General features: G+C 40.9%; 3 protein-coding genes across 17 annotated transcripts in view; 2 read left to right on the top strand and 1 right to left on the bottom strand.

Annotated features, from left to right (window-relative positions):
- Positions 1 to 2518: 2518 nt before the first annotated feature.
- Positions 2519 to 130174, bottom strand: ZMYND8 (zinc finger MYND-type containing 8). Of its 9 annotated transcripts, XM_089513890.1 has the most exons (23): positions 130069 to 130174; positions 123556 to 123587; positions 82706 to 82776; positions 66167 to 66315; positions 51285 to 51503; positions 49502 to 49615; positions 46055 to 46147; positions 44777 to 44864; positions 44197 to 44252; positions 42422 to 42499; positions 39918 to 40033; positions 37572 to 38053; positions 34934 to 35074; positions 31610 to 31762; positions 30163 to 30666; positions 25673 to 26032; positions 24377 to 24567; positions 20731 to 20811; positions 13427 to 13505; positions 11108 to 11347; positions 10830 to 10987; positions 8669 to 8758; positions 2519 to 3954 (listed from the first exon to the last, which is right to left on the bottom strand). In XM_089513890.1, the coding sequence occupies exons 2-23, from the start codon at positions 123561 to 123563 to the stop codon at positions 3853 to 3855; spliced, it is 3573 nt and encodes a 1190-aa protein (XP_089370016.1). In that variant the 5' UTR covers positions 123564 to 123587; positions 130069 to 130174; the 3' UTR covers positions 2519 to 3852. The 9 variants fall into 9 exon arrangements, with proteins under 9 accessions (XP_089370016.1, XP_089370014.1, XP_089370017.1 ...); XM_089513888.1 differs by lacking the exons at positions 123556 to 123587; positions 130069 to 130174 and adding an exon at positions 97502 to 97571; XM_089513891.1 differs by lacking the exons at positions 123556 to 123587; positions 130069 to 130174 and adding an exon at positions 97083 to 97156.
- A 205-nt stretch (positions 130175 to 130379) lies between these two features.
- LOC149315683 (translocating chain-associated membrane protein 1-like 1) lies at positions 130380 to 158262 on the top strand. Of its 3 annotated transcripts, XM_089513884.1 has the most exons (11): positions 130384 to 130601; positions 143115 to 143175; positions 143673 to 143791; positions 144525 to 144641; positions 144738 to 144796; positions 148160 to 148244; positions 149303 to 149373; positions 149698 to 149802; positions 151918 to 152061; positions 152719 to 152876; positions 153641 to 158262. In XM_089513884.1, the coding sequence occupies exons 1-11, from the start codon at positions 130482 to 130484 to the stop codon at positions 153712 to 153714; spliced, it is 1113 nt and encodes a 370-aa protein (XP_089370010.1). In that variant the 5' UTR covers positions 130384 to 130481; the 3' UTR covers positions 153715 to 158262. The 3 variants fall into 3 exon arrangements, with proteins under 3 accessions (XP_089370012.1, XP_089370013.1, XP_089370010.1); XM_089513886.1 differs by lacking the exon at positions 148160 to 148244 and having other exon boundaries at positions 130380 to 130601; positions 144525 to 144645; positions 144717 to 144796; XM_089513887.1 differs by lacking the exon at positions 148160 to 148244 and having other exon boundaries at positions 130381 to 130601; positions 144525 to 144645.
- An 11396-nt stretch (positions 158263 to 169658) lies between these two features.
- Positions 169659 to 243793, top strand: part of NCOA3 (nuclear receptor coactivator 3) — a 186067-nt gene continuing 111932 nt past the window's right edge. For all 5 annotated transcript variants that reach the window (XM_089513877.1, XM_089513879.1, XM_089513880.1 and 2 more), the window contains exons 1-2: positions 169659 to 169744; positions 192973 to 193062. The gene's annotated coding sequence lies outside the window, so the exon portion shown is untranslated. The remainder of the gene's footprint in view (positions 169745 to 192972; positions 193063 to 243793) is intronic.

Here is a 243793-nt window from a genome sequence, read left to right as displayed (position 1 = left end):
ATACGCACTCAAGCCGCGGGGCGTGCGCGCCCGTTGTGCCCCGCGCGTGCCCGCGCCACCGCGCACGAGCCCCATTGTTTTCAATGGGGCTCGAGCATAGGCAGAATTCGCCTTACGCGGAGGGATCCGGAACACATCCCCCGCGTAAGGCGAGGACGGACTGTATTAACAGTTAACTCTTCTACTAAGTTTCCCACCTCTGTTGTTTAACTGCATTTTAAAAGATAAACGTAAATATTTCCCCATGCCATGAATATCTAGTTGTAACCAACTGTAAACGGCGGTGCTCATCTCCGTTACTAAGCCAAAGAGCTAACATTGTTCGAAGACAACTCTGGAGGTCATGTGGCCTGCAAGAAATGCATACAACACTGTTACTTTCCCATTGAAGTGGTACCTATTTATCTATTTGCATTTACATGCTTTCGAACTGCTAGCTTGGCAGAAGGTGGGACTAGTAATGGGAGCTCACCCCACCATGTGGCACTTGGGCCTTGAACTGCCAAAACTTCCCACCTTCCGATCATCAGAATTGGCGTCTTAATCATAATCCAAGTACAGTGGAACCTCGCCATACGCGGGGGATCCGTTCCGGATCCCGCCGCGTATGGTGATTTCTGCCTATGCTCGAGCCCCATTGTAAACAATGGGGCTCGTGCACGGCAGCATAGAGGTGCATGGGGTGTAACGGGCGCACGCGCAGCGCAACAGGTACATGCGCCCATTCAACTGAATGGGACGCGCCGTCCCTTCCGCCCCGCGTGTGCGCCGCAGCTTGAGCGCGTATGCTCAAGGCCGCGTATGGCGCACCCGCCTATGGCGAGGTTCCACTGTAACAATTGTGTGCACAAGTAACACATTGCATTTTTGTATTTTAACTATGGCGGGTTATAGACCGCCGCTTTGAGGCAGTCTGCCGCCGCCGCCGTTTGCTCCGTGCGGGAGCCGCAGCAGCCACACCGCGCGGCTCCTGCGCAGAGCAATTCTTACGGCGCCTCTGTGGCGTCGCGAGGCGCCGCTGGCGCATTCGCGACGTCATAGGCGCCGTGACACGTCTGGACGCTATGCGTCCGATACGTAAACATGGCGGCCCCCATGTGGAAGGGGCGCCGCCATGTTGTATGTATGGAATACGTACTAGGGTTAGGGGGGTGCGGAAGCACCGCCCCTTCCTAACCCTAATGCGTATTCCATACGTATTTTTTGGCGGTCTGTAACCCGCCAAAGGCATGCTAAGTTATTTTTTAAAAGTTACATAACATGCTGCTGATTCTCCAGACACAAAGAGAAAAATGAGATGAAGCTGCTGTCTGGAGATGCCCAAGGGTAGTCATTCCTGGATTCCCATTTTATGTCAACACACGGCTGCATACGGCTATGCTACATGTGGAAAAAGAAATAATCCCCTACTAACTAGAAATTTGCAATTACCTCCTATGTTTGTGTGCATCTACTTCAATTCATTTGGGGCCACATTTTCCTGCTAATGCTGTTTTGCTTACTTTTGGTGGTGCAGCAGCATTTTTAAAAGAGCTATTTAACTCTTTTAAATAGCTCTTTTAAAAAATAAATAAATAAATAAGCACTTTAAATAAAGTGAGATGTTTGGTGGTGGCAGCTGGGATGATACTGCCCACTTGTTATAAGGAAATGGCTTATGAGATCAAACCATCATTAAGACATTTGCTTCTTTTAGAGGCATTTTTATTTCTCCTCATGTTGAAGCCTCCTGCCAGCTCTATGATAGAATAAAAAACCAAATGCCTTAGTTACTCAAGTTTTTTCTCCTGCTGTAAGGTACATTCTATGGGCTATACCTACTGCAAAATAATAGGTGGCAAAGCTACTGGAATTTCCCACAGTCTGAAAATATTTTTTCCACAATGACTGACTTTTAGCTCCTCCATGTTTCATTCATTGGTAGACATTTTGGTAGGTGCCCAAAATGTGGCATCTTCAAACCTGAGATAATCTGTACTGCCTTATACCTTTCATATTAGACTTGAGATAACAGCGTTCTCCTAATAATTTAGAAAATCTGCTCATAATTTATAAAATAAATATAAAGCTTAACACATCTCTTAATCCTCTGTGTCTGCTTAACATTAAGGAGAAACATGGAGGTAAATATGGATGGAAAAACGCTGAAATTTAACTACCCCTACATTGGTTAACATTGCTTGGAATGACTGGAATTGACCACTGAACAGTTTCCACTGAATGTCAGACCAAGTGAAATAAGACTATAAATTAGAAGTGAGCATGCCAAATAGGAAAGCGCTTAATGCTGAAGCTACCAAGAGAATACAACTAAAGCAGAAAAAGGTTTTAAATGGGCATTTGGACAGCCTGGCTTTCAAAAGGAAAGATGGAAATCCAACATCAACCATTCTTTTGTCCTAAAATAGTTTAATTAAGAAAGAATGAAAAGAAACGGAAAACTCCTGGGGGGAAAAACCCTGAGAAATAGCAAAACTTATTGTGTGTCACCTGTTTTAGTCACAAAGAAACACAATAATCAAAAAAGATATTTAGTTTAATACAAATTTTATACAAAGAAAATGTGAAAAAATACTTCCATATGCTAAAAGCAATTATGCTTCACAAATAAGGCCAGCTAGGCTATCTTTGACACAACTGCAATTCACAAATATTCTGCTCTTGATTTTTTTTCCCTTCTAGTTTTTCTTTCTTTTCACTAATGTGTTTACTAGCTGGAGACTGTACAAACTGCATCCTTTATAAACAATGGGAGAAATCAATATGACTAAAATGTACAACAAAATGTACTGGAATGATATCATACAATTAATTTTCTCATATACATACATCACCTTGCTTTGTTCAATGCTTTTGTTTACACAACATACAAAATGGTACTACAGTATAAGTGTAACAGACAGCGTTTTCATGGGTTACTTTCTCTCTCATACTGTACTGTTTCATGCTTACATAGAAACATAAAAATTCCATAATACATGCTCTAGCCCAGCAGCAATGTCCTTTGCCCATGTTTCCAGGTAAAAGAGTCCTCTCCATCTCTAGCTCCTGTTCCCTTTAAAAACATTTCAACATCCTTTGGACATATATGCACGCATCCCAACTGAAACAGAACCCAATAGGAAGCTTAGCCCAAAATATCCACTTTTAGTCTGTCTGGAATTATTGATCAGTCTATTCCAACCACACTCAAGCTTCCTACTTTCCTGTTCTTAGCATGAATGAAATTTTTAAACTTTTTTTTTGTAAACAATCCCTCTCATCTTAAATATGCAACACAAAATATGCCCTTTAATGTACTTGAGGTCCAAAGACTGGAAATTTTTAATTTGACAAATTTAAAATGGCCAAGATCCAGTTGCACAAACAGATGTGCAGGCATTATTGTCATTTCCAAAGGCAAGCCAAGTGATTCAGTCTTCTCATCCTTAAATCCTTGAGAGGAAGAATGATTGATGTGTGCAACTGCAGTTCCCAGAAGAACATTTCTCTTTGTGGTACTTGTGGCAAGTCAGATTTAACCTTTCCTTCACCAACTTCCAACACTCCTTTTACGCTGAAGTCAATACAAATATAAAAAGGAGATGGCACTCTAACATCATCCACAAATTGTACATCATTTACAACAGAAGCATATATTTACCATACATTTCACCAGTCCTCAAGCTTTTTAAAGCCAGCCAGTAATGCTTTACATTAATGTAGTGTAGTTAAATGCTTTGTATACATGTACAAAGCTAAAAGTTAGAACCTTTGAGGTTAATTCAATCAACTGTGGGAATTTTTTCTTCACATTTCTATTACAGAGATTATTATTTATTCCAACAGCTGTCGTGATTCTTTCATTAGCAGTTAGACTCTCCGTACTTGGACAGGCATTGTTGTTTGAACATACTGAACTCCCGTTCTCATTGCCACAGTTCCAGCTGTAGGGCTTACTACTACAGGAATAGTCTGTGAATTAAAATGAAGACACATGTCAGATTACAGAAGGAAAATGACACAAATGCAAGACTAATTATGTCAAAATGCCCTAAGCAGTTACATTGTTGGACAACAGATTGCCTAACACAAAAATAATATTCCACTAGAATACTAGCATCATAAATCACTTGATATAATAAGGGAAAGATTTTTTTAATGCTATACCAAATGTGGAACCTTTCTGTTCCTTCATATCTGATAAAATGTGATATATGTTTTGAGGCACAGAATATTAATAATATACTACTGTTCTGTCATTGTACTAAAAAACAATCTTACATACATTAATTATAAATAGATTGAGATCGGATAGCAACACATGTAGTAGTTGAGGAAATAGGAGGAGTCTTACTAATTCATAGAATACCCTGTTAATGACAATAGACCAAAATGTTTCCAGAAAAGTTTTAATGCGCTCAAATAATTGCCAGGAAAAGGACAGAACAGTGTAAACACACAGTTTCAATGATGACTTAGTGTATATCCTGGAAAAGTGAAGCATAAAAAGTGGAAGTACATGTGGAGCTAACAAGCAAAACATTTTTGCATTATGTGATCTTGCAGCAATACAAAGAAAGAAATATCTCAACTTTTTTCTGTGTCAAGACAAGAAAATAAGAATTGTCTTGATGGGACACAGCAACGTCCATGCAATGCTATCAAAATAAGATAATAAAAATAGCTAATATTACTACATATTTTGTCACACACCTGCACTGTCTGCCAACCCAGAAAAAGCTATGCAGTGTGAAGCATCTGGAGTGTTTCCTCTCTGCACACTTTTGATTTGTGATGGAAGCACATATTCATGCTTACAAAATGCAAGCATCATGCAGTACTCTTAAAAGTAACAGACTGACCATGCAGAGAACAACTGAACAGAGAGGAACCAAATGTGTGAGGAGAAGGATTAGGCTAAACCCCTGCCCCAACTGCTGTTGTCATGTGGAAAGCAACAGTATTAAGAGAAGCACATCTGCTATCAACAGAAAAAATGGTGTTCCAAGTTACTTGAAGAACCTCTAGGCATAGTAGTGTCTCCTCTTTGAAAAACTGCTCTCCATATGCAGCTATGATGAACTCCAGAATAGGGCAATGGAACTAATAACATATAATACAGTGTATTCTGTAAATTGCTTTTAGGCAAAAATCTTTTGCATCTCTGCCACCTAAGATCCATTAATTTGTATCAAGAATTAGACCAGAGCTTCCCACGTGCAAACTGTAAGCTGAACTATGCACCATTAAGACACTCTCTGCTAGACAAACCTACAAAGATTATGAAAGGGGCTGAGCACTTTTAAGGCTTTAAAATTTATGAACAAAATCACTTATTTATCATATAATTCCAAAAGCATAAGGCTAAAACTTTTAAACAAACCATTTCTTTAATACCCACAATAAAAAAAATTCAGTGATTTTGACATGCTGTGGCACAGCGTGATTATCAGTTAAAGTAAGAATTATGAGAGCCTTATGAGAGTAATATGGAAAGTACATAATGTGTCTGGGGTATGGACAAAACTATTGTGAATTTTAGTAGAATTGAACATGATGCACTATGTCTCAAAGGCAATTCACCTTAGAAAATCAAGCAAATGAGCCAAGCCACATCTGTAGAACAAAAGTGAAAAACCAAAAGAAAATTCTTTGCAATTCTGGGAAAAAATGCAAAGTGAAACCAATGTGCCAATATTTACTCATCCCTCCATATTTGCAGATTTGATTATTCACGGATTTCATTAATATATTCTCTCTAGGAATATCTAGGTCCTCCAGTGTTACTCTATGGTCAACTTTAACTAAAGGTCACACTGAAAGACCTAGAGATTCCTAGAGAGAATACTCTACTAGGCATTTGTAGCTCCTCCAGTGCAGTTGTATGGTGTCTGTTGGACACTGACCACAGAGTTGCATTGGAGGACTTAGAGATTGCTAGCGACGTATCATCTCAGGTAAAAACATGGTGTTATTGTTATTTATGGCTTTTCCATATTCACGGTGTTCTTGTGCCCCTAACCTTAGTGAATATGGAGGGACAAGTGTATTCAGCTGCATTTGAACTCCAACATACTTCTACTGTCAAGTCAGGACAGAAAGCAGGATAAACCATAAATCTCCCAAGAGGAGGACCATTCCCTTTGGTAGTCCCCAAACAGCAGCCAGTATGCGTGTCCAAACTCTTTTAAAACCAGAGTGATTCTCAAGAAGTTTCAAACTTATATTTATAAGAATTCCACTGGAGTCTCTTTTGTTGAATATGATTTTGGGGGTTGAGGAGTAATGGAAAAGCAAAATGGAGTTGAAAATGGGGTTACCTTTTGCTACCATATGACAATTACAGAAAAGGAAATGTAAGATGGCCAAAGACAGAAGATGAGGGTATAACAACCACCTTCATTCTTCTTATAGTTGCTATGGCCAAGTTAAAATTAAATAGAAATGTAGTCCTGCAGTGGTCTTGTCACCTGATGTAATTTCCCCACCCTCCTCTTTTCTTCTCACAGGGCAACTGTGGTTACTTGCTGTTACTTCTGCTGCTGCTTTCCTTTACCTCAAACTGGGTCCCCCCATTCCCTCATGTTGGATGGACAGAGGGAGAGAAATACTGCCCCAGCTCTGTGCACCCTATATTTGTGTGTGTGCACGCACACCTCTGCCTGACCCATCCACTTCTCCACCTCTCCCTGCCATTCTGCTCCCTTCACTGGGGAGAAATAGCAGAAGTAGAAGCAATAACCACAGCCGCCCTGTCCACCATTCCCCGGGCAAGGGAGAGGAGAGAGCAGAAAGGGGCCAGAGACAACAAGCAACTGAATGAAGAGAGTGGATTTGTGTGGAGCGGGGAGGGGCGACAGAGAAGCTGACAGGACCAGTGGAAACACACACACAGTGAGCAGAGCTCCATCCTCCCCCTCTCTGTCCAGTGTCAGGCTGTGTGAGGAGCATGGAGGGGAGATGGAGAAAGGGCTTCTCTGTCTCTTTGTATGTCTGTTTCAGGGATTCCCTTTTTTTCTCAGGAAAGTCTGGCCTTTTTCTTTGGGTACCCCACTTATTCAACAAGGAGTAGAGCACATAATGTTTCTGCTTTCTGACAGTGCTCTGATCCCTAACCTGTCAAATGAGTGGAGGAGCCCTGAACACAAAGAAAGAACTGGCTACAGGTTAAATCCAGCACTGGCCCACTGTAGTGAATGGGATTTACCTTAGTTGTCATGAACAAGTCCCAATCATTTCAACTTGGGATTTAATAATAATAATAATTTTTTATTTATATGTCCCACCTCTTCCAAGGATCGAAGTGGGATTACAACGTTAAAATAATACAATACAGTTTAAGTAATCAATTAAATACTAATACTGAATTATACATCACTATTAATTCGTTAAAATCTCCAAACATCAAATCATATACCATCATGATTAGGGTGGGGTCTTAATCATCGTCTCTATATCAAATCTGATGGGGAAGCCCACCGGAAGAGATCTGTCTTAAGTGCCTTCTTAAAGGCATCTAAAATGGTAATAAGACGGATTTCCTCCGGCACACTGTTCCATAGTTTAGGGGTTGCAACAGTAAATGCTCTGTAGGAAGTTGTGGTTAAGCGAGTATTACAGTGTTTCAACAAATTCTTCCCTGGTGTTCTGAGTGTGCGGGGTGGATTATGTAGGGAGAGGCGTTCCTGCAAGTAACTCAGGCTCAAGCCATGTAGGGCTTTAAAGGTAATAACCAACACTTTGTATTGCGCCCAGAAGCTAATTGGCAGCCAGTGGAGAGATTTTAATACTGGTGTTATGTGGTCAAACCTAGAAATACCAGTGATCAATCTGGCTGCTGCATTTTGAATCAGTTGAAGCTTCCAAACTTGGTACAAGGGTAACCCCAAGTAGATCGCATTACAGAAATCTAAACGAGAGATTACCAGTGTGTGTACCACCGTTTCAAGGTCCTTTTGGTCCAGGTAGGGGCGCAGTTGGTGTATCAACCAAAGTTGGTACCAAGCACTCCTGGCCAACGCACCTACTTGAGATGACAGCTGTAGTGATGAGTCCAAGAGTACTCCCACACTGCGAATTTCGTCCTTTAGGGGAAGTGTGACCCCATACAGGACTAGTTGACAAATCTCCCTCCCCAGACCTAGGGTACTTATCACAAGTACCTCCGTTTTCTCTTGATTCAACTTGAGTTTGTTTTGCCTCATCCAGCCCATTACTGACCAAAGACAGGCATCCAGAGGAGAGGTGCCATCCTTAGTCACTATAGTAGTCGGAGACATAGAGAAATAGATCTGGGTGTCATCAGCATACTGATCACATCGCGCCCATGTCTCCGGATGATTTGCCCAGCGGCTTCATGTAAATGTTAAACAGCATGGGGGAGCATTATACCTACAATGATGCTTATACAAAACACACCAGATGAAAGGATAACTGCATTCATTGAGGTGTAAATTGTTCTGGAAGCTACCTGAAAGCTTGTATAGCAATTTGATTACAGAAAGAAAATTTGAATCCATGTCTGGCCCTGCAATGAGAATGTACGGCAGAAAATGTATAACAAAATAAGGGATTTTGAACTGCAAACTGGGAATTTAAGTGACCAGTGAATTCATATCGTGATACAAAGGAAAATACCCACCCCCAATAGATAATGAGCTGTTTCAATGCCAAGAGTAGTACTTACAATTGTGGGTTGAGTAGTTGGTATATAGGTGGTGGTCTGCGGTACCTGGACAAGTTTTATAGGCTGGCTGCTTGTCACACCTGTTGCTATCTGCAGAGACAGCACAGGCAACCTCAGTGAAAGGTTTACATAAATGCCACCTATTGGTTATCATAGGCTTGGATCCAGACCTTGCCTTCCCTGAATGGAAGGGTTCTTTCCATCTGTGGAAGGCTTTTGATCAAGCAGAATATTCCTGGTGCTGGCAGAGGGGAAGTGGCAATATTCACCAACTGCATCCTCCTCCTGCAACCCCCTACGCCCCCTAAAATGTGCCCTAAAAGCATGGGATGTAGCATAAAGGGCTACAAAAAGGGGCAGGGGAATGAGCAAAAGCTGCTTTCATCCTTTCCCTTCACTCAGGGAGTGGTCTCAATGGTGGAAGCAAACTCTAGATCCAACCCACATAAATTTGTCAGATGCTTGGCCTTTGTTAAAATTTTGCATCTCAATGAATTCACAGGTTAGATTTTTATAAATAAAAGCAAAAGTCAAAATATGGATGTGAGCAATGTATACAGCTTGATGTTTCAAAGATGTATAACAATTACATGAAGGAAATCAGATTTTCAAATCCAAATAATCCATGGCAGAAACTTTAGGTACATGATATTTTCTGTGTAAGTGATGCCAAATAAATGCAAATAAAGCACTGACACAAACAGATTTATCTTTTCAAAATACATTTGTTATGTTCCCAATCAGCCACTGATCTCCTCGTAAGATACACCACCATTTTCAACATATTTCAAGCTAAACTCTTTGCATGAGCTTTTGTCAAACTCTCTTCTTTCTGCAGAACAGCAATATGAGGAACCAAGCTGGAACTGATATATCATAGAACCAGAGAAAGCTACTATCTTAATTAAGTAGATAGGCCTGTGACGGATTTTCCCCCCATATGGTAGCTGTTTTAATGTATTTTTGGCTGCTGAATTGAACAACAAAATAAAAATACCACACATAGTTCTTTCACAAAGTGTGATTTCTTTTAATGCTTTTGAACTCATTTTTGTGTTTCATATCAGTGAATTAAAAGTGTTCTGAAAGTCTATTGGAAGGCTTTAACCCCTTTCTTACTCTTTGCAGGTGACTTCTTCACAGGATCATTTCATTCAGTCACATATTACAACACAGAAACATTAAAGCAAGTTGTGTAAGAACTGTACATGATGGAGCAAATCTGATGTCATTTTTGAATTTCTATTGGCAAATTCCTATAAAACCAGCATACATTTTTAAAAAGCTTTTATGACCCTCAATTCTGCAAGTCTGTTTTATAGATTCTAAAAATGTTTCAGCAAAGGAAAGATAAAATATAACCAATAGTCTGACCTGTATAATCCTGAGGACTATTAATAAGCATATTTTTTATACCTAGCTTGCTATCTTGCAGGCATGCTAGGTGTTATGCTAATTTAACCTTGGTATATTTTATAGGAATTGTAACCAGGTTAATGTTATGATGCTAATGTGTTATAATTATGGTAGGTATAATGAACAAAATATATTGTAGAAAATAAGTAATACTGGATTATGTAAAGATGTAGTAATCTAAGTAATGGTTGCAAATTTGGTTTTAGGGCAAATGGAAAAAGATTTGTGTTTTGTGTATCTGGAAATAACACTCTACATAGTGTATATAATTTGCATATGACAGAGCAGCTGTTGGATGATGTGCCACAGCAGGCATTTTGGCTCAAAGCAAGGGTACCCCAAAACTATATAAAATTCCATGACAAAAGAAAGAGCAGCAAACATAAATGTATGGCAGCCAGGAGACACTTTGTGGCCCACTGACTCTACTATGGATGGAAACAACAATAAAAATGGAAGTGATGGGTGGGGGGAGGGGAGTGGGCGCCACAATAATGGCCTGGGAGGTTATGATTCCAACGTGTGTTAAGAAATAATTCTGCAAGGATTAGAAGAAAATTGTTCAAAATGATCTTTCTTAGCAAACCTCAGAAAAGCTAAACAGAAATAATGCAGTGCTTTGCAGAACATTGCAAAATTACCTCAAAAAAAAAAAAAAAAAAAAAGAAAGAAAGAAAGAAAGAAAGAGAAAAAAAGGAGGCTGCAAAAAATGGAAAGAAAGGAAAGGGGGAAAAGGGGAACTTACTGTAACACTCTCCTTGCTCTTTTCAACACTAGCCTCTTTTTCTTTTGGAGTACTGGCTGTTTCCGTAGGTGCAGGCTGTGCACTGGAAGTAGGTTGGGATGATTTGGTTAATGTTTCTGTGCTAATTTCTGTATCTGTTTCTTGCTGTGTTGCAGTGGCTATAATGAAAACAAATAGAATTCAAATACAATAATAACTTTAAGTGTTTGCCAGGCTATGTTCAGTTATGAATAGGTTGACAGGTAAGTAGTTTAACTGTAAGAGCAGTAGCTGATTACCTGACTGTGTGCAGGACTTCATATGTTCTGGCCAGTGAGCTTGCTGGCAAGGGTAATCACAGTAGCTGGTGTTCCAACAACAATAGAAGATGGCCTCTTTTTTGCAGTTGGCACACCACTGCTTTTTCTTGGTTTCATCCACAGCCTGCTGCTTTTCTATTTCAAGCTGCTTCTTCACTTCTGCAATTAAGCGATCTCTTTCCTGTTCTAAACTCTGCCGCATTTCAGCCATTGTGAGTTCTAGATAACAAATGGACAACATAGCATAAACAAGTCCAAATGGTGAAGTACTGACTATCAATCAGAAATTAACAACTCGGTTAAGGAAGATGTGAGGAGGATCCTTAATATTTAAATTAACTTATTATAAATGAGAATTTAATTATCAGCAGAATGATGGAATTATTTTAAGACAGGTGTGGAGACACAGAAAATAAAGAATGTTGAGAATAGCCAATGAGAGTGAAGCTAGAAGCAGTGGGGGCTGCTCCCAGGAGTGGGTATAAATAGAGAAGTGGAGCCTTGTGTTAGAGAAGTGCGTCACTGTACCCTGACATGTGTTAGAGGAGTGTGTCATCGTACCTTGCGGGGTTAGTTGCTGAGAAGGCTGAGGGAGACTGCTATGAGGTACAGAAGGGGTTTAGTTACCCAAGAGGAGTCCGGAGTTAAAGTGTATGTGTTAATATCCTGTGGGATGTGTGTGTGTGTGTGTGTGTGTGTGTGTATCAATAGCAATAACAAGTACATTTCTATACCGCTTATCAGTGCACTTAAGCATTCCCTAAGTGGTTTACAAAGTGTAAGCTAATTGCCCCCAAAACAATCTGGGTGCTCATTTTAGCGACCTATAGGAGGATGCCAGTCTGAGTTGAGCTTGAGCTCCTGGGCTGGTACTTAACTCGCAACCTTATGGTTTGTGAGTAGGTGGCTGCAGTACAGCCATTTAACCACTGCGCCATCAGGGCTCTTTATATCGATATATATATATATATATATATATATATATATATCGATCGCTAGGAAGTGGTGGAGATTATTAAAGACATCTGGAGTGCAATCAAAACAAATATTAGGAAACCAAGGAAGTTCAGTTAGAGTGGATGTTGGCGTAACAGATAATCAGAAGGATTAAGAGACGCAGAGACTAGATAAAGATTATGTTAGAACTAAGACTATAAGGGAAGGTTTATAAAGTAAAGTGAAAGAAACTGTTAAATTTTGTAACTACTGAAGCCATTTATACACCGTATCAAGCTTGAATAATATCCTACAAGAAAGTTAATGTATTCAGCCATGCTTGTTACTAAAACTCTCTTCTTTGTTCCAACAAAGAGTTGCCTGAAGTGTGCTTACAGATAACATCATCCACACTACCAAACATAATTAAAACGCTACCAACAAGGGACATTATTTAGGACACTTAAGATGTGCAGTTATCAATGGACAACTGGTGTCAAGCTGTTGAAATTTTAAAGCCCTAGAGTGCTGGCAGTTGAAGACAGTTCTAGTGTGGGAGTTATTTGTGAGAGACCTGAGTATGAGGGTCTCCACACATACTGCCAGCTAGTGAGATAGTAGTAGTGGTCTCTACATAATTGGTATCACAGTGGCAGACAGCATAAATGGGTTTAAGCAATTTGGGGAGAGACATGTTGCCATCCCGTCACAGAATAGGTGACAGCTGGTGAGGAAGTTGGCAAGCCGTCACAATGAGACTTATTCATTACTTTGTGGAATGGAAGAGTTAGTGAAAGTACTTTCTTTAAGGGTTTTTTTTTAGTTTAATTAAAGGGTGTGTTTGCTATCTGCCTTAGTTTAGATTTGCACTTTGGAATAATAATGCTTCATAAAAAGCTATGATGAAAACTTAGCCCTCTTTTATTGTTGAATATATACAAGTAAGAAGGCTGCTTTCTGGACTACCAAAAAAAAAATGCTTATGCTTGAGGTGCATTTATGACTTCTGATTGAAAAACTATGGCCCTTTATGTCCAAACTATAACTGAAATGAAGAGACAAATCTGACTATAAATCCAGTAATAATAAATTAACAATTTATTAAAAGAACATGGAATATGTATTCATTTTTGAAATAATAGCTGTTGATCACTGTAGTTCAGGAAATTACACTGAATTAGTTCAGTCATCATAATAAACTATCATTTATCAGATTATAAATGCAAGCTATATTACATGATATTCCACCTTATTTTCTACTCTTTCACATGAGTATTGTTCTATCACAGCTGAAACTAGCATACTGCCATTGCCTTTGTAAATAAGTGGCAACATAATAATGTTGAACTGCATTTTTGATACCTAGATTGTGTTTCATTTCTGAGAGTTCTTGCTGATGTAACCACTGAAGTTTTTCTATTTCAATTCTCAAACGACGAATCTGAAATATAATTAAGACCATCACTGAACCAAAGAACTCTTAACAAGGCATTAAAAAAATTAAATCTGTATAAATTTGCACATGGTCACAACAACTGATGAGGATGAGAGTCCCTGAGGCTCAATACTGATAGACTAATGGTGGTTGGTTTTTCTGAATGGAAGAAGGGTATTCAACTAGTTCTAGTTGCACTCCTCACTGTTGCATTGACACACTCACTGTTTACAGGTTTCCCTGGATTCTTTACTATCCCCTTAAGGCACAAATGGCCTCAGAACCACAGTGTACCGTTTATCAGCCTCAGCTGGTGAAACAAGTACTGTATTTTCTGGCGTATAAGACTACTTTTTAACCCAGGAAAATCTTCTCAAAAGTCGGGGGTCGTCTTATACGCCGGGTGTCATATTATAGGGCAGGTGCTGAAACTTCCAAGCTGGACTGGAGAATCTGCGGTCGCCACATATGGTGGGGGGAACTAAAAAACGGCTGCGGCCGCATCCCCACCATATGCGACAATCGTATGAAAGCAGCTACCGCTCTGATAGTCTTGGAGACAGGGAGCACTGGGCAGGCAGGGAGAGCTAACCAATCGAAGCAGGCTTTGTATACAACAAGGTTTCCTGCTAAGGACCTGCATGTCATAAGCATTTGAATTTAAATTACCATATTGAAATCAAATCTGATGTTTTTTAAATTTTTATTTAGTGTGCATTGGAAGAGGGATAGTCTTATACGGTGAGTACATCTCAAACTCTATATTTTAACTGGAAAAGTTGGGGGTCGTCTTATATGCCCAGTCGTCTTATATGCCGGAAAATACGGTATGTCCTTATCTGGAAAGGGACAAGCTATCTTCAGTGGTCTATGGTCTGGTAACATCGAGGTCAGCTTACTGCAATGTACCTTTGAAGATGGTGTGGGGAACGAAACAGCTAGTGCAGACTGCAGCAGTCAGAATGAACACATGGACCAGAAGGTCTGACTATGTAACACATAACTGGCCAGCTGGATAGGTTTTGATGCCTAATCCAATATGCTGGTTTTATCTGATTTTAGGCACAGTGGACCCTTGTTATACACTGGGGTTTGGTTCCAAGATCTCCCATGGATAACAAAATCTGTGGATGCTTCAAGTCCCATTATATATAATGAAATAGCAAAATGGTGTCCCTTATAAAAAATGGAAAATCAAGGTTTGATATTTGAAATTTATACTTTTAACATTTTCAAACCGTGGATGCTTGAATCCTTGTATAAGAAGAGCCGACTGCATTAACCTAAAGAATTAGACTCCAATATTCAACAGAAAACCTCTCCAATGATGAACTTGCCTGTTCCCTGAGATTATTATTATTATCATGTTGGGGATGCTTTGATTGTGATTGGCATGGCAGGAGATTGGACTGGATGTCCCTTGTAGTCTCTTCCAACTCTATGATTCTATGATCATTATCTGAACAAAACAAATTTTAACATGCTTTCTTTGTCTTTGTGCCACAGCAATCCATACAAAAAACAACAACATCCCATCTTCTGTGTGAGAAAGGGAGGAATACCGATTCTACAGAGACGATTGGACCTATGAATTTGCAAGCACTTATCATTACAAGCAGCAGTTGTATAACCTACAGCTCAAATAATCACAGAATACTTTTTAATTGATCAAGTTAACCAATTAACTTGGGGATTTTAAGGGTTAATCACTGTGGCCAAAGAAATAACTGGGGGGGGGGGGAGAGCACAGACGTGATTTAAATTTACTTTGTTTTAAATCAAGTTTCCAAAAATATGGCTGGTATGACCTTATTTACATAGTTGTTTTTAGCTAACTATTGCAGGAATCAAAAGGAGCACAGAAAATTTATATTAAAATCTAATACACTTCAAATGGTGATCAGAAACAATGTTCAAAGGGGTGAACAGTGGACTCTTGTTCCAAAGTACAATTGCTAATCCCAACAACAGCAGACCTACTGAATTAATGTTCCAAGCATTGATTACCATTCGGTAATTGATTCAATTCAATATTCTAGCTGAGGCTAGCAATTACAGCTAGGCCCTGGTATGTCTAACAAAGTGGTTAGTTTGGGACAGTAATCTGAGCACTCACACAACCTGCCAACCGATTTATTTTGATATTCACTTTAGTTTTAAAAATCAGCAGAATTCATACTAAATGGAGTGCTTTTCCCCTTTAAAGATATTAGGAAATATTTAAATAAATATAAGAGCGAATGACACATGTCTAGCAGAATTAAAAAGAGTTCTCTACACCAAAAATGTTTCAATTCCCCCTGTCCTGCCTCTTCAAAACTGCATTCATCTTAAAGTATGTGAGTCAGAATTGAAATTACATCACAAAATTTACTACTGGATACATAAAGAGGTTTCTTCAACATACTAAGCATAATTCAGCAACTGATTTAATGTTCTATTATTATTTATGAATTTTAAATTTCTGTTGTTTTATAGTATAAATTATCCAGAGAATTTTTTGATATAGGGTAGCTTATAACTGTGTTGTATCAGAGGAAGGCAATGGCAAAACACCTCTGAGTATTCCTTCCTTAAGAGAACCCTACAAAATTAATGGGGTTACCATAAGTGAAAGCAGTTGAAGGCACATAAGCATACACAACTGTTTAGAATTGCAATTTGGGAAGGGCAGATTTTTATAGAAAAACAACTTTGCTATTTTATAAAAAGATATTAAGGTTTTTTGTTCATCTTTTAACCATAATTTACTCACATAATTTTGAATGAAACAGGCATCATTTATCTTGTGCTTTCCCCTTCTTTAAGTGGGATGGAAATGAAATAATTACAAGTGAGGATGAGCAGCAGAAGAGAAAAAATGAGAAATAAAGTCTCCTATATCCCCTTAACCACCTTCTTGTTGCTCATACTCTCTTGTAAATATCACCTCTCAACAGAAGGACAAATTTAACGTACTTACTACAAATATGAGGGGACAGCATTGTATACTGAATCACTGAAACTTGAACAGGATCTAGGTTACTTTTTTATAAATAAGCTCTAGAAAGATTTACCAAAATTTACTAAATTTAGTAAATAAGCTCTAAATGGAATCTAGTTTAGAATCAGGAGTACTGAAAAAGAATTCTGGAAACTAGGTTGTCATGCATTTCAGGAAGTAGTGCTACTATGTTGACATCGTCCCCTCCGCCTCCTCGCCGGACACCGCCGCCAGAGCCGCGCTTCTGCCGGGCGGCCTCCTCCCGGTGGTGTCGGAGGTGCGCAGCTGCGAAGCTGCGCATCGCCCCGGGAGTGCCGCCCACGGACTGCAAAAGGGGACTGCTGCGGGACTCTTTTCTTCTTTTGGCTTGCCTTGGCGTTTTGCGGCAGCCGGGGAGGGGCCCTTTAAGGAACATCTGGGGGGAAGGCAAGGAGGAGGCTCACCAGGTGAGAGCGGTGAGCATAAAGCCGGGCGTCCGGACCTTCCTGCCACGCCCCCTCCGCCTCCTCGCCGGACACCGCCGCCAGAGCCGCGCTTCTGCCGGGCGGCCTCCTCCCGGTGGTGTCGGAGGTGCGCAGCTGCGCATCGCCCCGGGAGTGCCGCCCACGGACTGCAAAAGGGGACTGCTGCGGGACTCCGCAGCGCTACCACCGCGCAGCTGCGCAACTGCGCAGCTCTGTTGGGCTAGGGAGGGTGTGGGTTAGCCTTAGAGCAGAGGATGCCTGTGGTGGCTAACCTCTGCTCTTTGAGTTGCTGGAGGAGGGTGGGGGGAGGTCATGGATGCGGGGGATGCACGGGCTGGGGAGGAAGGGGATAACATCGCCTTGAGCGGAGCTCCTATTGAGGTTGTGTGGGGCAGGGGGAGGTATGGCGGTGGGAAAAGGGACTTGCGTTGCAGGGGAAGGCGAGATCGATGCGTCATATCTATCTCTCCTTCCGGTCCCCTTCCCAACCTAAGGGACCTGAGGGTCGCTCCAACCGTGCCACAAACCCTGTCGCTGCTCCTGTGCAACGCCAGATCGATTAACAACAAGTCCCACATCCTCCACGATCTGCTGGAGGACCAAGGTTGCGATCTGGCTTGCATTACCGAGACCTGGCTTGGGCCTGAAGGGGATGCTGTGTGGGCTCAGGCCCTGCCTGCCAGGTTCTCGGTGAAGGACCAGTCCAGGTTAGGTGGGCGGGGTGTGTGTGTGTGTGTGGCCTTGATACATAGGAACACCGTGTCCCTCACCAGGAACCACATTCGTCAGACGTCCTACATCGAGTGTATCTACCTGACCCTAAAAGCGAAGGACAGTCTAGGAATTCTGTTGGTGTATCGGCCACCCCGTGCGCTAACGGACTCCCTTAACGAGCTGACACAGCTGGTCGCTGAACTGATGCTGGAGACGCCCAGGCTACTTGTCCTGGGTGACTTCAACATCTCCCTCACGGCCAGCTATGTTCCACCCGGTGCAGCTCGCGAATTCATGGATACCATGGCGGCCATGGGCCTGTCCCAGCTGATCTTGGGTCCCACGCATTGTGCGGGTAATACTCTTGATCTGGTCTTCTGTTCTGATGCGGAAAATCCGTGGGCGGAAATAACTAATATTTCCCCCCTGCCATGGACGGATCATTTCCTGGTTGAGGCAAAAATCAAGGTCTCTACCCAGATCCCTCCCGGGGGTGGTGGACCTATTAGGATGGTCCACCCTCGAAGGCTGATGGAACCCAAAAGGTTCCAAGAAGCCCTAGAGGGATACATGGTTGGAAGTGACGGCGACTCTGTTGATGCCCTGACTGGTATCTGGAATACCGGTCTCTCGAGGGCTATACACAGCATCGCTCCCAAGCGCCCTCTCAGACCCGCTTCCAAACGTAAGCCCTGGTATACAGAAGATCTCTGGGCGAGGAAGCGGGAACTGCGACGGCTAGAGTACCGTTGGCGGAAACACCTTCGCTTAGACGACAAGACTCTCCTAGACCAACTGTTAGTGGACTACGGAGAGGCGATACGAGCAGCTAAGAATTCGTTCTATGGTGCTCGTGTCGCGTCCGCGGAGTCGCGTCCAGCAGAGTTGTTCAGGGTAGTCAGGGAGCTAACTCAGCTCCCTCCTGCCCCGAACCAGATCCTTGAACCTTCTAAGGCCTGCTGTGACCAATTTAATAACTTCTTCGCGGATAAAACTTCTCGGATAAGCGAAGGTCTTGACGCCGACATTCAAGCAGAACCTAGGGTAGAGGCATCCAGAGCCTCCGTGGACTTAGTTAAACTGGATCGGTTTGAGTTGGTAAGTACCGATGATGTGGACAAGATCCTCGGAAGTGTTCGGAAAACGACCTGCTCTCTCGATCCCTGTCCCTCATGGCTAGCAGCCCGGGGGGACCAGCAGTGACTTTACTGTTACGCCGGATTATTAACACATCCTTGAGGGAAGGGCAATTTCCATCTGATCTCAAATTGGTCACTGTAAAACCTTTATTAAAAAAGCCCTCCCTCGACCCCCTGGTACATAATAATTATCGGCCAGTCTCACTGCTGCCATTTTTGGGGAAGGTGATCGAGAGGGTGGTTGCAATCCAGCTTCAGGCGGTCTTGGATGAAACGGATTATCTGGACCCATTTCAAACTGGCTTTCGGGCGGGTTACGGGGTTGAGACGGCCATGGTCGCCTTGGTCGATGACCTCCGTCTGGGCATCGACAGGGGAAGCGTGTCCCTGTTGGTGCTCTTGGACATCTCAGCGGCTTTCGATACCATAGACCATGGTATCCTTCTGGGGCGCCTGGCAGAGGTGGGAATCGGGGGCACTGCGCTCCAGTGGTTCCGGTCCTACCTCTCTGGGAGGTCCCAGATGGTGGAGCTGGGAGACGTGTGCTCCGATGAGAGGGCCCTTAAAACTGGGGTCCCTCAAGGAGCCATTCTGTCTCCCATGCTATTTAACATTTACATGAAACCGCTGGGAGAGATCATCCGGAGACATGGGGCGCGGGGTTATCAGTACGCTGATGATACCCAAATAATTTTCTCTATGTCTCCGACTGATGCAGTGACCGAGGATGGCGTCTCTCCTCTCGTGGCCTGTCTGGAGTCAGTAATGGGCTGGATGAGGGAAAACCAACTCAAGCTGAATCCAGAGAAAACGGAGGTACTTGTGATAGGTTCCCCTGGTCCAGGAATGGCGGTGGTTCCACCTGTCCTGAACGGGGTCACGCTCCCTGTTAAGGACTCCGTGCGCAGTCTGGGGGTGCTTCTTGACTCGTCCCTTCACCTGACTGCTCAGGTGAATGCGACGGTCAAGAGCACCTGTCATCAGCTTCGGCTTATTCGCCAGCTGCGTCCATACCTGGCCCAGAGGGACCTTGAAACTGTGGTACACGCTCTGGTAACCTCGAGACTGGATTTCTGCAATGCACTCTACATGGGGCAACCCTTATACCAAACCCGGAAGCTAGAAATGGTACAAAACATGGCAGCCAGGCTGGTCACTGGTACTTCCAGGGCCAGCCACATTACACCGGTGTTAAAAGATCTGCATTGGCTGCCGATTCGCTTCCGGGCGCAATATAAGGTGTTGGTGATGACCTATAAAGCCCTAAATGGCTTGGGCCCAGGATACCTGAAGGACCGCCTCTCCCCATACATTCCGTCCCGCCCCCTCAGAACATCTGGGCAGCAACTACTTAGGGTTCCCGGGGCTAGGCTCGTCTCCACTACCAGGAAGACATTTTCCATCGCCGCCCCGGCCCTCTGGAATACGCTGCCCATAGAGCTCCGCTCGGCCACCTCCCTGGCCCAATTTAAAAGGGATTTGAAGACCTTCCTTTTTGGTATTGCATTCCCCGACTATGATGTCCTATGGACCTCCTTCCTCTTCACTGGCAAGGGGACTGGCTAACTCGGGGCTTTTTCTGTTTCTCTGTTTTTTATTGTAACGGTATTGATGTTTTTAATGTATTGTTTTTAAAATGTTGTAAACCGCCCTGATCTGTGGAAGGGCGGTATATAAATAAAATTTTTATTTATTTTATTATTTATCTTTGGCAGAGTAGTACATATTCAGCAAGAGAACCCTAGTTAAATTTCAACGTCAATCTGCCTTTCCTTTCCCACCCAACCCATCATTTTCACCATAAGTGATGTAAGATCAGGCAAAGAGTCAAGGACTCTGCAGCATACTTAAAAAGTAGATTTCTGTGTATATTTAAAATATTTTGTTTTTTAAAAAAGAAAGGTGAGCTGCTGATGGCAAGAGATACTAACCTCAGCAATTGTGCTTCCAGTGGTATTTTTTGAAAGATCATTGTATATCTCAGTCATTGTTCCTTTTATGGCATCCATCATCTGTTAAAAGAAGTTTATTAAGAAATTAAAAGTGGCCTTGCTTTTAATATGTCTTTATTATGAAGAAGTTTCTTAATTCTTGCTTACACCAAGCATAATAAAAAGGACTGACATATTTTTCTTTGAGTAGAGTTTGTAAATTTCATACTAATAATTCGCTATTAGATACAATTACAAAAGTAACCCAGCAAATAATGCTGCATCTCACATTATGTTGGCAGCTACAACTCCTCTGCTCCACACACTATGGATGGAATCGAATAGTCCAACGGGAACTGTTGTGTACAGAAAATATAGGCTAAACCCTTCTCAGAAGCCTGCTCCTAATCTCATCATGAGTAAAGACTCAGGAATCAAGTGACAAGTAAAGATGCCCTCAGAACCAGTATAAAATATACATTAATGTGTATCTCTTATTTACAGTTTGGAATTGTGTGCCTCAGTGAACTGTTTAGGTTACAAGCAGCATGGAAAACCATTATAAAATATGTTTTAGCTTTGTGTTCATTCATTTGGCTGTTGAGACATGTGGTGATGTTATGGCTTATTGTTCAACCTGGAATCTATATGTTCTCTCCATGTGGTGTTAAATTATAATGTTACTATGTACTTGTAATACAACTGAGCAGTTAAATCAGATTTCTATGTTGGATCAAATAATGCCCTTTTGGCATCACTATACCAGTCAACCATCAAAATGGTAACCAAACCCTGAAGTCATTTCCTTGCATAAGTCAGACAGCAAAAATTATCCTGAAGAACAGTTTACATTTATTTTTAAAAGTCTGAATTAGAGCACTCTGGGAATCTGTCCCAGCATTTACCATGCCAAATACTAAGAAAAGATCAACCATGAAATGGTAGCAAAATGGACTGAACCCTCTACAGAACTGAGAGGAGGTGGGGGTGGGAACCCAAGTATGCCTCTAAACGTTTACTAATTTTTGACCTTTTGCAAGGTATCCATACATTAATAACAGGGAAATGACAAAAGACAGCCCAATGACTTTCACCACCCTATGCTAAACAGAAAAACATTAAGGCTAACCTGGACAATAACAGTTGCTTTTTGGAGTACACATTTCTACCACTTTTTATGTCATATCAGAACTATATATCTGTATCTATAGCTATACATTTACTGATGATTAAGACTGCATTTAGAACTCTGCCTAAATCTATAGTTTAATTAAGAAAACTATTTAGTGAAATCCACAATTACATCAATAAGATATGGAATCCCTTACTGAAATAGAAACAATAGAGGGGATATCAACTCATATTGCAAACAGTTTAAATTGCTTATTTCATCAATTAGCAACAATAAAGATCTATGATCCATAACTTACACGTTTAAAGCTAAACACATGAGAACAAAGGGAGTTCCCTTTATTTCATGATTTTAACATGCAAACAAAAGTAGGAATTTGTCATAAATGATATACTAGCTGTAACATGTGAGAAGCCCTCTCTCGGGAGCATAAGGGCATTTTAACACATTTTTTTGTCTCCACTTCTGATCCAGGAGAGGCTTTTTTTTAATTACAGGAAGTGACCTGGAAATCACTTCCAGTTCATTTCCAATGTAAACACTAATATTTGGGGGCAATAAATGTTTTTGATTGCTGCTGCAGCATGGGACCCACATGTAGCTCATGGGTTGCACTTTGCTCATGTGTGATGTACAGTGTCAAGTACAATTACAGGAGTTGACACTATTTTCCCTCTAATACCAATGGCAGTAAATTTAATATTAATCTGGGACAGCATTTACATTCCACGTCTCTCTTCCATACACAAACTGTGTAGAAAGCATTTGCTGGGAAGAATGTGATATGTGCTCAATTGTTAGTCCCAACCATCTGGGAATAATACTAGGTAACTGCTAACCAAAGTTCACTGACACTTTGCATGTACAAACTGTTGGCCCACTATCTCTCTTTCCTCATCCATCCAGGTTCACAAATCTATTTGGAAACCACATTTAGTGACAAAACACCTTGGCAAATAAATCAATAGATAGAAGCATTTGCCAGATTCTGATGAGTTCGCCCAAATAAGATTGACTCACCATCTCTGCTGCTACTTATTTGTCCAACTCAAGTATCTCCTGAATATAAAAGGAAATGCAGCTCTCAGTAGGCCTCTTTCTTGACTGACACTGTAAAGATGATGTGAAAAAGCAACTATTGCTACCTTTCTACAAGATCCATCTCTCCCAGGAAGTGCTGGGTTTAAAACTACTGTTTGATATCACTGCCTATTTTTCTATGAAGTGGCTAATACTCAGCCTTATGCTATCTAAACATTTTCCCTATTCCAGAACATCTGGTTGGTTCCTCCTCACTCTCCATTTGAATCCCTCCCTTTATCCTCCATCTTGAGGGAGAGAGAGGCAGGCTAGCTCCACCAGGCTTGCCTGGAAGAAGACAAGCCCTCCCTTCATCCTCCATCTTGAGGGAGAGAGAGGCAGGCTAGCTCCACCAAGCCTGCCTGGAAGAAAAAAAGCCCTCCCTTCATCTTCCATCTTGAGGGAGAGAGAGGCAGGCTAGGTCCAACAGGCCTGCCTGGAAGAAGATGAGCCCTCCCTCAGGTCCATCTGCCTTGGTCCAGGTCTCAGAGGGAGAGAAGAATGCTGGACCTGATCCCCTCCCCCCACCACCATTTCCTTCTCCTTTTGTGTCGTGTCTTTTAGATTGTAAGCCTGAGGACAGGGAACCGTCTATTATCCCCTCTGTTGTAAACCGCTCAGATTCCCAGTGACTGGGTGGTATACAGTGCGTCCTCGCCTTACGCGGGGGATCCGTTCCGGATCCCTCCATGTAAGGCGAATTCCGCCTATGCTCGAGCCCCATTGGAAACAATGGGGCTCGTGTGCGGCGGCGTGGGGCGCAACGGGTGTGCGCGCCTATTCAATTGAATGGGACGCGCTGCCCCTTCCGCCCCGCGCGCGCCGCGACTTGAGCGCATATGCTCAAGGCATGGCGCGCCCGCGTATGGCTCGGGTGCACTGTATAAATAAAACCTATTATTATTATTATTATTATTATTATTATTAAAGCAACCCTTTCCATGAAACTTTTGGTTTAGTCCACTTATATCCAACAGGAATGATTGGAGTAATCACTCATTTTGTTTCACAAATATTACTCTAGTGAACTGTGTACATGAATAATACTAAACAAATAGAATTATATGTAGCTATTGCTAAGTCCAAAAATAATTAAACACCTACTAAAATTGAGATGTACAAATATATATCCAAAAATATCAGGACGGTTAAATATAAACACATATGGGTAAGCTGTTTTAATTTTTCTTCCACCCAAACCTCAGTCATCTGTTTCTGGAAATCAGGGGCAGGAAAAGTTTAACTGCTTCTAGCTACACAGTAGCAGCCAGTTTAAAATATTGCTGTAAATGTTCTTCAATGTGCTCAAAGATTACTCCTATCTATGTGAAAGCATGAGACTAGCCACTTAAAAGAGTAACATGTGCTTTGCACGTTAGCAAATGGATTAGCTTTAAAAATTTGTAAGAAAAGTCTTGCTTTCTTTAAACTTACTTTACTAGTATACTTTGCAATATCTGCAGCCACATCTGCTGAAGCTGTTGCTATTGGCAAGTCTGTATTAACTGAAGATGAAAGTGTACTTGCTGATCCAGAACTGGTTACTATAGAAACAGGTTGAGTGCTTGTAACCAAGGTGATGGTAGATGTGGAAGTACTCTGAGTAATTTCCTTTTGCTGCACAGCTAGGGATGCAAAACAAATCCAAGGTGAGACACTATATACAGTATGCAATACATTTGAAAAATCAAAAACAAGTGAACTAAATTACTCAGTAATTTTTCAGTTCAAATCTAAACATCTGCATTTTATGTCATGATAACACTCCTTGAAATGGTGACATAACATGCTTTGTGACATGATGCAGCCACAGCTGTTCACGTATTGTGGAGCATAAACACTTTGTTGTTGTATTGTTGCTGCATGCTTTCAAGTCATTTCTGACCTACGGTGACCCTGTCATAAGCTTTTCTTAGCATTTGTTCAGAGCGGTTTTTGCCTTTCCCTTCCTATGAGGCTGAGAGAATGGGACTTGCCCAAGGTCACAAAGTGGGTTTTTCTGGCCAAATGGGGATTCAACACCTGATCTAAAGATTTATAGCCCAGTACTCAAACCACTACAACATGCTTATAAGCCCATGTGTTGTAGTGATTTGAGTGCAGGACTACAACTCTGAGAATCATTGTTTGAATCCCCACCTAGCAAAGGAAACATACTAACTGCCTCAGAATATATATTGCCAAGAAAACCCCATGGCAGGTTCACCTTAGGGTTGCTAAATGACTTGGCACACAACAGTAAATTTAAGAAGTGCAATAATTTGCACATGCTGTTTACCAACCATTGTAAAATTCGTCTTAAAATCTATAGAAGCATAGCATGAGATTACTAGAGCCAAATGTTTACAGTCTGTAACATTTTAGTATGCAGAAGACTTAGATTAATCTTTCACCCCCCTCCAAACCCTTAATCAATACTTTGCAAGGGAAAAATATACTTAGGAGCATCTTTGTCACATCTAGACTGATAGTAACCAATGTCAGTGCCAACAGTCCACTTCTAATTTTTATGACTAATGTTGTGACCAATTATGCTGTATACCTACATTCTGATGCAAGACATGGTACTCTCTATAAGTATTAACTATCACAACTTTGATCATATTAATTACCATGACATCCACATAATGTGCACTTTCACAAATTTATGAATGAACAAATAACCACTGAGCACAATAACCACTGTGAAAAGAACGCAATGAGAACACAACGGGAAAACTTGATGAATACCTTTCACTGCCTGTCGTGTCTGGTATCTGGTTCCTTGGGAGGACTGAGGTTGTTGTTGCTGACTCTGTTGTTGCTGCCTTTGTACTTTCTGCATATGCCATTTCTGGGAAGAAGTTTGAAATTTGTTTGAAGAATTCCACACTACCCGCTGGACAGCTGGGGCAGTTTCCTTTGGTAGGAGCGGCCTCTGCTTCTTCACTGGGCTTCCAGTGGCTGCAGCTGGAGTGCTAACAGCAGAAGTAGTGCTAGTTGTAGCTGTGACACCAGCTGGAGGAGTTTGGGATGCTGATCGAGTAAGCACCTGAGTTTCAGCAGGAGGCTGATTGCTCACAGTTGAAGAAGGCGGAGTTTTAGATGAAGCTAAATGAGTAGGAAAAACCATTAAAATGACTTTAACTGTTACAGTGTCATGGGAGTAGAGAAATAGATGTCATTAATACAGGGGCGGGCTGGAAGCACCCAGTTTTCCTCTGGAGGGACACCGCACCCTCTGGACCAAAAAGAATCCAGAAAAACTGGGTTCTTCTTGGCATGCACGAATGTCGTCATCACCATTCCATTGGCGAACTGTGACGCGTCCATGACAGAAGCGTGGTGCCCAGAGGTGTGGACGTGGTACCGCGCTTGCATCATATAGATGGTACCGCCCATACGTGCTAGGGTTCCAGGGTGTGTGGATGCTCTGCGTTCCAGAACCCTAGAATTGACCCCAGGCCGCCATAAAAGTCAAAGGCAGGTTTGGGGGCCAAAATTAAGGATTTTGACATGACCCGTGGATAAGTTGAGCGTAAAACTTAGAGGCATGTAACAAAGGATCTAAAGTATGAAACAAAGGGAAACAATGCCAAATTTTCAGCAGGCATGTTTGTGCTCATACTAAAGGTTGGATGGATGAATGAATAGAGTGGGGTTAGTGCTTCCAGGACAGATTACATTCTTGCCTATCACCAGTGGATGATCCCTTTTTAAAATAAGAGTTAAAGTACAGTACTTACATTGACTCATGGATAAGTCAACTCATTGTTGGGTCACTTTTTTGATGAAAATTTCTAGACTTATACATGAGTATATACAGTACTTTTCCATGAGACAAAAGTTGCAAAGTCACAGCAGATTCTGGAAGGCAATTTACAAGTGCTAGAACTACAAAAGATACCTTTGGGCCTGCAGAGAACACACAACCCGGAGAAAGACAGTAAATAAGGAATTTTGTTATGATCCTATTTGCTTTAAGGGATTATTGATCCGGGGTATTATGAAGTTGGCCGTTTCCTTAGATCCTAAAATATTATCACTAAGATTATTTACTTTGTTATTAAAAGAGAAACTGCCTTTGATTCTTGCCTTCTTCAAGTTCCAGCAATTTGCTACCACAAGCAACATCAGACTTATTACAATACGTGGACCATGTGAGCAATGCTAATTTCCAGGAGCACTAATAATGACATGCCCACATTGGATTCGTGGGTCATAAAGCTACCACTTATGCTATGTCTATACAGTATTGTAACATTTATTAAATAATCATATATATAAATGTATTCTTTTATGCGGGGAGGTCTGGAACGGATCCCCCGCATATAAGAAGGGACCACTGTACAGGGGGAAAAGATGGTTTATAATTTTAAAAACATGAATACATGGATTATACATCTATATTTTAAATGAAACCAATGAAGAAGAAGACTGCAGATGTGAAGAGAGGTCCCTTTCTAACATTTGTACATGTATGCTATAGATCAGTGATGGCGAACCTATGGCATGTGTGCCAGAGGTGGCACTCAGGGCCCTCTCTGTGGGCACACATGCTGTCGCCCTAGCACAGAGTTTGCCAGAGTTTCTTACTAGAAAGCCAGAGGGACGTGGCACTTGGCAATAAATAAGTGGGGTCTGGGTTGCAGTTTGGGCACTCGGTCTGTAAAAGGTTCACCATCACTGCTATAGATGGTCTAAAAGTATAAAAATGGAAAATTTAAAATGGTATCCAATAGAATGTTTAAACAAAAGTGGAAATCAAGCATTAGGATGAGTAATTTAGGAAATAAAAGTCAAAGGATATAGAATTATAGGTGATTTATTTGGATCTCCCAGATAATTAAAATTAAAAATATAAAAGTTAGCGAACAACAACTAAAAATTAGCAAGTGGTATAAAATTCCACATCAGATTGCAATGATAAATAAAATACTTTCTCACATTGCTGGCATTTATGTGGGCAAAAAGGGATATTCATTCATTCATTCATTCATTCAATTTATTGTATTTATACCCCACTCTTTAAAAATGCTCTCAGAGTGGCTTGCAAATTATTAATTAAGACAGTTCCCTGCCCCCAGGCTTACAATCTAAAAACACAACACACAAGGAAAGGGAATGGCAGTGGGGGTGAGTATGTGGTAAGAGTGCTCCTATGTACATAAATTTTGGTTAGAAATTACTCAAGAGATAAACAGAATGGTGGAGAGGAATTTAATAAGGAGAATTGTTTAAACCCGAATGTAAGAAAATTGGCATTGAGTAAGACAAAAGACTATGTAATTCCCAGGATGCTCTACTTTAGACTTTTAAAATGAAATGTAAACTGTTCTTCAGGATAATTTTTGTTGTCTAATATGGAGAATTAAATGCATTGTTTTGAAATATTCACTTGCATCCACAACAAATAATATGGAATGTCGACACTTGCACCCAATCTCCGATACATTACAATCTTGGATTTTTCCTTTCATTCATACAGGCACAGCCCTCACTTAAAAATAACTTTTCAGAGTGAATGAAAAAATGACGCCTCTCTCTAACCTTCATTTTCATCTGTATGCGTTTCCTATTCTTTTCTATTCAGGTTTTGCTGTATTCCTCTCTCTTGGTCCCAATATTATGGTATACTGAATTATTACAGGGCTATTTTGCCTATATAACCATGAACATGGGAAGCACTGAATTGGTTTTAAAAAGATCACTAGTTTTGTAGGGGAACAAAAACATTCCTACCCCACACTAGACAGATAATAATAGTTCAGCCCCTGGCTATTAAGGTGTGGGGTGCCACAGGATTGCAACTTGTCTCCCCACTGTATAATACAGTGGTAACACGGGATACGAATTGATCGCGTTACGAAATTTCCGGGGTACGAAAAAGTTAGATTGGAAAAAACTGTTCCAGGTTACGAAAGATTTTTCGGGTTACGAAATTCATTTCGGCGCGAAATTCAAATGTGAAGCGCGGCTAGCGGCTTTCCAGCGCCTTTTCGGGTTGCGAAATGTATCGGGTTACGAACGGCGCCGCGGAACGAATTAATTTCGTAACCCGAGGTAGCACTGTATCTATTTGAAACCACTGGGGGAGTTCATAGGAGGTTTGGGTGGAGTGCCATAATAAGGCTGATGGCAACCAACTCTGTTTATCTTTGGAGTCAGCTGAGGCCATGCAGGTGTTGGACAAACGTCTGCATGCTGTAATGGGCTGGATGAGGGCCAGTAAACTGAAGCTGCATCCTGATAAGACAAAGGCACTGTGGATTAGTGATTCTCAAGTATGGGAACTGGGTAAGCAACCTGTCTCGATGGGGATGCACTCCCCTTGAAGGAGCAGGTGCATAGCTTTGGAATACTTTCAGATCCATCATTGTCAAGACCCAAGTGGACTCCATAATTTAGGATGCTTGGCACTAGCCATCATTGCCGCACCAGGAACAGCCTTTCTTGGACAGAGATAACTTATCCACAGTAGTCCATATAGTGATTAACCTCCTGATTTGACTACTGCAATGCACTCTAAATGGGGCTGCTCTTAAAGATAGCTATAAATAGTGTAATCTTGCAGCAGCCATTCTGTTGACTGAAGCATCATGCAGATAACACTATCTTAAGGCAGTTACACTAGCTGCCAATTCAATTATGGTCTGAATTCAGAATACTGGTGATAACATTCAAAGTCCTAAATGGTTTGGGACCTTGATACTTGAAGGAGCATCTCTTCCTATGTATGTTAAAGAACTGAAACAGTCTCCCATGTCCCATACTAGGAGCAATATATCACATGGAGACATGGAAGGGGGCCCTCTCTGCTATGGCACTTTATTCATGGATTGCACTGGGGTACCAATTGGCACCAACACTGGTTTCTTTTAGTTTCCAAGCTGAAGCATAGCTCCTACTGGGACCTTATTTGATTTGATTGTAAATGCACATGTACATGGCTTCAGCGTTATTTGCCGTTTTAACTTGGTGGGCTGTTTAATATATTTTTATCCTACTGAAACTGTTCTATCATTTTTATCTAGAATTGTTTAAACTGTTTATAGTTGTAATTGTATCTCAATAACTGGGAAATATTTTCATAAATAAAAAAATAAAACAAATAAAAAATAACTGCTCCCTCATGTTATATCAGGATTACAAGACCAATAAAAGGGGCCTGCATCTCAGGCAAACTAGAAAAATGCTTAATCCTTTGGTAACTGAAAATAGCAAAAGAAGACATATCCTACCTTCCTGCTTGGATATGCTTGGTGATTCCTTGGATTCTTTTTTGTTTTTTCTTCCCTCACGTCCACACTGGTCTTCTCCCAGGTCAATGACAAGTTCACTTTCTGAATCAGAGTCCAGACCAAGATGTACAGTTGGGGAGTCTGTCTCATCTTTACCTTTTAGCTTCTCCTTTGTGGGATGTGACATATTTTTCCCTTTTTCAGAAAGATCTTTATCAGAATCTGTCGTTGCTTTTTCTTTGACAGGAGTATCTGTTTTCTCAACTTCTGAGCCTGAGCTTTTAATTTCTTCTTTTTCTTCAGTTGGAGTTGATGGCTTTGCCTTTTTTTTCACAGCCAAGTTTTCTTTGTCATTTTTTGCACCTTCTTTTTCTTCTTCTTCCTGATCATTCTTGGATTTCTGCTCATCGTCACTGATATATTCACTATCGCTAGACTCTGACTTTTCAGAATCCTCTGAGTCACTATGCTCTACTGCAACATCTTCAGATATTTCATTGATCCCTAATTAGAAAAGAGGTAGTATTATACTGACATTACACTAAAAAATAAAGTCATACAAACAAGACACTTACACCATCTTACTAATGCTTATTACAGTGGCATGGTAACATTATGTCCCTTATACAAAATGACAAAATCAAGGTTTGCTTTTTGGGATTTATTTATTTTTATATATTTTCAAACTGTGGATGAGTGATTCTGTGGATAAGGAATCCGTGCATACGGAGGTCCAACTGTACTAGCTTTCAATTTGCATCCAGGCCAAGTTTAAGGTTATATTGATAAATGCCTAAAAAACTTGGGACTTGGTTCTCCCCTCTAGATTGATTCAGATTCAGACATTATGGTTACCTAGAAAGGTGTTCTAACCATGTGGAACCACAGACCTCTGAGATCCATTCCACTGTTGTTTGAAGCACAGCATTTAGTATAGTGGTGCCCATTATGCATAATATTCATCCTCTTGATATGAGACATGTACTGACTGTTCTATGTTTATGCATATTTTAAAGAAAAATCTATTTATGCCAATATTCCTGGTAATAATCATGTACTTTATATTTAATTATTTGTGAATATTATTTGTCTGCATGTAACTGCTTTATAAATATTTGCAAATACAAATAAATTTCTAGACATTCCTTCCCCCACAAACTCCCACAAAAAACCTGGGGTGTAAAATTGAAAATATTGCTCCAGGAAGCCTCCATAAGCACTTGGTTTCTCCTAGAGCAAGGTATTTAGTGGGTAGGCCCTTTTTGTTTTCCAGTCCTGGAGGCAAAATTTTGGTAATTTCCAGTTTAGGAGGGAAAAAAATAAAACATAAAGAACTCCCATAGCATATGTTTTAAGATTGCAAACCCCACTTTTATACTGTGAGGATGAAGAATATACTTTAGTTCTAATGCCTACAGCTAGATCATATTATGAACAGTATGCATACCTAGCTGTGCTTTACAGCTCTCTATTGTCTTGTCAAGATTAAGCTGAAATCTGCTGCGAATTTGCCGTTTTGGTGAAATTAGTGGCACAGGTGTTGACTGCTGCTGTACCGATTCACTCAACTCTTTTAAGTCCATCTCAGCTTTACTACGATCTAGAATATTAAATAAATATATTAGGTTTAAACAGAAAATACATGCTTTAAGGGGGGGGGACATTAAAAGCCCACATTAACCATTTCTATTGACTTTATGTGTTGGAATTATTGGCTACAATGTCGAACAACCATTTGAAAGTAAGGCTGAAATCCCATGAGCAATTTAGATTGGTCCAAATGTCAATGGGGTGGATAAGAGCTAATCAGTTTAACTGTGTGCAGAATTGCAGCCAATGAGCATAATCAGCTCTGTCTACTGCAGCTGAGTGAGAGTTGAATACCAGTACAACCAAGATCCTGGATTATGTGGCTGTAGAAATTCTGTAATACTACACTTTACTATAATGACAAGTTAAATCCTACATCAGTACTCTCACCAAATACAGACAACAAATTTAGAGAAGGCTGACCAAATTATTTCTAAAGGACTTCTTGAAGCAGGACTAATAGTTAACTGGAAAAGCAAAAAGTGATTTAAATCAGAGCTTGGAACACAAGCCTAATTTGTTTTTAGTTAGGGAGTATGAAAAAGGATGGACCTAATTTACAGGTCTCAACTTTTATTTTCAATTTATTGTTTACTGTAACTGACAATATTACCCCCAGTAACAGTTTCTTCTTTACTCCTTTAAATTGACTCTGATACTGATCTGTATATCTCTCCTCCCCTCACACCCACCACCCTAGCAACATGTATGCTGTTCTCCATCAATCACCATCAACGGTTTGTCCAGATTAAAAAAGATTAATAGGGAATTAAGAATTGAATCCAATTACTAGTCCCAACTAAAGAGAACCATTGAAATTAATGGGATTTAGTTAAACAGTGCTGTATTTCTATTGATTCTACTCTAATAATAATAATAATAATAATAATAATAATAATATGATTTATTTATATACTGCCCAATCACTGGGAATCCGAGCGGTTTACAACAGAGGGGATAACAGACGGTTCCCTGCCCTCAGGCTTACAATCTAAAAGACACGACACAAAAGGAGAAGGGAAAGGTGAGGGGGGGGGAGGGATGGTCCAGCATTCTTCTCTCCCTCTGAGGCCTGGACCAAGGCAGATGGACTGGAGGGAGGGCTCTTCTTCTTCAGGCTAGCCCTGATGGAGCTGGGCCAGCCTATTCTCTCCCTAAGAGGCCGGAAGATGACAGTTATGGAGGGAGGGCTCTTCTTCTTCAGGCTAGCCCTGATGGAGCTGGGCCAGCCTATTCTCTCCCTCAGAGGCCGGAAGATGACAGTTATGGAGGGAGGGCTCTTCTTCTTCAGGCTAGCCCTGATGGAGCTGGGCCAGCCTATTCTCTCCCTCAGAGGCCGGAAGATGACAGTTATGGAGGGAGGGCTCTTCTTCTTCAGGCTAGCCCTGATGGAGCTGGGCCAGCCTATTCTCTCCCTCAGAGGCCGGAAGATGACAGTTATGGAGGGAGGGCTCTTCTTCTTCAGGCTAGCCCTGATGGAGCTGGGCCAGCCTATTCTCTCCCTCAGAGGCCGGAAGATGACAGTTATGGAGGGAGGGCTCTTCTTCTTCAGGCTAGCCCTGATGGAGCTGGGCCAGCCTATTCTCTCCCTCACAGGCCAGAAGATGACAGTTATGGAGGGAGGGCAGTATATAAATAAATATATATCTAGTTTTTGTTCCCAAGTACAGGGCACTAGGCTTGAGGCTGCTGAATACCATGCAGAGTGAGAATCTTCTTAAAACAAAAAACTGTGAAGGAAACCAGTAGAAAATGCATTTCCCTCACCTTAAGAGAACTAAGCTTTCTTGGAGGTGGGCTTGGACTGCTTTATCAGGCCTCTGGATTGGTGAGGAGCAGGCATCCAAAACCAAGAAAAGGAAAAGCAGCCTAGTCTCAACATTTTCATTCTTTTTAATAGGGGAGGTAATTAATATCTAATAATAACATAATCAATAATTCTGAGGAAATTATTTTGTTTTTTCCTTATGAGAAGGAGAAAGCAGCTCAGTAGCAGAGAGCCATATGACTAATTGAGTTCATACTAACTGCAGGGACACTAAAGCCTTACTGAGCCACAAGCTCATTTTACAGTTAGTAAAGGTCTCAACCAGAATGAAGCTGAAAAAAGTAGGAGCAGTAGGGGGGAGAGAGGCAGGCTAGCTCCAACTGCCTGCCTGAAAGAAGAAAAAGCCCTCCTTCTGACCACCATCTTGAGGGGGAGAGAGGCCTGACCTGAAAGACTAAGAGCCCTCCTTCCAACCACCATCTTGAGGGGGAGAGAGGCCTGTTATGTTTTATTTTGACTTTGTATTGTACTTGCTGTTGTACACCGCTTTGATCTAATTTGGAAAAGCGGTATATAAATAAACATTATTATTATTATTATTATTATTATTATTATTATTATTATTGAGAACAATCATTTTGAGATGGCAGGAGGAGCAATACACTTTGTTGTTGTTGTTTCTGACTTATGGTGACCCTAGGGCAAACTTATCATGAGGTTTTCTTGGCAAGTTTCCTCAGAGGGGGATTGCCATTGCTGAGAGAGTGTGAGCTGCCCAAGGTCACCCAGTGGGTTTACATGGCTGAATGGGATTAGAACCCTGATCTCTAGAGTCATAGTCCAACACTCAAACCTGCTACAACATGCTAGCAAATTTGCTACAATTTGGGTACAATTGAGTTTATCTCCACATGCCAACCAAACAAGGCAGGAGTCCATGTTCCTTTTCAGTTGTGACCATTAGGACCCCACTCTTTCCCTCAGTTTGAATATCCAGCCTTACCTATCCATACAAATTCTTAACCACTCTCTCCTCAAATTATTCTTTTCTTTCTTTTTCTTTCTTTCTCTCTCTCTCTCTTTTTTAAAAAGGGCGGGTGTGAATTACTTCCCCTGCCATCCCAGAATGATTATTTCGCTAACTAAAACTTTAGATTTTTATTTTTTCTATCCTGCCTTGTCCAGATGGCATACAGAGATAAACCCAACTGTATTGGATTGCCACTCCAAAAAGCCATCCATTCTTTTGTTACATGGAATATAAAATTGATTTCATTTGTAAAATGATATTAATTACAGGTATTCCCTATTATATCATAATCTTGTATTTGTACACCTACCTTTAAAGCTTTCTGTGCTTATAGCAAAGACCACTGATAAAAGTGGAAGTTGCTTTTGAGAAGTTCAACTCACCAAGATTAAGATTAAGGATGCTTCCTGGAGTAGATGTCCTTTCTTGCTTAGTAGCACCTGGTGTTGAAGCTTGAGGAGAGAATGGTTTGGGGCTGCCAGATAAACTCCCAGCTTGGCCTGTCCTTGTTGGTACTGGAGAAGCTTTAAAAAAAAGAGAGATTTCACAATATGAGCTGGTAAAGAAAAAAGCTTCTTTAGACATGAACAAGAGTATATATTCCTCCCCTTTGAACAACAAATCCTTACGCTATATCACAAACTATTTTTAAAATTCCTCAGCATTTCAAAAACATTATGTCATGTAGCACTGAGGTGATTCAAAAAATTAATGGAGGTGGGTGGCACAGAGCTAGATGCATCACTCCTTGAGACAAAGCTGAGAAGTGCTAAACTGTCATTTCACAACAATGTTGATTTAAAGAATGTAAGAAAAACATGGATCCAAAAGATGCTGAGGTTCCCCCCCCCCACACACACACACACAAAAGATTTCAAGTTAAATTCACAGTTCTAAGTTCTTCACATCTGTTGATGTCAACTAAGGCCCCATACAGACTGCCAAAATAAAGCTGCTTTGGGTCACTTTGGAGGCATGTTGTTTAAATGATGTATGCGTCCTACGAGTCCAGAAGCTGAGCCAAAGCTGCGCTCCAGTTCTTAGGACTGGAATGCGGTTTTTGTGCAGCTTCTGGACTCTTAGGACGCATGCATCATTTAAACAGCATGCCTCCAAAGTGACCCAAAGCAGCTTTATTTTTACCTGTCTGTATGGGGCCCTAGATACCTTAATTAAACCATTAGCACACTGTATAACTCTACATGTGTTACGGGGTACATTACTAGAAAACTAACTAGTTAGAAATATATTGATATACTACAGACTTTCAACTCTCTCATTTTAGAAGGATATGCTCAATTTAAGAATTGCCCTTTCTTCTTCCTTGACCAGCTTTGATCTCCTTGGTTCTAGTAGATTTCCTCTTCATGAAGATTTCCTGTGCCGTAACAACTGGCCTTGCTAGATTACAAGCAGTCTTCCAAATGTGGTTGGACTACGATTTCCAGCATTCTTCACAACTGCTATGCTGACTAGGGCTAGTGAGTACTGCAGTCCCAATTTGTGATTAGTCCAAAGACAGCACATACTAATACATTTGCAAACACTAGTGCTTGATTGGAACATCTGAGCTACTGACAGGTTCACAGGCTACAGTAAGAGTGACAGAAAGCATCCAAGATGTTGCTGTCTTCCAACTCTCAACAGCCCCTGTCAGTATGGCCAATGGTTAGGGATGATGGGAGTTGTTGTTCAACATGTAGTGGCCATAGGCTCCCCACCTAGATTAGAGAGTAATCATACTTGATAACATATGGCAAGTCTTGTATTCAAAAACAGAAAGCAGCTTCTGAATACATTCTGGATCACTTCATCAAAAATAATTATCCCATATTCCTGTAATCCAAATTCCCATAAACAAGAACAAGCACATTCATGTATAAAAAACATACACAGGGTTTTTAAAATACAGAACAGCTACATAAAATGAGACACATATGCAAGAGGCTAACCACAAATTAAATGTCACACACACACACACACAATCAATCTAATGTTATTAGTATCAAGCAGGAATAAAAACAAAATTCAGCCATGCCGAAGGAAGGGAGAAGGCATTCATGAACAAACAATTTTAGGACCTTAGCATCTGATGTAATAAGCTTTTTTAAGTGCACAATGATGAAACTACGATATAAATGTCCCCAGGGAAAATAAGGCCAGCTAGACTAACTTATGCAATACACAATCTTTCTTTCTTTCTTTCTTTCTTTCTTTCTTTCTTTCTTTCTTTTTCTCCAGTATTTGAGTGTGCTATACTACACAATAAGCCACCTAATTGATACTAAAAAGGAAATTTAAGAAATTAAAAAAACAGAGACTGTGGCAAGATGATTTATATTGCATTCCACTCCCAACCTTGTTAATCTACACTGCTTATCAACACAGCATTCCTTTCAATGACACTTATAGCAACTTGGACAGCTCCTAGCCAGGAGTGCTGAAGCCCAAGGCATATTATTGCCCAGTTTATCTGGGTGGTACTGCAACTGGAAACAAAAGTATGATGTATGTACATAAACATCTCCTTGCCCTATAGATGAAACACATTCTCTTACATATTAGCCCAAAAGATCAGGATACACACCATGAAGTCAATGAAATACATTTCCACCGGCTCCTAAAGATCCAGATGCTCAGATCACAGGCTCCTGATTCTTAGTTCCCCAACATGCTGCTACTCTAACTTGACTTACTTTGTTGAAAATTGCTCTGGATTCTTCCCTGAATCATATTTTCAACTCTTCCCAGATGCCTTTGATTCACTTTGGAGTTTAATATGACTTTGCCATTATACCAGGTCACAACCTTCCCGGCTGTACTACAATCTTATAATTGTTCCCAGGGTACTTATGTAGCTCACTTAAAAGCAATGCTGCACCTGAGCCCAATGAAACATCTAGTGTCTTGATAATAAACAATAAACTCTTTCCTTCCAGGTTTATAAACTTACACAGACTGACTGACGATAAAGCTTGACTATAGTGATTTATTCAGCAACTTTACTTATGCTTCCCTTACCTGTACTTTTATCAATAAAGTCCATGGACTCTTCACTAGCACTGAAGTGACTGGAGGTTGCTTTTTTCTCTGCATCCTGTTCAACATCAGATCCCGTATGAACAGATGAATTGGTACTCATTGGGGACCGTGGCATATCTGTTAAAGAAATTCTTCGTCCAGTACCACCACTGAGCATTGATTTGCTCATTAAAATCTTGGGTGATGCTGTCATATCAAAGTTAAGTTTGATTTTATCTTGTTTGTCAGTCTTAGCAGTTCCAGCACCAGGATTTGAAGGATCTAACAACATTTGGTATTGGTTGTTGGGAGTATATGGTGTCCGGAAAGGTGCATAATTAAAAACTCCAAACTTTCTACGGATATTCTCCACATAAACCTCCATCTCTTGCATTGCACTGTTGAATATGCTTTTAGTCTTTTTCACGGAAAAAGGTATTTCTTTAGACATGAGGTAGCAATTATTTACTGGAACCCAGGCCCTGCACATAAAAAGGTAAAATGGTGGGGGCGGGGGGGGGGAAGAGACATAACAGTGATGTAGATGCTTTCTATAACTGTCATTCAAATTTTAAACATTCAATTAACTTTCATTGGTCTCATGTAACACTGCCCATTTAATACCAGTGTGTAGGCCTCACAGCTTAATGCAGTAAATCTGGTTCAGGAAATGTTAAAAATTTCAGATGAAAGCTTTGCTTTCAAAACAATAATTTATCTTAAAAATATGATGAACTAATTTCAACATTTCAACACCAGCTACCATTAGAAAAACAACAGAGCCATTGAAACACTTTCTGGTGGAAGTTCCATCATTCACAATTACAAGAAATGACTATCTCTTCTGTTGTGTTGGTAAAAATCTGAGTGTGATATTAAAATCATATAATTTTTGGCACATCACACCTTATTATACATGTGGATAATTCACTGAGTCCAGATAGCAGGCTGTTAATACCTGTGCATATGACATGCATGGACTAACCTTCAATGTCTAATGATCACTCTAACTACTGGCTCTAATCTAACCAGTGGGGCGGTGAGAAAAGGCTACTCATGGGTTCTATAGGTTTTGAGGGGATTTTTTTTATATGAAGAAATACATATATTTAAAAAGTCAAAATTCCTCCTGAAGATGGTTCGGATGCACAAAGTCTCCCTGCAAGTAAAGAACTCTAGAAATGACTGGAAGCCCTGTCATTTGTGAAAGAAGTCAGGGGAGTATCTCCAATGCTTCTCAACAAAGATAACTGGAGATGAAATACTGGTACGAACCCTCCCTAACAGAATGGAAACAAGGGGTTAATCTCCTTCCTTGTGCTTTACTGGTTGGGTTTGGGGCTTTCAACATAGCTACCCTTGAAACTGCTTCAAATATTCAAGTTAGGGATCACTTCCATCATCCATCAACATCCCAACTCACTCAACAAACTGCTTGAAGGGGGAGAGGGTATTGTTGTTGTGTGCCTAAGATGATCCTACCACAGAGTTCTCTTGGCAAGATTTGTTGAGAGGGGCTTTGCCTATACCTTCCTCTGAAGCTTAGAGAATATGACTTGCCCAAGGTCATCATGGCCGAGCAGGAATTCAAACCCTGGTTTCCAGAGTCCTAGTCCAACATGCAAACCACTATACCATGCTGGCTCTCTGTGAGTCATAGGTTCTTAATGGATGTTTTTTTCAAGTTTACATGTCACAGTTTTGGTTACCTGTGTTATTTCAAATGATAGCATTACAGATTGGTTAAATCCAATATTAATCCAAACTAAAGCAGACCCACTGAAATTAATGATACTGGTCACAAGTAACCTAAGTTCCATTGATTAGAATGGATCAACTTTTGTTGAGAACAGCACTGAATTTAGCCATTAAAATATTTTAAAACTCATGGCAAATGGATCATGCATATTTTACAGAAAATATACATGATTTGGTGTCATGATAATCAATCACTTCTGCCACAAAAAAAAAAAAAAAAAAAAAAAAAAAAAAAAATGGGATCCCAAGAATTCTAACATATCATACTGACCCAGAGTAAATTTAACTGGAATGGAAAAAGAAACTTCTCAATTTTGTGTATATAAAAAAATCAGAAAATAGTTGACCATTTATTTCAAAAAGATTTTAGTAAGTAGATATTGCCAACATGGCAAGAGACAAATAAGAAACATACAAATATGATTATGGGTGGGGGTAGAATTAAAAGGGCTACATGTACGGTAGTGCATATAGTAGTATGTACTATATATGCTAGATATAATATAACACAGCAACTACCTCCTAATAATAATACCAAAAAAAAAAGGGTCGGTGAACTATTCAGCCACCTTTTGACTGAACTCCCACCTGTCATGTTGACCAAAGAAACGAGCATCAACTTGACCATCTTTATCCCTCAGTGCTTTAGCAGGCCAGAATGGGAAACCTTTGAGTTTAGCCCAGACCAACGGGTGTGGATTGCTCTAGAGGAAAGTGCACAGTGACCACACAGTGAGAAACTACTTTAAGCCACATATTACTTCCTATTACTGGCATGCAAAACAATATTTCATTAGCTGTTGCAGATTGCTGTAGTTACCTGAAATTGACACATATCCTTTCCAAAAACAGAAAATGCAGTCTTTGCACAGACAACTATATAGCTTTTCTTTCATTTATAGAAAAAAAATCCTTCTTTTCCTTTCTTGTTAAAAATCCAGTCCGGTTTGCAGCTCTTGTAAGGTAGTGCTCATAGAAAAGCAACAATGTATTTAACATATAAAACTAACTAAATTAAATGAGACCTCACAATTATTAGAACTCCATCTCAAACCACTCTATCACAGGCTACTGAAGGTCCATAACAATTTAAAGTTTGGATCACTTTCTGAAGCTGGTTAAAATTAAGCTTTATTAAGGCACTGTTTGTTGTTTGCAATTAAGTAAACTTCAACATATGGAGATCCAATAAATGAGACCTCCAAGGGACTCAATCATCAACAGCCCTGCTATTTCAAACACAGAGCTGTGGCTTCCTTGACTGAATCCATCCTGTGGTGTGATCTCCCCTTTTCCTGCAGTCTACCACTTTACCAAGCATTACCATCTCTTTCAATGAGTCATGTTTTCTCATAATATGTCCAAAGTATGACAGCCTAAATCTAATTATGTTTGCTTCTAATGACGGTTCAGGCTTTATTTGCTCTTAAGATCCATTATTTTGTCTTTTTTAGAAATTCATGGTATCTGTAGAACTCTTCTCAAGTACCACAATTCAAATAAGTTGACTTTCCTGCCCATTTTCTTCACTGTGCAGTTTCAGAGCTATACACAGAAACAGGAAATGCGATGACCTGGAGGATTCTAATTTTGGCATCTTATGATATGTCTTTACACTTGAGGATCTTGTTTAGTTCTTTCATGGCTGCCTTTCCAAGTCTTAGTCTTCTGATTTCTTGACTAAAATTTCCATTCTGATTAAGCCACTATGATGAATAGAACAGAAGTGATGCATGTTAAGAGGAACAAAGGTGCACCTAGTTGACCCTGTTCCACAAAATATGAAGGAGACACATATTCACTTCATAAGGGCCACCAATCTGGTAAAGGTTTCATTCATGGGCAAGTAAACATAGGCAAAAGCCAGCTGTAAAGCCCTCTAAATGGGCAGACTGGAAAATTAAAGAATAGGTTTGGAGCACCCAAGGACACTGGGGTAGACTTGCCTTCTAAACTATTTGGCACAACACATGAAAAACGCAGATTTTTCAAGGCTGAAGGACAACTACGAAAAGTATGCCTATATGCCCCTTTGCCATTGAGCTTCATAGACAAAAGATTTGAGAGAGTGGTCTTTGACAAATAAACAGAGTTCAATTGAACATAGAAGGAGACCTAGTCACTTAGGTATATCCTCCCCAAGCCATTTAGGATTCTGTATGCCCTAACAAGTGGAGAAAGAAATGAAGACTGACTAGGATTTTACTTATCTACTTTTCTCCCAATATGATAACCACTGAAGATGCTGAGGTGCAGATATGCTGTCATCCCATCTACCTATAACCTCATCAAGAAGAAATTTATGATGGTCTGCTCTAACTGAAAATACCAAACCAGTAGCATCAACTTCTTCAGCTTATGTTTGAAGTCTAGACAAATGCCAATTCTCAAATGACAACTATGACAATTTTTGTAAGATTCACCATATCCACTGAAATATAAAAAATCCATGCAGAATGGAAAGATCCTTCAAACTTTTGAACTGATGTGACAGTGGATACTTTTTCCAATTCCTGCTTTGCATCTAGTATTTGTAAAAGGCATTTCAAATACTCCAAGAATTTCGGAGACACATTCAGTTCTGTAAAAAAGTTACTGTATCATTTCCATGTTGAAAATAGAGGGGAGAAGGGAAAACCAAGAGACTGTGGATGAAGGAAGACAGGAACTAACCTCAAAAACTCATAGCTGCTTTATATCACCAGCTATCTATAAAGACTTATTGTATGTGCTTAAATATATGCCCAATGACAATAAAACACTGCTTTTGACATCCTTTTCTATACATTCCCATATGACTAGAACAGAAAAATGCCAAGTTGAGCAGCAATACCAGCTTTAAGGCTTGGATTTGTTTGCTATAGCTTCCATGTTTTTCCCTTGAGACTCTACTCAAAAGCAGGAGAACCATGCACATTAAGCAATTCAACCTTTTTCAGTCCCATATCAAATGTAGCCATAGCATGAATATTTTATTTATGAACAGGATATTATTACACAGATTTAAAATATTAAATCAAAAATATTAAGCCAAAAATATTAATGCATGTCTATTATGAAACTGAATATGTATGCAACTTGTTTTTACTTACACAAGGCTCACAAAACCAATTCTCTCTTTTTTGGCAAGCAGCTAAATAACATTCTGGACATACTTCAATTTCATTCATCTGTAAAGAGAAAGATCAGCTACTGCAGGGGTTGAAGTATGTGATTCAATAAATCTATTATTCTGTTCTATCAAGGAGTAACATGAGCAGCCATTCATAATTTTCTACTGTAGGGAATTATAAATTTTGCCAGGTTTTCACACACATCACATCCATTTTCTTGTTGCTTCCTAAGTAGATGTGTTGTATGATACTGTTGGGACATTTTGGGCATAAATAAGAATCAGCTGTTTAGCTTTTTATATGAATTTTTGATCTTTTCTAAAGAAAAATAGCTGGACAGTAAAAGGAATAAATACTGTTAATGAAGTTTTAAGAAAATCTTTAAAATTTGAAATATTGTATTGTAGGATACAGCCACACTGTAAGACCCTTCAACAAGTGGGCAACATTCCATAGTATCTGTCTGTTTGTGGAACAAAATTCCCCAGTAAGGTTGATTCATCTTTGTCCCTGTAGCTCTGGATAGCTGGGCGACTAGGAGAAGATTTTGCAGTAATGTAAGGGAAGGAGAAGGCAAAAAAGTGAGACTCTCTTATACAATGTTTATTTTATTTATTTATTTATTATTTTGTTTTTATGCCACCCTTCTCCCAAAAAGAGAGCTAAGGCAGCTCACAATATATGTTGGTTAAAGCCCACTGTCCTATTATTATTTAGTGGTGCTTTGACAGAGAAGGCTAAATGTCTCACTAAATTACAGTTCCCAGAATTCCTAGCATTGAACCAGGACAGTTAAAGCACTCTCAAACTGCATTATTTCTACAGTGTGTTTTGGACCTTTGATTATAATGAGTAGCTCTCATTGAAGTCAGTTGCAGTGCTAAATCTAGATCCACATTTTAAAAACTGCATCCTCTACAGAACCCTAAAAATACTCATTTGAGATTCCATTTGCACGTAAATTATGATAGCTGTGCCATGCATATGAAATCAGTGCCTCATGTTCTAAAGTGATGACATGAGTGGAGAGGAGACACATTTGCATCATGAACCAAAGATTTCCCTGTGTACATATGTGTTCTCCCCCCCACCACCACCACCACCATATATGCAGTGGAACCCTAACAAATCTTCTCAAAATTAAGCCAACCTAAAAGACCATTAAGGAGGATTACTGAAATGGATTAAGGAAAAGGCTATTAATGTTACTACTCAGGATGTCTATATATTACCTGCAGTATATGTATCAGTTGAACAGAGGCCATTGTTTTCACTGTGCTGCTTGTGAGCTTCTAATAGGCACCTTGTCCACTGTGAGAAAGGCACACTAGATCAAATAGGCCACAGGTCAAATCTAGTATGGCTCTTCTTACGCTCATGTTAAGACCCACAGAATTCAACAAGAGCTACTCATTGTAATCAAAGGTCCAAAACACACTGCAGAAATAATGCAGTTTGAAAGTGCTTTAACTGTCCTGGCTCAGTGCTAGGAATTCTGGGAACTGTAATTTAGTGAGACATTTAGCCTTCTGTCAAAGAACACTGGTGCCACAAAAAACTACAATTCCCAGATTCCCTAGGACTGAGCCAGGGTAGTTAAAGCGGTCTCGGGACTGCATTATTTCTGCAATGTGTTTGGGACCTAAATCTCCAGGGTGCAGCTTTTTTCATAGTCAGCTCATATATGCTTCTTTGAACCATTATTTTATGAATTTGAATTGATACAGTGAAAAAATTAATTAGGGAATACCTACCTCATGCTCACAGATTTTGATTATGACTTTTGCTGTTTGTGTCAATTTGTGATTTCCTGAAGAAAAATAATCAGAAATGTCTGATCAGCTCTCTACTGTACTCAAACCTTGTTACTTGTGTTTCCAATTCAAACAGAAAAGTCTCACACTGTTTGGTATCCATATTGTTTTATAAAGGAAAATTATCTAGATAGGTTTAATACATGACAGACATGTATTTCCTGCCTAGCTTCTTATAAAACAAATCAGCTTAAAGACCACCATATTGTTAAGTGAATTCTGGCTTTAAAAGAGTGCAAAGAAGTACTAAAATATACAGCATTTCTTTTAAAACTATTACAAAGAATGGCCTCAAAACAAGACATTGGGAATTAAGTTATGTGATCTAACAGGCCACTTTTCAGGAAGAGCTGTAATGGAAAGGAAATTTCCTCATTCTTACTCCTTAAATTCCAAGTTCTTCTTATGTTATATGGTCATCAGCTAGCTGTTTTAAAAGATACTACCTTGATCTTATCTCAGACTATTATATACAAATTGATGTAATGATGTGTGATCTAGGCAAAAGGCACATACTTACCCCCATTGTAAATAATGCAATTGTGCAAAATCCATTTGGCATCAGCCAAAAAAGCTTCAGTGCAACCATACATCTTCTTTTTAACATTCTTTAAAAAAAAATTAAAAATGTCTTAGAAATTGAAAAAAAATAGGTTCTAAATCCAGCAGCTGGCCATTTTATAACATGTTACTTAGCAGTGGCCTAGGCATTTCACATTTTATTCCTTTTATTTTTTTAAAAAAGTGAAGTTGGTCTTTAGTTGGTATCAAAAATTAGCATAATGTAAAAATTTTTACCATTTTCAAATTCAGGAAGCTATTGGATATATTCAGGTATCTGAACAACACTTATTTGCATATCATCATAACACAAAATACAATTTTGACATTGGACAAAGTAGTAGGATTCTTTAAAGTGTTGTTAATGCCATTTCTCTGTCATACATGAAATCAATTGGAAAATACAACTTGCGATGAAGTTGCAATTATCTTGGTTTTTTTCAATATTTATTTTTTTTTAAAAAAAGTAATGTTCATAATAATGAAGTAATTAAACCTTAAAACGGAGGCTACTGTAAAACGAATACACTTTGCAACATATTAACCGAGGGAGGTAAATTATTAGTTCATGTTGATCAAGTCCTCAGGGATTCAATTCTGGGTTTCTGACAAATTTCTCTCAATTTTGTTCTGTTTTGTATAGTACTGGGATATGTCAGAAATAGATACAGGAGCGTGAAACAGACAGACAATGCATAATATATATTGCTGCAGATGATAGTTGCAGCTAGATTTTTAAAATTAGTCCCAATTTCATTTCCATACAAAGAAGGAACCCCAAACTTTTAAAAATCTTATATATGCTGATTTCCGCTAGTCAACGAATAGATAAATACATGTTTACTTTCTAAAAGAATATTCCATCTACACAAGCTAAAAACGTATTTGGTCAGGGAGAAAAGTTACAATTTTCCACGGTAGGGTGCAAAACTCAATTAATTATTAATGGCAAACTCGCAAAAAATCTAATCCGTGAAAGTTAAACCTGTGAAAGTCAAGAATCAACTGCAGTTGTGTTCCCAATATACAGCTCTAATTCATGTAAGATGCAATAATAAAGCAACTGCAAATTCACACAAATGGAGAACTAAAATAATGGAGAATTAAATCCAAAATTTCTAGTGCAGGCAAACTTACTTATTGTATAAATGTGCACTGATTTTAGAAAGGCGCCATATACAAGCACAGTAACATCCTAATGTAGCTAAATATGGTTTTCTTCTTGCTATCAACCAACCTTTTCTAAAGTACACAGATCCATTGGGTGAAAGATGTATTCTGCATAATCTGGATGCTGATCCAATGAAACTGGCTTTTGAAATGGCTCTGTCTGTTTAAAAAGCATAAAAGTTTAGGGTCACAAGTGCATTAAATCTGTAAAAGATTTTTGTTCAACTAAACAGATGATCTAATTAAATGGGCAGATTAATCCCCGCATTTACTAACAATCCCCCAATTTATTATTAATACACTTTTTTAAAAAAAAAATTAAACTGCATGTGGCAAGGACAACTTAAAAAATGTATCAGTCAAAATCCAACTACAGAGCTCATCTAGAATACACCCATTAATTAAATCAATAGGAACTTGGTAAATTCCCACTGACACAATGGACTAGTTGGAATTAGCAATGAGATTTAGGTCTTTAACCTGTTAGAAAAACTAAAGCAGAATACCTCCTTTAAAATGGACCTGCTATTGGCAATGCATATACACAATCTAAAATAAAGAAATATTTTATTTTAAAATCATTGCCTAAATCCAATGTTAGTTTAGCTCTGGAATTTTAACTATCGTCAAAAGTCTTGGAAACAAACATTTCTGGTGAAAGTAAAGATGGCAATTCATCCCCAGTTTGAATGATAAGTTCCCTTCATAGAATCATAGAGTTGAAAGAGACCACAAGGGACATCCAGTCCAACTCCTGCCATGCAGGAACTTCCAGTCAAAGCATACCCGACAGATAGCCATCTAGCCTCTGTTTAAAGACTTCCAGGGAAGGAGACTCCACTATACTCTGAGGGCGTGTGCTCCACTGTCAAACAGGGAGCAAGCTTGTTTTCTGCTGCTCCAGACTAGGACACGGAACAATGGATGCAAACTGCAGGAAAAGAGATTCCACCTCAACATTAGGAGGAACCTCCTGACAGTAAGGGCTGTTCGCCAGTGGAACACACTCCCTCAGAGTGTGGTGGAATCTCCTTCTTTGGAGGTCTTTAAGCAGAGGCTGAATGGCCATCTGTCAGGGATGCTTTGATTGAGAGTTCCTGCATGGAAGGGGGTTGGACTGGATGGCCCTTGTGGTCTCTTCCAACTCTATGATTCTATGATTCTATGAATAGAGTGGCACTGTTACTTCCCTTGATCTAGACACTATACTTTTATTGATACAGCCTAATATTGCATTGGCCTTTTTAGCTGCCGCATCACACTGCTGACCCATGTTCAACTTGTGGTCTACTTGGACTCCCTAGATCCCTTTCACATGTAGTCTCGTTCAGCCAGGTGTCTCCCATCCTGGCATCATAATCCAGATGATGGGAGTAGCTCCCAAGGCATAAAATTGCATGTATCCCATCCTATATCTGTGCATTTTATTTTTCCACCCTAAGTGCAGTACCTTACTTTTATCCCTGTTGAAGTTAATTTTGCTAGCTTTGGCCCAGCTTTCTAGTCTATTCAGGTCATTTTGAATTTTGATCCTGTCCTCTAGAGTGTTAGCTATTCCTCCTAATTTTGTGCAAATGCGATAAGTATGCCCCCAATTATGTCAGTCAAGTCTTTTCCTCTTGGGTACCACTAACCTTCTTACTGACTGATTATTTGGGATGAGTCCTTCCTGAACATTTGTTCGCGAAGAAAAGCCAGAGAGAGATTTGGAACCAATATTGTTGAGGTATACATTGTATATGTTAGGGGTGGCATAAGATCAAGACCTAACAGTAGATTTTAAAGGTAGGGTTTACAGGAGTTCACAAAGGGTTTCTGTTTCCCAGTTTCTTAACATTAGAATATAATTAAGCATTTTAAATTAGGAAAGATTAGGATAATGAGAAGTGGACACAGCAAAAGGGCTGTGACTTCAGTTCAGCTTGAGAAAGGCCATTTGATTTTTAATTTTAATTGTACATATTCATATGACTCTAGCTGATTGACCACAGTATCCTTCTGGAATGCATGAGAGAGTTGGGTATTGGAGGCACTGCATTGCAGTGGTTCCAGTCCTACCTCTCGGGCAGGTTCCAGATAGTGTCGCTTGGGGACAGTTGTTCGGCCAAGAGGGAGCTCAAATCGGGCATCGCTCAAGGCACAATTCTGTCCCCAATGCTGTTTAACATTTACATGAAGCCGCTGGGTGAGATCAACTGGAGACATGGGGCGGGGTGTTATCAGTACGCTGATGACACCCAAATATACTTCTCTATGTCTCTGACTGAAGCAGTGACTAAGGATGGCATCTCTCCTCTGAATGCCTGTCTTGGGGCAGTAATGGACTGGATGAGGGAAAACCGACTCAAGCTGAATCCAGGTAAAATGGAGGTACTTGCTATAGGAACCCCGAATCCAAGAATAGAGTTATGTCAGCCAGTTCTGGATGGGGTCACACTTCCCCTAAAGGATTCTGTTCGCAGTCTGGGGGTGCTCCTTGACTTGTCGCTCCAACTGACAGCTCAGGTAGATGCAACAGTCAGGAGTGCCTGCTATCAGCTTCGTCTGATATGCCAACTGCGCCCCTTCTTGGAGCCGAGGGACCTGGAAACAGTAGTACCTGCACTGGTAACCTCTTGATTGGACTTCTGTAATGCACTCTACTTGGGGCTACCCTTGTGCCAAGTTCGGAAACTTCGGTTAGTACAAAATAGAACTTCTAGGAATTACCATATAACACCGGTCTTGAAGTCTCTGTACTGGCTGCCTATTAGCTTCTGGGCAAAGTACAAGGTGTTGGTGATTACCTTTAAAGCCCTACATGGCTTGGGCCCAGAATACTTGAGAGAACGCCTTCTTCCCTATATTCCATCCCGCGCACTAAGGTCCTCTGGAAGAAATCTACTACGTACAGCCAAAAAAATCTAGGCTAACATCAGTCTCCCAGAGGGCCTTTTCTATTACTGCTCCAAAACTATGGAATGACCTGCCGGAGGAGATCCATCATATTTCCACTCTGACAGCTTTTAAGAAAGTACTTAAGACAGATCTCTTCCAGCAGGCCTTTCCAACAGTTACCCTCCCCAGATATAGAGATATTTGTCCCCTCATCTGTCTATTCTTCCCCGCCTATGTTTCTGCCTATTTTTTTATGTCTTTAATGTCTTTAATGTTTTAATGTTTTTATACTATTTAATTCTGCTTTAGTACTGGGAATGGGGGGGGTAGGTCTAGGGTTTGATTTTTTTTTTTAATAACTCTATTGTAACTTGATGTATTTTATTGTTGTAACCCGCCTGGATTCTTTGTGATTGGGTGGGCTAGAAATAAATCTTTATTATATTATTATTATTAAGTCTTGGGATTTTTGTAGGGAGGGTGTGAAATTAGATAAACCTGAGTCTGCCTATCTCTGGCATCAAATATGATAATACTATGGTGCTTTAAATATTGTCAGAAACATATAAACTTAATTATTTATCACCAAAACATACAGTATATAATGGAGGCAAGTGTCAACATATATTATTCTTACCCCTGGTTGTTTCATTTTCTGTAGTGCAAACTTGAGCAAGTAGGATAGCTGTTCAATAGTGAGCATTGTCATGGCTTTACTCTGTGTTTCTATGCATTCGGCTACAGTAATTTTCTAAAAACAAAGAGAAAAATGCTGAAAATTAAAGTGTGGAACCAAGTAATTGAAGATTATTGTTTTATCACGAGGCATGCACATTACTGTTACATGCAAACAGAAATACTGAAATTAATTTTTGGTTAAGTGGTTCAATGGGTATTGCAGCTGTTCTGTGCTTACGTAAGTGCACTAGATTCTCAAACGGCATTTTAAAATACAGGATGGGAGATTTATTGTATTACTCCTGTGGTACAACACTTAATCAAGAATGTGGATGTTTTTTCTGGCACTTTCTGTCCATCTGAGCCCCTATCCTTTTATTAAATTGTGAAATTTGATGAAACCAGGCTTTCGATGAAAGCTTGCTTATTTTCCCCCATCGTGTCCAAAGAGTGTAGCTTTCTCCATTCTTAGTCCAGAAAACAAAGAAAGGTTGTGAAAAACAGACCATTGGGAAGGGCTTTGGTGTCATAAAGGAGATTGTGCTGAGTGACAATTTCACTCTGAGTAAGGGCTGACTTATCAAAGCCACTGTAAATTTTCTAAGCGGTGAAACTGAAATTACATAGCTACAATTGTGCTAACTCTAAAACATGTGTGAGTGTAATTTTTTTTAAATACTGGGATGTCTGAAATATTGTGTGTTAGGCCAGTATTACAGCCATGCCTACAATGAAAGCAGGCACTTTCACTTTTTTGTTCTTTATACAGAGCACCCTTGCTTTACGCGGGGATCCGTTCTGGACCCACCCACCCCCCGCATAAGGCAAATCCCGCATATCATGAAGCCCCATTCATTTGAATGGGGTGCATCCCCGTGCAGTGCGGCGCGGTGCACACCCCATACGCCATATTAGGGTTTGCCATCTGTGTAACCTCAAATCTGCATATGGCAAGGCTGCGTATGGCGCGCGCGCTATACTATTAATCTTATCCCGACATTGACAAAATCATGTTCACCCTTACTCTGTTAATGGTCTGGGGAATTCATTCCCTGTGAAGTCCAGAAAATACTTACGTAAAAGAGATGAGGAGACCCAACCCTTTCCAACATGGGAGGAAAAATAGAGAAAATCACAAAACTGGCCCAGCTTATTAAGTATTCTAATTTTTAGAAATGGTGTGAAAAAGATGCCATGGGGAAGCTGCTTTTGCCACAGGGATGCACTCCATAAAAGTCCTGGTGGTGCAGTGGTTAAATGCCTGTACTGCAGCCACTCACTCACAAACCATAAGGCTGCAAGTTCAATACCAGAGAAAGGGCTCAAGCTCAACTCAAGCTCAACATCCTTCTGAGGTCGCTAAAATGAGTACCCAGATTGTTGGGGCAATTAGCTTACACTTTGTAAACCGTTTAGACACTGTTAGTTCAGTATAAAGCGGTATGTAAATGAAGCTGTGTGTGGAACTCCCTCTCCACCATTTTTTGCTCCTGCCCATTCCGCATGGTGCATGACAAAATCAACAAAGGATGCAGATGAGAAAAGGTGAAACAACTTATGAAACCATAAAATAATAACACAACATTGGGCATACAGGCAGTATCCTAATTTTCAACTATTCTTTGCAGAGCCCCTTCCCTGCTTCCAAGAAGCAGCAGTCAAACCATATGGGAAGAGAACATGTCTGGAGAGGTAGAAAACTAGTAGCAATGAGACAAATATGTACCTCATATCAAACTAACCTCACATTCTGGGCAAAACCAATCCCCCTCTGGCTCCGCTGTCAGTTTCAGACATTTAGCGTGATAAACCCGAGGGCAGAGTTCACAGCAGAGGACTTGGCCTTCCCGATGACAAACCCAGCAATAGAAATCATTCCGTCCATCCTGCGGTACAACATCAACAGGGTCTGTGGTGAGTGGCTGCTTCATATAGTAAAACGGACCATGTCTTAGTTCTGACTGAAATGTAGGCAAGAGAGACAGGTTTGGTTTCAAAACAAATTTGTATTTTCAAATAATAATAATCAAACATGACCAACCAGCCCCCCTCCAAACATCTCATAGAACCTATCTCCATTTATGCAATTCCATAAGCTAATTCAACAAATGATGAACATTCAAAAACAGAGTTAAATATATGTCTCCCAAGGCAGTGCTATTTAAAATGCTAATTCGTGGACCAATGTCAGTTTGCAAGTTTCCAGGGAAAATGATATAGGTATTAAAAATGCGTAAAAATATGGTGACAGTTCCTGGCACACTGGAGAAAAAAGCCTGTTGATCCTAAGGCACATGCAGTTTCCCCACCACAGATGTTTTGAAGCCCTTAATTAGAATCAAGCTACTTGTGACATCAATTATGCAGTAGTAATGCTAAGACCTATCCCTTCTCCCCCCTCCCCCCCCCCCCGCCAAAAGCAGCAGGTGGATAAAGTGCAGATTGGACTTCTCTCCTCCCCAGTTATGGTTGATTTTTAGCAATAGCAATAGCAGCTACATTTCTATACCACTTCATACTGAACTAAGCAGTCTCTAAGTGATTTACAACATGTAAGCTAACTGCTCCCAACAAGCTGGGTACTCACTTTAGCAACTGCTGAAGGATGCCAGGCAGGGTCGACCCTGGAGCCCCTGGCTGGAATCAAACTCACAACCTTGTAACTGTGAGTGAGTGGCTGCAGCACCAGCATTTAACCACGGCACCACCAGGGCTCCCTAATTATTACACTGGTATGAAAATTCCCATTAGCTGCAAATTATAGATCTCCTATATTAATTTAAGTTTTGAGATGTACAAAAGAAGCTCTTTTCCCTTGTTTGGTAAAGATGTCAGAGACCTTTCTCAGTAGCTTGCCCCCATCAGTGGATCTTGCTCCCAGGAGAAGGGTGGCTGGCCCCATCCGGCCAAGAAGGCAAAAACCATTATTCTGAAGTATATTCAAATTGGGGGGGGGGGGGTATTCTATCATCACTTTTACGTTTTAAATGCTTTTAATAATTTTAAATCTTAGTGCTATTTTGAATGAGATAAATCAGTTCTTGTTTACTAATTACAACTGGTTAAAGCTGTATTTTGTTTTAATCAATACTGTCACTTGTTCTGGTTTCCATATTAGAAGAAAGGTAGGCCATCAAACAAACAATTAAAGCAGAAGAAGTTTCCCTCCAAATGAAAATATCAGTTGCTGTATGTGCATATGTACACATAGGTATGCATGTGTTTGAATGGTCTGGATCAGGGCTGCAGCTCAATCCCCTAATTTCCAAGCCATGGCTGTGCTCTTGTAATTTATATAAACCCACCTCTGCAATATTTGAGTAATAGTGTCTATTTCCAAGGGGAATGCATAAATCTTTATCACAGAAGAGATTCAACACATGCTTTGAGTACTTTTGAACAGGTTGTGTTTCTGTCTCTTGCTCCACTGTGTGTATCAGAGTTTGTGTGTAGGTTTGTGTAAGGGCTGCACCAAACATCAGCCTTTATTTTATTTATTTAGGTATTTATATCTATTTATATTTACACAAGTGAAGCTGTGATTTGCCCTGGCATATGTTAGCAATTTTCTGTATTTCAACTCATCTACCATTGGGGGCTACCCAGTTATCACAGACACTGAAAAATTATTAACATTTCTTGAAAGAACATTATAGAACATCTATTGAAAGAACATTACAGAAAATCTTGCAAGTATCTTGGTGAAATAACAGTATAATTTAATATACAGTGCTACCTCGGGTTACGAATTTAATTCGTTCCGCGGCGCCGTTCGTAACCCGATACATTTCGCAACCCGAAAAGGCGCTGGAAAGCCGCTAGCCGCGGCTTCCGATTTGAATTTCGTGCCGAAATTAATTTCGTAACCCGAAAAATCGTTTGTAACCCGGAACAGTTTTTTCCAATGTAACTTTTTCGTATCCCGGAAATTTCGTAACGCGGTGAATTCGTATCCCGGGGTACCACTGTATAAATAAGGGATGTGATGGCTCAAATGGTTAAGATGCTGACTCTGTTGATTGCAAGATCAGCAGGTTGGCATTTTCAGGCCCAGGTGCTGCGTGAGCTCCTATCACTAGTCCCAGCTTCTGCCAACCTATCAGTTCGAAAGCAGGCAAATGCAAGTAGATAAATAGGTACCACTTTGGTGGGAAGGTAAACAGCATTCTGTGCAATCATGTTGGCCACATGATCACAGAGTAGTCCTTGACAATGCTGGCTCTTTGTCTTAGTAATGGAGATGAGCACCGCCCCCTATGGTCGGACACGACTTGACAACTTTGGCGGGTTATAGACCGCCCATTTGGGGCGGTCTGGACCCGCCCCTTTCCCCGGAGTATCGGGGCTTTAGCGGTTACACCGGCAGCCGCTGAGGCCCCGATCCGCCACTTTTCAGGCTGCGGGGAAGCAGCAAAACGCCGTTTCCCCACAGCCTGAAAAGGGGTGTCCCTGGGGCTTCAAGCCCCAAGGACACCCCGCAGCAGCAGGGAGGGGGAGAAAGGGGCCGCTTGGCCCCTTTCTCCCTTGCTTCGCTGGGCGCAGCCATCTGAAGGCTGCGCCCAGCGAAGCAAAGCGGCGCCACGGACCAGGAAGGAGCTCCGAAACGGAGCTCCTTCCTGGTCCGCGGAAAGGGCGCCCTAGGCGCCCTGCCACGGATTGAGGATGTCACGTCCGCGCTGCCCCGTCTAGAGGCGGCGCGGCCGTGACGTCCTCACGGCGGCAGCCATATGGAAGGGCCGCCGCCGTTTAGTGCGTGACGAGCACGCACTCCTAGTTTTATTTTATTTTATTAACATGCCGCCTGGCTAAAGGCCTGAAATAATAAGCAAGACCTTATTTATTAGTAGGATTTTACAGGGAAAAAAGATGCAGTTCAGAAGTTCGTTTGGACAGGAACCACTTTCAGCTAACAACTCTACAAATAGGCATCACATTTTGGAATGGATCCAAAACACACCCTCACTTTTTCTTCCAAAGCTTTGGATGTCTCTTCATTGAATATAATGGAAGAAATCAACTGTAACTTGTTCATATTTTGCCAAAAGTGGATGCAAGGTGCAGATATAACATCTCCTTTGAGGGGCAGGCACCTGTCATATTTCAGACAAATTCAAAGTGGTCTTCTAAGGGTTTTTTTCCTATGCATTTTCTAAAAGAATGTCTTACCTCCTCTGCAATGAATGTGTTAGGGACTTACAGTAAATAAAAACAGTATGAAGTGATGGGGATGGGATGGAGATGAATACAACAGCATAACTGTCTGTGGTTCCATCCACCTCAAAAACTGCCTTCAATGCAACATATGCTTTGCCAAGCTGCTGCTACATTTCTGATGGAGTAACATACTGTACTAAATAAGAAAGTGTACAGTGAAGTGCCTGTACACATGTGTACCTCCTCTAACATCTCATCATTAGTCATATATTTTGGGTTCTACATCATGAAAAAGCCTACATGAGTACCATGACTCCCTGAAACAAAAATTAATCCTTAAATGTGCAAAAGGTTCATAGGATAGGAGGTTCATAGGATGCGAACAGGATGAACAGGATACGGTCAGCAGATTTGCATCACATGATGGGTGAATAAAGAGTAAGGTTACAACCACATGCCACATAGGCAGAGAGAGAGAGCAATTCAAATATGTATTCAAATATGTGAACAACATACAAATTAAATACTACTACTATTAGAAACAGAATGGGGTAGAGTTGACTAGAAGGTGACTGATCTATACTGTATGTAACAACAAGATTATACTCAAAAGGCTAACATAATCAGCAACAAGAGTAATTTTAAAAAAGATTCAAGGATTCTGATTTTAGGAAAGAACTGGGTTTCAACTGGGATAAGGAAAGGTTTCAGTTGCATAAATAAATACAACCATTAACTCTTAAAGTGTCCCTGTTCACAACAGTGCAGTTCTAGGCATGCCTACTCAGACATAGCAACCACTGATGGCAAAACAACTTAAGTTTACAGAGGAGTGCAGTCTTAAAGAGTCAATATGCAAAGTTAACAATATTTAATATCACTAGTGTTCCTTCCAAAAGTATTGTGATTGGAGAACCCTGGGAAAACATGAAGTATAGTTAAGTAACAAACCAACTTTCCCTCCTCTCCCTTTGACTGGCATTTTTCAACAAACATCTTAAAGAAAATGTATCAAACTGAGTTTACAAACTGAAAAACCAAAGAAGACCTGAAGCTTCAGACTACACCTACTTTACTTCAGGCTACTTTGGACCAAGAGCCTGAGTCTGAGGTGGTTTGAATCTCTGGCTCAAGCTCTGGATGAAACAGATGCCCAGCTACTTAACAGGATACTAAAAGAAATGGTTTGACTGAAACATATTAGCTCATTTAATTTGCACCAGGTAACAAAAGGATTCACTACTGTGTGCCCCGCTCACGAACATTTCCTTTTCTTCTCTAGCTTTAGAAAAGCATTTTGTCTTATGACAGAATCTTTCTAAGCACCATTCTGTCAAGTTGCAGTCTGTGTAAGTCCTAGTTAGTTATTTTTAAACAAAGTAACTTTAGTACATTCAAGAAATAGCAGAAAAGTAACAGTTGTTAACAAGCTGAGATCAGAGAAACTGTGTAGAGAGAGGGTTGGTGAAAATACAACAGAGATAAATGAACACTTCATATCGATGTGCCGCCATAGCTTCTGCTAGGTGAATGGTTCTAATAATATACATGTATAAAGCAAAATTAAGCAACACATGATCCATTGGTCACACCTCTCTCCCCCGATCATTTTTGTATCTCATACCATGGTGTCCCACAACTGAATTCCAAAAGCAAAATCATTGTTCTTCCATAAGATTATAATTTTTGGTACCTCTGGTATGTCCATTCTTCCTCAACAAATTCTATCACAACATGCATGTAAATGTCTCCCAAATGGAGATACACTCCACAAACTAAGCAAGTTAGTATCCACAAAAAGCTTATGCCAGATAAAGCTTGTTAGTCTTTAAGAACAAGACTCTTTTTTGTTTTTGTTGACTAACAAAATTCCTGGGCAATTTCTCTGGAAAATTAAAATTAAGATAGAGAGCAAATAATACATATCTAAAATATCTTCCAACCATTTTTAAAGTAATTAATTTTCCTTTTAGCTAAATAAAACATATTTTATGAAAATATACATGTTTATAGGGATGGGCTGTTTAAGAATGAACTATGACAATGTTAAAAGAATCCTATGATCCAGTTTAAATGTTTGAGGAATTTTCATCTACTGTCCAACTAAGACAAGTCATCATTTTCTACAATATGAGTTTGTTCACAAAACAGTAGAGCAAGTACAAAAATGTGTTTCAAAGAACAGCAATGTGTCTAAGACATCAGCACAAATGACAAAATAAACAAAAGTAGAGGACACATGCAAAAATGTCTTCAAACTAAAGTGACCTCGCTACTCCAATTAGATACAGTTCTCTAGCACAGACTATACATACAGCTTGAGAATCATTCACATTTCTTGAGCTTCCAAGGAACACTTCCAGCAAAACATATAACCATGCTTGAGACTTGACCCTCCTAATTTCAAAAGAGAAAGCTGAACAGTACAGAAATCAGAAATTTTACTTGTTTTCAACTTTACACACACACACCCCTGAGGAAGTAGACCAAGTATATGAAAGCTTATGCTACAACTTCTTCCATACAGTTAGCCTCAAAGGTGCTACAAGATCCCTTTGCACACAAGAATGTGTTGAATAACTGGTTATCTCGCTTCAATCTCTAACCTAATTTATTCAATCAAAAGCAGAAGTAAATTCAAACTGGCTCTGGGGAATCTGAAGTTCAACTGTTACTGTTTCAAGTCTAAATTAATCACTATGTAAACACCTATACGACTGTTAAATAAGCAAATGTAGATACAATTTTATGCTGGAATGAAATATAATTGTGTCCAAGGTAGCAATATTCCTGGGATCTCATGCCCACAGCAAAAAGGTATGTTTATTGAGGATGACAACCTTAAATGTACCGAATGTTTATTGAGGATGACAACCTTAAATGTCCTGAAGTAAACATGTTATACAGTCGGCCCTCTCCTTACGCGGGGGATCCGTTCCGGACCCCTCCGCGTAAGGTGAATTCCACCTATGCTCAAGCCCCAGTGGAAACAATGGGGCTTGTGCATGACGGTGTGGTGGCACGGCAGCGCGCGGGTGCATGTGCCCATTCAATTGAATGGGACGCGCCGCCCCTTCCGCCCTGCATGCTCCCCGCGGCTTGAGCGCATAAGCTCAAGTCTGCGTAAAGCGCGCCCGCGTATGACGCAGGCGCGCTGTACCTAAATCATGAATGCCAGACTTGTTCTCTGTGTCTTTCTATGTGTTGGAAACAGGGGCTTCAATTGATGTAGTGACATTCTAGCTGCAATTTGTTAACCTCAAAATATATTTCTTTATATTCACATACCTGCATTCTTAGTCCAGAATCACTTACATGCACTTATAAGCTATATTAAATATTAATCATGTATTTCATTCCTTATCAAGGAACTTCAACATTTGGTGACTTCTCATCTCCAGAATATCCTGGAGGAGGCAGATTATCTACCCAGTTTTTATTCTGGTTTCAGGGCCAAGCATGGAATAGGAACGGCCTTGGTCAACCTGTTAGATATTTATAGTGTATATAAAACAGGGGAGTGCATCCCTGATTGTTCTATTGGACTTTGAAGTAGCTTTTGATACCACTTTATCCTTCTAAATTGCCTAGTCACAGTGGGATGGACAGGTTGCTTACCTGTAACGGTATTTCTTCGAGTGGTCATCTGCGAATACATACAAATGGGTTTTACTGCGCCTGTGCAGTGCTGCTCGGAAACTTCTGGAATCACTGGGCAAAGTAGACTTTGCAACTTATGGCAACTTTTTGGCGGTAACTCCGCCCACCCTTTATAAGGCCCCTGCCTTCCCACTCTTTCCTCAGTTCCAACTTTTTCCGCTGCGTAAGCGAAGAATGAGCCAATCAAGAGCAGGACACTGAGGGGAGGATAGGCGGGATTTGTATGTATTCGCAGATGACCACTCAAAGAAATACCGTTACAGATAAGCAACCTGTCCTTCTTCTTCGTGGTCTCTGCGAATCATACAAATGGGTTAGACTGACAAGGTTAGGTAAGCGGCAGAGGGAGTGTTCTGAAACCAGATAAGGCTAATCGAAGTGGTTTATTTTCAACAATAAATATTTGAAACCACAATAACTATCAGTCTTTTGTCAATCATTTGACAGCATTACATTAGGAGCTGCAACTCCTATGAAGCAAGAAGAACATGAAAACATGAACTGAGACCCTTGGGTCTAGTGTAAATTTCATAACATCAAATGACAGCAACATTTCCTGGGTATAACACAACCACCAACCCACTGTGGCATTAGTAATACAAATTTCAATGCAACCCAGAAACCAATACTGCTCTACCAAAAGCTGCATCCTGTCTGGCCCTGGTGTCCAGTCTGTAATGTTTGATAAAGGTCATTGGCTGGGACCAGACAGCAGCTTTGCAGACATCCTCCAGAGGTACCCCAGTCAAAAAAGCGGAGGATGCTGCTACCGCCCTAGTTGCATGCGACCGTACCCTGGTAGGGAGAGGCCTGCCCAGCAGTTCATAGCAGAGGTGGATGGTACCAGCCACCCATTTAGAAAACCTCTGCACCGAAACGGGCAGTCCCTTTTTCGGTTCTGAGTAACACTGGAACAGTCTCTCGGAATGGCTCGAACCCGCAGTTCTGTCCAAGTAGAAGGCCAAGGCCCTCCTAACGTCCAAGGTGTGTAAAGTCCGTTCGACCTCCGTAGTCGGGTTCGAGGCCAGGGTAGGCAGCACAATGTCCTGACACATATAAAAGGCCGACACCACCTTAGGCAAGAAGGTGATATCGGTACGGAGAACTACCTTGTCCTTATGGAATCTCAAAAAGGGTTGGTCTCTCCGTAAGGCACAAAGTTCGCCCACATGGCGGGCCGACGTGATGACCACAAGGAAGGCAGTCTTCCATGTCAACAGTCTCAAGTCAGTTGTGGCCATGGGTTCAAAGGGCTTGGCTTGTAAGGCCGTCAGTACCGAGTCCAATCTCCAAGCCGGGGTCGGTACCGAAACCGGGGGGGTAGAGATTGCCACACCCCTTCAAGAAAGCCTTAACCAAGGGGTCCCTGAAAAAAGAAGGTTTGTCCCCAAACTGAAACTGAGAATGGCAGAAAGATAGCACTTGATGGAGGTGAGGCTGAGTCCCTCCTCCAACAGTGCCATAAGGAATTGCAACACCACTGGGGTAGAGATCCGGTCCCGGCCAATATTCCTATCGGACAGGAACCGGCAAAACCTCTTCCACTTTGAGGCATAAGATCTTTGGGTGGACGGTTTGTGGGCAGCAAGGATCACCGTCCGCACAGAGTCCGGCAATGTAGCTAGGGACAGAGCCTCCACGCCACCAAGGGTAGGTTCTCCATGTCCGGATGACAGACCCGGCCATTCCGGATCGTGAGGAGGTCTGGGCGAAACTCGATCCGAAGAAACGTACTCTCTAACAGGTCCAGTAGAGATGGGAACCACGGCTGTCTGGGCCACCACGGGGTGATGAGGATCGCGTCCGACCGGTCTGAAGTCATCTTGGATACCACTCGGACAATCAGCGGGAATGGAAGGAAGCCGTAAAGCATTGTCCCCGGTCCATCTGAAACCGAGCGCGTCTCCTAGGGATCGTGTGCAGCGCGTCCTGGAACAGAATTGGAACAGTGAGCGTTGGCCTCGGTCGCGAAAAGGTCGATTCGGGGGGTTCCCCATCGGCTGAATATCTCTCTGATCGCCTCCGGGTGAAGCCTCCACTCGTGCGAGACCGACAAGGCTCTGCTGAGTCCACCTGCCAGGTCGTTGTCCTCTCCCGGGAGGTGAATCGGCTGGAGATGGATTCGTCTTGGGATGCACCAGTCCCATATCTGCATCGAGATGTCCAGCAGTGTCACTGACTTGGTGCCTCCTTGCTTGTTTATGTAGAACAGGACCGTCGTGTTGTCCGTTCTGAGGAGTACCACCTGGCCGGTCAACACTGACTCGAATGCCCTCAGGGCCATTTCTACAGCCAGCATCTCGAGGGCATTGAACTCGAGCAGGTGAGCTCCCCAGCCATCCAGGGATGCATCGGTCATTAGAGTCAGCTGCGGCTGCGGCGGGGAGAAAGGTAAGCCGGCACAGACGTTTGGGGGGTTGAGCCACCACTTGAGGGAGGACGCAACGGGTCTTGGGATGGTAAGCCACTTGCGTGGCGAGTCCGTCATCGGATCGAAGACCGAGAGGAACCATCTCTGTAGCGGTCGTAGACGAAGCCTTGCCCACGGTGTCAGGAAGGTTGTGGAGGCCATATGGCCCAGAGCCACCTGGGCGTCTCTGGCTCTGACCCTCCTGTAGCTTAGGAGGGGACACAGAGCCGATCTGAGTGACTGAAAACGGTCCTGAGGGAGGAACGCGGTGCAAGTGTTGGAGTCTAACACGGCGCCAATGAACCGGACCTGCTTGGAAGGGTTGAGGCGAGACTTTTCCAGATTGACCACCAGTCCAAGAGATCGGAGGAGTGTGATTGTGAAGTCGATGGCCTGAAGGAGCCTTTCTCGCGAGGAGGCTGCTAGAAGCCAATTGTCCAGGTACGGGAATACCCTGTAGCCTCTTTGGTGAACATAGGCCAACACCGGTGCCAGACACTTGGTGAATACTCTCGGCGCCGTCGCCAGTCCAAACAGCAGAACGTTGTAGTGGTAGGCGTCGGAGCCGACGGCGAAGGTGAGGAATCTTCTGTGGGCCTCCCAAATTGCAATGTGGAAGTAGGCATCCGTCAAGTCGACCATCGTGAACCACAGGTCCTGGTGGAGAAGGGGCAATATGGAAGCTAGAGTCACCATACGGAAACGACGGTAGTGGAGGAAACGGTTTAGGTCTCTCAAGTCCAAAATGGGCCTAATCCCCCCATCTGGTTTAGGCACCGTAAAATTACTGGAGAAAAAAGCTCGAGGCCAATTAGCAGTCTGTAGCGGGGAAATGGCCCCTTTGTGCAGTAGAGAGCATACTTCATCGAGAAGGGTGTCTGAGGGTGGGGTGGAAATAAAGGTCCCCGTCGGGGGAAGTTCCTTGAACTCGAGGGCGTAACCCCTACGGACGATGGTAAGTGCCCAAGAGTCACATGTTATAGTGGCCCAGGTGTCAAGAAAGGGCCGTAAGATGTTCAAGAAGAAGGGGGATGGGGTGACGAAGTACGCAGTACCACATCACGACCTTTTCTTGGTCTGGTCCGACTCCTGCCAGTGGGGCTTACGATACCGGGCTGGAGGACCTCGTCTACCAGAGGAGGAAGAGGAATGAGAGGGATACCTAGGGCGCTGAGAACCCTGGTGTTGGACCTGTCGCTCCTGTTGGAAGGGCCTGAACTGCTGGCCTTGGGGCTGCCACTGGCGCTGTCTTCTCCGGAACGGAGGAGTTGAGGAGGAGGACATACCGTGTCTCTTGGCGGCCGCCCTGAGTTTGAACTTTCTGTTGAGACGGTCGTCGGTCTCCGCATGGAACAACCCCGACTCGTCCAACGGCATGTCCTCGATGGTAATCTTGACTCCAGGGGTCAAATCGGTTCCACGAAGCCAGGCATGGCGCCGAAGAGCCAGCGAAGCCGACATCGCCCGACCCGCACAGTCAGCTACGTTGCGGGAAGCTGTGATGAGCCAACCCCCGATGGAGTGGGCTTCACCCTGGATTTCGACCAGCCTCCGCTGCGCTTCATCTGGAACATCCGGGATCAGGGGTGAAATATCCTCCATCAGAGCCTGGACATAAGCCCCCATGCAGGCGGTATAGTTAATCGCCTTTACCGCCAAGGAGGATGCCGAGTAAGCCTTTTTCGCAAGGCCATCCACCTTGCAGGCCTCTTGGTCAACAGGAGAGGTGGCCGGTTTATGAGTTGCATTCAGCTGGGCCCCTTCAACAATAGCTGAATTTTGTCTCGGGTGGGTAGAGAGCCAAGGGCAGCTTGCTGGAGCGACCCTGTATAGGGATTCGATCTTCCTCGAAGTTCCCGTTAGAGAAGCCGGGGAGTCCCAGGACCTCTTAAGAACAGACTCCAAGGATGGAAGGAGTGGGATGGAGGGAGGGGTCGGGACCCGTCCATGTACCTGGCGCTTGACCGGATCTTTAGCTGCTTCCTCAGGGTATTGCAATTCGATGTCCAGAGCCCTGTACATCTTGATAACATGTTCGTTAAATGTCCTGAGATCGTCGGTGGGAGAGGCCGGCTCGGGGTGATGCATATTCTGCGGAGAGTCATGCAGTGAAAGGTCCTCATCCGAGGGGTTGTCCGAGGAAAGGATCGTCTCCGTGTCTGATTCTAGGTCTGAGTGGCTTGGTAGGACCGCTTCCTTGACAGGTGTTCGAACTGGTGCCGCCACCCGGGCTATAGGCTCTGAGAACCCTGATCTCGATTCAGCTGGGACCGACCTGGGAGGCTTTGACGATGCGGCCTTCCCCAGGTGATCACAGGCCGCCCGAGAGTGTTGTCTATCCTTGAACCTCCTGAAAGCCATGTCCCTTGTGACAGACATATAATACCGGCCCGATTCCGAGTCGTAGAAGACATTGGGGTCGTCACCCTCTTCGGGATCATCATCAGAATGCACTTGAAGAGGCTCGCTCGGTACTGGAGTGGGAGAACGGTCTCGTCCTGATGCGGGCGTTTGAACTGGCTCCTCAAAGGGCAGAGTGGCGAGGCCCGACGGAGTCGGAGTCAATTCGGGCTCGACAACCCGTTTTGGGGACCGCTTCCTCTTGTCCGCCTTAGAGCTCTGTCAGTCTGGGGAGCGATGGCGCTTAGAAAGTGAGGGACGATCAGGATCCTTGGGAGCCTTGGAAGACGAGGAGTCCCCCGATGGCTTGGGTCTCTTCGAGGTCGCCGGGGCCTGGTCTTCTGGTTTGGAAGGATCCGGTGTCTTAGCCTTCCTCTTCGGGGCCCTCGGTGTTTCCGGGGGGGAAGAACAGGTTTACCTCCAGCTCCGAGACGGTGGAAGAGCCCGAAGGTATCGCCACCGCGGCTCCGTCACCCTTCTTCGGTGTGGATCCGGCCTGCTCAAGGATGGCAGTATCGGGAACAGCCTCCTTCGACTTCGACTCCTTGGCACCCTTCTTGGCCGCCTTGGATGGCTTCGAGCCTGAAGCAGTCGATGGATCCGTCTCATGCCTCGACTTTGAGGATACAGTGGAGACAACGGACGGCGCCTTGACAGGAGCGATGGGTGCCAACCCCTCTGTCCCCGACGGCTTGTGGGGGCGCTTTGAGGGCTTGTCGGTGGCTCTGGACCTATCTGGGTCACGGGCCACATCGTGTGATGGACCGGGCACTATTGGGGGAGCCGAGGCTGCACTAGCTGGGTTATCCCGAGCCTTGGAGGCCATGGCGGATGCAGACACCGACGGGGCTGACGATAGACGGGAATCTTCAACACGAACCTTGCCCTGTGCGATCGCGGAGGTTAAGCGGGACTCACGGTTTTTCCTCGCCTGCGATGTCATGGATCTGCAGAGGGTACAAGATTTCACATCGTGGTCCTTTCCCAGGCACAGCAAGCACGAAGAATGCGGGTCCTGAACCGGGACTTTGCCCCCACAGACATCGCACTTTTTGAACGGGGGAGACATTGCGACCAAATCCGACAGTGTCAGAAGGCTCGAGACGCAGTCAAAAAAGCAGCAAACAAGTCCAGAGGAGTTAGAGAGGGACGAAGTCAAGCGGTCCGAATGGTCAAATCAAAGGGGAGGTCAGCAAGGTCAAAAACAGTCCGAGGTCAAGTCCAGTAATTCAAGAACAAAGAGCAAGCGAAGTTCCAAGAGCACCAACGCGGCGGAAAAAAGGAACTGAGGAAAGAGCGGGAAGGCAGGGGCCTTATAAAGGGTGGGCGGAGTTACCGCCAAAAAGTTGCCATAAGTTGCAAAGTCTACTTTGCCCAGTGATTCCAGAAGTTTCCGAGCAGCACTGCGCAGGCGCAGTAAAACCCATTTGTATGATTCGCAGAGACCACGAAGAAGAATAGTCATTACCTTTAATGCATTAATCAGTGTTAAGACCACTATACTCAAAAGACTCCCTGCTTCCACATGTCCCTATATGACTGTTAACATCTTTCAGATAGGCTCACTTATGTGCCTTGCCAACTTCTGGGTGGAAATGAGAGAGCCTCTTCTCCAGCTGCTTATAGAGTGCAGAACTCTGTGCTTAGAGAGGCCTACTTCACCCACCTCACACTGATGATTTTCTGCTCCTGTAATGCACTGGTTGCATCAATCTGTGTTCAGCAGTTCAAATGCAAAACTAGTGATTGGAACAAGAGTATGGACATGTCTTTCCATCTTAGACCTACATCCAGGAAGATATTCATACATTCTAGGTAATACCATATGCCAAGTGAAAATGAGTAGCACTTTACACTTCAGCATAAAGCATTGTATGTTCCTTAGGACATACATGCCTAAATCCTATTGTTAGTTCTACTAGAATCTACCAGAGGAGAGCTTTTGAATTAACTATATTTAACTGTGTATTGACTCATCATTCAAGAATTGATTTAACAGAATATTACTTACTATTAATTCATTTCTTGATTAACCAACAGGATTCAGCCATACTGTTCTAAGCACTCTTCAGTTCACCTTCATGAAAACTAATCAGCCTGCAACATCTCTAAAGATTGCCTTATGGGGTAGTACTGGGCATGTGTAATAAGACGATGACTATTTACTGTTATAAATATCAACCGAGTAGCAATTAATGAGGGTGTATGGGAAAAAAGAGAAGTATCATCAGATCCTGTTCTTGCAGCAGCCTCAGCTTGGTCATACATCCATCATGACAGCAGCTCAGCACTGCAGCCAGCTCAAGAGCTCCTGAAGAACATTAACACGAAAGGCAAGAGACTCTGTTGTTTCTACCGATGTGGCTTATTTATTTAGCTAGCCCCATGGTAAAGACCTAGCAGAAGAGACCGCGTCCCTGGTAAGAATGTGCACAAGGAAGGAGAGAGGTCCAAGTCCACCTAGTTTCAAAGTACATCCCATGGGGAATGCAGAGTATGACTCTGCATACCAATTGCTGGGAAAGAACAATGGGAGAGAATTATCCAGCTGCTTTGGATCTTCCAAGGAGCCTCTCGCTTGCCAATACAGGAAGCAGGATCTGGCCCAGCTGAGAGCCTTTGGCCTGATCCTGCATAGGTTTTTTGTTTGTTTGAACTGTATGTCCTCTGTGTGTGTGCTGAGATTAAGTAAACCTTGCCAATATTTACCTGGAGAAGGGAAATCTTTTAAATAAAAGAAACACTAAACATCCTTTGACATTAAGTGTCTATTTAACCAGAATTCTGTTTACTTACAAATACAGCACTCTCCTACAGGCTTCACTTCTTAGTTTCATATACAAATGATGGCTGCCACAGAAAATTTTAAAAATGCAGCAATAATCTCCATATAGCCAGAGGGGAACTACCACCATAAGTTGAGATCTTAGACCAAAGGCCAATCACCATGGGTAATAATCATCACATACAATATCTGATCAGATCCACGACTTCTATTACCTGCTCTTTATTATTACTATTCAACAAGCCAGGTTTCTTTTTCTTTTTAATAGGGCTGGTTGATGAGTCTTCTGGTGAGTGACCATTGGAAGAATGTGGAGGACTCGGAAATTTCCTTTTTTGTGCTGTACGTTCAGCAGAGCCAGGATCTTTAAAAAAAAGAAGGTATAATAGGATTAACAATCAATACCAAGCCATTGCTATACTACTATTTATTTAGTACTTTACTGAATAGAACATCAACAATAAAAATGTAATAAAGATAAATAATGCTATGAAGATTTCTTTTAGCATTCAGGAAGCTAACAAGCGTTCTCCATTTTATCAGCTACAAAACAGTCACCAGCCAACCACATGGAATCAGTCCAAACAAAACTGTTGCAAATAGATAAATAATGCACACAAGAACACAGTAAGTTCTCAAAGTTGTGATCATTTGTCTTATATATGGCGTCTCTCCTCTCGTGGCCTGCCTGGAGTCAGTAATGGGCTGGATGAGGGAAAACCGACTCAGTCTGAATCCAGAGAAAACGGAGGTGCTCGTGATAGGTTCTCCTGGCCCGGGGATGGCGGTGGTTCCACCTGTCCTGAACGGGATCACGCTTCCCGTAAAGGACTCGGTACGCAGTCTGGGGGTGCTTCTTGACTCGTCGCTCCACCTTACATCTCAGGTGGATGCGACGGTCAGGAGCACCTGTTATCAGCTTCGGCTGATTCGCCAGCTGCGTCCCTACCTGGGCCAGAAGGACCTTGAAACGGTGGTACATGCTCTGGTAACCTCTCGATTGGATTTCTGCAATGCGCTCTACATGGGGCAACCCTTGTACCATACCCGGAAGTTACAATTGGTACAGAACATGGCAGCCAGACTGGTCACTGGCATGCCCAGGGCCAGTCATATAACACCCGTACTTAAAGATCTGCACTGGCTGCCTATTCACTTCCGGGCGCAATACAAGGTGTTGGTTATAACCTATAAAGCCCTACATGGCTTGGGCCCAGGATACCTTGAGGACCGCCTCTCCCCATACAATCCGCCCCGCACACTCAGAACATCTGGGCAGCATCTACTGAGGGTCCCTGGGGCAAGACTATCCTCTACATCGAAGAGGACGTTTACCATCATGGCCCCGACCCTCTGGAACACGCTGCCCATAGAGCTCCGCTCGGCCACCTCCCTGGCCCAGTTCAGGAAGGAACTAAAAACCTTCCTGTTCAAGTCAGCATTCCCCGATATAAGTCCTAGTTAGTCTCCCCCCCCCTCTGACAGCAGTGGCAAGCTGGCCAGAATGTATTTTAATTGTAGATTTTAATGTATTTTATTGTATTTTGTGTATCTGTTTATTATGCTGTACACCGCCCTGATTGTAAGAAGGGCGGTATAAAAATAAAACTTTTATTATTTTATTTATAAATGTAATTAAGATATCACTTCTGGTCACAACTGCTGAAGGTCAACAGTTTAGGAAAACTGAATACTAAGACACGGTGGAGTGATTCATAGAATCATAGAGTTGGAAGAGACCACACGGGCCATCCAGTCCAACCCCCTGGCATGCAGGAAATCCAAATCAAAGCATCCCCAGCAGATGGCCATCTAGCCTCTGCTTAAAGACCTCCAAGGAAGGAGACTCCACTACACTCTGAGGGAGTGTGTTCCACTGTCGAACAGCCCTTACTGTCAGGAAGTTCTTCCTAATGTTGAGGTGGAATCTCTTTTCCTGTAGTTTGCATCCATTGTTCCGGGTCCTGTTCTCTGGAGCAGCAGAAAACAAGCTTGCTCCCTCCTCAATATGACATCCTTTCAAATATTTAAACAGGGCTATCATATCACCTCTTAACCTTCTCTTCTCCAGGCTAAACATCCCCAGCTCATAGGGCATGGTTTCCAGACCCTTCACCATTTTAGTCACCCTCCTTTGGACACGTTCCAGTTTCTCAATGTCCTTTTTGAATTGTGGTGCCCAGAACTGGACACAATATTCCAGGTGCGGCCGGACCAGAGCAGAATACAGTGGCACTATAACTTCTCCTGATCTAGACACTATACTTTTATTGATGCAGCCTAAAATTGCATTGGCCTTTTTAGCTGCCGCATTGCACTGTTGACTCATGTTCAACTTGTGGTCTACTTGGACTCCCAGATCTCTTTCACATGTAGTTTCATTCAGCCAGGTGTCCCCCATCCTATATCTGTGCATTTCATTTTTCTGCCCCAACTTCACACATGATGAGGAAGTGCTCTAGCAAGGATACAACTGATGAAACAAATTTCCTTTGAAACTGATATGAATTTCAAGACTGTATGCCATTTGGATGGTCAGAGCAAATACACAATTTTAGAATGAATGTGGAATGCAGGATTTGTGGAAGATACATAACCCTAAATATAAAAAGACACATGACACAACTAACTGGCTACAATTACCCATAGTCTTATGCATATGCCTAAATCCCTCCACTAGTAGCACATATGTATAAGAACTATGATGCATATGTACATAATCAAATGTGGCAGATGCATGTGTTTAATTGCATTGTGTATATAAGAACTTACACCAAACAACACATGCACAACTGTTGTTTTTGAACAATAAGTATAACTCACTGCCTGTTTGCCAATGGAATTTATTGATGCTGAGTAGTTAAGACCAGATTCACATGATTCATTTGGCACAGACGCATTCAATTCAGACAAACCAGCTGAACAACCATGTTGTATGAATCAGCCTAACCACTGTGTAGGTCTATGACATTAAATATGTTGTGCTTTATCTAGGATTCTTCACAGGATAACTGGCATAGGTCTAATTTTATTGTGTTGTTTCCATATCTGCTGGAATATTTAAACAAATGAACAAGTGCAATACGTTATGTTATAGCAGCCAACTAGTTCTGCCATCTTGGACAGAAAATAATGCCTGGTGTCCCTCTGTCTGTAAACACATAATCCTGAAAAAACAGTCCACTAGAGGGCATGGAATGGCTCCCCATTACTCAGTGCAATTAAACAAAGAAGCATGTGGAAAACCAGGTCAGTAACAGATGGTGTTAATAAAAAACAAAACAGTAGATCTAGCTTGGTCCTTCATTAAAACAGCATATGCATTTGGGGAGCATGATCTTTTAATGTGCGCGATTCATGCAAGGGTATGAACAGCAAAGTATGTATAAACACTGTGGCCTGTTACAGACAGCCAAAATAAAGCTGCTTCGAGTCACTTTGGAGGTATGGTATTTCAATGATACATGCGTCCTAAGAGTCCAAAGGCCGCACCAAAGCCACCCTCCATTCCTAAGGACTGGAGTGCAGCTTTGGTGAAGCTTCCAGACTGTTAGGACTCATGCATCATTGAAACCCATACCTCCAAAGTGACTTGAAGCAGCTTTATTTTGGCTGTCTGTAACAGGCCTGTATCATTTCACAGTGTTCACAATGTACATCAATTATCATATGATTGCTTGACCAATTACTGTAATAACTGTCTTGAACTATTCAATGCATGACAACATAGCCTGAAGGTTATAATGAATCATCTAAATTCATCAGAAATTTTAAGTAGCCTCACTGATAATACAACTGGGTGAACACAGCCTTGTATCCCCAGTGCAGAAGCCATTTAATATTAGCCAACAAGTAGATCAATCCAAATAAGAGAAAACAATTAATGCTAAAGACATCCACATTTTTTTTAATCAGGACAAATACATCACTCACGTCTGGTAAGTGTGATGAGCCCTTGCCTGTCTCAGAGCTTTAGAACTAACAGAGATTCCTCAGATAGTTGCGTGGCAATCCTTGTCTCCTCCCCAAATCTAAAGATGCTAAAGGCTGGATTTTGTTCAGCTGCTACAGAACAGAGGTGCTCAAAAGCCCAAACCATATTTTCTTTCTGCTTTGGATTTACAAAGAGCATGCCTTCACCGCTGCTGTGTTGCCCAGGTATCTACAGCACCAGAAAACCAGCACATTCTTCTATATCCTTTCCTGCAGGAGAAAGTATAGAGGCTTCTCTGGTAATTGTATGGACAAACCAGTCAAATACCTCACACCTATTCCAGTAACAGATTTAAGGCAGGGCAGAGGGCTAGGCAACTGGTGTAGTAGAGGATAACAACATTCTTTATTCCTGTAGCTGCATTTTCCAGTAATTAGTACTGAGAAACTGTCTCTTCACCTCTTCTGAACTAAAACAGTTGGCATCCTAAGTACCCAAAAGGCACTAGATCCCATCTGATCTTGAAAATTAAACAAGAACATTTCTGGTTAGTACTTGGATGGTAGATCACTAACAAATATCAGGTGTGAAACCACCTGAGTATTTCTTGCCTATTAAATTCATGGTGTAACCATATGTCAACAGGCAACTTGAAGGCACACAAGCACACACATGACAACAGAAAAATGTACTTCTGGCATGATTACAAAATGTAGTTTTTATTATGGATCAGTTTTATTCATTAGTAACTTAAAGTTGTGTTCAAATTTATTATCTGTGGAATGTTCCTAAAATCAAAACTACTGAAAACTGCAATAAAAATATAAAAGCAAAGTATTTGAAAGTCTTCCTATAGATAAGCCCGAAAAATTTGAAACAAAGGCAACTATACTGCTAGAGACTGACAAGTGGCAAGAGAGCTACTCCAATCTTTCTCTGCCTACCTGCTCATTTACCTACATGCAGTTCCTGATCATCTCTGGCTATTAGGCTAGAGCTGAACTTCAATGCTATTGTTGTAAACTGGGATATTACTTTTTAAGTTCTCCAGGGCCTGGCAACAGATGGCTAAGACACTAGCCCAGGTTCACAGACCACCACTTTGAGTATCACTGCAACAGCATATAAGAGACAATGGCCTCATCTGCTTTTGTAATCAGGAAGGCAGATCTTTTAGGTGTAATTTGAAAGGGTGAGAGAGGGTAAAAGACACTCATCCCTCACATCAAATAACCTGGGAAGCATTCCTACATTATATTCCTACATGAATGCTCTCTGTTCTAGAGACAATTTTCCCTTACTGCAGCTTGAGAATGCACACAGGTTACTGGAGTGTTCTGTCCTCAAACTCCTTGCCTAGTAAGGATAAAAAATAAAATAAACACATCACACACACCCAAAACATGCCACCCTGAGAAGTAAAGCAATTGCAATGACTTGAACTGTCCACATAATGTCCAATAATGTCTAGCTGCATTACCACCACTATTTATCTGAAGCCCTCCAAAGTGTTTTTAAAACTCTAAGTAGAAAGCAATCTGAATGCAAGTCATTTAAAGGCCCCATTCCCACTGGGCCATTTACCCTGGAAGGAACTGGGCAGATCCGCCCCCCCCCCCCCCCCGAATCTCTCCGGAAACGTGTGCCCACTATCATTTACCTTGATCGGGGTAAATTAAACCTCCAAAGTTCACATTTGTGGTACCAGTTTAAAATGAAGGCTCCTTTGCTGTCAATCAAATTCTCTTCCAGTTTTGTCAGAGGTGATGTCTCCTGCAGCCATTGGCCAACAGAAGGGATGCTTTCCCCCCTCCTTTTAAAAAAAAGTAGAAGAAGTGTGCGCACATATTCTGTCAAATTTAAAAATCTCCAGGTTTGTGTGTGTGTTGGGTCTATTTGCGTCATTATGCATTATGGCAACCCTAAAACGACCCCATCCTGAGGTTTTCTTGGCAAGATTGGTTCCGAGGATATTTGCCATTGCCTTTCCTCTGAGGCTGAGAAAGTGCGACTCCCATGCGTTTCTGCAGCCTTCCAGTCTCGCCTTCGCTTCCAGCCCAAGCCTCCCCCCCATGCCATGCCATCCCGTTCCCGTCACAATAATAATAATAATAATAATAATAATAATAATAATAATAATTCCTTGCCCCAGAATGCCATCTCTGCATCCTCTTGCTTTGTTTTCCCTCCTTGCAACCCCAGAATGCACACACATACATATGTAGCAAAAGCATACACATATTGTAAAAATTTGCCAAATTAAAAGGGAAACATTTGTAAAATTCACATTGTAGCATTCAAATCTTACAGAAAAATATTAAAAAATAAATTTTAAAAGCCTTTTGCAAACTGGGGTGTCCTGACGGGAGCAAGGAAGTGAAAGGGAAATAGCACAAGCACACACACACACGTAGCATTTGAATCTTACACAAAATAATAATAATAATAATAATAATAATAAGCCTTTTGCAAACTGGAGTGCCCTGATGGGAGCAAGGAAGTGAAAGGGAAAAACAAGCACACACACATTCTATCTATATGTATCACCCTATAGCAAAAAGCAATTCGTATAGTCTGTCAAAATTAAAAAATTTTAAAAAAGAGAGAGAGAGAAACCTGCCTGCGAGAGGGTGGCATGTTCCGTTCTCTGCTCTCCCTCTGACCCTCCTTCCCCTGAACTTGACCCTTTCTCCAGCTCCTTCCTTCTCCTCCTCCTGTTCCTTCGCCTGATGAAGGGGAGGCATGTTCCGCCCTCTGCCTTCCCTCTGACCTAAATCTCTCCCCTGAACTTGACCCAAACATGACCAGGGCGAAATTCATATTTGTCGGACCCGGTTTTTTTTTAAAAGAGATACAGCTTTTACTCTGCTTTCAAAAGACCTGCGCCAAGGGGCATTTGCCCCTGAACGGGTGTGGAAGCCTTGGATTCGATTGTGGAAGAATCGGGGCCAATATGAACTTCCCATGGTTAATCCAGTTCCTGAACTGGGGTAAAAGATAGTCTGAATGGCCCCAAAGTCTCATATGTCAATAGCATCACTTTAAGCCTGGTTCAGCGAAATATTGGCAGCAATGCAGTTCTTTGAAAAATGGTGCAGCATTCTCACAGTATGCTGCTCCTCAGCAACATGACAGTCAAATGCAATCATCAGCTTTATGCACGTAATCTTACTTGCAACAGTACCTTTGTTTAAAAAAAAAGCTTCAATATAGCTTTGTAATGATATTGTTTAACTATTGGTGCATTAGAGTGAAAACGCACTTAGGAACTGCTTCTGTATGAATGTACAATACATACAAGTCAACATACAAATTTTATTGAGAGCATCTCCATTTTGGAAGGGGATCAGCGGCCTTGAACACAGTGGGGCCCTTAGCCTTTCACGGATGCAACTGTGGTGACCATTCTGGAGGGTTCTGGAGGTTGAAAGGGCATTCCTCTGTGGATGTTCTCAGAGATCAGCTATCACCGAAGAGAGGCACAGACATGTTGAGGGAGTGTCAGCTTCTTGGACTATCTGTTGTTGAGGTGGTAGAAAACAGAAAGAAACCATTCTTGTAGCAGACAAAATCTTAGACGGGCTTAGTAGGTCACGACTGTGGTTGGGGCCATGAGGCCAAGAACACGTTGAATGTCTGTGCTGTAGGATGGTCCATGTGGAGAACGGCATGAAGGTGGGCACAAAGGGCTTCTGCCCTTCTGGTGGGGAGATAGGCTTGAGCCATAACCGAGTCCAGAGACGTGCCTATGCAAGTTCAAGATGGGGACCCTTCAATCCATCTTCCCCTTTCTTCATTAGGGGATTGGTTTGCATCGACCGACCTGAAAGATACTTATTTTCACATTGCCATCTGACCTCAACATCATAAGTTTCTCTGCTTCGCTGTCGATAGAGATCTCGTATCAATATACCGTCCTGTCCTTTGGCCTCTGCACCGCTCCCCATGTTTTCCAGAGTGCATAGTAGTGGCTATCTCTCACCTTCACATTCAGGGAATCAAGATTTTTCTTTATTTGGACGATTGGTTGCTGGTGTTGTTCTCCCACACACAGTTGCTCCAAGACATTCACACCACTTTCTCTCTCCTCACCGACTTGGCCCTCATAGTGAATTCCTCCAAGTCCATCTTGGAGCTGGTCAGAGTGATATAGACGGAGCTTAAAGAACTGGAGGCATAAGAGGTCTAGAAGCAAAGCACCCAGCTGGGTGAAAAATATACATACCCCCCAACCCGCCAAAATAAACAAACACTCACTACAAAGCTCTGTAAGGGCAATACTCACAATACAAAAGTTAGAAAAACGAATAAAAACTAACTCTACCGTACACAAGAGAACTCAGCTGGAGAGCAATCTGAAAGAAATGTTTCTCTTGTGGGGGGCGAAAAAACTGAAGGAGGAGCTAGATTGGCAGGATTGGACCTGATCAATACACAAGAGGCAGGGCTCCAACCAATCTACTCAGTTTCTTCAGCTTTCCGAATGGAATCTCTCTGCCGGCGCAAAACCCTATTGTGTGAGGCACAGAGACCATGCATTGTCATTATCAAGGATCAAAATTATGCAAGTCATTTTACTCAGATAAGCATAAAAGTACAGTATTCTGATTAAAAAAAAACTTAACCAAAGGGGTCTGGGAGGCAGTAAATGCTTTTTTAAGGGAAGTGATTATGCCACTTCTTTGAAAGAGATGACTGTGAGGCCTTTTCTGTAGAAGTTCTCCATGGACTCTGAAAATCCAGCTGTTACAATGACATCTTACAATGATAGTCTCCCATTTTGGTGTCAGCAGCAGAACCTACCTTTCCTGCCCTACGTCACTCTGTAAGGAAAAAAACATATATCCTGATTATGGGTTATCTGAATCCACTCTAGACATGAGTTTTGGAAGACTATTTGCCTACTAATAATGCATACAATGTCACATAATCTTAATCTAATACTATGCCACCTTGGGTCCCATACTAAGAGGAAGTTGGGATAAGTAAATAGTTATGATAACGTACACAGTTGGCTTTGTGGGGTGGAGGGAACTGGCTAAACTATTCCAAGGGCAAAATCTTATTGTCTTCTTTCCCAATGTGCAGTACAGACAAAGATCTAAATGTAGAAAGCAACATTCTAATCCTGTCACTTAAGACATCTGTAAATGCAGTGATGTTTTTGACTTCCCAACTATTAGGAGCCTTAGAAGCTGAAACACTGATAATTTGGAGCATAAGAAGCATCTAGTCTTATAAAAAATACTTATGCAGCACAGGTTAAGCCAAGTTTAGCTTGCCAACACAGCCCAGAGCTAATGACATTATACTAGTAACAGTAGTTTTTCCATTAAAGTAAAACCAAGTTCTGTATAGTAAGAGAAAGCCATTTTGCACAGTTGTACAAATTTTCAAAGACACATAATTACACACCATTAAATATTTATTAGTTACATTACAGTCTACTGAGTGCACAGATTTCAGGCATGTTATAATGATAATAAAAACATTAAAGCACTAAGGAAAAATGAGCAAATGCTTCTAAGAGATCAGATAACATTCAATGCATGATGGCGCAGTAGGATCATAGCTATTTGACCAAGTCTTGGTCTCAAGTGCCAGTGTGTGCCTACGGGTCTTCAAGTCACCTATCCACTTAATGAATTTTATAGGCAAGGAACAAGGAGATGGTTTTGCCCGTTCCTTCCTTAAACATACCCTAGAGCACCTGATATTTGTTGGCAGTCTCCCATCCAAGTACTAACCAGAACTGACCCTGCTATCATGCCCTGTGTGGAGGCTGAGGACTTGGAGGAAGAACCCAGCCCTGAGCCAGGCCCTAGTTCCTCAATGCCTGTGCTAGCAGTGAACGTTGCCAACAAGGACAGCCAGAAACCTGGCACCAGCTCAGCAGAGGCTCCTGTCAGCTTAGGCACTAAGGAGAACGAGGAGGCGACCTTATCCATGCCTTCTTTCATCCAGCAAAGGTCAGAAAGGGAGGGCATACACCGCTCCCAAAGAATTTATGCAAAGCGCCAAGCAATCAAGGAACAGCTGCACACATGAGAGATGGAGATAAAAGCCTGGGAAGAATGCCAGGGAGTTGTCAGAGGTTAACTGATGTCTCTGGTGACAGCACCTTGTCTTGTACTCATGTGTTGCCTGAATCTCTGGACTGAACCTTTGGACCTTTACCTGACTACTTTGCCTTCTGGAATCCTGAACTCTTGGTATACTCTGACTACTCTGCTTCTGAAACACTGGACTCTAGACTGCCTTAGATACGGCTTACTTGTGGCTTCTTGTCTGCCGGTAACTTGTTATTACCTTGTCTCCAAGACTCTTTGGGTCTCTTTGCTATCAGCTGCTGGCAGCTTTCCTGAACACCTGCTTAGTTCCAAGATGGGATCTGGTGCCTTTGGGGTATTTAGGCCCCCATATCTATGAACTAATGCCAAAAATGGCATATACCTGGAATCTGACTTCTCCCTGTTTCTGACTTATACACTTGCATTTTAATTATTAGGAATTTGCTGTTATCCCACAGTACTTATTGCACAATACTGATTTTGCACACAACCACTAAATTCAATATGAGTCATCTTGTGTGGTAGTAGAACAAGTACTCCCAACTTTTTAAACCTCCTTTCATAAATTCAGGATCTCAATTAAGATATACAAGTTACTTCCATAAAGTAGAGTCAACATGGTACAATTAACAATGCTGAAGACCAAGATTTGAATTCCTGCTTGACCATGAAAACCCACTGGATAACCCTGGGCAAATCAAATTCTCACAGCCTCAGAGGAAGGCAAGGCAAAACCCTCTGATCAAATCTTTTTTCCAAGAAAATCCCATGATAGTTTTGCCTTAGGGTCACCATAAGCTGAAAACAACTTGAAGGCACACAGCAACAACAACAACAAACTAGTTCCATACTTTACCTGTAATACATTTTGCTCACCTACTGCTTTCAGTAATGCTCTATGTATATACTTTTGTAACATTTGGGGCATCAGTGGGGGGTAGCTGAATTTCCCTTGGCATGTAAAGTATCACCCGCAGAATAATTCCTGTAGATATGAGTTCCTAGCTCCAAATGTAATACAGTACACCCACCCATTAAAATAAAAAGTAAAACACAAAATTATTGTAGAAATTTAGGGTAATAAAAAGTGATTATATTGTAAGCACAGAAACTAGTGCACATTACATAACCATGATTTTCAAACTAAAAAATGGATTCGCCAACACAATTTCCTTCTTTGTTTTTAACTACGGTACTTATCATCTGGATGTTACTTCCACTCTACCCTTTCATGTTAATACACCTCTAGGCACAACATTCTAAAGGACCAATATAGTGAACATTTCTAGACTGAAGAACAACCACATTATTGTGAAAGGCCATCCTGTCCACATCAAAATCTGCCCATCTCTCTAAATAGGAAGAAAATTGAAATCTTTAAAATCTTCTCTCATGGTGTTCTAACAACCTCATTCCTTGATCCATCATTCCAAAGTAACACTGATAAAGTTTCTTCCACAGAATTTTGCTTGTCTTCCTTCAAGTTAAATTTCCACAATTTGACATCCATAGAGATACAGCTGCACCTCCACACCCTCAGTGAGGCAGGATCTGCTCTTCACTGACCCTAGAGCACCCTGGGGAAAACAAGATGACAGAGTAGCTGAAGCATGTTTTACAGCATGCTCAACTGCTCTATAAAAGTAAAAGAAGTGAAGAGAAAATGACAGACAGATAGAAAGACAAGACAAGCAAAACAGAAGTCTTTCCCATTTGCACTTGATGCACTGTTAGAGGAAAGCTGCAAAAGACTCTAGGAAGAACAGGGGAGTGGTGTAATAACTGGGCAAGGCACCTTGCACAAAGGGACTGAGAGATCAAGTGCTGCTTAGGAGTATGAGTAGACTATGATAATATAGCAGAGAGAAAGTGGAAGGGCAAGGGGTGATGAGCAGAGAGGAAAGAAATGTGCTGAGTGTTTCTTGTCTAAGAAACCCCTATGAAAGTCATGGGGTTGCTGTAAGTCAAAGGGAATGTGAAGGCGCATACACACATAAGTAAATATGAGTGTATAATTTTGTGAATGGAAGGCTTCATGTGAATGAAAAAATAAGGCGTGTGCGCATAAATGGCTGATGATCCTATGTGCAAGAAAATGTATAGCTGTAGACAGATGGTTTGCTATGATCCAGGGCTATGAAGGAGAAAAAGGGTGATAGAAAATGTGAAGATTGAGAAGTCATCAATTAAGAATGGATTTATTTATTCAATGAACTTGTGGAAAATTACTTTGTGTGTGATCTTCCTATTAGTTTTGTCAAATATTATTCCTATTAATTTCGTGAAATGAAATTGTTTTAGAGCCATTTATTTAGAGGAGCTTTAAGGAAATTAATTGACCAGCCTTCTATGAAATGAACATTTTGTTGTGCTTTACACATTCAAATATATAGTTTGGTGTTTGAACAAAAGCCACAGCAAATATATAGTTTGACATTTGCATATTGATCTTGTGTCTAGCTAAGCCCTCAGAAAAGCCATAATGAGATGGCGCTCACAAGAGTTTAATATTTCCAGATGTGCCTACAAGGAAAATATTCTGAACACTCCTGCTTCAAGTTTACTTTATCTGTTCCCTCAACAGCCCCTCTCCCCACCAAATAAAATAAAAACATATATGCCCTTAATGCAATGCAAAGTTAACTCAAGAAAGGGAACTGCATCAATTCCAGCAGCACTTCCAAAATTACCTTGCCCAGCTGCTGTGGCACACAAAAACACAAAGATACCTTTCAGGCTAGCTGATGGCAGATGGAGAAGGAACTGTGGTCCTTAACACACTGACAGCAGGTTCTTGGATATTAGTGGGAATCATGCAGCCCTCCAGATGTTTTTGGACTGCTAGCTAAGGTGGCTAGGAATTACAGTTCAACATCTTCTGGGCCATATGATTCCCACTCTTCTTCCAGGTACTAGGAAATAATATTAACTGCTTTATACATTCTTCAAATAAGCCAGGGCTGTTACTTTTTTATGCTACAACATAATGTGAACAAATCAGGATCAGAGAACCAATTCCCCTGTGATATGTTGGGGTGTCTCACAGTTTAAAACTTTTTAATTGTTTGCCTCCACGGAAAATATGGTAAACTAGAATAAGTTTGGACACCATGGATTAATGTAAATTAACATAAATTAAAGCCAATTCTTGGTGTTTTTGTTTTTAGATTTTCCACTCCTTTGCAAGTTGTCACATAGTTTTTCTTATGTCCCAGAAACTGAATCATCTGATGTTTGCAATGTATGGTAGATTCTGATCTTTTAAAAAAAGCAACAACATATGCAGAAAAATATTCAGTTTGTGATAAAATACAAATAATATTTCCCCATAAAAATGTATTTTGACATGGAATGTATGTAAACATTTAATGAAGATTTCTTTTTAAACATGCAAATTAATTCAAAAAATGGAATAACAAAACTGATACAGTATGAAAATAGTTTGTCCATTCCTCTTTACCAACACCATGCCAAGCCCGGCCTCTTCCTTTCTGCTTATTAGGTCACATTTATTCAGCAAAACTTTTTCTGAAGCATTTTAACCACATTACTCAATTTTCTTTCACTTCACCTTTCCAAGCTCACTCAGGCCCACCCTCTTCCTGTACCACACATTTTGTGCATTTGGACAGTAATGCCTCTAGGAAGAAAGTGCAAGATTTTAACGTTCTGTGAAAACCTAGCACACAATCTGTACTAAATAAAACGCTAACATGCTAAGGTATTAATAGGCATCTGCATAACTTGCTGAAAAATAATTCTGCAAACAAGAGACCAAGAATTCAGTCTTAGCTTACATTATCCTCTGAAAGCAAACTGTATAATCAATTCAGATGGATGCAACCATCATAATCTGATGCTTAGGATGCCTTTTACAAGTAACCACATCTCCTACAGGAGGGTAAAATAGAAGTAACTTGAGAATTTATTCCAGGCAAGTACTTTCAAATACTCCCTTTTATCTTATCTTGTCATTTCCTGTTTGCCCTATACATTTTATTTCTAATCTTCTTTCAGAATAGAGCCCATACTTTTTTTTCACCATGCATAATGGCCAAATAAAAAACAGAAATGAAATGCAATTCTCTTTGCAGTGTCACCACTCATTTATCCAAAGCCATCATCTGTGACCTTGGATTCCTGCTAAATAATCTGCTTGTTGAAGACTATAAACAGTCTCCCAGCACTTCAAGATTATATTTTATTACACAAAAAACATGAATAACTCAGAGGAAGGGCAGATTCAAGAGATGTCAATACATTAATTAGGATCTTGTGTCTAGCTAAGTTTTGCCAGCATCTGTGGCTGGCATCTTCAGAGATGCCAGTCACAGATGCTGGCGAAATGTCAGGAAGAAACTCTTCTAGAACATGGCCATATAGCCTGAAAAACCCACAAAAAATATAGAGATTTGATTTGGAAGAACATAAACCAGGGTAAGATAGGAGCTCATTTAAATTTCCACATTTGTTAAGAATATACCATATATACTTGACTATAAGTCAATCTTATGTATAAGCTGAGAGCAAGTTTTGGGGCCAAAATTATGAATTTTGCTATGACCCATAGATAAGTCAAGTGTAAAATTTAATGGCATATAGCAAAGATCTCAAGGATGAAGCAAAGCAAAATAATGTCACAGAACTTATAAAAATTCCATCAGACATAACCCTTTGTGCTTACTATTACGACTGGATGGATGAGAGAGTAGAGGGGGTTGGTGCTTTACATATTGTACTCTTACTTTTCATCAGGAGATGGTTCCTTCTTTTAAATAAGAGTTAAGATACAGAACTTACATTGACCCATGGATAAGTTGACTCAGGTTTTTTTAGGTCAATATTTTTACCTAAATTTCTAGACTTATACATTAGTATATACAGCAATCAACAAGCACTGCCAACAAAAAGAAATATAGTGTACTATTAGGTAACAGCAGGAATCACAAAGTTTCCGGTTAAAATCTCACTTTGCCTATAAATGCATTAGGTGGCTACAGGCAAGTCACAACACCCTATTTATAAATGTAAAATGGTAACAAATATAAAGAAAATATATAGCCGGCCCTCCGCTTTCACAGCTTCAACATTTGTGGATTCAATTATTTGTGTCTGTCCCCATATGCGTGCATGCGCTCCTCCTCCTCCTCCCTCCCAGGCTTTTCCTCTTGGGCAAGCTAAAGCATGAGAGGGAAGGGGAGAAGGGCATGCATACATGCTCCTCTTGCCCTTCCATGGTTTACCTGGCCTACCTCAGCGAGCTAAAGCACAGGAGGGAAGGGGGAGGAGCATACGTGCTCCCCCACTTATTCAAGGTTTTTCCACTTTCGCGAGGGTCTTGTGCCCCTAACCCCCACGAAAATGGAGGGCCGACTGTATAGTTCTCAATGATATATTTGTCAGATGGAGTGGTTTTTATTGCTCTTCATATAGAATTATAATAATAAATTATAATAGACAGATAATACATCTAGCTAAAATCATTATTTTTAAATTGTGCAAAAACTGCATTTGCACTATACATAGGGAGCAAAACACTGAAAGACCAAAACAAAGAACTACTCTGTCCATTACATTGTCATTGTCCTTGTTGCTGATGTGTGTCATCAAGTGGTTTCCAACTTATGGTGTCCCTAAGGCAAACCTATCCCAGGGTTTTTCTTGGCGTGTTTCTTCAGAAGGGATTTGCCATTGCTATCATCTGAGGCTGAGAGACTTACTCAAGGTCACCCAGTGGCCTACTGCAGTACTATTTACATATCTAGTGCTTTACAAACCAACACAATCTAAACAAAACACAACTCCCTGACCTGAGGAACTCACAACCAAAATTTAAAAATGATGAGGCAAATAACTGAGAGGCAAGATGAACAAAGAGATGAACAAGTATAAATATAATTAAGGATATTTAGCTACATTGCAGTTGAAGATGAAGAAGTGATGGTTGTTAAAAGGCTAAATATAAGAGGAGGGTATTGGAACACAGGTTTTACAGTAGAGAAACAATGTCACATATGTTCTAGGGAGTTCTAGCTAGAAAAACAGCTATGAAGAATGTCTGAAATCTTATGAGAATAAGGTAGCTCAAGGTGGTGGAAATTAAAGATTGAAGGTAAAAGTTGAAGATATAGTGAAACATGAGAGTGGGAAGATTTGTGCAGTGAGGTCATAAGGAGCTTTAAATGACAAAAACAAGTATTTATTTTGGATTCAGGAGGGACTGAAGGGAATGCATTCAATGAAAAGTCTGAGGAAGACTGGTAGATGGTCTGATTGCTGAAACAGATGAGTGGTTTTGAGAGACTGGTTCTAGAGAGAGTAAAGAAAAACAAGATGAGGGAAGGTAAGATCAATGAAAAAACTGGGACAGTTGTGGTTACATATGAACAGAGCCTTAGATGAGGGCATGGAGAAAAGGGCTGGATCTTTACTAGTGGCATCTGCAACATGATGGCAGTATAGAGTAAAAAAGCAAAGATAAAATTAACTCGTTAATGTTGTTCTTTCACTGAGACAGAGGACAAAAGATCAAACTTAGTAACCAAATGGGCAGGAGCCAAAAGAAATGACTATGTATAAAAATTAAGCAATAGCACTCAGTCATATAAGCATAGCTCAAACTGGTGTCAAAACTTCCTATGCTGCTAATGTTCACACACTTTTTATAAGTGAGAAGTTGAAGGAACATTAGATTCTTGTTTATCAAGCTCTTACTAACAAAGATGAACAATGTTAATGTCCTCACTTACCTTTGGATCGAGTGGAGATATCCATCCCTTCCACTACCTCCTGCTCTGCCTTTATTTCTTCTTCAGCCAAGCTATAAGAACAAACAGATGTTATGTTATGTGAATACTGTTGTGACTAATAGTGAATTAGACTAATAGTGAATTATACTGTATTATGTGAATACAGTGACTAACAGTCACCTGAGGCATATCATTTTGTGCTATTATCAGCACTGCTGATACCATTAATAAAAACTGAACTAATATTCAAGTTCAAAGTGCACATCAATTTTATACCAATCTCTGTAACAGTACTTCTGACATATACTGTATTTTCTGGCGTATAAGACTACTTTTTAACACAGGAAAATCTTCTCAAAGGTTGGGGGTCGTCTTATACACTGGGTGTCATCTTATAAGGCAGGTGCTGAAACGTCTGAGCGAGACTGGAGAATCTGTGGTCGCCGCATATGGTGGGGGGAGCTCAAAAACGGCCGCGGACGCATCCCCACCGTATGTGTCAATTGTATGAAAGCAGCTACCGCTCTGATGGAGACAGGGAGGGCTGGGCAGGCAGGGAGAGCTGACCAGTCCAAGCAGGCTTTGTATACAACAAGGTTTCCTGCTAAGTACTTGCATGTCATAAGCATTTGAATTAAAATTACCATATTAAAATCAAATCTGATAAAAAAATTTATTTGGCGTGCGTTGGCAGAGGGGTATTCTTATATGGCAAGTATATCCCAAACTCTATATTTTAACTGGAAAAGTTGGGGGTCGTCTTATATGCCCAGTCGTCTTATATGCCAGAAAATACGGTACTTATGGCTTTGGTGCAGTGGTGGTGGGCGGGCAGAAAAATAATTATGAACCAAAGAAACCTGAAGTCCCTCCCAATTTACATTTTGTTGTTATGTTATGAGGATGTACGCAACCCTATGAAAGAAAGACTTCCAAGACCCTGTAATCAACAGCCTTTCTAAGCTCTCGCAAATTCAGGATCATGGCTTCCTTGACTGAGTCCATCTACCTGAAAGCAGTCTTCCTCTTTTTCTGCCTTCCACTTTACTAATCATTAGTGATCATGGTTTGAGCATTGGACTACAACTCTGGAGAACAGGGTTTGAATTCTGATTCAGCCATGAACACCCAATGTGTGACATTGGGCAAGTCACACTTCCAGCCTCAGAGGAAGGCACAGGCAACCCCCCTCTGAGCAAATCTCGCCAAGAAAACCCTGTAATAAATTTGCCTCAGGTTTGCCATAAGTTTGAAATAGCTTGAAGGCACACAACAAAATGTCTTTTCTAATTAGTCATGTCATATCATGATATGTCCAAAGTATAATAGTCTCACTTTAATCATTTGGCATCTAAGGAGAGTTCAGGTTTGATTTGTTTGCAGAACTATTTATTTGTCTTTTTGACAGTCCATGGCACTCAATGAATTCTTCTCCAACATGCCATTTCAAACGAGTTTTCTTCCTGCCTGCTCACTTCACTGTCCAGATTTCACAATCATACATAGAAACAGGAAATACTATGGCACAGATGATTTTGTACTATATTCAGTGGCTCCAGTGTTTAATGAAATATCTTTACATTTGAGAATTTTTTCTAGTTCCTTCATAATTACTCTTTCAAGTCTTTCTTTACTCATGTCTTTATTTTGATTTATGACTGAGCCAATGTATAGAAATTCTTTTCATTATTTTGCTGCCTATCATCCACTCTAAAGTTATGTAAATTATCTGTGGTCTTTATTTATGTCTTCTTAAGGTTCAACTGTAACCCTTGGTTATGTTCTGGAAAATTTACAACTCTGAGTAGTAGTCAAGTCGTGTAATGAACACTAAAGACAATGTCTTCTGGAACTATTGGTAAAATAATCCAGATTGGCATTTGGCTTTCAAGTGGTGGCAAGTCTTTGTATTGGGTAAAACACTTAAGAAACCATTTTAATCTCATTTTTTTCATTCCTACAGCTGACATTAAGGCTACATTATTACAGTGCCATGTTCAAGGTAAAAAGAAGAAAGAATTGTCATATGGTCTAATAAATATCTCTTTAAAAATGAAAGCTATATTAATTTTATATTCAGGTAACTGCAGTTCCAAGAGCCTGTACTGAAAACAATGTTATATCTCACCACCTTAATACAACATGCAATATGTTTCGTAAATAAAAGTTTTTAACACTACCCTATTGACTTGTCATTCACCAAGACCTGGAATTCAGTTTGGTGAGTCTGGATGCACCCATTTTCCATATTTAAAAAAATAGACAGACAATGTTTTTCCACATATAGTAGTCTAAACGATGTGTAATTTTTTATTAAAAAAAAACCATCTACAGTAGTGGGTATCAAAGCAGGTGGTCAGCCAGGGGAGTACAAAAGTTGCTCAAGGAGGGGCATGACATTTGGTGTCTCCAATACCTCTGCTCCGCCTCCACCACCACCACCTCCCAAACCTTTTCCGTTCTGGAGGTGATAAGTAAAGCAAGGAGGGTGCTTGAAACCTGTTTGAGGGAAGAGGAGGAGGAGAGCTATTTCCTTATTAGATACTAAAATATGAATGTACATGAACAGATGGATAATTCTAGAACAGATGGCCACACACTCAGAAAGGGGAAATGTAGTAGTGATGGGTGACTTCAACTATCCGGATATCTGCTGGAAGTCAATCTCAACCAAAACTTTAAGGTCTAGCAAATTCTTTATTTGCCTGGCAGACAATTTCATTGTCCAAAATGTGGAAGAGGCAACAAGAGGATCAGCTATTTTAGATCTGATCCTAACCAACAGGAATGACCTGGTTAATGGGGTGCAAATGGTGGGAACCTTAGCTGGGAGTGATCATATTATCCTGGAAGTGTTATACAGTGGAAAGGAGAAGCCAGGCATAGTCAGACACACAGTATAGATTTTAGGAAAGCTGATTTCAGTAAACTTGGGAAATGCTGGGGGTGATACTGTGGTCAGGAATATTAAGAGAGGAGGGAGTTCAGAATGGATGGGAGTTCCTCAAAAGGAATATACAGAAGGCACAATTTAAAACAGTTTTAATGAAAAGGAAGAATGGGAAGTGACTCAACAAACAAGAGGCAAAGTCTGAAAAGCTAGAGCACAGAATGCGCTCAGGATAGCTAGAGAGATTAAGAACAGGGCTCTCTTTTTTGTTATGTCCGTAGCAAAAGGACAAAGAAGGAAATGGTAGGATCACTGTGTGGAGAAGGAGCCATTGCTGAACACACAAAATGCTAATAGGGGACACAGAAAAGGCAGAACTACTCGCCACCTTCTTTGCCTTCATTTTCTCACAAAAGGAAAAGGGTGCTCAACCTGAGGAAAAAGGAACAGAGGACACAATTGGGGAAATGAGCACACAATAAGTAAGGTGGTAGTACAGGAATACATGGTTAATCTAAATGAATTTAAGTTTCCAGGACCAGTTGAACTACATCCAATGGCATTAAAAGAACTGGCAGAAGTAATCTCAGAGCTACTGGCAATAATCTTTCAGAACCCCTGAAGAACAGGAGAAGTCCCAGCAGACTGGAGGAGGGCAAATGTTGTCCCAGTCTTCAAAAGGGGGAGGGGGAGAGGAGGAGGAGTCACTAATACCAGAGAAGAGGATCAAAATTCAAAATGACCTTAATAGATTAGAAAGCTGAATATCAACAGGGAGAAATGTAAGGTATGTTTAGCCTGGAGAAGAGAGGTTAAGAGGAGATATGACAGCCTTGTTTAAATCTTTGAAGGGATGTCATATTGAAGATGGAGCAAGCTTGTTTTCTGCTACACCAGAGAATAGGACCCAGAACAATGGATGCAAGCTACAGGAAAAGAGATTCCACCTCAACATTAGAAAGAACTTCCTAACAATAAGAGCTGTTAGACAGTGGAACACATTCCCTTGGAATGTGGTGGAGGCTCCTTCCTTGGAGGTCTTTGAACAGAGGCTGGATGGCCATCTGTCAGGAATGCTTTGATTGTGAGATCCTGCATGGCAGGGGTTGGATTAGATGCCCTTGTTACCTCTTCCAACTCTATGATTCTAGGAGCAGCCCACTCCTACCAGTGGCTGCTGGTGGGAAGAGGCTCCCTTTCATGTCTGGTAATAGTTAAAGCCATGCCTTCCTGACTATGCATTGCATTTAGTAATCCAAATTTTATTTTACTTGTGAAAACTGAGTTTGCATGTTAAGTATCATGTTTAATGGCCATCTTCCAGAACTTTGAGAGTCTGCCCCCTCCCATTGATCCCACTTCATTCTCAATTTTATAAAGTTTCGGTTTCCCCCCTCCCCTAAATGTATCTTTCTCTCCAAATCCATCGTCTTTAAATCTTCTCACAAAATACATTTCAAGTCCTTTATTATTTCCATTCCTCTCTTATATATGTTCTCCAGATCGGTATCAGTCTATTCTAACAATATTTTTATTTATATAGACGCATTAAGAAGATTTGAATTTTACTTTCAATTGCTTTCCTTACATTTTTGAAATTAAAGAAACCAGTTATGTTTCATAGATTACTTTGTTTTTAGAGATTAACAGATAACAAGCCATGTATCTAACGGTAGACTGTAGTCCATAAAAGCTTTTGTGATAATAAATGTGTTAGTGTTCAAGATTTCAGAAGACACTGATCTCTTTTCCTTACAAATACTCTGTCTTTTGAATGTTGCAGCATACTCAAGTAGTACTTTCAGTGAATAGCTATTGCCTAGAATTATCCTAGTTACGTTCTAACATATACTAGCAAATACATTAGGATCATATGTCTTAACCTGTATTACTTTAGTGCAAATAAAATTTCACCATTTTTTTTTCACACAGTCCCCAGTTAGGAAGTGAAATCTTTGTATTTGTTTCTGATTTTGCTGTCCAGAAGAAGGCTCTCCTTCCATCCACCATCCAGAGGGAGAGAAGGGCAGGCCAGCTCCATCCGGCCTAATCAGAGTAAGAACATGGTCCAGACCTCCGAGGGAGAAGGAGAAAAGATCTGCTGGACTTTCCCCCTTCCCCACTGCCATTCCCTTCTCCTTTTGTGTCTTGTCTCTTTAGATTGTAAGCCTGAGAGCAGGAAAATGTCTAATTAACAATTTGTAAGATGCACCTGATAGCCTTTTGACTGGAGAGCGGGGGTATAAATAAATAAATTGTTATTGTTACTACTACCCCATCTTTCACCCTTGAGTAGGTCATCCATTAATAATTTCAATTATACCAGTCCTTGGGGAAGACCACTACTCTTGTCCATAAACTCTTGTTTTTAAGAAGTTAATGATCTATTTAACAGTCCAAATCTTCTTGTCTTTAAGAAGCATTTCCCAAAACGCTTCTTTCAAAAGTACATAGGCTAATTCTTATCTAGGTATTTATGGACATACCCTAATGATCATGTATGCCCTCCTTGCATTTATTAAAAAAATGCATACAGTAAATTATTACTGCCCTTGTATACTGTGGCAATCTTGCAACTATAGTTCTGTCCAAAAGTATGAAAATTTTGACATACTGCGCAAGACTCTATTCTGCTGATTTGTGCAAAGGTGGCCAGATTTTGGAAATCTAGATGTTAGGCTGAAATTCCCATCATCTGTCTTCATTTCTATGTGGTTAGGGCTGGTGGAAGTTGTAGTTCAGAAACATCTGAAAGGCCAGAAATTTCCATTTCCTAAAATTTAGTGCTATTCCATTACATTCTGATCAAAACACAAGCTTTTCTTCCTAAACATGTCTAATTATCACAGTTGCTACTTCATATATCTCTGGTTTATACTAAAAATGTTGACTGTCTCCAGAGATGACTCATTCATAAAATAAGCCTTTTCCTAGCTCTTACAGGTCCCTGCAACATCCCCAAAACCTCTCCCAAAGATCAAGGAAATCTCTGTAGAATGATGTGGGATGGGGAAATCAGAAGAAATCTGGAAGGATTACTCCATACATGCAAAATTGCATTTCCACTCAAGCCGGGCACTTTGGAATCTAACCCCATTTCTCCCAGTGTCACATCTTATGAGCAACTGAATATCATGAATGCAGTGAGCCCACGCATACGCGAGCTTCCCTTCCATAGCTTTCAGCATATGCTGAAGTTGCGATACAAAATAATGAATGGCGCTCACACCCATGGCGCAACATGCACACACCCCATTAGCTTCAATGGGGCGTGAGCATATGCAGTTTTCCCCTTACACGGGGGGCGGGGATCTGGAACGGATCCCCTGCATAAGGGAAAGGGGACTGTATATGCTTAGTACTTGCAGATGTGAAATTAGAATAAACCTGTATTTTGTGTGTGGCTTAAACAAATATTGGCTGTTTCACTCATAGAATAATTACAGGAATGAATTGTTAACTAGGGCTATCATATTCTGAAAAGCAAAAAAGAGGACACATTGACTGACTGTTTCAAGCCACCAATCATCACAATGACTCTAATTTTAAATACCTCTATTATATAAGCTAGTCGGCCTAAATACCCTAAAAGAACCAGATCCTGTCTCAGCTTGGAAGCAGGGTCAGCTCTGGTTAGTACTTGGATGGGAAACTGCCAATGAATACCAAGTGCTGTAAGATATATTTCAGAAGTGAACTGGTAAAAACCACCTCTGAGTATTCCTTGACTTAAAAAACCTATAAAATTCATAGGGGTCGCCATATGACAAATTACTTTAAGGCACATAGAAACACACCACAAACAATAAGCTGTGATAATTGCTATTAAAAATATTCCTAATATTCATTCTACTTCAGTAACAAATATTTCAATAAGTCATTTAGCAATATTCAATAATATCAACTACTGATCTAGTTACTTCACCAAAATCTAAAAACACTCTGGGATTGGTGATCCATCCCTTGGGCCTGTTCATCCACTACTCCAGCACTGCAGGTTCTCACAACAACATTGAAAGTCAGGGAAAACTGTCAAGGGGACCAATATGAGGTGCTATGGACAACAAAGAGGGCAATGGACGAAGGGTCTTCAAAAGGAGGAAAGAGAGGAAGTCAAAATCCAGATATTCCTGAGAAAAGGAAACTCAAAACCACTGCACACCATGCACTAGCTCCTTCCACATCTGAAGTTGCTGCCATTCTTGTTCCCTGCCCCTCTCACTAAGAGTCCATCAGTGCAGAGTGGTTAAATTAGCTATTCCCAATGATAAGTTATACTTCATATAGTGCTTTGTTTTGCCCATAGATTTGTTATAATTAGACTTACAAAAGCCACTTGCTTTCAAGATCTAGAGATGAGGGAGCCTTGTAAAAAAACTCAAACATATGAAAAAGCCCACCAGATTGAAATTTTACCTTTGAAAAATGGGACATGTCCAGGAAAAGGAAGTCAGATTTTAATCCTAGTATATTTGGCAAATAAAGATGAAATGCCTAATCTACTTTTAATGGTAGTGTATGTGATTTATTCTTCTCTATTAAGAATGTTTCCCAGATGCTAAAGACTGAAAAATGAAGGTTCAAACCTTGAAAACCTGTATATGGCACAAAAAGCTCCAAAAGCATATAAAGCAATCTTCCTGTTAACAGTTGACAATGGGAAGCTCCATTTGTACACATGGGGCTATTTCGATGGACTACAGCCATCCTCTAAGAGTCTTCACTGAAAACAATGAGAACATTTTGAAATATCAAGGAAGAACGGGAAAATGTGACTGCATTACTGCAGTTCTGAAGGATTTCATAAATTCAGAAGTAATAAAGCTACTTTGTTTAGGCTACTGCAGCTCACAATAGCAGTCACGTAGACACTGAACCTAATGGGGGTGGAGAAGCCTTCGATATCTTGATACAGAGAGTTTACACTGAGTTCAGGATAACCCATTTTGGACATGATAGCTCTCCCAAGTTTGTATTCCTTTCAGTTTTTTAAACACGAAAGTCTCAGTCATCTGGTCATTTTACCAACAGCTTTCTTCCTCATAATTTTTTAAAAGTAATAATTAAAAGAAATGTCCTAAAGACCTGCAGTTCAGAATATCTGTAAAGCCTTGTCTTTCTCTCTCTCTCTTATATCCCCTTCTTTATAGAAGGGACGAAAGAGAGAAATGTAACCACATAGCAAATATTACAGAAAACCCAGCTGAAATCTTTGCTGCCATACTGACCAACTATTCAGCCAGCTCATTTTAATAATCAGATACTTGTTCCCTTTGAAAGCACATCTGAGAAGACAATGGTTTGGGGCTATCTATGAAATGCAAGTCATATGTTCCCAGAGTTCTTAATAATGAAAAAGCATCTATCTTATTTATTCTGAGAATGAATTAGTATCTTGAAAAGACAGACTGAAGAAAGAGCTTGTTAGGAAATCTTTGCCAATGACATATTTAACTGACTAGAATTAATATCAGCCACTGAGAAGGGTCAACAACACATTCAAGACAGTTCCAAACTCTAAAAACAAAACTAATTTGTTTCACAAGCACTTTTAAACTTGAATGACAATGAGGGTTGGTAAATGGAGCCCCCCTCCACACACTTCTCTTTTCACAGGAAAGCTGGGAGATGGGAGGTAAAAGGGTTACAAATGAGCAGAAACCTCTCCTGTGATTTTTCAGAATATCTTTTTCATGATTTTTTTTAAAACCCACCCAACATATTCTTCATTAGTCCTCACAGGGCATTATGGTTAATTTTAAACCCCCTTACATTCAGGCAAAAATATTTAACATATGTTCTTCAAAGAAGATCATTCCTTAGCTTTGACTTTAATCTAAAAAATGGAGAAACATCTACACATCTACCTAATTTAGGTTAACTACAGCGAGTAATCAAAAGGTGTACATGAATTGCTCCACCTTGACATGTAACCAGGAAATATGATATGGAAAACTACCTAGAAAATACTGCCCACATACACATTATTTTCCATTATGGAAATTACATTAACTTAATCTCAAGACACATTATATATTAGAAGCTATTTTTAACAGATTAAAAACAATGTTTAACATCATAAGCACTAAATTCCAATTTTATCTTCAAAATAATTACTGCTGTTCCTAGACTATGAGTAGCAAGTATAAAATAAAGTTTCCAGATACTGCATTTAATAAGAAACTGGAGATAGTATTTTGCATGCCATAACTGAATAAATTGCATCTGTGTATAAGCACTCACCTATAACAGTCTCTTACTCATCGGTAGCTATGCTATTTATGCAGGATTCTTAAAATGGCGTCTGGCAGCACTGCATTGCCTCATTCCAATACAGTAGCTAAAATGGTAACAATTTATTCAATAGCTATGCCCCTTGTTTAAGCAGCAGTACTATTTTTGAAGCAATCATCTAAGTAGCAGGAAAACTGTAAAAGATGACACAGTGATATCTGACAACCTAATGTTTAACTAAAATGTACGAGCTTTGTGAAGTCACAGGTTACTAAGGAAATCCTTCCATTTTAGATGCTCTCCTCAATCAGAATATGCAAGGATTGATTCTGTTTCTCTAACTATCTTTCAAAAGCCTAATCTGCCTTAGTAATAAATATAAATACTATATTGGTAATATAAAACCAATTTCAGGTACTTACCTCACTAAAGTAAAATACAAATGTGGGTATTATTTGATAAAGGCAGAAGGAAATTTTAATCATGTTCAAAGATTTCAGTTTCTGGCAAGCAACTGTACAACCAAGACATGGGTAGCACAAAGGGCTCCTAAAATATTAGCATCTTGATCGTTTGGAGAGGTTAGCATGCTTAGGGTACTGATTTCATAGGATCCATCTGTATGTCTCTAGACTATGCAATCACAATGGAGCAAAATTTGTTGCTTGCACTAGGTTAGTGCTGTCAAGACAAAGCTGTTATCGTGTTTTAAATTGGCCAATGGGTTCTAGCAATAAAATTTGTTATCTGTGAAGATGAAAATAAACCTGAATTCAGCTAAGTATGTCAAACTGAGCCTATATGAACCATATTCTGTAAAACAGATAAAACCTTTGGCCCTGGGTCTCTAAATCCCAATCTGATGGCCTAATGTACATATTTTGGCTGCTATGTCAAGCATTTGAGCACACCTTCCAGAATACCAAGATGTCATTCTGGTGTCTTAACATGATACTCTTGGTCTCAACAGAATTCAGGGCATACTTGGCACTGAACTTTATCACTCTTGCAACCGATGACTAAAATGTAGCACCTGTCTTAAGGCAGGCTGAATTTCCTTTATTTCTTGCTAGGTGTGAAACTAACATGGTTCACTTATGTGTGATGAGAGAAACATGACATTAAAACTAAAGGAAACATTTTAAAATTGTGTACTACAAATTAGAATATGTGTATATTAATAAAATAATAAATTAATAACACAAACTAATACTATTCATTATTAATTAATTTATAAATATACACATGTTCTAATCCATAAATAGATAAATATATTTATATTCATGAATCTAATATGTGACTACTTAGGAGACAGCATGATGTAGTGGTTTGACCGTTGGAGTAGGACTCTGGAGACCAGGGTTCAAATCCCGGCTCAGTCATGTAAACCCACCAGGAACAAACTACAATTCCCAAAATTCCACAGCATTGAGCCACAGCAGTTAAACTGGTTTCAAACTGATTATTTATGCAGTAGGGATGCAGCCCCTGTCCTAATCACACATGTCAGTAGAAAAAAAATTACCTTCATAAAATCCCTATTCAGCTGTGGAAATCCACTGGATGATGTTGAACAAGTCACACTCTCTCAGCCTCAGAGGATAGTAACAGCAAACCCTCTATCCAAGGAAACCCCATGATAAACCTTGGGATCACCATACGTTAGAAACAACTTGAAGGAACACAACAACAATGAACACCTTGAGGCAGTTTACAATAAAAGAGAACTGTCATGGGGAACTTAAAAAGATGAAGGTCAGGTAGATTGACGCTAAAGTTACAAATGATGTCCTTTGCATAAAAAAGCATGCACTCACTCTGTACATGGTTGTTTGTTCTGAAGTCAACAAAACAAAATGGTAAGGAAGAGGAAAGATCATTCATCTGGGTTAATTCACATGGCGCACCATTTTATTTTCTACTGTAGCTAATTGCTATCAAAAAGCAAATAATTATCCATATCAATTATCATGTTTATCCATTTCTATTTTTCTGTGAGTTAAAACAAGTTTGCAGACAAAGAAGTAAAGGCACAGAGTCCTGGTGGTGCAGTGGTTAAATGCCTGTACTACAGCCACTCACTCACAAACCATAAGGTTGCGAGTTCAATACTAGCAAAAGGGCTCAAGCTTGACTCAGGCTTGCATCCTTCAGAGGTCACTAAAATGAGTACCCAGATTGTTGGGGGCAATTAGCTTACACTTTGTAAATCTCTTAGGGAGTGCTGAAGTGCACTGATAAGTGGTATAGAAATGTACTTGCTATTACTATTGCTATAATTTTTTGTAAAAAAACCTCATATTTTCATTCTGGTTTACAAACCTGATAACACATACACACACATATCATGCTACATTCTTTTCTGGCAGGCCTAGCCAGATGTTTAAATTATGAATTTTAAACTATGAACGGATTATTTTAATATGTTATTGTGTACCTTCAAGTCGTTTCCTGGAGACCCCCTAAGGTGAACCTATTATAATGCTTTCTTAGCAACATTTGTTCACAGTGGGTTCGCCATTGCCATCCTTTGTGGCTGAGAGAGTGTGACTTGCCCAAGGTCACTCAGTGAGTTTCCATGGCCAAGTGGGGATTCAAACCCTCATCTCCAGAATCACAATCCAACACCCAAACTGCTACACCACACAGGCTCTCAATATGTATCGGTCTTCTATGTTCTTCTAAACTGATGTTGTCTTTTTAATTTGTTATTGTTCCCCACCTCGATCCATGGAGAGAAGTGGGTAAGAAATGTTATTATATTATTATACCATCTGTAGAACTAATTACAAAAGTAACCAAATGTTGGTCTAGATAATAAAAGTGAACTGTTTTCATCTTGGCCAATTTTAAGTAGCACATAGATTTCCAAAATATTAAAAGAATTACACCATAGCAGTTTTCTTTGCACCAAAGCAGTTGTAAGCTATCTGAAAACTACATCTCAACTATGTTGCTTCTCAGAAAACAACATTCATCATCCAAATCTGCAACAATCAGCACTCAAATCTGTTGTGTCTGTGCAGGAAAAGTATCTTCACCCGCCCACCCTCTGTTGTTTAAAGACCTCTGTTGTTTAAAATGCATACCATCTGGATTAAAGAACAGGGGGAAAATAGCACCCTGTGTCTATATGCATGCCATTCATAAAAGTGACAGATAAGATACACAGTCAGAGAATCTGAAATTATGTGGAATTTTCAGATTGGCTGAATGTGCTTTACTTAGATGGAACAAAGATGGGAGAAATTTCCAGAAGGCCTTTCTTCGCCTTGTTACAGTATTTGTCAATCTTTAACTCATTCTCTTTCTATTGGCTCTGAGCTCTGAAGAGAGCAATGTGATTGGGCTGATCCTGGGAACAACACGGCTGCCTCTCCTTGCTTCAGACATCTTGCTGCAATGCAGACATTTATATTTTGTGAACTATGAAAGAATTAGCATTTGAACAATTTAAAAGGGTGAACATCAGGGGCCTTGTGATGCTGTGTTTCATTATGTGAACAAAAGTAGTCCATACAAATATGCTTTCCCCTGTCAGCAATACCTCTGGAGGTTCAGATTTGAGACACATCCTTCTTCAACAAAACCTAGGGGAGCCATTTTAATTCAGGCATTCTGAGTACAGCTCATTTTTCCTGCTTCTTCATAAGATAATATTGTGTAATGTTGAGATCTCACACCCAGCTGCTAAGGTACAACACACTGCTACAAGAAAAATATGCCTGGGCATAATTTTGACAATGGAAGAACTAAAACCTATTGCTCTGCAATAGCTTACTATCACTTGTACACACTAAGAATGTACAAAAAAGCACAGAAGCCTGCTGATACTTCAGCACTTTTAGAAGTGGGGGAGGAGAGCAAGAGAGGATCCTTCTGAATTAGGCATTTTGAATGGAACACAGGCTGGGGTTTTCACTTTTAAAACAAGCAAAACATGGGAACCCCTGTATAGGTGGTAACAATGTATCATTTCTCAAAACACATTTGTATTATATAATAGGGCAGGCTGAACACACATTAGAGTCTCTGTAATGCTGTGAGAAAATGTTCACTGAAAAAGCTGCTTCTTTGAGACATACTTACAAAATGCCCCAGTTCCAGATTTTAAAAGCAAAAGTTACTCAAAAGTGGCTCTAAAACCAAAATTTCATGCTGTATGGTATATCACAGGATAACAAAAGCATAAGGGTTAGTGTGGGATAGCTCTGTAACAATGTGGCAAGATTAGTTTGCTGAGAACTAGCACATTCATCACACTTCAAAAGTCTGAATTGAGCTTTAACCTGCAAATACATTAATTAGAAGGATCTAGGAACAAAGAGTAAGAAGAATTTTGTTTTCAGTGGAAAACAGGAAGTACACAATGTGTCAGAAGACTCTGAAAAAATTGAGAATTCAAATTGAACACAGTTTGCATGAAGAGAAATATTGAACAAAACATCAAAAAATTAGTTTTACTTAACTAGCTAGCCACACTTTTGCTTAACTGGCTGGGTTAAGTTTGTCCTGTTAAAAAAGCAAAAGATTAAGACTATTTAAAAATGATCAGAGAATAGCAGACAAGTTTACTTACCAAGTGTCCATGCAACCATCTCATTTTCCCAGTAAATATGATACAACAAGCTGGCAGGTTTGGGATTTGACCAAAAGGAATTTTTTGAAATAATTACGTAGCACCATGCCAAAAACCAGAAAAGCCCGAAAGAAAGGGGAAAAAATGAACATGTAATACTCTCATGAACCACACATGATTTTATATCACTCCACCTCAGAGAACTGTGCCTGAGATATTGCAAAAGAAAAAAAGCACAGTTAAAAAGTCCATTAATTTCATTTGTGCTACAGAAAAGAACGTAGATAACAGCTCAAAAACATGTTGTCTGGCACTGAAATATGCATAGCTATGCCTGATGGCTTCAGACCTAGACCTTAACTGTTTCTACCATCTACAATAAGAAAGTCATTTTTAAAGAGACAGCTTGTAAGCAATAGATTGCCCTCCTGAAAACATAACACAGACTGCATCTAAAGATCCTGTAAGGAAAAAGAGTAAAATATCAATTTTAAGTTAAGGCAAAAACTAGACAAAAAAAAAACATGATGCAATAGCACTAAACCACTTAGGCCCAGTATCTGCAATCTCCCATTAGCACTATTTATTGTGGTCAAGGTGGCTAAAAATCCTGTATTTTATCAGGGATAACTGAGCCTAGCTCTTCTTTGCACTGTTTGAAAAGGTAAACTTGCCTGTTCTGCTGTCTGCCATTATCCCTGCTTGTCTCCCTGTAGGGCAGTTAAATGCATCTGCTCCCTAGCTTCCATTTTCTCTTCAGCAGACATGTGACACAACAGACAATAGTGCAGGCAAACTGCTCAGACACAGAAAGCTGCTTTGGAAGAACAGTATCTTGAGAAACCCTGAACAATCCCACTATCCTCCTCTCCTGTGAAGAAGTTATGTATGGAAACGTTTTTGCCAGTCTGGAAAATAAAACTAGGGCTAATGGCTACTAAACCATGTGACCCCAGAAAGCAAATTTAAACATTTTCAACTTAATAAAGTGCTGTGAGGGGGGTAGTTTTGCGCAACAGATCACAGAGAATCACACTGTTAAGCCACAACTCATAGGTTTCAGAGAAAAAAAATGCAAAAAAGTAAAGCTTACCTCTGTGGATGCATTGTTAACACAGTGTTATGTCAATACTTATAAAACATGGAGGACAGGCTCTCAGTACTCAGACAGAAAGGGCTTGGCACTTCAGCTTGATGATCTGTCTTCCTAATAAAAGCTAATCCTGGATTGGCTACTTTGGAAAATCTGAATGTAAAGCTTCAGGGGATTGGCTGAAACACTTCCTGAGCGATTATCTTTGTGCAGCTCTGGCAAGCAGGAGCCATCCTCTGCACAGAGAAAACAGGCTAAACTAGGCCCGTTTCAGCCAAAGAAATGAAAAAGCAGAGCCACACGCGTGCAAACCCTTTGCAAGAAGCAGATTTCGAGGCAAAATAAAGCAAACACCAAGGGCCAGTCTAAAGGAAACACGTCTCAAGCCACATCTGTTGCTTCTGCTTGAGCTTTTTTAAAATCTGCAGGTTTCTCCCTGGGTCACGAAAGCTGCTTTGCCTCCAGAGTAATCAACAATGCTTTAAACAAAAATACTTTGAAAGCCACACTAGTAAATGAAGAAAACCATTTTGCAGTAGCACAGACAGACATGCACACATATACCATAAGGCATATAGGAGACAATCAAGGTCAAGTGTTGTAGTTCATCTGTTATATAACAGCTATACATCTCAAAAAACAAACATGATTCTTACATACACAAATACAAGTAAGATTTCAGTGAGCTTTAAGAACTCACACTGCATTTTCTACTAACACAATGTACGTTAGATCCTAAAGCAGGAGAATGAATGGCTTTCTGACCACTTCCAACATTCATTTTCTAATTAAATACGTAGGATACTGAAAATAGCTATGTTTTTGAGCCACGTCTGAGGCGCTGTTTGCGCTGTTTTCACAAACAGCCCGTCCCCTCATCCCTAAGGCCTTCTAAAGTTGTCAGTTAAACAAAAAATCTGACTTGTCTATTAGTCTGCTGCAGCTGCAGCTTCCTGTCCATTAACCCTATCACTCGTTCTCTCTTTTTTTCTTTTAAAGATGCAGGCCTTGTGAAGAGTTGAATTTCAGTGTGTGGAAAAATACCAGAGCTGGGAGGGACAATGCAAGCGCTCTCTGAATGCAGCACACTTCATGTAAAATCCTTAAGCAAAATTGCACATAAAAAGACAGAGTTTTGTTTTTTTCAAAAAAAGAAAAGTCATTTTGGTGTAGGAGCATAATTTGTCATACAACCAGTTTGATTTGGGGCCAGTTCTTAAGCACAGTATTCCAAGAACAAAATGAGCTTTCATTCTACAGAGAAACAGCCTGTGTTGCAGTTTTGTTACCAAGATACGATGCTGTGCTATGGGAAGCAAAGTCATTCTAGATGAAACGTTTCAAAGCACAGGTTTTCACATTAGCCCTCAACTAATGCTTTTATCTAAGCTAATTCTTTGCATTCACAAAAAAGACAGTTAAAAGGGGGGAGGGATCTTACTGCAGCCACTCCCCCCCCCTTTTTGCAGATACATGTATATCTGAAAGGGAATGTTTTGTTAACAAAATACAAGCATCAGCCTTTTATATGCAGAAACTGACCAAAATAATAATAGTAAAAAAGTGTTGGTTGATTAGAAGCAGTAGTAAGAAAGTCAAACTCTGAGTCCAAAATCAGTATGAAGCAGGCAATTATACTTACAATGCTATACTCAAAGTTCACATACGCAAGGAGGGTATATGATGGCACATTTTGCCTTGAAAGCAGGAAGGCCAACAGCCAAACCAACCCTAATTTTAACAGGCCTCCTAGAATAGATTAGTTTGATAATCATATCAAATGGAAGATAATTAAAATAATTTCCCCCAAATCTCAACCGTAAGTGATGTAATCAAAGTTCACACACACACACACACACACACACACACACACACCTCTTCTTGTGGATTTCATTTCAGTCACACATGCATAATCCAATGCACAGAAATAATCCTAGACTACTCCACCTCATGCTGTGGTTATGTTTTCTTCAGATAACAATCATTTTCACACTTCACAAGGAAACTCTCATAAGAAGCTGTATGTTTCACGCTGAAGCTATTTTTTAGGCTGTATCAGTGCATGAGTTATAATACTCAACTGATATGTAACTGTACAGTTTCTATTTTTTTTTTTTCCTTTTCAAATTCTACCCACATTTTCTTGGACAGGCAGCAATAAAATGCTGTATCTTCAAAGGGGTTTTCCCTCCTGTTTTTGGAAATAAAGCAGAAAGAAATTAACTAGAGAAATAAGGGGGAAATATATAGGCTACTTAAAGCAGAAAGTAAAAGCTGAAGATGGATAGAAAATCCAAGAGGAACCATATACAAATTTCATAAATAAACAGATGTTCAGTTCAAAGCTTTCTGTGCAGGTATAAGAGTGAGGGTGTTTAGCTGAATTTACAGAATCTTATGCTGCAATTTTAGCTACTAGCCAAGCAGTATTGTTTATTAATGATATATTATGCAGAAGCAGAGACTACTGAATAGCAAAAACCAGGCTAAACACTTGAATTCTACAGATAAAACAAAAGATTGATCAGATCAGTCTATCATCTAATAGGATATGACACAGCTAGAAACATGATAGTTGCTAATCCACTATTATTACACTATTTTAACTTTAATCTGTTTAGTAAAAGCCACAGTTTGAAGTATATGCTCACCTCATGCTTTTTTATTTCTGAAAGCGTCAATGCTCCATTTACATCATATGCAAATCAAAGCATTAAACACTATCCTAGTTAATCTCCTGGTTCCATGCTTACAATCACAAACACACATTAAAAATACCTACTCCTACCAAAAAGTACTGGAAAACTGGAGTCAATCCAAACTTTTTACCCCTCCTCCTTTTTAGTAGGATGACTATGCATATTACAAATCATTGTTGTTGTTAGCTGCCCTCAAAAACTCATGGCAACCCTAGGGATGAGACATCTCCAAGACCCTCTGTCCTCTCCCTCTCTGTTCAGATCCTGTAGGCTCAGGCCCAGGGTCTCCCTGATTTTGTGTGTCCATAGTATCCTCAGCACTGTTCTCCGTCACCACATCTCAAATGAGTTGATTTTCTTGCTATCTGTTCTTTACTGTCCAGCTCTCAGATCCATACATGTTGATGGGGAATACAATGCTTTGGATGATTGTAACTTTATTATTCCATGTCATGTGTCTTTGCACTTTAGGATCTTGTTTAGTTCTTTCACAACTGCCCTTCCCATTCCTAGTTTTCTTCTGATTTCTTGACTGGAGTCACCACTCTGATCAGTGACTGATCCAAGGTTTGAGAATTCTTTAACTATTTCTATTATCATTATCTAGGATGAACTCATGTAGTTGAATGAAGATGTAAGTTGCTAGTTCTTCCATGGTCATTATTTTTCTTTACTTAATATTCAGCATTAAGCCTACCTTACCACTTTCTTGTTTGACTTTCTTTAGTAATGGTTCCAAGTCTTAGGATGTAAATGTTTCTTTCTCCGATCTTCACTCCTCTGCCTCTGAATTTAAGCTTGGTCTGTGTATGATATTTTCTGCATACAGGTTGAACAGACAGGGTGATAGAATGCATCTTTTCCTGACTCCTTTACCAACTGGGAACGATTCTGTTTCTCTGTATTCAGTTCCGACTGCAGCCTCTTGTCCCACACGTTATGTATCAAGACAATAAGGTGTAGTAGCACACTCGTTCCTTTAAGAGCAACCCATAATTTTTCATGATCTATGCAATCAAACGCTTTGCTGTAACTGATAAAGCATAGGCTGATTTTTTCCTGGAATTCCCTTGTGTGGTCCATTATCCACCATATGTTTGCAATGTAATCCCTAGTGTCCCTTCCTTTCCTGATACCTACTTTCACCACTGGGATGTCTCATATATACAAGGAATATATGCTGCAAAAGTTTGAGCATTACAACCTATTAGTGATAACTAATTCATATGATGTGATTTTTCAGTTTGCTGAATCTTGAAATGAGAAGTTGTGAAGTCTTTCTCCAAGGTGTTTCAGGTACCTTACATGGGAATACTACATGTTTTCCACCCAAGAACATGTAATGTAGGTTTGACTGGAAAAATAACTATTAGGCCTCCTCTCCAAGCAGGAACTTTACTTTTCACCAATGTCCACCACTATATCCCAGTGGCTCTTTATTGCAACTTGCTACCTCACACATCAGTGCATCAGCCTTCTCTCATCCTGGAGAGAAGTGACCAGTGAGGTGCCACAGGGTTTTGTCCTGGGCCCAGTGCTATTCAATATCTTTATCAATGACTTGGACAAAGGAATAGAGGGTATACTTATCAAATTTGCAGATGACACCAAATTAGGAGGAGTAGCTAATACCCCAGGACAGGATCAAAATTCAAAATTACCTTAATAGATTAGAAAGCTGGGCCAAAACTAACTAAGGTGCGTTACAGACCGCCATAAGGGACGTCTTCAGGACGTCCTAGGTTTAAAAAGGGGTGTCACTTCTTGACGCCCCCAAGCCTAATATGTCCTCAGGACGTACAAGATGGCGGGCCGCCATGATGGCGTCACAAACGCGCCGCCTCCAAATGAGACGGCGTGGACGTGACGCCATCACGCCGCGTGAGGACGCTTACTGCACCCTTTCGTCGGCTCCAGGAAGGAGCTCCGAAACGGAGCTCCTTCCTAGTCTTGCGTCGCTGGCGCAGTCTTTAGATGGCTGCGCCCAGCGACGCAGAGGAGAAAGGGGCCAAGTGGCCCCTTTCTCCTCCTCCCTGCTGCCGCGGGGTGTCCTTGGGGCTTGAAGCCCCAAGGACACCCCTTTCCAGGCCTTGGGGAAGTGGCCTTTTGCCGCTTCCTCGCGGCCTGGAAAGTGACGGATTGGGGCCTCAGCAGCTGCCACTCTAGCCACTGGGGCCCCAATCCAGCAGGGAAAGGGGCGGATGCTGGCTGCTGCTTTTCGGCGGTCTGTAATGTGCCAAAATGAACTTCCACAGGGAGAAATGTAATATACTGTACTTTGGTAGAAAAAAATGAAATGCATAGATATAAAATGGGGGACACTTGAATTAACAAGACTACATGTGAAAGGGATCTAGCAGTCCTAGTAGGCCACAAGTTGAACATGAGTCAACTCATTAGCTCTTTTGGTTTTTCCTACCACCTGTATGCCGATGACACCCAGTTGTATCTTTCCACCCCTGACCTTTCTCCGAGGCTTGAACAGCAAGTCTCATCTTGTCTCACAGCTGTCTCGCAGTGGATGCACCATCGGCGTTTGAAGCTCAACATGTCCAAGACGGAGCTTCTTGTCTTTCCTCCTAAGTCACCCTTCAACACTCCTTTTCTGTCTATGTGGACAACATTTCCATTCAACCAGTCCAGCAAGCCCGCAGTCTTGGTTTTATCTTTGATTCTTCTCTGTCGTGTATCCCTCAGATCCAGACCACAGCCAAGGCTTGTAGATTCCTTTTGTACAATATTGCCAAAATCCGACCATTTCTCTCCGACTCTACTGCAAAGATCCTGGTCCATGCCCTAGTGGTCTCACGACTTGATTACTGTAACGTCCTCCTGGCTGGGCTTCCTCTTTCTCACCTCTGTCCTTTAATTTCTGTCCAGCATGCAGCTGCACGCATTATCACTACTGCCCAGCGCTCTGACCATATCTCTCCTGTCTTGGCATCCCTTCACTGGCTCCCCCTCCCTTTCCGTATTCAGTATAAGCTCCTGCTGTCAACATTTAAAGCCCTCCATGGACTGGCCCCTCTTTACTTATCAGACCTTATTTCTCCTCACCTTCCCACCAGGGCCCTCCGTTCTGGTAGTCAAGGTCTGCTGTCTCAGCCCAGGATTTCCCATCCTGGATTCGCCCCTTTTCACTTGCTGCCCCTCACTCCTGGAACCTTCTTCCCCCACAAGCAAGAGCCATCACTTCTTTAACCAGATTCAAAATGGAGTTGAAAACCATCCTGTTCAGAGAAGCCTTCCCAGGCATTGCATAATTACTATTTGATGTTCTTTTGGTGCCTGTTTATCGAACCATTTCCTGTATTGCTATGTACTGTATATGTATTATCCTACTTGAGAGTGTGTATTTTCCCTGGAAGAAGATTAACCATCCATTATGAAGCCAAGCCCTCCCTCCAGTCCATCTGCCTTGGTCCAGGCCTCGGAGGTAGAGAGGAACTGCTGGACCTCTTACCCTTTCCCTCCACCACTCCATTCTCCTTTTGTGTCATGTCTTTTTAGATTGTAAGCCTGAGGGCAGGGAACCGTCTAATTAAAAAGATTGTTTGTACAGCGCTGTGTAAATCTACAGCACTTCATAAATAAAGGTTAATAATAACAACAACAACAACAACAACAACGTGTGATGTGGCAGCTAAAAAGGCCAATGCTATTTTAGGCTGCATCAATAGAAGTATGGTATCGAGATCAAGGGAAGTAGTAGTGCCATTCTATTCTGCTATGGTCAGGCCTCACCTGGAATACTGTGTCCAGTTCTGAGAACCACAATTCAAAAAGGATGTTGACAAATTGGAGTGTGTCCAGAGGAGGGCAACTAAAACGATGAAGTGTCTGGAAACTATGCCTTATGAGGAGAGACTTAAGGAACTGTGTATGTTTAGCCTGGAGAAGAGACGGTTAAGGGGTGATGTGATAGCCCTGTTTAAGTATTTGAAGGGGTCTCACATTGAAGATGGAGCAAGCTTGTTTTCTCGTGTATTTTTTTGTGGGTTTTTCGGGCTATGTGGCCATGTTCTAGAAGAGTTTCTTCCTGACGTTTCGCCAGCATCTGTGGCTGGCATCTTCAGAGAATGCTTGCCTGGAAAGGACTTGGGTATATATATTGTGTGACCTGGAAAGGCATGTGTATTGTTTTGTTGCTAATGGCAGGCCTCAGGGTGGGAGGGTCTGCAAAAGAGAATTAGTGTTTGCTTGATAGTACTCTTGTCTGCTGGGAGATTTCTCATTTGCATTTGTTGAGTCTTTATCTTGATATTTTTCAGGACTGGTAGCCAAACCTTGTTTACTTTAAGGGTTTCCTTTTTTCTGTTGAAATTGTCCAGGTGTTTGTGGATTTCACAATCACTGCTGCCTTTCCAGGTCACACAATATATATACCCAAGTCCTTTCCAGGCAAGCATTCTCTGAAGATGCCAGCCACAGATGCTGGCAAAACGTCAGGAAGAAACTCTTCTAGAACATGGCCACATAGCCCGAAAAACCAACACACACAAAAAAACCTATGGATGCCGGCCATGAAAGCCTTCAACTTGTTTTCTGCTGCTCCAAAGAATAGAACCCAGAACAATGGAGGCAAGTTACAGGAAAAGAGATTCCACCTTAACATTAGGAGGAACTTCCTGACAGTAAGAACTGTTAGACAGTGGTACACACTCCCTTGGATAGTGGTGGAATCTCCTTCTTTGGAGGTCTTTAAACAGAGGCTGGATGGCCATCTGTTAGGGATGCTTTAATTGTGAGTTCCTACATGGCATGGGTTGGACTAGATGGCCTTGTGGTATCTTCCAGTTCTATGATTCTTTTCCGTAGACAACTGGGAATGCAAGGAAAGGCTACAGCTTGTCATGTGAAGAAAGCTTCACCCAACCTCCTCCTCATCCTGGCAAGAAAATGAGCATGAAGGCCAGCATTGGGACACATGCATACATGCACACACATCATGACCAACCCCTCCACATAATCAGCTTGCCACACAAAGTTGTTTCACATTTAAGCAACTACAACATTGCAGAATAAATACAAAAACTCATCTTATGATAAGGCGAGGTAGGATAGCACAGCATCATTGAAGGCTGAGAACAAAGACCTGAGGCAACTATTCAATAAACAGACTACTATAAAGGAAGTATAAGAGTGGGCAGTGGTGCAATGAGACTGTAAGCAGCAAGACATGCAAATGAAAAGATATAAAAGAAAAAGAGAGTGAAGAGAAGTATCTCGTTTACAATATGATGGTGCAAGATATCTCTTATGTTGAAAGCACTGGCTGGAAGTAACTAGCTATAATTTTAGTGTGTAGCTGAGCTACTAACATCACACTAAAGGAAGAGAGAAAAATTCCAGAGGTAAATCTCTCTGAGGTATGCTGCTAAGGCATAAGGCAAGTTTCAATACCATTAAGCAAAGAAATACAGAACTGATAAACTCACCATTCATCATGAGCAAGCAGCATGATACCTTTTAAAACAACGCTGTAATGTGAGGAATCAAGACATTTACAAAATAAAAAAGACTTTTCTAACAATCATGAAAAAAATAGAAATAAGAATCATATAATTAATTCATTTCATGAGTTAATCCAATTTATTTCTTAATGAGATAATTTGTTGTTGTTACATGCCTTCAAGTAGTTTCTGACTTATGGCGACCCTAAGGTGAACCTATCGTGGCAGTTTCTTCAGAGGGGAGTTACAACTTCCATCCTCTGAAGTTGAAAGAGTGTGACTTGCCCAAGGCCACCCAGTGAGTTTACATGGCCAAGCCAGCATTCAAACCCTGGTCTTCAGAGTCCGAGTCCAACACTCAAACTACTACACTGCATTGGCTCTGGATATGGAGAAATACATGCAGATAAACCTCAGTTACCAAAGTAGATGTGTTCCTGGGCATTACTTCTTTTAACAGAAAGTTTGGTACCCAAGATAGAATTAACATGGAAAGAATAAGGACAGGTTCCCACACTAGAAAAAAAGAAGAGGAGTTCAACATGTTTCACCAATTTTTTAAATCAAATGTAACAATATGCATCTGTGGGGACTGCACATTAGAAATGCATGATATAAAAGAGAAGAGACTTCTGTTAACAAAAGCCCTGACAAAGAAGCATATTTTACCAAGTCATTTCATGAAATAAAATAACTATGTGCATGCTCAGTTAGGGATTCTAGAGACAACCGCTATTTACATTGCTTGTAGCTGGCAGGCATACATAGCTATGGCAGAATCAGTCAAGGGTAGAATCCTATTCTTTCCCAGCCCAAGCTTTATTGCATTCATGCAGGGGCTCTGCTGCAACAACAAGCAGCTATTTAACACATCTGACTATGTTTCTGCAGCTCTCTTTTGCCATGCTCCCTATACTGATGATGCTCAAAGACATTTAGCTAAACAGAAGATGAGCAAAGGGGCGCTGAACAAGCAAAAATGACTTGGTAAAACAGGCTTCTTTGTCAAGGCTTTTGTTAACAGAGCAGTCTGTTCTCTTTTATATCAATGCCTTTCTAATGTGCAGCCCCACAGATGTTTTGGATTACAACTCTGATCACCACTGACTATCAGCCACACTATTAGGAGATGGTGGAATTTGTGCAGTACTAAATGCTGGCATGACACCATTCTTTTGTAGTCCACATAGACCTTCCTTCATTTCTTCTCAAAGCCATTTGTAGACTTTTTAACACCATCACCTTCTTTCCTCTTGCCACTATAAATACCTTTTAAAACTCCATCTTTGCCTGATGAAGAAGCCTGTGATAATTCAAAAATTAACATGAAGAATTATATTTTGTTGGTTGGCCTAGAAAGGACTTAGGAATATATCTCACAGGCATTCAGTTGCTTCTGCATTTATTTGTGAATATTAAACAAACCGAATTCACACCAAGCTGCACACAGTTTGCAAGCAACAACTGTCAGCTGAGGATCAAGCATTCATGCTACCACCAAAATGGCTACCAGCAGCAAATTTTGAGGTGTATACAAAACACCCATGTCTAATACAAAGCAACACTATGGAAACTGCACAGTTAGATCTGATTAGCCTTCCTAATTTTAAAGATACCTATTCTGAAGCTGAAAATGAGATAGAAAACTCTACAGTCTGTGTTAATTTATCTAACTGGCAGCTCTGCTTCAGTGTTAGTCATATGAAAAGCAAGGTTCCCAAACAAACACAACTGAAATACAGTTGATTCTCTGTGGGAAACATATCCTGGCTCTGGGACTGCAATGGTGCTGATGGCGGCTGGGCACACAGCCAAAGCGACACACTCAGTCCCTAGGGAGAGGATTGGGTCACATATCAGATAGTAATTTAATAGCAGCAATAACTAGATGAGACCTCTAGTTCTGCTCCTCCAAACTAACAAAATGCTTTAGTGAGTAAAAGCAAAGGATCTTTAAGTTCCAGTAAAAACAAAGACTAATTGGGACTCCTCTCAGGTAACTCACTTTGTTTTGAATTCAAACGAGAATTACCTCGCTACAGTAAACATGTTATTTAAGTTTTTCAAATTAAGCAGACATTGCAATGATCTCGCACATTATGTCCCCAAAGGTTGGAGGGCAAAAGCACTGTTTTTATTGGAATAACTCCTGTTACTGAAAGAAAGCAAGTTTTAAAGCTTAGCTTTAAAACAACTGAAAGCAACCCCTGCTGTAATCACTGAATGAACCCTCTTATCCTGCAGTAAAAGACGATTAAAATTCTGCCAGCTTAACCAATTGCTTTTGCGGGGTGTGGTTATTTAGGTGGAGAGATGGGGGCAATAAACAAAGAACTGGGAAGGACAGGAAGGAAGGAAGGAAGGCAGAAATAAGAGGGCTAAAGGCAGAGATGGGAATCAGCAGTGCTTTGAAGAAACAAAGCAGTGAGAGGTGATGTGGGGGTTGGAAACAAATAAAAGGACTGGAAGGAAACACAAGAATGTAGATGAATAGGTCAAAACCAACCACAAGCCAGTAAAGAGAATACACCCCCATTTTTCCACCAGTCCTTCTATTTTACAGAGAGCTGCAAAAACTGACTATCATAGAAAAAGGGGAACAGTTCTCTCCAAACACTCCCACTATTTACGGCCTAGGTCATATAGTTCAGAAATGTCAAAGAGTGCCTATTTTGCCTGACAAAGACAAACTAGGATAGTTTTCCAATAACTCAAGGAACATAATTTTCAATTCACAGGACAGGACAACAGTAATGGCTGTGACAAGCTCAGGCAAAAAGGAAAGAGCTGCAGGATAACTGAGTAAACAGACAACCTATGGAAAGAAAAAAAGGATGTATGCAAAATTGGCCTGCTCAAATACACACTCTGTAAATGAGCTGCTGCAGATGGCTTGCTGTGCCAGATGGGAGCCTGGTAAGGCAGACATGGAATATATTTTTGGAAGAAGGGGAGGGGATACATGAATTTGGTGCTATTGTGCTGAAGACCATATCATAGCAGTAGCTAGAAAGAGAAAATATATGCCTTTAATGGCAGCATTACAGAAGAAAACATTCACTGATCTGTGAATTTTCAAGAGAACATCACGCTCCTAAAGCAGTTTCAGTTTATGAGCAGTTTCACGCTCATATAGCAGTTAGGATCCAATAAGAAGGGGCGGAAATCAAAAAAAAGAAAAACCCAAAACAAAACACACAAAAAACTAAATAGTACCATTAATAACTGCAATTATTGCACAAACTGCACAAGGGAAATCAGAAACAAAACATGTAATAATAAAATAATAAAATTTTTATTTATATACCGCCCTTCCAAAGATCAGGGCGGTGAACAGCATAATAAGCAATACAATAACATAAAAATACATCCAATCACTTACATCAATATAAAAACAATTAAAAAACCCCGTTAGCCAATCTTCTTGCCAGCAAAAGAGGAAGGGAGGCCAGCTGGAACTTCAATCGGGGAATGCAGCATGGAATAAGAAGGTTTTTAACTCCCTTCTGAATTGAGCCAGGGAGGAGGCCGAGCGGAGCTCTGTGGGCAGCGTGTTCCATAGGGCCGGGGCGGCGATGGAATATGTCTTCCTCGTAGTAGAGGTAAGCCTAGCCCCTGGAACCCTAAGTAATTGCTGCCCAGAAGTTCTGAGGGTTCTGAGGGTGCGGGGCTGAATGTACGGGGAGAGGCGGTCCTTCAGGTATCCTGGGCCCAAGCCATTTAGGGCTTTATAGGTAATCACCAACACCTTATGCTGTGCCCGGAAGCGAATAGGCAGCCAATGCAGGTCTTTTAGCACAGGTGTAATGTGGCTGGCCCTGGAAGTACCAGTGATCAGCCTGGCTGCCGTATTCTGTATCATCTGTAGCTTCCGAGTTTGGTATAAGGGTTGCCCCATGTAGAGTGCATTGCAGAAATCCAGTCTCGAGGTTACCAGAGCGTGTACCACTGTTTCAAGGTCCCTCTGGGCCAGGTATGGGCGCAACTGGCGAGTAAGCCGAAGCTGATAACAGGTGCTCCTGACCGTCGCGCTCACCTGAGCTGTCAGGTGAAGCGACGAGTCAAGAAGCACCCCCAGACTGCGCACGGAGTCCTTCACAGGAAGCGTGATCCCGTTCAGGACAGGTGGAACCACCGCCATTCCTGGACCAGGGGAACCTATCGCAAGTACCTCCGTTTTCTCTGGATTCAGTCTGAGTCGGTTTTCCCTCATCCAGCCCATTACTGACTCTAGACAGGCCACGAGAGGAGAGACGCCATCCTCAGTCACTGCATCAGTCGGAGACATAGAGAAGACTATTTGGGTGTCATCAGCGTACTGATAACCCCGCGCCCCATGTCTCCGGATGATCTCTCCCAGCGGTTTCATGTAAATGTTAAATAGCATGGGAGACAGAATGGCTCCTTGGGGGACCCCAGTTGTAAGGGCCCTCCTATCCGAGCACACGTCTCCCAGCTGTACCATCTGGAACCTCCCAGAGAGGTAGGACCGGAACCACTGGAGCGCAGTGCCCCCGATTCCCACCTCAGCCAGGCGCTCCAGAAGGATACCATGGTCTATGGTATCGAAAGCCGCTGAGATGTCCAAGAGCACCAACAGGGACACGCTTCCCCTGTCGATGCCCATGTGACAGACTACAGCGGACTGCTCTAGTACTAAAAACATACCTTCTGGTTTAAGATTTCTAAGCATACCAGTCTCCAAGCAAGCAAGATACAAGGAGGATTTAGGCTACTAAACCAGTGTGTAAATGGAATAACAATACAAAATGGCCTTCAGCTGTATAAATTACCATAAGCGGTAATAACTGACACACTAGTTTGTAGCAGCAAGACTATACCTGTTTCTTTTTCTTTACTATTACAAGCACTTTAACCTATGCTTCACTTGAAGAAGGCTGCCAAAATTGTTTATAAAATTAAGCTTGCAATCTAAAAAACATAACACAAAAAGAAAACAGATTGACACAGACAATGAAAAAGACAAAATCGGACACAATGGGCTCTTGGTATCTGCTGGGGTTTGGTTCACCCCCCTGTGGCTACCAAAATCTGTGGATGCTCAAGTCCCATTAAATACAATGAATAATAAAATTGTGTCCCTTATATAAAATGGCAAAATCAAGGTTGGCCTTTTAGAATTTATATTTTTTTTAAAAAAAGAAATTCAAACTGTGGATGCTTGAATCTGTGGATAAACAATCCATGGATAAGGAGGACCGACTGTACTAGTTCTTTGTCACACAGTTCTTAAAATGTTCAGATAAGGAAAGATAACTCTTGCTCCTCCTAGCTGCTCCCTCTCATCTATGTATAAAGCCAGACTGGCTTCTTCCTTACTCATGTTTTTCCTGGGAGGCAAGAGCACCAGTGTGTATAATGGTTTGAGTGTTGGACTAGGACACTGGAAGACCAAGGTTTGAATCCCTGGTCTGCCATGGAAACCTAATAGGTGACCTTGGGTGAGTCACATTCTCTCAGCCTCAGAGAAATGCAAGGGCAAACCTCACTGAACAAATTCTGCCAAGAAAACCCTGTGATAGGTCGCTGTAATCAGAAGTGACTTGAAGGTATACAACAACAACAGGGGGTGCATCCTGTTTTCTTTACATAAGAAGAGCCTTGTAGTCTCATATTAAAGGTTTGTCTGTTGCTGCTATGTGTGCTTTCAAGTCAGTTTTGATATATGGCACTTCTATCATACGTTTTCTCAAAAAGATTTACTCAGATGTGGTCTGGATTTGAAGAAATCCAGGGGAGCTGGGATCCAAATCCTGGTCTCTTGGAGTCTTAGTCCAACATTCAAACCAGTACCATGCTGGCTCTAAGGCCTATCTAGTCCAACTTTATTGTCCAAATTCTAGTGTTAGACAATGAGATCAATGGGAACTTGATAAGTCAGCACTCAGGCTGAATCCAGAGAAAACGGAAGTACTTGCCATAGGCTCCTTAGGTCTAGGGAAGGAAATTTATCCACCACTCCTAGACAGGGTTACACTTCCCCTGAAGGATGAAGTTCTCAGTTTGGGAGTACTTCTGGATCCGTCTCTACGTTTGTCATCTCAGGTAGATGCGACGGCCAGAAGTGCTTGGTACCAACTTCAGCTGATATGCCAACTGCGACCCTACCTGAACCGAAAGGACCTTGAAGCTGTAGTACATACTCTGGTAATCTCTCATCTTGATTTCTGTAATGAGCTCTACACGGGGCTACCCTTGTATCAAGTTCGGAAGCTCCAACTAGTGCAAAATGCGGCAGCCAGGTTGGTCACGAGCTCTTCGAGATTTGACCATATAACACCTATTTTGAAAGATCTACACTGGCTCCCAATCAGCTTCCGGGTACAGTACAAGGTGTTGGTTATCACCTTTAAAGCCCTATATGGCTTGGGCCCGGGTTACTTACAGAAATGCATCTCACTATACAATCCTCCCCGCACTCTTAGAACAAGTGGGAAGAATCTGCTGGAGGTACCAGCATCCAAACATGTCTCTACTTCCCAAAAAGCATTCAGCATAGCTGCCCCTAGACTATGGAACGGACTCCCAGAGGAGACTCGCCTTATTACATCCTTGGAAATTTTCAAGAAGGCAGTAAAGACAGAGCTCTTTTGCCGCGCATATCCACCTGACCTCCTATGAATACTATTGGTATGGAACGAGAGCACCTGACCCTGTGATTGATCGATGTTTCATGTTTTTAGCTGTGGTTTTAATTATGTGGTAACTAATGTTGTAATATTGTAATTGTTTTTAACTCTGTTGTGATCCCGCCTCGATCCATCGGGAGAGGCGGGAAGATATAAATAAAATTATTATTGTTGTTGTTGTTGTTGTTGTTGCAAGCTTTATCACAATTCAATGAGTCTACCCCAGTTGGGACTAATAATAGATTTCAGCCCTGTGTTCATACAGTGGCCAATTAATTACTTATGAGAGGCCTGGCAGAAGGATGCGAGTGCAACTGCACCCTCCATCTCATGGTCCCCAGCAAGTAAGATACAGAGGCATACTGCCTTTGAGACTGGCTGTCTTATAGTCATTCTGACTGACCATTCTGACCATTGATGGCTCTACCCTCCATGAATTTATCCACTCTAATTGCTGTATGAAAAATAATTTCCTATCTGCCCTAAATCTTCTGAGGCAGAGAAGAACAGCCAAGCTCTGCTTCATCATGCCTGAGCACCAGTGGTTGGTGGCAATCTTTCCTTCTACAGTGGTACCTCGGGATACGAATTACCCACGTTACGAAATTTTCAGGATACGAAAAAAATTAATATAAAAAAATTGTTTCGGGTTAAGAAAGTTTTTTCGGGTTACGAAAAAACTTTTGGTGCTTTTCGGCGCGATTTTACACCAAATCGCGGCTTTTCCCCATTAGCGCCTATGGGGATTCGGCTTGCGAAAGCCTTTCGGGTTACGAAATTGACAGCGGAACGAATTAATTTCGTAACCCGAGGCACCACTGTATATTCCAACTGCCATTACATGGCCTCTGAGGGGAAAGAAGAGCAGCCAGGAATTATTGAAGTGAACTAAGTCCTAGTCATTAGAAAAAAGGGGCGGCCAGAGGCTGTCCCTTTCTCTTTGGGATCACTGCTGCGGCAACCAGATTTCTGATCTACCCTTCTAAAAAATTATATTGCCTTCTGAGCCTCCCAATTTGGTACCAATAATCTCTTCCATAGGTGCCTGTGAAAAGATCCTTACATGCAACCAAATGTATAAAAACTGATGTGGTGTAAGAGCCTCCATGGATTACAGTAGTACTTCAGCAGACTGAAGAATGGGAGAAGTCAATCCAACATCTTACTATAATAATAATAATCATTATTATTTTTATCCTTCCTTCTTCCCAAATTGACATTCAAAGCAGCTTACAATTATCTTTTTAAAAAATGGTTAAAAATCCACATAATACACCCAATCTCTGAGAGAGCTTCTCTTTTTCAAATTACAAATTGGAAAAGGGAATTTCAAAGGAGTAGAGAGGAAAAGGATATTTCCCCCTTCCTACCAAAACCTGTCCTGCTGAATATATATTACTGGAGAACCCAAGCACAGGTTTGGGGTTAGCTGTGTTTACACATGTGTTTACACTTTCCAGAGTCAGGGAAATGCTGTTCCCTTTCTTATTCTTGAAAGATTCCTGTATCATGAAGAAAGGATTGCTTTAAATCTTATTGTATGTGTGTGTGTTTATAAATGCTTACATCTGAGTAAGTGGGCTATGTAGCCCGAACAGACAGGCATCATCAGTGTGCAGCTTTTAGACGCTACACACTGCAATATCACCAGGAAGCCAGCTTGAAGCCACCTGGGCTGCCCAGACATGGGCGGCTTCATGATGTTCTGGCGGTGCGGTGTTAACACACCACATGCTGCCAGAGCATCATAAAGCTGCCATGGGACTGTGGTGGGGATGGCAAAGCAGGCTTTTCCCAGGCCAAAAAAGGAGCAGATCTTATCTGCTGCTTTTTCGGCCAGGTTGAAGGCTGACTCTGACTGGGGCTGCAGCGTGTGTTTGCTGCACCCCAATGTGCCTTCAGGATTCCTGCCAGTCTGTTTGCCCTCATAGTCCAAAAAAGGCTATGCTAAAATAAATTAGTCTCAAAGACGCCACAAGACTCATTTATGTTCCCTTCCCCATTATACTGAAACAGGGCAACATAGCTGTATCTTTGAAAATTGCTTAATATCCAGCTTCCAAGATACTTATTTCAGCAGAGCATTTCCATTGGCTGAGGTCTTACATCAGAGTTATATAGCATTGTATCATGCAACCCTTTGTGTTAAATTATTATGCAACCAAATGGAACTTAATTCACAACTGAAGCAGTATTATTGCCAACTTAGTAGAGCAGACAAATACATGTCAGCCGAGAAGCCACATCTGCATGTGTGATGGCCCAGCATATGCAACTCCTGAAACTGAATGCAAACAGTAATGTTCGACCACTTCTGTAGCATGAACGTACACGTGGATAAGACATGGCTGAAGTCTCAGATTAATACTACCACTCCCCACACAACCAATTTGCCTCCCTGTCCCATTTAACTGATACCTCACAGAAGCTTATCAGGCCTTCCCTATAGTTATATCTTAGTTCACAAACTTGTGTGTTACAAGCACCTCAATTTTAGTTAGTCTCATTTCAACTGCAAAACAGTAACAGTCATTCACCTAGGTTTACTATTAGAGAAACAGATATCCTGCACACACAGAAACATTAAAATAAAAAAGAACAACTATTTCTGAACTGACTTTTTTCTACATTAAGATGATGATTGGGAAGTAAGTGCAGTTACTCCAAAATGTTAAAAGTGAATCAAAGAGTAACTATTGTCCAATGTATCCCAGTCTTATCTGGTGGACATGAACGTATTAGAGTACAGAGACACTTTTCTTATCTAATACTGGAGCACAGGATCATCCAAATGAAATATTGTAGTACAAGACTTGGGATGTACAAAAGGAAGAACTTCTTCACACAGTACATATTTTATGATAGGAATTTGCTGCCAAAAGATGAGCCGATAGCCACAATTTAAACTACTTTACAACAAGAAAAGACAAATTCATAGAGAAGAGTCTGCAGATAGCTATGAGCCATAATAGTTCCATTCTGTCTCCAGGATCAGAAACTGCATGCCTCTCAAAACCAACGGCTAGGAAACTTATGTCTCTGAATGCCAGTTATTGTTTGAGCAGTCAGAGGTATATTGCTGGCTACTTGACAGAACAAGATACCACTGGATCAGAAAACTCTTTGATCTAAATGAATAAGGTTCCTATACTATATTCTTATCCCACGTTGAATGTTCTGCTATTCATGATTCTCTAAGGCCCAACTCCACTATATGAATATCACTGCTCTAAATTTTATTTTGTTAGCTTGTTTGCTAGCTCTGGGTATATATATATTTTCCACTTTCTCAGCGCATCTAATGAAATTTGCTAGTATAGATCGTACCCCAATATTAGCCAAAAGGTTGAACATGTTTACTCAGAAGTATAATTGAAGGGAATATAAATTATAGAATTAGTCTTAATCTATTTCCAGAGACATAGCTGCGTTCCACAGTGCTCTGTCCTTTTTCCTTCAGTTTATGAGGAAATTCAACTAATTCCACTTTGGTAAAACAGTTTCTGCAAGAGCACACTTGCCTCTAAACAAAAGGCAGTTCTTGTTTATTTAGAATTGTGAGTGTCTATTGTCTTACGTTGGCTGAAGTTTACAGCTTCCTCTGACCCAATTTTAATTAGGTTTGGTTGCAGTGCCTGATGTAATTGCTTACAGACAGCTATATGGTTGGGCCACAATCTACAGTAGGCTCTGATAACTCATTAGACTCCACCCACTGACTATAATGTTTCAAACAGATCAATGGCTGGGTTAGAGCTTTTGCAATTTTGGAACTGTTCCCAGACAAACTATTAGCCCTGCCTGAAAAGACAGATATTTTTATCCACAGCTCAAGCAAGCTGAATCACATGACTGAGATGAACCAGTATTTCTAATATGCATTAGAAGCTAGAAGTTCGATGCATTACATTTTTGCCTATACTGAACAATGTTTTTGACATGTTGGTGGTCTGGCCTATTTGTTCTAGTAAAGGACACACATTCCTCATCTTGCTACTGTCTGAACGAAACTGATTGGTAAGCTCAGTATTTCATCAGCTAGGACAGAGGATGCTTAACAACACTCAAATCTATGAAATCTATGGGAAAGATTTTAACAGGTACTGTTAAAACCAAGTGTAGGGATGTGTTATTTTAGGAATTACTATTGTTCTGGAGTATGCACATAGCACAGGTTGAGTTACTTGAGGAAAAATTCCTTACTGAACACTTTCTTTATCTTCTGAATCGTTCAGCGCTTATGTGGAAGAAATATACTTTTAGTCTGACCAAGAAACTATTTTTATAGAAGACAGTAAAGTGTGGCTTAGCCAAAGTGAAGCCAACCACTGTCGAGTACATTCAGCATCTGCCACACTGCTGGCTTCTGATTAAGCCAAGGGAATGCAGTCCCCTGGACTCTACTGCCAATGGAAATGGTACTGAGTTTAATTTGATTCCCAAAGAATACAGGAGCAAGGACAGGTGGAGTTCAGACAAAGTTGGGCAATTGTAGTGGGCGAAGGACCTATTTCCTACCCACAACAGACCCTCTAAGGCAGGGGTTGGCAACCTCCGGCCCGCGGGCCAGATGCAGCCCGCGGAGGCCTGGCGACCGGCCCCTGGCTGCTGTTGCCGCCGCTGCCGCCCGTCACGGCTTTTCGCCGCTCTGGGCGCCGCCATTTTGGGTGGCAAAATGGCGGTGCCCAGAGCGGCGAAAAGCTGTGACGGGTGGCCATGGCGGCAGGCCTCTAGGAGGCCCGCTGCCGTCTCTGGGGCCCTCCAGGAGGGCTCCGAGGGCGGCAGGGGGCCTCTGGGGGGCCCGCTGCCGTCTCTGGGGCCCTCCAGGAGGGCTCCGAGGGCGGCAAGGGGCCTCTGGGGGGCCCTTTGCCATCGCTGGGGCCCTCCAGGAGGGCTCCGAGGGCGGCAGGGGGCCTCTGGGGGGCCCTTTGCCGTCTCTGGGGCCCTCCAGGAGGGCTCCGAGGGCAGCAGGGGGCCTCTGGGGGGCCCTTTGCCGTCGCTGGGGCCCTCCAGGAGGGCTCCGAGGGCGGCAGGGGGCCTCTGGGGGGCCCTTTGCCATCGCTGGGGCCCTCCAGGAGGGCTCCGAGGGCGGCAGGGGGCCTCTGAGAGGCCCGGTGCCGTCGTGGGGCCCTCCAGGGGGCCCTCCAGCGCTGGCGGCCCCCCCAGCTTTTTTGCCGGTCTCTGATGGGGCCTGGGGCCCCATCAGGGGCCAGCAAAGATGGGGAGGCCTGGCCCCCGGAGGGTGGAAGCTCCGCCCCCGGCATGCGGCCCCGCCCCCGGAGGGTGGAAGCTCCACCCCCCGGCACACGGCCCCACCCCGGAGGGTGGAAGCTCCACCCCCGGCACGCTGCCCCACCCCGGAGGGTGGAAGCTCCACCCCGGCACGTGGCCCCGCCCCGGAGGGTTAAAGCTCCACCCCCGGCTTCAGCCCCCCAGTTGCCTGAGGGACAGCAACCCGGCCCCCGGCTCAAAAAGGTTGCCTACCCCTGCTCTAAGGGCTCCACATTCACCTTCTGACAAAACTCAAGTGATGCAGGCTAATGTAGGCTTTCCCAGTCCAATGTGAGATTACAACACCTCTAATTCCCAGACATATGACAAATCTGGAAGGCACCAAATTGGGGAATATTAATAAACTAGTCTTATGTGAACGTATGGGATGAGGGCTGCTTCATTCATAATATCCCCATTAATTACTTTCATTATTTATTTTTCTTAAAATTGTGAAAGCTGCCTTGAACATTTAAATAAAGGGAAGGCAGGCAGTAATGGCCACAACAGCTATTCTGCAACCACACTGTCTATGACCCCAGTGAAGGAGTGTCAAAGTTCATGTTAAAGTGAAAACATGTGCCTGAGGACCCAGCTCAAAAATAACAGCTGCTTTGAGTCCTAATTTTGGGGAACAAGTGGGAGATACATAAATATAATAATAACAACAGGATGAAAAAGGGTGACTACAAGCTAAAAGCAGGATGTTAAACCCTTTCTCTTTCCATTGACTTCCCCTCTTAACTTCTTCCTCCTAAACATTTTCTTATAACTGTTCCTGACATCAGAAACAAGTCCAGCTATAAGAGAACTAATCTGGGGAGAAATGGTGGGCAGAAGTGTTCAGCAGCGGTTCGTGACTTCTTAAAACTGTCCCTTCTTAAAACTGTCCTCTTCTGCTTCATCACAGCTGAACAATCAACATTCCAAAATACTAGGTTGCAGCTAGGTATTGTTCAGCCCTGATAAGAAGTGAAGATGTTTAATTTTTAAGATTAACTAGACAGCTATGCTTGTCACAGGCAGGCACTACTAAATGAGTACTGTTCCCACAGCAGTTTGCAAGTAAATAAAAACATAGTTGTTCTGTAAGGAAAAAAAAGTCCTCCACTCACTGAAAATACCAAAAAATATCAGTCAACCCTACTGGCAAGAAGAAATTTAGCACCTATTGGCTCACATACCTAACAGCTTGTTATTTATCATCTGTCTTAGTTTGAGCCAGCCCGGGGTCGGAGACAGGGCCTAGCGTCTACATGATGCAGCACAGAATCATCGCCATAAAGCTGTGGCACCACAGCCTTTCCAGAGCACAAAAAGGAGCTGCATTTGCGGCTCCTTTTTTGCCCTGGAAAGGCCAGATCAGAGCCACAGCATGCAGTTGCCGCAGCCCCAATCTGGGTGTAAAAGGGGCGGCTGCATGCTGCCCCTTCAGGGCTATCTGTACAGCCCCTTAATCAAATATATCAATTTCAGCTACATTTATGTTCCTGGCTTTTCCTCTTATGAACGCATGTACTTCCTTTGGCTGTGGAATGCCCTTGGAAACATCATTTGCAAACTGTTATTAGCTGCTTAAGTGAAATGCAAAAAGGTGACAGTAAGTTCAAGGTGAGTTGATGTGCTTTGAAGAGTTAAAGAGGGAGGGTGATGCTTCCTTCTTGTAACTGTTATCATGTGGTGGAAATGAACAATGCTACCAATTTTGGTTTCAGAATCAGTGTGGTATAGTGGTTTGAGTGCTGGACTATTACTCTAGTGACCAGAGTTCGAATTTGCACTCAGCTACAGAAACGCACACTCTCTCAGCCTCAGTGGAAGGCTCTACAAATTTTGCCAAGAAAACACCATGATAGGGTTGTCTTAAGTTGGACATGACACAAACAAGTAAATTTGTGTTCCTCAGTCAATGGAAGCCTCACTGATCCAACTGTGGTTTCCATCAGTGGAATGGGAAGGGAGGTGATTTAGGACACTTTCCTTTCTCCTCTCTATAGGCCCTACTCCCTATAATCTTTCCTGGAGACCTAAAGAATCCCTTAAAACAGTGCAGCAAGTATAAGGGAGGACAACAGCATGAAAAATGAATCACTGAAATCTGCCTGCCTTACTATCCAACTGACAGGTGCTTCTGTTGAACTGAACAGCCTCTCTATTAGCTGTTGTTGTTGTGTGCCTTCAAGTAATTTACAACTTATAGTGGGGGTTTTCTTGGAAATATTTGTTCAAAGGAGGCCATTGCTTTCCTCTGAGGCTGAAAGAATGTGACTTGCCCAAGGTCACCCAGTAGGCTTCATGGCCAAGGTGGGAACTGAACTCAGGTCTCCTGAGTCGTAGTCCAACACTCAAACCACTACGCCACATTGGTTCTTCCAAGATAGAATGCAATTGGGAGACTTTTTTTTTCCACAGACAGCATATAAGAACAAAATAAAATAGTAAACCAAATATTTTCAGAACAAACCGCTAGACCCTAAAACCAAAATGCCTTCATATGTATTAACTCCAGACACAATGCATCCATTAACTTGTTAGCATGATTTGTGTGAGCTGCGTTGCACCACGCTGAAGTGTGCACCTGGATGGCCACCTGAGAAGCGACATGGAGCTCTGTGCAAGCTGGAGAATCTCCTCTCTCCCTCCAGAAGCAGACAAACGAGACACCAGGCAGTTTATTATTATTACATCCCTCAAAGAAGCAGTTTACTTTTTGTTTCTCTGTATACAAGCTTGACCTGACCAACAAAGCTACTCGCAATACACTAGACAACATAACACCCACACGATACATTGAGGCTCCTCCCTTATATACATGTGCATCTCCCAAGCACTTTAGTTCAGCCTCTTCCTGTGTGTACACTCTACACAATTTCCCCATGCAGGGTGACTTTGCAGATTTCTGCCCATGATGATGTCACCTCCTGTGACTCAACACAGCCCAAATGCTTACTCATCATGGCAGCTCGGTGACTCCAGGTAACCTTGTCACCTTTCACCTATATCTGAGCATTTTCCAGGATCCATTTCTCCAACATAACTGACTTCTGCAGCTGTCTTCTGGTCTAGGACAACTAACAGTTCTTAAATAGTGAAAGGTTTGCTATGCCTACTGTTAAAGCTATCCTGCGATACATAGGTATATATGGAATGACTACAGTCTTTGTGGGTTACTAATTTCTGCTTGAAGGTACAACACGTGCCAGAAATGGACCACAGAATCATGTTTGAGGACCTACAAACGCTTAAAGAAATGTTTTCTCTAGAAACTTCTAGGCTCTCCAGCACAACTCTATGGTCAACTTCCAGGAGAGTTGCACTGGAGGACCTAGAGATTCCTAGAGAACATATTAATCAAATCCGTAAAAGTTGAATCCACACATGTGGAAGGCCAACTGTACTCCTCTCTCCTAAAATAAACCACCACTTCAAAATCATGGCTAAAGCATTCTTGCTTGCTGATAGCCAGTGCTGTAGCCACAGTATTAAGCTGTTTAGCCTCCTTGAAAAGTTTGTGAAGCCAATGCATCTTAAATAACATGTGCACTGAAGTGAGTTTTACTGAATTCAAGTTAAATTACTTCCAAATTAGTTAATTCAAGACTGATGTTCAGGTTGTTATTCACTCAAGTCTGCAAGCTCACTCTTGCATTTGATGAAATCTTCCTGCTTGGACCTTTAGAAGTTACTGTAAGTTGGAATTAAATTTAAATTCTACATCATATCCAAATACAGACACTTGTGTGGAAAATAGCAATTGGACAGTTGCTCTTCATGTGTGAACTACTTCCTTACTGCTCTTCACTAACTAATTTATCATTTACTAAGCTAAGAAAAGGGGGACAGAAAAGTGATTCTTGTGGGTGAGAGGAACAGGGCAGGCAGGTTGTTAATAATGGCTTATGGGTTCAGTATTTACAGTCACAGAAATACATCGCCCCCTAGTGTTTCCTTGTTTCATAAAATAATGAATGATGTACTTCTACAAGCCCTTCAAATAGCCATCTGGGGCAGAGTTGTGGGCAATACATATGCAAAAGCTATACTTATGTACAAAATTTAATAAATATGTTTCAATGCATTCAAGATTAGCATTTTAATCACTGTGTTTTATGCTTTAATTATCCACCCATATTTTACTGTCTGCAACTCTGAACGTTATTTTAGCAGAAAAACAGGATATACAAGTAAAATAAAATCCTAAAACAAAGCGAACACTAGCAATCCTAGAAGAGTGCTATGTGCACCACAAGTTATACAAATTCCAAGAGTGCAATGCTTATGCAGGTTTGGTTTATTCTGAAGGACCATCACTCGAGGGTTACTTAAATTATGCAATATTTCTGTTTATTCACAAATATATTGAACATGGGTAGAAGCTCCGCTAAAATATTCTGACACACAGCCAAAGTTCACTGTACCAACATCAGATCTCTAAGAAGAAAGCCAGAACATCAAAATGTTGTTATCTTATAGCATCCAAAAATTAAGCTGTGCCTTTCCATCTCTGCAGACCAACACCGGGACTAGTTCATCCTTGGATGAGAAGAGGGGCATTCTATTTCTTTTTAAGAATATTCGATAAATTATCCCATATCAAGAAGAATTGCTTCTCTCTTAGTTCCCATGGTAACACATCAACTGCAGTTCATCTGACAAACAGTCTGATAGGCCAGACCTGGCCAGCAGTACTTTGGCCCACTCACCTACAGTTTAAATGCCAGGAAGTCCCAATGAAGTGCGATTATATGGACAATTTCAACGGAGGAGACTGTCTCCTCCTATGTTTTGCATGCTACACTAAATTGTTTCATGTACAGAGTGGCTACTCTTTCATCAAAGAGCATGGAAATGTTATATCCCAAGGCACAGCAGCAATCAGTTCAAACCATCCATCTTCGACATGTTAGTTTTCGTAAAATGACGGTGAAAGTCCCAAGTAAATAAGAAGATCACATATTTAGTTTACACAGAATAGATGAAGAAGTAATCACTACAAGAAGCATGACTACAGGGAGTTATTGCCTCTTTTTTATTTTTCAGAACCTGGATAGTATTTGCTGCTGGTATAAATCATAAGCACAAAAGCAAAGTTTGCCAAGTTTTTCCTAGGCAGAATATTTAGCATTTTTTTTCAGGATTAATAAGACAGGTTATGCATCGTTGCCTTAAAACTAATTAGTGTCATCGTCTTGTTTCAGACTGAATTCTGGTTTTATAATCATGGCAAAAGCACTATGGCTGAAAGAAGAGAAATCTAATTTAGCCGGTATTTTACTAGACAGCAGGAGCAGGGAACATCATGCCCCACCATACAGCTCTGTCATGCCTTGGTCGCAAAAGCTGGTGGGAAGCCCTCCTTCCATTCCAATTGCCATTGCTGTGGCTTCTGAGAGAGAGATCAGAAGCCAATGTCTTCTGGGCTTAATCCCCTTCTCCATTATCATCCTCAGGAACCGGGTAAGCCGCTCATGTTAAGCACAATGTACATTGATGGTGGCATAAATAAACAATAATAATAACAGTGTGAAAAAAGATCAAAAGCTCCTGTGTCCAGTTTAGACTAACTGTAAATGCTGAGCTCTTGTGATGCTATTCTGACAAGTACATTATGCAAATTCCTAATGATGCAATAAAGCTGCACTAATTTTAAGAAAAATAGTTGGCAACATGCTTCCTGATTTCAAAGATTTAGAGCTGTCAATATTCTTCCTAGTATCTGCTCATTAGCCTTTTAACAACAGCTCCATCAACAAACAGTTAGCAAGTGATAATGCTTATGATTACACTAAGAAAAAACTTCACTTCCTGGCTTCTGCAGATCAAATTGCTGTTAATGGCACCAGAGCAAGTGAGGCCATTTTCATCTCAGGTAAATAATCGACTGTTCTAAAACACTTCAGTTTAATTCTTACACATTTCCTATACCAACTTCAATTCAGTAAATTCATTAAATCTAATAAATGTAAGTTGACTGTACTTACCCCATCATGACAACCAAGCTTCTTTTACAGCTCTGAAAAAAAGACCAAAGAAATTTGACTTTAGATCCCAAATATACTTTAAAACACCAAATCAATATTATTTCTTTATTGTACTTATACCCTGCCCTTCTTCCAAAATGATTTTGGCTGACTTTTTCCCCATGTTTAGGTTGACATAAAAATGAAAGACATTAATACAATATTGAAATAGGGTACACTACTGAGGTAGAAATGAGACAAAATTCATCACTTTCAGAATGAAAGATAATTACATTATTTGTCTCTATACAGTACAAGTAAAAACATGAGCTAACTGTACATGTAAAAGCATTAATTGCTGACATTAAAGTGTCATACTCTTCTTTAGACTGTCTTTATTTTGAATATTATAAAGAAATACTTGTAGGTAGAAAATAATATTATGGCACCTACAAAAACATATTATAGAATAAACTTATGAACAAGAAGCATGCTACAACAGTATATATTTACAATGTCTATAAAAAGCTGCTTTGAATAGGCCTATCCGAAAAATGTATCACAGGCCTTTGTAAGTTAATCTTCCAGCTCTAAAGTTTCTCTGGAGTTTGACTTAGGAGGATGTATAGAATAAACTACATTATACAATACCATTCAGAAACTATTCCTGATTTCTCTGAAGATGTCAGCCACAGATGCTGGCAAAACATCAGGAATAAACTCTTCCAGAACACAGCCACATAGCCCCAAAACCCCACAAAAAACTACTCCTAATTTATTTTTGACTCTGTAGAACAAGCCGTTCTAGGGATTCCACAACTGCTCCTCATTTCTTATGTCTAACTCTTACTTTTGGGCAACCATTTAAGATCAGAGATGCTAACTAGCCAGGAAATTGTGTTTAGGCTTGGATCTCACCTCCAAGATATCCCATTATGTACATATACTGTATGGAAAAACAGGTATTGCAAAATCCACAAAGACTGCAAATTCCAAAACACCTCTGGTCTCAAGCATTTCAGATAAAGGAGAGTCAACCTATATCTTTAACAGAAACTTGATTGCCAAGATTTTGAAGGTGACAATTGGTATTCTTCATTGTTGGACAGAGAGTGAGCGTATGATCCAGTATAGCCATGAACCAGGCCCAGCGCTGCTCTAGGCCTCTGTTCCCAATCTACAAAATGAGAGTACAGTAATACTGATCTGTGCACCTTGACCAGTCTGGTAACTAAAGGACTGAGAACCATGATATCTATGTATCTAAAGAGGATTATGTTAAAGCTGTAATCGAAAACAGACCTGAAGGCATGTGTACATGCCTTCAGGTCACCTATACACTTCTGGGGACCCCATGAGTTTCATAGGGTTTTCTTAAGCAAGGAATTGCTCAGAGATGGTTTTGCCAGATCCTTCCTGTGAAATACAGCAGACAGCACCTAGTATATGTTGGCTGTCTCCAATAACCAGAGCTGACCCTGCTTAGCTTTCACAATCAGACAGCCTGTGTATGTGCCTTCTATTCACCTGAAAACTTATGGCAACCCCATAAATTTCATAGTGTTTTCTTTGGCACGGTGGTCCCTTCCTCTTCCAGCCCACATCACCTGGTATTCACTGGTGGTCAACCATTTAAGTACTGAGCCCAAGTACAGATCTGACCCTCTTTAGCTTTCAAGGTCAGACAGAATCTGGTGCCTTATAAATCCCACAGAATTTACTGATGTTTACTGCTGCTTACATATAGGACTGCATTGTAAATACACTATGGTAGTGTATGGTGGTGAGGCCCCTTCCCCACCACCACTCCCTTTGTGTCGTGTCTTTTTAGATTGTAAGCCTGAGGGCAGGGAACCGTCCAATTAAAAAGATTGTATGTACAGTGCTGTGTACATTTACAGAGCTTTATAAATAAAGGTTAATAATAATAATAATAAATGGTAAGCCACACTTATTGGACATCAAACCCCCTTTACAAATTCACATACAAGTCACATGCTCTCAGCCTCAGGGGAAGGCAATAGCAAACCTCTGAACAAAGCTTACCAAGAAAACCCTGTGATAGGTTTGCCTTAGGGCTATGATATTGTAAGTCAAAATGACTTGAAGGCACAGAGCAACAACAATGCCTATTAACGTTTCTAGCACCAAATTTTCTGTTAAAGAAACAAATGCTCAGGAACATATCTAGTTTGTTGACTGAGGTACACCTGTACTACTAACTTATCAAAGATTAGAATACATGTAAATACTTTGAACTTTTCACAGCATTACAATATTCCATTAACTGTGTTTGGTTCAGTTAATTCAATATGTTTTCCTACTCTTCCCATGCCTACTTCATTGGACTGGGCAGGGGCAGATCAAGAGAGCCTGGTACCTTGTCCAGTTAACCTGGGAAGAAGCAATAGCCTAAAGAAGTTGTTGATAAATGAGACCAACCCATAACTTGCTGTTATGGTTCAGTCAATACTAACTTACTGCAATTTCATTACTGCATTTTGATTGTGCTTATATACCAGCTTGGAGAAAAGTTTACCCCACTCTTACACTGTAATATTATAATGTCTCCTCATCATAAATAAGTTCCAATCACTCCATTCCATATAACACAGTTCCAAGTAAGTAGCAATAGCTATGGAGAGATCCTAGGATTTGCAGAAGCAAAATTCTCTGGGTGGACGGGGTGGATGAACAACAAACAATTGAAGAGATTAACTGGATTCAGATTGCTTCTGGGAGAGGGAGGAGACAGGGAAACAGGAGTTGGGACCAAACATGTGCCATAGCATCCCAGGAGGAGGCATGATTGACTGAAAGAATGGTTAGAAACCTGAACAGAAGCAGTTCCCATATAGGATTTGGGCATTTTCAAATATTTAGTTTGAAAATTCAATTCTAGATACAAGTCTTTCTTTTAAAAATCCCTTCTGGGTTGCTTTTTTAAGAATCACTTTTGAAACTCAGATTTGAAGCCAGACTAGAATACAGTTTACTACAAAATTGTTGTTAAGTACAATAATATCCAAAATCCACAAAACAGTAGGCCAACCAATAAAGGTATCACTGTTTGGTGGATTTTGGATGCTATTGCATTTTGAAATAGTGGTTTGGGTGTTTGATTGTGGCTCTGGAGACCAAGGTTTGATTCCCTGCTCATCCATAAAGCCCACAGGGCAAATCATATGTTCTCAGCCTCAGAGGGTGGCAATGGCAACTCCCTCCCTGTACAAACCTTGCCAAGAAAAACTCATCATAGGGCCCCATGTATTCCCACTGTTCCCAGGCCTACTTCCTTGGGGTGAAATTTCAAAATACCTTAGGGTCACCATAAATCAGAAATGACTTGAAGGCACACAACTATTATGGCTAACATGGCAACCCTTGAATATGTTTTCTATTGTTGCTGCTGTGTGCCTTCAAGTCATTTCTGGCATGTGGCCACCCTATTACAGTTTCTTCTTGGCAGAATGTGTGTGTGGGAGGGGGTTGCCTTTGCGTTCCTCTGAGGCTAAGAAAGTGTGACTTACCCCAAGGTCACCTAGTAGGTTTGTAGGGCTGAGCAGGAATTTGAACCCTGGTATCCCAACATCCTGGTCAATGTCATTGTAGTACTTTGGCCACATCATGAGAAGGCATGACTCACTAGAAAAGACAATAATGCTAAGAAAGGTAGAAGGTAGCAGAAAAGGAGGAAGAAACAGTTGGGGTATTTCTGGATTCAGCTGAGCCTGGAGACCCATGTATCAGCTTCCATGCTCAGAGCTGAATCCAGAAGTCAGAGAGAATGTAACCCCATCTAACACAGACTGAATCCCTATTCCTGGATCTGTCTTTTGGTTGACCAAGAGCACCTCTGTCTTGTCTGGATTAAGCTTCTATTTGTTTGCCTTCATCCAGTCCATTACAGCTGACAGGCACTGGTTTAATACAGAAATAGCTTCCTTGGAATTAAGTGGAAAGTAGTGATTAAATGTTCTTCTTCTTTTCTTTTTATGCTGGATATACTTGGGAGAAACAAACTGAGGATTTATTTTGCTTACTGAACTACAGTTCACCGTCTCAACCAGGTTTAAGTCAATTTAGTATTAAATAAAGGTACCTAAAGCTCAGTTCTTATGCCTTTTCCAGGTCCAAATTAGTTTGAGGAAGTAGACTATAGTCTACAAAAGCTCATGCTGCCAATTTCTGTTCTTTCAGTTAGTCTCAGAGGTGCTACAAGAGTTCTCTACATATTGATTTGACAGACTAACAGGGCTATATCTTTGAATTTTTCAGTACATGGCCTACATTTCAACCTTCTGTCCAGGAGGAATTCCAAAACGTCCTCCATTTTGAGCACAGCTAAGAAACCCATTGAGTAACACTGCGTTTGCTGTTCCCCTTTGAGAAATTCATCTAGTTGCAGCCTGTCCTCGCTGCAAATAGGGGGATAGGATGGATTCTTCTCAAGTTCCTTTTTCACACCCAGAGCTCAGGCAACATTCGTTTCTTGGGAGAGGGAAAGAACAGCAAACATCTTCGGCCATGAGCTGCTTGAGGACACAATGCAAATATTGGAAAGTTTCTTCCCCGTTAATTTCAGCACAGTTGACAGATGAAAAGAATAATTTAAATATAGATTCAGTCGAGGGTTTGTTGCTGGTAAAGGACAATTTTAAGCCTTTGTGTTGTTCAGTTCTATAAGTACACTGCAAGCCAACTTTAACAAAAATAGGTTCATCAGAAAAATACAGCTGTGTACGTAATAAAATACATAAATATATAATCTAGCTGTAAATGAACCATATCACTTTGATTCCATCTTTCTGAAATGAATTTATGTTAGTGTTTTTAGCTTACATTATACAGTACACTTGTCCCTCCATATTCTCTAGGGTTAGGGGCACAAGACCCCGTGAATATGGAAAAAAACCAAATAACAAAAACACCATGTTTTTACCTGAGAGGACACTTCTCTAAGATAATCTCTAGGTCCTTCTGTGCAACTCTGTGGTCGACGTCTGACAGACACTGACAACAGAACTGCGCTGGAGGAGCTACAAAGGCCTAGTAGAGTATTCTCTCTAGGAATCTCTAGATCCTTCAGTGTGACTTTTAGTTAAAGTCGACCATAGAGTTGCACCAGAGGATCTAGATAACCCTAGATAGAACATATTAATCAAATCTGTGAATAATCAAAGCCGCAAATATAGAGGGATGAGCGTATATGTAATCTAGCTGCAAATGAAATGTATGAAATGAATTTGTATTTTTATATTAGTGTTTCCAGCTTTTATTTGGCAACGCCCTACGTTTTCCTTGAATGCCCTACATTTTGAGGTCTTGTTGTCTTGAGGTCTCCTCTGCCCTAATGACACTCTGGTCACCCTCAGGCTTTCCCAAACCAAAGCGCGGCCTGCAGCAAGCTCTGTGGTTCTTCCCTTTCACCCCAAATCCCTATTCCTCCCCCCATCCCCCAAAAATAATTTTTATGGCAGGCACATCCCACTGAAGTGAGAAAAAGAACAGAGCACAGTTGGGAGTTATAGTACCACTTGGCCTCCAGCAAAAGGATATGCACACAAAAGTTGTAATTTTTATGGAAGGCTCATTGCAGGAAGCCGTTAGAGGTGCTACGATTCGGGTGTGGGACTGAATGTCCTCCTTTTCCAGGACGTGTCCTGCATTTCAGCCTCCTCCTCCAGGAGGGATTTCCAAAACGTCCTCCATCTCGAGCATCACTGAGCAGCATGAATTTTAATATTTCTATGGGGATGGACTAAAACAAAGGACAGGACTTGCCCATAGGGAAACCATACTTGCCCATAGGGAATCATGGGGAATACTTGCCCATAGGTAAACATTGGGGATTGCTTTCCCATAGGAAAAATAGGGATTACTTGCCCATAAGGAAACAGTGGGGATTACTTGTCCATAGAGAAACATAGAGATTGCTTGCCCATAAGAAAACATAGGGATTGCTTGCTCACAGGGAAACAGAGATTGCTTGCCCATAGGAAAACACTGGGGAACACTTGCCCAAGCAAGCAATCCCCAATGGTTCCCTATGGGCAAGAATTCTCCAATGGTTCCCTATGGGCAAGTGTGTCCTCCTCTGCGGTTAGTCCCATCTCCCCGCCCTGTTCTGGGTTCGAATCCTGGCTCAGTCGTGGAAACCCCAACTTGGCCAAGTCACACTCTCTCAGCCTCAGAGGATGGCACTGGCTCTGAACCAGTCTTGTCCAAGGCTGTATCCATCCACTCTGGAGAGATAACCCGGTTTGGCAGCGCTTTAATTTGTTGTCTCACTCTCTGCTATGGAATTCTGGGAGTTGGAGTTTGTTGTGGGGCTCTGGGCCCCACAACAAACTCCAACTCCCAGAATTCCATAGCCTTGAGCCAGAAAAAGAGTTAAAGCGCTGCCAAACCGGGTTATCTCTCCAGTGTGGATGCAGCCAAAGAAGCCCATGCCATAATAGGTTCTCGACTTGGAGGGAAGTGGGAGTTATAGTCCCACGTGGCACAATGACACACAAACACACACATATATACCTGAAGCGCTTCCTTCCCGGTTAAAAGTCTTCAGAAAAGACTGCCTCCTCCTCGCCTTCCATCGCGCATGCGCAGAACGCTTCGCGCACGCTGAGGGACCACCCCCTGTAGGCCCCACCCCTTGGGCGCCCTGATTGGCGGGGCCCCTTGCCACTCAGCCCTGCAGCCCCACCCCTTTCCAGCCTCAAAAAAATCTCTCAGGAGTCCCCGCCCCATTGAAAAAAACCACTCCAGCCGTTAGGCCCCGAAGGCGTCAATCATCCCCTTCCTCCACGGCGATTGGGCAGAGAGGGAGAAAAAGGCGGGGAAGAGTTGTAGAACGCGGGAGGGAGGGTGTTTACTGGGCGTGAGGCAACGGGGAGTTTAAAAAAAAGGCACTCGAGGCCGGCGGCCGCTTCTCCTTGTCTGTCTCTATGGGGCTTCGGAAGAAGAATAAGAGCCCTCCAGTCCTGAGCCATGAGTTCATTATCCAGAACCACGCGGACGCCGTCTCCTGCCTGGCTATGGGGCTCCTATTGGGGCTCATGTTTGAGGTAAACGGCGCGGGGGCTTCGGGAAAGGGGAGGAGGAGGTGACGTGTGTGGCGGCCGAGGCAGGAGAAGAAGCAGCAGCAGCAACAACAACAACTGCTGCTGCGCACGCGCGCGAGCCACGCCCCCTTTTCCTCCCCCCGCCGCCTCTGCGCGCACTCGGCCACGCCCCTTTCCCTACTCCTCAGACTCCTTTTGGCCGTTATGCCACGCATGCGCACGCCCCCTCCTGACGTCACGCGCTGGTCAGTCCAGCGAAGCCCCCTTTTCCCTCAAGGCGCCTCTTAATAACAATAACAATAATAATAATAATGTAAAAGTACAAAGAGAAAAATAAAAGGACAGATAAGAGAACCATACATTGTGTCTGTTTACAATAAATGTTTAGGCCTGAGAAGGGTTTCAAGGGATTCAAGCAAAAACCAACCAAACAGTGGTCCCTTGATCGGCCGACAGAAATGCACAACAACAACAACAACAACAACAGGTTTAAATGCTGCATGTGTCCCAAGAGGCCAGAAGCCGTGCCAGAGCCACACTCCGGCCCTAAGGACTGGGGCACAGCTTTGGCGCAGCGCCTGGCCTCTTCTGAAGATGCGTGTGGCATTTAAACAGCATACCTCCAAAGGGACCCGAAGCAGCTCTATTTTGGCCTCTCTGTTTGGGCCCTTAGTCTTATGGCCTTCTTAAAGGCATTGCGCGTGGTGATAGGTCAGATCTCTCCCGGCAGGTCGTTCCATACTTGAGGAGCGGCAGATGAGAAGCTGGGAAACTGCAGCCAACCTGGTCTTCCGATGGAGGCAGGCGCTCCCGCAAGTAAGCTGGACCCAAGCCATCAAGGGCTTCAAAGGTCGTAACCAACACCTTGTTCTGCGCCCGGATATACTTCTTGCAAGCTTTCAAAGCTCCACCGGCTTCTTCATTGCCGACAAACCAAAAGCAGGAGTAAAACAATAGGAGATATTAAAATATATAGCTGTGAGAGATCTTGTAGCACCTTTGAAACCCTTCCTGAGGGAATGGAAATACACAAAAACCCGGTGGCAGAACATTTCAGTCTCCCTTGGCATTCGGTCTGAGACCTCAAACAGCAGTCCTTGAACAAAAGAACTAAACAGGTGGATTGGAAGGAGAAAAAGCAGAATGGGAATCCATCCATGAACTACAGTCCCTCAGCAGTGGGTTGAACAAAGACAATGGTTTCCTTACTCACTACATACATTTCAACACTATCTGGCCCCTTCCCCACTGGAGTGCCCTACATTCACCTGTCCCCCTCACCAAGGCTACTCCCATTGCAAAACTGGATCTGCCACTTCATCTCATGCACAAAGACCAGTTTCTTATGCCTTTGTGCACTAACCACCACCATTAAAATTGGACCTGCAGATTCATTTCCATACACAAAGGATTTGTACTTTGTAGTGACATCCTCACATACCAATGGCATATATATGTCTGTACCCAGCTTCCACTCCACCAAATGCCTCTGATGAAGTAAACTGAAGTCTAGGAAAGCGCATGGGGCAGTTTCGCAGGGTGGCTCCTCCTCCTCCTCCTCCTCCTCCTCTTCCTCCTGGCCATATAGGAATTGGGAGGTTTTTCAGAGTCCAGGAAATTTAAAGTCCATTTGCATATCAACAGGACTCTTCTCTTGCAATTCAATCTGTCTCCGTTCTTGTGAGGCCTCTTGTAGGCAGACAGTGGATTTTTCTACAAGCCTCCATGTTTTTACATCAGGAGTAATTTGGTAGGTGTAGCGGTAAAACATGCTAAAACAATCCAAATTTAAGAAGAAATTTGTTTTACCTCGGTTGAAGGTCCCAGTCCACTGGCTTGCTCTTTAGGGTTCCCCTGTTGTAGCTACAATGTGGTCTTTCACAATCCAGAAAATATGCAGGTGTAGCTTTGTTGGCCATTTAGCAAATTCAAACAAAAATCCACCAAACAGTGATAACTTTATTGGCCAACCAAATGCACAATATACATGTTGCAAGCTTTCAGAGCTCCACTGACTTCTTCATCAGGCAAAATGTTACAAACCTAACAGGTGAAAAACAATAAGAGATATTAGTCAGATACCTGCATTTTGTTGTTTCTGTCCTTAGTTAAGACAATATGGGGAGGGTATAATTTGCTGGCTGGCTCCTCCTCCTTCTGGCCTTGTGGGGATTGGGAGTTTTTTCAGCATCCAGGAAATTTAAAGTTCATTTGCGTATCAACAGGACTCTTCTCTTGCAATTCAATCTGTCTCCATTCCTGAAAACATGCAGGGGATAGCTGTGTTGGCCATTTAACAAATACAAAGAAAAAGGGATTTGGGAGTCCAAGTAGACCACAAGTTGAACATGAGTCAACAGTGCAATGCGGCAGCTAAAAAGGCCAATGCGATTTTAGACTGCATCAATAGAAGTATAGTTTCTAGATCAAGGGAAGTAATAGTGGCACTCTATTCTGCTTTGGTCAGGCCCCACCTGGAATACTGTGTCCAGTTCTGGGCGCCACAATTTAAAAAGGATGTTGAGAAACTGGAGCGTGTCCAAAGGAGGGCGACTAAAATGGTAAAGGGTCTGGAAACCATGTCCTATGAGGAACAACTTAGGGAGCTGGGTATGTTTAGCCTGGAGAAGAGAAGGTTAAGAGGTGATATGATAGCGCTGTTTAAATATTTGAAGGGATGTCATATTGAGGAGGGAGCAAGCTTGTTTTATGCTGCTCCAGAGACTAGGACCCGGACCAATGGATGAAAGCTCCAGGAAAAGAGATTCCACCTCAACATTAGGAGGACCTTGCTGACAGTAAGGGCTGTTTGACAGTGGAACAAACTCCCTCGGAGTGTAGTGGAGTCTTCTTCCTTAGAGGTCTTCAAACAGTGGCTGGATGGCCATCTGTCAGGGATGCTTTGATTGAGTGTTCCTGCATGGCAGGGGGTTGGACTGGATGGCCCTTGCGGTCTCTTCCAACTCTGATTCTATGATAACTTTCAGTGATACCTTTATTGGCTGACCGAAATGCACAATATGCTTGTTACAAGCTTTCAAAGCTCCTTTGGTTTCTTCTTCAGGCAAGATATTACAGACCAAACAGGAGGAAAAAAACAATTGGAGTTGTTAGATGCCTGCACGTTGTTTCAGTCCATAGTTGTATGCTGGGGAGGATATCTTTTGCAGGCAGGCTCCTCCTCCTCCTGGCCATGTGGCAATAGGGAGATTTTAAAAGTCCAGGAAATTTGAAGTCCATTTGCATCTCAGCAGGGACCCCTCTTGGGTTGCCAAAGAGGGCAAATATCCCTATGTATATAGATGACACTGCCAAAGGAGTGCTGTCAAGTTCCAGTGTGGTGGCTACTCACGCCCTGGAAAGGTGAGATTGGGGCCGTGGTTTGCGGTTGCTGTGGCCCTGATCTGTGGAAGATGGAGGGGGCAGTCTGCACAGCCCCTAAATTCCCAGGATTCCCGAGCACTGAGCCCAGGCAGTTAAAGCAGTCTCAAACTGGATTATTTCTGCTTTTGTGCCATATTTTATTTGGCAGAGGAGTTTGCATACTACAGTACACAAAAGCTTATGCCAATAAAATTACGTTTAGTCTTTTAAGTTGCCAAAAGACTCTTAATTGTTTGTTTTGTTTTTGTTTGTTTGTTTGTTTGTTTTTGCTATTTGTTTGAAACAGGGCAATATATTCAACTCTGTGTGTTAGTTTAACATATTTGTATTTAATTCATATCAGTTAACAACTACCCTACTTTACAGTGGCATATACGTATAGGAAAACTGTTTTGTTGTTTACCCACCTTACTGTGCACTTTTATACCTGGAGCTCATATTTCCCTGAGACAAAAAAAGAGACATTGGGAGGGCAAAAACGGGACAGGGTTATGTAATATTGTGAAAAAGTAAGTCGATAGCAAAAAATTTATTACATGAATATCTTGAGGCAACAATTATTTTTCAGTTGCAGAACTCATACAAAAATGTAGGTTGCATCTGCACTGCAGAAATACTTCAGTTTGACTCCACTTTAACTCCACTTTAATTGGCTGGATGCAATACAATTCTAGCAACTGTAATTTGTTGTTATTGACTTCATCCACACTGCAGAAATAAGCCAGTTTGACCCCATTTTAACCTCCATGGCTCAATGTTATGGAATCCTGGGAATTGTAGTTTTGTGAGATATTTAGCCTTAGAGAGCTCTGGTGCCACAACAAACTGCAGTTCCCAGAATTCCATAGTGTTTCACCATGGCAGTTTAAAGTGGTGTCAAACTGGATTATTTCTGCACCGCAGATGCAGCCATGGTAGACGTAGAGGGGGACTACTTCACCACGAACGTACCAAGGATATGCAGCCTTTGGTAGACATAGAGGGGGACTGTATTTCACCACGAAGGTACCAAGGATATTTCTTCGACGAAGTAATCTTATGCAGAAAATTTGGGTCTTTTAACACCTTATCATAAAACATCTCACACTCCATGAGACTATTTATTCATTTATTCATTTATTGACAACCACAGTTTCAAATAGGGATCTTCAAACAATTTTCACAACATAACAGGGCATTTTTCTTGAAAGCTGAACAAAATTGACATTTATATTAAAATGATGGGACAGTCTGGAAATAGAGAAAAAATGGTACATCTGGTCAGCCTAGTTGAACAAATGTAGAAAAACCTGTAATATAGGATGTTATTGTTAGCTGCCCTCATTGACCTTGAGTCATGGTGACCCTGTGGATGAAGCATCTCCAATCCCCTGCCCTCTACTGTTCAAGTCCTGTAAGTTCAAGCCCGTGATCTCCCTGATTGACCCTATCCATCTGGCGTGTGGTCTTCCTCTCTTTCTACTACCCTCTCTCTACCTTTCCTAGCATTATTGTCTTTTCTAGTGATTTATTTTTCCTCATGATGTGGCCAAAGTACAAAAGCCTCAATTTGGTCAACTTAGGTGGGGTACAGACCGCCCAAAAAGGATGGTCTGCCGGCGCCTTGTTTTGCCGCCCGAGGAAGCTGAAGCAGACAAACCACACGGCTTCCTTGTGTGGCAAAAACCCCGCAAAAAGCAGGTTCTTTCTGCGGCGCCCTTGTGCCGCCACAGTGCGCCAATGGCGCACTTGCGACATCACAAGGGGGCGCGACGTGCAGACGCTAAGTGTCCGTTGCATCAAAATGGCGGCGCCTGTGTGTACAGGGCACTGCCATTGTGACGCCCTTGTCACATGCTAGGCGTGAGGTACGTATGGGCGGTGTGCCCTCGGCCAACCCCTAGCACGTGACAAGGGCACACTATAGGCCTGTCTGTCCAGGACCTTGGCTTCCAGGAAGAGTTTGGGCTTGATCTGTTCAAGAATCCATTTGTTTGTCTTTTTAGCCATCCACAGTATCCTCAGCACTCTTCTCCAGCACTACATCTCAAATGAGTTGATTTTCTTTCTATCGGCTTTCTTCATTGTCCAGCTCTAACATCCATACATAATAAAATGGCTTGAACGAGCCTCACTTTAGTGTTTAGAGTTATGCCTTTCTAGTATAGGATCTTGACCATTTCTTTTATAGCTGCCCTTCCCAGTCCTGTTCTTCAGCTTTCTTGACCACAATCTCCATTCTGATCAATATTTGAACCAAGATATGGAAACCCTTTTTAACTGTTTCAATTCTCTCACTGTCTAGAGTGAATTCTTGTAGATCATCTGTGCTCATTATTTTGGCACTTTCCTTCTTGACCTTCTTCAGTAGTTGTAGGCGGCTCTTGCCAAAACGCCTCTGAATAAATCTTGCCAAGAAAACCCTGTCATACAGTCGTGGTGTGTGTGTGGTGTGTGTGTTGTGTGCCTTCAAGCCATATCCAGCTTATGGCAGCCCTAAGGCAAACCTATCATGCGGTTTTCTTGGAAGGATTCGTTCAGAGGAGGTTTGCAATTGCCTTTCCCTGATGCTGAGAGCATGTGACTTGCCCAAGGTCAGGCAGTGGGTTTACTGACCAGGTGGGAATCAAACCCTGACCTCAGAGTTGTAGTCCAACACACAAACCACTATACTAGTGGTTCTCAATCTTCATAATGCCACAACTCTTTAATGCAGTTCCTCATGTTCTGGTGATTTTCGTCTCAGTTCCTAAAACCATTGGAAATATGTGTTTTCCAATGGTCTTAGGTGACCCCTGTGAAAGGGTTATTCAACCCCCCCCCCCCAAAGGGGTCATGCCCTACAAGTTGAGAACTACTGCACTATACCTTAGGGTTGCGATAAACCAGAATTGACTTTAAGGCACACAACAACATGGAATCTCTCTTTCCTCAGGCTGGCCAAGGGACCCAGGAAGTAATCTGGGCTACCCCATCCCACCCCAACACTCGGCTTGTGCAAACCAGCTAAACAGTGTTGTGCCAGAGTCTCTTACGGGAAAGTGAAGGGAGGGAGGGTCCTTCAATCTGATGCTCAGTGATGGATAGAAGCCATCACCGCTGTTTCTCCGTCACACTGCTGCTGGCCTTTGTTTAAGCATCCTGTTAGTGAAGAGAATGTGGAAACCAGCAGCCTCGTAAAAGTTCTTGTTGAAAGGTCCTCCTTGGTGTCTGTAGGTCTCCAGAAATTGGAGCTCCTCGTCTGCCTCATTTTGTTGCCCATCAGAGGTGGTCATAGTTTCAGCTGTTAGGTTGGGGATCTGTTTTCAGTTTGGTTAAAGTAGGAAACAAGGTGCTGAGCAGGTGTAGAATACATTCTCCTGACCCTAGATTAAAGAGAGAGCTCTAAACATTGGGGGTTACTGGTACGTACTTGCAGGTTGTTGGGTTAGTATTTTCAGACAGCCCAGAGCCTGCAGTCTCCTTTGCTATACAGTGGGCCCTTGTTATCCACTGGTGTTTTAATTCCAGGACAAAAACAAGCAGCTTCATTTATATATTGCTTCATACTGAACTAACAGTGTCTAAGCAGTTTACAACTCTAAGCTAATTGCCCCCAACAATCTGGGTACTCATTTTAGCGATCTCGGAAGGATGCAAGCCTGAGTTGAGCTTGAACCCTTTCGCTGGTATTGAACTCGCAACCTTATGGTTTTGAGTGAGTGGCTGCAGTACAGGCATTTAACCATTGCGCCACCAGGGGACCCCTTGTGGATAACAAAATCTGTGGATGCTCAAGTCCCATTAAATATAAGGGCATAGCAAAATGGTGTCCCTTGTATAAAATGGCAAAATCAAGATTTGCTAGTTGAAATGTATATGTTTTTAAAATATTTTCAAGCCGTGGATGCTTGAATCCGTGGATAAAAAGTACGTGGATAAGGAGGGTTGACTGTATTAAGGAGGGCTGACTGAAAACAGAAAACACTGCTGAGGTGTGGAGTTTGAAGGGCTGGTCACACATGTATATGAAAAATAGACCTATTGCTGCTTTCTAAAAATTTGATTTAGCAGTTAAGTTAGTGGTAGCATCGGACATACCTCCAGTAGTTGTAGTGTTGAATAGGTTGCTGTGACAATGTATTTGTACCTCCATGCTGCACTATATAGCTTTTGTGGTTCACTGGATCATGTGGAGCTTGCAACCTAATTCACTGCACATTGTATCAGAATGAAGAAGAGGTATAAAGAAAGCCTTTATAGAGATAAAATTTAGAGAACTATTCACTTGAATATAAAATTATAGCTGTTAGTATGATCTGAGTGATGAACCACTTCTCACACCCCTTTTTCTTCAACAACAGGCCTGTCAGCAAGGCACAGTAGTTTATATGTTTGATTTACAGTGTCTCGAGTAGGAAACAAAACAAATCGGCATGTTGTAGTGATAGTAAGCTTATAAATATCCCATCTCAAGGGTTTTCAATTTCATGTTCATTAACTGACTCTTTGGTTGAGAAAAAGAAAGTTTGAGAAAGTCATTTCTTAAAGAAGGAAAGTGGATCAATCAGATGTGAAGAAACAAAGCATGATATAGTGTTTAGAGAGGGAGGATGCCCAGTGTACAGAACTATAGTTTATATCTTTCTAAGGGCAAGGAAATTGAAGTTGGAAACTTCATTTAGGAAAATAATGCCAATAGCTAGATTCCTTTGCTCATGAAAAGGTGCCTTGAGGTTTTTGTAGTCTCTTACCGGAATACTCTGAAAGCATCTGTTCCTGGCTAATCTCCAACAATAATCAGGGTCAGGCCTGGTTACTACCAATGAGTAACATAAGGTGTTGCAAGCAGTATTTCAGTTGATGGCAATGGTAAACCATGTCTGATAGAATTCAAAGACATAGCCATATTAGTCTGGAAAATCAGTATGCAAAGGGATCTTGTAGTGCTTTTGAGACTAACTGAAAGAAAGAAGTTGGTAACATCAGCGTTTGTAGGCTTGACCCTACCTCCTGCATCAAGCATGCATCTGTCTCAAGTCTACAAAAGCTCATGCTACCAACTAGTCTCAAAGGTGCTACAAGATCCCTTTGCATACCATCTCTGAGTATTCCTTATCTAACAAAAAACCCATGAAATTTATGTTGTCACCATAACCTGGCAGGCTTCAAGGCATATACATAAGCATTATCATCTTAAATCTTCCTGTATATCAGCACTGTTTTGATGTTTTGGTCATATATTCTGGTATCTGGTAAAGTTCCCTACCTGCCCATTATTTACTGTTGGACAGCTTTAGGTCCCCACTTAGTTTAAAAAGGAAATCAACAAGCAAAGGATGATAAAGATGTTGCGTGACTTGAAGAAAGAGGCTTGTGAGAAAGGTTTCAAAGAGATGGGATGTTTAGCCTGTAGACAAGAAAATTAGAAGTTGGTATGATAACCATCTCTGTCATTGAAGAGATGGGACACAGGCCAACAGGTTCTTATCTGCAGGGAATGTGTTCCTGAACTTAACCATGCTGGAAAAGTGAAGCCACAGATAGTAATGAACCCAACTGAAATGAATGACTTTTGGAGGAAATCATACTAGAGGAGAACCTAGAGATTCCTATAGTTAAGGCCTGTCTAGGTATTTCTATCCCAACTGTATGCTCAATTTCTGCCAGAAGCATATCATAGAATTGCACTGGAGGACCTAGAAAATGCCTGGAGAGAACGTATTTTCTCAGGTATGAGTAAATGAAACCGGAGGTACTGGTACCACAAATACAGGGATCCCTCTGTACTTAAAAGAGAGTGTCCTTCAACTAAGCACAAAAAAAATTGCTAATGAATACTGCCTGGAAAGGTGGTAGATGGTCAGTTTTTAAGCATAGATGTCACCAAGTAGGGATGCTGTAGCAGCAGGTGACTAGGGTATGGAGCACTGGATGTAAACTGCAGGAAAAGAGATCCCACTTCAACATTAGAAAGAACCTCCAGACGGCAAGAGCTGTTTGACAAACAGAGGCTGGATGGCCATCTCTTGGTGGTGCTTTGATTGTGTATTCCTGCATGGGAGGGGGGTTGCACTGGATGGTCCTTGAGGTATCTTCCAACTCTAATTCTACAATTGAAAAGGTAAAATTATATTACTTTTGAGGATGCTTCAAGTTCTCTGATTCTGATTCCAGATCCTTTTATAATCATTGAGTCATTGTAGGGAAAGTGGGGTTCTGGTATTTTATTTTATGAGCAACTCGCTCACAAATTTGTTTGAGGTAGTACAAACCATTCAACCTTCTAATGTGTGCTGCAATGTTGGAAGAAGGCCTAAAGATGGGTCAGGGGTCTTGTTTAATCTGGCAGTAGACCAAACCTCATATGATGGGCAGTTGTGAGTACAGTTAAGATGGTACTTCAGAAAAGATCAGAAACTTGCTCATTTTGGTAACTTAGGCAAGGTCATAAAGTTAGTCAGATGACACTAAGGTACCTTGCCAAAGGATCTGTGTGTGTTTGGAGAATCTGTATTCAGCCTGGATCTGAGACAGAAACTGGTGTGTGTGTGTGTGTGTGTGTGTGTGTGTGTGTGTGTGTGTGTGTGTGTAGATTTGGAAAGGAGGCAGTGAAACATCATACAAATGCTGCTTGTGAAAGAGAGTGTGGAAGAAGCAAGCATTTAGCCAACTAGGTGAGGTGAAACCAGAAAAGAAGTGATCAGATTCATGAGCTTCCCAACAGTTGCAGTAGTATAGTCGGCCCTCCATATCTGTGTATTCTTTATCCATGGATTCAGCCATGCACGACTTGGAAGGAAGAAAATGTTTTTATGTTCCAAAACATTGTTTTCTTTGGTATACAAATAGAGTAGCAAAAATGCAGGACAAAAATGGATAGTTTGTTTGGTGATAAGTGAGATCTGGTAAAAAGTTTTACTTTAGGGCATTCTATCCACATATGGCGATAGGAACCAGTCTGTTTGCAACCCCTCCAGCAGGATGGCGAGGCATTTTTTAGCTATCCTTGATAATTGGAGGGGAATTAAATACTATTTGTGAATTGTTTTAGGTATTCATTCAGTTGTTTTAGATGATCTGGATTTATAAAGGGAGAGGACCAAATATGGATCCAATTTGAGGTTGTCATGTTCACACCAAGGTCTGATTGCCAACTTAGTCTGGGAAAGAGGCCATTCCCATGTGGTCTCTGCTAATGATTGCAACTTCTCTTTTACTTTGTGGGTGATTGTCAGTGCATAGTGACTTGTAGGGAGTTAGTGGATGTGGAATTTTTCCTTTCGCTGCCAAGCTAGACTTGGTGGACTTGAAACCATGTAGTTTTAGTATGTTGCAGTTGAATGGGAAAAGATTCCTTAGTTTTAGGTTTTCCACCCATAAATAGGTCTTGAATGTGATAAAAGTCCTTGATCCCTCCATTATTTAACTGATTAAATTTATCTAGCTTGCAGTTTTATTTTTTTATGAAGCAAGTGATTGCCTCAACTCATTATTGCTGTGTGATTGTAATCGATTTTAATCTGTTTAATAAGGCCACCAGAAACCATTGCAAAATATATATGCTTGGAAAGTTTGTCTCTAGTAAGTTTAAACACTTAAATATCCTACTGGTGACCAAAAGGTGTTGATTACTGTATTACAGCTTTCCCCAACATGGAATCCTCCTTGTGTTTTCATCTACAGGTCTTATCAGCACCAACCATTAAAGCTAATGGTGAGGGATGGCCTGAATCGTTCTTCAAAACATCTGTAGGGTACCAGTTTTGGAAAGATTGACCTCTTAACTGCTTTTAAGCACAGGTCCAAATTTCTGAATCAGACGCATAACCATGATGTTGTGGCTACCATCTGTATCCTGATCTGACCCCCAGAACTTACCTTAAAATCCAGACAGTCACATTAAAGCAGTGCTTCTCAATTATTTTCTGTCATGCCCTCCCTAGGAAGAAGAAAACATTTCGTGCCCCCCGCACGACTGTAAATAGTATCATTTGTCTATAAAATTGTTATAAGTACACCTCTGCATAACAGAGCCTCGCGCCCCCCTTTACGGAGCCTCGCGCCCCCCCTGGGGGGCCCGCCCCACTATTTGAGAAAGGCTGCATTAAAGGAAGCCATTGTGATGTAGTGGTTTGAGCATTGGAGACCAACATTTGAATTCTGCTTCAGCCATGGAAACCCAGTGAGTGACCTTGGGCAAGTCACACTCTCTCAACCTCAGAGAATGGCAGTGGCAAAATCCCTATGACAGGGTTGCCTTATCTTGAAGGCACACAACAACAAACACATTGAGGGATGGGGTTCTGTGGTACTGGTGAGCAGGATACTGAAGGATGATGTGCCTAGCCCCCTTCTGCCACACAAAAATTGTATGTTCTAGGAGCTTAGAGGCTGCAGAAAAAGATCAGGGCCACATGCAGTCCTTTCTTGCCCCAGATCTATATGGACACAATCCAGGAAATTCCAAAGCATGACTTGTACAAGGAAGGACGGTTGGCAAACCTGAGAAGAATCACCTAGTGTTGACAACCAACCAGTAAAGGATATTTCTCTTTGTTTTCCATGCTGCTTTTGCCTCTGTTTGGTACATAAGTTATCTTTTCCTTCCTGAAGGGCTGTGCCTGCATAATTAGGGATATGCTGACCTTAATGTCATGTACATTGTTTTGGGCCTTAAAAGTAAATAGTACTACTAATCCCCTAACTATGATTATGGTACTGTTTGTAGGCTTTGAAGGGCATATTCATTATTTGTTCAGCCCTCAGTTTACCTATTGTTAGTCATTATGTCTACTCTCCAGTTAAGCTAAGCAAGTTTGTGCCTTGATGACTTGGAAACTAACTTTAAAACCTGGGTTTAAGTACTACGTATAGGTAACACATGTGGGGAGGGGGATACTTTCAGAATAAGAGAAGTGAGAGACCGGCCTGTGATGTAAATGGTATGTCAACACCAGTCTTTGTGTGCCCTTGTGTCCAGTTTTTATTTTGGCATACTGTTCTAGGCAGAGGAAAGTTCACTGCTGTTCATGATGTTTCAGTAAGATGAAGCCAAAAAAATTGCACAGTTCATAAGAAATGTAAATTTTGTCATTACATCTTTGAAGAAATGTAGTGAAGCAAAATGTCTGTGATTATTTATTGACTTGTCTTTTCTGTTTTAAAATTTAGATTACAGCCAGATATGCCATCGTGTTTATTACTGTTCAATATAATGCTACCTATACAACAGGTAAGACTAAAACACAGTCTGCTTGCATGACTGGCTGTCTTTTGTAAAACAATAAACATTACAATTTCATCAACATTTTTCAGGCAATCCTGTGTATGGTTACCCAGAAATAAGCCCTGCTGAGTTTAATGACATTTACTCCGTACAAAAAGTGTATATAGGATAACAACTTTAGTTAGTATCGTCTGTAATATAGCCTGTTGTGTTTATTCCACAGTTCAAATGGGCTGTAAACAATGAAAAATTACTTTGCCTGATGAACACAAGGAAAATAATAGTTGCATTTCCTTTATTCAAATCTATTTTAATTTCAAATAAAAAGTACTGTAAGACATAGTTATTCCATTCTGTTTTGACAATGTATTGTGCATATATAAAATAAGCAATTTTGCTAGAAAGTAACATTTCTGTGTATTATCTTGCTATACATATTTTCCCAGTATATACAAGTGGACACTATTGTTGCAGTAATATTAATAAGATACTGTTCATTTCAGATGAAAGACCTGAACCAGTTCATTTCTATGAGTATGGTCCAAAAGATGTAGCAACCATCTTTTTCTACATGCTTATAGCCATTATTCTGCATGCAGTGATTCAGGAATACATACTAGATGTAAGTTCACAATTATTAGGTGGATGTAAATGTTGGATTTGCTGAGTTCTTAAAAATTGTTTGTAAACAAAGTATACTTAATACTTGATGTGAAAAATGCTACTAAAACATTTGCATTACCAGCGACCATATTTATTCATAGCAAATAGACAAAAAGGCATAGCTGGCTTCAAGAATGTGAAATACCATTTCTGTGGAGGATGCCCTCAGTCTCCCATATTGAAATGTAGCAGATATACATGTTGACTCGAGGAGTTAAGATATCAGTGGTTAAACCTTTATCTAACCAGATCTCTGCTATGAGTGTTGGAAAAGAGCATTCCTCTGTGATTAGCCAGGTCTCTCACATATCCAGTTAGATGGTTCACTTTTGGAAAATCATCAGAGGCTGGGAGCTGCAACCATTTTTACAACAGAAATAGGTAACTTCCAGCTTTCAAGATGTTGGACTCCCAACTTCCTTCAGTTTGTCAGATTTGAAGCCTTGCTTCATTGGAATATAAATGTTAAAGATGAATGTATACTGGCATTTGTGGAAAACTACTGTAGTAGGAACAGAACAGTATTGATTTCAGTGTTTTCATTTTTGTAACTGGGTCTTGTCGATAGGTATTCTGTCAGAATTTTTTTAAATAGAAAAATAATTGAAATATTGAACCAAAATGAAAGGAAATGATTGGTTCTTTTTTCAGCAATGTAAATTATTACTCATGCTTTTGTTTTGTTTGTTTAGAAAATTAATAGACGTCTCCACTTATCAAAAACAAAGCATAGCAAATTCAATGAATCGGGGCAACTAGCATTTTTTTACTTGTTTTCATTCGCCTGGGGAGCAAGTATTTTGTCTGCAGTAAGTAAGTCAAGTTATTTTTCTGCAATTCAATTTAAATGTACGTTAGCCCAAATATATTATCATTTTTTTCAGCTTCATGTTTTCCTTCCTTAGGAAGAATTCACAACAAACCCAACTTTGCTGTGGAAAGATTACCCTCATTCTCACATGTTGTAAGTATCATTCTTTTGCTCCTTTATCTGATTTGAGGCCTCTTTTTGCTTTTTGCTGTTTCAGACAGATTTTTAATATTTTTGAAGATGTCTCTGTTAAAAATATGTGAATGACATGTTCTTAAATATTCCTTGCTGAATTTTCCTGTCTTGTATTGACATTTGTTTTGATCAATTTACAAAAACTGTCAGATTTTTAAAAAATCTATTCTGCCTTCAAACACTGGTCCAAAAGATGTTTCAGGGAGACTATGGAATTTGTCAGTGCACTGAAGATTACTGTCTTGCATCAAAAGCAGGAAAGAGAGAGGTGGAAGGAGGAGCCATCCCAAATTTGAGGGTGCCAAAAATTTTTTTGTCCAAAAATGGTCAATCATGTATCCTTGAAATCTTCCAGGATTTCAGTATAAACTCTAAGGCCTGAAGTAGACAGACCAAAAGGAGCAGCTTCCAGCCACTTTGGGGGCATGGCGTGCAGATGATGCATGTTCCCCAATTGTCTGGAAGCCATTCCAAAGCCACCTGCAAAAGGAGCAGTAAAAAACAGCCTGTGGCTCATTTGGAGTTGTGCCAGTGGTCTGCTTTGAGAGCGGGCTGCTGCAGCCAGAGGCCACTACAAGCCACTGGTCTGATGCACCCTTAAGTTATGTCACACATTTTAGGGCCCTCTTCACCTGTTTTGACATTTGTATTGCCTCAAACATCTTATCATTTCCTGTTCTGGGAAAAAAGGTTGGTATAATCCTAAAAATGGCCAACACCACCAACATCTCTGCAGGCTTTAGGGGATACTGTTTATTTTGGATGGGGAAAAATTGAGTACCACAAAATGTAGGAGTAGGTGATTATGTAGTTTCAGTTTTATAGGGTCACATACTGAACCCAGCCTCAGTTGACTAAAGAAGTAGTTCTCTCAGTCTTAGTGAAAATAATTTTCAAGTGAACAGTAATAGCAAGTACATTTCTATACCGCTTATTAGTGCACTTAAGCACTCCCAGTGGTTTACAAAGTGTAAGCTAATTGCCCCCAACAATCTGGGTATTCATTTTAGCAACCTCGGAAGGATGCAAGCCTGAGTCATAGAATCATAGAGTTGGAAGAGACCGCAAGAGCCATCCAGTCCAACCCCCTGCTATGCAGGAACTCTCAAGCTTGAGCCCTTTTGCTAGTATTGAACTCGTAACCTTATGGTTTGTGAGTGAGTGCTCCAGTACAGGCATTTAACCACTGCGCCACCAGGGCTCCTAATATGGGCTCCTGCTAAATTTCATGTAATGGCTTTATGATAGTAGTGAATACGTTGTCAATTAGTAATACTAAGGGCTTGAGCAGCCAGGGCAGGATAAGACAGGTTGAACCCATGCTATCCTGCCTGCCCCCAGTGCTCACTTGGGTTAGTTCCTTGGTCGGCGTGGTGACAGGTAGGTGTTAGTCCCTGGGTTGACACAGGGATGGATGGGTGTTTCTGCATCAGACGGGATGACTGGAGAACTTGTTAGATGGCTTGCATGCCAGCAAGGCAGGAAGCACAGGGTGCAGGAAGGCTGTCAGAATAGCCTGATTTTGCCACGGAGTTTCTTAGAAATTCATTGCACAACCAGAGCTTTTTTACCCTGGGGTAAAGCCTCTTAACCCCAGAGTCATCAGACTGTATCCTCCAGATCCATGTCTGTATTGGGAGGATTGGGCCCGATTCCACCACAAGGGTTTCAGCCTGTGTCGTCTAAACTAGACAAGATGAGGCTGGGGGGGGGGGACCCAGTCCATTTTGCCCATGCAGATTTAGCAGATTAAATTGATTTTCAGTCAGCCTTTTTGCTGTTACTCTCCTCTCCCCCCTCAGATCTTTCATGAAGGCAAAGAATGTAAGAATACCTGGATCAGAATAAAGACCTATGTAGTCCACTGTGGCCTATCAGATGTTAATGGGATTTAAAAAAACAACAACAACCTGCAGTCTAATAGGAGTGAAGCAGATGGCCATGAAGGCTGCTCCGCTCACGATCGCTCTGGGACTGTGACAACTGGATGGCCTGCTCCAGCAGTCAACTGCTCTCAAAATCCCCACTAGGCCATCAGCAGGAGCAGATTAAATCCGCTGCTTTTGCCAGCAGCTTCAGGCCGCCTTAGGTGGTCTCATAGCAGTTTCTGGCTGCTTCGGGTGCATGTGTCCATTGTCTGAACACCACGCCCCTAAAGCACCTGGAAGCTGCTCTATTTGTTAAGTCTATTTCAGACCTTTGTGATACTTATTGCCAGCAGTTTAAAAGGTACAAATTTGTTCTTGACCTCTGCTCTTTTGCTATACACTCTCTATATTTTTGCTATAATAGTATGGCTCTTCTTGTACAGTGGTTTTTACACTTAAAGCTACCCCTTACAGATAGGCTTGCCATATCCTGCCTGGGGGTGGGACTTTCCCGGTTTGGGGCAGGTCCGCACGGTCCCGCCCCGGTTTGGCCCCGCCCCCGGGATTGCCCCCACCCCCGGGCGAGATATGGCAAGCTAAGGGAGGCTTTCCCTCACAGCTTGGGCCAAGGCTGCAGGGAAAGCCTCCCTGAAGAGGAGGAGTCTGTTCCCGCTTGGGCTCCGCCCCCGCCGAGGGCGGTGCCCAGGCCCAGAGGGAAAGCCTCCCTGAAGGGGAGGAGTCCCTCCCTGCTTGGGCCCCGCCCCCGCCGAGGGCGGTGCCCAGGCCCAGAGGGAAAGCCTCGGAGGCTCCTATTCAAATGTAGGACACAAAAAAAATGCGTCCTACATTTGAAAATTTTGTCCTACATTTGTCCTGGTTTTGAGGTCCTGATGAATGGCAACCCTACTTACAGAAAGCCGTGGAAAGGTTTTGCTAACCAAGTACTATCTATATGCTGCAGTATGTGATGTGCACTTACTGTCCTAATCTTCCTTACATGTTAAGTGTGTTGGATGGCTAGGGGGTTAAAATTGTTGGCAGGCCTTGTTAAGTTTGAAAATTGTGGTCATCATATTCTTGCCCAGACAGTGTAGAAGGTCTGAATTCATCTAAATCTCCCCCTTCAACTTCTCTCTCTCCTGCATCTGATGTTAGACAGTAATGTTTAGTATATTGCCAAGCAGCAACCAAGAAGCCCACACTGTCATTCTTTCCACTGGAGCAGGAAATAATGTGGAGCTAGCTAGTTTGGCCCTATTGCCTGCCTATTCCTAACCTTGGAGCTGGGGAGGGGGCAGGAATTGCAATATAACTACTGGGATAATCCCTACCTACCTCTGAACCTTTAAAATTCAGAAGCAGGCTCATTATCTTTCAACTTAACCATGTGCATGATCAGTATAATTGTTAATTGTATGAGCCAATATATGTGATAATTATTTATTCTTTCTAGCTTTCAGGTTAAATTTTTTTATATCTGCCAAATTGCCTATTGGCTTCATGCACTGCCAGAACTCTACTTCCAAAAGATTAGAAAGGTATGAGTTACAAGTTAAGTTCAGGTATTTTTTATTTTGTTTTAGTTTCACTGAATGTTAAAGGTTTACAGTACACAACATTTAAAATCAAAATGTATATGAACAAATCCCAGACAGTAGATCTTAGATACAAAAAAAGAATGTGGCTTTCTTATTAAGGGAGAAGTTAAATGTAGTAGGCTGGGTGAGCAGAAAAATGTACCCCCATACAGCAACAGCATAGTATAGCAACACATTCTTGGAGAATCTAATGATGAAGTAAAGGTCTCCCTCAGTTAATGAAGTAGATGTATTCCTAGACATTACTTCTTTAACAAAAAAAAATTGGTACCAGAGGCAGACATAACATGGAAAGAATACACCCAAGAAATGAAGAGCAGTTCAACATGTCTCGGCAAACCTTTTTTCCCCCAAAACTAATAATATGCATGTATGAAATGAAAGAACCAGGTCAGCTATGTCTTCCATAAGTAGACAAAAACAGTTGTGCTGTGCTAGTTGGTGAGGCAGGCTTATCTGCTGTCCCCTTTTTCATTTGTTTTCCTGTTCACTCATGCTTGGTAACAGATTCTGGACACAGGTGCTGTTTACTTTGCTTGTTGAGGCAGGCACTGACAGCTCAGAGTAGAATCTCATTCTTTCCCAACTAAAGCTTTATTGCATTGTTTACTGCAGACATGTTTCTGCAACCTAACACTGAAGTTCTATGATTCTCCAGCCCTCTTTCACCATCCTCCTAATGCCAATGTTGCTAAAAAAAAAAAACCTTTCAACTATACAGAACAAAGAGAACAAAAGGGGTAGAGGCATAAAAAACTTTGTAAAATTTTTTATTTGTCAGAGGCTTTTTAAATTGCAGTATTTCTGTATATTATTCTTACAGGTTATTGTGAATCTTCTAATTTTTCATAATAGTAGTAGTAGTAGGTGAGTGGAGAACTAGAAAAAAGGTTTATATAAAACTGTAGAAGTGCCAGGAACAAGGAAGTCGGTAGAGTTTCTACTAGGCTTTTTGTCAAAGTCTAACATGCATGTTTCCCCCTTACCTGTGTTTCTAGGAAGATATTCCAAGACAGTTGCACTATATCTGCCTTTATATTGCCCACATATCTGGTGCCTACATTTTGAAGTGAGTATCTGTAAACTTACTGTTTTTTTAACTATGCATAATGATGTTCAGTGGATGTATCATTCATCCTTATTGAAAGCTTGTGAGGTAGTGTTTAGTATTTCAGTTACAAATAGAGAAACTTGGCATCACCTTTGATGATAACCAAGCAGGAACTAGAACACACACACATTCTGGCAACTAATTTCTGTCTACTACAGTTTGATAATACTGGACATATTTTGTTGCTGATAACCTGAACTAGTTGACTGAACTCATATATTAGTGACTAGTGGATTAATATGTTCTTCATTTTAAAAAAAGCCCTGCTTTTTAATTTTACAGCCTTCAGCGTTTGGGTCTGATTTTGTTGGTACCTCACTACCTGGTGGAACTTATCTTTCATGCTTCCCGTCTTTTCTACTTCAGTGATGAGAATAAGCAGAAAGGGTAATCGTCTTTATTACTGTTGTTACTATTGTGAAATGAGTTTTTCTTTCCCACCCCCTCTCTCTTATGCTTCATCCTGATTTGTTTTAGTATTTTCTGCTTATTGGGCAGATAAAGGAGGATGGAGATGGTGACCAAAATGGTGAAAGATCTGGGTCCATGTCCTGTGAGGAACAGCTTAGGGAGCTGGATATGTTTAGCCTGGAGAGATGGTTAAGAGATGACACAATAGCCATTTTTAAATATTTGAAAGGATGTCATATGGAAGAAGGAGCAAGCTTGTTTGCTGCTGCTCCAGAGACTAGGACATGGAGCAGTGGATTCAAACTACAGGAAAAGAGATTCCACCTAAACCTCAGGAAGAACCTCCTGATAGTAAGTTGTGTTCCACAGTGGTATATGGCTTCCTCAAAGTGTGGTGGTGTCTCCTTCTTTGGAGGTTTTTAAACAGAGGTTGGATGGCCATCTGCCTGTATCAAGAGTCTTAGATTTTGCATTTCTGCTTGCCAGAGTTGGACTTGATGGTTCTTGTTTCCCTTCCAGCGCTGATTTTTTTTAAAAAAACAAACAAACACCAGGATATTTGAATGACCAGCTGCATTCATATTACAGTCAGCCCTCTGTATCCACAGATTAAACCATCTACAGCCAGAATATATTCAAAACAAAATTCCAAAAAGCAAACCTTGTTTTTACCATTTTATATAAGGGACAGCATTTTACTACCACATTGCATATAATGGGACTTGAACATCCATGGAATCACAGGATGTCCTGTAACCAAACCCCAACAGACACCAAGGGGTCACTGTAATCTTTTTGGTCTTGAAACCTGCCTTAAAGGCCCTGATTTGTAGTCTTCTAGCAGGAAGTGTCAGGGCTGTAGCACTAGAGCTAGGCCTTTCAAAAAGTGGTTCCAAACTTGTGGAGCTGGCATTAAATGAAAGACTTATTTTTTGTTGTTGCTGAAGTTCTTCTTTAAAGTTTTGACACTAGCTATTTGTTTTATATGGGCTTTAGGTTTCAGTTTTGTATAGATGCTCGTTTCAGTTTTGAAGTTGCATGTTGTTATTGGGCCTTTCTTCTGAAAGTCAAAACTTAACATTTTTATTTGAAATCTGCCCATCACAAATTGGTCTGTACTAAATCTACTATGCTGTCAATACTACCTTCCTCTAGAAAGTTAGTTATTTTCCATATACTGCACACCAAAAAGTCTAGAAAGTGGAATAAAAAGATCAAGGAAACTGTTCTCTAAATTGTTCAGTCTTGTGTACATTTTCCAGCATTTAATAAGGTCTCCTTTCCATTAGTAAACTTAGCAAGCCTTAGCAGTGGCTTTTTATTGTTCAGTTGCTAAAGCCTATGGACTTCATTATGATTGGAATTTTGCTGGAACAAGCATGCATTGTTATTCCTTACTTGCTTTGACTCTAATTCCTATGTACTCTACATTTAAAATGAATTGTGTCCCCTTTTTGAAAATCATGTCTGATTACTGCTAAGGGGTTTGAAATATAATGGAGAAGGCCTGGCTGATGTAGTTTAGGCTTGATGTAGCTATGACTGCAGTTCTGAGCTGCAGTAATAAGAGACTAAGAACACATTGTGTCTCATACACTTCTCTTACTCCCTTCTTGTATGGGCATTTCATCTTCTCTTTCAGTTTGGACATCAGCTCTGACTAGCATTCTGTCTGTGTTGGTACCTGTAGTTTGGCTAAATAGGTATGCAAACAGTTCAGCCTTTTTTTAAAAAACCTAATGATAGTAGTAGTAGAATGGAAATTAATGGTAGAATAGAAATGCAAAGTGGTGGTAGAATGCCTTCATGACAGATGAGCATATGCTGAACAGTCATATATACTGTTGACAGAGTCTTTGTGTGTTCTGTCAGGAGTGCCCTTTGCTTCAGAAGTGGCTACAATAGGTTGTAGACAGTAACGTTCAAAAAAGAAGAGATAAGCACTTTGATACTCCAGAATACTTCTAGCGAAGCTGTTGTGGATCACAACCATTATGTGCAAATAACAGAATATATAAATTTGTTTTAAAATCAGAATTCAGAATGCTTGAGAGGCAACTCATAGAAATATACCTGTGATTTTCTTTTCAGATTTACTCTTTGGGCTCTACTGTTTGTAATGGCTCGTCTTCTGACACTAACTTTGTCAGTCCTCACTTTTGGATTTGGTCTGGCAAGAGCAGAGAATCCTGGCTTTTCCATAGCAGATGGAAACTTCAATATACTCACTATTAGGTAAAACAACTTTTTCAGTACGTCTTTTAAATTCACATGTCCAAGGTGATGTTACAAAATTTTTTTACTGTTGCTTTATACTTAATTTATAATCTTAATCAGGAGTAGGCAACCTTTTTGAGCCGGGGGCCGGGTTGCTGTCCCTCAGACAACTGGAGGGCCGAAGCCAAAAAAATAAATTATTAAATAATTTTTTAAAAATTTAAATAAATAAATAAACCAGGACAAATGTAGGACAAAATTTTCAAATTGTGTGCACTTTTTTTAAAAAAATGGAGGACACGTGAAAAAATTTGCTGATTTTTTAAAAAATGTTAATATAAATGCATGTTTCTGAGGCTTCTATAGACAATTGCCCCTGCGCACGAGAGGCCAAAGGCCCCGGCGGCAATTGGCGGCAGGACCAGGCTGGGGCCGGTCCCAAGGCCTCGCCGGGCTGCATCCGGCCCGCGGGCCACAGGTTGCCTACCCCTGATCTTAATGTTAAATCAATTATTTGTTAGTACTGCATGAATAACTATAGACTCTTTCAAATATCTTTGCCACTTGCTTAGCTTTTGCTAATTGACTATCTTCTTCTGATTCTTTAAAGTTGATACCTCATTCTGTTTTTGTACTTGTAACAATCTTTAACTGTCTTTTAATATGTAAAATTAGAATCAGTTGTCTGGCTGCCATATGTTTGACCCAAGCATGGATGATGTGGAAATTCATCAATTTCCAGTTAAAGAAATGGAGAGAACATATACAGAACCAAATTCCTAAGAAAAAAACAAACATAAAGCTTAAAACAACAAAAAAAGAATCATGCAAAAGTAAGTATTGTATAGTAGTTATGTCTATGTTCTAATCCAGGCCACAAAACAAAGTATTGAGAGAATATGAATCTATCATAGCCAGGGAAAACTTTTGTCTGATTTGCTGATACACTACTTTGTCTGGTTTATATTCTTAACGTTGGGATGTTGTGACAAGACAATAACCCAAACTTCTTTATCCATATAGAAATCATGATGGGCAAAGCTTGGAGCTTGAGCCCTTGACTCTTATAGATCCCCCCTCCCCCAATGTAAACTGCCTCTTCAGGAACCCTTTAGGAGTGGCAGTTCACTTATAAATAGGCTGTTAACACCTCCCTCACACTCCTTTTGAAACTTAAAAAAACCCCACTTTTTTAAATCTTATTTTTGCCACTTCTGTGCTTTGGTTTGATTTTCATATTTTAGCTGACAGAATGAGGTCCAGGTGCTGAAAATTGCTCTCTGGGTCTGCTGCAATTGCATACCCTTCTGCAATGGCATCCCTATTGTAGCACTTTAACTACCATGGCTTAATGCTAAGGAATTCTGGAAACTATAGTTTTGTGAGATATTTAGTCTTCTGTCAGAGAGAGCTGGTGTCACAACAAACTGCAGTTCCCAGAATTCAATAGCATGGAGTCATGGCAGTTAAAGTGGTATCAAACTTGATTATTTCTACAGTGCAGATGCAGCCTAGGTGGATGTTTTCGAAAGCTGTCATAGTTAGTTTTTATATACAGTTTCTGATATTTATTTCTTTTTCTCTTATTATGCTATAGCTAACTTTGTCAATGGAGCAGTAAAATTTGAAGAAGGCACATCACCTAGAAAAAGAAAATCAAAATTCTCGTGAAGAGTAGAGGACTAGAGGGCAGTGATTTAAAGAAGAACTTTAATTAAAGGAAAAGACAAATTCCTTCACCACTGAGACAATAAGAGACACTCTATTTCACTGTTCTGGCTAAAAGACACTGGTTGAAAGAATATATTTTTAAATATATGTTTATCAAACAAAATTTACTTCATCATGGGTTTAGCTTATTTAACATTATGATGCTCACTTTCTCAACTGTTCAATTTTTTTAATGCAATGTTTTGTATTCTCACTTGCAAGAACAGTGCTGCAGCGCTAGGGGAATAGGCGCGGGGAGGGCTTACAAGTCATACACATCCTTTATTTGGAGCATTAACAGCTAATTTACATCTATCAAATAGTTTTTAGAAACAAATTCTGGGCTAGAGTTATTTTTTTATTGTAGGATTTCATGAAAAATAATTATTTACTGTCTGAAATGTTGCTCAAGAGGCAATTAAAATCGTTTTGTTTTTTAAAAAGTTCATTAAGTGCTGATATCTCTTTGGTTAAAGGCAATGTTTAGAGAGTAACAGTTTGCTAATTTAATCTCATCACTTTGGAAAACAGCCATTTCAACATAGGGCCGGTACAGATCAGCACTAAAAGCCACCTTGCGGGCAGCTTGGGGGCATGGCATGCACACACGACATGCCCCCATGACACTCTGAAGGTGCCCGGAGGGACCACATGTCAGCCAGCTTCTGGGTGTCTTGGGGTTGTGGTGGTTACACGCAGCAAGCCCCCAACAAGCTGGGAAGGTGCCAATGGGGCTGCAGAAGAGCCACTAAAGGCAGCTTTTCTGCGACTGAAAAAGGAGCAGTTGAAAACCACTCTTTTTTTTGGCCAGCGCCACAGCGGATTAGGGGTTTGGCAAGCAGTTGCCATAGACCCAATCCAGCTTCAAGATTTCAGACCATAATTCACCATCTGTATTATCAAGGAATGAGTTCCACGTAGTACTTTAAAGTCAAATATTGATATTTAACCATACCTTCTAAGTTGAGAATCTGAATAGCTGGGGTTTATATAAATGGCTTCTGAAGGCTTGTAAGGAAAATTTGGACATTAGATGCTTTTTAAAGTGATGCTGAAAGTTTTTTCCCTTGATTTAATAGATTCATGAAACTTAATACTGAATCATATCTTCAAATGGATGTTTAACATACAGAGCTGTAGATAAATTCAGAATGTCTGTTCAAGTATGTAAGTCACTATCTGGCCATATGTAAAGTAGCAAATCTTGAGTTCCTTATTTCTTACTATACAGAATAGTGGGCTCTCTTCATGTACTTCCAGCCCATAGTTTGTTCCTCCATTGTACCAGAAGAATTGATTTCAAACCAGACCCTTTCATTTTCATGTGTGCGTACAATAGTACATTGTTGAGGTGCATGATCTTTAAATACAACTACTGTTTGGCAAACAACCTTTGCTGGGATCCAGAGGATCAGTTGAGTACTTGCAAGTGGCTAGCAGTACCCCTCCAATTTTTTAAAAAAATTAAAATCTGCTCTCCTTGCCATGCCATAAACTGGTTAAAACTGTCTGGTTTGAAAAGCAGATTGCTAAAATTGCAGGAAGCAGTGTTTTAGGTTTTTTAAACTAGTATAAAGCACTATTAGCTCGGCAGATCCACAAATAGCTTACTGTCTGCAGGAGTCCCACCCCTTCTGTTGACTCAAGCTGCCTCCTGGAAAATGGAAGGAAGAAAACATTTCTGTAAACACCTGGAACAAATTGAATTTAGGCTCAGTCCTGTACATGCATTCTAAGACCAGCAGGAATACTTTAGAGTAATCAGTTTGACAAAAGCCCTTTATCCTTAGCTTATAGCTGTTTTCACCAGTTCCACATGCCACTTGGCAAAAGTTATATAGGTTTTATTTTAGCTTTTTCCTGGCCTTCATTTCAGTTATCTAAAATGGATTATTTAAAAACTACAACTCCAATAATCCCTTACCATTGGCTGTGTGTGATGGTAGGGTTGGTGGGACTAGGGTGTGAGAATTACTAGGCAGAGATGCACTTTGCCCACCCTGATCTAAAAGTTTTAACTTCCTTTAATAGGCCATTCTGGGGAATGGTTCTATAAAAGCTGGCCTAACACATGACAAAGATTTGGTCCATATACTGGTTTATATCCTTAAAATTTGATATAGACCCACACAAGCTTTGGCTATAAGCACAAGGTTTCCCCTTCTGCGGGGCTCAGGAACCAATACATTGACCTCCAGTTCTCATAAACCTTAACCCGTCATGCTGAGGAATTGAGGGGCGGGGGGCAGTAGTACTTCATCAACACTTGGAGGGCTGTAGATTCACCATTGTTACCCAACTCATTTTAACACATCCGACATGCAAGTACCTGTAGTATGAATGGGCCTCTCCTAGCATTGCATTCAGTGTGAAAGCTTTGTGCTCCTTGAAACAACAGTTTATACAATAAATATTAGGGATAAATGTCTTGAATATATTGATACAGATCCTTCATTAGGATTCAACAGCAAAACACTTTAAAATATTTGACTCCCGTTTTAAAAAACAGAAAGCTAAATTGAAGTACTTCATGTGTATGTTACCTAAAACGCTACAAATGACAAGCATGTCATTCTATATGCAACCAGTTACCTGTATGCCAGCTCTAAAGTGTTTGACACTTCATGATATGCTTAACATCAGGATAGGGATACTGGTGGATCAGCCACTTTAGTGTTGGTGAATAGGTTGCTTATGATTGGTTCAGGAAGCAAGATTATCTGCTTTTCAATCCTGAGGTGAAATTACTCATGACCGTATTCCTGTGAGAATCAAGTAATTTAAGGCTTTATTTATTTTTCATTGGCATTCAATAAGCAATTCAACCATATATATTTCTATATCTCTGCACATAGAAAATTATTCTTTTGATACAGTAATGAGACCTTTTGTATGAAGTTCCTTAACACAGTCATTTTATTTGTATGCAAAATAATATTCAGGATTTGAGGCCATTTTTCTCATTTGCCAACCTGTTCTATGTGCAAACTAACTATAGGATTTTCTTTGACTCCTCGTAATCCTGTATATTTCTACTGAGAATGTTTTTCCATGAAACTAGAATATATTTTTTTATGATTTCAATAAAGTTTCTTTGTGTAATGATTGCCTTATTTAATAAAATTCTTCTGAGCAGTTGTGATGAAAATTTAAATCTTTTGATAAGCATTCACTCCCTTTTGCTGCTCAGCATGATATGGCTTTCGCTGATCAGCATGCTTGTAGCTCTCTGACTGTTCTCCAACAAGCCAGAATCCAGTTTTTCCTATTGCATCCTCAGGATGGTAGCTGTGGACATTGAGGGATTATAGGATGAAGTGTATATTGTTTAAAACGTTTACTGTATATTCCTATTTTTAAACATTTTCTTTAGAAGTGGTTGTAGAGAGTTTTCCTAGACCTTTACACTTACAAATATCACTTTTTAAAAAATCGAAAAAGCTAAATTGAAGTATTTCATGTGTATGTTACAGTACCTAAAATGTACTTTAAATGCAAGTATGTTGTGTATGGGTGCTTGTGTGTGTGTGTACACCTGATATCTGCATTGGGAATTAAAATCTGTCCCTTTGCATCATGGATCATAGGAAACTGAATAATCATACTGTCCTGTGTCATTTTGTTGCACTGATGGATGTCTTCTGTACTATCAAATGCATTAAATAAAAGGTGGGCCTCTGGCTTAGGATACATTTGATGGATTTGATGAATCAGTCCATTTGATTTTTGTTTTGTATTTTTTAAAACATTCTTACATGTGAATGTTTTTCTGATATTTCTGATACTTACTTCTGATATATAGATGTCATAGGTGGTACTAAAACAGCAGAACAAAGTGAGATCTTGATTGTATCTATAGTTCATGTTACATCTGCCCCTTGTACCAACCTTTGCATTAAGCTGTGCAGTGCAGTTCTATGCATATTAACTCAGGTTTTGTGTTCATAGATTAGTCCACGAACCTAAGATATAGTTAACTGTCCAAAGCTAGAGGGCTGCTATTAGCCCTGTAGGAGACCTTAGGGGACCCACACCTACGTGCACAAAAAGAAGTTGTACAATCCCCCCCTTCAAATGCTCTCTAGGAGGTATGGGGGAATTTTCACTGTCTTGGGGCGTTCTGGGACCATTTTTGGCCTAGAAGCTAAAGTGAGGAGAAGTCTTTTCCTGTTTCAAAAAAAGGCCTTTCCTGGGCCTAAATTGGACAGGGGACCACCAAAACCTGATGGAAATGCCTACACACATACTGGAGTAGGCATTTGTGAATATGTGTGTGTATGTCTGTGTGTGAAACTCATAATAGGTGTGCCTCATGATTTTTTTCTGTTTCACCCAAGTCTGTAGACTTGTAAAATAAAACTAAATTTTTGAAGACTCTGCTTGCTTCATCACTTTCTCCTGGGAAAGGGTTTGTTGTATAGACCTTCTGTTTCTCACATTTTTTTACTAATTTTCTTTAATTCTATTTTTTAATTTTTCTTTAACCCAGTACAGATATCTTATAAAAACATCTAAAATGTTCTAGCAACACCTTTTGAAAAGATCAGTGACTGCATACTTAAAATGTTCAAATGCATCCCTTGTGTTTATCTCTAATAAACATTTATTGTATATCCTTTAAATTCTGCTCTTCAAACAGCTTCCAAAGGTTAATCAGTCTGAATGAATACAGTATTGCTACCCCATCTGAGACAAATGCATCAGTATTCTCCAAGCTGGACCCCATCAGTAATTATCATGACTTCCTAAACTCAGATCAGATTGTGTATGTGAATATTATCTGCTTTGAAATGAATTGCTGTTAACTGACCATAATCCAATGGTGTACGGCTACTGGTTGAACTGCTTTTGTCAATGGAAACAGGCGTGTGTCAATTTCTCCTCTACTGCAGATCCCTATGCACCCCAAAACCAGTTTGAGGGCTAGGCAAGTCCTCCAGGCTGATTTTCAAGTGGAACTGAAGGCTGCAGAGGAAGGGTAGGAGAAGAATGCAAATTTGTTTGTAATTTGTTGCTTTCTAAAGCCAGCTTTTAATTTTATTTATTTACTTATTTAATTCATTTACATGCCACCTTGCTCTCGGAGTAGGACCCAAGGAAGCATCCAAAATTAGCAAATTAAAAATGTTTTCAATAGAATTTAAAAAACAATTTTAAAAACCCCACATTAAACAGTACAAAATCATTTAAAAGCCATACGAAAGTTAAGAACAAATAAAACACTCATCTAAATAAGAACCTTCCCTGCTTAACCATTAAAAGCCTACTTAAAGAAAAAATGTCTTTCTCTGCTGGCAAAAGGAAAGCAGGGAGGGGACCAGCCTAGCCTCCCCTGGAAGGGAATTCCAGAGTGCAGGAGTAGCCACTGAGAAGGCTCTCTTGTTTTAGTATATTTAATACACAGTTTCAATATCTTGCTGACATTCGGTTTGTCATCATAAAGTTCTGGTTTTATTTTTAAATTGTAAAACATTGTAAATAGCAGAATTTGATATACAGGGCGAATCAAAAAGTATCCAAGGTGTCCTTGCTTTGGTGGTGTGTCCAGAAGAGGACATCCACAGTTTGAAGCCTGTGGTACAGGCTTCCACTTGTACAGGTGTTCTGTAATTGTTTCTGATTTTTTTCCCTTTGGGTTGGTTTACTGTACTACCCTGAGCTCTCATGGTAGAATATAAATATTTTAATAAAGGGAAAGGGGGGAAAGAATTAGGAGTAGAGGAAATGCATCATGTGGCTCTTGCTAGACAGGAGAACCCAGCAGAAAAGTGATTTCTTTTAAAGCAGAAATTCTTAACCAGGGTCCATGGAGGGGCTTTCAAGAGACCCATGAACTGGGTGCAGGAAAATTACCTTCATGTTATTTTAAAATGGTGCTCACCAAGTTGAAATGTAATCTCCCCCCCCCCCCCCCCCCATATTCTGTTTAGACTTCCCAACCAAAAACATATGGGAACTCTAAAGTTGTCTAATTTTCAGTACACATAAATGAAACAGAGATATGCTTCATCTGCTGACAGACACACGTGGTATGTCTCCTTTGGTTTTACAAAGACAAATTAAGTAACAGGCCTTCAAATGGAGAACTGCTACTTTAATCACCTAATCAAATGATCAGTCCCCAAAATGGCAAAAACAAAAGAAACTGATCTCAACCCTACCCCTATTTAGAAGAGGTGAGAGTAAAAATAATGAACACCTGATATCTGCATTGGGAATTAAGGTGGATGTGATAAACTAGATTAGTCAGGCTGACTTTTATATTAGCACTGATCCTACAACAGATTATTGGTTTTAAACATCTTAATAAAACAGTGATAGCAGAAGCCAGCATGAAATTGTCAAGACTAAATTCTGGCAGTTTAATTTTATCTCTGACTGGGTCATTCGTCTGGTCAGTGAATTTTGAAAATGTAGTGGACATAAACTGGCTGTAAGTTTTCTCTATTTGAAAATCATCAAACTACTGCCTCCAGCTTTGAATAGCATGTATGATTTAGAATACTAGAGTGGATGGCCTCCAATTCTAATTCTATCTAATTTCTAATCTAGTTTAACCTGTACCTTATTTGCTTTGTTCTAAACATGTCCCCCAATTATTTGTTCATCTTCATAACCCAGCAATTGCATTTTGCTGTATGTACAATGCAGCAAATGAACCCATCATTGTTCACAGCCATACATTAATCCACAGGAGAGCAAAGCAGCCCCCCAAGGCTGTTTTTATGGGCCTTAACTTCCCCCTTTTCCTAGCTAAATAGGAGTTGGCCTCTTCTGCAGACCTTTGTAGAGTGGTTATTCACTTTTTAAAGAGGCCACAGAGCCTGCTTGTCATGTTTCACAATTAAACTGTATGCAAACCAAATCCACTCTTGATTTTAACACAGCTCCTCCAACAGCTGGTCTCTGCCAGTACCAAGCCACTGATCCAGATCCAAGACAGAGCTCTAAAACACGCTGCAAAAATAATTGATCGGGCAGTTTTAAAAAATACAGGATCTGACTATGAAAGCTCATACATGAGTTTGATTTGCAAGTAAAGCTGTGCTCATCTAAGATTCCTTGTGGGTTACCTATAACTAATACTCTCCTCATTAGTAGATTTTAAATGGCTCTGATGACTTGGAGCTCTGTGAAGGGCTCTGAAAACACATGTGTTAATTTCCATGCAGAGTATTACTGGCATAGTGTCTATATACCAGTTCTTTTGTCCATGGCATGAAACAGGCACCTTGTGGGCACTTTGGGGGTGTGATGTTCAAATGATGCATGCCCCCAAACTACATGGAAGCCGCACCAAGGCCAGCTAAGGCAGCCCAAATCCAGCCACAAAAGGATCGGCAAAAAGCCGCTCCTTACCGGCTGCCCGTATAGGATTGCAGCAGCAGCCCACTTTAAGAGCAGGCCATGCAGTTGTCATGGTCCCCGGGCAATTGCTGAGCAATCGTGGGTGGAGCAGCCTCTGGCCACTTTTCCCTAACCATCTGTATGACCCACATGTTGCCTCTGACTGTGCTCTTTATGGGTCTGTTACCCAAATTCACGGGTCCCAGGAGGGCACCCACAATTAATATTCAATGAGGAAATTTTATTAGCTCAATCGAAAGCATTGAGAGGGCTTGGACAACTAAAGTGGCGATCTAGCCTGTCTATAGAAGTGTTAACTTTCATGCAAAGAGTGACTGGCGTAGTGTCTATATACCAATTATTTTTGTTGCCTCTGACTGTACTCTTTATGGGTCTGTTACCCAAATGTATGTGTCCCAGAAGGGCACCTACAATTAATATTCAATGCAGAAGTTCAATTGAAAGAAGCGAGAGGACTTGGGCAACTAAAGTGAAGATCTAGCCTGTGTATACCCATTCCAAAAATAGAACTTCTGAGTGGGAGGTACAAATTAGTTTTATTTATTAATTGGAAGTCACTATCTATGCAAAGACGCGCTCTAATGCACACATCCAAGAACAATATAGAAGGCGGTAGCAGACAGTAAATTAAGGGGATGCAGAGGTCAATACTATACTGATTCCAGGAGCAGAGCTCCAATTGGGGGGACACCATGAAGTTAAGTGGCTCAGCAAGCTGCCTGGGGATTATGATGTGGCCAGCAAGCTGAGGAGTCAAGCAGACAAAAGGGTTTGTCTAACCTTAAGCAAGGCCATGTTGGTGGTGCCCACGCAGGGATATTTTTATTACAAAACCTATCCTGGGGCAGAATTCAGGATTAGAGTGAATTTTCCAAGAGAGAAGAATGGGATGGGGGTTTAGGAATGGTTGGACAATCAATGCAAATGTCTCTGGATAAAGGAATATTATTCCCAGAGAAAGGTACTCTTGGATTTCTGTTTACTTGTAAACACAAAGTTTATCACCCAAAATTGCACCAATCAGTGAAGGAATTATGCATCTTGACTGATCTCTCTGCAGCTACATACTCTTGCGCCTTCCAGATCCCCAGATATGGTCCTGGATCTCTTCATATGGCTATTTCCTTGCACTGGGGGAACATTTGCAGCTATGTGCCTCAGACAGTCCTTTTTACACTAATTTAATATGAGGAAGGGGGGGTGAAAGGCGGAGGGATCTTGGGGTAATAGTTGTACCATTTTGTCTGCACCTTTCTGGCCTTTTTGTTGGGAGTGTTGGGCACTCAGTTGTCTTCAGATCCACAATAACAATGATAAAGTTCTTGAGAAGGATCAGACTAAAGATCTACCTATTGAATATATTATTTTTTTATGCCAGAAGCAAGGAATGAAAATAGTACCATTTTTATGCTGTGTGTCCTAGGCATCTTTTATTCTGAAGGACCATTCGGTAATAGCTCTTGCCAGACCTACCCTCCATAAATGTGTATAATTTTTTTTAAATTGCCGTTAAAACTTATGATGACCACTGACTTTCTCAATGGATACCATAAGTTAACTATGAACTGTGTAAGGAAGCATTATTTTTTATTTGTTTTAAATGTTTTAGCGTGGAGACTGAATACTGGCATTTTATGAGAAAGAAAGATCTTTGTCTATTTTCATAATTGTATAAACTTTTATAATATACCTTTAAATCATCCTAAACCAACCTAGTCCCACAGATAAGAATATAAGAAGAACCGTGCCAGATTAAATCAAAGCCCTGTCTCATCCAGCTGTCTGTTCTCACAGTGCTCAACCAGATGCCTTTGGGGAGCCCACAAGCAGAAACATGAGTGTAATCACACTCTTCTCTTTTGTGTTCTCCAACAAGTAATATTAAGTGGCATTTTGCCTCTAAACGGGGCAATATATACAGTCATAATAAAAGCTCCTCTAACAGTGCCATTCCTCAGGAATTTACCCTCTCGTCTTTAAACTGATGTCTGTCACTACTTTTTGTACGTAGAGAGATCTTGTAGCACCTTTGAGACTAACTGAAAGAAATAAAGTCTACTAAAGTCTACGAAAGCTCATGCTGCCAATTTATTTCATTTAGACTCAAAGGTGCTCCAAGAGCTCTCTACTTACTGATTCTACAGACTGATTGTAAGCCCAAGAGCAGGGATCCGTCTAACTAAAAAGATTGCATGTACAGCGCTGTGTAAATTTACAGCACTTCATAAATAAAGGTTAATAATAATAATAATAATAATAATAACAACACAGCTATATCTTTGAATTCTACTACTTCTTGTGTTAGTGAACTCCATACTTTTACTGCATGAATAAAATTCCTCTGCTACCATCCTGAACTTCCCACCATTCAGCACTAGTGAATGACCCTGGGTTTTGCTTTCACAGGAGAAGGAAAAGCTTCTTATGCATGTTCTCTACACCATTCATAGCTCCTTACACCCCTGCTGTGCCTGCTCTTGTTTGCTTTCCCCCCTAAGCTATACTTGCTGCAGCCTTTCACCACAGGGGAGCACTCTCTGGCCTCCAGTTCCACCACATCCTCCCTGAAGTGTGCTGACCAGAACTTTATATAATATTCCATGTGTGGTCCCACAATAAATAAATATATATATATAAGGGCAGTATGATTTTGTCAGTTCTATTTGTTATTCCTTTTCTGTTAAGGCTAAGCCGAACATGGATTTCTCTGTTTCATTGCTGTTGAACCCTGAGTTTACATTTTAATCAAGCTATTCACCATAACCCCAAGAAGTGTTTATTGATCAGTCATGATAAGCACAGATTCCCTCAGAGCATACAAAGTTTGGATTTTTGCAACCACTTGCATCATCAGCTCATTCACTTATTATATATTTTAAGACATTTGTATCTTAACTTTTATTTCCCTTGACTTGGAAACTTGGAAAAAGAAGTTTACAGTATTTTTCACATTAAGCTTATTTTAAAAACACCTTGGTAGTTATAAACATTTTAAAATTTCAGTTCATATAGATAAAATCCATAATTTGTGTACCTATATTGCAGGAGGGAGGGAGGAATGTAGGTGAGAAATGTTCGCTCCATCCTGACATAGCACTATTTATGCATCCCCAACCCAGACATAAAATGTGCATTTCTAAAACAGCATTCACACAGTTAAGAATTAAAGGAATGCAAACCTTATTTTATGTTAGTGAGCTAAAAACCTGCTGATAATGTGAAAAGCAGAATGAACCAGGCACCTACAACCCTCAACTCTGATCAAGTGCAGCCATTTCTCCTCTTCAGGACTCTGAGACTGCTGCCTAACTGCTACTGATTACATTAAGGTTGGGGTTTGAGAACTTTTATACTCCAGATGATTTGGACTACAACTCCCACTGTCTTTTATCACTAGTTATAGTGGTTTGAGTGTTGGACTATGACTGTGGAGATTAGGGTTCAATTCCTGGCTCAGCCAATTCACTGAAACTGGCTGAGTGACCTTGGGCAAATCATATGCTGTCAGCCTTAGAGAAGGCAATGGCAAATCTTCTCTGAACAAATCTGGCCAAGAAAACCCCATGATAGGCTCGCCATAAGTCAGAAACGACTTGAAGACACAAAGCAACAGTAACAAACGTTATTAATTTAAGCTATGCTGTATATCACTAGCTATCATATTCACTCTTTAAGTGTCCTTCACTCTGGCTTCCTTTTGGTGTTCGTGCCTCATGCATTCTGAAGTGCAGTTATCACATTCTAAGTGCTGAGGATTTTCTACCACTGTGGGTAGACTTCTAAATGTCATGCAGTAAAAGAGCTAAAGAACAAAACATGTGCACCCACACAAGGAAACAGCACAGGTGTGCTGTAAGGACAGGTGCAAGCTATTCGGGTGAAGCCTCCCATGCTGCAAAATTCGTGTGCATTTCCATCCTCCAGCCCCAATTGACCCCAATCCATTGAAATCTAATTTTTTCCCCTTTACCTCTTTGTGTTTACAGCAGGGAAGTATATTAAGACCGATCTCTAAGCGAAGTTTAATTTGGTGAATCACTCTAATGTAGTAGATCATTCCAATTCAGGTGTAGTTTCCTATTGGCTTTTGTGAAGCATTTATACAGAAAAACAAAGGCAGATAATTAATTTTAATATATTATGATTGTGTGTGTGGATTTTTAACTGTGAACATTTGTTACAGAGCTTTCTTAGGTGGATGGATTTGGGATATATCAGTGCAAACTATGAGGATCTGTGTCCTTTGAACCTCTGCAGTAACAAGAAACAAGGAATCCGCAGTTTCTTCTATGGAGAAGAATTGAGTGGTGGTGATTAAAATGAGAAAGATGTGTTCGTGAAGTACAAGAAGTGCCCCCTTGCCAGCTATGGCAAGGGCAGAGGCAAAGGACCATGGTCATCAGTGCTTCATGGTAGATATTTCTCACATGGAGTGATGTGCCCAGTGGGGGTTCTCTAAAAATACAAAAATAGCCAGGCAAGCAGAAGGCTGGTTGGATGTGGAATACCCCAGTGCAGATGCAGATGGAGAGTATATCAGTACCTTATACAGTTTAACTATTTTCTCAAGTGAGACATAGCCAGTCTTCCTTTGGCAGTCTCCCTCACTCTCCCTTCCTCCTCCTGCTTCAGCTGTATGTGTATGTGTATGTGTATGTGTGTGTATATATATATATATATATATATATATATATATATATATATACTTATGCTGTAATGGCTGGATAATTTTGGTATGTGAATATTTTATACTTGTCACAACTTTTGGGGTTGCAATATTGGCAGTGGGCTAGATCCATATTTTTCAAGGGGACAGAGTTCCGCATGCCCATTCCCCAATGTCAGAGATATCCCTAAGGGATTTTGGGGATTGAAGAATTCTGGGCAGGTCCAGTTTGGGGCCAGACATAGACACAGACATAACGGCAGTGGGAAATATGCAGTGGCTTCTGCCCAAGTGCCATCACACAGATTTTCCCACATCAAGTGGGCAGAGGATGAGGTATTATTGGCTGGCAGATGGGTTGACCATTATGTGGAACCATGTGCTATCCTGCACCAAGACTCTTAACAGCTGCAATTAATAAAGATATGCCTATTTCAAGTCCTGCATATGTTAATAAGGATACTGTCATCTGAGTCCTCATTTTGTGCTAGTCCAGCAATCGTCACTTATATAGTATCCATGGTTTTCGCCATGGTGAAATGTGGATTCTCTTACAAAGTCCACAGATTTTGATGTGATTTGGATATAATTTCATGGTGGATTTGGGGCAGTGTGTGGTTTTCCAGATATTAATGAATTACACCTCTCAGCATCCTTAGTCAGCATGGCTAATGGTTAGGAATGCTGGGAGCTGCAGTTCAGCAAAATCTGGAGGGCTACACTTTGTCCAATACTTATTTAGGAAAATCCATGAGGATCTGTTCCCCAAAATCCATGGGTTTCCTCTACAGTAGTGCTCTGAAGTGCTGATTCTCTTAAGCTGTATAGATAGTACAGTTAGGGGAAAGGAGCTTGGCTAACTGAGCAAGGCTAACAAATGTTGTCCGACCTCAGGCATTTCACATTGGAGTTAGTGGGGAGGCCTATTGCCACGACTACTAAGCATTGATGGAAGCTTTTGCACTGACCTGCAACAGGTGTGCTGTGTTTCTTTTCTTGTTTGAGGATGTGAAGAGCTCTCTCTGTTTCAGTTAGTCTCAAAGGTGCTACAAGATCCTTTTGCGTACGAAAAGATAGAAGTGCTAGCATGAGCTTTCCTAGACTCGAGTCTACTTCCTCAGATGTATTTTTCTACTCTCTTTCAGTTAATCTCAAAGGTGCTGCAAGATCCTTTTGCGTACTTCCTCAGATGCATCCTTCTCTCTTTCAGTTAGGGCTGGAGAAGAGCCTTCACAGAGAAGGCTAAATGTCTCACAGAACTCCGATTTTGTGACTCATTTAGCCTTTTCTGAGAGAGAGGTCAGGTGCCACAATAAACTACAGTTGCCAGGATTCCCCAGCACTGAGCCATTCGAGAAAAACGTAGGACATTCCCATTTCATTTTATTTATTACAATCAACTGATCAAACGTCAACAAACAGCAATCACATACAATAGTTAATAATTAAAAATTCACTTATAAAATTATATTAAAAAGACAAAGATGGAAAAGTAAAATAAAATAAAATAAGATAAAGCTGGCCACCCATTCCTAAATAAAAGCTTAACACACACACATACATACATACATACATACATATATATATATATATATATAGTATATATATTAATATAGTGTATATATTAATTAGTATATAGTAATATAGTATTAATATATATATATAAATTACTAATATAAATTACTAATAGTATTTATAAACATATATATATGTATATATATATATATATATATATATATATAGTATTAATACTTATCGTATTAGTATTAGTAGTATAGTATCAATTAATAAGTTATATATATATATATATATATATATATATATATAGTGATATATTTGACTGGCCGAGCCCAAAGGGTGCTCAACAATGGCTCATTTTCATCCTGGGGAGAAGTGACCAGTGAGGACCCACAGGGCTCTGTCCTGGGCCCAGTGTTATTCAATCCGCTCCGCACACTCAGATCAACAGGGATGAAATTGTTGGAGGTCCCAGCGACACGCAATGCAAGGACCTCACAGAGGGCATTCTCTATCGTGGCCCCAAGATCTTGGAATAGTCTCCCAGATGAGCTTCGCTCCACCCCATCCTTAGCTCTTTTTAAAAAGAATGTGAAGATGTATTTCTTTTCCCAAGCCTTCCCACCGTGAAAAATCTTCTCTTACCCCTTTTCATTGATGACCCCGGACTGTATATATTGATTTCCCCTTCCATCTGGCCCTTTTGTCGTTAGTATTACTATGTTGCTTTTAATGCTGTTTTTAATTGATTTTATTGGAATGTTTTTATAAATAACTGTTCACCGCTTTGATCAAAATTTTGGAAAAGCGGGTTACAAATAAACTATATTATTATTATTATTATTATTATTATTATTATTATCATTATCATCTTTATCAGTGACTTGGAGGACAAAATTGGGGGCATACTTGTAAGATTAGCAGATAATACCCCAGAGGAAAGGATCAAGATTCAAAATTACCTGAACAGACTAGAGAACTGGGCCAAAGCTAACAAAACAAAATTCAACAGGGAGAAATGTAAGGTACTGCACTTAGGGCGGGAAAATGAAACGTACAGATATAGGATGGGGGACACCTGACTGAACAAGACTATGAGTGAAAGGGATCTGGGAGTCCAAGTAGATCATAAGTTGAACATGAGTCAACAATGTGATGCAGCAGCTAACAAGGCCAATGCGATTCTAGGCTGCATCAACAGAAGTATAGTGTCTAGATCAAGAGAAGTAACAGTGCCACTGTATTCTGCTCTGGTCAGGCCCCACCTGGAAATTAAGTAGTTAAATGTCTTTCCCAGGAGGGAAGAATGAAATGAAACCTCAGGCCCCACCTGGAATATTGCGCCCAGTTCTGAGCACCACAATTCAAAACAGATGCTGAGAAACTGGAGCGTGTCCAAAGGAGGGTGACTAAAATGGTGAAGGGTCTGGAAACCATGCCCTATGAGGAACTACTTAGGGAGCTGGGGATGTTTAGCCTGGAGAAAAGAAGGTTAAGAGGTGTTATGATACCCTTGTTTAAATATTTGAAGGGATGTCATATTGAGGAGGGAGCCAGCTTGTTTTCTGCTGCTCCAGAGACTAGGACCCAGAACAATGGATGCAAGCTGAATGAAAAGAGATTCCACCTCAACATTAGGAGGACCTTCCTGACAGTAAGGGCTGTTCGACAGTGGAATGCACTCCCTTGGAGAGTGGTGGAGTCTCCTTCCTTGGAGGTCTTTAAGCAGATTTTGATTGAGAGTTCCTGCATGGCAGAATGGGGTTGGGCTGGATCATGGCCCTTGCAGTCTCTTCCAACTCTACAGTTCTATGATTCTATATATATAAATAAATTGTTAATATTAATTATTAATATTAGTAGTGTTTTTAGTTTTTATTTAGGAATGTGTTACATTTTTCTTGAATGGGCCAATGCTAGGGAATCCTGGGAATGTCTCAATACACACACACATATATATATTTCAGTTAATTTCATATGGTTTATTTACAATTTGGCCTCAAACTGGATTATTTCTGCAGTGTGTTTTTGGACCTCAGTCAGACAAAGCACTATTGAGCCTCGGATCATCTGGAAGCCCCTCTCTCCCTGCGGGAAGCCGCCTTAGAGTCTCAAAGCTGCTGCAAAGAAGATTCCCTTTTGGGAAAATAAAATGAAGCCAATTGCAGAGAGACCACAATTCCCAAGGGGCTTTGCGGGACCGGAGAGAAAGAGGGGGCGGGGCCTCAGGCGTGGGTCGAGCCTTTGGAGTTCACAGAGATGCCGCGTCCCTAGAGGGGGCGGCGCTAAGAGACTACAAGTCCCGGCATGCCGCGCGCCTCGCTCTAGCTGGCAGCTGCTGCTCCTCCTGAGAGGAGGCTGGTTCCTATTTTAAATCGAGCGATCAAAATGGCGGCGGCGAGCTGAGCGTGAAAGGAAGGGAGAAGAGAGGCGCGCTGGGTGAGTCCGGCGGAGGGCGAGGGGGAAAGGAGGGAAGGGGGCCAGGAGACCCGCTTCGTGTCCCCAAAGAGCCACCCCTTCGAGGGGAGCCAGCCTCAGGAGCCGCTTGCTGTCGTTATTAATGCTCTTTGCGGTTGTGGCTGCGCGCTTTCCAGCCGTATTCCCACTTTCAGGAAAACCCTCTGATGGGGTTTGTATTGCCATGTTTTCACCAGAGTTTGTGGGGTTTCCTTTTGGTGCCACTCTGAGGCTGAGAGAGTGTGACTTCGCCCAAGGTCATCCTTTCCATGGCTGAGCAGGAGGAGATACACACACACACACACACACACACACACACCGCCTTTTCGAAAGGGTCAAGGCGGTTTACAAAGTTACATAAACCAATATGCAATTTAATAATAATGATAATAATAATAAAATAAATGTTATTTATACTGCCTTTTCCAAAGGGTCAAGGCGGTTTACAAAGTTACATAAACCAATACATAATATACATACATGCTTTAGATGAAATACCTAAACAATAATCCTTCGTTACTCTGCGCCCACCGAAAACAAAAACAGAAAACAAACACTCATGGAAATAAATGTAATTTATTATATAAATAAATGTGTGTGTGTTTGTGTGTGTATTATAAATAAATATATTGGGACACAAAATGGGTTACAAATTTAAACAAATCACACACACACAATACAATACAATGCGGTTATGCTTTTTTGTTCCAGGAGGGGGCGCCTTCGGGTTGAGGGTTTGTGGTAGGAGTCGAACTCAGGGCAGGCTGCAAGGAGAAAGCATGAGGAGTCTTTCAAACACAAACAAACCAACACACACACTTTTCAGGTTTTGTGGAGGTGTGGAGGAAGAGGAAAGGGTTTAATCATGGCACCCCCCTTTTTATTATTAAATGGAGGGTGTCTTCTTTCCCCTTCATGTGTGTTTTTGGGGTAAGGGTCTTCTTTCCCATGGCAGGGTGACCCCTTGTCCTCACCTCAAAGGAGGACCGCCAGGCAAAATGGAGGACGTTCCAGGAAGAAAACGAGAGGACATTGTAAAATACAAGCTGTGGAAACACTCATGGGAATGAATGTAAAAGTGTGTGTGTATGTGTAGATGATGATGATGATGATATTTATTTCTACCCTGCCTCTCCAATAAGATCGAAGCGGCTTACAACAGTAAAATCCATACAGTACATAAATAATATTATATTATTTATATACTATAAACAAATATATGTGAAAATAATTTACATATAAATAAATGTAAATTCATGCAAAATTTACACTCACAGAAATAAATGTAATTCATTATATAAATATGTTTAAAACAATTTACATATAAACAAATGTAAATTTGTGCCGCTTAGTGGCGCTCAGAATGGAGGACGTTTTGAAATCCTCTCCTGGACAGAGGGTTGGATTGTAGGACATGTCCTGGAAAAGGAGGACCTCTGGTTGCCCTTCTGCCATGAAGCTCCTGGAAGGAATGGAGCGGGGGGGGGGGGAGCTGTTCTGAAAGGTTTGGGAGTTATCCATCTTGCTTTTATTTTCTCTGTATCAATTCCTGTGGATGTATGTATCTGGGTTGCAAAGGGGTGAGATGAGGGGCAAGAAGACATTGTGGGAGAGTGTGGTTTTGAATGTGTTGGACTATGACTCCGGAGACCAGGGTTCGATAATAAAATAATCATTTATTTCTACCCCACCTCCAACAAGATCGAGGTGGCTTACATCAATAAAACCCATACAGCACAATAAAATAAATCCCACTGTCTCCTTCCATAAACCAAATCAACGTAATAATTACAACATAACAGTAACTGTAATAAAATATGGCAAGTCACGCTCTCTCAGCCTCAGATGATAGTCATGGCGAACCCACTCCGAAGACACTTGCCAAGGAAACCCTACGTTAGGAGGTTTGCCTTAGGATCGCCATAAGTCAAAAAGGGACTTGGAGGCACACAACACAAAGGAGGACAAAGTTCTGGCAAATGGAGGACATTCAAGGAAAAATGGGGGCACGTGTCAGAATAAAAGCCAAAAACACTTACGGTAATATAAATGAGAATTCATGCTGCTTATTTATGCCCAAAATGCAGGACATTTTGGAATTCCTCCTGGACAGAAGGTTAAAATATAGGACATGTCCTGGAAAAGGAGAACATCTGGTTACCTTGCTGCTGCTTCATCTCAGAGTCTGGCTACATTTATTCATCACTTGCCCAAATTACTTATTGGGGGAGTATTTGGATCCAGACTCACAAACACAGAGGAGCCTTGGGTCTGGTGCAGGGTGATCAGATGTCCTCACCACAAAGGAGGACAAGACACAGCCAATTGGAGGACTTTCAAGAAAAATGGAGGACATTACCAACCTCCCCTGATTTTCTTTTTGCCCTCCTCTTGGATAACTTTTCCAGGGCTGGGGAGGAGGATGCCTGGCTTCATCTCTGTCCGCCTCCTTGTGTTTTCTGCTTCTGCCTTGGCGAGAGCCTGGGGACTAGGTTTGGTAGTGAGCTTGTTAACAGGGTAACAACTGGTAAGCCTATGGGGTGGGGACGATGGGTGTTAGGAAGAAGCCTTGGGGAGCTCAGGGGGCTGGCTGCAAGCAACTTCACAAACCCAACCCACCTTGGATTTATTCATTTATTTCAGGTTTCAAGTGTGTGTGTGTGTTTGTGGCTGCCTCCACGCTGCAGAAATAATCTGGTTTGACACCACTTTAACTGCCCATGGCTCAATGCCATGGAGTTCTGGCAATTGTAGTTGGTTGTGGCACCAGAGCTTTTGTGTAAATACTGTCTGAAAACGAATGAAAGAAGGAGTCTTCAGTACAGAGATATATAGCAAATTTTGTTATCTTGAGTGTTTGACTCCCTTAAATAATCGGGTTTGCCACCACTTCAGCTGCTGTGGCTCAGTGAGTGCTATGGAATTCTGGGAATTGTAGTTCCCATAACCAATTCCCAGAATTCCATAGCATTGAGCCATGGCAGTTAAAGTGGCATCAAACTGGATTATTTCTGCAGTGCAGAAGCAGCAAAGTTTTGCTTTGCTTCTTTTGCTGGCTGCGGTTCAAGTGTGTCTCTTTGTCTTGCCAAGTTTCTCAGGAAAAAAATGTTTGTTTTCAGTCTTGTTTTTGTCTTTAATTTAAGCTAAGCTGCGATATTTTAATAGAAACAGTGTGTGTGTGTGTGTGTGTGTGGTGTGTGTGCCTTCAAGTCGTTTCTGACTTACTGCAACCTGAAACCTATCATGGGTTTTTTTGGCAAGATTTGTTCACAGGAGGTTTGCCTTTGCCTTCCCAAGAGGCTGAGAATGTGTGTCTTGCCCATGGCTAAGTGAGGATTCAAACCCTGGTGTCCAGAGTCCAACACTTAAACCACTATACCACACTGCTAAGCTGTGATATTTTAATAGAAACAGTATGCCAAAAAGCAATTGTTTCTCTGTATAAATGCTTTCTGAAAATGAGTGGAGGAAGGTATCTTGAATACAGAGGTATAGCAAATATTGTTATCTTGAGTGCTTGTCACATCAATGTGGGTTTGTTATAATAATAACTATCGCTGTTATTAAAAAAGAGCCATGCCTGGTCTGTGCTGCATAGGTATTTTCCTCACTTAACATGATGTAGACAAGGTCTGTGGTTTGTCTGAGTACTTTAAATGGCAAAACCTCATTGAAATATGGTAATGGCTGTTAGATCTTGGAAGGCGTATCTTTTTGAAGTGCTTGATAATAGGACTTGGAATAGTGAATGCCAAACAGATAGATGTGGGCTGCAGTCACCTGAAAAATACATTTTAGTGTTGTTTCTCTGCAAATGGTCATGACAGATTACCTTTTCTGTTTTATACAAAGAAGAATGTTTATGTTAATAACTGTAGCTAATAAGGGCAGTGGAAGAGAGGACTTAATGCTGTAGATTAAGGAGCCATGGTTTTCAATACAGAAAATGTTCAGTAACTGGTGCAAGAAGAACTGGTGCTAAATTTCCTATGTATAGACAGTCTTGGTGTACAAGTTTTAAATATTTAACCTCTACTTAATTGATAAAATTTAAGTAAAGCTTGTATTGTATATGTTTAACTTGGAAGTTATACAGTAATTGCATGTTGATTTGTGTTGTGTGTCGTTTGTAAGACACATAGTGATAACTGAACCAAAATGCAGACCAGAAGAGGAAAGCCTGGACACAATAGAATAAAAAGCAGTATTCTTATACTGTACAGACTGTAGCAACTTAGATCATGTATAAAAATGTGTGTGTGTGGGGGGAATCTCACTTAGCATTATGTAGGTTTAGAGGTGAGGAAAACACTAAGATAATTGATAAAAAGAAGACATTGTATGTAACATGAACTCTGTTACTGTGTCTAAAATGATATCGGACACTAGTCTGACACTGGAGGTTGCTTCTGGTCTTGCATATAAATGAGCAATATGAGCATTAATCGAAGATCTTATTTTTTTCATTGTCTTCACAATGCTGGTTCAGACATGCTGTTACGATTGCTCAAGATACAAAAAGAAAATATTATTCTTCGCATGTCAAGCATTTAATTTCAGTATGTGAGGTTTAAGCTATAGTACGTTTTTCTTTTGTGATGGAAGGAATGCTTAAAAAATGACAGTTAGCTATGAACCTTAGCCTCTCAAATGGAGATATTTATGCATTTGGGGGATGCTCAATTAGAATTAAAAACCCAGCTAAAATGGGTGTGTGTGCAAAATGGCTTTTAAAAATTGCACCAAGGAAAAACGAAGAACTGTACATTTTATGGTCTGAAATATCAAAGATTTTCCAATCATTTGGAAATACTATAGTTTATTCTTTTAATATAGTAAAAATAAAATAACAGTACCCTCTACAAACAAAAAAGACATATAATTAAATGCATTTAAATCTGTAAGAGGCACACAAGGAAAAGGAACAGCTAATACTATTTGACAATATTAATTTGCCCTTTTCTCAACATATTTAGCCAGGGCTACATTCCTCTATGCATTCCTCTATGCACAGTGTATTGGGACTTCTGATTAAACATGAGTTGGATTGGCTGTAGGGGTATCACGTTCTAAGTCAGTGGTTACCAGCCTAAAACAATGAACTGCAACTCCCACTTGGAAGTTACAGATTGAAGCTGCTGGGTTGAATAGAGAACAGTTTTGAGAAAAGATGCTCAGCAGCTGTTTAAAATCTTGTGATTTGGGAACTTTCTCTGTGTTAGTAAGGCCACCACGTGGTGCTCAGCTGGGCAGTCTAATTTGCTTCAAGTTCATTTCAGGAGGGATGTTTCTCAGCAAGTCTAAGATCTTTTATTTGCCTGTCATAGATCTGGAAGCTGGGACAGGCAACTGAATGTCTTCTTGATATATAGCATGTTAACGTAGATGGTATGAACTAACATGGTATACTGGTTTGGGTATTACATTAGGTTTCTGAAGACTAGGGTTCAAATCGTTGCTCCAACTATAGAAACCCACTGCATGACCTCGAGCAAATCACTCTCTTTCAGCCTCTGAGGAAGGCGAACACCCTCTGAACAAATCTTGCTGAGAAAGCCCTCCCATGATAGGTTTGCTTTAGAGTTGTAATAAGTTTGAAACAATTTGAAAGCACCCAACAACAATGCAGATGTTAAGAGAAGTAGGTTTGCGTTACTCATTTTAAAATGACTGGTCCCTATATTCAACTGGGGCATCAGTTGAATATAGGGACCAATCATGTCCATCCTAGTTCTTCATTGAACCTGTTTGATACTGTATATTAGTAAGGAGTTGGTGGTTATTATTTGCAGTGTTCATGCAACATTTTGGCTTAATCTGAGAACTAAGTAATAAAGGCTTGCATGGGTCCAAAACACACTACAGAAACAATCCAGTTTGAGACTGCTTTGACTGCCTTGGCTCAGTGCTAGGGTATTCTGGGAATTGTAGTTTATTGTGGCACCAGAGCTCTTTGACAGAGAAGGCTAAATGTCTCACAGAATTACAGTTCCCAGAATCCCCTAGCATTTTGCAAGGGCAGTTAAAAGTTTCTCAAACTGGATTATTTCTGTAGTGTGTTTTGGGCCTTAGTTGCAGAAACTAATTGGGTAGTGCTTCATCTTACAGTTATGTATAATGTACCACATAATCTTAGGCATGTTTACTTGCAAGTAAGTCCTGCTACGTATGAGCCCTGGTGGCTCATTGGTTAAATGCCTGTATAGCAGCCACTCGCTCACAAACCATAAGGTGCAAGTTCAATACCAGCCAAGGGCTCAGGCTTGACTCAGGCTTGCATCCTTCTGAGGTCGTTAAAATGAGTACCCAGCTTGTTGAGGGCAATTAGTTTACAGTTGTAAACTGCTTAGAGACAGCTTAGGCGATATGAAGCAGTACTGTATATCAGTGAAGCTGCTGTTGTTATTGCTGTGTTCAGTGGGATCTACGGGTTTCAGTCAAGTTTCACTTTATATTTTGTTTAAACTTGAAAACACAGGGGAACTAGAAATTATCTTAAAACAAAATTATTACTGGTCATTTATAATCACACTACTAGCTGTATTGGTAAAAGGAGATGCTCCTACACTGTCTGTTGTATAGACTTAAATTTGTTCTGTTTTGCTGAAAGTTGTAAATTGATTTGTCTTGAAGCTATCCCCTTTGACTATGAACAACACTGAAAAGACCCATAAGTGGTATTTCTTGAAGCAGATGGTTGGAAGTGGCGATGCCATTAATCTTATATAAGTGGATATGGATTCACTTGATAATATTAATAATTTTCAACTCGGACTTCATGGGAGGTAAATATTATTACAGACAAGCATTAATAGATGTAAGCAGGATTGCTGCTTTCAAATTCTGAAATCAAGTAACTTGCCATTTCTTTTTACAGCACTTCTGTTTTATATTGAAAGCTTTGGAATTCCAGCTAGAACTTTAAAGAAAACTGAATCATTCTTGTACAATAACATCCAAATTCCACAAAATAGTGATATCTTTATTGGGCTAGCCAAAATGGACAAAATACACGATGCAAGCTTTTGAAGCTCTAGTTTTGTGGATTTTGGATGTTATTGTACTTTGGTATATGGCTAACTTTGAATATATTTCCTGAATGTGAAGATAGCATGTTTTTGCTGCAACAGGGGAATCCTAAGGAGGGGGCCAATGGACTGGGACTTTACTTTTTGAGATTTCTACCTCCAACAAGGATAAAACTTCTTTTTAAATGAGGACTATATCTGGCATGTTCTACTGAAACAGCACCTATTTTTTTCCTTATGCAAAAGCATGGAGGCTTCTCTTGATCCAGTGTTTTCTGCCTAACAAAGGGGGTTGTGATCTCAAAAGGGACAAAGACATACTGGATCTCAGAGGAAGTACCGTTTTGTATTGGTAAGGGGATTTAAATTTTATCCCTAGTCTTTGGAATGCTTTGTTCCCAGAACAACATGGCCAAAAAGAGGAAGAGTCTGCCTGCATAGATAACCCTCTGCACCATCTCAGCTCAGAAAAATACCAACAGTCTCTTGACAAAATGCAGGCTTGTGCCTAACATTGTCGTATTTTTTTCTCCTCTATGATGTTTAACCCCTTTGCCTGATGAAGAAGCCAGTAGAGCTTTGAAAGCTTGCATCATGTGTTTTATGCATTGTAGTTGGTCCGATAAAGGTATTGGTGTTTGGTGGATTTGGGGTGTTATTGTATTTTGCTATATGGTCAACATGGGTACCCCTGAATAAGTTTCCTTAATCAATCCTGGTTTAAGAAAGCAATAAAAATGATGAGAACGTTTTGCTAAAACTTAAGTAAACATCTCAAATTATGTGACTCCTGGGGGCACTCAATCTACATTTCTGAATATCTATATCATTTCAAAAGGAAACAAAATGATTGCTTTAATACTGAGTCTATTTTCCCACTGGGCTGCCTTATGTGGGAGATTTACCCATAATTAAAAATAAAGCTTATTGAGTATACAAATAAAGTAGCATCCTTTAGTATAGTGATCAAATCCAACACTGATGCATGGAGCATCTCAAAAGTAGAAGTGCTCAGAGAAGGTTTGTTGTGGCGTGGAGTGATTTTTATCAATTTAGATGGGGAAATTAGCTGCAACTAATGTTGGACAAGAACAACATTTTAATGTGTACTGTAATGTGTTGTGTATGAAGGTGCCCTTAACTGTTTTTAGGCTTTTAATTGACTTGGATGATGGAACAGAGGACATACTTATCAAATTTGCAGATGACACCAAATTAGGAGGGGCAGCTAATACCCCAGAGAACAGAATCAGAATTCAAAGTAACCTGAACAGATTTGAGAGCTGGGCCAAAGCTAATAAAACAAATTTCAACAGGGAGAAATATAAGGTACTATGCTTAGGCAGAAAAAAATGAAATGCACCGATATAGAATGGGTGACACCTACAGTAGCTTGACAACAGTACATGTATGTGAAAGGGATCAGGGGTTTCAGTAGGTCATAAGCTGAACATGAGTCAGCAGTGTGAATGTGGCAACTAGAAAAGCCAGTGCAATTCTAGACTGCATCAACAAGAGTGCAGTGTCTAGATCAAGGGAAGTAATAGTACCACACTGTTCTGCTATGATCAGGCCTCACCTGGAATACTGTGTCCATTTTTGGGCACTACTGTTCAAGAAGGATATTGGCAAGTTGGAGTGTGTCCAAATGTAGGCATCCAAAATGATAAAAAGTCTGTAAACTATGCCTTATGAGGAGCAGCTTAAGGAGCTGGACATGTTTAGCCTGGGGAAGAGAAGGTTAAGAAGTGACATGAAAACCATGTTTAAATATTTGAAAGGGTGTCAGATTAGGACATGGAACAATGGATCCAAACTACAGGAAAAGAGATTCCACCTCAACATTAGGAAGACCTTTCTGACAGTAAGAGCTGTTTGACAGTGGCCACAGAGTGTCGTGGAGTTTTTTTTGGAGGGTATTGAACAGTGCTTGGATGGCCATCTGACAGGAGTGCTTTGACTGTATTCCTGCATGGCCGAGGGTTGGGCTGGATGGGGTTTGTGATCTCTTCCAACTCTGTGATTTTCTTTTTCATTCTCTCAATTGGAGAGACTGTTCTGAAAATTTCGCTGGCAATTGGTCTGCTTCTAAGCCCAAATCAAGGTTCTGTTTTAGGCATTTGAAGTCCCGCCTAGTTTAGATTTTAGATACAGTAATAAGGATTGGGTAAATTTTGGAAGGCTTTACTGAAACAATTGTTGCCACCCCCATACCCCCATGGGGTAAAAGACCTTAAAGTCACTAGATCATGTCTGATCTTGGAAGCTAAGTAGAGTAAACTCTGGTTAGGATGTGGATTGAAGACTGTCAATTAATTCCAGTTGCAGTAGGCTATATTTCAGAGGAAGGGACTAGCAAAACCATTTCTGAGTATTCCTTGCCTAAGAAATCCCTATGAAGTTCATAGGGCTGCTGTGAATTGACAGTCCACTTGAAGGCATATACGAGGGGGTATTGTAAAGTTTTAATTTATCACCTTTAAAAAATTTGACAGAAAGTTTGTTTTGATTTGTAGTTGTTAACCTTTCTCTACATAGTCACAATCCAGATTTAGACATTTCCCCCCCAGCGTTTCTTGACCCTCCGAATACCATTATTGTAGAAGTCTGCAGATTGTACCTTAAACCATTCTTCCACTTCATGAATGACATCATTTGTGTTGTCAAGTCAGCAATCCCGCAACAGATTTTCATTTCTGGGAACAAGAAAAAGTCACTTGGTACAAGGTTGGGAGAATAAGATGGATGCTGCAAAATCTCAAAGCCAAATGCCCTTGCTTTATTAACTGCAACGTGAGATGAGTGAGTTAGTACATTTGTCAGTTAGGAGATGCACCAAGTTTCTTTTTCAGAGCATCTTGTAATTTGTCTAAAAGAATGCTCTAGTATGTGCCAGTGATGGTTTGTCCCTTTGCAAGGTAATCTGCGAGAATGACTCCATGGCAGTCCCAAAAAACTGAGAGCATGACCTTCCCTGCTGACTTTTGCACCTTTGCTTTTTTGGGGGGAGGGGAATGAGCATGCTTCCACTCCATGCTCATGGTTTGGGATCATACTAATAGATCCAAGATTCATCCATGGTTACCAGATGACCAAAAAATTCTTCTTCATCCTGTTCCAACAGCATGAACATCTGTCTGGAAGGGTCAAACCATGTTTATTTCTGGAAAGGAGTTAGCAAACATGCAACCTAGTGTGCAGACATCTTAGACGAGTGCAGTTCCTCATGAATAGTTTTCCACACACTACTATAACTGAGACCAGTTTCATTCATGATCATTTGGATGGTTGCTTGTCTGTCTTCCAGGATTAAACACTCTACTTTCCTCACTGTGGCTGCAATGTCTGTAAGTGATGGTCTTCCAAGTTTTGGCTATCTGTGAGGGACATGTGACCAGTTTGGAAATTCCTTTTCCACCTCACAATAGTGTCATAAGATGGGCAATCATTTCCATAAGCTATCATCATCTGATCATAAATTTGGCGGGGCATTATTACCCTTCAAATACAGGAAATTTATCATGCTGTGAGGCTCAGTCTTCTCCATCTTACACTTTAGTCACAACCTGTAACAAAAATAAATGACACAATGAGCTGATTTTCTCAGCATCATGTACTTAGGGATCAATGATGACACTGACAAAATTTCATCAATATACCATAATAACTTCCAGGGGATAGTTATTACTTATGATATCCCCTTGGATAAAGAATAGTTCTGAGCCTTCAAGCTAGTTTCTGGCATCCCCATTGTAGGGGTTTCTTAACAGAATTTATTCAAAGGAGCTTGATCATTGCCTTCCTCTGAATATAGGCTATAGTACCTGGTATCCCCTGGCAGTCTCCCTTCCAAGCATTAACCAGGTCATTCCCTGCCTAACTTCTGAAATCTGACACAATTTGGAATATTTAGGCATATTTCTGACCTAATATTTTGTCATCAGTGTAGCATGAGATCAGTGTGAATCTACTTTTGTTTTTAGCAGCAAGGTTGGAACCATAGGGACAAGTAAAAAGCATGTCAGACCCTTTCTAGGAGCTCCAATTTGGGAGGGGAGGAAAGAAGGTCATATAAATGTAAGCTTGGAAGAGGATATAATCAGAGGCATGTTGGCTTGCCCCTACCTGTGGCTCTAAATCATATCATAATTGAAAGCATATGTCCTAGCCAAAGCCAGAGGGATGAACAAGACTGTCATATGGCTGCTGTTCCCCAAACAAGTGCACATGATATTAACCCATATGTGTTTTAGGTATTGGGGGACAAATAAAACTGTGGTTTAATCCTCTTAACTTTCTTATTAATAGCCCCCCCACCATGCACCTATCTTAAGTGGTTGAGAGCAACCTTGAATCCTGTGCAAGATAAAAAATAAATTAATAAAAAAATGCTCTTCCCCAACTTTAAAGCTTTTTTTAAAAAGTGGTATTGTCGTGCACATGTGTTTATAAGCACATACAGTGCTCCCTCCAGATTTGCGGGGGATATGTTCCTGCCTCCCCTCTGAATCTGAAATTTCACACATATTCAAGTCTTCTGGGAAAACAAGTTCCCATGCAGCTGGCATGGATTACAGGCTCTCGCGGCCTTGGTGCTGGGGGGAAGGAGGGGAGGGGAGGAAGAACTTGCAATTTGTGAATGGTCAAAAACGTGAATGGCAAGTCTGTGAATATTGAGGGACGAGTGTATTTCTGAAATTTCTATGATTAATATTCCAACAGTTATCCCCAAACTGACTAATAATACAGTCAGCCCCTCCCTTACCCGGGGGATCCGTTCCGCCTCTCCCCCCTTAAGGGGAAAAGTGCATATGCTCACACCCCATTGAAAACAATGGGGTGCATACATGTGGTGCCCACGCCATTCATTTAATTGTAGTGCAGCTTCAGCGTAAGCTGAAAACCACGTAAGGGAAGCCCACGTACACCGTGGGCTGACTGTATTATGAAGTGGAACCCATCTCTCAGGCATATCATAATCATCTGTAAATACAGACATATGGATCCTAGAGACAGATAAATTGCTTTTAACCTTTGATTTCTTCAGAATTACTATTCATTCTAACATTGCTTCAAATGACAGTACCAAAACAGCAGCCAAAGAGAGTTTATATATCCTAGAGTTTTATTAAAAGCCCAGCTTTCTGTAAGCAATAAAAAACCACAAGCCTTATCATAAATGGACTAACAGAAATGCAAACATTTAAACCATGCTTCTTCAATATAGTGCCCTTCTGATGTCATTGTGTTAGAGCTGCCACCTTACAGATGATTTGCCATGCTGGCAGTGGCTGCTTGAAGTTATAGTCCAAGACATATGAAATGTGCTATGTGAGGAAAATTGATTTAAATTTAAGACGATAAAAAACTAAGGATAAAGAATTTAGGAACTGAGGGAGCAATCTACAACACTGTTTATATATAGATGCGTTGGAATGAATAGGACTACCATAAAAATGATTGTTCAGCTATTTAACTTTTAAGGAGTGCACTGGGCAGGTGATCCAGTAGGTATGAGTTTACAAATGAAGATTCGAAGAACCACAGTTACAGTTAAACAAACCTCTTTGTAACAAGACATGTTATTCAAGACATGTTGCCCATGCTGTCTTAGGTACTCAACCCAAATTGCTGTGTTTCATCCGTAGGTTGAAACAGGGTCTTTTCTGTTATGGCTCTGAAGCAAGGGGATTTCTGAAGTGATGGGATATATTCATTTAGTGTTTAGGAAAACTGTAAAGTCCACTCTTCAGAAATGTGAAGAAAAGAAAGAAGCCTAACAATAGTCTAACAGAGGAGGACAGGAAAAACCCTTACTTGCTAAATGGGAAGTTTTTCCGAACAAGAAGGCATAGTTAACTGCATGGATTTTTCTAGAGTCTAAAAAGAGAAACATTTAAATTTTACTTAAGTCTTGTTGTTTATGTACTTGCTTATTAGGAGTCTGTTGTAATTATTCCTACTAAGTGACCAGTTCAATATTCATTCTGAACTGTCTTTGCTTTATTAGGGCATTTGCATTAGAGCATGTTCTTTGCTCAGTTGCCAAGCAAACATACACGGCAGATATAGGTAAATATATCTATCGATCATGGGTTCTTCCTCTCAAGTCATGGATGGGCATGGTAATTTATGAGCATGCTTATGCTTAATGTTCTTTTAGCAGTGTCCAGATCCTGCTAAAACTGCAATCTCTACTTTTCTGTACAGAAAGGTCTAATAATTAACTGTTTACATTTGTGATAGTATCACTTTAGGATGTCTTGGTGAGGGTATTGGATTCCCACAGTAAATATGAATGAATCCTAACCCTACTTGTGGATAGATGAGTGAATCTGTTTAAGCAAAATTGTTTAGGTTTCCCATTTTATAGATGGATTTTGTCTAGTATTTAGGGTTTGTGAATTGGGAAGAATTTATACCATGTGATTTGAATGCTGTTTATTGCCCATCCATCAATAAGTTATATGCCGACCATGGATACCCATGATATGCTTTGTTTGAATCAGCCTTTAGTAGTCTGTTATCAGAAGGATGGGGATTAGACTTCAGTGGCTTGGGAGGTCATTTGTTGGGGCAGGAGGAGCTTGAGCTTGGACTAATAGATTTGTTTCTAGACTCATAATGTTACCGAAAAGGGGGAGGGAAGTACCATGGGTAACTGCCATATGTCTTCAGATGAACCTGTTAGATTACCAGCTGTTGATTATTTTGGCTTTATGGAGACTTCATGTTCAAGTGCAGTATGTTACTGAATATAGTTGGCCCTCTGTATCCATGGGTGCTGCACCCACAGATTCAACCAACCATGGCTTGAAAATACAGCCCAATCCCTCCCTGTATTCGTAGAATTGATCACTGCAGTTTCACTTACCCGTGTCTTGAAAAAACAAGGTCTCTCTAGGCATGTGAAGGTTCTCTTGCGTCAACTTCTGCTGTTCACTGTTAACCACGGTTTCTGCATATCTGCAGTAACCATCAAAATGAATCTCCCACAGATATAGGGGTTGGACTGTATTTAAAAAACAAACAAACCTTTGAGTTGTTCAACAGTTTATGTAAGGAATGTCATTTTACTGCACCATTGTATGTACTGTAATGGGCCTTAAGCATCCACACATTATGGTATCCATGGGGAGTCCTGGAACCAGACCCCAGCAGATACCAAGGGCTCACTTTATTAATGGCTAAGGAGATACAGCAGAAGGGTTATAGCAGATAACTAGACTTTTGGTTGGGTGCTGAGAAACAAAATGTTAGGTATGGGAAACTTCAGTTTGAATCATTTGGGTTCATCGTATATCTAATGTAGCTTTTATTTTGAAGTATGTCTGTTTGCATCGGTTCTTATTTCCAGGTAAATGTGCATAGGATTTCAGCTGAGTGTTCTTTATTTGGGTCCCTCATGTATCTATTGTTTCAAAGAGAGGAACTGTTTCAAAATAGCATAATAAAATGTTGTGGAGTTATTTGTTTAATTCTCAGCAATTCTCGTTCAGTTGTAGTCTTTAAAAGGCTACTCTGATTAACAGCTTAAAATAGATTTACTATATTAGGCAATGTAGCTGTGTGGAAGAGCAAGCAACCAACATGTTGGGTGTTATATTAGCAAAATGTAACCTGATGTGTACCATAGTCAATGAATAATGAGAAATTATAGGGTAATGCTTCTGAAAGATGTGCTTACCTTTATCAGAATCTCAAGTGCTATCTTTAAAATATAGAATACATTGTTGTGGCTGCAAAAATACTTGGATTGCAATGTGTATCTTGTGCTTCTGGAATGCATTAACTGTAGCTGAGGATACCAAGGTCACCTGGCAACAGTGCCAGTGCTTTAAGCTGTTTGAAAAACCCAGCTTATTTTTGCTACTGCAGTCATAGAATACATCACTAAATTTATTTTGATGCATATTAGGAAGCAGTGAAATGAGAAGGGGAGGTAGAAGTATATGGGATATTAATGAGAGAGAATTATACGATCTGAAGAGAAACCAGAGAGAATTAAAATATACACAGGTTCCTCAGGCGGCATATTAAGTCATGAAAGGTGAGTAAATGCTTCCATAAAATAAGGATGGGGATGTGGTTTGAGTCTTTGTCCAGATTATTCCAAAGCTGATGCCATCAGCATAAAAAGAGCTCAAATCATGTCTGTCCTTCTGGCATTAGTCAGTACTGATACATGATATTTTCTGTAACTATTGGGCCCTTGGTTTTACTTTACCAAATTGACAATTTTACTCAAATAGGTGGATTTTTGAGGGGGTGTACTAATGTTCTAACCACCTAAAAGTTGTAGTCAGCTTTTGTTGCATTGTGTGTGTGGGGGGGGGGAAGGGGAAGGGGAGGAACCATTAAACTTTTCAAAGGTTATTAGGCTGTAGCTCCCAGCAGTCTTAGCCAGCAGTGGTAATGGTGAGGGATGCTAAGAGTTGCTCTCCAACAATATCCAGAGGGTCACATGATTTCCACTTCTGTTATATTATATGCAATCATAAGAAAATTGATCAGATCAGACCAAAAACCTGTCTGTTTTACCATTGTGTTATCACAGTGGCCAACTAGATCACTTGGCAAGTCCATAAAGAAGATTTAATTGCAACAGGATCCTCCCACTCGCCCTCTCCAGCCATTAGTTCTTTTTTCCCCTTTTTCCCCAAAATTTTTATTGAGCTTAAAACAACACAGAGATATATATAGCACATATCTTTCTTACATTTCCGTTTCCTACACTTTATATTATCTACTTACTACATATACATACCTATCAGTTACATTTTCATTTTACCCCTCTCTCCCCTTTTTCAACCGAAATTAATTTTTCCAACTAAATTATATTCTATTAACTCATTCAATGTCTTCCCATTGTCTGTTATCTTTAGTAATGTGTGAATTTTTCTTCTCTTCACATTTCAGTCTTTTTCTAACTTTTCTAACCAATATTTAGTTACCAATTCCCAATTATCTTCTTTTTCTACGTTATCCTCTCCAGCAATTAGTTCTGAGAGGTATTTATACTGATGATGATGTAGCCATTATGACCAGTAGCTACTGATAAGACACATTTTGTATGAATTTGTCTGATCTTCTTTAATCAAGTCAAGGCTAGTGGTCATCACTCCATCTTAGCCACACCATGAGGTAGAATGAATCACTAGAAAAGACAATGATGCTAGGAAAGTTGAAAGGCAGTAGATGATTAGACTTGAACAGGGAGGTCATGGGCCTCGGTCCACAGGACCTGAGCAGAGAGGTTTAAGCCATTTCCAACTCATGGTGAGTTGGGGGGTCTTGGAGATCTCTCATCCACAGGATTTTCCTAAGTCTACAATTCTATGATTCTATGATTCTAAGTCAAAGTTGACTCGAGGGCAGTGATCAACAGCAAACTCACAAGTGAGTGTAAGGCTTCTGTGTTCAGATGGTCAGACGTCCATTCTGGTCTTGAGAAATGTGCACTTCATGTTAAATATTATGTGTGTGGGCTTTGGGGTTAGGACAGCCTATTTAAAAATTCAAATACCTTTCCTTGAGGCTTCTCGGAGAGATAATGCACTCTGTTTTCTGGCACTTTTCTTACCAGAATATCATTAGTCCAGGGGAGTTGGGAGGGCTTGCAAGCCATAAAAATGGGGAGTGATATAACTAGACCTGCATTTTGCCCATCACTACTTTATTCAGATGACCTGGTGACTGCAGAGTGAATTTTTCCTATTCCTGAACACAGTTCTTAAGAGAATATTTGGAAATTAATGTCAAGTATTTGATGAAGCTTAAAATTACAAGAGAGGTTAGTACCACAATAAAATATTTGTGATTGAAAATTATCCATTCCAAACCCAAGATTAGATCCATGTATTCAATGCTTATTGAATACATGATTGTTTTTGTTTTCCCTTCTTTTCTGCAGCATACCAGGGGCTGCTCAAGAGGAGTGAGGTGGGGACTTTGGAGTGATAATCATTGCAGCATGGGGATGGGTACTGTGGGTAGTCCAGTGGCTTCCAGTGCAGAAGAAGCAGGTATTTGGGTCCAGGCCATAGAAAATTTTACAAAAGACCTTTGTAATTTTATTGACCTTGGAGAAGTCATATGCTCTGAGCATCAGGGGAAGGCAATGGCAAGCCTTCTTCGAACAAATCTTGAAGAAGAAAAGCCCATGATAGATTCACCTTAGGGTCACCATGAGTTGGAAATGTCTTGAAAGCACACAATAATAACAACATAATATTTTAGACTACAAAATAGACTCCGAAGTGGTATACATGACAAAACCCCATAGACATACAGTGCTAAAGGCTGCCTTTAGTTACTCTGACAGGAAAACAAATTTGATTCCCAGTTGTGTGAACTGATGACAGATGAATATACAAATCTATATATTTTCAATTTTTTTGGTGCTCTGGTGTTCTGCAGCATTTGGAAATCGTATCATGTTAGTTTACTGACTACTTGTGTACTGCTTATGTTTGTAGATGCCTTCAAGTCAGCTGTTGATTTATGGTTTTTGAGGGTTTTTCAGGCTTTGTGCCCATGTTCTGGAAAGGTTTATTCTTGACATTTCCCCAGCATCTGTGGCTGTCATCAAGATGCTGGTGAAACGTCAGGAATAATCACTTCCAGAACACGGCTGCATAGCCTGAAAAATCTTCAAAAAACTATGGATGCCATCTGTGAAAGCCTTCAACTTCATGTTGATTTATGGTTACCTCCTGAATTTCATAGAATTTTCTTAGGCAAGAGGTGATTTTGCTAGTGCCTTCCTCTGAAATATACTGTAGCCTACAGCATCTGCTATTCATTGGCCATCTCCCATCCAAGTACCAACCAGGGCTTACCCTGTATACAAAGCCTGCTTGGATTGGTCAGCTCTCCCTGCCTGCCCAGCCCTCCCTGTCTCCAAGACTATCAGAGTGGTAGCTGCTTTCATATGATCATCACATATGGTGGGGATGTGGCCACGGCCGTTTTTACACTCCCCCCACCATATGCGGCAACCGCAGATTCTTCAGTCCAGCTCAGAAGTTTCAGCACCTTTTTGGGCAGTCTGTATCCTGCCATAGTTAACTATCTACTTGTCAAAAAAACCCAACCAAAAACAAAACCCACAACAACAATGTGCAGTAAAGCAATAATCCAGCCTTAGTCTAGATGGATTCAGTCATACCCATACCATATTCCCAGACAGCTTTCCCCCAGAGTAGCAGTAGTTGCTGTTGTGTTCCTTCAAAGAAAAAAAAGCAACTACATGTGGGGTAACTTTAACTTGAAGGTGATAACTTTGCCAGATTTTAACCCAGAAAAGATGACAAACATATACACATTTCTTATAAAAGTCCTTGAAAATCCGATTCTTCTTGGCCCTCCTTTGAGGGAAATCACCAATGGTTGCCACCAGTGCCATTTTCTCTTCCACACATTCAAAAAATCAGAAGTGGCAGAGAAAAAGTAGAAGTGCTTTTTAAAGATTCTCTCTGGACAGACTAAGGCCCGTTACAGACCGCCCAAAAGGGGCGGTCTTGGGCCGCTGCCGGTTGCAGCGCGGAGGAGCCGCAGCAGCCAAACCACGCGACTCCTCAGCGCTGAAAAAAAGGAGTGCAGAAATCGCACTCCTTCCGGCAACCTGGAAGAGCTGCCGCAAGTGCCAAAGCGCGCTCTCGCGACGGCTCTTCCGGGTTTAGACGTCCGGACGCTGTGCGTCCGTTACGTCAAGATGGCCGCGCCCGTCTGTATAGGGTGCCACCATCTTGCCGTACGGAATACGCGCGAGGGGCAAGGCGCATCTGGAAGTGCCGCCCCTCGTGCATATTCCTGGCGCAACGATGGCGCCGCTTAGGCCCATCTGTAAGGCGCCAAAGTTCTGGCCTTTTGCCACTCTACTCCAAGAAGTGGATGGATCCTTTTTTGAGAAGAGGTAAAGTACTGTACTTACATTGACCTGTGGATAATTTGACCCAGGTTTTTTGGGTCAGTTTTTTGATTAAAATTTCTAGAGTTATACATTAGTATATATTTCTGCAAATTATTTGCTGAGGATTTAGACTGTGTTAAAATGTTTAACTATTAGATATATTACAACATTAGATATATTATTTAACAATTTAAAGTAGTCAAAGATTTATATACATTGGCTCAGTCTTTAATAAAAATGGAGACTGTTGTCAAGATACCAGAAGAAAACTGAAGATTCAGAAGGATCATTAAATACCTAAGTCAGTATCATCCATGGCATAGTATTTCTGATTTTTTTGTATAGTTGTGAAAGGTGGACCATGAAGTAAGCTTACAGGTAGAAAATCAACCCATTTGAAATGTGGTGCTGAAGGAGATTTTTATGGATACCATTAACTGCTTAAAAGACAAATAAATGGATCCTAGAGCAAATCAGGCCTGAACTCTGCCTAGAAGCCAAGCTACCTAAACTATATTTTGGATGTACGATGAGATGACATATTTCACTGGAAAAGACTGTAACACTTGGTAAAGTGGAAGACAGTAGGGAAAAGGAAAGACCACATTATAGATGGAATGATTCAATCAAAGAAGCCATGGCCCTGCCGTTTTAGTACCTGAACAGGGCAATTGATAACTTGGGCTCTTAGAGGGCTCTCATTCATAGAGTTCCTATACGTCAAAGTGGACTTGATGGAAAATAGCAACAAACAGCAACAGCATTACAGTTTCTGTCTCGAAAAGTTACTTGTCTGCCTTACAGCATACATCCATTTGAACTATCTGTGGTGCATTGATAACCTGAAAGATGAAAAGTATCATTCTCTTTTGTATTAAGCAATATTCCTTTGTTTGCTTGGACATTATTTTCACTTGCCACAGGTCAGTAAGCAAAGTGGTTAATTGCACTCTTGCTGTTACATTAGCAGTGAAGTAGGCTTGCTTGAAATGAAATTTCACTGTTGGTAATTGCTTTGAAAAGAGGAAGACTTCTTTGCATTTGTTTAGCACAGTGGAACACAGATATAGCCTGGACATTGCCCTGTGTATCTAATTGGGTGGATGAACATTTCTATTGAGAGTCTTTCAGAAATTCTCTGAATAAAGTCATGGAATGTATTCTTAATTGTATGCTTAAAATGCAAAATGTTAATGGTCAACACTTCAAATACTGTCGATCATTTATGCTATATAAAAAAATTATTTTTTTTAAAAAACTGTTTTATTGGTACTCAAAAAGCATCCTGTTTTGACAAAAAACGTCATGGAGCAGTTTTGTTTAATGATACTAATGATGGTTGCTGTATATGCTGGACTACATTGCTGAATTACAGTCGGCCCTCTGTTTTTGTGGGGGATCTGTTCTGGGCATGTATTCAAGCCCCATAGGCTTGAATAGGGCACGCCCCTGTGATCACACAGAGGGTGCATCCCATTGGGGATAACAGATGTCATCCCTCCATGAATAATTAAGAATACGGATCTCTGCGAGAAAGGAGGGGCAACTATACATCTGCAGAAGGAAGGCTAACATGCTTTTGTTGCAGATCAAATTCAACAGTTAATCATTTTGGCCCAGTTCTCACTTCCAGTTAAGAGTCCTTTACTTTCTTGAAACATATGTAACAATAACACTAATTTTGAAAAATGCATAATGATAAAGGAAATACATTTCTTTTAAAAGCAGTCAAAACTTGCTTCTTCAGCTTTTACAAAATAATTGAAGCTCACAGTCTGATAATTTTTTTGAAATGGCTAAATGATCTACATGCTTTCTGGATATCAGTCTGTGAATTTTACTGTCATTTCATTACTAACTTGCAGGCATGTTTGTGCTACTAGTATTCTGGTTAGTGGTTTTTATTCTGAATGGAATTTTAAGTTATTCAATTTGTGATGAATAGACAACTAGCCAGAATTGTGGGGCAGAAAGTACACTTCTACAAAGCTGTTCAGCATGTTTTGATGTGTGTGTGCGCGCGCCTTTCTTTCTCTCTGAGAATCAGCTGAGGCATCTAACCTCAGTATGGCAGAAGTGAAACCTACTATTCATGTCAACTTACTATTTAGACTACAGTGTAACCTAAGATACTTGGGGAAAGAATCTGTACTTTCTGCACTGCATGTTTTAGAATCATAGATCATAGAGTTGGAAGAGACCGCAAGGGCCATCCAGTCCAACCCTCTGCCATGCAGGAAATATAAATCAAAGCATCCCCAACAGATGGCCATCCAGCCTCTGCTTAAAGACTTCTAAGGAAGGAGACTCCATTACACTCCAAGGGAGTGTGTTCCACTGTTGAACAGTCCTTACTGTCAGGAAGTTCCTCCTAATGTTGAGGTGGAACATCTTTTCTTGTAGCTTGCTTCCATTGCTCTGGATCCTAGTCTCTGGAGCAGCTGAAAACAAGTTAGCTCCCTCTTCAATATGACATCCCTTCAAATATTTAAACAGGGCTATCATATCACCTCTTAACCTTCTCTTCTCCAGGCTAAACATCCCCAGCTCCCTAACTCGTTCCTCATAGGGCATGGTTTCAAGACCCTTCACCATTTTAGTCGCCCTCCTTTGGACACGCTCCAGTTTCTCAACATCCTTTTTAAATTGTGGTGCCCAGAACTGTACACGATATTCCAGGTGGGGCCTGAGGTTTCATTTCATTCTTCCCTCCTGAGAAAGACATTTAATTACTTAATTTCCAGGTGAGGCCTGACCAGAGCAGAATAGAGTGGCATTATTACACCCCTTGATCTAGACACTATACTTCTATTGATGCAGCCTAAAATCACATTAGCCACAAGGGCCATCTAGTCCAGCCCCTTGCCATGCAGGAATAGACAATTAAAGCACCCCTGACAAATGGGCAACCACCTTCTGTTCAAAAACCTCAAACGAAGGAGATTCCATCACACTCCTAGGCAGCTTGTTCCACTGTCAAACAGCTCTTACTGTCAGGAAGTTCTTACTAATGTTGAGCTGGAATCTCTTTTCCTATAGTTTGAGTCCTTTTCTCTGGAGCAGCAGAAAACAAGCTTGCTCCATCCTCAGTATGACACCCCTTCAAATACTTAAACAGGGCTATCATATTACCTCTTAACCTTCTCTTATTCAGGCTGAACATACCCAACCCCCTGAGTCTCTCTTTGTAAGGCATGGTTTCCAGGCCCGGGCAATTATTGATGATAGGCACTGGCTCAAGACCAAAACATCATGCTTGGATTCCGGTGGAAAGAAGTAGCAAAGGTTGGGAGTTATCTGCACACTGGTGGCAATGAACCCTAAAAATGAGCAGCACCAGTCTGTTTTTCAAAATGGATATGCCAAATTTTGGCAGTTTCCTGCTTAATCATCTCATTTGAATGGCCTCTATGAAGGGTCTTTAAATGGTTTATTTTTGAAGCATAAAGTTATAGGTTAGTGTTATGTTCAAACCAGCTATAGTGACATGGACTCTAAACATGGGTAGTGGGTTGTTTTTATTTTTCAAGTAGAAGCATTAGATGTTCTATACATGGTCTAACTTTATTTACCATGGAGTTGAAACACAAACATTTGTCCCAATATTTAATCTTATTTCTGATTTGCAGGACAATGTACCGTATATACTTGACTATAAGTCAACTTCATGTATAAGTCGAGGGCAGGTTTTGTGGCCAAAATTATGGATTTTGCCATGACCCGTGGTTAAGTCTAGAGTAAAACTTGGAGGGTCCTTCAGTGTGAATGTATACACACAGAAAGGATTCTTAACTGAGGCTGTTTGTTTCAACTTTGGTTGCGGCTTTCACCCAGAGGATGGTGGGGAGAGGGTCTCTGTTTCTTTAAAAGCAATGAGTCACTCAGGTCTCTTTCGGCTTGGCTCAAGAGAAAAAGAAACTATCTTGCCACCGCATGGGGAAATCTGAAAGAGCTGCCATCACATTACCATACTGACCTGTAAATAAATTGGCCTGGGATTTGGGTGTGTGTCTCAATTTTGGGGCATAAATTTTTAGATTATATGTACATACAGTATCTTCACTAGGAAGTGTTCAACTTTATATATTTTGGATATAAGTTTAGTTGCTTTAATTAAGTACTGAAACTTACTAGTGTGTAAAGTTATTCAGCCTCTGAATGATGGGCATGAAAACATAACCTAGAATACCAGTACTTAACTTTTCGGATGTTTTAGTGTACAAGCAGAGGTTCATTTATCACTAAAATGATGTCTTATTTTGTTGCAGCATTCACGAAGCCTTGCAGAATCTAAAAGTTAATATAATTGTGAAAATCTGGAACTGGCTTCATTTTCATTAACGTCCGAGAACAAACAGGTAAAACTTAGTCATTATATTTGTATAGTATTGTAAATGTTTGTTAGTAATTTCAAAAGATTGAACAGTTATATTTGAGAATGAACTTGTTTGAAAAATATCTCTTTGATATTGTTAACAATGAATATAATTGCATACAGAAATAATGCTAGAGTAGTTCCTTTGTCTCTCATCTGTAATACAGGGATAAAGTATTTAGCTACTTTACAGGGCTGGTGTTTATAGGACTGTATAGGAAGTATTTTGATCACTGAAAGCCATAGAAAATGTTAACCATTGTCAATTTAAATTCAAACTTGGATTAACTTTCTCTGTTTACTGATTCATAGCACTCTTACACTTTAAAGACTAGGAAATATGAATCTCAACCATCTGCTGCTCTTCCTTTTCAATACATTTAAGGAGAAAATCCAGAAGGTTTTGATCCTTTTTTGCAGTGAACCATATTTTGCTGTTCCTTCTGAATCTGTGATTTACACCATACACTGTTTCCCCACAAACCAATTTCAAACTGATTTGGGGTAATGCCTTGCTGGAGCAACTATGTCCTTACTATATTTCCAACTTTATTGGTTATGTAGTGTGCTACAAAATAGGTAACAATACAATAACCTGAATCCAGATTTACTCTACTGTTTGTAGAATTTGTTGTGTGTCTTCAAGTCATTTCTGAATTATTCATTTTTTAGAGTATTTATACTCTGCTTTTCAGTCACAGGGCTCTCAGAGCAGTTTACAGATTGCTAAAAGACCAAGCCTCCATTAATGTCCATGCTCCATAAAATATTTTATTTGGCTGCTTCGCACTACAGAAATAATCCAGGTTGTATTCACTTTAATTGCCATAGCTCAATGCTATGGAATTCTGGGAATTGTAGTTTTTTTGGCACCAAAGCTCTCTGACAGAGAAGGCTAAATGTCTCACAAAACTATAGTTCCTAGAATGCCATAGTGTTGAGCCATGGCAGTTAAAGTGGTGTCACCCTGGATTATTTATGCAGTGTGGATGCATCCTCTGTCTATTAAGGCCAATGAATCTTTTGTATTATTCCCAAGGGAAAACTTAATAATCGAGGGCTGCTTAACAAGGTGTTAGCTAATGAACATTTTGTTTAGAAGTTGGGAGCTCTGGAGATCTTGAAATTTTTCCCAAAGTTCCCAAAAGTATCCGTTTTTATCACTACTCATTACTAGTTAGTGTTCTGAATGACTGCAACTTCTGTGTAAATCATGTTTTATCCTCTCCACCCTGTTGCTTTCTCTTTGGAACCCTTTCCTACCATCTATTTGCTACCATGATGTGGCATACCAGGGGTGGGTTTCCATCTGATAGAAATGTGCAGGGTGGGCCTTGTTGTCGTTGTTGTTGTGTGCCTTCAGGTTGGTTCCACTTTATGGCAACCCTAAGGCAACACTATCATGAGGTTTTCTTGGCAAGATTTGTTCAGAGGAAGTTTGCTGTTTCCTCCCCAAGGCTGAGAGCCCAAAGTTAACCAGTGGGTTTCGTGGCCGAGTGGGGAATTGAGCTCTGCTCTCCAGAGTTGTGCTCCATGCCTAAAAAAGGCCCAAAGCCAAACAAACAACTTTTAATTCCTGCTGCCACTCCCGATGCCCGTTTAGTTATTCCTGCCAATAGGATCTTGGCCAGTATATAACATTTTGCCTAAGAGAAAGTAGACCTCTAAAGAAAACCACACACCTCTTTTTTCTTGTGTCATAGCAGACAACACCCTATTTTGACAACAGAGTGTCTCTTTTTAATAGAGTTCTTGCTACATACAGTTTTTATTGCTATTTAATATTACTAGTTTACAAGTAATCTTGGAAAATAAATATTTTGATCAGTCAGTTAGGGAATTGTTTCAGTTTATAACCTGTTAATTTACTTGACTAAATGTAGGATATGAACTTTTACATTCTGGAAGTAGCCATTTGAAAGGAGATTCTGTTCAAGATGTGGCAACTGGTGAGCTCTTCATTGTTGGTCACACTGAGGATGTTTTGGGACGCTTCTGAAGCATTTTACTGTCATGTTAAACCAAAATATGACAATCATAGAATCATAGAGTTGGAAGAGACCACTAGGGCCATCCAGTCCAACCCCCTGCCATGCAGGAAATCCAAATCAAAGCATCCCTGACAGATGGCCATCCAGCCTCTGTTTAAAGACCTCCAAGGAAGGAGACTCTATCACTATCCGAGGGAGTGCATTCCACTGTCGAACAGCCCTTACTGTCAGGAAGTTCCTCCTAATGTTCAGGTGGAATCTCTTTTCCTGTAGCTTGCATCCATTGTTCCGGGTCCTGTTCTCTGGAGCAGCAGAAAACAAGCTTGCTCCCTCTTCAACATGACATCCTTTCAAATATTTAAACAGGGCTATCATATCACCTCTTAACCTTCTTTTCTCCAGGCTAAACATCCCCAGCTCCCTAAGTCGTTCCTCATAGGACATGGTTTCCAGACCCTTCACCATTTTTGTCGCCCTCCTTTGGACATGCTCCAGTTTCTCAATGTCCTTTCTGAATTGTGGCGCCCAGAACTGGACACAATATTCTAGGTGGGGCCTGACCAAAGCAGAATACAGTGGCACTATTACTTCTCTTGATCTAGACACTATACTTTTATTGATGCAGCCTAAAATTGCATTGGCCTTTTTAGCTGCCGCATCACACTGTTCACTCATGTTCAACTTGTGGTCTACTTGGACTCCTAGATCCCTTTCACACGTAGTTTCATTCAGCCAGGTGTCACCCATCCTATATCTGTGCATTTTATTTTTCCGCCCTAAGTGCAATACCTTACATTTCTCTGTCTTGAATTTCATTTTGTTAGTTTTGGTCCAGCTTTCTAGTCTATTCAGGTCATTTTGGATCTTGATCCTATCCTCTGGGGTATTAGCTATTCCTCCTAATTTGGTGTCATCTGCAAATTTGATAAGTATGCTCCCAATTCTGTCATCCAGGTCATTGATAAAGATGTTGAATAGCACTGGGCCCAGGACAGAACCCTGTGGGACCCCACTGGTCACTTCTCTCCAGGATGAAAAGGAGCCATTGTTGAGCACCCTTTGGGTTCGGCCGGTCAACCAGTTACAAATCCATGTAACAGTTACCTTGTCTAGTCCACATTTTACAAGCTTCTTTGCAAGAATGTCATGGGAAACCTTGTCAAAGGCCTTACTGAAATCAAGATACACTACATTCACAGCATTCCCTTCATCTACCAACCTGGTAATTTTATCAAAGAAAGAGATTAGATTTGTCTGGCATGACTTGTTTCTCTGAAACCCATGTTGACTTTTTGTGATTATGGCATTGCCTTCTAGATGTTCACAGACTCTCTGTTTAATGATCTGCTCCAGAATCTTTCCTAGAACTGATGTCAGACTAACTGGACGATAATTGTTGGGATCCTCTTTTTTCCCCTTTTTGAAGATGGGGACAACGTTTGCCCTCCTCCAGTCTGCTGGGATCTCTCCTGTTTTCCAGGAGTTTTCAAAGATTATTGCCAATGGCTCTGATATTACATTTGCCAGTTCTTTTAATACCCTTGGATGGAGTTCATCTGGTCCCGGAGACTTAAATTCATTTAGATTAACAAGGTGTTCCTCTACTATCTCTTTACTTATTCTGTGCTGCAATTCCCCTATTCTGTCCTCTGCTCCATTATCCTCAGGTTGAGCACCCTTTTCCTTTTCTGAGAAGACTGAGGCAAAGAAGGTGTTGAGTAATTCTGCCTTTTCTCTGTCCCCTGTTAACATTTTGCCATCCTCTCGACGCAGTGGCCCTACCATTTCCTTCTTCTTACTTTTGCTGTGGACATATCCAAAAAAGCCCTTTTTATTGTTCTTAACCTCTCTAGCAAGCCTGAGTTCATTCTGCGCTTTAGCTTTTCTGACTTTACCCCTACACATGCCTGCTATTTCTTTGAATTCCTTTTTCGTGATTTCCCCCTTTTTCCATTTCTTACACATGTTCCGTTTCAAACTTATCTCGGTTGAAAGTTCCTTAGTCATCCATCCTGGTTTCTTGAGACACCTCCCATTTTTCTTTTTCACTGGAACTGTTTGAAATTGTGCCTTCAGTATCTCCCTTTTGAGAAAGTCCCATCCGTCCTGAACTCGTTTATCTTTTAGTATTTCTGACCATGGAATCGCCCTCAATACTTCTCTAAGTTTACTGAAATCCGCTCCCCTAAAATCTAGAATGTGTGTTTGACTTTGCCTGGTTTCTCCTTTCCACTGTATTACAAACTCCAGGAGAACATGGTCACTTCCACCTAATGATCCCACCACTTGCACCCCATTAACCAAGTCATCCTTGTTGGTTAGGATCAGATCTAAAATAGCTGACCCCCTTGTTGCCTCTTCCACCTTTTGGACAATGAAATTGTCTTCCAGGCAAGTGAGGAATTTGCTAGACTTTGAGGATTTTGCTGAGTTTGACTTCCAGCAAATATCAGGATAGTTGAAGTCACCCATCACTACTACATCTCTCCTTTCTGACTGTGTGGTCATCTGTTCTAGAAAGATATCATCCAATTCCTCAGTCTGACTTGGGGGTCTGTAGTAGACTCCCACCATAACATCCTTGTTGTTTCCCTCCCCTTTGATTCTTATCCAGATGCTCTCCACCTGGCTTCCATGATTGATGTCCTGGATCTCTTCACTGGTGTAAATATCTCTGACATATAGTGCTATTCCTCCTCCTTTCCTGTTTGGCCTATTTCTCTTAAAAAGGTTATACCCACATTCCAATCATGAGACTCATCCCACCAGGTTTCAGTGATGCCTATTATATCATATTTGCTTTGTTGTACTAGGAGTTCGAGTTCATCTTGCTTATTTCCCATGCTCTGTGCATTAGTGTAGAGACATCGCAGACCACGGGTCCCTTTTACTTGCTGTTTGTGCTGTTTTTTTGCCTCCCACTGTTGGGTCCTTGCACTTTTTTTCTTGTTTCCTCTATGTCAGTTTGACTATTTTCGCCATCCCTTTTGCCTTCCTTAATATTGTCTCCCTTCCCCTCGGAACTCAGTTTAAAGCTCTCCTGATCAAGTTCTTGAGACTGTTGGCAAAAACATTTCTTCCAACTGGCGTGAGATGCAACCCATCTGTTGCAAGAAGTCCCTCCTCATGGAACCGCAGCCCATGATCGAAGAATCAAAATACTTCTCGGCGACACCATCTGCGGAGCCAGTTTTCACATCTGCTATTTTCCTCTCCCTTCCTGGACCATGCCCTTCAACTGGCAGAAGAGACGAGATGACAACCTGTACATCCATTCCTTTCAGCTTCCTACCAAGCGCCTCATAATACCTTTTGATGTCCTGAAGGCTGTGTCTTGCAGTATCATTAGTTCCCACGTGGACCAAAAGGAAGGGGTATTTGTCAGTAGGCTTGACCAGTCTAGTCAGCCTCTCTGTCACATCACAGATCTTTGCACCTGGAAGACAACACACCTCTCGAGACATCTTGTCAGGCCTACAAATCACTGCTTCTGTACCCCTCAGCAAGGAGTCCTCCACTACGACCACATGCCTCCTCTGAGGCTTAGGAGCGACTGTTCCCTCGGGTGGGACTCTCAGGCTCCCCTGCTCTGTCCCTGAAGTCTGTCCATGCTGCACTTCTTCATCCTCCTTGTTAAGGGAAAGAGCTTCAAATCGATTCTCTAGCTGCAAGCTCCCTGAACAATCCCTTCTTGGCTTACTTCTCTTTGTGACATTCCTCCAGCTGTCTGCCTCCTGTGTATGGCAAGTGACCTCTTCCCCCCTAGCATCTTCCTCTGCATGGTACTCATCCAAGATCGTTAGTTCTATTGTGTCCAGGAAATCCTCTTGTTCCCTAATATGCTGAAGTGTAGCTATTCTGGACTCCAGCTGCTGCACTTTCTCCTCCAAGCGTGCTACCAACTTGCACTTGGTTCATGTGAAGTTCTCCAGTTCTGTAGGCAAGAAGAGAAACATCCCACAAGAGTTGCAGGTGACTGCAGCAGATCCCTCGTTGCCCATACTGCAAAGTCTTTATTAATGACAATTAACTGTCAGTCTACTGGGAATACTACTTTAAAGGAATGTCCTGGCTGCTACCTTACACTTAAAGGGAAGGTTCTGTTTCAATATCTGATTGTAACCCGATGCTACTTGAGTAGAATTCTTGAGATAAAGAAATTTAAAATGGCTATCTTTAGTTCTTAAAAGGGGGGAGGGAAATAGCAGTATTATTTCTTCTGAGTTTAGATGACTGTATTTGTGCATTTGTCACAATAGACTCCATCCTAGAAGATGCTTTCTTTTCTTTGTGTGAGAAACAAGGGAATGCCCCGTCTACTGGCATTGTAGGAAAAAAAATTCTAACAATCTCATGCTCAAGTTATGCGACTTAGTATTTAATTTCTTCTTTCAAAAGTTTAAAAGTATGTGAACGACATTGTCCTAACTACCATTCTTAGGAGAGTAGTGTCTTATAAATTGTGTTTTAAAAAGAGAGAGAATTTTAGTAACAAGGGACGGTTTTTTTTGGCTTTTTTTAAAAAAAGGCTACCTGCAGTCTTTGCAACATATATTACAGCTTCACCGGAGCTATGGAATAGGAATGGTATTCTATCTAGCAACGTGATGCACCAGGTTGGTGTGTGTGTTGCAGAGGATGAGCCACTCTTGTGATAGGGTTGCTATGGCAACTACCTTCTGAGAGCTGCCTCAAGGTCACTCATCAGCCAGAGCCCAGAGAGCAAAACGGGATTTTAAGCAAAACAGGAATGCCGAACAAACGGTGACTGTTCCTTGCTTCCTTATGCACTGTCTTGTCTAGCTGTGCTAAAAAGTCTGGAAAAAAAGTATAATACTTATATATAACTTCCAGTAATTTTTTAAGTCTCATTCTTGTTTGGTTAAAAATATAATGCCTATGAGGATAAACTCTCTTCTTAACTACTGTATATACTCATGTATAAAGCTAAACATTTTAGTAAAAAATGACAACCCCACAAAGAAAACCTGAGTTGACTTATCTATGAATCAAAGTACTGTTTTTTAACTCTTACATTAAAAAAAAGGGGGGGGGGCATCCCTTGGTGAAAGGAAAGAATGTAATCCGTCCTAGAAGCACCATCCCAACTTTGTTCTCTCATCCATCCAGTCTTTAGTGTAAGCACAGTTATCCCTGCTGGAATTTTATAAGTTCTTTGGCATCTTTTTCCTTTTCTTCATTATTTAGATCATTTGTTGCATGCCCCTAAGTTTTACCCTCGACTTATCCATGGGTCATATCAAAATCCATAATTTAGGCCCCCAAACCTTCCCTCAGTTTATACATGAGGTCAACTTATAGTCGAGTATATACCGTATTTAGAAGAATGTGTATTTTTATGTAGGGGGCTTTAAAATCTCAGATTTTTAAAAATAACGAAAAGGATTTTTTTCAAAAAAATTATCTTTATTAATTTCAAAACAACAAATCAAAACTTTAAAAAGGATGCAAATATAGACACACATACTAAACACACTAACAGACATATATTAAACACAATAGAAATTATTCAATACGTATACATATGCATACAAAAATGAAAACATTACCTCACATCTTCTTTCCCATTTGAACCATTCAATTCCTCACATCTTCTTCCTTCCCCATCTCTCCTTCCTTCTCCTACCTCCTTATACCTTCTTGTATTTCGCCTAACGCCATCTTCCCCATCCTAAAAACCTTCTATCTATTTTCTCTGTCTTTATATCTTAATGATGAAATAATGAAAAGGAAGCTGATGTTACTTAAATTGCTGGGTGCTGGTGGAGGGTTCTTAGGGTACCCATGAATTTGCATTCAATGGGGAAATTGCTTTAGCACAATAGGAAATAGTTAGAGGGCTTCAGTAACGTGAATAGAATAGAAATTTTATTTTTATCCCCCCTCTCCAGCAGGACCAATGCGGCTTACAACACTAAAGCCCAGAATTGTAAGCTTTTGTGTACTGGTTCCGAATCTCAAAGAACTCCAGAATCAGGTTCCAAATTTGTTTTATTTACCATATATATAAAAGGGGAATCAACACACATGCTAAACTCTCTCTCTCTCTCTCTCTCTCTCACTCTCTCTCTCTCTCTCTCACACACACACACACACAAACTAGCAATGCAAAGGCAATGAAAGATAGTGGGTTGTAGGGTTGTAAAGAGGCACTACTATACTGATACTGAAGCATAGCTCCAATTTTTGTTTTGTGGGTTTTTTGGACTACGTGGCCATGTTCTGGAAGAGTTTATTCCTGACTTGACATTTTGCCAGCATCTGTGGCTGTCATCTTCACAGCTCCAATTGTGGGTTACCAGAATAAGGATAGTTCAGGAGCCACCTGCAACACGTGGAGTGGCTGGCTACTCTGGTGCTCAGCTGAAATCGAATAGAGGTTCTGTCTGGCTTCAAACTAGACCGAATTGCTATTATCAAGGCATGTGCATTTATAGCAAGAAATGGGCCCTGGGTCAGTGTTTCAGGAGTTTGGCTTTTCCAGTAGTTAAATGTCTTTCCCAGGAGGGAAGAATGAAATGAAACCTCAGGCCCCACCTGGAATATTGCGCCCAGTTCTGAGCACCACAATTCAAAACAGATGCTGAGAAACTGGAGCGTGTCCAAAGGAGGGTAACTAAAATGGTGAAGGGTCTGGAAACCATGCCCTATGAGGAACTACTTAGGGAGCTGGGGATGTTTAGCCTGGAGAAGAGAAGGTTAAGAGGTGATATGATACCCTTGTTTAAATATTTGAAGGGATGTCATATTGAGGAGGGAGCCAGCTTGTTTTCTGCTGCTCCAGAGAACAGGACCCGGAATAATAGATGCAAGCTGAAGAAAAAGAGATTCCACCTCAACATTAGGAGGAACTTCCTGACAGTAAGGACAGTGGAACAAACTCCCTTGGAGTGTAGTGGAGTCTCCTTCCTTAGAAGTCTTTAAACAGAAGCTGGATGGCCATCTCTCAGGGATGCTTTGATTGAGAGTTCCTGCATAGCAGGGGGTTGGACTAGATGGCCCTTGGGGTCTCTTCCAACTCTACAATTCTATCATTCTATGATATGTGAGAACGAATGGACAATTGATGTGAATGCTCTCAAACAAAAAGAGCTTCATTCCCAGAACTCTGTTGTATACAAGCAGTTTCTAGGTCCAGCACCCACCATTACACTCCTTTTTGAAGGGATTATGCTGATTGTAAATGATATTATCTTGGCTAAGTGCCTTGGCTTCCCCCATGCTGAACCATCCAGATTTCCTGGTATGTTATGGCTGGTTCCATGTGCTGGGATGCCCCCTTTTGGCTACCTGCCTGTAACATCCCATTAATATCAATTTGATATCAAATGATGGAGAGGATGACTGAGGAATAATTGTGGGGTAACATTGGTAATAACCAGTATCAAGTGCATGTAGGACCTTTTGTTCCATAAAACAACTTATTATAGTGAAGTATTCCACCATGCTATTACTTTCAGTTAATCCCAAACTGTCTTCAATGCTTAGTTTTTCATAATAATTGAGGAAGTTAAACAATCATAGTTAAGGAACATATGCAGCCGATTTAACATGTACAGGTTATTTAAACAAGCAGTTAACTAACATAATGTGCCATCAGTTGAAGTGGTATTGTAATGTCACTGGTCCATTTCTGTATCACAGAAACATCCCAACTAGTGCTGCAGAAGTTAGGCACATGTATTTTTTTAAAAAAAATCCCTCATACTATGTCTCACATTCCTTCCTATTTTACCAGTGATTGATTATTTGTGGGTGTGATTGGAAAAATATATTTTTAGGGAGCATAGCTGGTTACAGTACTGGCTCTCAAACTACCAACTTCTTTGCCAGGTGAAAAAGGTTGAGAGGTGGCATAATGAAGCACATATTTTATTGTTGGTGTACAAAGCATACAGATAGTTTGTACTCCAGTAACATTGGTTGATCAAACCCTGGCATCACAATAAAAACAGTGTCATATTGTGAAAATCATGAGACCTAAGCCATGTTGCAGAAAGGGACTCTTTTGCTAAATTTTTAGGGGGGGTGACAGCAGAGTGCAATAGCATCATATGTAAATTATGGGTCATACGCTAGACATTGTTAGCCTTTTCAGTAATCTGGTTGTGGTCAAAACTGGCTTTTTGATACCAGAAACCATGAAATGGTGCAGGACCAAGTGTAGATTTCTTCACTTTTCTTTTCCACAAGCAACTTGGATGCATTTCCTAGACCTGCAGCAGTCTATTGGCTGCAGTTTGAGAACCTCTGGACCAGGAATGCACAAACTGTGGCTCATTTTTGATGGCCACCTAACTCCCCAGGAAAAATGCCTTTTAAGAATCCATTGCTATAGAAAATGGATGCCATGGCAGCAAACAGTTAAGTAAAGCTGTGCCCTCATCTTGGCCAACACAGAGCCCAACCTTCTTGGCCCCAAGCTGTATTCCTTTCATTGTTGTCAGCTGAAGTTTACCTACAGTGCAGGTAAACTTAAAAGTCACAACTTTCCTCTGCTCTTCCTTAAACTCTTCACCCTTTAGTGCTCTTCTTGCTTGCTTCCTGAGTTCACAGTGATTGGTAGCCTAGTGAGAATGACCCTCTTGTGATATGAAACACAGCATCAATAGGGTGGTGGAAGGGAGGGTGAATTATTGCTGAGTCTTAATGCCAGTTCTTATAGGAGGGAGAGAAATATCCTAAGATGATGATTCAAACTATAAAGAACAGGAAAGAAAGATAAACTGGCCCACACTCTGACCAGACACTGTAGGTAGACTTCTTGAATGATGGCTATGCTAAAGTCCTCCAGGGTTCTGTGTTCCTGGACCATAGTCCCTCCTGAAACATAGGCGGCCTGTAGGTGCACCTTTCCCCGACGGATCGGGGCCTCAGTGGCCAGAGCGGCAGCCGCTGAGGCCCCGATCCGCCGCTTTCCGGGCTGCAGCCTGGAAAGGGGTGTCCTTGGGGCTTCAAGCCCCAAGGACACCCCGCGGCAGCGGGGAGAAGGAGAAAGGGGCCGTTTGGCCCCTTTCTCCTTTGGTCTGCTGGGCGCAGCTGTCTGAAGGCTGCGCCCAGCGGACCAAACGAGGAAGGAGCTCCGAAATGGAGCTCCTTCCGGGGTCGCAGAAAGGGCGCCCTGCCGTGACCCCAATACGTCACAACCACGCCGCCTCGTTTGGAGGCAGCGCGGCCGTGATGTATCGATGACGGCGGCCGTGTGGAACGGCCGCTGCCATTTTGTGTGCGCGTACTTTTAAGCCCGTGTGTAACGGGCCATAGATTCATTTAATAGTTGCTTCCACTGCTGCTGCTGCTGCTTTTGCAAGCCCTCTGAATTTCCCACACATGCCATTGAAATTATGCAATATTTAATGATGTGAAATAAGTAAAAATATACTGATCTTTCCATATAACAATTTATCTATAGGACTAATAAGAATAATTAATAGTTTAATTCATATAATAGCAAAACAAAAGATAATTAAAATACATACAGATGCATACATGCACAAACAAAATTGTGCAGTCCTTAAGTGTCTGATCAGCTTAAAAGTGTACCCTGACACTCCTGCAGGTGACCACTGAAATTGATTCCCATGGATTTCATTGAGTCTGGGTCCATATGGTGTTTTGAAAGCCAGGGTATTGTGGAAAGCTATAGAGCAGAAAGAGGTACTTGGTTATAACTTAGGTGACCCAATTTAGTCATCTAGGAATCTAGTTACAGACCTGGAATTTTTCTGTCTGAATTTTCTTATTATTTATTTCAGTTGATAACTGTGTTTATTTTTCAATTGATGCATGAATTGGTTCCTTCAGCTGAAATAAATGCAAGATCTAGATGTACCCATGTTAACTTTTTTTTACGGATTGGAGTGAATGGTGGTTACAATAAACTATAAGAGTAATGCACAGGAAATGTGCATGCTTGAAGCCAGTGTTTGGACATCTTGATATCACAGGTGCTGCAGGAGACACTGCTGTTATGGTACTAACAGCATAGGGCCCAAGCTCGACTCAGGCTTGCATCCTTCCGAGGTCGCTAAAATGAGTACCCAGACTGTTGGGGGAAAATTAGTTTACTTGCTAATTAGCTTACTTGCTGTTCACCGCTATGATCTTTGGAATAGCGGTATATAAATAAAACAAATTATTAATTATTATTACTAGTTTTTGTAGCAAGTGGAATAGTAGAGTCCACTTGAAATATGTGTGTATAGTGGCATCCACGGAGGTTTGGCATCCACTGAGGTTTGGCTTCAGGACCCCCTGTGGATACCAAAATCCAAGGATGCTCAATTCCCCTTAAATACAATTGCATAGTAAAATGGTGTCCCCTTTTACATAAAATGACAAAGTTAAGGTTTGCTTCAAGCTGTGGATGATTGAATCCATGTATGCAGAGGGCTCACTGTATATGTGTTTCTTTAACACATGCAGGCATCTAGGAAAGTCTGTTTTCTCAAACTAAGTAGCATTTACTCATAGTTCTACTTTATAAAAAGGTTTGTAGCATTTCAGATTGGCATTTTCTTTCACACAGATATGTTAATACTATCCATGTATTTTTTAAATTAATTTTTAAATTAATGCAATATGGCATGCTTGGAAGGCGCTTTATGCAGAGCTAGATCTCTGGCTTTTAAAGACTTAAGAGCTGTCCTTTGTGTTAACTAGATCTCTGGCTTTTAAAGACTTCAGAGCTGTCCTCTGTGTTAATATGTTCTTGCATCAGTCCTCTGACATTCAAAAGTGTTGGTTCTCTTATCAGTGCCTGATTAGAATTTTTGTTCATCTCTTCCTTAGTTGAAGTTCAAAGTGATCCATTTCCTCCTTTTGAATTGCTACTACTTATAAGTAGTAGTGATATGACCAGTGACGAATATTTCCCCTGCCATGTCTTTTCTACAGCTGCACAAGATAGTAGAAGTTTCTTCAATATGTACCAAAAGTTTCATATTATAACATTGACACAGTATAGGAGAAAATGTACTGAGGTTACAGACAATAATGCTGCTAGTTTTCTTAAGCTTATTTAATTTGTAGTTCTTCTGTATGGCCCTATCTTTTTCTTATTTGAACTTTATATATCAGGGGTAGGCAACCTGCGGCCCGCGGGCCAGATGCGGCCCAGCGAGGCCCTGGGACCAGCCCCAGCCCAGTCCTGCCGCCGATTGCCATCGGGGCCTTTGGCCTCTCGCACGCAGGGGCAAGGGGGGGCAATTGTCTATATATGCTTCAGAAACATGCATTTATATTAACATTTTTTAAAAATCAGCAAAAATTTTTGCATATCCTCCACTTTTTTAAAAAAAGTGTCCACCATTTGAAAATGTTGTCCTACATTTATCCCGGTTTATTTATTTATTTAATTTTTTAAAAAACTATTTAATTAAATTTTTTTTTTGGCTTCGTCCCCCCAGTTGTCTGAGGGACAGCAACCTGGCCCCCGGCTCAAAAAGGTTGCCTACCCCTGTTATATATTGTGGTCGATTTTTAAAAGAAACTCACAGTACAATATTTGATTATGAAATTAATTATTGCATTTGATAGTCTGTAAAAAATAAATTACAGTTGGCTCTTGGTATCCACATATTCAGCATTCATGGCTACAAACATTGACAGCTTCAAAATACTCCTAATAATAATAATAATTTTGCCATTTTTTATAAGGGACACCTTTTTACTACACCACTGTATGTAATGGAACTTCGGCATCCATTAGCAGATCCTGCCAAACTGTAAACATGCCCCCCACTTAATTTTTTTTCAGTGAAATATTGTGAAAATAGTGGCTGGTCTGCTTTGCTTAACATGCCTGTTTTTGTGAGACACAAGGATTCATAAGTCTGTGTCCGTCAGTCATTGGGATTGGGTTTCTGACCTTTATCACCAAGTTGCTTCCCATGTGTGGAAGATGCCCCTTTCCAGTTTTGTGGTGGGGTAAAATGAACTTTCAGACAATAAGGCAGACATGGCAAAATTATGGGAGTGAGACATGGGGGATAGTTACTGTTATTGATGCAACCATGTGTTTGTTTACTATTCCCTTGTTTACCTATGGGAGGTAGAAACCTGTTATTTGAGTACTTGTGTCTTAAGTCATGGTATCTAGCTTAGCAGTGTGCTTAAATTCTCGTGTGTGGAGCAAGAAAACTTTTATGAATGGACTTCTGTCCATAGTCACAAAAGTTTTCCTTTGTGCATCTTAAGTTTGGGAAAGAGTTTCAGGAAAGACACTCTTATTATCCAAGTTGTGCTCTCATGAGGGGTTTATATACTGATGGTGGCATGCTATTTGAGATTGGGTAATAACATTTCCCACTCTTTGCCATACCAGCAAGTGTGGAACAGCTTTTTAAACAATCTTTTCTATTGAAGATGCTGGAAGGAAAGTTCTTTACACTGAGTTTGGGAAAGGTTTAAAGATCTGCTACGGGCATGGCAGTGTAATGAAGGGTGTTTTGCATGTGTGTTTTCTTCCTTTTTTTCTGCTCAGATAGCATGTTTCCACTGGTCAAATGGCTGTGTTGGTGAAGTATTCTGCCAGGATGCTGAGAGAATTCAGTCAAGATTTGCTGGTGTAGCAAATTTCCTTTTTAATCTCATGCCCTTCAGCTAGTCTTGAACAGAGGATTGCACAATCAAACAAGTGAATCTTTTTGAGATTATACTTCATCCACCAAAAAGGTGGTACTTCAGCAACCAAATGTTTGAGTAATGTCTATTAAGCTAAGTAAAGAAACAGTTGAGAAAAGTTTAAAATGTTCCAGTTGAACTGTATACTGTGTTTACTTTATCTAATATGTGATGGTTATAAGGAACTATTTTAGATGCCTCCATGTGTCAATTTTCATGTTGTTTTTAACTTAGGGCCTGGACAGATGGCAACATATGTTGCAGCAATGAAGCGCTCAGGAAAAGGACCTGCAAAATGCGGCTCCTTTTTCTGCCACTGCCAAGGTGCATTAGTGCCCTAGAGTGGCTCTGTGGCGTCACTCATGTGCTGCGCCGTTTGGACGTTGTGCATGAGCCAAGTCATCAGTGTGTGCGCTGTGTAAGCAACAGCATGTCAAGCATGCCACTGATTAATCTAATCTCCATTAAATTACCCAATCCCAAACTATCTATTTAGGCAGCTATCACTATGGGAGTGAATTCTACTTTGTGACTATGTTGTATGTGATGAATTCCACACACTTGTTGAATACGTATTTGCTGTGATAGTAGATAAAAATTTGTTAGTTGTCCATAGGCTGTAAGCTTTACACAAAAGCTTTATTCATATTTTTGTGACTGATCAAATCCTGTTCTAGTAATAAAATGTAGTATGTACTGTTACTATAGGATCTAAGAGACACCAGATTTTGATACAGCCAGTTTTCAAAGGTGTAGCACTTCTGCATGAGGAAGAGAAAAGCATTAAATTGTTTAAACCTTCTAATGGGATGTTCTTAAACAAATAGCCCCTAGAATGTTGTGTTGGCTTCTGAGAAGATTACAGTTTTTAATGTTGTAATTTAGTGAGCAGCTCTGTATAGCAAAAACTCAAATTCATCACTTCAGCTAGATGGATTTAGTAATGCAGTTAGAGTTGATTTTTGAGTAGGTTTTACCTTTCAGTATTTTGAATATATTTCATGTTATGTGGTATATCAACATTGTTCTTTATTAACACTATAGATAGTTGCTATAAAAATCACTTATATATCAAAAAGGGACAACTATACAGTGAAAATTATATGGACTTGAAAATTAAAGTGGTTGATACAATGTTGGGTTTTTGCTTTTAACCAATATTTCTACTTTGTGACCTGCCAATAATTAAAGATACAATTCAAAATGCAGATTCTGACTTATAAAGCCCGATATGGTTTCAGTTTATGTAGAGCACTATATTCTCACATATGAGCCTTTATAAGATTTGAGGTCTTCACAGGAGGTGCTTCCCTATGTCCTACCACTCTCACAAGTGATAGGAATACAAGGGGGGGGGGGGACATTTTTCTGTTACTGCCCCTAGGTTTTGGACCTTACTTCCTAGATAGGCTGGAAAAGCACCCTGTGTGGTGTTCTTTTGGTGTTTGTTTATAGCAATGACAAACCCCCTCTGAAGAAACTTGCCAAGAAAACCTGATGATAGGTTCACTTAGGGTCTCCATAAATTGGAAATGACTTGAAGGCACCAGCACCACAACAATATGTTTATTTCAGCAGACCTTTGGAAAATGATTGCTTAGGGGAAAATGGTTTTTAATAATGTTTTATGTTGAGATAGGATTTAATGGAATAAGGTGAAAGATTGTAATAGAGCTTAGTAGAAAAATAGAAGTAGATGATAGTATCTTAGAGAAACCCAAGAACCAAGGAAGTATAAAGAAGAGATGTATGTTTTTGTTTGCATGTTTATGTGTTGCCTTTTTATATGTAAATTTTTATTAATAAAATAAAAAATACTGTTTTGTGTTGTTTGTATTTGTTGCTGTTTAATAATTTCACTTTTAAACTGCTTTAAAATTATTGACCACTTTGATTGTATTTTACCTTTTTAATGTTTTAGTGATGTGAATCTTTATCTTTGTTTTAATTTCTGTAAACCACCTTCATTCCCATGCCTGGAGAAAGTTGGGACAAAATAAATGGATAATGCTTGAGAATTTGGGAAGCATTATCCCATCTTCTATGTTGCTATGTCTGAAATAATGCAGAAATAGTTTCTGCACAGCTGAAGCATAACAGTAGACTACGCTGACTAAGGATTTGATGCCCAACTAGCAAGGCTGCCAAGAAATGCTTGTTGAACCTCTGAAAGATTCAAGTATGGTTTTTAATGTGAATGGGGATTAGATGGTCCTGAAGCTGTTTTGGACAGTAGCTTCCAGCAGTGCTAGCCATTGGTGTATTTCAACAGCATCTTGAGGCCCACATGATTACTGTCTAGGGTTTTAAGCATCTTAAAGTATGGCCAACTGATTTTTATTAGAAATTATTTTAGCATGAAAGCTTATTTCACTGAGAGTGAGTAATGTTCAGACTGGTAAATTATAGGCATGGGACAGACCATCCAAAAAGGACGGTCTCCTGGTGCCTAGCGTTGGTCCGCGGGGAAGCTGCAGCCTCCAGACCATGGGACTTCCCTGTGGACCAAAAAAAAACCCCGCAAAAAGTGGGTTCTTCTTGCAGCGCGAGTATAATGCCGCAGTGCGCCAATGACGCACTCACAACGTCATAATGGTGCTGCGACATGCGGACACTAGGCGTCTGTCACTTAATGATAGCAGTGCCCATCTGTACAGGGCACCACCATTTTGATGTCCTCGCACGTGACGAGGGCATCCTATCGCACCCGTCTGGACTGGGCCATAGTGTAGTCCTTTTGATCAGGGTGGGCTTCCATATCATCTGGAAAGCAAGGGAAATCCTTCAGAGCAAGAGAGCATTGCAGTGACCTGCCAGATGATGATAGACTGAAGCTTTCTGTTGAATCTCTCCCTATTGGTATGCTCACTGGGCTGATTGGGGCTGCTGGGTTGTAGTCCTACAGCTTTTGGAGGACTACATTATTCCCTTGTTATAGATGCAGTTCTGCAGATGTTGATTCAATTCTTTTGAATTCATTGAGGCTTAATCTCAAATTACTAGGTATATATTTACAGCCTGCCTCTCTCTCTCTCTCTCTCTCTCTCTCTGTGTGTGTGTGTGTGCGCACATGTGTATGTGTACATGTGCTGCATACACACCTGCATACCTTCAAGTCACCTGTTGTCATATGATGACACCATGAATTTCATAGGGTTTTCTTAGCAAGGAATACTCAGGGGTGATTTTGCCAGTTCCTTCCTCTGAAATATAGCCCACAGCACCTGGTATTATTTGGCAGTCTCCCATGCCAAGTCCTAAGCAGAGCTGACCCGGCTTAGTTTCCAAGATCAGGTGGGATTTGGTGCCTTTAGAGTATTTACACCTACAGCCTTAAAAACAGTGTCTTAAAAATTTCATTGACAGTGCCAGTGTTCAGGAGAAAGTCATCACAGCCTTTGTGTTTCTTTTTTGTGAAAAATAAAAATTATTATACATTACAGGTATGTGGGTATGCATTTGGAATGGCATTTAGAATATTTGCCCCTTGAATATTCCTCTCCTTATCAAATGTTTATGTTTGACATTGGTATTAGTAATTGCCAACACCCATTCCTATTCCAATCTTGAAGTGCAGAGATGACTAGTTTCCTTGCAGCTGCAGTGCTAGACATCTTTCAGGAAGTGACCTTGGCTTGTATTAATCAAATTCAGAATGCACAGAAAAGCTGTGTGGTAACATGCTGACTTGATATAAAATGTTAGAGGATCCATTTTCTTTTAAAAATGAGGCCATGAGGAGGAAGGGGAGGAATTCCTTAAGTAACATCTCTAAAGAATTTTGCAGTAAGCTGTAAGGACTGCAGAGGTTAACTATGTAGTGAGGTTGATTAAAATACAAAGCTCGAATTTAAATTAGTCACTTTTAAAAAGGATCCAGGATTTAAGAATCTATTACACACCCATTTGCATTTAAATACAGCCAATCTATTTTTATTTATTTATTTATTTTGCTGTTTGAAACTTTGATTTTTATTGATTACTAAGATCCAGTGCATCTGAACAAATAGACCTTCCTGAGAATTACTTACCTCTGTAGGAAGCCATGGGTGTCTAGTACCACTTCATATGGATTTGGTAGATATTTTTATACCATGCTATTATGAATAGTTTTTTTCTTCAGATGTGTCATCTGTTTTAATACTGTGCCAACTGTCAGCATATGAACTAAAGCATTTGATTGCTAGTGTGTCTGGCTGCACTATGGAAATGATATAATCATTTGTGTTGCTTTGTTGTTGTGTTCCTTTAAGTTACCCTAGGGCAAACCTATCATGGGGTCTTCTGGGGCTGAGAGTGTGTAACTTGTCCAGTATGTCACCCAGTAGGTTTCCATGGCAGAGTGGTTTCCAGAGCATAGTCCAACACTCAAACTACATTGGCTCTCTACTGGCGATATTACTGTGTTTTATTGATATAAGAATCATTGCCACTTACCACACCAAATTTTAAAATTAGTCTTTTATATTAATATCCATTTTATGTTTACCTTTGTGTATATTCTTGTACTAATATGGCATTTATATAAAATGACCAGAGTCTTTCAGTCAGCATCGCCTCAGGCTTCATGAAGGTGAGGGTTCTAAAAGTTGTAGTCCAAAAAGTTAGCTTTCATATCGCTGAATTATAAACAGATACATTAAGATTTTCTATTTAAATCCTTGTAATGTAATACTTAGACCTGAATCCAGGATGATGTTTACAGTAGTACTGGAAGTATTCTCTTCCATTCTCTACCACTGCAGTGCTCTCATGCATTGAAAAGCTGCAATGAAGGATTTTCCTAGATTCTGAAGCATGGGGGCTGATTTCTTTTTCTGCAAACGCAATGACAGTCCCCTCCCCCCTTTTAATAATATTGTAAAATAATACTGGCTGCCGTCATGCATAGGTATTTGGAAATAAACTTCATTCACTGCAGGGAAACTTATTTTGAACAGACAGCAAGAGAAGCTGAGGCCTGAAGGCTCTTAGAGACCAGACCAAGAGAGAGGAAAGCACCTCTATTTTTTATTTTTATTCTTAATGGGATGGGGGATGAAATTTTAGTTTCTATATATTATGTACTGTTTAGGTATTTTGCTTGCTTATGTAAATCGTTTATGCATTTTATGTATTTTTATGTAATTTTGTAAACCTCTTTGATCTTTTGGAAAGGTTGTGTGTGTGTGTGTGTGTGTGTGTGTGTGTAGTCATAGGCTGAAATCAGACAGCCATAGATCAAGGAGAAAAATGACTTAAGATTGTAAAGGAGGTTTGCCAGATTGTTCACATGTCTTCATCTTTGGTGCATCCATCCAATCTTGTGATGTCACAGCCATATAAAAATACCTTTAGAGAAAACTGTAATTTAAAAACATATAAAATAATCTTCAACATGTTTTTTTAAAAGAAAAAGTTTTTATGGCTTCCTGTTTGTTCAAAACCAGGCATGCTAATCTTCTTTGGTTGCTACAGATTTGCTCAGCCTGATGCTTCAGTATCTTATTTAAGAGAGTTTCTTAATTTTACCATTCTTGCTCTTGTCCCACCTCCATTGTTTAGTATTCTGGCTTTTGGAATGCATTTTCATTTAAAAAAAAAAAAAGGGGGGGGTTGCTATGACTTCAGCATACGCTGGTCTTAATTAGTACAATTCAAAGTAGTAAAACATATTGTGGAGTAGCATGCTCTGTTTAAGGCTACTCTCTACTTCTATATCTTCCTTAAAATCAGTCATTATTACATGCTCTTGGAGCATGTTCAGTCCTCACTGGACTATTTTGGCATTTCTCCTTTTAGTTCTTTAAAGCTTTTTTTTTTAATTCTTCACATTTTTGTGTTCTTTCAAATGTAATGATACTGCCCTCTTTATGTGGATGGTACTGTTGAGACTACATGAGGACTGGGACTAGGAGATTCAAGATCACTATTGGTACATATGATCTAGGGCCCTGCGGACTCTTGTAGTTAGTTTTTGAAACTGCAAGTAAAACAGACACACAAACACATTTTTCCTCAATGCTGTTTACACTGCCAAAATTCTCCCCTCTATTAATAGCTTGTTCAATCTCTTTCTGCATATCCGGGGTAACATGACATCCTACCAGTTTTTCTTAGCTTTTTGCCAGAGTATTAGCCTTATGCTGACTGACTGGAAAGAGGCCCTTGAATATTTAGAAAATGTGGTCATTTGCAATATATCTATTCAAGGAGAATCGTTCTGTTTGATCTTGATTGTTAACATTTTAGGCACAAGACAGATTAAGATGGGGAAAATCATGAAACGAACCATGCAGTTTGCCAGATTGTGTGAGTGTTGTTGTTTTTTTCCAAAAGCAGTAGGTAAGCAACTCTGTGGGTTTTATTTATTTTTCTCTTTTTTGAGTTTTAATATTTATTCATGTTTTGCCTATCTTGTTAATATATATCTGAATCTCTCTTTTTTTAAGCAAGGCAATAAAATGGATAAGGGCTACTGAAGACTGTTGTAAGGTTGTCATAGGGCTCATTCCCACTTGCAGTTTAAACTGATTCCCAATTCGCCCTCGCTTTATGTTGGAAATCGATTCCAAAAGATCCCTTATTCCCACTATAAAGCAAGTCTTTTCTTACTCCAGTGTAATTGCTTTTTTTGGCATGGTTGTTGTCCCCACTAGTTGTGCCACTTCAAATTGGCTCTGGGTCAGGAGGAAGCTGGGGAACAGAGGGAGAAGGAGCCAGCTGGGGACAGAAGGAAGAAACTGGGGACAGAAGGAGGAAACCATGGAACAGAGGGAGAAGGAGTCAGCTGGGGACAGAGGGAGAAGCTGGGGAATGAGGCAGGAGGATGAAGGGGGGGGGACAATGGGGCTTTTTAAAAGTAAAATTGATAGAATATTTGATTGATTGATCAATCCATCGAATATTCTATCAATTTTACTTTTAAAAAATGCACCGGCACAAGTACAAAGGCAGCACTGAGAGGGGGGAAATGGTGGATCTGCCAAAAACTGAGGAGGGATGGTAAACACCCCTCTGCCATTAGTCCCTCCCCTCCAGAATGAATTGATTCTGATTTGTCATTCCCACTTATTGAACTTGCTTGAGAATTGATTCTTCTCAAAAGAACCTCAAAATAACTGCTACCAACCACCACCCCCCCCGGGGCTTTTTGCTTTTGCTCCACTTTATTTCCCCTGGAATTGATCCATTGAGCATCAGAATAGATTTCCAGTGGGAACTAGGGGCATATACATTGAATCAGGATTTGGAGCTAATTGTAGTGGGAATGACTCCATAGTTGTTTTCTGGATAGTCTTATGTAGGTCTATTGTACCTGGGTAACACTTTCAAGAAAATTTGTTCCTGCCCACAGCAATTGAGTTGTAAAGCTGTACAGAACCACCATGATGTAGTAGTTTGAGTGTTGGTCTACGACTCTGTAAACTAGGGTTTGAATCCTGGCTTGGCCATGTAAACCAATTGGGTGACCCTGGGCAGCTCACACTCTCAGCCTCAGAGGATGGCAGTGGCAAATACAGTGGGCCCTCGTTATCCACTGGGGTTTGGTTCCAGGAACTTCCGCAAATAACAGAATCTGTGTATGCTCAAGTCCCATTAAATACAATGGCATAGCAAAATGGTGTCCCTTATATAAAATGGAAAAATCAAGGTTTGATACTTGAAATTTATCCTTTTTAAAAATATTTTCAAGCTGTGGATTCTTGAATCTGTGTATAAAAACTCCGTGTATAAGGAGGGCCAACTGTACTAATTTTTTTCTTTGACCTGGGAGATGGTTGTTAACCTGTTCTGTGGGTAAGTTCATGCATTCTGTGGATCAGCTTGGCAACTTGGGGTACTCATAGAGCTGGACAGATCTTTCAATGTAGTTGTTGTGTGCCTTCATGTTGATTCTTAATAATAATATGGCAACCCCAAGGCCTATCATGGGGTTATGTTGGCAAGTTTCTTGGGGGGGGGCTTGCCATTGCCATCCGCTGAGGCTGAGAGAGTGTGACTTGTCCGAGGTGACCCATGTCCAAATCAGGATTTGAACCTTGATCTCCAGAGTCCTAGTCCAATGCTCAAGCCACTACACTAAGTTGGCTCACAGATCTATTTTAATACACATAGGAACAGTTGATATGCTAGCTGCAGCCCTTTTTGGGTAGATGTGGTATGACCACTCTTGTTCATGCTTTGGTAAGACCAAATAGAATCACTGTGGTATAATGTATGTGGGGCTGTCTTTGAGGACTACTCAGGAAAACACAGCTGGTCTAGATTATTGCTACAGGGAGCACATCAAACCATTCCTTAAGCAGTGTCACTGGCTACTACTATATTTCTGGACACAGTGCAACATGCTGGTACTTTCTTTTTATGATCTATATAGTACAGGAACTAGGGATGATTTTTTTAAAAAATCCCTTTCTGTGCTCATGATTGCAGGATGATTGGTTAGGGTTGAGGACAGTAGCTTCAGGCAATTTTCTGAGGCCTTTTTTACTGTTTGATCCCAGTCCACAGCTCACAGAGGCCAGGATCCATAGTTGTAGAACTAGCTTCAAAAGCCCAAGAGAGAGATTTGGTTTTGAAAACTGGTATAGTGGATGTGCCTATTTTGGTGGGCTTCTGATTCTGAATGTGCTAAAGTGTGAACGTTCACATAACCACAGAATAGGTAGGGACATTATCATCTGTGGGATTTTTGGCACATGTGGGGTGGTGATGACAATTGAACCCCCGCTGATACAGATGGCCGATTTTAATCCACTCTTGAAAAGGTATTTTGACACAAAGGGATGCCTTGTGATATGGCATGATAACCAGCGCTTTTTACACTGAAATATTGTATTTTTTTCAGGATGCCTCATTTTAACTATCCATTAAAAAGCCAAGCCCTCCCTCCAGTCCATCTCCCTTGGTCCAGGCCTCAGAGGTAGAGAAGAACTGCTGGACCTGATCCCCACCAGCATTACCTTCTCCTTTTGTGTCATGTATTTTTAGATTGTAAGCCTGAGGGCAGGGAACCGTCTAATTAAAAAGATTGTATGTACAGCGCTGTGTAAATGTACAGCACTATATAAATAAAGCTTAATAATAATAATAATAATAATAATAATAATAATAATAATAATAATAATAACAACAACGTCTAATTAAAAAGATTGTATGTACAGCGCTGTGTAAATGTACAGCGCTATATAAATAAAGCTTAATAATAATAATAATAAACTGGATTAGTGCATGCCACTTGTTTTGAGACCAATATGTGAAATGAAGCCTGATTCTTCTGAGAGGAAGAATTTGCTTTCATTTTCATTTTTCTGGTGCTCTGTTAAAAAAGTGGTGTCCTGTGTCCTGTAAGGCCCAATGTAAAGTGTTCAGTAAACTGAGTAAGATTTGTATCAAAACATTTTTCAGACATGTTTAATCTGGAAAGGATGTTTTGCCGCTCCCAGTTTTGCGTGCTTTCAGTAATGTCTCAATAGCAATGATGTTCATGCACATTAGAGGCATTGTGAGGGAGAGTGCAAGGGATTTGCTCTTGTCCTGAAAAAGGGAGGTGCCTGGGTTTTCTCAGTGGAACCTTACCCTCTGTTGACCTGCCACTTGCAACTAGTTATTGGTAGCAAATGTGCATTTCTGGTGGGTGCACACGGATTGTAACCAGCCCTTGAGCTCATAAATCATAGAAAGCTAAACAATCATGTATTGAAACTGGTCTCTTTATACTAAGGAAAATGAACTGAAGAGTAGGGAGTGACCGTCATGGCTTTTAAATGGAAGCTATTCTGTACATTAACAGTATCACACTATATTAAATACTTCACAGATAATGTAGAGAGAAACCTTGTCATTTTCTACAAACTTCTAAACCTAGGAAACACGTCCCCTTCCCCATCCTCTTCCTCTCCCCTCCCCACTTCTCCAACAACAACAAGAAAGATAATGACATCTAGCCAGAGAATGTAGTGGTCTGTTGCAGTAGAAAATTGCCATCCTTTTTCTTGCAAACAAGCTAGTAAATGTGGGTTAGACAAGGTTACTGTTAGGAGGATTTGAAACTGTACCAACCCCAAAGGGTGCTCAGCAATGGCTCCTCTTCATCCTGGAGAGAAGTGATTAGCGGGGTGTGCCACAGAGTTCTGCCCTGGGTCCAGAGCTATTGAACATCTTGATTAATGGCTTGGATGAACAATAGAGGGCTTGCTTATCAAATTTGTAGATGACACCAAATTAGGAGGAGAAGCTAACACTCCAGAGGACAGAATCAGCATTCAAAATGGTGGATGCGACGGTCAGGAGCACCTGTTATCAGCTTCGGCTGATACGCCAGCTGCGTCCCTACCTGGGCCGGAGGGACCTTGAAACGGTAGTACATGCTCTGGTAACCTCTAGTTTGGATTTCTGCAACGCGCTCTACATGGGGCAACCCTTGTACCATACCCGGAAGCTACAATTAGTGCAGAATATGGCAGCCAGACTGGTTACTGGCATATCCAGAGCCAGGCATATAACACCAGTGCTTAAAGATCTGCACTGGCTGCCTATTCGCTTCCGGGCGCAATACAAGGTGTTGGTTATTACCTATAAAGCCCTAAATGGCTTGGGCCCAGGATACCTCGAGGACCGCCTCTCCCCATACAATCCGCCCTGCACTCTCAGAACATCTGTGCAGCAGCTATTGAGGGTTCCAGGGGCCAGACTAGCTTCCACTTCCAAGAGGACTTTCTCCATCTTGGCCCCTACCCTTTGGAATTCCCTGCCCATTGAGCTCCACTCGGCCACCTCCCTGGCTCAGTTCAAAAAGGGGCTGAAGACCTTTTTATTTAAACAAGCATTCCTTGATGCAAGCCCCGACTAACTTCTCCCTCCCCTCTACGTCAGCAGTGGCAAGCTGGCTGGCTGGAATGTTTTTACTGTATTTTGCATATGTATATGGTAATTTTATGTGTTTTATGAATGTTGTGCACCGCCCTGAATTTATTATTATTATTATTATTATTATTATTATTATTATTATTTAAAATGACCTTAATATATTAGAAAGCTGGGCCAAAACTAACAAAATGAGTTTCAACAAGGAAAAATGTAAGGTACTGCACTTGGGCAGAAACAATGAAATGCATAGATATAGAATGGGGGACCCGTGGCTTAACAACAGTACATGTGAAAGGGATCTAGGAGTCCTAAAAGGTAAAGGTTTCTCCTTTGACAAGGTTGTCAAGTAGTACAGTATCTGACTGTAGGGGTGGTGCTCATCTCTGTTACTAAGGCAAAGGAGTCAGCATTGTCAAAGACAACTCTGTCCTCATGTGGCAAGGATGATTGCACAGAACATTGTTACCTTCCCACTGAAGTGGTATCTATTTATCTACATGCACTTTTACATGCTTTTGAACTGCTAGGTTGGCAGAAGCTAGGACTAGTGATGAGAGCTCACTTGGTCACGTGGCTCTTGGGCTTTGAAATGCCAACTTGCTGATCTTGCAGTTATCAGAATTAGTGTCTTAATCGCTGAGCCACCGCATCCCATGTGTCCTAGTAGACACAAATAAGAGTTCTAGTAGATCACACATTAAACATGAGTCAGTAGTGTGATGCAGCAGCTAAAAAAGCCAATGAGATTCTAGGCTGCATCAATAAAAGTATGATGCCTACTGAGGGAAGTAATAGTGCCATTCTATTCTGCTTTGTTCAGGCCTCACCTGAAATACTGTGCCCAGTTCTGGGCACCACAGTTCAAAAAGCATGTTGAGAAGCTGGAGCATGTCCAGAGGAGGGCAACCAAAATGGTGACGGGTCAGGAAACCATGTTTATGAGGAGCAAATTAGGTAGCTTGGTACGTTTAGCCTGGAGAAGAGAAGGTTAAGAGGCAATATGATAGCTCTGTTTAAATATCTGAAGGGGTATCATATTAAAGGTGGAGCAAGTTTGTTTTCTGTAGTTCCAGAGAATAGCACTGGGAACAATGGATGCAAACTACAGAAAGAGAGGTCGAAGGCTTTCATGGCCGGCATCCATAGTTTTTTGAGGGTCTTTCAGGCTGTGTGGCCATGTTCTAGAAGAGTTTCTTCCTGACGTTTCACCAGCATCTGTGGCTGGCATCTTCATCTGCAAACTGAACCAATGTTTGGGTCACACAGTATACCGAAAACCCACACATACAGACAGATACCTGTACAAGAACTCTAACCATCACCCAGGACAAAAAAGAAGCACAATCAAAACACTGGTAGACTGGGCAAAATGCATCTGTGAACTTCACTTCTTGGAAGATGAACTGAAGCTCCTGGACCAGGCTCTACAGGCTAATGGTTATTCCAGCTCACACATCAGAAGGGCTGCCAGGCCCAGGAAAACCCAGAGAAGTGAAGACAAGCAGCCACCAAAAGGGAAGGTATTTTTACCATACATAGAAGGAGTCACAGACAGAATAGGCAAAGTGGTGAGGAAGCACAACCTTCAAATGGTTTACAAACCGATGAAGAAAATCCAGCAAATGCTTCGCTCAGCCAAGGACCAGAGAGTCCCTCTCACAGCCGCAGGAGTTTACCGCATACCATGCTGCTGCGGACAAGTCCACATAGGGACCACCAAACGCAGTGTGGAAACAAGAATCAAGGAACACGAGAGACACTGCAGACTGGGCCAGCCAGAAAAGTCAGCAGTAGCAGAACATGCCACAAACCATTCCGGGCATAAAATACTGTTTGAAAACACTGAAATTCTGGACCATGCCAACCACTACCATGTCAGGATGCACAGGGAAGCCATTGAGATCCACAAACATCTGGTTAATTTCAGCCGGAAAGAAGAAACCCTTAAAGTGAACAAAATTTGGCTACCAGTCCTGAAGAATAGCAAAATAAGGACTCAGCAAATGCAAATGGGAAACCACTCAGTCAGGGGCTTTCCCAGCAGATAAAGATCACCAATTAGGAGACACTAATTCTCTTTTGCGAAACTCTCCTAGAACATGGCCACATAGCCCGAAAAACCTACGAAAAACTACAAGAGCCATTCAACAGTTGAACACGCTCCGTTGGAATGTGGTGGAGCCTCCTTCTTTGTTTTTTTTTTTTTAACAGAGGCTGGATCGCCATCTCTTGGGGGTGCTTTGGTTGTGTCTTCCTGCATGGCAGAGAGTTGGACTGGATGGCCCTTGTGGTCTCTTCAAACTGTGGTTCTATGAACAGAAGTGTTGAGTCACAAGTTTTTTTTGTAGAGTGGGATTCTTTTTGTGTAATGTATTGGAGACCATTCTGTGGACAAGGATAGATGAATAAGAAAGACTCTAAAAATATTGAGACATTGCTTTCCTTGGCAACTTGAATAAACATGTGTATAGAAAACAAATTTAGTACTTGTGGTAACAGTGTCTTGAGAATGAGATTCATTGCACAGCAGAGAGGGTCCAAATTAGCAGAAGCAATGCAAGCAAGGGGAAGGGGAAAAAGTTTATTTCTGCAGCAGAAACAAACTCACCTAGAAAGGTATAAAGTGAGTCACTGAACCATTCTCAGTGTCCAGCTTTTATATGGTTTTACAAATTGGAAACACTAATATCTTAGTTCAGAATACATCCTCTCTGTTTATCATTTATCAATACATTTGGGCTGTCCCAGAGACAGCTATGTTTGTTCTAATTTGTTATCAAAACAAATACGAAGATAAGCCGTGTTAGTCTGTAGAATCAGTACATTGAGAGATCTTGTAGCACTTTTGAGACTAACTGAAAGAAGGAAATTGGCAGCATGAGCGGTTCTGAGAAAGTAGACTGAAGTCTGCAAAAGCTCATGCTGCCAATTTCAGTTAGTCTCAAAGGTGCTACATGATCTCTCTATGTATCAAAACAAATGATATGTGAAATTCAGTCAAAGGGAGCTTTGGATGTTTACTAGGAGTCTGTCACTTAAACAAAGAATTTCTTAATTAACACTTGTAAATCAAGCAAGAAGTTTCCTTTCTTATGTATATGTTAAACACAAAACAAAGACAGAGGTGTGAGGAAAGAGTAACCAGTTGCCAACATGAGTCTCCTGCTTCCAAATGATGGAGATTTCAGGGCTCATGTGTCCAGCTTGGGAATAGGGAATATATTAATAAATATATTATAAAGGCCAGCCAACTGGAAACATTCAGTATTCATCTCAATCCACAAAGGACACACAAAAGACTGCAGCAACTATGGGACCATAGCATTAATTCCCCATGTATGCAAAATTATGTTTAAAATTCTGCAACACAGACTCTAATTATATATGGAGAGAGAAATCCCAGAGGTGCAAGCAGTGTTCAGGAGAGGCAGAGGCACTAGGGACAACATAGCAAACATACAATTGCTAATGGAGTGCACCAAATAATTTTTTGACTACATAGATTACAAAAAGCTACAGAACACTCTTAAAGACATGGGAGTGCCACTACATTTGCTAATCCTGATGAGAAATCTGTATTTAGGACAAGAGGCAGCAGTTAGAACAGAATATGGGAAAACAGAATGGTTTCCACTTGGCAAGAGGATCAGGCAAGGCTGCGTATTTTCACCTTATTTGTTCAACTTGTATGCTTGTAAAGGTACCAGTCAGGAGAAACAAACAAACTAAGTCCATGATCCAAGATGGCTTTTTATTTTGCATGCAAATGAACACAGGGGAATCATTTCTACCAAACTGTGCCACCGGACAAAGCAGAGAGCAGCCTTTTATACAGAAGACAGTGCTTACGTTTCGGGCACCCTCCTTCTGAACTTTCAATAATCCAAATTTAAAAAGTGTGTTCTTAACATTTAATGAGGACAAAACTCTATGTCTTATCATTTGGCACCGAAAACTGATTTATCTCCCTCTTTGCCTGGGTCAGCTTGGCCTTGACTTTGCAGGTGCACTGTTATCATGCCAAAACTCAGAAAGGGGAAGGTGGGGAGAGAAAGTAAGAAGAGGAGCAACCCAGCCAAAGGAAGAGCAGCAAGAGAGAGGGGGATTTATCAAATCCTCACATGCTGAAGATATAATACAAAGAGCAGGTTTAGACTCAGAAGATGGAGGTGTGACGATAGGAGAAAGAAACATCAACCATCAAAATATGTGGGTGACTGCATGCTACTAGTGGAAGACATAATGGACTTGGAACAATTACTTAGGGGAAGGTCAAGGAAGAAAGTCCAAAGGCAGGCTTGAACATAAAGAAAACAAAAATAGTGACCATAGAGGATCTACATCAGTTCAACCTAGATAATGAAGAAATGAAAATAATAAAAATAATATATTTATATTTTCCCAACTCTCCCTGGGGATCAAGGCAGGATTATAACAGAGATAAAATACAATAAAGATATGCTATGTTACTGCTATACTTTAATTTTACTACTTAGTTGAGTAAAAATTACTGTGTACATCTGTTTGGAATAAACCATGATTGTTTTTAAGCAAATCAACAGTATGCAAAAGTATACCAAATCAGTGACCAATGTATAATTCCTAAACAGAAAACAGGAGCTGCGATCAGACCTAAAAAGTCATGCTTGTCCTTTCGATGTCTGGTATTGAGTGAGTTAATTTTTCATTTGGATGTTCTCTCTATATTTGCTGTTTCTGGATTGGTTGCTAAAGGGTGAAATTGAAACCACTGTGAACCTTTGACCCCCTGGCAGTTCTCTGGAAGGACTACCACTACTTGCAGAGAAAGAGGGTGGTCCCCCCCTTTCTTTCCTGTATTTATTCTGTGTGATTATGAGGCTGTTCATGCAACCTTTTGGAAACAAGGGGGTGGGGAGAGAGAGGAAAGAACAAGCACAAGCAAGTAGCTTGCATGTTCCTGTTACAGCAAAGTTCACATTTTTTTCTTACTTAGCAACACCAGCAATTAAAAAAAACAAACTAAACTAAGACACATTCCAGCCAGGAAATAATAGGTCTCTCCTCTTCATATGATGGCTTCTGTTGCGTGCAGGAATTATAAATGGATGCTGATGATGGGCCTTAGAAACCCGACAGTTTTACATGACTCATCAGACCGACACTTGCATCCTAAAATATTTGGCTCTTTCAGTTTAGGAAACAAGTGATGGTAAACATTTTTGAAAGACTGTAGAGGCTTTTGTTGAAATGCATGATGGGGTTGCCATGATTTGATAGGAGACTTGAAGAGAGGCTTTAGATATCTGCATTAAAAGCCAGCCGGAGCTGTAGCTTATAAAGAGAACACATACTTTCATGTGCTTTATTATATATTTGCAAAGATGATCTTGCTGTGTTCCATTTAATCTGACTATCCCAACTTTAATTAGGTTGTCTTTAGTTTGTTTACACTTTAATTTTGGAGTGGGGAAAAAGTCTAAATACAGTTTAGTTTTTCCAATGTAAAATGTAGGATACACACACTTACCATATATACTGAATTATAAGTAGACTGCATGTACAAGTTGAGGGCAGGTTTTGGGCCCAGAATTATGGATTTTGATATGACTGTAGGTAAGTCGAGGTAAGGGTATATAAAGGATGAAGCAACGGAAAATGATGCCAAAGAACCTAAAGAGTTCCAACAGGCATAACTGTTTGTGCTCACCCTAAAGGCTGGATGAAGGGATTATGGTAAATTGTGGCTGTGTGGTGTGTGGGGAGACAATCAGACACAGCTGAGGCTAAGAAAATGTACACATTCCAAAAAGGATGGAAAGGTAAAGCAAATGGCAACTACGTTAACAGTGATTATAGCCTTCAATGTTATGTAATAACTTTGCCTGATTTTAACCCAGAAAAGCTGACAAACATACTGCAAATGTTTTATTCAGATCCTTCAAAACCTGATTCCTCTCAGCACTTCTCTGAGGGTGAGAGCCAATGAGTTGCCACTGTTATAATTTTCCCACTCAGGCATTCAAAGAGGTCAGAAGCGATGCAGTGGCAGAGAAAGTAGAAGGGGTTGGTGTTTCTTTTAGGTGCTCCTGGGATGGACTAAACTTTCTCCTTTCTCCATTCTACTCGGAGGAGGGGATGGTTCCTTTTTTAAAAAATAAGAGTTAAAAATACAGTACTTACATTGCCCTGTGGATAAGTCAACCCATATTTTTGAGTCAGTTTTTTAACTAAAATTTCTAGACTTCCACATGATTATATACAGTATTTATTTCTCTTGGGTTCGCACAAAGGTTAAGTGTGGGCTAAGGCTTCAGATGAACACTATCTGAGCCACCAGGAACCCATTTCAGCTAAACCAGCATATTGCAGCTCCATTATTAAGCTCAGTTGATACCAGTATCAGTGGTTTTGAGAAAATTTTGAAGCCAAGTATATGAGTGTAGGAGTTCATATGTAAGCACCATGCATGTTGCATGTGAGAGGTTTTGTTTATTAAGTGGTCTTTCATGTTAACTACATAGTTATTTTACTATTTTATTTGCATTCTGGGATCCCCAAGGTGATGCACTATAAAATCATAATGTAAAAACTAAACAGAAGCAAGCATTTTTCAAAAATACACTAAAAGCCATTTTAAGAGCTGAAATCATAACAAAATTAGAGTTTTGGCTGCATGTTGGAAGCTTAACAAGAATAGGACCAGCTTAACTTCCCTAGAGAATAGAATTCAAATCAAGTCATATAGGTGGAGTGTATAAATATCATTGTATTCTTAAACTTTCATATACTGATTTTCATGATAGACACAGAATTTTCAATTAAATTAGCTCAGTGGGAAATTGTGATTTTAAAATGGAAATATAGCAACTTAAATGCCATTGTTTCATACATAGATGTGCAGTTTTGCAGTTACAAAAGTATGCAGTTGACCCTCTCTATCTGTGGATTCTGTATCCATGGGTTCAACCACCTACAGCATGAAAATACTCATGCACATACAATCTCTCCAAAAAGCAAATCTCAATTTTGCCATTTTATATAAGGAATACCACTTACTACACCATTGTATGTAATGAGACATGAGCATCCATAGATTTTTTTGTATCCATGGGGGGGGGGGGGACATTGTATATGCAGCTTTGAATTAAATTAGGAAATAGAAAATAAATAGTTAGTCTAGACAGGGATATACATTTAAAAATAATAATTCTGTTTCTTGAGAATAGATTTTTTCTTTAGATGTTCCACTGCATCAGCTCACTGCTCCCTACTCATAAATTCAGGTGTTTAAGTTAGTATTCTAATCATGTAATTGATGTGCTGAACATTTTAGGCATTTTTAATTAAATTCACATTTCAGGCACCAACCATTTTTCCCCTCTTTACCAGAAAACACCCAAGAAGCAAGCTGTAGTCTAGTGTGTTAGTTTCAAATAGTGCTGATATGAAATAAACCCTGTGAAATATTACTATATCAGTGACACATTTTTACACTGATTTAATAATATTGTAACTGGTATTTAATATGTTCGGAAAGTATAGCACATGTTAAATTTATAGCTACAAGCTACTTTTAAAAAAATTGCTAGAATATGATCTGTGAATCGAGGAGGTAAAAAGAATTCTGCTAGCTGGCATTAGGGAACAATGATTTTAATATGATTAATAGCAAATTCCCTTCCCTCCTCTTGTGTGGTAGGCCCCTTGAAGCAATGAAAGCAAAATGCATTCATAATGATACTCAGTGGCCTCTGTTTATTCTAATCAGTGTTCCACAGTAACAGCTATTGTATAGTCTGATTCTCCCTTCCCCCAATCCCCATCTTTTGTCTAGCATCGTTTTATTTATTGACCATTTTTTTTATTTCTCATGAAAGATATTCCTGGATTTATTGTAGATGTGTTTTTGATACAGCCAATCATATTGCATACCGTTTTTTTTTCAGGTGGAGTTTGTGTATTTCTGATTTATTATATCCTGTTAAAACATTTAATTAGAAGCAACTGATCTCTTGCATGAATACGTTATTGCAGAATGTGTCTTTGAAACAGCAGCCTTTCAACAACAGTTCAGTACCCTTATTTGTAATCAATTTAAAATGGTACAACTGGTGTGAAATAGTTCTAATAAAATCTGAGATTATTTATAAATGACATAGTGGTCTAAAAATCTGTTTTTAACCTTGGCTAGAGTAGATGCACCGAATCAGTTAGATTTACTTATTATTGACACCTCCATTCAGCAATTGTTTGAATGGGCCTACTCTAGTTAAGACAGTATGCCAGCCAATATATCTTGAGAATATTTCAAATTTCTCTAAAATGTGTGTGCTATCTGTCCTCTCATGTGCACAACACTTCATTTATTGTGCATTTTTTGTTTGGATCTTCTGTAAGTATTTGTAGAAAATCTCCTTGATATAGCTAAGCCTGTCAGCATGCATGCATATATGTATATATGTGTGCTAGATCCCCACCTCCCCATTTTTGACTGTAGCCCAGTGTCAAAGGGTTTTATAAATGCCAAGGAATTCTTTATGCATTCTTGTGGACTGCAGGAAAATGTGTTTGTGTGTGTACATACCATATTTTAATAAAATTCCTGCATATTATGATTCCCAATACTTGCTGCTGAAAAACATTGTATTTTTGTAATAGTAGGCACTGCAGTAGCTAATTTCTGAACTATATTTACCAATGTTGTGGCTGTTTTAAAAAGAGAAGGATTAGCAGATGCTTTTAAAAGTACTGCGAATTGTAATTCTTCATACATACTTATCTTTCCTGCTGCAGAACTGCAAAACCACTGATTGTGAGTTCAATAAGTAGAAACTGAAATGTATCAAGCAAAAACTTTTCTCTAAATATTTCATTTAATAGCTTCTGGTCAGGTCATTTCTGATTTTTTAAAAAAGCAGTTTTTGCAACACTTATAGATGCTTTTCAAAGCTTGGAGAAGTTGGTAATTTTACTCCAGTTAAAATAACTGTTTAACACTAAACAAAATTCTAGGGTTCATAAGCTTTTTGGTATATGAATACCAATTTTATCCATATTTTATGGAGGTTAACATTTTTCATTGCTGAAATTGGGAACAAATTACTGCTATTCCTTCTGCATATCTTAACTTTGAAGTGGATAGTCTATTTTTTTTTTAAAAAAAGAAGATGTCATGTGGCACCCTAAAGACCAATAAATTTATCCTAAGCTTTTAAATTAGGTCTGCCAAGTAAATTAATTAATGAAAATATGTTAATTTCTCATAATTCATAGTTTATTCTGAATGCAAAACCTTTTCTCCTAATTTTAGCAATCTAAATCCAGTGTAATGCTACGAGAGTGGAAGTCCTCAGTTGTGAAATAACACAGGTTTACAGCATTGCAAATGGTTGCCCAAGCTGTTGTATAACTGCTTTTACAACAAAAATGGTATTGGCTGTCTCCTTTGCTCTAAAATACACAGTTGCTAAGTTGGTGGACCTTGCACTAATGCAGTTGTCCCCATACTGTGCTCTTTAAGGGATTTTGGACTTCAGCCCAGAATCCCAGACTATTGGCCAACATGGCTGAGGCTTCTGGTAGCTGAAGTCCAAAATCTCTTAAAGGGCATAGTTTGGGGACCACTGCACTAATGCAATGATGCCATGGGATTCAAACCACATACTCTGCACCCACCCCCCACCCCCATTCTAAGCATATGTTTACTGGTTCTCATGGCCAGCCAGATGTTAGTGCATGTGTGTAAAATAACATTATTCTCATTTCCCCCAGCAAGTGATATTTCTTCTGATCCTGGAGATGATATATAGTCGCCATGGCTAGTAGCAAGTTTTATCCTTCATGAAAATATATATGCTTAAAACTCACTAAGTCGGGAAGAACCAGTTTCTTCGCCAGACTGCCCCCAGTTTTCATGGTCAAACTGAACAAGATTGTATTAGAAATATAGTCACTGAGCTGCTGTCTGAGAGGATAATTTCTCAATCTCATTTAGCTGGTGCTAAGTGCTTAACATATTAGGACCTTTCTTGAACACCTGTTTCCTGCTCAGTTCATGTATGTTTCTTTCTCTTTAAGGTACGTTAAATGTGGTGAAGATTAGATGTTTTGTAGTTAGCTTGGGATATTTGGAAGCTAAATTGTTCTGCTGGTAGAAGGACTATATGAACAGTGCTCCAACAAGAAATCTCGTCAATTAATTTGTGATATTTAGTCCTAGAAGAGAGGCAGAAAACATATAATGTTAAAGCAGGTATCTAGCATCTGTTCTTACCCAGAAGAGTATAGGAAACTTGGAAACTTGTTTTTCATCCCCAGAAGCTGTTCTGGTCTATGGGCCTAAAATATTTCCTGCTCATCTCTGAACAGCAGTGTCTGAAGTAATTCACCACAGAAGGTGATTTATGCTTGCTGTTGTGTTCATGTGATTTATACTGGTTAGTTGGAACAGGAACTAAAGAAGAACATTAGGTGGACTCATACTCATATATACCCAGTGAAATGTTAGCAGTTTTTCTATGAGCAGTATGTCCTGTGCCATATAGCACCACAGACATTTGAAACTTGCCAAGTTTTATGGCTGAATGGTGATGTAGGAATTTACCCATTGGAAAAGGTGAGAGGCAAGGGAAGATTTAAGGCAGTGACAATTCCCAGAAAAGCTGGCTTCCTATTCTGCCTTTGTGAGGGGGTGGTTCAGATGTTGCCCTCCCCCTGTGAAGGAGAGTTTTCCCTTGTGATATGGAGAAATACATTTGAAAAGCAGAATTCCAAGGATTCCTTGAATATCCAGGCATAATTTTCTGATTTATTGGATTCTGGCTTTGGGAAGCAAAAAGGTTTTCTGTGAAGATCTATAAAAAGAAGATTAAATAATAAAGGAAGTCCAGTTCTGATTTTGAAAGTTAAATCTTCATCACCTATGAGAATTAGTCTCTTGCCTGTGCTAAGAGACAACCTGTTCAAGTGTTTCTCTGGTAAAACATTAAAATGTTGCATCGAAAGTATTATGTATTATCTAGTCTTTCTTAAATTAGTTAAATTTTGAGGTCCCCAAAATGGTTCATCCAATTAAAAAGGTTGATGCAGAGCTTGAGAAACTATTAAACATTAAAGAAACAATCACAGGAGGCATGTAAAAATGACATTGATGGCAATAACAGCTGCAACTGTTGGATGGTTGAAGAGTTGAGGCTTTCAGAGTAAAGTATAGTGGGCCCTCCCCTTACATGGGGGATTCATTCCGGATCCCCCTGCATAAGGGGAAATCTGTGTATGCTCACACCCCATTAAAAACAATGGGGCATATACTTGCGGTTCAGGACAGCGCATGCGCCACAGACACGCGCTCCATTACTTTAATTGGCTTGCAACTTCCGTGTAAGCTGGAAGCCACATAGAGTGCACCCCACGTATGGTGCAGGTGCACTGTATACTGTATTACTTTATAACATTAAAGAGCAACATTGAATCTGTGGAACAGACGAAGCCCTCTAGAAGTTATCCATTTGTAGGCCTCATTTGGTTGAGAAACCTCAGTTTGTCTAGCTGAGATTGAACATTGGGGCCATATGTTTACCCTGACTTACCTTTTCCCTTCATTGGTGTGGTGATCCTTGGTAGAGTTATGAAAAGTTACCCATTTTATGTGACACTTGGAAATGCATTTCAATGCCCATTTACTACCTAAGGTCTTAAACCACACTTGGAGTGTTTGGGCATAACTGGTAAACTTTGGCCCGTTACAGACGGGCCTAAAAGTATGTGCTGAGCACGTACTAGGGTTAGGAAGCGGCCGCGCTTCCACACACCCCCAACCCTAGTACATGCTCAGCACGTACAAAATGGCGGCAGCCGTTCCACACGGCTGCCACCATGACTATGTCACGACCATGCCGCCTCCAAACGAGGCACGCGGTTGTTACATAGTGGGGCCGCACGAGGGCGCATAGTGTGCCCTTTCCGCGGCCCCGGAAGGAGCTCCATTTCGGAGCTCCTTCCAGGTTTGCATCGTTGGGCACAGCCTGTAGATGGCTGAGCCCAGCGACACAGAGGAGAAAAGGGCCAAGCAGCCCCTTTCTCCTCCTCCCCGCCACCATCGGGTGTCCTCGGGGCTTGAAGCCCCGAGGACACCCCTTTCCAGGCTGCGGGGAAGTGGTCTTTTGCCCCTTCCTCGCCGCCCGAAAAGCAGCGGATTGGGGCCTCGGAGGCTGCCATTGTGGCAGCTGAGGCCCCGATACACCAGGGAAAGGAGTGCCTACAGGCCATCCCAAAGGGGTGGTCTGTAACGCACCTTTGTTTCAGCCAAAAGGACTATCCTTGGGGTGGGATGGGGGGAGGAAGGGATGAGAAGCATCTGGAAGATTAAGTGCTTGCTTCTGTAGTAGTTACACTATATTTAAAGATGTAAGCATTGTATCTCAATTGAGCCTTAATAATTTTCAATTCACAGTTAAAATAAACTTCTTTTGCATCTATACTTTCTAAAAGGTTAAAAAATTGTTTGAAGGATATAATTGGAAAGGAGCAAAGAGGATTCTTACCCCAAAGATTTATCAGAGATAATACGAGACTTTTACTAGACATTTTGGAATTCTACGACAAACATTACGATAAAAAATTGGGTTTACTCTCATTAGACTTGGAAAAAGCTTTCTATTCGGTCAATTGGGACATTTTACTTAAAACTCTGGAAAAATTTAATGTAGGAGATAAATTTACAAACTGGATAAAACAATTTATAATGATCAGAAGGCTCAAATTAAAATTAATGGAGAAAAAACACAATTTATTGAGATCCAAAGGGGCACCAGACAAGGATGCCCCTTGTCTCCACTTTTATTTACAATGGTAATTGAAATTTTGATCAAAAAAATTATTGGAACTAAAGAAATTTAGGGGCTAAAATTGAAAAAGAACAATTATAAAATTAGGGCTTTCGCAGATGATATTATTTTATTCAGTGGGAACCCAGTAGAAAATATTGAATACATTGTATAAATAATAGATAAATTCGGTGAGATGTCAGGTTGCAAATTGAATAAAAATAAATTGGGAATCTTGACAAAAAATCTAAATAAAGATGAACAAGCAAGATTAGAAAAAATATCTGGTATACAAATTGTCAAAAAAATTAAGTAAAATTAATATCTACAAATCTCTAACAAAACAGTGGAGTTATTTGAGAATAACTATAAAAAATTATGGAGCGGTATAAAAAAAGCTTTGATTAAATGGAATAAACTGCAGCTATCTATTCTGGGGAGAATCGCGACCATTAAAATGATGGTGTTGCCCAGAGTTTTGTACTTGTTTCAAACCTTGCCTATTTATATTTCTAACAAATTTTTCAAAGAATGTGAGAAAGATTTGTCACAATTTATTTGGAAAGGATGCAAACCAAGAATTAAATTTAAATTACTACAAGACGCAAAAGAAAGAGGAGGATTAAATTTACCAAATTTAAAGTTATATTATGAAGCTTGCTGCTTACTATGGATTAAGGATTGGATTTTATTGGACAACAAAACATTATTAGATATAGAAGCTGATGGGCTAACCTATGGATGGCATGCTTACTTGATTTATGGGAAAGAAAAACAAAATAGATCTTTTGGTTTTCATTGTATTAGAGGCTCATTGATTAAGGTTTGGAGCAAGTACAGGACTCGGGCTATACCGAAAATTCCGGATTGGACTTCACCACAAGAAGCTTTTTACAGGAGGGAGATGTGTAAAGAGGGGGACTGGATAAGATATAGGGATATTACTGTTATAAAGAAATCCGAATTGTCTTTAAAATCTAAGGATCAATTGTCTGAGGAAGGATGGAACATGAATTGGTTCACGTATAAGCAATTACAAGAGAAATTTAGAGCGGATAAGAAAGAAGTTGGGTTTGCTCCACCTCAGGACAAGACGGAATTAATTCAATGTCTATTAGATAACACTGCAAACATAATAGGGAAAACATATAAACTACTGTTAAGATGGGACCTGGAAGATGAAGTTGTAAAACAGCAAATGATAACTTGGGCTAATAATATTGGGCATCCTATAAATTTATTTCAATGGGAGAAAACATGGAGGAATAATTTCAAACTTACGGTCTCTCAGAATTTACGGGAAAATTTCTACAAAATGTTTTTTCGATGGTATCTAACCCCAGTAAAATTGGCAAAAATGTCTAAGAATCCAAACAATAAATGTTGGAAATGCAAGACGGATATTGGGACTTTTTACCACTGCTGGTGGTTGTGCAAATTTGCTAAAGAATATTGGAATTCCATCAACAACCAAATTAATTTGATTATGGGCAAAGTAATTAAGCATAAACTGGAATGCTTCTTGCTAGGGATTTTCGAAGAGGAAATTAGGGGGAAGGAGGAAAAATTGTTGTTCTACTTGGTTGCAATAGCAAGAATATGCTATGCTCAAAATTGGAAAAGTCAAACAACCCCAACAATAGATGAATGGATTTATAAAGTTTTTGAAGGAATAGAAATGGACAAACTGACTCAAATGTTGAAAGATCAATCTATAGATAAAAATGAAGTTTGGGAAAGATTTTATAAATTTTTAAATTCAAAATGGGATATTTCTAACATAAACTACATTTGAATTCTAGGTAGTAATAAGATATCTGTTTGCAAATTTAGATTCTTAGGAGAGTAGGCTCTATAAGAACAATGTAATTACAGTTATTTAGGGTATATGGATCCGGATTGTTATAATACTGTATTTTAAGAAAGGCATGTCAAACATTAACAGGACAAATACTGGTGAAAGGAAGTCACTTTTATTTATGTGTATGTATGTGAATAAGTCTGTGAATGTTAGTATAGATTTATAGTAAGTAAAGAAGAAGAAAAGAGGAGGAAGTCTAGGGAAAGTATTGAAGATGGAGAAGAAGTAAGTGTAGAGAGTTAGAGTAGGTTGGGTTTGTGTAACTAGAATAGTTAAGGACGTGGAGGTAGGGATCTTAAAAAAGATTTAGAAAGGAAGTTTAGTGGAAGGTTGATAAGCACTGGTAAGTTAAGTTTAAAAGGGATTTCTTCTTGTAAACTGTGTAATTAATGTATTTATGTTATGTGTATTGTATATAATGTTACTGGAGTGTAAGTATGTGTTTTTATAATTAAAATTTAATAAAATAAAAAAATACATTTCGTCAGTGATGTGGGACATTCTGTACTTCAGTATCTCCTGCAAAAATTACTGAATTTAACCAATATTTTGAGAGTTTGGACATTCGTGAGTAATGCTTTTAATGATAAATCTTATGAAATCTTGTATCATATATTCTGAGAATTACTTGCCTCATTCTGATTTTATCATCATTGGGCGCATTCACACTTCTTATGTTTTTGTACCGAGGAGATTCGAATCTCCGCAGCGATGCAATACGAAATCGAAGTACCTACTAGGTTTACTGCAATTAAATCTCTCTGTGGCATTTTAACCCTATTGCTGTTCACACTTCCGTCATATAAATTTAAATTGGAGCCTCCATTTCGAACATGTTTGATCGTTCTTAGTTTTTTCTTTTTAATGTCAATCAAGTGATGCACATCTTTGTAATTCCACTTCCACATTCACTGTTGGTGATGTGACCCTGCTTCCATGTTGTGGGCAGTTTGAATCCAAACACAAAAAGTGTATAAATGTATAAATTAGCCATCCAATGTAAAGCCGAGGGAAATTTGAGGCAGTGGTGGAAATACTGGCTGAATTTATGGATCTAGCAAGACCAGATCGGATGTGTGTGTACCGCCCCTCTTCACGTAACCCGTCCCTTGGAAGAATTGATTCGGAATGCCCCAAATTGAATAGGAGCCCTGGTGGCGCAGTGGTTAAATGCCTGTACTGCAGCCACACTCAAAACCACAAGGTTGCGAGTTCAAGACCAGAAAAAGGGCCCAAGCTCGACTCAGGCTTGCATCCTTCCGAGGTCGCTAAAATGAGTACCCAGACTGTTGGGGGCAAATTAGCTTACTTGCTAATTAGCTTACTTGCTGTTCACCGCTATGATCTTTGGAATAGCGGTATATAAATAAAACAAATTATTATTATTATTATTATTATTATTATTATTAATTGACAGCATGTTCTCGTTTGCTGCAATCCACATCTTTTCAAAAGACTTGGAAAAAATCCTGGTATTGAATATACCAGGGTAAGCGGTTTTTGAGAGAGCCCCCCCCCCCCCAAAAAAAAACAAAAAAAAAAACAGAGCTTTCTGGTTGTGTATAGTGTGGCATATGATGCTAATGGATATTGGGTAAAACAACAGAATTTTAAATTAGACTGCATAATTTAGCTGCAGATTTACAGTTCCAGAGGGAGTGGCTAAGATGTCTGTGGATGTTAGGGTTGCCATAACCCTCCTGGCGGCGGGACATTCCCGGTTTTTCACCACTAGGGGGCGTCCCTGCACGGTTTCCTCCTTGACTCCCAGTGTTGCCAATCTGGTGACTTTCACACCAAAATGGGTACTTTTCAGAGCCTTTGGTGTGATTTTGGTGGTTGGTTTTAATGGTAATTTTGAGAGTTGAAATAAGTTCCAATTATTTTTATTCAATTAGGGCTACGCTTTATTGCCATATTAACATTACAGGGACTTTTCAGGGATTTTGACTGAATAAATGGGGGGGATTTGGTGAGTTTTGGCCAAGCGTTTGGGGAATTATCTTCGAGGCTTGTTGGCAACAAGAGGTTGCCAGACTCAGGAAGAGGAGCGCCTCCTCTGTTTGGTCCCCAAGGCAGCAGGGGGGAGAGGGCCATTTTCTTTGGCACTGAGGTGAGGAAGAGGAGGAGGAGGAGGAGGTGCGTGGCCATTTTCAATATTTATTTTGCCCCTGTGTATTTTTTCTAACTTTGACTGCCAGGGCTCAATGCTCTGGAATTCTGGTGTCTGTGAGGCATTTGGCCTTCTCTGTCAGAGAGCTCTGGTGCCACAATAAACTACAATTCCCAGGATTTTATAACACTGAGCCCTGGCAGTCAAAGCAGTGTGTTTTGGACACAGATATCCTCCTTTTGTGAGTTAATGAATGAATCCAGTCCCTAGCCTTTCTATCTCTCTCACACACTGCAGGAGTAATAACCCACTTTGAGACTGCTTTAACTCAATGCTAGGGAATCCTGGGAATGCTAGTGTTTGGGAGACACTGAGACTTCTCTGTCAGAGGCTCTGAGGCCACACTAGACTACAATTCCCAGCACTGAGCAGTCTCAAACTGGACCATTTCCTCAGTGTGGATGCACCTAGTGAGGCATTCTGGGCACTGCAGTTCAACTACGTTTGGAGGGTTATGTGACTCCCTGTCAGAGATAGCTCTGGGGCCACAGTGTACTACAATTCCCAGCATTCCCCAGCACTAACCCAGGACAGTTAAGTCACTCTCGAACTGGATTCTTTCCTCAGTGTGGATGCAGCTTTGGTGAGGAACTCTGGGCATTTCAGTCCAGCTATGTTTTATTTCTGCAGTGTATTTTGGACCAGAGACAAGGTGACCAGACATCCTCCTCCTTTTCCAGGATATGTCCTCTTCTGTCAAATTTCAAAATGTCCTCCATTTTGATCATGCCTAAGAAGCATGCATTTATATTAACATTTTTTAAAAATCATCAATTTTTTTCACGTGTCCCCCATTTATTAAAACTGTGTCGTACGTTTGAAAATGTTGTCCTACATTTGTCCCGGTTTGGAGGGCCTGCCTTATGGCAACCCTAGTGGATGTTATGAACTAGCCTCTGAATTGGAAGGGGGTGAAGTCAATAGGAAGGGGGGAAGGTCCACTGATAGAAGTTTCCTCTGCTATCCATGTACCACAGGCTGAACTCAGGTATGCAAAGATCATATCAGGGAGGCCTTGGATTAATAGGATTCAAAGCAATCCTGTTTCTCCAGCATGCACCCAACAAGAATATACTCTTACCCTGGTGTTATAGTTATTTTCCATTCCATTGAAATTCATCTAGGTAGCACAGATCCAGCAGGAGCTAGGAAGTGGCAGCCCCTCTCCCATGGATTCTCTTTTCTCGCTGTATTCCATTATATTATTATTTTCACTATTCATTTATGTTTCCTGAGATATCCACATTGTAGGTATAATTATTTCATGTATAATATTCAATACAAAATGATTATTCCTGCCTTTCAACATATGTCCTTGAAAAACACTGGCTTTAAACATGGTGCTGCCTTCATGTTTGTTCCTCTAACACAGCAGATTATAAAGCACCTTATTAAACAAACAAAAAAAAAATTATAGCAATCTCCTGACTTTTGCATTAACACTTGCTGCTTTCTGTTAGAAGGAGCAAACCATATTCAATCATGAGCTGCATTTTAACACACTAGTCCAGAATCACAATCGTGTTTATCTATACAAGTCACCTAGAGCCTTCTGCTACCTTGCTGCAAGTTGGTGTGATCTGCATATCAATATATTGAATTACCACAGTAACAGGATACAGCTAACCCCAAAACAGTACAGAGAAAAATAAACCTCAAGCAGGGCAGCCCAACCCACAACTAAGTTACCAAACTTAATAGTACTGAAAATCAGTGTGCTCAAACTGAGATCTAGAATTTAATTTATGTTTTGTGTTATTCCAGTGTTTTAAATGTGAGAACTAGATTTCAGTTGTTTCCCCCACCTTCTATATGCAAACCCTTACTAATGTTTCAGTTTTTCCCTCTTCTGAACAGGGCCACTAAAGGGGCCTTTCAAACTTTTTTTATGTGGACATTTTGAAGAACCATTTTAAAAAGTTTTATGAAGCCAGATATGTTGAAAAGCTTTCAATCTATCATATTCTTTTAGGAACACTAAATTTTATGTGTCCTATTACCTAAGGGTAATGTTATGCACAAGTTTGATGTATGAAGCTCATTAAAGATTTATACTTTGGACCCTTGTGTTAATGAGAGCCAATGCACTTCAGAACAAAATGTTCAAAGCTCAGGCACATATGCTCAACATGTGTGCATATGCAAAGCTTTCAGAATTTGTTTAAAAATGTGAAAATGAGTAAAGCTCCTGTAACCCTTGATATATATCAGCTGTCATGCAATTCAGCTCACTATACTGCTTTTCATAAACCACAGGCCTAGAAAAGGTAAGTTTGACTTTAACCGCTATATGTAATGTATTATACATGGCAATATCAACCTAGGGTCAATAGTTTAAAGGCTTTTTCTTCAGTGTGGTCAAAATGACAAATATAAGAATATGCCACTATCCCCTTACTGGTGGAAGTAAGCCCAGATGGTTATTGTGATAATTTATTCACCTTCTCCTTTATTTAAATGCTGTGGATGAAAATAAGTGCCACTCTGAAAAGACTCATCCTACTTCAAATCTAGTAAGGTAGAAATAGATGGCAGCTCTTGAAATGTATCATTCTCCAAATTTATTTTTCTAATATTCAGGTTTTTTCTAGCTTTAATTAAAACATGATATTTGTCCTCGCGTACATGAGTTAACCACATGAACAGTAGCCCCAGGTACAGCAGAAACTGAAATTATCCTGCTGCATATGATACTTTCAGTCTCACATACATGTTTTCATACTAGTCTCCAGCACTCTTTGGCAATTGCATTCTCTTCATTTACAGTGAAGTAAAGTGTTATATACATGTACAGTCGCCCCTCTGTTTTTGCCGACTTGGGAGTCCATGTCTCTCGCCCATTCTGCGGGTGGCAAATGGAGGGGGACAAACTGGTGTGTGTGCCCCCAGGTGTGTGCCTCCATTCAAGCCAATGGGGCTTGAATATTGGCGATTTTTTGTTTTCATGTGGGGGATCTGGCACAGATCCCTTGTGAAAACTGAGAGGCGACTGTAGTTACTTATGACTTAGAGCAGGGGTAGGCAACCTTTTTGACCCGGGGACCGGGTTGCTGTCCCTCAGACAACTGGAGGGGCCGAAGCAAAAAAACAAATAATTAAATATTTTTTTAAACAATTAAATAAATAAACCGGGACAAATGTAGGACAAAATTTTCAAATGGAGGACACTTTTTTTTAAAAAATGGAGGACACGCAAAAAAATGCTGATTTTTAAAAAAATGTTAATATAAATGCATGTTTCGGAGGCTTCTATAGACAATTGCCCCCCTTGCCCGCCGCTTGCCCCCCCCTTGCCCGCCTCCTCCTGATAGGCCAAAGGACCCACGCCCTCATGCGAGAGGCCAAAGGCTCTGGTGGCAATCGGTGGCAGGACCGGGCTGGGGCCGGTCCCAAGGCTTTGCCGGGCCGCATCCGGCCCGCGGGCTGCAGGTTGCCTACCCCTGACTTAGAGCATGAGGCAAAAAGTAACAAGGAGATATTGTGCGGAAATTTAATGCTTCTGATCTCTTGACAGCATGCTTGTATGCTTCTCTTGCCCTTCCTTTAAGTATAATTAAGGCATAAACTGTCATTACTATTTTCTATGATAATTTTAATTTTTGTTTTCTCTTAATCAGGGCTTCCAGACTAAAACCTGGGTTAGAAGGAACTCTGGTCAGTATTCCCCTAATTAAGCCCAAAGGAAGACATCTAGGAAAATTCTGCCATGAAAGAAGGGGCTAGAAGGGGGAATACACAAATTCCACAGGTTAGCCTAAAGATATAAGTGATAGAGAGTGTTACAGTGGATCATGAGCTGTGTTCACGTGTCATGTTAAGACATAGTTTTAACAAGATCTGGAATAATTCTGATCAAGTCATGAGCTTATTTCATCACCTCTAGTTTTTCATGGCTGGGAGGCTTCAGCCTCTCACAGCTGTATACACATTTATTTTCAGTTTAATATAACATTGTTTTGTCCTTACATGTGAAGCTGGGGTTGCAGTTTCTTCTTTGAGGTCTCTGTGACTCACACAGATGGGATGTAGTGTGCTTACACAGCAACTATTGGAACCTACTAAAGCTGAAAAAATGTCTTATTAGTCTCCTCTCCTCTGTACCACCCATATCCCTGGTGGTTTCTGCCAAAAGGCCCAGTTCTTTTTTGTTTGCTGCTGCTGGAGCAGCTTCTTGTCAAGAACTTTCTTTAGCTTCTTCTTTCTCTTACAGTTTAGCATCCTCCTTTTCCATTTAATTCTTCATAATCTTCTTCTTTTCCTGTGTTTGTGCATTAAAAAAAATCCTTTCTTTCCCCTTTCTCCAGACTTCCTAGTTGCAGCACAAGGATCTGCAGCTCCCGAGCCCGTTTTTAAAAAAGTGTTCTGGCTGTGGAGGAAAAATCCCCATTTCAGATGGCCACTTGTGCTTCCTGTTTTGCCTTAGGGAGACCCATATCATGGGCAAATATGGTCAGTGCCAAAAGTTTACTTTGCAGGAGGTTTGCAGCAGGGCAGTTTGCTCGAAAGCATTCACACTCAAGGATACCCTTAGATCCTCAGCCTCAGACTGCTGGACTCTAGGGGCATCTCATGAATGCATCCTTAAGTCATCAGTGTCCTCTTCCAACAATGGAGTACCCCTGAAATTGACCTCTTCTCCTCAGTCAACAACTCCCATTGCCACTGGTTTTGCAGGAGGGGCCAGTATAGAAGGGAAGGAGGGTACTCAGGTTTCCAAGTATATGCTTCCCCCCAGTTCCTTTCATCATCAAAACTGTAGCAAATTTTCAGAACAGTGAGACCAAAAGAATCTTTGTCATGCCTAGGAGCAGCCAGATTACCATCGCCTCACTGTTCATACTCAGGCAAGTCAAACTGTTTCCTTCATAGAATAGAATCATAGAGTTGGAAGAGACCACACGGTTCATCAGTGAGAGAGGCACCATGATTCAAACAGCTTACATCTTCTTTTTCCTGCTCTATCTAGGAGACATTAGCTACTCCATCTCCTCCCCCAGAATTTACCTGGCTGCCCTCTCTACCGGCTTCCAACCTCCTGATGCTATCTGTTCGGTCATGCACTCAATAATTAAGGTCTTCTTCAAAGGCTTCAACAATTTTCATTATCCTCATGGTTATATTATGCTGTATTTGGTCTGGACCTGGGCTTTTTGCAGGAATTGCCAGGGATATGTGCAGTAGAAAGAAGGCATGGCTAATCAGCTTCAGTCAGCAAATATAATCGGTGTTATAGCAAAAAATGTGAAATAGTAAGGATGAATTTTTGAAGGTTTTTTTTTAGCTGAAATATCTCTACTGGCATTTTTTTCCCAATAGGAGATTTCTTGAGGAATATTGGAAGCTCCTTTAGGCAATTTGTCCATGTACCCCAGCACTGTCAGTTCCAAATGGCAGTCCCTCCCCAATCTATATGGAAAAGAGAGGCCTTTATCGTCACATTCCGTCTGATCCTTCCTTGAAGGCAGAGGCCACTGTTTGAACCTTGGACTTTCTGCATGCATTGCATGTACTCTGTTTCTGAGCTAAATTTCCTCCCTTGAAGGGCTTAGTCAATGCTGAAGACTTAATAACAGTTTCAGCTACAGAATTTTTCATTCAAAGCAATCTCCTTGAATGAAAAATTAACTGTGGAAAAGCTCAGGTGGGTTTACGCTGGATATTATCGATAGTGCTCAGGATCTCAATAAGTTAGTCTCACTCCACAACCTTGAAGCATAGATTTCTCTGATGAAATAATGACACGAACAAAGCTTTGAAGTTGTTTGTTAAAGCAACATTTGTTACCTGTAATGACTTACTTTTGGGGAGCAGTGAGGCAACACTGTTGTGTTTTTGTTTCCTTTGTTTTGTTTAAAAAAAACAGTGTTGGCTGGGAGTCTCCTGAGTCAAGCTTTTTACACATTACATGTGTGTGGCAGAGTTGTATTGTATGTAGCCTTAGCAATGTAAGAGGTTGTTGGGTGGGGGAACAGCTGTTTTATTATCATAGCAACCTTATGTGATGCTGGAAGTGAAGATAGCTGTCAGTGCTTTTTGAGAGTGGCTGGAATGTCAGTTTACTAAACTAGGAAGTGTGGTTGGCAGCAGCCAGATCTTCTGGATTACACTGGAAAAAGCAACAGGGCAGAGTGCTACTCTGGTGCAAATGAACCCTTGTTCATTTTTTTTGGCAATAGTGTAATTTATTTATTTAGAGTGTTTATACCCCGCTCTTCAGCCACAAAGGCTCTCAGAATGGCTTACAAATCATTAATTAGATGGTTCCCTGCCCTCAGGTTTACAATCTAAAAAGACAAGACACAAAAGGAGAACGGAATGGCGGTGGGGAAAGGGATCAGATCATTTATATGCTGACCAAAGTAGTAGTAGTAGTAGTAGTAGTAGTAGTAATAATAATAATATAATTTATTTGTATCCCACCCAATCACGGGGAATCCGGGCAGCTAACAGCAGTGGGGAAATACAATATAAAAATTACAATAAGATACAAATACAGATACAATAGCAATCAAGCAAATTTAACTAATACAATAGCAGTTTAACAATACAATACAAATGTAACAAATACAACAGCAATCAACAAAGAAAATAAAAACATTACAATCCAATGAATTCATAATTAACCCCTTTCCCTGTCCCCCAACACAGGTTTAAATCGCACTAAAAATTACATGGTAATTATAATAACAGTAAAGTTAACAAAGCAAAATACATAAAAATTAATAGAATAAGAACAAGTGAAAAGAAAAAAAAATCCCCATTCTCAACCCCCACCCATCTCAAACCTAAAAAACAGTATAAACTATAAAAAGGGGGTGGGTGGGGGGGAGAGAGACAAGACTCCTCCTTAAGTCCAGGAGCTGAGGCATGGGAGGTGCCCAGGTGGAAAGAAGGCAGCAAACACTCACTCACCCCAGCTTTCCATGGCAGATGGTGAAGAGGAGGGTAATATTTCACTTAACGCCCCCTTTTCGCCTCCACGCCGGACCACCGCCGTCGCTGCCGCGGCCAGGACTGCGCTTTAGCCGGGCGGTTCCCTCCCGGGGTGTCGGAAGTGCGCATCTGCGCACCGCCCCGGGAGGACCGCCCACGGACTAAGGAGCACCCTGCTGGGACTCCTTTGGGACCTTTGCAGCCACTGGCTTTGGCGTTTGGCGGCCAGTTTTGGTGCGTGGGGCCTTTAAGGGCCATCTGGGGGGAAGCCAGGGAGGAGCCCCGCCAGGTGAGAGCGGCGGGGATAAAGCCGGGACACCGGGCCCTTCCTGGCACGCCCCCTTTTCGCCTCCACGCCGGACCACCGCCGTCGCTGCCGCGGCCAGGACTGCGCTTTAGCCGGGCGGTTCCCTCCCGGGGTGTCGGAGGTGCGCATCTGCGCACCGCCCCGGGAGGACCGCCCACGGACTAAGGAGCACCGCTGCTGCGCACCTGCGCAGTTGCGCAGTTCTATTGGGGTGGGAGGCTTAGATTGGCCCTGGGAGCAGAGGATGCCTGCAGTGGCTAGCCTCAGCTCCTTTAGTAGCCATAGAGGGGGAGGGGGAGGATAGGGATGTTGGGGATGCCTGGGCCGGGGATAACATCTTGGTGGGCGGAGCTCCTATTGAGGTTGTGTGGGGCAGGGGGAGGTATGGAGGTGGGAGGAGGGACTTGCGTTCCAGGGGAAGGCGTGATAGATGCATCATATCTATCTCGCCTTCCTGTCCCCCTCCCAACCTGAAGGACCTGAGGGTCTCTCCAACCGTGCCACAAACCCTGTCGCTGCTCCTGTGCAATGCCAGGTCACTTAACAACAAGACCCACATCCTCCAGGATTTGCTGGAGGACTCTAAGTGTGACCTGGCTTGCATTACCGAGACCTGGCTGGGGCCTGAAGGAGACGCTGTGTGGGGTCAGGCCCTGCCTGCTGGGTACTCGGTGAAGGACCAGCGCAGGTTAGGTGGGCGGGGGGGGGGGGAGTGGCCTTGGTACATAGGAACACCGTGTCCCTCACCAGGAACCACGTCCGACAGACCTCCTATATTGATTGTATTTACCTGACCCTAAAGGCTAGGGACAGTCTAGGGATTCTGTTAGTGTATCGGCCACCCCGTGCATTAGCGGACTCCCTTAACGAGCTGACACAGCTGGTCGCTGAGCTGATGTTGGAGACGCCCAGGCTTCTTGTCCTGGGCGACTTCAACATCTCCCTCACGGCCAGCCATGTTCCATCTGGTGCGGCTCGGGAATTCATGGAGACCATGGCGGCCATGGGCCTGTCCCAGCTGATACAGGGTCCCACGCATTGCGCGGGTAATACTCTCGATTTGGTCTTCTGTTCGGAAGCGGAGAATCCGTGGGTGGAAATAGTTAATGTTTCCCCCCTGTCATGGACGGATCATTTCCTGGTAGAG

The sequence above is a fragment of the Sceloporus occidentalis genome, unplaced genomic scaffold, assembly GCF_023333645.1.
Source record: "Sceloporus occidentalis isolate IW3139 unplaced genomic scaffold, rSceOcc1.0.p SCAF_3, whole genome shotgun sequence".
Taxonomy (NCBI): Eukaryota; Metazoa; Chordata; class Lepidosauria; order Squamata; family Phrynosomatidae; genus Sceloporus; species Sceloporus occidentalis.
Note: the sequence above shows the minus strand (reverse complement) of the source record. Positions and strands in the feature narration are given on the sequence as shown.

Excerpts from the sequence above, each read along its gene's own strand:
- LOC149315683 (XM_089513884.1), top strand. The coding sequence starts at position 130,482 with ATGGGGCTTCGGAAGAAGAATAAGAGCCCTCCAGTCCTGAGCCATGAG. Across the intron at positions 148,245-149,302 it reads ACTTCCAAAAGATTAGAAAG|GAAGATATTCCAAGACAGTT; the intron begins GTATGAGTTACA and ends CTGTGTTTCTAG. Across the intron at positions 152,062-152,718 it reads TTCAATATACTCACTATTAG|AATCAGTTGTCTGGCTGCCA; the intron begins GTAAAACAACTT and ends ATGTAAAATTAG.
- ZMYND8 (XM_089513888.1), bottom strand. Across the intron at positions 49,616-51,284 it reads GGTTTTGCCCAGAATGTGAG|AAAATTACTGTAGCCGAATG; the intron begins GTTAGTTTGATA and ends CTTTGTTTTTAG. Across the intron at positions 26,033-30,162 it reads AAGCATATCCAAGCAGGAAG|CTTCATCTAAAACTCCGCCT; the intron begins GTAGGATATGTC and ends CTACTCATTTAG.